This window comes from Urtica dioica, chromosome 6, assembly GCF_054948205.1.
Source record: "Urtica dioica subsp. dioica isolate 48M chromosome 6, U.dioica_male_clone48M_v1_H2, whole genome shotgun sequence".
NCBI classification, from domain to species: Eukaryota; Viridiplantae; Streptophyta; class Magnoliopsida; order Rosales; family Urticaceae; genus Urtica; species Urtica dioica.
In genome coordinates, this window is record NC_142761.1 from 42,302,240 (window position 1) to 42,590,597 (window position 288,358).

At 37.5% G+C, this 288,358-nt stretch overlaps 14 protein-coding genes, 8 long non-coding RNA genes and 2 pseudogenes across 27 annotated transcripts; 23 read left to right on the plus strand and 1 right to left on the minus strand.

Annotated features, from left to right (window-relative positions):
- Positions 1-3,261: 3,261 nt before the first annotated feature.
- Positions 3,262-88,046, plus strand: LOC149394337 (uncharacterized). The gene is made up of 3 exons (XR_016299728.1): positions 3,262-3,448; positions 85,571-85,686; positions 87,686-88,046. It is a non-coding gene; the product is annotated as an uncharacterized LOC149394337 (long non-coding RNA).
- LOC149394338 (TMV resistance protein N-like) lies at positions 7,842-17,025 on the plus strand (annotated as a pseudogene). The gene is made up of 8 exons (XR_016299744.1): positions 7,842-8,223; positions 8,545-9,051; positions 10,353-11,325; positions 11,386-11,511; positions 11,622-11,915; positions 12,551-12,731; positions 12,870-13,973; positions 16,919-17,025. The product of XR_016299744.1 is annotated as a TMV resistance protein N-like (transcript).
- Positions 31,746-34,148, plus strand: LOC149394339 (uncharacterized). The gene is made up of 6 exons (XM_089616994.1): positions 31,746-31,844; positions 32,281-32,574; positions 32,679-32,709; positions 32,946-33,039; positions 33,088-33,532; positions 33,830-34,148. The coding sequence occupies exons 1-6, from the start codon at positions 31,746-31,748 to the stop codon at positions 33,902-33,904; spliced, it is 1,038 nt and encodes a 345-aa protein (XP_089473120.1). The 3' UTR covers positions 33,905-34,148.
- LOC149394340 (uncharacterized) lies at positions 34,090-35,735 on the plus strand. Its single transcript, XM_089616995.1, has 5 exons — positions 34,090-34,113; positions 34,464-34,549; positions 34,656-34,734; positions 35,054-35,113; positions 35,556-35,735. Exons 1-5 carry the CDS (start codon positions 34,090-34,092, stop codon positions 35,733-35,735), a joined length of 429 nt encoding a protein of 142 aa, XP_089473121.1.
- On the plus strand, positions 40,431-58,069 carry LOC149394341 (uncharacterized). The gene is made up of 3 exons (XR_016299723.1): positions 40,431-40,545; positions 57,485-57,690; positions 57,860-58,069. It is a non-coding gene; the product is annotated as an uncharacterized LOC149394341 (long non-coding RNA).
- Positions 40,558-41,566, plus strand: LOC149394342 (uncharacterized). Its single transcript, XR_016299727.1, has 3 exons — positions 40,558-40,655; positions 41,140-41,303; positions 41,387-41,566. It is a non-coding gene; the product is annotated as an uncharacterized LOC149394342 (long non-coding RNA).
- On the plus strand, positions 44,828-47,814 carry LOC149394343 (uncharacterized). Its single transcript, XM_089616996.1, has 9 exons — positions 44,828-45,021; positions 45,323-45,463; positions 45,497-45,673; positions 45,912-46,010; positions 46,117-46,195; positions 46,513-46,572; positions 46,952-47,073; positions 47,376-47,447; positions 47,552-47,814. The coding sequence occupies exons 1-9, from the start codon at positions 44,828-44,830 to the stop codon at positions 47,652-47,654; spliced, it is 1,047 nt and encodes a 348-aa protein (XP_089473122.1). The 3' UTR covers positions 47,655-47,814.
- Positions 50,312-54,588, plus strand: LOC149394344 (TMV resistance protein N-like). The gene is made up of 6 exons (XM_089616998.1): positions 50,312-50,617; positions 50,894-51,398; positions 52,088-53,192; positions 53,309-53,593; positions 54,032-54,325; positions 54,556-54,588. Exons 2-6 carry the CDS (start codon positions 50,920-50,922, stop codon positions 54,586-54,588), a joined length of 2,196 nt encoding a protein of 731 aa, XP_089473124.1. The 5' UTR covers positions 50,312-50,617; positions 50,894-50,919.
- Positions 54,599-56,830, plus strand: LOC149394345 (uncharacterized). The gene is made up of 5 exons (XM_089616999.1): positions 54,599-54,669; positions 54,763-54,839; positions 54,896-54,908; positions 55,771-56,257; positions 56,409-56,830. Exons 1-4 carry the CDS (start codon positions 54,599-54,601, stop codon positions 56,246-56,248), a joined length of 639 nt encoding a protein of 212 aa, XP_089473125.1. The 3' UTR covers positions 56,249-56,257; positions 56,409-56,830.
- LOC149394346 (uncharacterized) lies at positions 63,667-68,783 on the plus strand. Its single transcript, XM_089617000.1, has 7 exons — positions 63,667-63,719; positions 66,058-66,203; positions 66,299-66,329; positions 66,975-67,131; positions 67,931-68,016; positions 68,123-68,201; positions 68,512-68,783. The coding sequence occupies exons 1-7, from the start codon at positions 63,667-63,669 to the stop codon at positions 68,593-68,595; spliced, it is 636 nt and encodes a 211-aa protein (XP_089473126.1). The 3' UTR covers positions 68,596-68,783.
- LOC149394347 (uncharacterized) lies at positions 68,973-69,659 on the plus strand. The gene is made up of 3 exons (XR_016299813.1): positions 68,973-69,052; positions 69,178-69,249; positions 69,342-69,659. It is a non-coding gene; the product is annotated as an uncharacterized LOC149394347 (long non-coding RNA).
- A 942-nt stretch (positions 88,047-88,988) lies between the features above and the next one.
- LOC149394348 (uncharacterized) lies at positions 88,989-90,083 on the minus strand. The gene is made up of 2 exons (XM_089618315.1): positions 90,064-90,083; positions 88,989-89,355 (listed from the first exon to the last, which is right to left on the minus strand). Exons 1-2 carry the CDS (start codon positions 90,081-90,083, stop codon positions 88,989-88,991), a joined length of 387 nt encoding a protein of 128 aa, XP_089474441.1.
- A 15-nt stretch (positions 90,084-90,098) lies between these two features.
- LOC149394349 (TMV resistance protein N-like) lies at positions 90,099-96,944 on the plus strand. The gene is made up of 9 exons (XM_089618316.1): positions 90,099-90,461; positions 90,783-91,289; positions 91,723-91,729; positions 92,056-92,285; positions 93,554-94,033; positions 94,329-95,433; positions 95,549-95,845; positions 96,282-96,673; positions 96,764-96,944. The coding sequence occupies exons 2-9, from the start codon at positions 90,814-90,816 to the stop codon at positions 96,942-96,944; spliced, it is 3,168 nt and encodes a 1,055-aa protein (XP_089474442.1). The 5' UTR covers positions 90,099-90,461; positions 90,783-90,813.
- An 18,343-nt stretch (positions 96,945-115,287) lies between these two features.
- On the plus strand, positions 115,288-117,225 carry LOC149394350 (uncharacterized). The gene is made up of 3 exons (XR_016299731.1): positions 115,288-115,542; positions 116,473-116,536; positions 117,175-117,225. It is a non-coding gene; the product is annotated as an uncharacterized LOC149394350 (long non-coding RNA).
- Positions 117,226-123,023: 5,798 nt separating this feature from the next.
- LOC149394351 (uncharacterized) lies at positions 123,024-124,960 on the plus strand. The gene is made up of 3 exons (XR_016299729.1): positions 123,024-123,278; positions 124,208-124,271; positions 124,910-124,960. It is a non-coding gene; the product is annotated as an uncharacterized LOC149394351 (long non-coding RNA).
- Positions 124,961-130,820: 5,860 nt separating this feature from the next.
- LOC149394352 (uncharacterized) lies at positions 130,821-132,757 on the plus strand. The gene is made up of 3 exons (XR_016299730.1): positions 130,821-131,075; positions 132,005-132,068; positions 132,707-132,757. It is a non-coding gene; the product is annotated as an uncharacterized LOC149394352 (long non-coding RNA).
- Positions 132,758-167,471: 34,714 nt separating this feature from the next.
- LOC149394353 (disease resistance protein RUN1-like) lies at positions 167,472-168,605 on the plus strand (annotated as a pseudogene).
- Positions 168,606-184,846: 16,241 nt separating this feature from the next.
- On the plus strand, positions 184,847-218,549 carry LOC149394354 (TMV resistance protein N-like). 3 transcript variants are annotated; one of them, XM_089616764.1, is made up of 8 exons: positions 184,847-185,131; positions 185,434-185,465; positions 212,102-212,591; positions 214,182-215,295; positions 215,406-215,696; positions 215,823-217,578; positions 217,733-218,404; positions 218,488-218,549. In XM_089616764.1, the coding sequence occupies exons 3-7, from the start codon at positions 212,113-212,115 to the stop codon at positions 217,753-217,755; spliced, it is 3,663 nt and encodes a 1,220-aa protein (XP_089472890.1). In that variant the 5' UTR covers positions 184,847-185,131; positions 185,434-185,465; positions 212,102-212,112; the 3' UTR covers positions 217,756-218,404; positions 218,488-218,549. The 3 variants fall into 3 exon arrangements, with proteins under 3 accessions (XP_089472890.1, XP_089472889.1, XP_089472888.1); XM_089616763.1 differs by having other exon boundaries at positions 185,451-185,465; XM_089616762.1 differs by lacking the exons at positions 212,102-212,591; positions 214,182-215,295 and adding an exon at positions 187,120-188,224 and having other exon boundaries at positions 185,434-185,957.
- A 76-nt stretch (positions 218,550-218,625) lies between these two features.
- Positions 218,626-220,701, plus strand: LOC149394355 (uncharacterized). 2 transcript variants are annotated; one of them, XR_016299726.1, is made up of 4 exons: positions 218,626-219,066; positions 219,762-219,914; positions 220,095-220,338; positions 220,409-220,701. It is a non-coding gene; the product is annotated as an uncharacterized LOC149394355 (long non-coding RNA). The 2 variants fall into 2 exon arrangements; XR_016299724.1 differs by lacking the exon at positions 218,626-219,066 and having other exon boundaries at positions 219,529-219,914.
- A 25,085-nt stretch (positions 220,702-245,786) lies between these two features.
- Positions 245,787-259,984, plus strand: LOC149394356 (uncharacterized). Its single transcript, XM_089617003.1, has 5 exons — positions 245,787-246,081; positions 246,219-246,249; positions 259,331-259,416; positions 259,521-259,599; positions 259,912-259,984. Exons 1-5 carry the CDS (start codon positions 245,787-245,789, stop codon positions 259,982-259,984), a joined length of 564 nt encoding a protein of 187 aa, XP_089473129.1.
- A 1,317-nt stretch (positions 259,985-261,301) lies between these two features.
- LOC149394357 (TMV resistance protein N-like) lies at positions 261,302-262,033 on the plus strand. Its single transcript, XM_089618317.1, has 3 exons — positions 261,302-261,503; positions 261,612-261,742; positions 261,854-262,033. The coding sequence occupies exons 1-3, from the start codon at positions 261,302-261,304 to the stop codon at positions 262,031-262,033; spliced, it is 513 nt and encodes a 170-aa protein (XP_089474443.1).
- A 5,090-nt stretch (positions 262,034-267,123) lies between these two features.
- On the plus strand, positions 267,124-267,890 carry LOC149394358 (uncharacterized). The gene is made up of 3 exons (XM_089618318.1): positions 267,124-267,330; positions 267,474-267,558; positions 267,649-267,890. Exons 1-3 carry the CDS (start codon positions 267,124-267,126, stop codon positions 267,888-267,890), a joined length of 534 nt encoding a protein of 177 aa, XP_089474444.1.
- Positions 267,891-275,128: 7,238 nt separating this feature from the next.
- LOC149394359 (TMV resistance protein N-like) lies at positions 275,129-275,894 on the plus strand. The gene is made up of 2 exons (XM_089618319.1): positions 275,129-275,145; positions 275,366-275,894. The coding sequence occupies exons 1-2, from the start codon at positions 275,129-275,131 to the stop codon at positions 275,892-275,894; spliced, it is 546 nt and encodes a 181-aa protein (XP_089474445.1).
- A 3,333-nt stretch (positions 275,895-279,227) lies between these two features.
- On the plus strand, positions 279,228-282,142 carry LOC149394360 (uncharacterized). Of its 2 annotated transcripts, none has more exons than XM_089616720.1 (7): positions 279,228-279,382; positions 279,680-280,376; positions 280,479-280,557; positions 280,848-280,907; positions 281,343-281,464; positions 281,735-281,806; positions 281,899-282,142. In XM_089616720.1, the coding sequence occupies exons 2-6, from the start codon at positions 280,280-280,282 to the stop codon at positions 281,743-281,745; spliced, it is 369 nt and encodes a 122-aa protein (XP_089472846.1). In that variant the 5' UTR covers positions 279,228-279,382; positions 279,680-280,279; the 3' UTR covers positions 281,746-281,806; positions 281,899-282,142. The 2 variants fall into 2 exon arrangements, with proteins under 2 accessions (XP_089472846.1, XP_089472847.1); XM_089616721.1 differs by having other exon boundaries at positions 279,740-280,376.
- The last annotated feature ends 6,216 nt before the right edge of the window (positions 282,143-288,358 follow it).

Here is a 288,358-nt window from a genome sequence, read left to right on the forward strand (position 1 = left end):
TTTCCATAAGATCAGTAGAGAAATAAACGAAATTAAAATAGTTGATTTTATGTATTTAACTGCATACAACATGAGTAATCTTTGAATTAAAGTAGCCGTTCATTGATCTGCTTCTCGAGCTCCTCATTTTCCAGCAAAGGACATTCCCTGATAACCTATTCATGTTCAGTGTCTCCGGACTTGAAAATCTCCAAATATAAAGATGAGTGGTGGATATGGGCAGTAGTCCTTCCTTCGGAAAACACATTATCTCTGAAGAGCCATATATTTTAAACCAAAATATTCGCAAACTTCAAAACTTCATAATAGGAATTCCAGATAAGAAAAAGAAGAATGAAATATTGAGGAATGTGTAGAGCACAAAAAATAACAAAATTCCCAATTTTTTTTTTAATAACAAGTCATGAAGTATATCAGCATTTTCTTTTTTTGTTTTGCTATGAATAGTCATCAATAAGTTCAAAAATAATAATAAAAAAGATTAATAAAGAGGAATGCCTTTGAAAGTGGAAACAGAAAGTAGCATCGAAATTTCTCTTCTTGATATTGCGTCAACGTTAAGCTTCGTTTTGCAGCCAGCAAGATAAAGTTCATAACTGGATGAGATATGAATAACATAAATATGCAGTAAGGCGAACATAGGTGGATGAGATAAAGTTCTTCTTGATATGAATAACATGGCTGGAAAAAAAGTACTTGCCTTAAGGTTATGGACACTACTAATCAAGGAATATATCGTTGGGGCATTTCTTGATCTTCTTCTTGAGCCCATCACTCTGTACCGACAACAAGGGACATCTCTTAATTTGCAAAAGTCACAAGAATCCGGTACAACATGTCGTCCGGGAAAACTCGAACCTCTTGGGAGTTTCGTCGAACAGTTGGGGTGCTTTCTCGAAGAGCTTCGAGTTGTTGTACGCAGCGAGTCTTCCGGCGGGGACGGAGGGTTTTAGGGCTCCGTCGAGGTCGTTCTCGGATCGGAGCTTGGGAGATGGCGGAGATAAGACGAGGAGGCCATTCTAGGAGCTCGCGTTCTTCAGACCCACAACCATGGATGCCTCGGAGCTCGACTCAACCCAGGCCCAGATCGCCGATCTCCACGCCGAGCTCGATGTCGAGCGCATAGCACGAAGGAAGCCTACGAAGGAGCTCAGCGGCGAGTGACGCGTGAGGAAATCGGCGTAGCGCGTGTGCGAGGGCTTGGCGCGAAATGGCGGGAATGAGGAGCGAGTTCTAGGATGAGAGGAAGATGCTGATGATGTGCGAGGTATTGAGAGAAGAGAGGATTCAAATCCAGACCGAAACTGAAAAAGTCTCTGACATTCAGGGCTTAAATGAACAAAAATAAAAACTAAAGGACAAATCGGATATGAATTATTTATCTCTCATAAACTCACTACTAAAAGTGTACAAAAACAATGAACTCAATATTTTAATCCAAAACAATAAAATGACTATTAGATCCGACTATTTCCCATCCCAATAGTCAAAAGTCGACGACCCATCAAACAAGAAAAAACAAAAAAACAAAATTGAAGAAACCGTGTGATATCAATAAAATATAAAAACGAAATTTCTCCCTCTTTTCTTGTGCATAGAAAAAAAAGAGAAATTTCATTTTGTAGACCTAAAAACTATCAAAATATCAAGACTGACAAAGCGGTCGCCGTCGTGACGATCAGGACGGAGATCGCCCCGACCCTCGAAAGAGGAGGAACAAGGGAGGCCAGGCCCCTAACGGTCGCTCCCTCCCCGGGCCGAGACCATCACATGTCGATAGCTTCCGAAAGTTCTCGGCATTTACCCCCCTGAACACTCCGCAAGAGCGGATCCTGGCTTTGCACCGCGACAAGCTAGGAAGCCCCGCTCCTCTCATGAAGGATCCCGCAAAGCGGGACCGAAGCAAGTTCTGTGAGTACCATCAAGACCATGGGCATCTGACGTCCGAATGTTACCAGCTTAAGCGTCAGATTGAGGCCCTCATTCAAGATGGGAATATCCGAAGTCGGACAAAAATACCCTTGCAAGTCCATATATGTATAAAAAGCATCGGATTTTATCGGATTTTGAACACAAATTTTGGGTTGAAGGTCATCGGAAAAATCTGATGAATCTCATCTCGGATTTCCGATGAAATCCGATGATCTCCGATGAGATTCATCGGATTTCATCGGAATCCGATGATCTCCGATGAGATTCATCGGATTTTTTCATGTTTTTTTTAGAAATTCAAACTATGAATTTTTTCCAAAAACGATGCGAAACCCTCAAAATCGAAGCTGAACATATGGGTTATTTGATGAAGAGGATTTAAAAATGAGAGAGGAATATGTGTTATTTGAATTTCAAGGGCATTTTTGTCCGAAAAGTGTCCAAAAGTCAAATTTCGGATATTATTAAATTAAGGGTTATTAAGTTATATAACCACACGGATATAGTGGATTGAGATATAACACACATTTGGTTAATTTCTTGTAAATAGCCAAGTAAACTTATTAACAAATTAATAAAAGCCTTATTTAACACAAGCAAACATATATTTTAGGTAGTTAATAGGCTGCTACGTATGCAAGTTGGCTATTTACAAATTATTTACTAAATGTTGACTAATTTACAATTCCTATAGTTTAGGTGGCTTACGTAGCCAATTTTTTGTTAAATTAATGGGTCTAATCTTGATATTTTGATAGTTTTTAGGTCTATAAAATGAAATTTGTCAAAAAAAAAAAAAGCCGATCTTGCTTTGTGCAACGGATATAAGACACCAAAAGAGAAGCTTCGAAGTTGCATTCTCAGAACTCGAAACACGCTTTGGACACGACTCGGAAAAGGTGAAGATGTGGCGGGAATCTCTAAGAACCACTGCGGATTTATCCCGATTTAATTCGGCAGACGCGAGGTAAATCGTTAGTTATCCGGATTTAACCGAATTTGATAAATGGTTTTGGTTGACGTAAACTAGTTTTCTTCTGTGATGCCCCAATGTGAACAGAGCACTAATTATTCGATTCTTTTCTTGGGCCCGCTGTGGAAAAAACTCAAAAGTCCTTAAATTCGAGACAACTACAGATGAACCCAGCCAAAACAAGACTACACAATTGAGGAAAATACCGCGTGATATGAATACATATCCCAACTTGCAAATTTAAAGAAATTTCCTCTCTTTTTTCTGTGTACATAGAAAAGTTAATATTTTATGCATTGTGGCTTCCTTTATATTCTAGGTACAGCTAAGACAAAACTAGTCACGCACAGAGTCAGTCTTATCTCCGTATTCTTTCTTCTTCTTCATTCCTTTACTATCCTCACATAAAATATCATCGGCGATTCAGAGAGCGATCGAGTTATCACAGATTCTCGGTGGGAAGCTACAAAGCTGCATTTTTAAGAACGCAAAAGGCGCTTCAGAAACGACTGAGAGTTCATCCGCCTGGGATTCAGGGGCCAGGTAAATTGTTAGTAACTAATCACTGAGAATTTGTTTTTGCTGAATTAAGTCGAAATTTTTAGACATATTTTCTGTAGAGGTGTACACGGTCCGGTCCGGTTTAAAACCGGTCAAAAGATCAAATCGAACCGGTTTAAACGGTTTAAAAAAAATTAAACCGGACCGGACCTAACCGGTTAAAACGGTCCGATCTGGTTTGGACCGGACCGTTAGACCGTTTTAAACCGGACCGTTTTATTTTAGCCTATTTTTGTTTATATTTTTCTTAAATAATAACCGATACGGTTTTCTTTTAGACCGTTTTAGACCGGACCGTCTTAGACCGAACCGTTTTAGACATATATTTTTTTTTATTAATTTATTTATTTAAATACTAACCGGTCCGGTCCGGTCAAAACTGCGGTTTAGACTTTTTAGACCGGACCGGACCGTTTAAAAGTTCAGACCGGACCGGACCGATGAAATTTTAAACTGTTTAAAACCGGATCAACGGTCTAAAAACCAACGGTTCGATTCGGTTTACAATTTTACCAGTTTTTTTTTTTTTTTTGCGCCGCTCTAGTAATCGGCGAGAGTATGAAAAATAACAAGACTAAGGGAGCAACTGCTTTTTTATTACAAGAAAGTAAAACAGTACTAAAAGTAAATTAACAAAAGTAGAGGAGCGCACCTAGTAATTTATTATTGTAGGAGTAAACTATAAAAGTTTGATAATTGATGAACCGACAGGAATCCAAAAAAATTCATATTGAAATAAAATGACGTTACAAGCAAGGGCATGCAGTGTGTAAGACACCAAAAGAGAAGCTTCGAAGTTGCATTCTCAGAACTCGAAACACGCTTCGGAAAAGAAAATACGAAGTCATATATAGTATTTAGACATCATCGTTACTTTATCATTTGTTATTTCACGAAAGATAATTTTGGACCCAATCTGTCTTTGGATCCGTCAATAGTAAAATGAAAATAAAAATAAAAATAAAAATCCTAAAACTCGACGACCCATCAAACAACCCAAAACAACGAAGTTGAAGAAACCGTGTGATATCAATTTTTTTTTTTTTTTTTGAGGAAATGTGATATCAATAATTCAAAAGCGAAATTTCTCCCTCTTATCTTGTGCATAGAAAAAAAAGAGCCAATATTGCTTTGTGCTTCCTTTATATATTAAAAAACTAGTCACATGAAAAGTCACACTTTTGTTCTTTTGATGGGAAAATAACACATTTATACCCTGTGTTTTAGTTAAATGTCGAGTTTAACCCTCAGTTTTCAAAAATGTCGAGTTCATACCCTCTGTTTAACTAAAATAACGAAATTATACCTTCTGTTTAACTAAATGACGAAATTATACCCTGAAATGAATAACAGCGTCACAAATCTCCCTTTCATTGATATTAACTCTTATATACGAAAAACCAAATCAAATCTAAATCAGTACCCTAACTTTCAAATTCTCAATTTTGAAAAAAAAATAGTCTTAAATTGAAATTAAATAATAAAACTCGTACCTCCTAAGAAATGATTTTATTCCGTGTTCGAATTGTAACTCTAAATCCTGGATTCTCTGTACGAATATGCGATTTTGATGACTATCAACTATCAATGTTTACCCATTTGCCTCTTTCTGTGTTCTTCGCGATTAAGAGACTGTTGTTTATTTTTTAGTTTTTAAATAAATTACATATATGGCGCGAATGAATAAAGATAATTGGTGTTTATATATAAATATTATAGTCAACGTCAATGAAAAGTCAATAAAAATAATCTTCGTGACACTGTTGTTTATTTCAAGGTATAATTTCGTCATTTTAGTTAAACAGAGGGTATAATTTCGTCATTTTAGTTAAACAGAGGGTATGAACTCGACATTTTTGAAAACTGAGGGTTAAACTCGACATTTCACTAAAACACAGGGTATAAATGTGTTATTTTCCCTTTTTCTTATTCTTCTACTTTCCTTTTACTATCCTCACACAAAATCTAATCTGCGCTTCAGGGAGCGATCGAGATATTGCCGATCTTGATAATCGTCTTCTCACAGATTCTCGGAGGTGTCTGGATGAGCTCAACCATATAGCACATTGCAAGAAGACCTACAAAGTGGACCCCACAAAGCTGCGTTTTCAAGACATCAAAGGCGCTTCAGATCGAGAATCTCTGGAAATCACTGCGAATTAATACGGCTGGGATTTAGGGTCGAGGTAAACTGTTTTACCTTTACATATTAATCGCTGCGAATTTGTTTTTGTTGATGCAGAAACCTGAAGTCGAAATTTTTAAAGATTTTTTCAATGCGTGTATGACAAATAACAAAACTAAGGGAGCAACTGCTTTTTATTACAAGAAAGTAAAACACTACTAAAAGTAAAGTAAAAAAAAAAAAACAAAAGTAGAGGAGCGCCTATTAATTTTTAGTCCATGCTCTCACAAAATTTTTATTCTATTTTTAATATGTTATTTGTTTTTCTTATTTCCATATCCTCATATTTTCTAATTTTATTTTATATTCTTATCACTAATACCTTATAATTAATTTCGTCTTTTAATTTATATTTTCTTTCTTCATGTTGTTCAATAAGTACATAAGAAAATTGCAAGATTCTCATGCTATAAATTTAAGTATGATTATTTCTGGAATTGATTGAAATATGAGTTTCAATCTTTATAATATTAAATTTTATATTTTTTAAAAGTTCTAAACTCATTTACCTTTTAAATATATTTCATATATAATTAAATTCACATCTTAATAAACATTTCAAAATATGTATTTTAATAATTTTAATAAATTTAATATGATTAATCATCAATTTTTTTTTTGTATATTAAAATAGCAAATGTTAATTTTTTATTTTAAGAACATCCACAATCCATCTCTATTTTTCGTCTCTATTTTACATATTTACATCAGTGAACAATATATTTTATATGCACTCCATCTCTATTTTACATATTCTTTAAAGAATATTCTAAATATATCCTCTCCCACTATATTTTTTTATAATTGAGTTTTAACCCATTATTATTTTTATAAATTGTAAATTTGACCAACACCATTAATTTTGTTCATATTAGTTCAAATACATAGATATTATTAATAATCTATCCGAAAATTAAAAAAATTCATTAATTGCACAAATATGATAATATATTAATTGAAAATAGAGTACATAAATTAAAATATTACATCTCATAATAAAAAAAAACACACCACAACATAACTAAATGCATTACATTAATAAAAATAAATAAAACACACCACAAGCTATTAATTGATTAACAAAAACATAAATATAGACTTAAGAATTTGAATATCTCTCCCACAGATGATCTATTAATGCATTACGTAGGGCAAAATGGGCATCTTTGTCTCTGATTTGGCTGTATCTACTCATAAATTGTTGAAACCGAACATCTTCATCAACCACCATTTCAACTTCTGGAGGCGGTGCAGTCTCTTCTTCGATTGGAACACTTAAATCACGCTCGTCTTCGATTATCATATTATGCAAAATGATGCAGGTTGTCATTATGTCATGCAGTATTTCTTTGCGCCAAAAACGTACCGGTCCCGCAATAATAGCAAATCGTGATTGAAGAACTCCAAATGCACGCTCAAAATCATGATACAAGACCCAAATTCTATTTCTGATCCACGCCGACGTGCTTATATTATTCAGGAACAATCACGTATTACACAAAAAATATACGAGGAACAACTACAACAATCTGGTACTTCTAATTCCACGAATGTGTTTGGGACAATATTTGATAATATTGGAGGTTCCGGAAGTGATTTTTAGAGCTATTAGACTTTCATATAAGTCTAAGTAGTTTTGTTTTATTTATTGTGTCTAAAGTCTTTATTTATGCCTTAATCTTTTTTTTTTTATGTAGTATTGTGATTTAAGTTTTTCAATTATGTAATTTTTAAATGTCTTGATGTTTTTTTAATTGTTTATGTAAAATATTGTGATTTATATTGTAGTAATTTTATTTTCATTTTTCAAATATGAGTTGTTTTTTAATTAATAATTTTTAGAATACACTAATTTACAAATAAATACATATAAGTATTAAATTGTAGTTATAAATTAAATTTTGGGCTAATAATATAATTTTTAAAAGTTTGGAGTAAATATAGAGATGAAATAGTGCATCTCCATATTTGGACACACACTATTGCATTCAGCTCCATATTTGAAGAATGGAGAAAAAATTGAAGATGCATTGTGCATGCATCTCTATCTCTATCTAGAGATACATTGTAGATGTTCTAAAGTCGTATTTTTAAATTTTATTCTTATCTCTTAATTAAAAACGATTAATAATTGTTATCGGCGTACACTTATATTTGACAATAACTACACTGACCTGCACGTGGGGCCCACCATGTGCATAGAAAAAAAAGCCAATATTGCTTTGTGCTTCATTTATATTTTAAAAAACTAGTCACATGCAAAGTCACAATCTTGTTCTTTTGTCTTCTTCTTCTTCTACTTTCCTTTTACTATCCTCACACAAAATCTAATCTGCGCTTCAGGGAGCGATCGAAATATCGCCGATCTTGACAATCGTCTTCTCACAGATTCTCGGAGGTGTCTGGATGAGCTCAACCATATAGCACATTGCAAGAAGACCTACAAAGTGGACCCCACAAACATACGGATCTGGGAAGCCACAAAGCTGCGTTTTCAAGACATCAAAGGCGCTTCAGATCGAGAATCTCTGGAAATCACTGCGAATTAATACGGCTGGGATTTAGGGTCGAGGTAAATTGTTTTACCTTTACATAATAATCGCTGCGAATTTGTTTTTGTTGATGCAGAAACCTGAAGTCGAAATTTTTAAAGATTTTTTCAATGCGTGTATGACAAATAACAAAACTAAGGGAGCAACTGCTTTTTATTACAAGAAAGCAAAACACTACTAAAAGTAAAAAAAAAAAAAAAAAAAAAAAGTAGAGGAACGCACCTATTAATTTTATTGTTATAGCAGTAAACTATAAGCTTATATGTTCACATTATAAACTAATTACCTTCCATTTAGTTTGCATAAAAAGTCACGATCTAATAAGCTTTTCGTTATATCAGTTGATATTTTTGGAGGTCGATCAACTTAATCATGGCTTCGTCGAGTACCTCTGTCAAAACATACGATGTCTTCATCAGCTTTCGAGGTACGGACACGCGCTGGGGCTTTACAAAGAGTCTTCACGAAGCTCTGTGCGAGAAAGGAATAAAGGCATTCATTGACGAGGACGATCTCGAGAAAGGAGACCAAATCTCGCCTGTGCTTCTAGAAGCGATCGAGGCATCGGCGATGTCAATAATCGTCTTCTCAGAGAAGTATGCCCAATCTCGGTGGTGTCTGGATGAGCTCAACCACATCGTCCGTTGCATGAAAGAAGATAAACAGCTTGTTTTACCGGTGTTCTACAAGGTGGAGCCCACCAATATACGCCACCAAAAGGGAAGCTTCGAGGTTGCATTTTCACAACATGAACTACGCATCGGACACGACTCGGAAAAGTTGAAGTTGTGGCGGGAATCTCTGAGAACCACTGCGGATTTATCCGGATTTAATTCGGCAGACGCGAGGTAAATTGCTCGTATTTGATATCCTTGATAAATGGTTTTAGTCTTAAGTACAGCTTTTAAATGATTTTTTCTATTATCATTGTGATTATTTAAAACACAAAATTACAAAAGTTTTATTACCCAAAAAGAAAAAAAAAACATTACTAGAGGAGGTCAAATTAGTGGTTATTTAGAGTATATTCGATCCAAATATATTGAAATGCAACACGATACTCCATTTTTTTTTATCTAAATTCTTCATTCTCTCTCTCTCTCTCTCTATATATATATATATATATTTATTATTTTTTATTTTATTTTTAGTCTTAACAACTTTCTATTCATTAATTTGAGGTCAAATTAGTGATTATTTAGAGTATATTCGATCCAAATATTTTGAAATGCAACACAATACTTCATTTTTTTTTTCTAAATTCTTCATTTCTACATATATATATATATATATATATATATATATATATATATTTTTGTTTTTTTTATTATTTTTTTATTTTATTTTTAGTTTTAACAACTTTCTATTCATTAATTATTGTTGACATATATTTAACCTTTATATTTGTATCCAAATATGATAATATATATATATATATATATATATATATATATTAATAGAAACTGAAAAATATATTAAAAAAAGGGGGGAAAAAGAAAGCTTCATCCGAAGCAAAATACAAACTAGATAGCACTTGGCCAATCGTGGGATAAGACAGAGAGGTTAAAGCTCGAAAAATCAGAATTTAGAGTAGATATCCAAAGACTACTCCCGAAAATACTGTCCCAGAGATCTTCGAGGTGGAGATATATAATATTCTATATGAATTTACAAAAATTTTGTGGTTCTCATATAAATACGAAGTCACATGTATATATATATATATATATATATATATATATATATATATATATATATATATATATTGTGTTAATTAGGCTATAATATTGAATGAAGGACGCTATTTCACTAATTCATATAGTTTTTTTTTATTTTTATTATTTCATTAATTTTACAAGATTTAGCTATTTTACAAATCCAAAAATTTTAATTGGCTATTTAGTCGCAAAACCCGGTTTTTAATGCATATTCATTTTACAACGAGTAATAGATGTCTAGTTTTTTTTTTTGGTAATTTAATATTAATAAATATCTTTAGTTACTCATAAGGGTTTTTCAATACTGACCCTAAAAGTATAAAATATTTATATAAAAAAGAAGTATAAAATAATTTAAAATACACTCATTAACTTTGTAAAAAAAAATTCGATGATATGTTTATTGACTACAGATTATTTACATTTTTCAGGTCCGAGTTCGAGTTGATAAAAGAAATTGTTGAATCTGTCATGGAAAAATTAAAAATGATACCTTCTACTTCTATTTATGATACAAATGGTCTTGTTGGAATCGATAACAATTTGCATGTTATAGAGCCATCTTTATGTGTCAACTTAACGAACAAGGACACTCGTGTCATTGGAATTTGGGGAATGGGCGGTATCGGAAAGACGACAATCGCCCGTGTCCTGTACAAGAAATTCTGTAATGGATTCTCTGGTTTCTCTTTCCTTGAAAACGTTAGAGAGGAAGTTACGAAGCACCAATCCTCGGACCTGCAAAAGTGAGTTTTCTCGGAACTGTTGAAAGAGAAGAACTTGACACACGTTACTGATCGCGAAAAGCTTAGACTCCGCCAAAGGAATACTCTTTTGGTCCTTGACGATGTCGATAACGTAAAGCAATTCGACCTCCTGGCCATAGATCGTGAATGCTTCGGTCCAGGTAGCAGAATTGTTGTGACGAGCAGAGATTCACAAGTGCTCAAGTTTATCAAAGCCGACGAAATACACAAAATTGAGGACCTGAGTTTTGGGGAGGCTCGTCGGCTCTTTCTCTCGAAAGCTTTTGGCAAAGAAAGAGATGAATCTCCGGCCAAGAGATACTTGGAGTTGGCGGAGATAATTGTCAAGAAATATGGCAAAGGCAATCCATTGGCTCTCACGGTTTTGGGTCGGCACTTGTATTCAAGGAGCATCGAAGAATGGGAAAGCGAAATGGAGTTACTTGACTCAACTCCAAACCATGAAATCCAAGACATACTGAAAGTGAGCTACGACGGACTGAGCCAGAACAACAAGGACATGTTTCTCGATATTGCCTGCTTCCTTAAAGGTAAAAATGGGAATGAGACCGAGAGAATACTCGGGTACAGATATTCCGGAGTTGTTGCGGGAATCAGTGTTCTCATTGACAAGGCTCTCATAACTGTGGGTAAATATGTTCCGGAGCTACGACGGACTGAGCCAGAACAACTCGTAAGTGTTAATGAGATAGGTCAGATCTGGATGCATGATTTGATCCAAGAAATGGGCCAAGAAATTGTTCGTGGAGAATCAAAGGATCCGGGAGAGCGCAGTAGATTGTGGTCTACATTAGATACTTGCCGTGTCTTGGAAGAGAATCGAGTAAGTCATGCTTATGAATATCAATATCCTTTAAAACTTAATTGCAGTCACACTTTATTATCATATAATAATCAATACGTGGTCATTGTTTTTGTATGAACTGTGATTAGGGGACACAAAAAATTGAAGGAATTTCCTTGGAGGGTGTGACACGATCTGACAGCCCTCTAGCCTTTAAAGAAATGCGCAATCTGTGGTTTCTCAATGTTCAAAATCTTTACTACCAAACCCATTCTTATTTAGACCCTTTAGATTTTGATTTCCTTCCCGATACACTTATATATATCCGATGGAGGGATGGCCCCTTGAAATGCTTGCCAGAGAGTTTTAATCCGAAGAATCTTCGCGAGGTGTGCATTAAAGGTCAGGGCAATTTTGACGGGGTTGGGATCCAGAAATACAAGGTATTGTTTAACACAACAGTTCATATATTCTAGCGCTCAAATTATTGCAATTTGACCCTTCAACCTTTTTTTTTCTAGCGTTCAGCTCCTTGAACTTCCATTCATATTTTCAATACAAAGGGCACATTCCGAATACATAATAAATTTGTAATCCATTTTTTAGAAAGTATCTATTTATTCAACATAAAACGCTAAATAGCTGTTAAATAATTTTTTTTGGGTATAAAATAGTTAGTTATATCACTAAAGTACGCTAGAGAAGTTTGGTATTGGTTCGAATCACAATTTTTTAAAACTTCAAGGTTTAATATCACTACCTTAAGGTACTAAGAAGTGTATTTGGTATTTTCAATCACTTATACTGCCTGACTTATCTCATAAATCACAGTTACTTTTTCATATAGGATTTTCCAAAGTTGGAAGTCTTGATTCTCAATGATTGCGAAGATCTAACGCAATTCCATGACCTCTCTCACGCCTCAAACCTCAAGCACTTGTGTCTCATTAATTGCAGCCTGAGTCAACTCCCTGACCTCTCTTGCAACTCAAATCTCAGGGAGTTGAATCTCACGGATTGCAGCAGCCTGAGTCAACTTCCTGACCTCCCTTGCAACTCAAATCTCGGGGTGTTGAAGCTCACTAGGTGCAGCAAACTGAGTCAACTCCCTAACCTCTCAGGCGCCTCAAATCTCGAGTACTTGGAACTTGATAATTGCAGCAGCCTGAGTCAACTTCCTGACCTCTCTCGCTGCTTAAAACTCAAGTACTTGTTACTCACTAATTGCAGCAGCCTGAGTCAACTACCGGATCTCCCTCGCAACTTCAATCGCATGGACTTGAATCCTAGTAATTACAGCAGAATAAGTCAACTTCCTGACCTCTCTCGCTGCTTAAAACTCGAGAACTTGTGTCTCAATAATTGCAGCAAACTGAGTCAACTCCCTGACCTCTCAGGCGCCTCAAATCTCAGGAAATTGGATCTCACTAATTGCAGCAGCTTGAGTCAACTACCGGATCTCTCTCGCAACTCAAATCTCAAAGACTTGAATCTTAGTAATTGCAGCAGACTGAGTCAACTTCCTGACCTCTCTCGCTGCTTAAAACTAGAAAACTTGTGTCTCACTAGGTGCAGCAAACTGAGTAAATTCCCTGACCTCTCAGGCGCCTCAAATCTCAGGAAATTGGATCTCACTAATTGTAGGAGCTTGAGTCAACTACCGGATCTCTCTCGCAACTCAAATCTCAAGGACTTGTATCTTAGTAATTGCAGCAGCCTGATTCAACTTCCTGACCTTTCTCGCTGCTTAAAACTCAAGTACTTGTGTCTCACTAATTGCAGCAGCCTGAGTCAACTTCCTGACCTCTCTCGCTGCTTAAAACTCAAGTACTTGTTTCTCACTAATTGCAGCAGCCTGAGTCAACTACCGGATCTCTCTCGCAACTTCAATCGCATAGACTTGAATCTTAGTAATTGCAGCAGCTTGAGTCAACTTCCTGACCTCTCTCGCTGCTTAAAACTTGAGAACTTGTGTCTCAATAATTGCAGCAAACTGAGTCAACTCCCTGACCTCTCAGGCGCCTCAAATCTCAGGAAATTGGATCTCACTAATTGCAGCAGCTTGAGTCAACTACCGGATCTCTCTCGCAACTCAAATCTCTATGTGTTGAATCTCACTAATTGCAGAAACTTGAGTCAACTCCCTGACCTCTCAGGCGCCTCAAATCTCAAGGAATTGGATCTCTCTAATTGCAGCAGCCTGAGTCAACTACCGGATCTCTCTCTCAACTCAAATCTCTATGTGTTGAATCTCACTAATTGCAGAAACCTGAGTCAACTCCCTGACCTCTCAGGCGCCTCAAATCTCAAGGAATTGGATCTCTCTAATTGCAGCAGCCTAAGTCAACTACCAGATCTCTCTCTCAACTCAAATCTCTATGTGTTGAATCTCACTAATTGCAGCAGCCTGAGTCAACTTCCTGACCTCTCTTGCTACTCAAATCTCGGGGTGTTGAATCTCAATAATTGCATAAACCTGAGTCAACTCCCTGACCTCTCAGGCGCCTCAAATCTCGAGGAATTGGATCTCACTAATTGCAGCAGCCTGAGTCAACTACCAGATCTTTCTCGCAACTCAAATCTATGGAATTTGGGTCTCATTAATTGCAGCAGCCTGAGTCAACGACTGGATCTCTCTCGCAACTCAAATTGCAGGGACATGAATCTTAGTAATTGCAGCAGCCTGAGTCAACTTCATGACCTCTCTCGCTGCTTAATACTCGAGAACTTGTGTCTCAATAATTGCAGCAAATTGAGTCAACTCCCTGACCTCTCAGGTGCCTCAAATCTCAGGAAATTGGATCTCACTAATTGCAGTAGCCTGAGTCAACTACCGGATCTCTCTCGCAACTCAAATCTCGTGGTGTTGGATCTTAGTAATTGCAACAGCCTGAGTCAACTTCCTGACCTCTCTTGCTGCTTAAAACTCGACTACTTGGGTCTCGATAATTGCAGCAAACTGAATCAACTACCGGATCTCTCTCGCAACTCAAATCTCAGGGACTTGAATCTTAATAATTGTAGCAGCCTGAGTCAACTTCCTGACCTCTCTCGCAACTCAAATCTCATGATATTGCGTCTTACTAATTGCAGCAGTCTGAGTCAGCTTCCTGACCTCCCTTGCAACTCAAATCTCGGGGTGTTGATTATCACTAATTGCAGCAACCTGAGTCAACTTCCCGACTTCTCTCACAACTAAAATCTCAAGTACTTGGATCTCACTAATTGCAGCAGCCTGAGTCAACTCTCGGATCTCTCCCCCAACTCAAATCTCGGTAAAAGTGCTGCTTTGAAACCAAAGTTAAAAAGGTATCTGTGGTTCTCTTTAAATCAATATTTTTATATTTTTTTGTTAGTAATATCTGGTCAGAATATGTTTATTTTTTTTTACTTGTACTCTCACACTAAAGTTTATAGTCAAAGTATTAAAAGTGAAAAAAGAAAATTAACAAATAAAAAAAAAAAAAAAACTGTTTCATCAGTATTCATAATTTTGGCTTTTATATATAATTAAAACTAGAAAGTTTGATACAAGTTCAACGACCAATGTCTATTCAGATTAGTGTCCACAATTCTGTTAATTATATAAATGTCCTGTCTTTCTCTTTGCTAGATCTGAAAAAATCTTAGCATATTATATAGACCACCATTTTCAATAAATTTGCCAACACTGCGAACTGCGAAGGTCTGAACGGGACAATTATTTTGATACAAATGAAGATATAGTTCTAAATACGTGGTATATATTTTTTTTATTAACGGCGGGGAAAAAATAACAATTAAAAAAAGGGACTTTTTTTATAATTTTTAAACATGCGATTATTTTCATTTTGTTATCTGGAAATAATAGTATATCTCTAATTTTGTGAACAGACATGCTTCGGTCCTTTAAGGCCTAGAGTCACTTACTATTCTAGTTTCTAATTAAACACTCATTGTCTGTGTGTCACCATCTGAAGTAACAGATTAAGCCCTTCGATGTTTACGCGATTGTTGATCCTTTGCATGGAAGCAAACTTTTGTTCCCTTGAGCTCTTGATGCTGAGGTATTTCCAGTGGAATTATTCGATACTATGGTTTCTGGAGATCGGGAATGGTATTCCAGGTAAGCTCCCTGACTGTTAATGTGGTGGTGGTGTTGTCGAGAGAAAAAGACAAGAGGGGAGAGAGTGAAAAAAAGTTTGAAAGAAGGGTGAAAAAAAAACATCAAAAAGTTTTTCTCATTTTGTTCACAAAAAATAAATACAACTTAGAAAAATTTTCTAAGTTAAAAAAAGTGAGTAAGAAACCAAACAGCTTTTTTACGTTATTTGACTTTACTGTTGGAATGAATAAAGCAGAAACAAGTAGGCCCAAAATATCTCGTTTGTTACTGTTATATGAAAAACTATGTTAATTATATCTTGATCCGAAAAGGACTAATTAAAAGTTAAATAGCTTTATTTTATTTTATGGCCGTTCTAGAAATATGACAAAAAGAAAAATTTATTTTTTTATTTTAGTTCATGTTTGCTTAACTTTAGGAATATAGCCAAACGGGATAAGAAAAAAAAAGTCCAATTTACCCTTAACTATCTTTCCTACATTTTTTTTTCTTCATAAAAACTTCAAGAAACCATATATATCTCATATGAACTTGAAATTGAGTGATTTCAAATCTTACGGATTCGTGACGCTGAGATCCATTGTGTTTGATGAAAAATCATGTTTCATGCCATAAATGTAGAAAAATCACATTATTGCCTTAGATGTAAAAAAATCACGTTATTGCCTTAGACATGGAAAAAATCGGTCAATATAAACATGATGCAACAATATCATAAACATCTCTAATGCAAAATATTGTAAAAACCATGTATTTACACAAAAAAAGACCCTTACTCATTAATAAAAATAAATAGTAAAAGTTGTATATAAAGCTAAAACAAACATTTTATAAATGCATTTAGCCAAGTTACCGGAACAAACTTGTATAGCGTTTGTTTGTTTTTTGAGAAATCGTCTAATTTGCCACCAATTTTATAACATTTTTCCACTTTTCACCAAAATGTTAATTTTTCTCAAAATGTCACCATCTATGTTTGTCCTTCACTATTAGATGTCAACATTATTGACATAGATGGTGAGATTTTGGGAAAAATTAACCTTTTCGTGGAACGTGAAAAAATGTAACAAAATTTGTGGGAAATTAGGTAATTTCTCTTGTTTTTTTTAAGTTGGTCAAATGACAGATATATATGTAATTTCGTTTTTATTTTATTTTGCTGCTGTGGATGAAAAAATAAATAAAAATGAAAAAGAAAATTAAAGAAGCGTATGGAGCTAAAAATTTAGGGTTGAACGACTCTCGTTTCGGGTTGATACAGTTTCTATTTCGATCCCTAATGACGGCGAATCGGAGGCCAAAGCTTCCGGAACTATCACAACTATCATTTCTTCTTGACAGAGTTCTTGAAGAAGCTTCAAGAGACGATGATGAGCTCCGAGCTGTTCTCCGCTGTTCTCGGAGATAGCATTGGAAAACCCGAGCTTATGAGGAAAAAAGGTAATTAATATTATTATTTGTCAAATAATTATTAGTCCAAGAATAGAAAGGCATGTAAAAACTTGTTTTTTTCATCATCAAATGCCGAGGTTTTATCCTGAATTCATTTTGAATTTCACTTTTTTTTTCCTATTCCAGTAGGGTTATTTCTGTTTGCTATTGGATTTTTATTTGTTATTTATTTTTTATTATTTTTTAAAAGAAGTGTTTTATTTATGAGAAATTGCCCAATTTGCCACCATTTTTATAATTTTTTCCCACTTTCCACCAAAAAACTAATTTTTCCCAAAATGTCACCATCTACGTTGCTTCACTATGAGATGTCAATATTGTTGACATAGATGTCAACAATGTTGACATCTCAGTGGCATTTTGGGAAAAATTAGTCTTTTGGTGGAAAGTGGGAAAAAATTATAAAATTGGTGGCAAATGGGGCAATTTCTCTTTATTTATTTATTAGGGTAATTTAGCAACGTAGTCAATTTCAAATATGGTTTTAAGGATTTAGCCAACGTTTGGTAAATTTTGCAATCTAGCCATTTACAGAAATAAACGGTTAGAAAATATCAAAAATACCCTTATGCAACACAAATCATAGAAACCAATTACTAGCCAACGTTTCAAGCAGTCAACACTTATCACGTGTAAAATAAACGAAAATTAATTGAAATTAACCCAAGAAAACAACCAACTACTAGCCAAAGTTTCAACTAGACAAAACTTATCGCGTGTAAAATAAACGAAAATTAACTTAAATTAACTGAAATAATGGATTACGCATATTTACAAATCAACTAATTAAACTATAAAAAAGAAAATAAAATATTATGGACTATTAAAAGTTGACGTGCATTCTTTTTTTTTTAAGGAAAAAAGTTGACGTGTATTAATTGCATTATTTGGACGATCAAAACGTTGGCCACATGTTGATGTTAGTCGATTTTAATAGAGGGTAATCTAGTAAATTGCTAAATGAATAATAAAGACACGTCATCATTTGTGACTAGATTTGAAACTTAGGTGAAACGTTGGCTAGATTGCAATAACAACGTTTCAAGTGGCTTAGTCCCACTAATTTTTCTATTTATTATTGAAAATTAAAAATCGAATTACAAACTAGCTAATTCTACACGCCAATCCAGAGACTTTAGGAAAACCAGAACAAGAAAGCATGAAATTGAAATAAATTACAACAGAGCTGAAGAACAATAAAGGGTTCGATTGTCTTGGGCAAATTAAGTGTTAAAATTCCTCCATCTAATCTTCACACACACACTAGTATTTTCTACATTTTCTCAATATATCATACCATATTTAGATGAATTACTTAGATGACATTGTTTTATAATTTATAAAAATTAATTTCTCTGCAGAGTCGACCCAGACACATCTGATCATTTCACCATTGATGTGCTTCTCAACTGCTTCATGGTCTTTAGTTCAGAGTGAGATAACTGATTTCATCACCTTTAATTTTCCCGTCTTGTCAAACATTAACTTTTTTTTGTTATGAAGATAAGTCCGAAAATTGGGTGATTAGAAAGAAGCATGAGAAATCCGGAGTTGGATACAAGTAGTTTAAAATATATTCTAGGGACATAAAAAAGTCGAGATTTTTATGATTTGTTGCCACCTTTATATTCTAGGGACAGCCAGGGAAAAAAACTAGCCTCACACAAAGTCACAATCTTGGTATCGGTGGATATTTTTGGAGGTTGAGTTATGGCTTCTTCGAGCAATTCTGTAAAAAAAAATACAATGTTTTCATCAGTTTTCGAGGGAAGGATACACGCAGAGGCTTTACAAGCATTCTTTACAGTGCTTTGTACGACAAAAGAATAGAGATCTTCATAGACTCGGATGATCTCGACAAAGGGGACGAAATCTCGCCTGTGCTTTTGGGAGCGATCGAGGCATCGATGATCTCGATTATCGTTTTCTCATGCTGAATCTTGGTGGACCCCACAAACATACAGCACGAACGGGGAAGCTTCGGAGATGCATTTTCACAACACGAAATACGATGCGGAAACGAGCCGGAAAAGTTGGACAAGTGGAGAAAATCTTTGACAGCCACTGCGGATTTATCCGGCTGGGATTCGACAGAGGCAAGGTAAATTGCTATAGTTTTTTTTTTTTTACCTGTACATATTTTTTTGTTAATAAATTGTTTATGCGGACATAAACCTGGAGTCAGACTTTGCAGATGATATTTTCTTTTTCATTTTAATTTGTGATTAACTACAATTTGGTTTATTTACATATACAGTTCCGAATCCAGCTTAATCAAAGATATTGTTGATTTCGTCACAAAGAAGCTAAGAGAGCGTATATCTTCTTGTGATTATACGGAAGGCCTGATTGGATTTGGAAACAATATGCAAAAGATTGAGTCAGTGTTGTTACTAATTTTAACCGAACACTAAAATACGATTCTATTCACTTTACAAAACACTCATCTTTTTATAGTAACTTTTTCCTACAACAAAGTCTAAAAACTCTATTTTTTTAACACACAAAACAATACTTAACTAACCATTTAGATTATCTTTTCCGTTATAATTTGTGATTGTGAAAACTAAAAACTAGGGATAGCCCGATTAGTAATTTTCTGGCAGAAAAATGAAAAGTGATCTACTGTACGTAATATCATCATATATACAAACAAAGCACTCGAAAAAAAAAAATACATGTAGTTCCGTCCCTGGTCACTGAGCGTGTCAAAAGTAGTTAATGTCATGATTATTGACTACAGTGGTTTATTTATATTCCTCAGCTCTGAAGCCCTATTTGTCGAAGATATCGTTAAAGATGTGACAGAGAAACTATGAGAATGTATATCTTCTAGTGATTATACGAAGGATCTAATTGGAATTGAAAAGAATACGCAGAACATTGAGTCATTGTTAGGCATCGGCTCAAAGGACACTCGTGTCATCGGAATTTGGGGAATGGGTGGCATCGGAAAGACGACACTCGCCCAAGTCTTGTTCAACAAATTCTCTTCTCAATTCTCAGGTTCTTATTTCCTTGAAAACGTCAGCGAGGAAGTGAAGAATAATCACCGACCCTCAGACTTGAAACCGAGAGCTTTTTTAGAACTATTGAAAGAGAGAGACTTGAGACTTGTTACATATTCCGAAAAAAGGAAAGACTCCGGCGCCTGAATGTCCTTTAAGTCCTTGATGACATCGATGATGTGGAGCAATTTGAACTTCTTAACATAGATTGTTCAGGGTTTGGTCCAGTAGCAGAATTGTTGTTACGAGCAGAGATTCGCAAGTACTAAGAAATATCAAAGCCGAAATACTCGAAATTAAGGAACTGAGTAACAGCAACGTTCATCAGCTCCTTTCCTTGAAAGCGTATTCCCAATAAAGAATCTCCGGCCAAGGAATATACTCTGAGTGAGTTAGTGACAACAATGGTTGAAAAATATGGCAAAGGCAATCCGTTGGCTCTCACGGTTTTGGGCCGGTACTTGTATTCAAGGGGCATCGAAGAATGGAAAAACAATATTGAAAGTGAGCTAAAAGGGACTGAGTAGAGACCACATGGGCATATTTCTCGATATCGCATGCTATTTTAAAGGTATAGATAGAAATTCTACGCAGACAATACTCGGGTATAAATATGAGAAAGTGGTTATGGGAATCAGCGTTCTCATTGGCAAGGCCCTCATAACTATAAATGAACATGGGACGATTTGGATGCATGATTTGATCCAAGAAATGATCCAAGAAATCCTCGGTCCAAACTCGAGGAGCACCCTGCCCTGCCTTCGAGCTCTTTGCCATCGTCTCCCTCGCGCTCTACTTCTCTGTTACCGTCGTATGTCAATAAAATAAAAACAAATTTTTTGGTATGAAAAAAATGAATGAAGAGAAATAGTGTTTTTTTTTTTTTGAGGTTTCATTTTCAACAAAGAACAGATGAAGAAGGAAGACACCCAAAAAAAATTGCAAACCTTCCTTTTTTAATTGATGAGTGGTTTTTATGCAAAGTGCTACAATTGATGATGTGGATAAATAAAAAATGAAGAATATTTTTATGATGTGTAAAAATTTGGCAACTTATGCATTGAAGTTGTTTTATAAAGCCTATATTTTAATTGTCGGTCACTTGGACTGCATGACTAGTCAAAGGAAATCACAATTCACTTTTCATGTAGGATTTGCAAAACTTGAAATTGTTGGATCTCTCTTCTTCAACTCCCAGGTCTCTCTTGCAACTCAAAACTCGACTACTTGAACCTCTATAGCTGCTCGAGGATCGACAAGTTTTTATTGCATGGATTTCCAAGCAACATTAAGTATGTTGACTGTCTTACACGTCTAGGTGGTGGTCTCGTCAACGTTAAGTATGGTTCGTTACACCGGTATCATCAGAACCAAGATCGAAGGTACTTACTTCTCTTTTTTTTTTAGACATGTACTTCTATTTTCTACGAAGAGCGTCTCCAATGAAGAACTTGTGCTATTTTTATACAAAAAAATGCATTGAATTCTGAAATAATATATTTTAAACAAATGTAGCATCCGCAATGTGGTGTCAAAATGTTGTTCTGAAAGTTCTAAATCATGAATTCAGTTTCAAATTTACTGAACAGAAATAACATTATGTTAAATCAAAGAAAAAGAGAGGCTGTTATTCCAAATGTGTACTTGATACGAGCCCCACTTTTAGTAAATATAACATGAGAACTAGAATGCACGATTACAACTCAAAATATATACTTTATACATTCCAGATATTACACGTAGAATAAGACAGATGAAATTCTGATTAGTTGCAAAGGCAAGATGTCGCACACAATGTGTTGACAATGTGTCCGACAACTTGCTTGAACACAGATATGGATAAATAACAAAACAGTGCAGAAAACAAAGTACACACGATATGGTTACCCAGTTCGGTGAAACACACCTACATCTGGGGGCACGCTGTCAATGGAAAGGATTTTCACTATCTTGTAGTCAATAGTACACACAAGGTTTATATCTGATTACAATCAACAAATCAATAAAACCTAGAGACTATTACTACCAGTGATCACCTAGTCAGGGACTCCCCCTGAGTTTGAGCTCCGTCTCAATTCCACTCTTCGAGCAACCTCCTGGCTCGGATGACCTTTAGTCTTCAGCAGTACGTGAACCTTCAATCACGTGAACAAAGAACCCAACTCTCACAGACACTCAATCTTTGTGGAATAGTGTTTGAGAGAATACACCACTAATAACCAAAACACACAGCCTCCCAGTCCGCCGGTCTTGCACGTCTAAGAGCTCTGAGTGTTTGATCAAAAGTGTCCAGGCTGCTAAGGGAGAGCGCATGACTTTTATAGCAGCAGTACAATCCTGGAAGATATCTCGGGTTTCCTTACCCGGCCTCAAGCGAATATCGCAAAGTAAAGACTCCATCAAAGCGAATATTGAGCAATGAAAACAGCAGCGAAGGAAATCTTGCAATGAAGACTCCAGCGAGGCAGATATCTTGCAATGAAGACAGCAGCGAGGCAATAACTCAACAATAAGACATCAGCGAGACAGTCTGTCAAAAACTGGAAACTTGCCAGAAATACTGTCTGCACACAGGAGGAAAGATGTCATACCAAAAGTAAAAACATAACAACCGACATCTTTCCACACAACTTGCGCTAAAACATAAAGCCAACAAAACAACGTATCAACAACAGATAATGTCAATTTCATTGTCTAATGATAATGATAAATTGTATTAATTGTGTCATTTGAAATTTAAATAGCAAATGACACTTTATATTGAAATAGAAAATTTCATATAGCTTGGCGGGACAGATAAGCTTGTTTCCGTGGCCTTGAGTTCGTTTCCACGTACCGCTTTTCCTATAATATTATGTGACCGCGAAGAAAGTGCTTCATAAACTTGTATCTACCTATAATATTAATTTTGAATCAGCTTTTTTTTTTTTTTTACTTCTACGAAGGGTTTGTTGTACAAGATTTGAATCAGTGAACAGAGTTTAAAAACAGAACAATTCACACTATAAATAACCAAGAATATATGAACACGTTCGATATGATTATTTGATTAGTTAAATGCCCTTATATAAAAAAGAAAAAAATAAATTAAAAAAGAAGCGAAAGCGAAAGGGTAAAAAAAATGAACAACAGATCCTCTTCTTAAAAACAATTTGACAGAATAGATAGTTTTGTAACAATTTCAATTTTAAAGTAAACGTTTGTAGAGTTTGAAAATTATAAAGGCAGTTTATTAAAGGTGTTGGAATTCATTGAAAAATTCTGTAATTATTCATCTGCTATAATTATGTTGTAATTAGGCTAGTTAACAATATATTAGTTTTTGTTCTTTAGAATTTACATTTTTTTGCTAGCACTTCCGTTAACAATTTATTATTGTTGGTATAAATGGAAAATTGCTCTAAATAGGAGTAAATCAAAGGGTTTTTACTTTGGGTAATATAGCTAAATAGCCTCCCTTATTTAGACAGATTTGGATTTGGCCAACATTCTGTTAATTTCGGGTTAATAGTCAGCCCAATTTATTTACACGTGTAAAAATACCAAAAACCCCTAACCTGTTCCCGCCCATTACATTACTGAAATAAATTCATTTAAATCAAAATATTATGTAATAACTGCAGCGGTTATTGATGAACATCATAAAGATCCGTAATTAATACCATTAATTCACACAATCTTCCCTCTCACACGCTATTTTCTCTCTCACACAAACAGAAATGTCAAACATCGCCTTCTTCTCCTTCTTCTCTTCTGCGCGCAGCCACCAGCACCAGCCCGAGCCCGAGCTTCTCTTCCTCGCGCACGCCATCCCGCTGAGACCAACGCAGCCGTCTTCTTCTCCTTCTTCTCTTCTGCGCGCGGCCACCGGCACCAACCCGAACCCGAGCTTCTCTTCCTCGCGCACGCCATCCCTCTTAGACCGAGCGCCGCCGTCTTCTTCTCCTTCTTCTCTTCTGCGCGCGGCCACCAGCACCATTCCCTTCGTCTTCCTTGCTGTCATGTAAATTATAAATTGTAAATTGATTCATTTATATGTAAATTGATGTCATGTTAAATATACTGGTTCATTTACAATCTGCAAAAGGTCTATTTTTGCTTCTACCAATCAAATTCGTGAGAAAAAAACCACGTTATTTACTGGAATCCTGTTAATAGACAGTAAATAAAAAACTTATTTACAGGTTATTTGTATTGTAAATAAGCTGACAAATCAATTAACAACAGATAACGTGAAAATTACGTGAAAATTTATTTACAGGTCATTTGTATTGTAAATAAGCTGACAAATCAATTAACAACAGCGATCCTTACCAGATTCAATGAGCGAAAATGAAGAATAATTTTTCAGAATTTAAATGCTAAATATATTGAGATACTGTGATACTGTGAATACTCTATTCTGCCACAAATAGAATAAGTCTGTAAATGCTAAATATATTGAGATAATGTGAATATTCTATTCTGCCACAAATATAGAAACCAATATTCTGAAACTTCCCGCTAAATATTACTCAAATCACGTCCAGAATTTCAGGGAGTCATTACCATTAATGCCGATATACACAGACCAAAACACACGTCCATTTTAAAAACTTTCCCATTCAGTTTATTTTAAAATTTTAAAAAAAAACTGCCTCAAATATAATGAAGCCCGATAATTAATAAGGGCAAATTAGTAAAAAAAAATGCAGTTATTATCCTGCCACGTAGGCGTATTGGCTATTTACTAATAATTAACAAAATGTTGGCTAAAACGCAATTGCCAACGTTTGTAAGGCTTATCTGGCCAATTTTTTGTTTTACTTTTTTGGACTTCTTTTCAAAAATGTCACAAATAGGACTTCGTAATTAATTTGGATTCATGTAATTACCCTTTTACCCCCGTGAATATTAAAATTTAAATAAAAATCACCAAAAAACCGGATTTCTTCATTTACCTTGCCTCCACGTCACCTTCCTCTTCATTTCTTCATTGACCGAGATAGTTTAACCAGAAGAGAGAGAGAGAGAGAGAAAGAGAGAGAGAGAGAGAGAGTGAGAGCGAGCGAAAAAAAAAACCGTCCAACTTCCTTAACCAACACTCCAAAAACCGTCTCGATTTGTTTTTCAAACTCCATAATCTCACTCATTTCGTCACTCTCGTCCATTCTTCGCCCAAGAAATGAAGAAAAAGAATAGGTCGCCGACCAAACGCCCCCCAAAAGTTCCAAAACCTAACCCTAAAAAGAGGAGTCTTCCTCAATCATCGGCCGAAATTCCACCTCCAGTGACGCATGCATCTCCGCGTCGGAGTCCGCGCGTGGATTTTGGCTCGGAGTCACCAATGCAAAACTCCCCGGCGAAGAAATGGAAGAAGGTTCTTGCGCCGTCGAAGAAGAAGAGGAAGGTGGTTCTTGAGTCGCCTTCAAATTCTGACTCCTCTGTCCCTTGTACATCCGAGAGACCTCACAAGGTGAGTTTTTTTTACTTGCAATTGGTGGTTTCAGTTTTTTGGTTGCTTAAATTTTTTATTTCGTGACAAAAATGAAAACTTTTGGGTTTGCATGTTAATTTTGTGTTGATTATGTGTGGATTTTGTGTTGATTCATGGTTTTTGCATGTTTATTGTCTGTTTCATGTAACTTTTAGTTTGACAAAAGTGTTCATTTTTTTATGTTATTGGGGATTATGTGTGTATTTTGTAAGAAAATTATATTTTTCTAGGCTTGCTCCTATTAGATGTAGGTTCTGTGAATTGTTTTGTGTCACACATTTCTGGGTATCGTGATAATTGTGTCATGAAATTTATGGATTTCCGTGACAATTGTGTCACGAAATATCTGGGTTTCGTGACACCTATGTGACGAAATTTCTGGGTATCGTGACAACTATATCACGAATTTCTGGGTATCGTGACAACTATGTCACGATACCCTGAAATTCGTGACACAATGTAGCGAAACCCATAAATTTCGGGACATAGGTGTCACGAAACCCTAAAAATTTCGTGACACAATTATCACGAAACGCAGAAGTTTCGTGACACAAGAGTCACGAAACCCAGAAATTTCGTGACACAATTGTCGGGGAAACCACAATGTTTATGTGTTTAATGTTCCAACTCATATGTGTTTAATGTTTTAACTTTTATGTGTTTAATGTTGTAATTTTTAGGGTTTCATACGAAGGATAAAAGAAGATGAAATAGACTCAGGCTACTCGTTCAACTTCCATGGGAACTTGGACGACTTCGAAAAGGAGACCGACATGACCGCAACCAAAAAGACTTATTCAAAAAGACGTGTTTTGGGAAGTTTCTAGACATGCCCTTGATAACAAAATCATCCAGAATAATAAGTCATTTGGTATTGAGATCTGGTTATAATGATGAGGCCGGTGCATCTAACGATTCTCTGGTCATGGAGATTGGTGGAAGACCCCGCGAGTTCACCAAATAGCACTTTTCCCTGATCACAGGGTTAAGATTCAGCGAAAACTACGCAGAACAACCACGGTACGCTAATGTGGTTGAGGGAGGGCTATACAATGTCACCTTCTGTAATGGTGCTCTTTGCCGGAAAAGGGCCAACATTGGTGCAGTCCTTGAGAGTAGCCAGGAATGGCCAGATGAGAGGAGGGTGAGACTACTCCTCCTCCACTTTCTGTACAATGTTCTATTGGCGGCCGAGAAGACCGTCAACCTCCCCTGCGATAGCTACATCAAGATGGTGGATGACCCGGTTGTTTTCAACAACTACCCATGGGGAGACGTCGCCTGGAACTTCTTTCTAGGTTCTATCGTGGGCTTTGTGAGCAAGGCCAAGACCATCAAGGAGGGTAAGAACCCAAAACTCCACCTGTCGGGTTTCGTGCTCCCACTCCAGATATGGAGTTACGAGTGCATCCCACGATTCGTGGAGCTGGACTTCGCCTCAATACTCGTTGCCGACGCAACGCCGCTGATGAGGCGTTGGGCTACTAAATCAGGGAAGGTCTTGGAGTCCCAACTACAAAAGAACATGCAAATTTGATTAACTTCGGACCTCTTCCAGATCGAATTCAAGCCGATCGGTGGTGAGGTAGAGTCTGCGACAACTGCGAGGACTGTTGTGAGCCCCTCTGAGAAGATGGGGAAGAAGAAAAAAGAAGACATTGTTACCACAACATCATCATCAAGTGAGCTAATGGTTTCTTAAGTAATTAGTTTCTTATAGTTTAAAGTAAATTCGTGACAGTAAAGTCACGAAATCAAGTAAATTTGAAAAATGAATATTAAAATCCGTCGTAGGGGATCAATGGTTGTTATGAATATTAAAATGATAAAATTTGAAAAATAAATGGACAGCCGTTCTACTTACCTAGAATATCAAGAAAATATGAGAAGGATAAATGGTAAGTGAGTTATACTTACCTAGAACATCTTAACGAACTAATGTGTTTTGTATCGTGAAGTGTTGTTGACATACATTCATTTGTCCCATTTCATTTCATCATCTCAAAGGGACAGAATTTAAAGTACTCTAAACATATGAACATCGGTGAATGAGGTTGAACGTCATGTCGTCCGACATGTCGTTTTCAACTCTAATTTCTCCTTAATGTTGGAATTTTTTTTATTAATAGCTTTGGTAGTCCTCCCAAAACCACTCATTTAAGAGTCTAGAAGGAAATTTATGACTACCAAACGAGATCAAATGAGCGAAATAGATCATGAGTTCGGTTAATTGGTACGCATCTCGTGACGTTCCTGTCACGAAAAATGGGGCTTTCGTGACGTTAATATCACGAAAAATGGAGATTTCGTGACGTTCCTGTCACGAAAAATGGGGATTTCGTGACGTTCCTGTCACGAACAATGGGGATTTCGTGACGTTCCTGTCACGAAAAATGGGGATTTCGTGACGTTCCTGTCACGAAACATAAGTCTTCAAGTCACGAAACGGTACGTTTTCGTGACATACCAGTCATGAAATTGTTCCCTTTGATGGAATTTAATGAGAAATCTCTTCTTCTTTTCATTAAATCCGTCGTAGGGGATCAATGGTTGTTATGAATATTAAAATGATAAAATTTGAAAAATAAATGGACAGCCATTCTACTTACCTAGAATATCAAGAAAATATGAGAAGGATAAATGGTAAGTGAGTTATACTTACCTAGAACATCTTGACGAACTAATGTGTTTTGTATCATGAAGTGTTGTTGACATACATTCATTTGTCCCATTTCATTTCATCATCTCAAAGGGACAGAATTTAAAGTACTCTAAACATATGAACATAGGTGAATGAGGTTGAACGTCATGTCGTCCGACATGTCGTTTCAACTCTAATTTCTCCTTAATGTTGGAATTTTTTTTATTAATAGCGTTGGTAGTCCTCCCAAAACCACTCATTTAAGAGTCTAGAAGGAAATTTATGACGACCAAACGAGATCAAATGAGCGAAATAGATCATGAGTTCGGTTAATTGGTACGCATCTCGTGACGTTCCTGTCACGAAAAATGGGGATTTCGTGACGTTACTGTCACGAAAAATGGGGATTTCGTGACGTTCCTGTCACGAAAAATGGAGATTTCGTGACGTTCTTGTCAAACAATGGGGATTTCGTGACGTTCCTGTCACGAAAAATGGGGATTTCGTGACGTTCTTGTCACGAAACGGTACGTTTTCGTGACATACCAGTCACGAAATTGGAAAAAAAAAAGTCCATACCCAACATTAGTACATCAAGAAAAAGTCTTAAAAACATATGAACATAGGAGGAGAATTATACAAATAGTTTTAAAACATGTGATATCGTCTAGACATTAAAACATTAAAACATTGTAAATATTGAGTACCTCATCTTGAACTACATTTTATTTTTTTCCGTCCACCCCCCTTTGGCAAGCCGGCAAATCTTTATGGTCTTCGACAATAGCTCCATTTGATTTCAAAAATTCATCCCAATTCTCGCCGAATATTTCTTGAAGAACGGAGTTAGCCATCAAAACCGGAGATTTGTAATCCTCACCTGCATGCATCTCTACATACTCGTTGTATTCAGCGTCGCTCGTGTCATGACGCTTCTTTAATTTCCTGGGAGGGCGCGGAGATGGAATCATGTAATATCTTGCGGTCGAGTTTGCACTTCCTGAAGGCATCTCCGACGTCTCATTCCCCGTCGACACCTTTTTACTCGAATCGCTTCCCTTCGTCGTTGGATCTTTAGCGTCCATTTCATCGTTAGACTCTTTCGAACAATATTATCAGTTTGATATGAGGTAAATATCAAAGGTCGGATAAATATGAGGATTCCTTACCTAACTTTTGTAGTAAGTAAATGCTAAAATAAATATTCTTACCTAACTTCCAAAGTTGGTTGTTCAGTAATTTAATTGCTATGAATGCCATTTATTGCTATTAAATATCCATATCCCAATTACCAACTCGGTCAAAACAGCGAAAGATATCATGGTTCACGAAAATGGCTCGAACTTCGTGACTTTTATCAAGAAAAATGATGATGTCGTGACTTCTCTGTCACGAAACAATTGGATGTCGTGACTTCTATGTCAAGAAAAATGATGATTTCGTGACTTCTTTGTCACGAAAAAATTTGATGTCGTGACTTCTATGTCACGAAGAATTGTTATTTCGTGACTTCTCTGTCAGTAAAACAATAGATTTCGTGACGTTTACGTCACGTAAATTGTTTAATGGGACTAAAACGTCACGAATGAGAAATATAAAAATCCATAAAAAACATAACAAACTAAATAAGAAATAAAGTAAAGTACAACTCCAAATTGGTACATCAAATAAAAAGTCTAAAAAAAGGAACAATCGAGCTCATGTTCGGGGTCGGCTATGGTGGGTCGGGATCGCGTTGCGACATGTGGCTCGATTATGTCCTACTCCACCACACCGACTGCATTTATTCCTTCTATCTTCATCCCCTTCCCATTGAGAGGGTATTCTTTTCTTTTTCGGTCTTCCGGCGGCACGAGCCGCAACATGAGGTGGATTTACTATTTTTTGCGTGACTTCCTTTGGAAAATTCCACGACTCCTCGCTGCCAATTGGATGAATTACACCTGCATAACAACTTCTCCAATATTCGGTGGTGTAGTAATTTGATATGTACTTCTCAACTGCGAAGTTTCGAAAACCGCAAGCCGCAATGCTGTGGGGACATATAAAGTTGTCAGTTTGAAAGACATGAATTGTTAGTCGACCACATGTACATGAATTTAGGCAGAGATCTATACGATGCATCATCGGTGCCAAACAATGATGATAGTGCCGCTTGTCTTGACCTCCATGCTTTTTTGTAGGACATGTCCACTCCAAAATCTTGTTGCATGTAGGACATGATGTCTTTGGGTTTGCATGGTGAACATGAGGGATCGATGTACATGTGTTTCATAGTCTCGCCTACAAATGTGGACGTAGCCTGATGATGTTCTCCTTGTCTGAATTGTGTAGCACACGTGTGCTCAGAATCATACCTGCAAGAATGTAAGAGCAATGTTAATTTCGGGTGACCACGATAATATCAATGTAGAAATAAGTAATAAGTCACCTCCTCACTTCAAAGATCTCGGATGTAGTCTTTTTTACTCCACGAACAGACCACGCGCATGAGTCATCTCGACAAACAACATGGATATACCGTTTGTTAGAAGTCTTCGTCTTGAACGTAAAATGTTTGGTGATTGCTAACATGCATAAATGTTTCTTCAGAGTTGCTTTGTTGGCATACAATCCTCCTTTGACTAGTCTCAGCGGAGAGTGAATATCTGACGCATCAAGGTCAGGATGCATATTTTGGTTATCCGTGGAAGGCGTAGCGCATTGACTCGTCCTCCTCGTTCTAGAGCAAGGCGTACTAAACCGTTTTGGAGTGCCTGAGCGCGGAGGGGTCTGCCATGGAGTTGAACCAACGCCTGAGTCCGAAACCAACGGCTCTTGCTTCAATGGCTCCATATCTACTACCAAACTAAGTTTGGATCTGTCCGGTTTCTCCTTCCGAAGATGCAAGTAACATTTCAAGCTTAGGTCGGAGTCAATACTTACTGGGGGTACCGACCCTTTTGTCTCATAAGAAACACGGAGGACTTGATTTTTAGGTGAGCGATTGAGCGTGGCATACAATAACTTCATAAACTCCTCGAACGTTGCTTTTGCCGATATTAAGATTCCCACTGCACACCCAGGGCCAGCGTCGTATCGTTCATGTTTCACCCATCTACCGCTATGCTTGACGAAGGTATGAATGTCTTTCATAACTGCAAATAGTGGAGATAAAGTCACATTAAATTATTTTCTCATAAAACTTTATTATATGCGCAGATATATAGTAAGCACTTGAATCCATATTATATAATATTGTTCATGTTTGTCATTGCAGACTTTAGTTTCATGACTAAGGTATCACGAAATAATTTAGTTTCGTGACAATATTGTCACGAAATAATTTCGTTTTGTGACTATACTGTCACGAAATATGGAGTCTGCTGAAGCTTTCGTGACTATGGGTGTCACGAAATAATTTAATTTCGTGACAATAGTGTCACGAAATAATTTCGTTTTGTGACTATATTGTCACGAAATATGGAGTCATGCTGAAGCTTTCGTACTATGGGTGTCACGAAATACTTTCGTTTTGTGACTATATTTTCACGGAATATGGAGTCATGCTGAAGCTTTCGTGACAACGTTGGTCACAAACACTGTAACGAAATGGCTATGTATGAGAGAGCTTACCGGAATAAAGAGCGAAAAGAGTGTCAATGTGGGAGCTTGCTGCGCCGGAGAGGGCAGAGAGAGACGGCGGCGAAGGTGGGTGGCCTTGGAAGACGACGGACGGCGCGAACTAAGAGAGAGATGAGGGATGACCGTCAAGTTAGAGAGAGAGGACGGACGCCGGCTGAGATCCAGACACCCGGACGACAACAATGAGACACGACGCCAATGGAGGAGATGCGACGGAGACAATGGAGGAGATGAAACAAGTGCAGTGGAGAAGATGAAGCCGATAATAAATGAAAGAAAAGAAAGAAGGAGAGATTGAGAGTAGGGTTTAGTTTTTAGGATTCTTTTAAAAAAATAAATAGAAAATAAATAAAGGTATAATGATAATTACATAAATATAAATAAATGAAGAGGTCATATTGCTGACCTTTTAAAAAAAAGGTCCAAAAAAGTCATTTGGTCATTATTTACTCATAGTTTTGGAAAACTCCAAAGCGTAAAACATTAAATAAAATCTGATCAGACGACAACTGGGTTGGGTTCCGGGTCAGAAGAGACGGACATATATATATGGGTATCACGACTGTCGTTTCGGAGAGTCCGTATCGGCCAAATCAAACGACTGTCGTTTTGGGCTGTGGGAGTGTCTGTTTCGAGCCTAACGACGGCGAAGCGGAGGCCAAAGCTTCTGGAACCACCGCGAGAGAGATCGGAGGCTTCTCAAGCTCAGAGAAGACAAGCGAAACAGGGATTTAGATCGCCGGAAAACTCAGCGTTCATTTGGTCCCTCACGCGCATTACGATATCGTCAAATCAGGCCATTTCGAGCTCATGTTCTTCAATCATCAATTGAAAAAGGGCGAGTCTTTGATATGATATGATATGATGATGATAATGTGTGTCCGTTGTTTGATATTGCAGAAATTAGGTTTACTTTCTCGGTGCCGATCAGGTAAATTCAATTTCCCCTTTTCCGATCCCATCTTTTTGTTCCTTTTACATTGGAAAGAGCCTTGAAGTTGTGTAACACTTTGATCATATACCATTACGTCTTCTAGTTTTGGAAGTTTGTGTTAACTCCAAAACTATGTCCATCCATATCAAATTATATGTACATTACTTCGTTTTACTTTCCCTCGATAATCTCAAATAAATATGGATTGGAGTAATTGCGTTTTGATTGCTCTCGGCTTAAAACCCTTCCAAGTACAATATGCAGGCTCAAGTCTCTAAAAATTCTTTCAATTGAAAAGAGCTCAAAGTTGGAACACTTCCCTGAAATTTAGGAGCCTATGGAATGTTTAGAAGCACTCTCGCTTGATGGGACTAGGATAAAAATATTACACCCATCGATCGAGAATTTGATAGGGCTTAAAAGTCTGAGTCTACAGAACTGTCAAAATCTTGAGAAACTTCTGAGCACGATCTTCAATATGCAGTCTCTCATACCAGTGAATATAAATGATTGTTCCAAACTCAAACTCCTTCCAAAACTTCCCTTCTCAATAAAGCGTCTCGATGCAAGAGGTTGTAATTTACTGGAGAGGCCTTCTAATCCATTGTTTTTGGATGAGGAAAAACTCCAAATCCATGTCGAACAACATTTACGATTTACCAAGGCATCTCATGCGAAATCTTGTAAGTCGGTGGAGAGGGCTTGGAAGCCATGGATTGCATTTGCAGAAGAGCTTTCCCTCGATCAAATCGATGTTGTAGCTGAATTTTTTAGCAGAGTTTTGGCTGGGGACGGAAAACTTGTATCATCAGAACCGAAGGTACTTCTGTTTGTTTCTAGACATGATAAATCTATTAGTTTATACAAAGAATATCCATTGCAATGTTGTTCTAGGAGTTCCAAATCACATGTTTGGTTTAAAATTTAAAACGACAAATAATTATGCTAAATCATACACAAGAGATGTTGTTCTAAATTTAGTTTAAATATTATATCTGGTTTTTTATTTGATTTTATACATAGAAAATTACACTATATTGGAGTCTGGTTTTTAACAATGTGAGCTAAAATTTATTTTTAATTCCAATAGAGTGTCTCTAACACTGATTTATCTCAGTTGCTCCAGGTTCGCCAATTTCATAGGCTTTGCTGCTTCGTGTGCCGTTTCATTCCACAGAAACTATTTCAGTGACCGGCCTAGCCTCGTGTGGGAATCGCATTTCACAACAGAACAGGGAGAGATTATCACAAAGTCACACCGAAATTTCACAAAGTGGATGAGGAACAAAGGTGGCCATGACATAGGACTGCTGTGATATTTCTGTTGCAACTCAAGTTTCGTTCCTAGTCGAATGAGTTATTGAGGCAGGTACCCGTATGCGGAAGAGTTTCAAAGAGAATGTGAAAAGATAAAACAGTGGTGAATATATATATATATATATATATATATATATATATATATATATTTGTTTCATTCTAAATTTTACTCTTGATTTAATTGGCTAAGTGAGTAATCCGTTTTCTCGGGGATTTTGCTTTGCTTTGTTTTGGGTTCTTTGTACTCTTTTCCGGCATTGCCGTGGTTCTTAATAAAGTCCCGCTGTTTCTTAAAAAAATAAATTAATTGGTTAAGTGAGGTTATGTTTGCTTTTCATATGAATTTCACGCGCACTAATTTTTTGTACATTTTTTCCAAGTATATCATATCATTTTAAGAGTGACATTAACGAGGGTTTAGAAATGTGGCACAGATCGAAGAGAGAGTACACAGAAAGGGAAAAGACTTCACCAAATCGAAAACGGGCTCTGTTCTCTCTTTCAAAGTTAGCTTTAGACAGTAATTTCTCTCACTCAACCATCTTGCCTTTTATTTATCTCTTATTATTTTGGAAATGCTTTCTAACTCTGATTTGTACTATTCTTTGGTGTGGTTGATTTTGCAGCTTCAATCCTATTGATTCGTATATATGGTTTGAACTCTACGGTGCACCATCGGATCGAGATGTTGAGCTTATCGGGAGTGTAAGTTCATCATCGAACCATGTTCATCATTGTTCTCTAGATCCAAAAAAAAGAAAGAAAGATGAAACTAATTAAATTGTTAGATTATGTTAATAGCTTCTGAAATATTTAGTAGCCTGTATCTTAGGATAGTTGTTATTTCAGAGCGTACTGTTAGGATGTTAGTAGAATGAAACATTAAATATTTCTGATGAATAAACTCAATTGCAAGTGCTTTATCCTGTGAGTTTTCTACAAGCATCACTCTATATTTAATTTTTAGATGTTTGCTGTTATTCGTTACTGAGTATGAAATCATGTTATGATGATGGATGTGCAGGTTTTCCAGTCGTGGTATGTTATGGGTCGCTTGGGTTCGTTCAACTCTTCCAATCTTCAGGTTTGGATTTTAAAGTATCTCTAGTAACACAAAACCAACTTAGTCTGTTTGGATATTCACGTAACTGTCATTAATACCCACACGGATCATCTGCATAAAATCAGGTGACGTATGAAGTTATGAACATTTTGACTAAATAAGAGTAGACTAAGTTGAAGATCAAAATTACAGACTGAAATTTCTAGACTAAGTTGTGACGTAGCCAGTAAGACACAGCAATGCCAAGTCTTTCAATTATAATAAGAAAGTTAGTCGGAATATACTTAGCATGATAAACATAACGGGAAAGTGCTGACAGCTGGCGAACGTATCGGTGTAGAAAGTTAATCAGTTTTGGCAAAAACACCTGTATAAGAGACCTGAGCATCGCCTTCATTTTTGTAATGAAAAGGTTGTTTGTGATGAAATTATGAAAAGAGGCTAATAGGCAAGTGTTCGACAGCTGGCAAACGTATCGGTGGAGTTTGATCCTTCGTACGATGAAGAGAAGGGCTCCAAAGCGATGCCCTCGTCGTTCCATGACATCGGTGATGTCGAATTTCAGGATAACAATCTTATCAACATCACTCTTTTTATATATATATCTATTTTCAGAATACGGCATGTTTGGCTTCCACTTTGATAAACCGTTTTTTTTTTATAAAATCAGAGTTGAAGAAAACTAATATATTGAGAACAACAATTGATGTTTTCTAAAAAAAAGTAAATACATACGTTGGTCTTTAGTGATGAATGTCTTTGCAGGGTTGACCTAGGTACATCTGATCATTTTGCCATTGACGTGCTTCTCAACTGCTTGACGGTCTTGAGTTCAGAGTGAGAAATTTAATATTACAACGTTACGTTCAATGTTTCCTTTTTTTATGTGTCTTATTAAACACGTATTGTTTTGTTATGGGATTGACAGGTATTTAGGAATCCAACAAGTAGTTTTTGGAGGTCGAAAGATTGGTGATTGGGAAGAAGGGATGAGAAATCCGGATTTTGGATACAAGTACTTCAAAATATGAAGCTACAATTGTTACATCTTTGTATTTACAAAACTTTCGTGTATGTGCCTAATATTTTTATATTTTGAAAGATTAGCTAACATTGTTTTGTTGGTTTCTTCTGAGCTGTCCCAATGTGAACAAGAGACCCCAAATCGAAAAAGGAGAACTAATTATTCGATTCTTTTCTTGCATGCGTTGTTGCTCCACCAATGGAAAAAAAAAAACTCAAAAAACTCATTAACTCGACGACCCACAAGACCAAGACCAGCCAAAATAAAGAGTAAACAATTGAAGAAAATAATACCGCGTGATATCTCCTCGTTTTGTGTTCTCAAAGTAATTAGTTTTTGCTTTGTGGCTTCCTTTATTCAAATGATCCCGATGTAATGAGAACCCCAATGTATGATAAATTTTATAATCTACTCATTTACAGAAACTAATATTTTGAGAACATCACTTTGATGCGCTCTAAAACGTATATGACACTAATTGTTCATTAAAATAAATGTCTTTGCAAGGTACTCAGACACATTTGATCATTTCGCCATTGACGTGTTTTTCAACTACTTGACGATTTTGAGTTAAGAGTAAGAATACTGATGTCATCACACTAAGATTTTTTTTTCTTTTCTTATCTCTCTTCTTAAACATGTATAGTTTTGTTATAGGATTGACAGGTGTATAGGAATACAACATGTAATTTTTTAGGGCTCATTAGGTAAATAGCCACCTTTACAGTTTGATATTGCTAAATAGCCAAGGTTTTGTAAATCTTAGATAAATAACCAATTTCATATATTTACAGACCTAAATCTTAGGTGAATAGCTACTTCCATTTATTACGTCACGTCATCTTTATGGCTATTTACCTAAGATTTACGAAACGTTGACTATATAACAATTTCAAACGTTTTAGTTAGCTATTTACTAATTTTTTGAATTTTTTATGGATCCATTAGGAAAATAGCTAACTTAAACATTTGACATTGCTAAATAGCAACGTTTTGTAAATCTTAGGTAAATAGCCACAAAGATAACGTGACCCTATCATAAAATTTTATGCTTTCCAGGTTTGTACCTCTTTTTATTTCTGAAATTTTATTTAAATTTTGATTATTAATTCAGCAGTTTATGTAAGGCAATTTTTTTTTAAATTTGAATTTTAAATTTTCTCTTATATTTCCAAAAATATAGCAAGCAGTTATTTTTACATTATTTCGTGGATTCCTAATAGCAGATCAATGCCCAAAATTATCGGAACAATTATTTTTCTGATTTTGTGTTATTTAAAATCATAGTTCACATTTATACATATTAACATATATTTACAAAATATTTACAGTTATTAACATATATTAACACATTTATTATACGTTTTTATTTGTATATTTGGCAGTTATTCATTTAAATTTGAATTGTGTTATGTGTTTAAATTTAGAAATTAATTATTTAGTTGATTTAATCGTGTTAAGAGTCATTATTCCAAAGAATATAGAAAATAATTATTTTCTACATAATTACATGAATTGTTGAAATCGTATTAGTGCCCAAAATATACGTAACAAGTATTTACAGTATTATGTACACCTATTTACAAGCGATTACAACTATTTACATAAATTTACAACTATTTACAGACGACGCAAAACTCTCTATAGAGACTCAATAGGCATATTCCGGGAAGACCATAACTTATCTCCGCCGTTCGCTCGATGGAGGCGTGCCTTTCCGCAATGAGCCTATGTCGGATCTCGCAGTCGTCGTCCTCTATCTCGGCCTCGTCGAATCCCACAGTCTTCATATCAATCATATGCTACGAAGAGCGCAACTGGCCTCGTCGGATCCCGCAGTCCACGCCCTCCACCTCAGCCCTTGGCCTCATCGGATCCCGCATTCCTAGGCACCATCAACAAGTGGTACAAGACTATTTTATCGCGAAAAACAGAGAAAAAAAAAAGATGATTGATTACCTGTGATTTTCGTCGTCTCTAAGATTCTAGTCGGCGGTGAGTAATCTTCGTCCTCTTGTTCTTTCTCTCTCTCATTTTTTCCCTGTAGAAGTTCGTCGTTCCTAAGATTCTTCTCGGCGGTGATAATTTTTTTTTCTCCGATTGTTTTTTTATATTATTTCTTTTCTTTGAAATCTAATGAAGTCGAATGAGGTTTAACGTGTGATAATTGATTTCGTCAGTTAATGTCCTGATTTGCGCATTCTTTACCGATTTAAATTGGTTATTTATTTTTTTAATTTAAAATGAAAGCAAAATCGGTTTTGGGCGGGAATGTTATATATGAGTATTCTTGTAAAATTACGCTTGTAAATAAAATGTAGTGGCTATTTATCTAAGATTTACGAAACGTTGTTTATTTAGCAATTTCAAACGTTTAAGTTGTTATTTTGCGAATTATTTGAATTTTTATTCCATGCTCTCACAAAATTTTCTATTTTTAATATCTTATTTGTTTTTCTTATTTGCTTCCTCATATTTTCTAATTTTATTTTATATTCTTATCACTAATACCTTATAATTAATTTCGTCTTTTAATTTATATTTTCTTTCTTCATGTTGTTCAATAAGTACATAAGAAAATTGCAAGATTCTCATGCTATAAATTAAGTATGATTATTTTTGGAATTGATTGAAATATGTGTTTCAATCTTTATAATATTAAATTTTATAGTTTTTAAAAGTTCTAAACACATTTACCTTTTAAATATATTTCATATATAATTAAATTCAAATCTTGATAAACATTTCAAAATATGTATTTTAATAAATTTAATATGATTAATCATGGATTTTTTTTATGTATATTAAAATAGTAAATGTTAGTCTTTTTTATTTTAACATGAGTCTTATTTTTAAATTTTATTCTTATCTCTTAATTAAAAACTGGTAATAATTGTTATCGGCATACACTTATATTTCACAAGAGCACTGACTTGCACGTGTGCCCACCGTGTATTAGACATCATCGTTTATCATTTTTTATATCACAGAAGATAATTTTGGGCCCAATTCAGTCTTTGGATCCGTCGATAGTCAAAAGTCGACGACCCATCAAACAACCCTAAACAACAAGATTGAAGAAACCGTGTGATATCAATAAAATATTAAAAACGAAATCTCCCCCTCTTTTCTTGTGCATAGAAAAAAGCTAATATTGCTTTGTGCTTCCTCTATATTTTAAAAAACTAGTCACACATACAAAGTCAAAATCCTGTTCTTTTTTTCTTCTTCTTTTTCTACTTTCCTTTTACTATCCTCAGTCCTCACACAAAATCTAATCTGCGCTTCAGGGAGCGATCTAGATATCGCCGATCTTGATAATCGTCTTCTCACAGATTCTCGGAGGTGTCTGGATGAGCTCAACTATATAGCACGTTGCAAGAAGACCTACAAAGTGGACCCCACAAACGTACGGAGCCATCTGGGAAGCCACAAAGCTGCGTTTTCAAGACATCAAAGGCGCTTCAGATCGAGAATCTCTGGAAATCACTGCGAATTAATACAGCTGGGATTTAGGGTCGAGGTAAATTGTTTTACCTTGACATTTTAATCGCTGCGAATTTGTTTAAGGGAGTAACTGCTTTTTATTACAAGAAAGTAAAACACTATAAAAGTTAAAAAAAAACAAAAGTAGAGGAGCGCACCTATTAATTTTATTGTTATAGCAGTAAACTATAAACTTATATGTTCACATTATAAACTAATTACCTTCTACTTACTTTGCATAAACTAACTTCACAAAAAGTCACGATCTAATAAGCTTTCCTTTACATTTCTGATAGAAAACTCTTGATATCAGTTGATATATTTGGAGGTTGATCAACTTAATCATGGCTTCTTCGAGTACCTCTGTCAAAAGATACGACGTCTTCATCAGCTTTCGAGGTACGGACACGCGCTGGGGCTTTACAAAGAGTCTTCACGAAGCTCTGTGCGAGAAAGGAATAAAGGCCTTCATTGACGAGGACGACCTCGATAAAGGAGACAAAATCTCGCCTGTGCTTTTGGAAGCGATCGAGGCATCGGCGATGTCAATAATCGTCTTCTCAGAGAACTATGCCGATTCTCGGTGGTGTCTTGAAGAGCTCAACCATATCGTCCGTTGCATGAAAGACGAAAAACAGCGATGTTTCTGGTGCAACGCAAGTGTAGTTCAAAGTAACCGGAGTTATAGAGCATCTTGACATGAAGAAGAACACCCAACTAGTAAGAAAATGTGGGGTTCTCCTGCTTTATCGCCAAGATGCAGAAGAATTTCAAAGAGAATGTCAAAAGGAGGAGATTTCCCATTTGGCCGTTGCAAAAGATATTTCCTGAACAGCAATTCTGATGCCAAGCCAGTCGAAAAATGTGGGGACCACTTGCTTTATCTCCGAGATATGGCTAATCTTGGTAAAATGCTGCTGCTTTGAAACCCAAAGTTAAAAAGGTATCTGTAGTTCTCTTTAAATCAATATTTTTTTTTAGTAATATCTGGTCAGAATATATGTTTATTGTTTTTACTTGTACCCTCAATACTGAAGAATTTAAGAGAAAGTGGTAGGACACAGGTTGACACTAAAGTTTTTAGTCAAGTATTAAAAGTGAAAAAACAAAATTAACGAATAAATAAAAAAAACTGTTTCATCAGTATTCATAATTTTGGATTTTATATATAATTAAAACTAGAAAGTTTGATACAAGTTCAACGACCAATGTTTATTTAGATTAGTGTCCACAATTTCTGTTAATTATATAAATGTCCTGTCTTTCTCTTTGCTAAACCTGAAAAAATCTTAGCATATTATATACACCGCCATTTTCAATAAATTTGCTAACACCGCGAACTGCAAAAGTCTCAACGAGACAATTATTTTGATACAAATGAAGATATAGTTCTAATTACATGGTATTTTTTTATTAACGGCGGGAAAAAAAATTAACAACTTAAAAAAAAAAGTGGATTTTTACTTAATTTTTAAACATGCGATTATTTTCATTTTGTTATCTGGAAATAATAGTATATCTCTAATTTGGTGAACAGACATGCTTCGGTCCTTTTGTTCCCTTGAGCTCTTGATGCTGAGGTATTTCCAGTGGAATTATTGGACGTTGAAATCCTTGACAAACATGTAATCCGAAGAAACTCTGCGAACTAGCCATATATGTGGTAGAAAACTTTAATGAATTTGGAACAGAAAATACAAGGTATTGTTTTTAGCCTTTTTTAGCTGAACGGATGGCCCGTGAACTTCACTTTGACTCTCAGTTTTTATTTATTTTTCGTTTAGTGTTCACCTCCTTCAATTCTCAAAAGTATCAACCAATATGTTATGGCTACCTATAAATTTCGGAAAACATGTTTTCAACCCCTTGATAAAATGGCTAGGAAAACATGGGATAAAGTCTTCCGAAGATAAGTGGCGGGATAGGATTTTGGAGATTCGAGGATATGAATGTGGTTCTTATGGCTGCTCAGACATAAATATTTCCAACTCGTATGTGATTGGGAGTGGTAACAAGGTTGGGGTTTTCACTGATTTCAAAGAACGGCTTGTTCCTAGTCTTGATCTGAATGCAGGGGAAGGCTTCAAGGGGATCGGATAAGTTCTTGATTTGGAGAATCGTGTCAGATTGCTCGGCGACTTCCTGGAAATTGTGTGTGGTTCAGTGAGGGGTTTGGTTATGGAGGCTGAGATGAAAGGGTTTCATTTGGCGCTGCTTCTTGCAAAATTTCGCAATACTAAGAGAGTTATTTCATTCTTGGCACATAATTGTATTATAATGGATATTATTGAAATTATTTTATTATAAAAATAGTTAAAATTCTGTTATAAATATAACTCATTTTATTTTAGTATTTTTTTTTGGTATTGATGAACTAATTAGTGACATCATTAATAGAGCTTAAGTTGATAAAATTTGTAATACTTTGGAACAACAATTTTTTATTAATTTTTTTTTAAATATGAATGCAAGTTAATAAAGTGGCTACCTGTGCAAAAATCGATAGCTCAAGAGGCAATGCAAAAATGTAAAAAAATCAAGGGTGAAATGAAATTATCTGACAATTTAAGCGTTATGCAAAGTGCTACAATTGATGATGTGGATAAATAAAAAGTGAAAAATATATTTATGATGTGTAAAAATTTGGCAATTGGAGTTGTTTTATAAAGCCTATATTTTAATTGTCGGTCACTTGGACTGCATGACTAGTCAAAGGAAATCACAATTCAATTTTCATGTAGGATTTGCAAAACTTGAAAGTGTTGGATCTCTCTGCTTCAACTCCCAGATCTCTCTTGCAACTCAAAACTCGACTACTTGAACCTCTATCGCTGCTCGAGGATCGACAAGTTTTTATTGCTTGGATTTCCAAGCAACGTTAAGTATGTTGACTGTCTTACACGTCTAGGTGGTGGTCTCGTCGACATAATGGCTGAATTTCAGAGCTGAGTTTTGGCATGTACTTTTATTTTCTACGAAAAGCGTCTCCAATGAAGAGCTTGTGCTATTTTTATACAAAAAAATGCATTGAATTCTGAAATAATATATTTTAAACAATTAGCATCCGCAATGTGGTGTCAAAATGTTGTTCTGAAAGTTCTAAATCATGAATTCAGTTTCAAATTTACTGAACAGAAATAACATTATGCTAAATCAAAGAAAAAGAGAGACTGTTATTCCAAATGTGTACTTGATACGAGCCCCACTTTTAGTAAAGATAACATAAGAACTAGACAATTACAACTCAAAATATATACTTTATACATTCCAGATATTATACGTAGAATAAGACAGATAATGTCAATTTCATTGTCTAATGATAAATTGTATTAATTGTGTCATTTGAAATTTAAATAGCAAATGACACTTTATATTGAAATTTAAATAGAAATTTTTATCTACCTATAATATTATGTGACCGCTTTTCCTCGCCTACATAAGAGGCTAAGAGCTACCATGTGACCGCGAAGAAAGTAGTGCTTCATAAACTTGTATCTACCTATATTTTCCTATAATACTACGACATTTGATGATGTAAAAAGATAAATCTAGATACTACTTTGTTTTGATTAGGTTCTTTCATACCAGACAAAAAATAATTAATGAATTAATTTTGAATCAGCTTTTTTACTTCTACGAATGGTTTGTTGTACAAGATCTGAATCAGTGAACAGAGTTTGAAAACAGAACAATTCACACAATAAATAACCAAGAATATATGAACACGTTCGATATGATTATTTGATTAGTTAAATGCCCTTATATAAAAAAGAAAAAAAGAAAAAATAAATTAAAAAAATAAATTCATTGGTGCTACGATCACCACTTCTGAGCAAAAGCGAAACGGTAAAAAAATGAACAATAGATCCTCTTCTTAAAAACAATTTGACAGAATAGATAATTTTGTAACAATTTCAATTTTTAAGTAAACGTTTGTAGAGTTTGAAAATTATAAAGGCAGTTTGTTAAAGGTGTTGGAATTCAGTGAAAAATTCTGTAATTATTCATCTGCTATGTTGTAATTAGGATAGTTGACAATATATTAGTTTTTGTTCTTTAGAATTTACATTTTTTTGCTAGCACTTCCGTTAACAATTTATTATTGTTGGTAAAAGTGTAAAACATTTGAAGTTCAATAAAATCTGATCAGACGACAACTGGGTTGGGTTCCGGGTCAGAAGAGACGGACATATATAATTATATGTGGGTATCACGACTGTCGTTTCGGAGAGTCCGTATCGGCCAAATCAAACGACTGTCGTTTTGGGCTGTGGGAGTGTCTGTTTCGAGTCTAACGACGGCGAAGCGGAGGCCAAAGCTTCTGGAACCACCGCGAGAGAGATCGGAGGCTTCTCAAGCTCAGAGAAGACAAGCGAAACAGGGATTTAGATCGCCGGAAAACTCAGCGTTCATTTGGTCCCTCACGCGCATTACAATATCGTCAAATCAGGCCATTTCGAGCTCATGTTCTTCAATCATCAATTGAAAAATGGCGAGTCTTTGATATGATGATGATAATGTGTGTCTGTTGTTTGATATTGCAGAAATTAGGTTTACTTTCTCGGTGCCGATCAGGTAAATTCAATTTCCCCTTTTCCGATCCCATCATTTTGTTCCTTTTACATTGGAAAGAGCCTTGAAGTTGTGTAATTTACTTATTCAGTGTGTCACCACTACCTGGAAGAGAAACACTTTGATCATATACCATTACGTCTTCTAGTTTTGGAAGTTTGTGTTAACTCCAAAACTATGTCCATCCATATCAAATTATATATACATTACTTCGTTTTACTTTCCCTCGATAATCTCAAATAAATATGGATTGGAGTAATTGCGTTTTGATTGCTCTCGGCGTAAAACCCTTCCAAGTACCATATGGAATGAAAAGAGTTCAAAGTTGGAACACTTGACTGAAATTTAGGAGCCTATGGAATGTTTAGAAGCACTCTCGCTTGATGGGACTAGGATAAAAATATTACACCCATCGATCGAGAATCTGATAGGGCTTAAAAGTCTGAGCCTACAGAGCTGTCAAAATCTTGAGAAACTTCCGAGCACGATCTTCAATATGCAGTCTCTCATACCAGTGAATATAAATTATTGTTCCAAACTCAAAATCCTTCCGAAACTTCCCTTCTCAATAAAGCGTCTCGATGCAAGAGGTTGTAATTTACTGGATAGGCCTTCTAATCCATTGTTTTTGGACGAGGAAAAACTCCAAATCCATGTCGAACAACATTTACGATTTACCAAGGCATCTCAATGCAAAATCTTGTAAGTCGGTGGAGAGAGCTTGGAAGCCATGGATTGCATTTGCAGAAGAGCTTTCCCTCGATCAAATCAATGTTGTAGCTGAATTTCTGAGCAGATTTTTGGCTGGGGACGGAATCCTTGTATCATCAGAACCCAATGTACTTCTGTTTGTTTCTAGACATGATAAATCTATTAGTTTATTATACAAAGAATATCCATTGCAATGTTGTTCTAGGAGTTCCAAATCACATGTTAGGTTTAAAATTTAAAACGACAAATAATTATGCTTAATCATACACGAGAGATGTTGTTCTAAATTTAGTTTAAATATTATATCTGGTTTTTTATTTGATTTTATACATAGAAAATTACACTATATTGGAGTCTGGTTTTTAACAATGTGAGCTAAAATTTATTTTTAATTCCAATAGAGTTTCTCTAACACTGATTTATCTCAGTTGCTCCAGGTTCGCCAATTTCATAGGCTTTGCTGCTTCGTGTGCCGTTTCATTCCACGGAAACTATTTCAGTGACCGGCCTAGCCTCGTGTGGGAATCGCGTTTCACAACAGAAGAGGCTTTTCCGAATCTGGGCGTGGAGGCTCTCCGGTTCTCCTTCTGATCTTCGTTCGAAACCTCCAGCTGGGAGTTGTGGGAAGCTCTCTTGAGGCCGTTGAAGCACCGATCACAGACGCGGAACGCTTTGCCTTTGCTCGGCGCCAGAGCAGCGTTCGCTGCTTTCTTCGTGCTGCCCGTTCGACAAAAGTCACCGAGCCCGAGCTGCCCGTTCGAGCCGCGGCCCCACGTGAAGACGCTCCCGTTGGTACGACCCGGCGGCGATCTCCTTCACGAACTCGTCTCTCAGCCTTCCCTCGACCATCGAGACCGTGGGCCAAGCTTCCCATCGCGTAGACAGTCCCACTGTTTCTTAAAAAAATAAATTAATTGGTTAAGTGAGGTTATGTTTGCTTTTCATATGAATTTCCCGCACTAACTTTTTGTACATTTTTTCCAAGTATATCATATCATTTTAAGAGTGACATTAACGAGGGATTAGAAATGTGGCACAGATCGAAGAGAGAGTACACAGAAAGGGAAAAGACTTCACCAAATCGAAAACGGGCTCTGTTCTCTCTTTCAAAGTTAGCTTTAGACAGTAATTTCTCTCACTCAACCATCTTGCCTTTTATTTATCTCTTATTATTTTGGAAATGCTTTCTAACTCTGATTTGTACTATTGTTTGGTGTGGTTGATTTTGCAGCTTCAATCCTATTGATTCGTATATATGGTTTGAACTCTACGGTGCACCGTCGGATCGAGATGTTGAGCTTATCGGGAGTGTAATTTCATCATCGAACCATGTTCATCATTGCTCTCTAGATCCCAAAAAAAAAAAAAAAGATGAAAATAAATTGTTAGATTATGTTTATAGCTTCTGAAATATTTAGTAGCCTGTATCTTAGGATAGTTGTTATTTGAGAGCATACTGTTAGGATGTTAGTGGAATGAAACATTAAATATTTCTGATGAATAAACTCAATTGCAAGTGCTTTATCCTGTGAGTTTTCTACAAGTATCACTCTATATATTTAATTTTTAGATGTTTGCCTTATTCGTTACAGAGTATGAAATCATGTTTATGACGATGGATGCGCAGGTTTTCCAATCGTGGTATGTTATGGGTCGCTTGGGTTCGTTCAACTCTTCCAATCTTCAGGTTTGGCTTTTAAAATATCTCTAGTAACACAAAACCAACTTAGTCTGTTTGGATATATCGCATAACTGTCATTAATACCCACGCGGATCATCTGCATATAAATCAGGTGACGTATGAAGTTATGTACATTTTGACTAAATAAGAGTAGACTAAGTTGAAGATCAAAATTACAGACTGAAATTTCTAGACTAAGTTGTGACGTAGCCAGTAAGAAAGTCAGTCTTTCAATTGACAACTGGCGAACGTATCGGTGTAGAAAGTTAGTCAGTTTTGGCAAAAACACCTGTATAAGAGACCTGAGCATCGCCTTCATTTTTGTAATGAAAAGGTTGTTTGTGATGAAATTATGAAAAGAGGCTAATAGGCAAGTGTTTGACAGCTGGCAAACGTATCGGTGGAGTTTGATCCTTCGTACGATGAACAAAAGGGCTCCAAAGCGATGCCCTCGTCGTTCCATGACATCGGTGATGTCGAATTTCAGGATAATTGGGGCCGAGTCTGGTACTACAATCTTATCAGCATCATCTTTTTATATATATAACTATTTTCATAATACGGCGTGTTTGGCTTCAACTTTGATAAACCGTTTTTTTATAAAATCAGAGTTGAAGAAAACTAATATTTTGAGCCTTCAAAAAAAAAAAAAACTAATATTTTGAGAACATCAATTGATTTTATAAAAATTGATGTTTCACATTTAAAAAAAAAAAAAAAAATTAATTTCACATTTTCAAAAAAAAAAATTGATGTTTTCTTAAAAAGTAAATACATACGTTGGTCTTTAGCGATGAATGTCTTTGCAGGGTTGACCTAGGTACATCTGATCATTTTGCCATTGACGTGCTTCTCAACTGCTTGACGGTCTTGAGTTCAGAGTGAGAAATTAATATCACAACATTACGTTCTATTTTTCCTTTTTTTTTCTTTTTTTTTTAATCTGTCTTATTAAACACGTATTGTTTTGTTATGGGATTGACAGGTATTTAGGAATCCAACAAGTAGTTTTTGGAGGTCGAAAGATTGGTGATTGGGAAGAAGGGATGAGAAATCCGGAGTTTGGATACAAGTACTTCAAAATATGAAGCTACAATTGTTGCATCTTTGTATTTACAAAACTTCTTTCGTGTATGTGCCTAATATTTTTATATTTTGAAAGATGAGCTATCATTTTTTTGTTAATTTCTTCTATGATGTCCCAATGTGAACAAGAGACCCAAATCGAAAAAGGAGAACTAAATATTTAATTCTTTTCTTGCACGCGTTGTTGGTCCACTAATGGAAAAAAAAAAACTCAAAAAGTTCATTAACTTGACAACCCACAGACCAAGACCAGCCAAAATAAAGAGTAAACGATTGAAGAAAATAATACCTCGTGATATCTCCTCGTTTTGTGTGTACATAAGTCATTGGTCTTGCTTTGTGGCTTCCTTTATATTATAAATAAGGAGGTAATTTACTAACCTAGCTAATTTCAAACACGATTTTAAATATGTAGTCAACGTTTGTTAAATTTTATAATTTAGCTATTTACAGAAATTAATATTTTGAGAACATCATTTTGATGCGCTCTAAAAAGTATATGACACTCATTGTTCGTTAAAATAAATGTCTTTGCAGGGTACCTAGACACATATGATTATTTCACCATTGACGTGCTTCTCAACTACTTGACTATCTAGAGTTAAGAGTGAGAATATTGATATCATCACACTAAGATTTTTTTTTCTTCTTTTCTTATCCGTCTTCTTAAACATGTATTGTTTTGTTATGGGATTGACAGGTATATAGGAATACAATACCTAATTTTTTAGGGTTCATTAGGTTAATAGCCACATTTATAGTTTGACATTACTAAATAGCCAAAATTTCGTAAATCTTAGATAAATAACTAATTTCATATATTTACAGACCTAAATCTTAGGTAAATAATCATTTTCATTTATTAGGTCACGTCATCTTTATGGCTATGTATATAAGATTTATGAAACGTTGGCTATATAACGATTTCAAACATTTTAGTTAGCTATTTACCTAATTTTTTGAATTTTTATGGGTCTTTTTAGGAAAATAGCCAACTTAAACGTTTGACATTGCTAAATAGCAACGTTTTGTAAATCTTAGGTAAATAGCCACAAATATGATTTGATCATATCATAAAATTTATGCTTTCCAGGTTTGTCCCTCCTTTTTATTTATAAAATTTTATTTAAATTTTGATTATTAATTCGGTAGTTTATGCAAGGCAATTTTTTTAAATTTGAATTTTAAATTCTCTCTTATATTTTAAAAAATATAGCAAGCAGTTATTTTTACATTATTTTGTGGATTCTTAATAGCATATCAATGCCCAAAATATACACAACAATTATTTTTATGATTTTATGTTCTTTAAAATCGTAGTTCACATTTATACGTATTAATAGATATTTACGGTTATTAACATATATTAACAGATATTAACACATTTATTATATGTTTTTATTTGAATATTTGGCAGTTATTCATTTAAATTTGAATTGTGTTATGTGTTTAGATTTAGAAAGTAATTATTTAGTTGACTTAATCGTGTTAAGAGTCATTATTCCCAAAATTATAGCAAATAATTACTTTCTACATAATTACGTGAATTGTTGAAATCATATTAATGCCCAAAATATATGCAGTAAGTGTTTATACTATTATGTACACCTATTTAAAACTGATTACAACTATTATAAATTACATAAATTTACAAATTTTTACAGACGACACAAATCTCTCTATAGAGACTCAATATGCTTATTCCGGGAAGATCGTAACTGATCTCTGTCGTTCGCTCGATGGAGGCGTGCCTCTCCTCAATGAGCCTATGTCGGGAATACTATAACCATCATCGACCTCGTCGGATCCCGCAATCCTCGCCCTCTATCTGTCCTCGTCGGATCACGCAATCCTTCGCCTCAGCCCTCGACCTCGGCCTCGTCAGATCTCGCAGTCTTCATCTCAATCATATGCCAGGAAGACCGTAACCGGCCTCGTCGGATCCCGCAATCCGCGCCCTCCACCTCAGCCCTTGGCCTCGTCGGATCCCGCATTCATGGCCGCCATCGACAAGTGGTACATGACTATTTTGTCGCGAAAAACAGAGAAAAAATCAAGATTATTGATCACTTGCGCTTTTCGTCGTCTCTAAGATTCTAGTCGGCAGTGAGTAATCTTCGTCTTCTTGTTCTTTCTCTCTTCTTTTTTTTTTTTTTTTTTGTAGAAGTTCGTCGTTCCTAAGATTCTTCTCGGCGGTGAGATTTTTTTTCTCCGATCGTCTTTTGTTTTTTATTTCTTTTCTTTGAAATCTAATGAAGTCGAATAAAATTTAACGTGTGGTAATTGGTTTGGTCAGTTAATGTCCCGATTTTCGCAATCTTTACCGATTTAAATTGGTTATTTCATATATAATTAAATTCACATCTTAATAAACATTTCAAAATATGTATTTTAATAAATTTAATATGATTAATCATGGATTTTTTTTATGTATATTAAAATAGCAAATGTTAATCTTTATTTTATTTTAACATGAGTCGTATTTTTAAATTTTATTCTCATCTCTTAATTAAAAACTGTTAATAATTGTTATCGGCGTACACTTATATTTCACAGGAACTACACTACCTGCACGTGGGGCCCACCATGTGCATAGAAAAAAAGCCAACATTGCTTTGTGCTTCCTTTATATATTAAAACCTAGTCGCATGAAAAGTCACACTTTTGTTCTTTTTTCTTATTCTTCTACTTTCCTTTTACTATCCTCACACAAAATCTAATCTGCGCTTCAGGGAGCGATCGAGATATCGCGGATCTTGATAATCGTCTTCTCACAGATTCTCGGAGGTGTCTGGATGAGCTCAACCATATAGCACGTTGCAAGAAGACCTACAAAGTGGACCCCACAAACATACGGAGCCATCTGAGAAGCCACAAAGCTGCGTTTTCAAGACATCAAAGGCGCTTCAGATCGAGAATCTCTGGCAATCACTGCGAATTAATACGGCTGGGATTTAGGGTCGAGGTAAATTGTTTTACCTGGACATATTAATCGCTGCGAATTTGTTCAAGGGAGTAACTGCTTTTTATTACAAGAAAGTAAAACACTATAAAAGTTAAAAAAAAAACAAAAGTAGAGGAGCGCACCTATTAATTTTATTGTTATAGCAGTAAACTTTAAACTTATATGTTCACATTATAAACTAATTACCTTCCATTTAGTTTGCATAACTAATTTCACAAAAAGTCACGATCTAATAAGCTTTCCTTTACATTTCTGATAGAAAACTCTTGATATCAGTTGATATTTTTGAAGGTTGATCACTTATGGCTTCTTCTTCGAGAACCTCTGTCAAAAGATACGACGTATTCATCAGCTTTCGAGGCACGGACACACGCTGGGGCTTTACCAGCATTCTTTGCCAAGCTTTGCGCGATAAAGAAATCAAGATCTTCATAGACGAGGAGGACCTCAAGAAAGGGGACGAGATCTCGCCTGTGCTTCTAGAAGCAATCAAGGCATCGGCGATCTCGATAATCGTCTTCTCAGAGAACTATGCCCAATCTCGATGGTGTCTGGATGAGCTCAACCATATCGTCCGTTGCATGAAAGAAGATAAACAGCGGGTTATACCCGTGTTCTACAAGGTGGAGCCCACAAATATACGCCACCAAAAGAGAAGCTTCGAAGATGCATTCTCGAAACACGAAGAAAAATTCGAACACGACTCGGAAAAGTTGAAGATGTGGCGGGAATCTCTAAGAACCACTGCGGATCTATCCGGATTTAATTCGGCAGACGTGAGGTAAATTGTTAGTTATCCGGATTTAACCGTATTTGATGAATGGTTTAAGAGAAACTGAAAAATATATTTTAAAAGAGAGGAAAAAGAAAGCTTCACCTCGAACGAAGCAAAATACAAACTAGATAACACTTGGCCAATCACGGGATAAGACAGATAAGACAGATAGGCTAAAAGTCGAAAAATCAGAATTTAGAGTAGATATCTAAAGACCAATACTCCTGAAAATACTGTCCTAGAGATCTTCGAGGTGGAGATATATAAAATTCTATATGAATTTACAAAAGTTTTGTGGTTTTCATAGAAATACGAAGGCATATATATATTTTGTGATAATTAGGCTATAATATTAAATGAAGGACGCTATTTGACTAATTCATATAGTTTTTTTCGTTTTTATTATTTCATTAGTTTACAAGGTTTGACTATTTTACAAATCTAAAAATTTTAATTGGCTGTTTAAGTCGCACAACTCGGTTTTTAATGCATATTCATTTTACGAGTAATAGATGTCTAGTTTCTTTTTTTCTTTTGTAATTTAATATTAATAAATATCTCTAGTTACTCGTAAGGATTTTTCATTACCGACCCTAAAAATGCATAAAATATTTATATAAAAAAGAAGTATAAAATAATTTTTAAAAAAATTTCGATGATATGTTTATTGACTACAGTTTATTTACATTTTTCAGGTCCGAGGCCGAGTTGATAAAAAAAATTGTTGAATCTGTCATGGAAGAATTAAAAATGACACCTCCTACTTCTAGTTATGATACAGATGGTCTTGTTGGAATTGATAACAATTTGCAGAAGATTGAGCCATCTTTATGTATCGACTCAACGAACAAGGACACTCGTGTCATTGGAATTTGGGGAATGGGCGGCATCGGAAAGACGACAATCGCCCGTGTCCTGTACAAGAAATTCTGTAATGGATTCTCTGGTTTCTCTTTCCTTGAAAACGTTAGAGAGGAAGTTACAAAGCACCAATCCTCGGACCTGCAAAAGAGAGTTTTCTCGGAACTGTTGAAAGAGAAGAACTTGACACACGTCACTCATCGCGAAGAGGATAGACTCCGCCAAAGGGATATTCTTTTGGTCCTTGACGATGTCGATAACGTAAAGCAATTGGACCTTCTGGCCATAGATCGTGAATGCTTCGGTCCAGGTAGCAGAATTGTTGTGACGAGCAGAGATTCACAAGTGCTCAGGGCTATCGAAGCCGACGAAATACACAAAATTGAGGACTTGGGTTTTGGGGATGCTCGTCGGCTCTTTCTCTCGAAAGCTTTTGGTAAAGGAGATGAATCTCCGCCCGAGGAATACTCAGAGTTGGCGGAGACAATTGTCAAGAAATATGGCAAAGGCAATCCGTTAGCGCTCAAGGTTTTGGGTCGGCACTTGTATTCAGGGAGTATCGAAAAATGGGAAAGCGCAATGGAGTTACTTGACTCAACTCCATACCATGAAGTCCAAGACACATTGAGAGTGAGCTACGACGGACTGAGCCAGGACAACAAAAACATGTTTCTCGATATTGCCTGCTTCCTTAAAGGCGAAGAGATGGATGAGATCAAGAGAATACTTGGGTACAGATATTCCGGAGTTGTTGCGGGAATCAGTGTTCTCGTTGACAAGGCTCTCATCACTGTGGGTGAATACTCGGGTCAGATCTGGATGCATGATTTGATCGAAGAAATGGGCCAAGAAATTGTTCGTCGAGAATCAAAGGATCCGGGAGAGCGCAGTAGATTGTGGTCTACATCAGATATATGCCGTGTCTTGGAAGACAATCGAGTAAGTCATGCTTATGAATATCAAGATCCTTTAAAACTTAATTGCAATCACACTTTATCATCATTTGTATAATAATCATAATGTGGTCATTTTTTTTTTGTATGAAATGTGATTAGGGGACACAAAAAATTGAAGGAATTTTCTTGAAGGATATGCCACAATTTGACATAAGCCCTCTAGCCTTTAAAGAAACGCGCAATCTGTGGTTTCTCAATATTGAATCGTACAAAAACAAAATTTTATTCCCTGAATATCTTGATTTCCTTCCCGATACACTGAGATATTTCGAATGGACGGGTTGCCCCTTGAAGTGCTTGCCAGAGAGTTTTAATCCGAAGAATCTTCGCGAGGTGTTCATTAAAAGTGACAAACTTGAACGGGTTTGGAGCCAGAAATACAAGGTATTGTTTTCAGGTATTTTTTAACACAACAGTTAATATATTCTAGCGTTCAAATTATTGCAATTTGACCCTTAAAAGCTTTTTTTTTTTTTTTTTTTTTTCTAGCGTTTACCTCCTTGAACTTCGATTCATATTTTCAATAAAAAGGGCACATTCCGAATACATAATAAATTTGTAATCCATTTTTTAGAAAGTATCTATTTATTCAACATAAATGCTAAATAGATGTTAAATAATTAGCTTATTTTATTTTTTGTATAAAATAGTTAGTTATATCACTAAAGTATGCTAGAGAAGTTTGGTATTGGTTCGAATCACAATTTTTTAAAACTTCAAGGTTTGATATCACTACCTTATGGTACTAAGAAGCTTATTTGGTATTTTCAATCGCTTATACTGCCTGACTTATCACATAAATCACGGTTACTTTTCATATAGGATTTGCCAAAGTTGGAAGTCTTGATTCTCCATGGTTGCTACAATCTAAGTCAACTCCAGGACCTCTCTCAGACCTCAAACCTCAAGCACTTGAATCTTGCTAATTGCCGCAGCCTGAGTCAACTATCGGATCTCTCTCGCTGCTTAAATCTCGAGGAATTGAATCTTTTTAATTGTAGCAGCCTGAGTCAACTACCGGACTTCCCTCGCAACTTTAATCCCGCGGAGTTGAATCTCACTGGTTGCAGAAAGCTGAGTCAATTATCGGATCTCTCTTGCTGCTTAAATCTCAAGGTCTTGAATCTTACTAATTGCAGCAGCCTGAGTCAACTACCGGATCTTTCTCACAACTCAAATCTCGTGGAGTTGAATCTTACTAATTGCAGTAACCTGAGTCAACAACCGGATCTCTCTCGCTGCTTAAATCTCAAGAAGTTGAATCTTACTAATTGCAGCAGCCTGAGTCAACTACCGGATCTCTCTTGCTGCTTAAATCTCGTGGAGTTGAATCTTACTAATTGCAGCAATCTGGGTCAACTACCGGATCTCTCTCGTAACTCAACTCTCATGGACTTATATCTTACTAATTGCAGCAGCCTGAGTCAACTACCGGATCTCTCTTGCTGCTTAAATCACAGGTACTTGAATCTTACTAATTGCAGCAACCTGAGTCAACTACCGGATCTCTCTCGCAACTCAACTCTTATGGACTTATATCTTACTAATTGCAGCAGCCTTAGTCAACTACCGGATCTCTCTCGCAACTCAAATCTCAAAGTCTTGAATCTTACTGATTGCAGCAGCCTGAGTCAACTACCGGATCTCTCTCGCAACTCAAATCTCATGGTCTTAAATCTTACTCAGTGCAGCAGCCTGAGTCAACTACCGGATCTCTCTCGCAACTCAAATCTCAAGGTCTTGAATCTTACTAATTGCAGCAGCTTGAGTCAACTACCGGATCTCTCTTGCTGCTTAAATCTCGTGGTCTTGAATCTTACTACTTGCAGCAGCCTGAGTCAACTACCGGATCTCTCTTGTTGCTTAAATCTCGTGGAGTTGAATCTTACTAATTGCCGCAACCTGAGGCAACTATCGGATCTCTCTTGCTGCGAGTTGAATCTTACTAATTGCAGCAGCCTGAGTCAACTACCGGATCTCTCTCGCAACTCAAATCTCAAGGTCTTGGATCTTTCTAATTGCAGCAGCCTCAGTCAACTACCGGATCTCTCTCGCTGCTTAAATCTCGTGGAGTTGAATCTTACTAATTGCAGCAACCTGAGTCAACTATCGGATCTCTCTTGCCGCGAATTGAATCTTACTAATTGCAGCAACCTGAGTCAACTACCGGATCTCTCTCGCAACTCAAATCTCGAAGTCTTGAATCTTACTGATTGCAGCAGCCTGAGTCAACTACCGGATCTCTCTCGCAACTCAAATCTCATGGTCTTAAATCTTACTCAGTGCAGCAGCCTGAGTCAACTACCGGATCTCTCTCGCAACTCAAATCTCCGGATATTGGATCTCACTAATTGCAGCTGCTTGAGTCAACTACCGGATCTCTGCTTAAATCTCGGGTACTTGGATCTTTCTAATTGCAGCAGCCTGAGTCAACTACCGGATCTCTCTCGCTGCTTAAATCTCAAGGAGTTGAATCTTACTAATTGCAGCAGCCTGAGTCAACTACCGGATCTCTCTCGCTGCTTAAATCTCAAGAAGTTGAATCTTACTAATTGCAGCAGCCTGAGTCAACTACCGGATCTCTTTCGCAACTCATATCACGAGGTCTTAAATCTTACTAATTGCAGCAGCCTGAGTCAACTACCGGATCTCTCTCGCAACTCAAATCTCAAGGTCTTGAATCTTACTAATTGCAGCAGCTTGAGTCAACTACCGGATCTCTCTTGCTGCTTAAATCTCGTGGAGTTGAATCTTACTAATTGCAGCAACCTGAGTCAACTACCGGATCTCTCTCGCAACTCAACTCTCATGGACTTATATCTTACTAATTGCAGCAGCCTGAGTCAACTACCGGATCTCTCTCACTGCTTAAATCTCGGGTACTTGGATCTTTCTAATTGCAGCAGCCTCAGTCAACTACCGGATCTCTCTCGCTGCTTAAATCTCAAGGAGTTGAATCTTACTAATTGCAGCAGCCTGAGTCAACTACCGGATCTCTCTCGCAACTCAAATCTCATGGACTTAAATCTTAGTTTATAAAAACCGAAGGTATTTACATTTCTTTTTTTTTACATGACAAATAAATTTTAGTTTTTTACAAATATTATCTCCAATTAACAAATGCTATTTTTTATAAAAAAGAAAATATACATTGACGTGTTAATTCCATTGGAAATGCTATAACAATTATCTATCTCAGTTGCGCCATGTTTGCGAACTTGACATTTGGTTTCCTGGGGACGAAATCTCGAAGTGTTTTTGATATCAAAGCGAGGGATCTTCGGTGGCCGTGAATCCAGGGTGGTATAACCCCAATTTCATAGTGTTTGCAGCGTGTGCCATTTCAATCCGCAGAAACTATGGCCCTAAGGACTGCAGCGATGTTTCTGGTGCAACGCGAGTGTAGTTCAAAGTAACCGGAGTTATAGAGCGTCTTGATATGAAGAACACCCAACTAGTAAGAAAATGTGGGGTTCTCCTGCTTTATCGCCAAGATGGAGAAGAATTTCAAAGAGGATGTCAAAAGGAGGAGATTTCCCATTTGGCCGTTGCTAAAGATATTTCCTGAACAGCAATTCATATACAACGAACATGAAGATACATTCTGATGCCAAGCCAGTCGAAAAACTTTTTTAGTAATATCTGGTCAGAATATATGTTTATTGTTTTTACTTGTACTCAATACTGAAGTATTTAAGAGAAAGTGGTAGGACACAGGTTGAAACTAAAGTTTTTAGTCAAGTATTAAAAGTGAAAAAACAAAATTAACGAATAAATAAAAAAACTGTTTCATCAGTATTCATAATTTTGGATTTTATATATAATTAAAACTAGAAAGTTTGATACAAGTTCAACGACCAATGTCTATTTAGATTAGTGTCCACAATTTCTGCTAATTATATAAATGTCCTGTCTGATCTCTTTGCTAAATCTGAAAAAATCTTAGCATATTATATACACCGCCATTTTCAATAAATTTGCTAACACTGCGAACTGCAAAGGTCTCAACGAGACAATTATTTTGATACAAATGAAGATATAGTTCAAATTACGTGGTATTTTTTTTTTATTAACGGCGGGAAAAAATAACAATTTAAAAAAAAAGTGGATTTTTACATAATTTTTAAACATGCGATTATTTTCATTTTGTTATCTGGAAATAATAGTATATCTCTAATTTTGTGAACAGACATGCTTCGGTCCTTTAAGGCTTGGAGTCACTTACTATTCTAGTCTCTAATTAAACATTCATTGTCTGTATGTCACCATCTGAAGTAACAGATTAAGCCCTTCGATGTTTACGCGATTGTTGATCCTTTGCATGGAAGCAAACTTTTGTTCCCTTGAGCTTTTGATGCTGAGGTATTTCCAGTGGAATTATTGGACGTTGAAATCCTTGACAAACATGTAATCCGAAGAAGCTCTGCGAACTAGCCATATGTGGTAGAAAACTTTAATGAATTTGGAACAGAACATACAAGGTATTATTTTTAGCCTTTTTTAGCTGAACAGATTGCTCGTGAACTTCTCTTTGACTCTCAATTTTTTATTTTTCTTTTAGTGTTCAATTCTCATAAGTATCCACCAATATGCTATGGCTACCTATAAATTTCCGAAAACATGTTGTCAACCCCTTGATAAAATGGCTAGGAAAACATGGGATAAAGTCTTCCGAAGATAAGTGGCGGGATGGGATTTTGGAGATTCGAGGATATGAATGTAATTCTCATGGCTGCTCAGACAGAAATATTTCCAACTCTTGTTATGTGATTGGGAGTGGTAACAAGGTTGGGGTTTTCACTTAATTCAAAGACCGGCTCGTTCTTAGTCTTGATCTGAATGCAGGGCAAGGCTTCAAGGTGACCGATACTATGGTTTCTGGAGATCGGCTTGTTATGTGTTGACTTTATATTATGTTAGCGCGATAAGTTCTTGATTCAGATTGCTGTCGAGTCTGTGGGAGTGAGGATGAAAAGGCTTCATTTGGCGCTCAGCGCTTCTTGCAAAATTTTACAATACGAAGAGAGTTATTGTCGAAGGAGACAATCAGGCTATCATGGATGGCTTTATGAACAACAAACCGAGTCCAGATTGGAGTAGCTTTGCTCTCCTTTTTACTTTAATTTTAAGTTTGTTAGTTGATTGTTTCGAGTCTTGTAATTTTCAAATGGACAGTGAGGAAGTCACTTTTCGTAGCTCATTCGCTTTGTAAATGGGCCGTGAAATTACGACTTTCCGATTTTGTATCCTTACCAGACAACCGGAGTTTTAATATGAGGTAGTGGGGTACTCTTTCCTCTCCGTCGCACCTATTTGGGGACGGGGAGGTTTTAATGAGGCCTTGTTTTCTTAAAAAAAAAAAAAATCGACAACCCAATATTAACATACGTTCATATTTTCAACAAAAAATTTTGCATTCTTGGTTTGAAATGATTTTATTATAAAGATAGGTAAACTTCTGTTATAAACATAATTTATTTTATTTTAGTATATTTTTTTTTTCTAATTATTAGTAACATCAATGGATCGAGTACTTATTAAATTTAGTTATTACTTCGGAACAACAATTAATTATTTTTTTTTTAAATATGAATATAAGTTAGTAAAGAGGCTATCGATACAAAAAGAATGGAAAAAAAAGAGGTCAAAGTGTAACTTTCTGACAATATCACGCGCCACCGTTGCCAAAATGCCTATCTTAAATTTCCAGACTAATTACGTAAATCACATTTTTTTTTTTCATACAAGATTTGGATGAGTACGGCGTCTGTGGGTGGCGCCGAGATATTGTCCATAAGGGTTTGGTTATTGGTTAATGCGGTGGTGTTGTCGAGAGAAAAAGACAGGAGGGGAGAGAGTGAAAAAAAAGTTTGAAAGAAGGGTGAAGAAAAAAACATCAAAAAGTTTTTCTCATTTTGTTCACAAAAAATAAATACAACCTAGAAAAATTTTCTAAGTTAAAAAAAGTGAGTAAGAAACCAAACAGCTTTTTTACGTTATTTGACTTTACTGTGGAATGAATAAAGCAGAAACAAAGGCCGAAAATATCTCGTTTGTTACTATTATATGAAAGAAACTATGTTAATTATATCTTGATCCGAAAAGGACTAATTAAAAGTTAAATAGCTTTATTTTATTTTATGGGCGTTCTAGAAATATGACAAAAAGCAAACTTTCTTTTTTGATTTTAGTTCATGTTTGCTTAACTTTAATAATATAGTCAAACGAACTGATAAGCAAAAAAAAGTCCAATTTACCCTTAACTATCTTTCCTACTTTTTTTTTCATAAAAACTTCAAAAAACCATAAATATCTCATATGAACTTGAAATCGAGTGATTCCAAATCCTACGAATTCGTGATGCCGAGATCCATTGTGTTTGATGAAAAATCATGTTTCATGCCATAAATGTAGAAAAATCACATTATTGCCTTAGATGTAAAAAAATCACGTTACTGCCTTAGACATGGAAAAAATCGGTCAATATAAACATGATGCAACAATATCATAAACATCTCTAATGCAAAATATTGTAAAAACCATGTATTTACACAAAAAAAAATAAAATAAGACCCTTACTCATAAATAAAAATAAATAGTAAAAGTTGTATAGAGCTAAAACAAACATTTTATAAATGCATTTAGCCAAGTTACTGGAACAAGCTTGTATAGCGTTTGTTTGTTTTTTGAGAAATTGTCTAATTTGCCACCAATTTTATAACATTTTTCCACTTTTCACCAAAATGTTAATTGTTCCCAAAATGCCACCATCTATGTCAATAATGTTGACATCTATGTTTGTCCTTCACTATATAGATGTCAACATTATTGATATAGATGGTGGGATTTTGGGAAAAATTAACATTTTCGTGGAAAGTGGAAAAATGTTACAAAATTTGTGGGAAATTAGGAAATTTCTCTTGTTTTTTTAAGTTGGTCAAATGACGGATATATATGTAATTTCGTTTTTTTTTATTTTGCTGATGTGGACGAAAAAATAAATAAAAATGAAAAAGGAAATTAAAGAAGCGTATGTAGCTAAAAATTTAGGGTTGAACGACTGTCGTTTCGGGTTGATACAGTTTCTATTTCGATCCCTAACGACGGCGAATCGGAGGCCAAAGCTTCCGGAACTACCACAACTATCATTTCTTCTTGATAGAGTTCTTGAAGAAGCTTCAAGAGATGATGATGAGCTCCGAGCTGTTCTCGGAGATAGCATTGGAAAACCTGAGCTTATGAGGAAAAAAGGTAATTAATATTATTATTTGTCAAATAATTATTAGTCCAAGAATAGATAAAACTTGTTTTTTTCATCATCAGATGCCGAGGTTTTATCCTGAATTCATTTTGAATTTCACTTTTTTTTTCCTATTCCAGTAGGGTTATTTCTGTTTGCTATTGGATTTTTATTTGTTATTTATTTATTTATTTTTTTAAGAAAGTAGTGTTTTATTTATTAGGGTAATTTAGCAACGTAGCCAATTTCAAATATGGTTTTAAGGATGTAGCCAACGTTTGGTAAATTTTGCAATCTAGCCATTTACAGAAATAAACGGTTAGAAAATATCAAAAATACCCTTATGCAACACAAATCATAGAAACCAACTACTAGCCAACGTTTCAAGCAGTCAACACTTATCGCATGTAAAATAAACGAAAATTAATTGAAATTAACCCATGAAAACAACCAACTACTAGGCAAAGTTTCAACTAGACAAAACTTATCACGTGTAAAATAAACGAAAATTAACTTAAATTAACTGAAATCATGGATTACGCATATTTACAAATCAACTAATTAAACTATAAAAAAGAAAATAAAATATTATGGACTATTAAAAGTTGACGTGTATTAATTGCATTATTTGGACGATCAAAACGTTGGCCACATGTTGATGTTAGTCGATTTTAATAGAGGATAATCTAGTAAATTGTTAAATGAATAATAAAGCCACGTCATCATTTGTGGCTATATTTGAAACTTACGTGAAACGTTGGCTAGATTGCAATAACAACGTTTCAAGTGGCTTAGTCCCACTAATTTTTCTATTTTTTATTAAAAATCGAATTGCAAACTAGCTAATTCTACACGCCAATCCAGAGACTTTAGGAAAACCAGAAAGCATGAAATTGAAATAAATTACAACAGAGCGGGAGAACAATAAAGGGTTCGATCGTCTTGGGCAAATTAAGTGTTAAAATTCCTCCATCTAATCTTCACACACACTAGTATTTTCTACATTTTCTCAATATATCATACCATATTTAGATGAATTACTTAGATGACATTGTTTTATTAATTTATAAAAATTAATTTCTCTGCAGAGTCGACCCAGACACATCTGATCATTTCACCATTGATGTGCTTCTCAACTGCTTCATGGTCTTTAGTTCAGAGTGAGATAACTGATTTCATCACCTTTAATTTTCCCGTCTTGTCAAACATTAACTTTTTTTTGTTATGAAGATAAGTCCGAAAATTGGGTGATTAGAAAGAAGCATGAGAAATCCGGAGTTGGATACAAGTAGTTTAAAATATATTCTAGGGACATAAAAAAGTCGAGATTTTTATGATTTGTTGCCACCTTTATATTCTAGGGACAGCCAGGGAAAAAAACTAGCCTCACACAAAGTCACAATCTTGGTATCGGTGGATATTTTTGGAGGTTGAGTTATGGCTTCTTCGAGCAATTCTGTAAAAAAAAATACAATGTTTTCATCAGTTTTCGAGGGAAGGATACACGCAGAGGCTTTACAAGCATTCTTTACAGTGCTTTGTACGACAAAAGAATAGAGATCTTCATAGACTCGGATGATCTCGACAAAGGGGACGAAATCTCGCCTGTGCTTTTGGGAGCGATCGAGGCATCGATGATCTCGATTATCGTTTTCTCATGCTGAATCTTGGTGGACCCCACAAACATACAGCACGAACGGGGAAGCTTCGGAGATGCATTTTCACAACACGAAATACGATGCGGAAACGAGCCGGAAAAGTTGGACAAGTGGAGAAAATCTTTGACAGCCACTGCGGATTTATCCGGCTGGGATTCGACAGAGGCAAGGTAAATTGCTATAGTTTTTTTTTTTTTACCTGTACATATTTTTTTGTTAATAAATTGTTTATGCGGACATAAACCTGGAGTCAGACTTTGCAGATGATATTTTCCTTTTCATTTTAATTTGTGATTAACTACAATTTGGTTTATTTACATATACAGTTCCGAATCCAGCTTAATCAAAGATATTGTTGATATCGTCACAAAGAAGCTAAGAGAGCGTATATCTTCTTGTAATTATACGGAAGGCCTGATTGGATTTGGAAACAATATGCAAAAGATTGAGTCACTGTTGTTACTAATTTTCACCGAACACTAAAATGCGATTCTATTCACTTTACAAAACACTCATCTTTTTATAGTAACTTTTTCCTACAACAAAGTCTAAAAACTCTATTTTTTTAACACACAAAACAATACTTAACTAACCATTTAGATACTCTTTTCCGTTATAATTAGTGATTGTGAAAACTAAAAACTAGAGATCTAGTTTTAATTTTTTTTACCAAAAAGATAAACACTACATATAATAAATAAATAAAATAAAATGATGGGATAGCCCGATTAGTAATTTTCTGGCAGAAAAATGACAAGTGATTTACTAGTACGTAATATCATCATATATACAAACAAAGCACTCGAAACAAAAACAAAAAAAAAAAAAAATACATACATGTAGTTCCGTCCCTGGTCACTGAGCGTGTCAAAAGTAGTTAATGTCATGATTATTGACTACAGTGGTTTATTTATATTCCTCAGCTCTGAAGCCCTATCTGTCGAAGATATCGTTAAAGATGTGATAGAGAAACTATGAGAATGTATATCTTCTAGTGATTATACAAAGGATCTAATTGGAATTGAAAAGAATACGCAGAACATTGAGTCATTGTTAGGCATCGGCTCAAAGGACACTCGTGTCATCGGAATTTGGGGAATGGGTGGCATCGGAAAGACGACACTCGCCCAAGTCTTGTTCAACAAATTCTCTTCTCTCAATTCTCAGGTTCTTATTTCCTTGAAAACGTCAGCGAGGAAGTGAAGAATAATCACAGACCCCCAGACTTGAAACCGAGAGCTTTTTTAGAGAGAGACTTGAGACGTGTTACATATTCCGAAAAGGAAAGACTCCGGCGCCTGAAATGTCCTTTAAGTCCTTGATGACATCGATGACGTGGAGCAATTTGAACTTCTTGACATAGATTGTTCAGGGTTTGGTCCAGGTAGCAGAATTGTTGTTACGAGCAGAGATTCGCAAGCACTAAGAAATATCAAAGCCGAAATACTCGAAATTAAGGAACTGAGTAACAGCGACGCTCATCAGCTCTTTTCCTTGAAAGTGTATTCCCAAAAAAGAATCTCCGGCCAAGGAATGCTCTGAGTGAGTTAGTGACAACAATGGTTGAGAAATATGGCAAAGGCAATCCGTTGGCTCTCACGGTTTTGGGCCGGTACTTGTATTCAAGGGGCATCGAAGAATGGAAAAACAATATTGAAAGTGAGCTACAAGGGACTGAGTAGAGACCTCATGGGCATATTATCAAGGAGTCCCACATCGGTTGGGTGTTACGATCTTGGGCCCTTTATAAGGTTCATGGGTTACTCCACTTATTACCAATTGGTTTTCAGATGGAACCCCATGTTACTTTAATATGGTATCAGAGCGGGCCTCCCATTCTCGGTTGTGGGCTACCTGGGGCCTACTTCACGCTGCCCGTGCCTGTGCCTGTGCCTGTGCCACAAAGTGTGCTTGAGCCCGTGCCTGTGCGCGTGAGGGGGTGTATCAAGGAGTCCCACATCGGTTGGGTGTTACGATCTTGGGCCCTTTATAAGGTTCATGGGTTACTCCACTCATTACCAATTGGTTTTGAGATGGAACCCCATGTTACTTTAATATGGTATCAGAGCGGGCCTCCCATTCTCGGTTGTGGGCTACTTGGGGCCTACTTCACGCTGCCCGTGCCTGTGCGCGTGAGGGGGTGTATCAAGGAGTCCCACATTGGTTGGGTGTTACGATCTTGGGCCCTTTATAAGGTTCATGGGTTACTCCACTTATTACCAATTGGTTTTGAGATGGAACCCCATGTTACTTTAATACATATTAATTTCTCGATATCGCCTCGGGTATAAATATGAGAAAGTGGTTATGGGAATCAGCGTTCTCATTGGCATCTCTATTGATAATCAATATAGTGATATTTTGAAACACGTATTTTGGTATCTCTTCATTCCCATACCAAAAAATGAATGAAGAGAAATAGTGTTTTTTTTTTTTGAGGTTTCATTTTCAACAAAGAACAGATGAAGAAGGAAGACACCCAAAAAAAATTGCAAACCTTCTTTTTTTAATTGATGAGTGGTTTTTATGCAAAGTGCTACAATTGATGATGTGGATGAATAAAAAATGATGAATATTTTTATTATGTGTAAAAATTTGGCAACTTATGCATTGGAGTTGTTTTATAAAGCCTATATTTTAATTGTCGTTCACTTGGACTGCATGACTAGCAAAGGAAATCACAATTCACTTTTCATGTAGGATTTGCAAAACTTGAAAGTGTTGGATCTCTCTGCTTGCAAGAGCCTCAATCAACTGCCGGATCTCTCTTGCAACTCAAAACTCGACTAGTTGAACCTCTATCGCTGCTCGAGGATTGACAAGTTTTTATTGCATGGATTTCCAATCAACATTAAACATTAAGTATGTTGACTGTCTTACACGTCTAGGTGGTGGTCTCGTCGACATAATGGCTGAATTTCAGAGCTGAGTTTTGGCATGTACTTCTATTTTCTACGAAGAGCGTCTCCAATGAAGAACTTGTGCTATTTTTATACAAAAAATGCATTGAATTCTGAAATAATATATTTTAAACAAATTTAGCATCCGCAATGTGGTGTCAAAATGTTGTTCTGAAAGTTCTAAATCATGAATTCGGTTTCAAATTTACTGAACAGAAATAACATTATGCTAAATTAAAGAAAAAGAGAGGCTGTTATTCCAAATTTGTACTTGATACGAGCCCCACTTTTAGTAAAGATAACATAAGAACTAGAATGCACGATTACAACTCAAAATATATACTTTATACATTCCAGATATTACACGTAGAATAAGACAGATAATGTCAATTTCATTGTCTAATGATAAATTGTATTAATTGTGTCATTTGAAATTTAAATAGCAAATGACACTTTATATTGAAATTTAAATAGAAATTTGTATCTGCCTATAATATTTTCCTATAATATTATGTGACCGCTTTTCCTCGCCCACATGAGAGCTACCATGTGACCGCGAAGAAAGTGCTTCATAAACTTGTATCTACCTATAAATTATTTTCCTGTTTCCGGTATACTACAACGTTTGATGATGTAAAAAGATAAATCCAACTACTACTTTGTTTTGATTAGGTTCTTTCATACCAAACAAAAAATAATTAATGACTTAATTTTGAATCAGCTTTTTTACTTCTACGAAGGGTTTGTTGTACAAGATCTGAATCAGTGAACAGAGTTTAAAAACATAACAATTCACACAATAAATAACCAAGAATATATGAACACGTTCGATATGATTATTTGACTAGTTAAATGCCCTTATATAAAAAAGAAAAAAATAAATTAAAAAAATAAAGCCATTGGTGCTACGATCACAACTTCTGAACAAAAGCGAAAGGGTAAAAAAAATGAACAACAGATCTTCTTCCCTAAAACAATTTGACAGAATAGATAATTTTGTAACAATTTCAATTTTAAAATAAACGTTTGTAGAGTTTGAAAATTATGAAGGCAGTTTGTTAAAGGTGTTGGAATCAAACGACTGTCGTTTCGGCTTGTGGGAGTGCCTGACGGCGGCGAAGCGGAGGCCAAAGCTTCTGGAACCACCGCGAGAGAGATCGGAGGCTTCTCAAGCTTAGAGAAGACAAGCGAAAGAGGTATTTCGATCATCAATCATCAATTGAAAAAGGGCGAGTCTTTGATATGATATGATATGATGATGATAATGTGTGTCTGTTGTTTGATATTGCAGAAATTAGGTTTACTTTCTCGGTGCCGATCAGGTAAATTCAATTTTCCCTTTTCCGATCCCATCATTTTGTGTAACTTACTTATTCAATGTGTCATATACCATTACGTCTTCTAGTTTTGGAAGTTTGTGTTAAACTCCAAAACTATGTCCATCCATATCAAATTATATATACATTACTTCGTTTTACTCTCTCTCGATAATCTCAAATAAATATGGATTGGAGTAATTTCGTTTTGATTGCTCTCGGCTTAAAACCCTTCCAAGTACCATATGCAAGCTCAAGTCTCTAAAAATTCTTTCAATTGAAAAGAGCTCAAAGTTGGAACACTTCCCTGAAATTTAGGAGCCTATGGAATGTTTAGAAGAACTCTCGCTTGATGGGACTAGGAAAAAAATATTACACCCATCGATCGAGAATCTGATAGGGCTTAAAAGTCTGAGCCTACAGAACTGTCAAAATCTTGAGAAACTTCCGAGCACGATCTTCAATATTCAGTCTCTCATACCAGTGAATATAAATGATTGTTCCAAACTCAAACTCCTTCCAAAACTTCCCTTCTCAATAAAGCGTCTCGATGCAAGAGGTTGTAATTTACTGGAGAGGCCTTCTAATCCATTGTTTTTGGACGAGGAAAAACTCCAAATCCATGTCAAACAACATTTACGATTTACCAAGGCATCTCAATGCAAAATCTTGTAAGTCGGTGGAGAGGGCTTGGAAGCCATGGATTGCATTTGCAGAAGAGTTTTCACTCGATCAAATCGATGTTGTAGCTATATTTCTGAGCAGAGTTTTGGCTAGGGACGGAATACTTGTATCATCAGAACCGAAGGTACTTCTGTTTGTTTCTAGACATGATAAATCTATTAGTTTATACAAAGAATATCAATTGCAATGTTGTTCTAGGAGTTCCAAATCACATGTTTGGTTTAAAATTTAAAACGACAAATAATTATGCTAAATCATACACAAGAGATGTTGTTCTAAATTTAGTTTAAATATTATATCTGGTTTTTTATTTGATTTTATACATAGAAAATTACACTATATTGGAGTCTGGTTTTTAACAATGTGAGCTAAAATTTATTTTTAATTCCAATAGAGTTTCTCTAACACTGATTTATGTCAGTTGCTCCAGGTTCGCCAATTTCATAGGCTTTGCTGCTTCGTACGCCATTTCATTCCACAGAAACTATTTCAGTGACCGGCCTAGCCTCATGTGGGAATCGCGTTTCACAACAGAACAGGGAGAGATTATCACAAAGTCACACCGAAATTTTGACACAAAGTGGATGAGGAACAAAGGGCAACTCAAGTTTCGTTCGTAGTCGAATTTGTTATTGAGGCGGGTACCCGTATGCGGAAGAATTTCAAAGAGAATGTGAAAAGATAAAACAGTGGCGAATATATATATATTTTTTTCATTCTAAATTTTACTCTTGATTTAATTGGCCAAGTGAGTAATCCGTTTTCTCGGGGATTTTGCTTTGCTTTGTTTTGGGTTCTTTGTACTCTTTTCCGGCCTTGCCGTGGTTCTTAATAACGAGGGTTTAATTGCTTTGCTTTGTTTTTCCAAGTATATCATATCATTTTTAGAGTGACATTAACGAGGGTTTTGGAATGTGGCACAGATTGAAGAGAGAGTACGGAGAAAGGGCAAAGACTTCACCAAATCGAAAACGGGCTCTGTTCTCTCTTACAAAGTTAGCTTTAGAGAGTAATTTCTCTCACTCAACCATCTTGCCTTTTATTTATCTCTTATTATTTTGGAAATGCTTTCTAACTCTGATTTGTACTATTGTTAGGTGTGGTTGATTTTGCAGCTTCAATTCTATTGATTCGTATATATGGTTTGAACTCTACGGTGCACCGTCGGATCGAGATGTTGAGCTTATCGGGAGTGTAAGTTCATCGTCGAACCATGTTCATCATTGCTCTCTAGATCCAAAAAAAAAAAAGATGAAAATAAGTTGTTAGATTATGTTTATAGCTTCTGAAATATTTAGCAGCCTGTATCTTAGGATAGTTGTTATTTCAGAGCATACTGTTAGGATGTTAGTAGAATGAAACATTAAATATTTCTGATGAATAAACTCAATTGCAAGTGCTTTATCCTGTGAGTTTTCTACAAGTATCACTCTATATTTAATTTTTAGATGTTTGCCTTATTCGTTACTGAGTATGAAATCATGTTATGACGATGGATGCGCAGGTTTTCCAGTCGTGGTATGTTATGGGTCGCTTGGGTTCGTTCAACTCTTCCAATCTTCTGGTTTGGATCTTAAAATATCTCTAGTAACACAAAACCAACTTAGTCTGTTTGGATATTCACGTAACTGTCATTAATACCCACACGGATCATCTGCATAAAATCGGGTGACGCATGAAGTTATGAACATTTTGACAAACTAAAAGAGTAGTATTCGAAATCATAGACTGAAATTTCTAGACTAAGTTGTGATGTAGCCACTAACACACAGCAATGCCAAGTCTTTCAATTATAATAAGAAAGTTAGTCAATTTTGGCAAAAACACCTGTATAAGAGACCTGAGCATCGCCTTCATTTTTGTAATGAAAAGGTTGTTTGTGATGAAATTATGAAAAGAGGCTAATAGGCAAGTGTTCGACAGCTGGCAAACGTATCGGTGGAGTTTGTTCCTTCGTACGATGAAGAGAAGGGCTCCAAAGTGATGCCCTCGTCGTTCCATGACATCGGTGATGTTGAATTTCAGGATAATTGGGGTCGAGTCTGGTACTTCAATTTTTTTTTTTATATAAAATCAGAGTTGAAGAAAACTAATATATTGAGAACATCAATTGATGTTTTCTAAAAAAGTAAATACATACGTTGGTCTTTAGTGATGAATGTCTTTGCAGGGTTGACCTAGGTACATCTGATCATTTTGCCATTGACGTGCTTCTCAACTGCTTGACGGTCTTGAGTTCAGAGTGAGAAATCAATATCACAACATTACGTTCTATTTTTCCTTCTTTTTTTTTTGTCTTATTAAACACGTATTGTTTTGTTATGGGATTGACAGGTATTTAGGAATCCAACAAGTAGTTTTTGGAGGTCGAAAGATTGGTGATTGGGAAGAAGGGATGAGAAATCCGGAGTTTGGATGCAAGTACTTCAAAATATGAAGCTACAATTGTTACATCTTTGTATTTACAAAACTTCTTTCGTGTATGTGCCTAATATTTTTATATTTTGAAAGATGAGCTATCATTGTCTTGTCAGCTTCTTCTGTGCTGTCCCAATGTGAACAAGAGACCCTAAATCGAAAAAGGAGATCTAATTATTGGATTCTGTTCTTGCATCATTGTTGGTCCACCAATGGAAAAAAAAAACTTCATTAATTCGACGACCCACAAGACCAAGACCAGCCAAAATAAAGAGTAAACAATTGAAGAAAATAATACCGCGTGATATCTCATTTCTTTTTGTGTGTACATAAAAAAATCAATAGTTTTTGCCGTGCGGCTTCTTTTATATTATAAGGAGGAAAGACCCTAAATCGAAAAAGGAGAACTAATTATTGGAGTCTTTTCTTGCATGCATTGTTGGTCCACCAATGGAAAAAAAAACTTCATTAACTCGACGACCCACAAGACTAAGACCAGCCAAAATAAAGAGTAAACAATTGAAGAAAATAATATTGCGTAGAAAATAATACCGCGTGATATCTCCTCTTTTTGTGTGGGGGGAGAAACCAGGGGATTCTCCCCCCAGCTGGCGGAGGCGGCCTCGATCCTTCACGGCATTAACCTGGCCAGGAGCATTGGAGAGACGAGACTGGAGCTTTATTCGGACTGTTTGGAGGTGGTGAAGGCAGTGGCCGAGGGGACGACCCCCATCACTGACCTCGGGACGCTTTTGCATCACATCAAAAGAGAGGTAAGCACTTTGATTGAGTTTAAAATTATGTTTATCCCTCGTCTTTGTAATATTGCGGCTCATAACTTAGCCCGCTTTGCTGTTACTCATAATGTTAACTTGAGATGGATGGGGCTTGTCCCTCCATGCTCGGAAGAGGCTATTAAGGCCGATGATAGAGCGATCCGATCCCGTGTGTCGGGTTAGGATCCTTTTTGGTTTGCTTGTCTTTCTTGTGTGCGTGGTTGTTTTGTATTCTGCATCTCTTGTAACCACGGTATTCCTCCGCCATATGTGAGGGTTTTTATGATATTTCTGTGGCACCGCCCACGTTTTCAAAAAAAAAAAAAAAAAAGCTCGACGACCCACAAGACTAAGACCAGCCAAAATAAAGAGTAAACAATTGAAGAAAATAATACTACGTAGAAAATAATACCGCTGATATCTCCTCTTTTTGTGTGTACATAAAAAGTCAATAGTTTTTGCTTTGCGGCTTCTTTTATATTATAAGTCAATAGTCAATAGCGAATTTCAAACACAATTTTAAAAATATAGTCAACGATGATGTAGTCATTGGTAAATTTTATAATGTAACCAGAAACTAATATTTGAGAACATCATTTTGATGCGCTCTAAAAAGTATATGGCACTCATTGTTCGTTAAAATAAATGTCTTTTCAGGGTACCTTGGTACATCTGATCATTTCTCCATTGACATGCTTCTCAACTACTTGACGATCTCGAGTTAAGAGTGAGAATACTGATATCGTCACACTAAGATTTTTTTTCTTTTCTTATCTGTCTTCTTAAACATGTACTGTTTTGTTATGGGATTGGCAGGTATATAGGAATACAACAAGTAATTTTTTAGGGTTCATGAGATAAATAGCCACATTTACAGTTTGACATTGCAAAATAGTCAAAGTTTCGTAAATCTTAGATAAATAACCATTTTCATATATTTACAAACCTCTAAATCTTAGGTAAATAGTGACTTTCATTTATTAAGTCACGTCATCTTTATGATTATTTACCTAGCATTTACGAAATGTTGGCTATATAGTAATTTCAAATGTTTTAGTCGACTATTTACCTAATTTTTTGAATTTTTTTATGTGTCCATTAGGAAAATAGCTAACATAAACGTTTGACATTGCTAAATAGTAACGTTTTGTAAACCTTAGGTATATAGTCACAAAGATGACGTAGTCCTATCAGAAAAATTTTTGGTTTTCAGGTTTGTCCCTCCTTTTTATTTATGAAATTTTATTTAAATTTTGATTATTAATTCGACACTTTATGTAAGCAATTTTTTTTTTAATTTGAATTTTAAATTCTCTCTTATGTTTCCAAAAATATAGCAAGCAGTTATTTTTACATTATTTCGTGGATTTCTAATAGCATATCAATGCCCAAAATATACGCAACAATTATTTTCTGATTTTGTGCTCTTAAAAATCGTAGTTCACATTTACACGTATTAGCATATATTTACAAAATATTTACAGTTATTAATAGATATTAACACATTTATTATACGTTTTTATTTGAATATTTTTGGCAGTTATTCATTTAAATTGTGTTATGTGTTTAAATTTAGAAAATACTTATTTAGTTGACTTAATTGTGTTAATAGTCGTTATTCTCGAAAATATAGAAAATAATTATTTTCTACATAATTACGTGAATTGTTGAAATCATATTAATGTACAAAATATACGTAGCAAGTATTTATACTATTATGTACACATATTTACAACTGATTACAACTATTATAATTTACATAAATTTACAACTATTTACAGACGACGCAAAACTCTCTATAGAGACTCAATAGGCCTATTTCGGGAAGACCGTAACTGATCTCCGTCGTTCGTTCGATGGAGGCGTGGCTCTCCTCATCGACCTTGTCGGATCCCACAGTCCTCGCCCTCTATCTTGACCTTGTCAGATCACGCAGTCTTCGTCTCAATCATATGCCAGGAAGACCGCAACCGGCCTCGTCGGATCCCGCAGTCCGCGCCCTCTGCCTCGTCGGATCCCGCCATCGACAAGTGGTACAAGACTATTTTGTCACGAGAAACAGAGAAAAAAAAAACAAGATTATTGATCACATGTGCTTTTCGTCGTCTCTAAGATTTTAGTCGGCAGTGAGTAATCTTCGTCTTCTTGTTATTTCTCTTTTTTCTATAGATGTTCGTCGTTCCTAAGACTCTTCTCGGCAGCGAGATTTTATTTTCTCCGATCGTCTTTTTTTTCTTTTCTTTTCTTTGAAATCAAATGATGTTGAATGAGGTTTTAACGTGTTGTAATTGATTTGGTCAGTTAATGACCGGATCCGTCAAGGGAAATGACCGGATCTAATAGTCATTTTATTGTTTTGGACCAAAATATTAAGTTCTTTGTTTTGGACACTTTTACACTACTACAAATATAGTTTTCTGATGCGCATGACTATCAGGTGCGACTAGTCGCACCTAAAAGTCGCATCTAAATGACTTTCTGGTACGACTAGTCGCATCAGATTGTCAACCAGAAGTCCAAAAAATTTCGCTAAATTTTTTTTTTCTTTTGAGTATGAGGTGCGACAAAGTCGCACCTGATTGTTAAAAAAACTTTCAGGTGCGACAAAGTCGCACCTGATTGTTAAAATTTTTTAAGCGGGCCAATTCTCCCCCTCATTTTTTCATTCAGTTTTAAAATGAGAAATAAGTTAAAAGAAAAGAAATGAAACGGGAAAGAGAAAGAGAAGAAAGAAGAGAGAAAGGGAAAGAGAGAGAGGGAGCCGAGAAGAGACGTCGCCGGGAGCTCCACCGCGCGCGCGTCCCAGCCGAGCAGAGCGCCACCGCCGCGAGCTCGCCGTGGCCGCCGTGACCCATCCTCCACCGCGCGCTTCTTGTACACCGAGGAAAAGAGACGTCGCCGGGAGTCGCGAGGACACCGGAACAAGAGCGACCACCGAGGAAGGAGTGAGTGGTTGCCGGAGAATCTAATTCCACGAAAATAAGGTGAGAATGTCTCTTTCTCGGATGAATTTTCGAGCTAGGGTTTATAGCTCATAATTTGGGGATTTTGATTCCGGGATGATTTCTAAGCAATTGATTGTGTTTAGTTGATCTTTGGACCTGATTATTGATGTTGAAGACTTGAAATTGGTGATTGGTTTCGGATTTCTTGGTTGTGGTTTGAATTTGGCCGAATTTGTGAAAAAGAAAAACTGTTTGAACTGCCTCTGTAAATCGACGTGGACAGACCGATATGATCTGAGTTCTTATTTTTGGATATTTTTCATGGATAGTAGACTGTATGAGCTTTCTAAAATGACCAAGAACGTGTAAATCCATTGAGTATTGAATGAGTTATGAATTTCCAAAGTTTGTGTTTCGCAGCAGTAAAACGGGATTTCCAGAATTGTAACAGTGAATTACGGGCTGTTTTTGAGATAGCTATTCTTGTCGTATATATGCTTGTAATATCTAGTTAGAAAGCTACATGAGTCTACTTTCATTTGCCGCTAGAATCAATCGATTTCAAGTTTTGTAGCTCGAGTTATGATGGCTTAAGCGCTAGTGGGTCAGGCTGTCGGGAATCAATCGATTTTTATTTTTCTCGCCGTGCGCTCAGCCCCTGCTCACTCTCCGCCGTGCGCTCGCCTCGTCCCGAGTCTCTGCAGGTTAGTTTGTGATATACTAATATGTTTAGGTTAGTGTTTAGTTTAAATTTGTTTTTGTTTTAATTAGTTTTGATATATTGTAATAATTGTAATAATGTAATAATGTGATTAGTTTATCAATTAGGAATTGTAATTAGTTAATTAGTTAATTGATTAGTAATTGTAATAATGTGATTAGTTTAAATTTGTTTTTGTTTTAATTAGTTTTGATATATTGTAATTTATCAATTATAAATTGTAATTAGTTAATGAAATTAAAATTAAGATTAATAATTGTAATAATGTAATAATGTGTTTACTTTAAATTTGTTTTTGTTTTAATTAGTTTTGATATATTGTAATAATTGTAATAATGTAATAATGTGATTAATTTATCAATTAGGAATTGTAATTAGTTAATTAGTTAATTGATTAGTAATTGTAATAATGTGATTAGTTTAAATTTGTTTTTGTTTTTATTAGTTTTGATATATTGTAATTTATCAATTAGAAATTGTAATTAGTTAATGAAATTAAAATTAAGATTAATAATTGTAATAATGTAATAATGTAATTAGTTACTTGATTAGTAATTGTAATAATGTGATTAGTTTAAATTTGTTTTAATTAGTTTTGATATATTGTAATTTATCAATTAGGAATTGTAATTAGTTAATGAAATTAAAATTAAGATTAATAATTGTAATAATGTAATAATGTGATTAGTTTAAATTTGTTTTTGTTTTAATTAGTTTTGATATATTGTAATTTATCAATTAGGAATTGTAATTAGTTGATGAAATTAAAATTAAGATTAATAATTGTAATAATGTGATTAGTTTAAATTTGTTTTTGTTTTAATTAGTTTTGATATATTGTAATTTATCAATTAGGAATTGTAATTAGTTAATGAAATTAAAATTAAGATTAATAATTGTAATAATTGTAATAATGTAATAATGTAATTAGTAATATATAATCAGCATATTAATTTTTTTTTAAAAGATAAAGAGCATCAGGTGCGACTAGTCGCACTTGATAGTCAAGACTTTCAGGTGCGACTAGTCGCACCTGATAATATAAGACTATCAGGTGCGACTAGAAATTAAAATTAAGATTAATAATTGTAATAATGTAATAATGTAATTAGTAATATATAATCATCATATTAATTTTTTTTTTAAAAAGATAAAGAGCATCAGGTGCGACTAGTCGCACCTGATAGTCAAGACTTTCAGGTGCGACTAGTCGCACCTGATAATATAAGACTTTCAGGTGCGACTAGTCGCACCTGATAGTCAAGAGGACTATCAGGTGCGGACTTTCGGGTGCGACTTTTGCACTTTCAGGTGCGAAAAAAGTCGCACCTGATGCTATATTTTGTACTAGTGTTAGTAGTTGCTCATGTGAGCAAGTACAATGTTGCCCTTTACTTTTATTTTTTATGTTGAAAATAACCTAAGCCAAAAACCCACTCACACAACCCATATGAGCGCACATTTACAGAAAGCCTTCAAAGCCCAAGCCAAAACCCCATGAAAACTCTTAGCTGCCGCCAGATCAGCCTTCAGATCCGTTGGCCGATCTGCATTGGCACCGAGATTCTCTACCACGACCACCAGGCCTTCCTCTTCACCCTTCGGAATCGCCAAACAAACACTAGTACAAAAAACATCATTGGGTGCGACTTTTTTCGCACCTAAAAGTCAAAAGTCGCACCCAATGAGACCTTTAGGTGCGACTTTAGGTGCGACTTTGTCGCACCCGAAAGTTCGCACCTAAAGGTGTTGGGTGCGAAAAGTCGCACCCGATGGTCCTGACTTTTAGGTGCGGTTTTCCGCACCCAAATTCGCACCCATAAGTCAGAAAAGATGTGCGAAAAAGTCAGCGGGAAGGCTATTGGGTGCGACTTTTCGCACCCAAAGGCCTACCCGCCAAACATTTGGGTGCGATTAGTCGCACCCATCGGCCTACCCGCCAAATCTTTTGGGGCGACAAGTCGCACCCAATGACTTTTTTCGCACCTAAAAGTCAAAAGTCGCACCCAATGAGACCTTTAGGTGCGACTTTGTCGCACCCGAAAGTTCGCACCTAAAGGTGTTGGGTGCGAAAAGTCGCACCCGATGGTCCTGACTTTTAGGTGCGACTTTTAGGTGCGGTTTTCCGCACCCAAATTCGCACCCATAAGTCAGAAAAGATGTGCGAAAAAGTCAGCGGGAAGGCTATTGGGTGCGACTTTTCGCACCCAAAGGCCTACCCGCCAAACATTTGGGTGCGATTAGTCGCACCCATTGGCCTACCCGCCAAATCTTTTGGGGCGACAAGTCGCACCAAATGGCTTTCCCGCGAAGCTATTGGGTGCGACTTTTCGCACCCAATAGCCTTCCCGCCACCTTTGGGTGCGACTATTCGCACCCAAAGGTCTACCCGCCAAATTTTCGGGTACGGATAGTCGCACCTGATAGTTTTTTTTTCATTTTATTAATTTATTATGCTTATAAATTCTATGATTATAATCAAATAATACTTACTAAATAGTTTATTAATTAGAAAATTCATTAATTAATATTCATAATAATAATAAAAACTAAACATTTGATGTTCGATTACAATAATTAGTATAATGTACGAAAAATAATTAAAAAAAAATGTTCATTCGTTTCCCTTTCCTTTTCCTCGGTTTGTAAACCACTCCTTCAATGATTTACTCCCTCTTCCGCCAAATCTTCCTCCGGAACTGCTGCTACCTCCTCGTGCACTGCCGCTCGTACGCTCTCGCTGGAATTCTGCTGAAGCTGGTGGCGTCGTCTGAGCATCTGCCATTGAAACTGATGGCGGCGTTGTCTGAGGCGACGGGTGCATTTGAGGCGACGGCGTCGTCTGAGGCATCCGTGGCAACATGCCGGGCGACATCTGAGGCATCTGTGGCATCGTGCCGGACGACATCTGAGGCAAGGGCGAAAACTGCTGCGTGAACGCGAACAGTTGTCGCTGCATCTCCTCCATCTGCTGTTGTTGGGCTCGCCTCATCTCATCCATAGCGAGTTGTTGTGCCGCCACCTGAGCTTGGAGCTCGCCAACCACTGGATCTAGAACGCGGCGCCGCGACGAGCTTGAGCCTGACGACGAGCTTTCATCCTGAGCTTGAGCAATAGCCCAAGATTATCTCGGGACCGCTGGACCTATTCCAACGTACCAATCTTGACGGTTCCCGAGAATTTCTAGCATCGCGTGCTCCTCTGCGTCGTCCTTCTTAAAGACTACGCCTTGCTCTTCTGCTTATCGCTGAAGATCCGCCAGTAGAGTAACTATCCGCGCCTTTACACATAAGAAAAATTATTCAAAATTAATTATTATGTAAGTAACGTAATCGTAATTATCACATATGACTTACATGTGCTCGTCTCGCCCAATCTGTCGTCCATTCACCTTTTCTATTATGGTGTTTTTGTTCCCACGTCGTTAACGCGGAGCCCAAAGTCCCATCATCCTTACTCTGCAATTGTTATGAAAATATAAGTATTGAATTTATTTCAAATTAAGTATTTCAAAATTAGAATAACTTACGTTCAAATGACGATGAGCCAAGAAAGAAAGAGATCCTTGAGTCGACATCGTCTTCTTCTTCTTCGAATTCTCCTTGTTGCGATTAGACTTTTTCTGCAAATAATTAATTTTGTCATTATTCAATCTGATAAAGATATTGTGATTTATTACAATCATACATTACGTACCTTTCAATCGTCAGTTGCGAACTCGTCTACCACCGCCTCCCAATCCTCTTCCTTATATCCCGGTGGTGTTTCCGCCTTAGCGTTTTCTTTGCTCCCACAAAACTCCAACCTGAACTTCTCTGATAGCTTGGACTTCTGGTTGTGTCGCCTGATTTTGGCATTCCGAATGATAGCCTGATCAATCGTATTCTGATAGCAATCCGCAGGCAGATCCTCGCCGGTGTCAAGATCCGTGTACACAAATCTGAACTCGGAATGAAGTGCGCTCAAAATAGCAGCCAACGTCTGGGGCGTCACTTCACTCCAATCACGAGTCGTAGGCGGGATATGTGCTTTCACCAAAGCACCAAGGCGGTTGTTAAATAGTCCAACCTTTTTATTGTCTTTCCTTATCTCTTGATAGAATGTTTGGTTTATTGGGTCCCACTTGACCACCTTCGCACCCGGTACACCCTGTGTTGCTCGCGCCGACGTCGAGCCGGTTGTTGGTCCCCTTGATTTCTTAGGACCTTGGGAATCAGGTTCATGTGGCGGACCTTGAGAATCCGGTCTCTGTGGCGAATCTCCACCAACCCGAAGCGGTCGACATCCTATAAAATGAAAAACAACATTTGTAAATTGACATCGTATAAAATAAAACAACATTTGTGAACATACATCACAAAACAAAAAGGAACAACATCATACAAAAACGTGGGTGACACCACGGATATATTTTATTATAAAACCTCACATATGGCGGAGGAAAATCGTGGTTACATAGATAGTTCTCATTCATCGTCATCACTACTTATATCAACATCAACATCAACATCAACATCAACATCTTATCCCTCAAAAACGATGCATTCCTCATGATCATCATCGTCTTCCTCACCATCGTCAACGATATTTACTAGCTCAGCATCTTCGATTTCATGTCGATGATTCAGACGATCGATGTTTGACAATTCTATTGTCAACGGAATCGAGGCTGAGGTGGTGGGGTCGACTTCAGGAACGTCCCAAATCCCTCGATGATTGCATTCCTGAACGATTTCCCAGTTACCACCTAAAACAAGATCTTTGATGTAAAAGACTTGTTTCGCCTGAATTGTGAGTATGTACGGCTCCTCTGTAAACCACTGTTTCGCGGTAAAAACACTCGTTTCTCCAGTAGTCTTATCGTTGTGAACTAGTCGCCGAGAATCGTGCTTGTCACCGTACCATATACATTTGAATAATACAACACGACAGTCGTACCTATAACTCAACACCATGACGTCTTCCATCCGACCGTAGTAAGTGAAATCATCCACATGCACACATACACCGCTATTTTGAGTGACTCGTTGATTATCGCGACGATGAGTAATGAACTTCACGCCGTTAACAAAGCAGCATGGATATTGATAAGCGACTTGAAGGGAACCGATAGAAAGCGAGTAGATCTCGTCAGACACGTCAGAGCCACTAGCTTTTATTTCAAAAATCTGGTTATTACGAAACAAAGTATTGGTTAGCACTTGTGTGTTTATAAAAAACGGGTTATTGTGTTATTACCTTGTTCGCAAACCAATCTTTGAATCCCTTTCTATGCTCCGCTTCAATATCGCGAACTCCAGATTCGTTCAGGAAATCCAAATGCTCGCTATTGCATGTTTAAAACATTGCTTAAACAAAATACAACAATGAAATAACTTAGAGAAGCAAGTGGATCGATTACTTACACCAAATACGGATCCACTTCAGGACAGTTGGTATAGATATACCACTCCGCTTTTTCTCTTTGTTCATCGTCTAATACTATCGCGTTCATCATCCCATAAGGCATACACATCTCGGATCGAAAAACGGAGAGCTCTCGCACTTGAACTTCTTCAACTACTTTTTTATCTTCAATATACCTTGCAATGAACGTTAGAGCTTCTTCTACAACATAAGCTTCTGCAATAGAGCCTTCTGGTCTAGCTCTATTTTTGACAAAATGTTTTAACGTCCCAAGGTATCTCTCAAAAGGGTACATCCACCGCATATGCACCGGGCCGCCGTGCAACGCTTCCTCTGGTAGATGCATCGCCACGTGGACCATGATCGTGAAAAAAGCAGGTGGAAATATCATCTCAAGCTTACATAAGATCTCGACGATAGACTCTTGCGCTCTTTCAAGATCTTCGGCTCTTAATGTTCTCGAACTTATCAACTTGAAAAAATTGCAAAGCTCAGTGATCGTATCATGTATTGGTTGTGGCACAAAAGGACGAATACCAACAGCCAACAATCTTTGCAAGATCACGTGGCAATCATGCGACTTCAAACCTGTGAACTTCCCATCAGTTGTCACATTTTTTTTTTTAAATTCCCAGCGAGACCATCGGGAAATTTGACAGATTTTAAGTACTCTGTAAATCGCTGTCTCTGCTCAAGGGTCAAAACGTACGACGCTCGCGGTTTGTAATACCCACCCCCATTTGGTTCCAAGTGCAAAGCGGTCTTGATGCCCAAGTCCATCAAGTCAAGCCTCGCCTTCTCGGTGTCATAGTTCTTCTTTTCCAAGCTGAGCATCGTCCCGAGAAGATTCTCACACACGTTCTTCTCTACGTGCATCACGTCCATGTTGTGTTTCAACTGCGACTCAGACCAGTACGGCAACTCGTAAAAGATGCTTTTCTTGGTCCAATTCAGTTCGCACTCAGCTCGCTATCGTTTTTTGCCTACAGCGGCAGCGTGTTTGCCAGTAGTCGTGCAAGAAACACCAGCCAACTGAGCGAGTATGTCTTGCGAAGTCAACTTCTCGGGTTTATTTCGTTTCTCGTGCTTATCTTTGTAGTGATCGTTGCTTTTCCTCAATCGGTGACGCCTTTTTAAGAACCGACGATGGTCGTAGTATACGATCCTGTTTTTGACTTTTAGGGACGACGTGTCAAAGTTGCACGTAGGGCAAGCGAGATACCCCTGGCCGCTCCATCCCGATAAATATGATCTTGCCGGAAAATCTTTTATCGTCCAAAGTAACGCGGCACGCAGCCGAAACACTTCATCTTTAACTCCATCACGAACGCGGACTCCATTCTCCCACAGTTCTTTCAGCTCTTCAACCACAGGCTGCAAAAAAATGTCCATATCTTTTCCTGGTGAATGAGGCCCCGGGATCAGAAGCGTGAGCATCAGGTACTCTTTCTTCATGCACAACCAAGGTGGCAAGTTGTACGCCGTAAATACTACAGGCCACATGCTGTATGATAGGTTCATATCCCCAAACGGGTTGAATCCATCCGCAGCTAGCCCAAGCCGCACGTTCCGAGGCTTTGCAGCAAAACTCTGGTATCTCTCGTCCAAATTCTTCCACGATGTACCATCCGCAGGATGTCGTAGAACGCCACCTTCCCTGACGCGATCTCTTTCGTGCCACTGCATATGAAGTGCCGTGTGTCGAGATGCGTACAGTCGCTTCAATCGATCTTTCAAGGGAAAATATCGTAATATCTTTTGCGGTATCTTCTTACCAGTTGGCTTCCATCTACTCTCGTTACATATCGGGCACACGTCGACGTTCGCGAAATGTTTTCGGAATAGGACACAATCATTAATGCACGCGTCGATCATCTCGTATCCCATGCCAAAACGCTTCAACTTTGCTTTTGCCTCGTAGTGCTTCTCTGGTATTCGATTACCGGTTGAATGAGACTTCCTCAAAAGCTGCAGCAGTTCTGTGAACGACTTGTTCGTCTAATGGTTTGTGACTTTAAGGTGCATCAACCCCAATGTCGGGCCATCTCACGTTGTTGCAAGGCTTGCATGGACATCGATATTCGTAATTATCGTTCGGAAATCTTCTTGCAGCGCGGATAAATTCATTAACTCCGATTTTATACTACAAGGACAACCGATTGTTCTCGGTGATCCAATCTCTACTTGGATTGGACATTGATTTCGCTAAACGAAGAAAGAGAAAATTAACAATGATTAAGAGTTATTGCTAAGGGGCGAAGAACTATAAAGATGAAATTATGAATTTTATGTTATTTGAAGTCGAATTGAAAAAATTAGGGTTTTGAGAATAATTGGTTGGAAACTCTACCGAAATTTCGGCAAAATTTCCCCTATAATTCTAACAAACCAAAAACTTGCAAACTCATTTCAAAAGCATATATAAATCATCCAAAACTATCTTCATAATCAACTAAACCCTAAATCGAACCTCCGTGGCTCGATTACAACAAAAACTTCAATAATATCAACTCATTTATCAAAAATATGTAAACTAAAACTAAATTATACAATAACTCAACTAAATTCAATTTCATGATTAACAATTAAACAAATAACTTAAATTATATTATATTAACTTAAAAAATTACTAACTAAATTAATTTCAACTACATAAAACATTTTACCAATTTTAGTAATTATATCAAATTAATTTCAATTACATGATTAACAATTTTAATAAGGGATTATATCAAATTAATTTAAATTACATTAACAATTTTACCAATTTTACTAATTATATCAAATTAATTTCAATTACATAATTAACAATTTTTATAATTATATCAAATTAATTTCAATTACATAATTAACAATTTTATCAAACTAACTACATTATTATTACATATATACATATAAAAAAACTATTTATTACCTAACTAATTAACAATTAGACTAATTATACTAATTACAATTAATCTAAATTAATTAAAAACACAATTAAAAAGGCTTCGAGAGGCTAACCTGTAGGCGGGACTTGAGCACGGTGAGGCTGCGAGAGGCACGACGGTGCTGCGACGGGGAGTTCGTGGGCGTCGCTGCCTGGGTTTCGCCAAACCAACTGAAACAAAAAGAAAAACCCCAAATCAAACATCCAAAACCCTAATTTTTCCAATTTCGGCCAAAATCAAGAAATTTCCAAATAAACGACTTCAAATTCACAAATCCAGGTAATAATCAACATCAACCGAGCTCAATCAATATCGAAAGCAAATCAATTTCACGCAATTATCAAGGAAATAAAAAAAATCCTAAATTTTCCAATCTCAAACCCTAATTTTTCAATTTTCATTTCGGGTAAGAGATTATCACCTTGTTTTCGTGAGATTGGTGTTGTCTCCGGTGCTCACTTTCTCTTTCTCTGGCGCTGATTCTCGGTCCGGCGTCCTCCGTGAGCTCGCGGTGGTCATTTTTCTTGGTCGGAGCGCGCGGCGATGGCTGGGTCTCGAAGCTTGATGGCGCGCAAGGAAATGAAGAAGCGTGATGTAGACAATGGTGGTGGTCGCTCGCCGTGGGAGCAGACAGCCGTCACGCGGTGGTGGTCGCTCGCCGCGGGAGCAGAGGCCGGGCGGAGAGCCGTCGGTGGTGGTCGGAGAGAGCGACGGTGGACTGTGGTTGTAGGAGAGAACCCGGAGAGGAGAGAGGGATTATGAGAGAGGGTCGGATTGAGAGAGACGGTTGATTATGAATGAAAATCGCATAGAAAATTTCATTTATATCCTGAACTTGAATGTAGGTGCGACTTTCTCGCACCCAAAAGTTTCATTAGGTGCGACTTTGTCGCACCCAATGACCTGTGACGGACATTTAGGTGCGACAAAGTCACACGACGTGTGTCAGTACTTTTGAGTCGCACCCACTGATATTTGAAAAGAGAGGGGGAAAATTTGGCCGCGGAAAAATTTAAGACATTTGGGTGCGACAAAGTCGCACCTAATAGTTAGGATTTATTATTAGGTGCGACTTGATCGCACCCAAAAGTCCGTCACAGGACATTGGGTGCGACTTGTCGCACCCAACGTAATAAAAAATCGCGAAAATTTTCCAGCGCTTGTTTGACTTTTGGGTCCGACTTTTCGCACCCAAAAGTCTTTTGGGTGCGACTTTTAGGTGCGAAAAGTCGCACCCAAAAGTCTACCGCACCGGAAAACTATATTTATAGTAGTGAAACTCAAAACCTTCTCTTTCGCCCCGCGTCCCTTAGGTAATTCAATTCCCTTCAATTTCGTTCGTGCATGCTATCTCTAAATCTTTTTGTTTCCTTGAAATTTCTCCTTGACCACTGTAGTTTTGGTTTTCTTGGTTTTTTCCCTATGTTATCCTCAATGGAGAATATTTTGTAGACCGATTTGAAAATTGAGGTTTTTCCAATTACGTTTTTCTTTGGGATTTTTTTTCTAGGTTTGAAGAGATTTGGGTAATTTCACTTTAATTTGAACCAATTAATGTATCGGTCATTCTTTAATGATTTTTGTGTTTGGATCGCCTTTTCAAGCTTCCCTGCTGATGGTTATTCCGAGTTTAGTGATCAGTGAATAGTTGAGGAAGGTGTGGAATTGATTTTCTGAGAAAAGGTGGTGGAAAACACTCTAATTGCATAAGTAGAAATCAATAAATTATACACAAACCTCTTGAATGGTTCTGGTAACATTCTTAGGTCCCTTTTTCTGTTTGTTTCATAGGGAGTTTCCTCTACGGGTTTCTAAGAATTAAACCTCTAAAATTGTGCAAATTATTGATATCGAGAACTTGAAAAAAACAAGGAAAGTCTTTCTTTGAATCCTTAATCATGTTGGATGATGAATTATTCGGACTTTTGCTTCTCGAGAACTAAATAATTTATAGCGTTGTTAATATGTTTCTCATTTTGGTTGAGATGATTCTTAGTACTTCGGTGCTAATAATTTTTCACTTTTGGTATCTAGGTTCGTAGGTAATTTGTTAGTCTAGAGTTTGGTGTCTTCTGATATATGCTTTGCTTTGAGGTTGTTTGTTTCAGATTTTGATCTTGTGTTGTGTTGAATAATTGTAGACATATATGTCTACAAATTTCTAATATGAATATCGAAAATTGTAGACATATGTCTATAATTATACAAATTTTACACATACATGTCTACAATGATATAAATTATAGATAATATGTCTATATATAATTATCGAAATTGTATACATATACGTCTAAAATTATAATTTTTTCAAAAATATTTTGTAACATAAAATTGTAGACATTTAAAACTATGGTCACAAGAATTTTTTCATACCATTTGTGTAGTTGTAGACTTTTATTTTCGACATTTATAATTTATGCAAATGGTAGACTTTTATGTCTACAATTCTTGTGAATGTAGCCATTTATATCTACAGTTCCTATAATTGTAAACTTGTAAGTCCACAATTATATGAACTGTGGCTACAATCACAGGAATTGTAGACATAAAAGTCTACAATTTAAAAAATTGTATACTTTTGTTTTATACATTACATAAAATCTTAGATTAAAAATGAGAGAGGAATATGTGTTATTTGAATTTCAAGGGCATTTTTGTCCGAAAAGTGTCCAAAAATCCAATTTCAGATATTATTAAACTAATGAGTCTAATCTTGATATTTTGATAGTTTTTAGGTCTATAAAATCAAATTTCTAAAAAAAAAAAGTCAATATTGCTTTGTGCAACGGATATAAGACACCAAAAGAGAAGCTTCGAAGTTGCATTCTCAGATCTCGAAACACGCTTTGGACACGACTCGGAAAAGGTGAAGATGTGGCGGGAATCTCTAAGAACCAATGCGGATTTATCCGGATTTAATTCGGCGGACGCGAGGTAAATTGTTAGTTATCCGGATTTAACCGTATTTGATAAATGGTTTTAGTTGACGTAAACTAGTTTTCTTCTGTGATGCCCCAATGTGAACAGAGCACTAATTATTCGATTCTTTTCTTGGGCCCGCTGTGGAAAAAACTCAAAAGTCCTTAAATTCGAGACAACTACAGATGAACCCAGCCAAAACAAGACTACACAATTGAGGAAAATACCGCGTGATATGAATACATATCCCAACTTGCAAATTTAAAGAAATTTCCTCTCTTTTTTCTGTGTACATAGAAAAGTTAATATTTTATGCATTGTGGCTTCCTTTATATTCTAGGTACAGCTAAGACAAAACTAGTCACGCACAGAGTCAGTCTTATCTCCGTATTCTTTCTTCTTCTTCATTCCTTTACTATCCTCACATAAAATATCATCGGCGATTCAGAGAGCGATCGAGTTATCACAGATTCTCGGTGGGAAGCTACAAAGCTGCATTTTTAAGAACGCAAAAGGCGCTTCAGAAACGACTGAGAGTTCATCCGCCTGGGATTCAGGGGCCAGGTAAATTGTTAGTAACTAATCACTGAGAATTTGTTTTTGCTGAATTAAGTCGAAATTTTTAGACATATTTTCTGTAGAGGTGTACACGGTCCGGTCCGGTTTAAAACCGGTCAAAAGATCAAATCGAACCGGTTTAAACGGTTTAAAAAAAATTAAACCGGACCGGACCTAACCGGTTAAAACGGTCCGATCTGGTTTGGACCGGACCGTTAGACCGTTTTAAACCGGACCGTTTTATTTTAGCCTATTTTTGTTTATATTTTTCTTAAATAATAACCGATACGGTTTTCTTTTAGACCGTTTTAGACCGGACCGTCTTAGACCGAACCGTTTTAGACATATATTTTTTTTTATTAATTTATTTATTTAAATACTAACCGGTCCGGTCCGGTCAAAACTGCGGTTTAGACTTTTTAGACCGGACCGGACCGTTTAAAAGTTCAGACCGGACCGGACCGATGAAATTTTAAACTGTTTAAAACCGGATCAACGGTCTAAAAACCAACGGTTCGATTCGGTTTACAATTTTACCAGTTTTTTTTTTTTTTTTGCGCCGCTCTAGTAATCGGCGAGAGTATGAAAAATAACAAGACTAAGGGAGCAACTGCTTTTTTATTACAAGAAAGTAAAACAGTACTAAAAGTAAATTAACAAAAGTAGAGGAGCGCACCTAGTAATTTATTATTGTAGGAGTAAACTATAAAAGTTTGATAATTGATGAACCGACAGGAATCCAAAAAAATTCATATTGAAATAAAATGACGTTACAAGCAAGGGCATGCAGTGTGTAAGACACCAAAAGAGAAGCTTCGAAGTTGCATTCTCAGAACTCGAAACACGCTTCGGAAAAGAAAATACGAAGTCATATATAGTATTTAGACATCATCGTTACTTTATCATTTGTTATTTCACGAAAGATAATTTTGGACCCAATCTGTCTTTGGATCCGTCAATAGTAAAATGAAAATAAAAATAAAAATAAAAATCCTAAAACTCGACGACCCATCAAACAACCCAAAACAACGAAGTTGAAGAAACCGTGTGATATCAATTTTTTTTTTTTTTTTTGAGGAAATGTGATATCAATAATTCAAAAGCGAAATTTCTCCCTCTTATCTTGTGCATAGAAAAAAAAGAGCCAATATTGCTTTGTGCTTCCTTTATATATTAAAAAACTAGTCACATGAAAAGTCACACTTTTGTTCTTTTGATGGGAAAATAACACATTTATACCCTGTGTTTTAGTTAAATGTCGAGTTTAACCCTCAGTTTTCAAAAATGTCGAGTTCATACCCTCTGTTTAACTAAAATAACGAAATTATACCTTCTGTTTAACTAAATGACGAAATTATACCCTGAAATGAATAACAGCGTCACAAATCTCCCTTTCATTGATATTAACTCTTATATACGAAAAACCAAATCAAATCTAAATCAGTACCCTAACTTTCAAATTCTCAATTTTGAAAAAAAAATAGTCTTAAATTGAAATTAAATAATAAAACTCGTACCTCCTAAGAAATGATTTTATTCCGTGTTCGAATTGTAACTCTAAATCCTGGATTCTCTGTACGAATATGCGATTTTGATGACTATCAACTATCAATGTTTACCCATTTGCCTCTTTCTGTGTTCTTCGCGATTAAGAGACTGTTGTTTATTTTTTAGTTTTTAAATAAATTACATATATGGCGCGAATGAATAAAGATAATTGGTGTTTATATATAAATATTATAGTCAACGTCAATGAAAAGTCAATAAAAATAATCTTCGTGACACTGTTGTTTATTTCAAGGTATAATTTCGTCATTTTAGTTAAACAGAGGGTATAATTTCGTCATTTTAGTTAAACAGAGGGTATGAACTCGACATTTTTGAAAACTGAGGGTTAAACTCGACATTTCACTAAAACACAGGGTATAAATGTGTTATTTTCCCTTTTTCTTATTCTTCTACTTTCCTTTTACTATCCTCACACAAAATCTAATCTGCGCTTCAGGGAGCGATCGAGATATTGCCGATCTTGATAATCGTCTTCTCACAGATTCTCGGAGGTGTCTGGATGAGCTCAACCATATAGCACATTGCAAGAAGACCTACAAAGTGGACCCCACAAAGCTGCGTTTTCAAGACATCAAAGGCGCTTCAGATCGAGAATCTCTGGAAATCACTGCGAATTAATACGGCTGGGATTTAGGGTCGAGGTAAACTGTTTTACCTTTACATATTAATCGCTGCGAATTTGTTTTTGTTGATGCAGAAACCTGAAGTCGAAATTTTTAAAGATTTTTTCAATGCGTGTATGACAAATAACAAAACTAAGGGAGCAACTGCTTTTTATTACAAGAAAGTAAAACACTACTAAAAGTAAAGTAAAAAAAAAAAAACAAAAGTAGAGGAGCGCCTATTAATTTTTAGTCCATGCTCTCACAAAATTTTTATTCTATTTTTAATATGTTATTTGTTTTTCTTATTTCCATATCCTCATATTTTCTAATTTTATTTTATATTCTTATCACTAATACCTTATAATTAATTTCGTCTTTTAATTTATATTTTCTTTCTTCATGTTGTTCAATAAGTACATAAGAAAATTGCAAGATTCTCATGCTATAAATTTAAGTATGATTATTTCTGGAATTGATTGAAATATGAGTTTCAATCTTTATAATATTAAATTTTATATTTTTTAAAAGTTCTAAACTCATTTACCTTTTAAATATATTTCATATATAATTAAATTCACATCTTAATAAACATTTCAAAATATGTATTTTAATAATTTTAATAAATTTAATATGATTAATCATCAATTTTTTTTTTGTATATTAAAATAGCAAATGTTAATTTTTTATTTTAAGAACATCCACAATCCATCTCTATTTTTCGTCTCTATTTTACATATTTACATCAGTGAACAATATATTTTATATGCACTCCATCTCTATTTTACATATTCTTTAAAGAATATTCTAAATATATCCTCTCCCACTATATTTTTTTATAATTGAGTTTTAACCCATTATTATTTTTATAAATTGTAAATTTGACCAACACCATTAATTTTGTTCATATTAGTTCAAATACATAGATATTATTAATAATCTATCCGAAAATTAAAAAAATTCATTAATTGCACAAATATGATAATATATTAATTGAAAATAGAGTACATAAATTAAAATATTACATCTCATAATAAAAAAAAACACACCACAACATAACTAAATGCATTACATTAATAAAAATAAATAAAACACACCACAAGCTATTAATTGATTAACAAAAACATAAATATAGACTTAAGAATTTGAATATCTCTCCCACAGATGATCTATTAATGCATTACGTAGGGCAAAATGGGCATCTTTGTCTCTGATTTGGCTGTATCTACTCATAAATTGTTGAAACCGAACATCTTCATCAACCACCATTTCAACTTCTGGAGGCGGTGCAGTCTCTTCTTCGATTGGAACACTTAAATCACGCTCGTCTTCGATTATCATATTATGCAAAATGATGCAGGTTGTCATTATGTCATGCAGTATTTCTTTGCGCCAAAAACGTACCGGTCCCGCAATAATAGCAAATCGTGATTGAAGAACTCCAAATGCACGCTCAAAATCATGATACAAGACCCAAATTCTATTTCTGATCCACGCCGACGTGCTTATATTATTCAGGAACAATCACGTATTACACAAAAAATATACGAGGAACAACTACAACAATCTGGTACTTCTAATTCCACGAATGTGTTTGGGACAATATTTGATAATATTGGAGGTTCCGGAAGTGATTTTTAGAGCTATTAGACTTTCATATAAGTCTAAGTAGTTTTGTTTTATTTATTGTGTCTAAAGTCTTTATTTATGCCTTAATCTTTTTTTTTTTATGTAGTATTGTGATTTAAGTTTTTCAATTATGTAATTTTTAAATGTCTTGATGTTTTTTTAATTGTTTATGTAAAATATTGTGATTTATATTGTAGTAATTTTATTTTCATTTTTCAAATATGAGTTGTTTTTTAATTAATAATTTTTAGAATACACTAATTTACAAATAAATACATATAAGTATTAAATTGTAGTTATAAATTAAATTTTGGGCTAATAATATAATTTTTAAAAGTTTGGAGTAAATATAGAGATGAAATAGTGCATCTCCATATTTGGACACACACTATTGCATTCAGCTCCATATTTGAAGAATGGAGAAAAAATTGAAGATGCATTGTGCATGCATCTCTATCTCTATCTAGAGATACATTGTAGATGTTCTAAAGTCGTATTTTTAAATTTTATTCTTATCTCTTAATTAAAAACGATTAATAATTGTTATCGGCGTACACTTATATTTGACAATAACTACACTGACCTGCACGTGGGGCCCACCATGTGCATAGAAAAAAAAGCCAATATTGCTTTGTGCTTCATTTATATTTTAAAAAACTAGTCACATGCAAAGTCACAATCTTGTTCTTTTGTCTTCTTCTTCTTCTACTTTCCTTTTACTATCCTCACACAAAATCTAATCTGCGCTTCAGGGAGCGATCGAAATATCGCCGATCTTGACAATCGTCTTCTCACAGATTCTCGGAGGTGTCTGGATGAGCTCAACCATATAGCACATTGCAAGAAGACCTACAAAGTGGACCCCACAAACATACGGATCTGGGAAGCCACAAAGCTGCGTTTTCAAGACATCAAAGGCGCTTCAGATCGAGAATCTCTGGAAATCACTGCGAATTAATACGGCTGGGATTTAGGGTCGAGGTAAATTGTTTTACCTTTACATAATAATCGCTGCGAATTTGTTTTTGTTGATGCAGAAACCTGAAGTCGAAATTTTTAAAGATTTTTTCAATGCGTGTATGACAAATAACAAAACTAAGGGAGCAACTGCTTTTTATTACAAGAAAGCAAAACACTACTAAAAGTAAAAAAAAAAAAAAAAAAAAAAAGTAGAGGAACGCACCTATTAATTTTATTGTTATAGCAGTAAACTATAAGCTTATATGTTCACATTATAAACTAATTACCTTCCATTTAGTTTGCATAAAAAGTCACGATCTAATAAGCTTTTCGTTATATCAGTTGATATTTTTGGAGGTCGATCAACTTAATCATGGCTTCGTCGAGTACCTCTGTCAAAACATACGATGTCTTCATCAGCTTTCGAGGTACGGACACGCGCTGGGGCTTTACAAAGAGTCTTCACGAAGCTCTGTGCGAGAAAGGAATAAAGGCATTCATTGACGAGGACGATCTCGAGAAAGGAGACCAAATCTCGCCTGTGCTTCTAGAAGCGATCGAGGCATCGGCGATGTCAATAATCGTCTTCTCAGAGAAGTATGCCCAATCTCGGTGGTGTCTGGATGAGCTCAACCACATCGTCCGTTGCATGAAAGAAGATAAACAGCTTGTTTTACCGGTGTTCTACAAGGTGGAGCCCACCAATATACGCCACCAAAAGGGAAGCTTCGAGGTTGCATTTTCACAACATGAACTACGCATCGGACACGACTCGGAAAAGTTGAAGTTGTGGCGGGAATCTCTGAGAACCACTGCGGATTTATCCGGATTTAATTCGGCAGACGCGAGGTAAATTGCTCGTATTTGATATCCTTGATAAATGGTTTTAGTCTTAAGTACAGCTTTTAAATGATTTTTTCTATTATCATTGTGATTATTTAAAACACAAAATTACAAAAGTTTTATTACCCAAAAAGAAAAAAAAAACATTACTAGAGGAGGTCAAATTAGTGGTTATTTAGAGTATATTCGATCCAAATATATTGAAATGCAACACGATACTCCATTTTTTTTTATCTAAATTCTTCATTCTCTCTCTCTCTCTCTCTATATATATATATATATATTTATTATTTTTTATTTTATTTTTAGTCTTAACAACTTTCTATTCATTAATTTGAGGTCAAATTAGTGATTATTTAGAGTATATTCGATCCAAATATTTTGAAATGCAACACAATACTTCATTTTTTTTTCTTGATGCCCCGATTTAATTCGGCAGACGCGAGGTAAATCGTTAGTTATCCGGATTTAACCGAATTTGATAAATGGTTTTGGTTGACGTAAACTAGTTTTCTTCTGTGATGCCCCAATGTGAACAGAGCACTAATTATTCGATTCTTTTCTTGGGCCCGCTGTGGAAAAAACTCAAAAGTCCTTAAATTCGAGACAACTACAGATGAACCCAGCCAAAACAAGACTACACAATTGAAGAAAATACCGCGTGATATGAATACATATCCCAACTTGCAAATTTAAAGAAATTTCCTCCCTTTTTTCTGTGTACATAGAAAAGTCAATATTTTTATGCTTTGTGGCTTCCTTTATATTCTAGGTACAGCTAAGACAAAAAAAACTAGTCACGCACAGAGTCACAGTCTTATCTCCGTATTCTTTCTTCTTCTTCATTCCTTTACTATCGTCACATAAAATCTCATCTGCGATTCAGAGAGCGATCGAGTTATCACAGATTCTCGGTGGGAAGCTACAGAGCTGCATTTTTAAGAACGCAAAAGGCGCTTCAGAAACGACTGAGAGTTCATCCGCCTGGGATTCAGGGGCCAGGTAAATTGTTAGTAACTAATCACTGAGAATTTGTTTTTGCTGAATTAAGTCGAAATTTTTAGACATATTTTCAACTGTAATATGTAGAGGTGTGCACGGTCCGGTCCGGTCTAAAACCGGTCAAAAGATCAAATCGAACCGGTTTAAACGGTTTAAAATAAATTAAACCGGATCGGATCGGACCAAATAAGAAAAAAAACCGGATCGGACCGAACCGGTTAAAACGGTCCGATCTAGTTTGGACCGTTTTAGACCGGACCGTTAGACCGTTTTAAACCGGATCGTTTTATTTTAGCCTATTTTTGTTTATATTTTTCTTAAATAATAACCGGTACGGTTTTCTTTTAGACCGTTTTGGATCGTTTTAGACCGGACCGTCTTAGACCGGACCGTTTTAGACATATATTTTTAATTAATTAATTTATTTAAATACTAACCGGTCCGGTCCGGTCAAAACTGCGGTTTAGACTTTTTAGACCGGACCGGACCGTTTAAAAGTTCAGACCGGACCGGACCGATGAAATTTTAAACCGTTTAAAACCGGATCAACGGTCTAAAAACCAACGGTTCGGTTCGGTTTACGATTTTACCAGTTTTTTTTTTGCGCCGCTCTAGTAATCTGTGAGAGTATGAAAAATAACAAGACTAAGGGAGCAACTGCTTTTTTATTACAAGAAAGTAAAACAGTACTAAAAGTAAATTAACAAAAGTAGAGGAGCGCACCTAGTAATTTATTATTGTAGGAGTAAACTATAAAAGTTTGATAATTGATGAACAGACTGGAATCCAAAAAAATTCATATTGAAATAAAATGACATTACAAGCAGTGTGTAAGACACCAAAAGAGATCTGGGAATCTAGATCTGGGAAGCCACAAAGCTGCGTTTTCAAGACATCAAAGGCGCTTCAGATCGAGAATCTCTGGAAATCACTGCGAATTATTACGGCTGCGATTTAGGGTCAAGGTAAATTGTTTTACCTTGACATTTTAATCGCTGCGAATTTGTTTAAGGGAGTAACTGCTTTTTATTACAAGAAAGTAAAACACTATAAAAGTTAAAAAAAAAAAAGAAAGTAGAGGAGCGCACCTATTAATTTTATTGATATAGCAGTAAACTATAAACTTATATGTTTACATTATAAACTAATTACCTTCCATTTAGTTTGCATAAACGAACTTCAGCAAAAGTCACGATCTAATAAGCTTTCATTTACATTTCTGATAGAAAACCCTTGATTTCAGTTAATATATTTGGAGGTTGATCACCTATGGCTTATTCTTCGAGTACCTCTGTCGAAAGATACGACGTATTCATCAGCTTTCGAGGCACGGACACACGCACAGGCTTTACAAGCTTTCTTTGCGATGCTTTGCGCGATAAAGGAATAAAGACCGTCATAGACGAGGAGGACCTCAAGAAAGGAGACGAGATCTCGCCTGTGCTTCTAGAAGCAATCGAGGCATCGGCGATCTCGATAATCGTCTTCTCAGAGAACTATGCCGATTCTCGGTGGTGTCTGGATGAGCTCAACCACATCGTCCGTTTCATGAAAGAAGATAAACAGCGTGTTATACCCGTGTTCTACAAGGTGGAGCCCAGGAATATACGCCACCAAAAGGGAAGCTTCGAAGTTGCGTTCTCGAAACTCGAAACACGCTTCGAAAATGAGCTGGAAAAGTTGAAGATGTGGCGGGAATCTCTGAGAACCACTGCGGATTTATCCGGATTTAATTCGGCAGACGCGAGGTAAGTTGTTAGTTATCCGGATTTAACCGTATTTGATAAATGGTTTTAGTTGACATAAACCTTAAGTCCAGCTTTTAAATGATTTATTTATTTATAGTTTGACAACTTTCTATTCATTAATAAATATCTTTAGTTACTCATAAGGGTTTTTCAATACTGACCCTAAAAGTATAAAATATTTATGTAAAAAAGAAGTATAAAATAATTTAAAGGTTTGATATAATACAGTCATTAACTTTGTAAAAAAAAAAATCGATGCTATGTTTATTGACTACAGTTTATTTACATTTTTCAGGTCCGAGTTCGAGTTGATAAAAGAAATTGTTGAATCTGTCATGGAAGAATTAAAAATGATACCTTCTACTTCTAGTTATGATACAAATGGTCTTGTTGGAATTGATAACAATTTGCATGTTATAGAGCCATCTTTATGTGTCAACTTAACGAACAAGGACACTCGTGTCATTGGAATTTGGGGAATGGGCGGCATCGGAAAGACGACAATGGCCCGTGTCTTGTTCAACAAATTCTGTAATGGATTCTCTGGTTTCTCTTTCCTTGAAAACGTTAGAGAGGAAGTTACGAAGCACCAATCCTCGGACCTGCAAAAGAGAGTTTTCTCGGAACTGTTGAAAGAGAAGAACTTGACACATGTCACTCATCGCGAAAAGGATAGACTCCGCCAAAGGAATATTCTTTTGGTCCTTGACGATGTCGATAACGTAAAGCAATTGGACCTTCTGGCCATAGATCGTGAATGCTTCGGTCCAGGTAGCAGAATTCTTGTGACGAGCAGAGATTCACAAGTGCTCAAGGTTATCAAAGCCGACGAAATACACGAAATTAAGGACCTGAGTTTTGGGGATGCTCTTCGTCTCTTTTTCTCGAAAGCTTTTCGTAAAGAAGGAGATGAATCTCCGCCCGAGGAATACTCGGAGTTGGCAGAGACAATTGTCAAGAAATATGGCAAAGGCAATCCGTTAGCGCTCACGGTTTTGGGTCGGCACTTGTATTCAAGGAGTATCGAAGAATGGGAAAGCGAAATGGAGTTACTTGACTCAATTCCAAACCATGAAGTCCAAGACATATTGAGAGTGAGCTACGACGGACTGAGTCAGAACCACAAGGACATGTTTCTCGATATTGCCTGCTTCCTTAAAGGCGAAAAGATGGATGAGATCAAGAGAATACTTGGGTACAGATATTCCGGAGTTGTTGCGGGAATCAGTGTTCTCGTTGACAAGGCTCTCATCACTGTGGATGAATATGGTTTTATAAGCATGCATGATTTGATCGAAGAAATGGGCCAAGAAATTGTTCGTCGAGAATCAAAGGATCCGGGAGAGCGCAGTAGATTGTGGTCTACATTAGATACTTGCCGTGTCTTGGAAGAGAATCGAGTAAGTCATGCTTATGAATATCAAGATCCTTTAAAACTTAATTGCAGTCACACTTTATTATCATTTGTATAATAATCATAATGTGGTCATTTTTTTTTGTATGAACTGTGATTAGGGGACACAAAAAATTGAAGGAATTTTCTTGGAGGATATGCTACAATCTGACATAAGCCCTTTAGTCTTTAAAGAAATGCGCAATCTGTGGTTTCTCTATATTGATTGGTCTTTTTGGTACAAAATAAGCAAAAATTTATTCCCTGAATATCTTGATTTCCTTCCCGATACACTGAGATATTTCCGATGGACGGGTTGCCCCTTGAAGTGCTTGCCAGAGAGTTTTAATCCGAAGAATCTTCATGAGGTGTGCATTCAAAGTGACAAACTTGAACGGGTTTGGAGCCAGAAATACAAGGTATTGTTTTCAAGTATTTTTTAGCACAACAGTTCATATATTCTAGCGTTCAAATTATTGCAATTTGACCCTTAAACTTTTTTTTTTTTTTTTTTTTCTAGCGTTCATCTCCTTGAACTTCCATTCATATTTTCAATAAAAAGGGTACATTCCGAATACATAATAAATTTGTAATCCATTTTTTAGAAAGTATCTATTTATTCAACATAAACGCTAAATAGATGTTAAATAATTAGCTTATTTTATTTTTTTGTATAAAATAGTTAGTTATATCACTAAAGTACGCTAGAGAAGTTTGGTATTGGTTCTAATCACAATTTTTTAAAACTTCAAGGTTTGATATCACTACCTTAAGGTACTAAGAAGCATATTTGGTATTTTCAATCACTTATACAGCCTGACTTATCGCATAAATCACGGTTACCTTTTCGTATAGGATTTGCCAAAGTTGGAAGTCTTGATTCTCAATGGTTGCAACAATCTAAGTCAACTCCCGGACCTCTCTCATACCTCAAACCTCAAGCACATGGATCTCAGTTATTGCAGCAACCTGAGTCAACTTCCTGACCTCTCTTGCTGCTTAAATCTCGAGGAGTTGGATCTCACTAATTGCAGCAGCCTGAGTCAACTACCGGATCTCTCTCGCAACTCAAATCTCAAGTTCTTGAATCTTACTAATTGCACTAACCTGAGTCAACTACCGGATCTCTCTCGCAACTCAAATCTTGAGAGCTTGGATCTTAGTAATTGCAGCAGCCTGAGTCAACTTCCTGACCTCTCTCGCTGCTTAAAACTCGAGTACTTGAGAAATCCGGAGTTTGGATACAAGTACTTCAAAATATGAAGCTACAATTGTTACATCTTTGTATTTACAAAACTTCTTTCGTGTATGTGCCTAATATTTTTATATTTTGAAAGAGCTATCATTGTCTTGTCAGCTTCTTCTGTGCTGTCCCAATGTGAACAAGAGACCCTAAATCGAAAAAGGAGATCTACTTATTGGATTCTTTTCTTGCGTCATTGTTGGTCCACCAATGGAAGAAAAAACTTCATTAATTCGACGACCCACAAGACCAAGACGAGCCAAAATAAAGAGTAAACAATTGAAAAAAATAATACCGCGTGATATCTTCTCATTTTGTGTGTACATAAAAAGTCATTGATCTTGCTTTGTGGCTTCCTTTATTATAAGGAGGTGATTTATAGCAAATTTCAAACACAATTTTAAATATATAGTCAACGTTTGGTAAATTTTATAATCTAATTAACCATTTACAAAAATTAATATTTTGAGAGCATTATTTTGATGCACTCTAAAAAGTATATGACGCCCATTGTTCTTCAAAATAAATGTCTTTACAGGGTACCTAAGCACATATGATCATTTCACCATTGACGTGCTTCTCAACTACTTGACGATCTTGAGTTAAGAGTGAGAATACTGATATCATCACACTAAGATTTTTTTTTTTCTTTTCTTACCTGTCTTCTTAAATATGTATTGTTTTGTTATGGGATTGGTAGGTATATAGGAATACAACAAGTAATTTTTAGGGTCCATTCGGTAAATAGCCACATTCACAGTTTGACATTGCTAAATAGCCAAGGTTTTTTAAATCTTAGATAAATAACCAATTTCATATATTTACATACCTAAATCTTAGGTAAATAATCATTTCCATTTATTAGGTCACGTCATCTTTATGACTATTTAACTAAGATTTATGAAATGTTAACTATATTTTTTTAGACGGTTATTTACCTAATTTTTTTTTATTTTTTTATGGGTCCATTAGGAAAATAGCCAATTTAAACGTTTGACATTGCTAAATAGCAACGTATTTTTAAATCTTAGGCCGATAGCCACGAAGATGACGTAGCCATATCATAAAATTTTATGTTTTCCAGGTTTGTCCCTCCTTTTTTTCTAAAATTTTATTTTAATTTTGATTATTAATTTGGTAGTTTATGTAAGGCAATTTTTTTTTAAATTTGAATTTTAAATTCTCTCTTATATTTCAAAAAATATAGCAAGCACTTATTTTTATTTTTTTTTTATCAATTATTTTTCTATATATATACGCAACAATTATTTTTCTGATTTTGTGTTTTTTAAAATCGTAGTTCACATTGATACGTATTAACAAATATTTACATATATTAACATATATCAATACATTGGATTTATTATACGTTTTTATTTGAATATTTTTGGCAGTTATTCATTGAAATTTGGATTGTGTAATGTGTTTAAATTGGTAAATTAATTATTTAGTTGTCTTAATCGTGTTAAGAGTCATTATTCCAAAAAAGTATAGCAAATAATTATTTTCTACATTTCTTGCAACTCAAATCTCAAGGGCTTAAATCTTACTAATTGCAGCAGCCTGAGTCAACTACCGGATCTCTCTCACAACTCAAATCTCTGGATATTGGATCTCACTAATTGCAGCAGCCTGAGTCAACTTCCGGACGTTTCTAGCAAAACCAGAGTTATTTACAAAACCAAAGGTATTTACATTTCTTTGTTTTTAGACATGACAAATAACTTTTAGTTTTTTACAAATATTATCTCCAATTAATGCTATTTTTTATAAAAAATATATATATATATATACATTGACGTGTTAATTCCATTGGAAATGCTATAACAATTATCTATCTCAGTTGCGCCATGTTCTCGAAGTTGACGTTTGGCTTCCTGGGGACGAAATCTCGAAGTGTTTTTGCTATCAAAGCCAGGGATCTTCGATGGCCGTGAATCCAGGGTGGTATAACCCCAATTTCATAGTGTTTGCAGCGTGTGCCATTTCAATCCGCAGAGAGGACTGCAGCGATGTTTCTGGTCAGAATATATGTTTATTGTTTTTACTTGTACTCTCAATACTGAAGAATTTAAGAGAAAGTGGTAGGACACAGGTTGAAACTCACTAGTACAATTGATAGCATCAGGTGCGACAAAAGTCGCACCTGAAAGCACAATAGTCGCATCTGAAAGTATCATCAGGTGCGACTTTAGATGCGACAAAGTCGCATCTGAAAGTCCACACCTGATGATATTAGGTGCGACTTGTCGCACCTGAAAGTCATCACTATCAGGTGCGACTAGTCGCACCAAACGTCTCACCTAAATATCCTCCAAAATAAGGTATTAAAGCGTGAATTATAGTATCAGATGCGACTAGTCGCATCTGATACTTTCGCGGGAAAAGTATCAGATGCGACAAGTCGCATCTGATAGTAATTCTCCGCGTAATATTTTGGCGGGTTACAGTATAATCAGATGCGACTAGTCGCATCTGATACCGTTGCGGGAAAAGTATCATATGCGACACGTTGCATCTGATAGTAATTCCTCGTGTAATATTTTGGCGGGTTACAGTACAATCAGATGCGACTAGTCGCATCTGATACTTTTCCCGCGAAGGTATCAGATGCGACTAGTCGCATCTGATTGTCTACAGTTTTTTTTTTAAATGCTGATTCTAATAGAATCAGCCTATTAATTATTTAAAAATTATAATTTAAAAAATTATTTAAAAATTAATTAAATAATTTTTTTGTTAAATTAAATAAATAATTAGAATAATATTAATTAGAATAATTATATAAATAATTTAATAGAAATTCTAATATTAAATTCATAAAATTTGATAATTTACGTTCAATAAATTAAAAACATTACAAACTATTCTTTTTGTTTCCCTTTTTCATTCGAAGTCTGCCAATTCTGGAATGCACGGCCTCCTCTTCCGCCAGATCTTCCTCGTGCGCCTTGGCGGCCTGGTGCGCTGCCGCTTGAACGATGTCGTTGAAATTCTACCGAACCTGGCGTCTGATCAGCATTTGGCATTGAAGCGGATGGCGGCGTCTGAACATTCGGCATTGAAGCTGATGGCGGCGTCGTCCCAGGGTGCATCATCGCGAGGGATGTCTGCATGGGAGACGGATGCTGCTGTGTGTAGGCAAAGAACTGTCGCTGAAACGCCTCCATCTGAGCTTGTTGTGCGGCCAACGCTGCTTGTAGCTCGCTAATCACTGGATCTGGAACGCGCGTCGATGAAGAACTTGAGGACGAGCTGTCGTCCTGAGCCTGAGCCAAGAGATACGAGGATCTCGGGATCGAGGGACCTATCCCGACATACCAATCTCGACGTTGCCCGAGAACAGTATCCATCGATTACTGCTCCGCCTGGTCTATGTCAAACGTTTGGCCTGACTCCGCTGCTTGTCGCTGCATATCCTCGACTTGAGTCATAATTCGCGCCTTCAAACATATGTTAAAAAAATTATTAAGATTATCAAAACTTGATTATTAAGTAATTAACACAAGTAACTTACAAATGCTTGTTGCGCCCAAGCTGTCGTCCAATTGCCTTGATCATCTTGATGTTTTTTCTCCCACGTGTTTAACGCCGAGGCTAAAGTCCCATCTTCCCTACTCTGCAGTTCTTATGAAAATATGAGTAATGTATTTATTGCAAAAAAAATATTACAAAATTAGAATAAACTTACGTTCAAATGTCGATGAGCCAAAAAAGAAATCGACCCTTGTGTGGACTTCGTTTTCTTGTTCTTTGAATTGTCTCTGTTGCGAGTAGACTTTTTCTGCACATATTAAATTGCGTTATAATTCGATTTCATAGAAGATAACATATTTTTTTTAATTATACATTACCTTCCAATCGTCAGTTGCGAACTCCTCTATCACCTTATCCCAATCGTCTTTTTGATATCCTTTTGGGATTTCTTTCTTGGCGACATTCATTTGCCCACAACATTTGCCTAAGAAAGTCGCTGATAATCTAGACTTTTGGTTGCGCCTCAGTCGCTTTGCATCGCGAATGATAATCTGGTCAATCTGATGACGATAGCAATCCGCCGGAAGCAGCTCCTCGGTCTCATCATCCTTGTACACGAAAGTGTACTCGGAATGAAGTGCGCTCAGAATATTGCACAAAAGGACGAATACCAATAGCCAACAACCTCTGCAAGATCACGTGGCAATCGTGCGACTTCAAACCTGTGAGCTTTCCATCAACAGTCACATTTTTCTTCAAATTCCCAGCGACCCCATCTGGGAATTTGACAGATTGGAGGAACTCGGTAAATCGCTGCCTCTGATCAAGGGTTAAGGTGTACGATGCTCGCGGTTTGTACCACGAATCCCCTTGTTTTTTCAAGTGGAGAGCGGTCTTGATGCCCAAGTCCATCAAATCAAACCTCGCCTTATCTGTGTCGTAGTTCTTCTTTTCTAAGCTGAGCAAGGTTCCGAGAAGATTCTCGCACACGTTCTTCTCTATGTGCATGAAGTCCATGTTATGCTTCAACTCCAAATCTGACCAGTACGGTAACTCGTAAGAGATGCTTTTCTTGGCCCAATTTAGTTCGCACTCGGTTCGCTTTCGTTTTCTGCCCACGGAGCCAGCATTTTTGCCAGTTGTCGTGCAAGACACACTAGCCAACTGAGCGAGTATGTCTTGCGGAGTCAACTTCTCGGGTTTACTACATTTCTCGTGGCGATCCTTGTAGTGATCGGTGCTTTTTCTCAATCGGTGCCGCGTACGCAAGAATCGACGATGGTCGTAGTAGACGATCTTGTTTCTGACTTTCAAAGACGGCGTGTCAAGGTTGCACGTCGGGCAAACGAGATACCCTTGGCCACTCCATCCCGATAAATAGGATCGAGCTGGAAAATTGTTAATCGTCCAGAGTAGCGCGGCACGCAATCGAAACACTTCATCGTTGGTGCCATCTCGAACACGGAATCCGGTCTCCCACAGTTCTTTCAGCTCTTCGACAATTGGCTGCAAGAACACATCCATGTCCTTTCCTGGTGAGTGAGGCCCCGGGATCAAAAGCGTCAGCATCAAATACTCTTTCTTCATGCACAACCAAGGCGGCAAGTTGTACGCAGTTAGTACCACAGGCCACATGCTGTACGATAAACTCATTTCTCCGAACGGATTGAATCCATCCGCAGCTAGTCCAAGCCGCACGTTTCGAGGCTCTACAGCAAAGCCTGGGTATCTCTCGTCCAGGTTTTTCCACGTCGTACCATCCGCAGGATGTCGTAGAACACCAACTTCCCTGACGCGATCTCTTTCGTGCCACTGCATCAGAAGCGACGTGTGTCGAGACGCGTACAACCGCTTCAATCGATCTTTCAGGGGAAAATATCGCAAAATCTTTTGCGGAATCATCTTCCCAGTTGGCTTCCATCTGCTCTCGTTGCATACTGGGCACAAGTCGACTTCCGCGAGATCTTTTCGAAATAGGACACAGTCGTTAATACACGCATCGATAATCTCGTATCCCATGCCAAAATGCTTCAGCTTCGCCTTTGCCTCGTAATGCTTCTCCGGAATTCGATTACCAGCTGGATGAGACTTCTTCAAGAGCTGCAAGAGTTCTGTGAACGACTTGTTCGTCCAATGGTTTGTGACTTTGAGGTGCATCAACGAAACCAAGAACGACAAAGAAGAAAACTCTTTGCATCCAGGGTACAATTCTGCTTCCAACTCGGCAAAGGGGTCTTCCACTCGCTCCTCTGCACGCACCTCGCTCTGGGTCGGCTCCGTAGCATCGTCGAAATCCTCGTGATCCCTGATATCCTCCACAGCACCATGCAATCCTCCTATTCCTCTCTGATCTGTTCCTCCGATGGAATCTTCTTCATGAGGAAGGACGACACGCTCGACCTCGCCGTGATGATACCATTTTGTGTAGCCTGGGGTAAACCCCTTGTTCAGCAAATGATTCCTGACAACCCCGACGTCGTGCCATCTCACGTTGTTGCATGGTTTGCAAGGACACCGATATTTGCCATTTTCGTTAGGGAATCTTCTTGCAGCGCGAATAAACTCGTTAACACCGGTTTTGTACTGCAATATCACCCGATTATTCTCCGTGATCCAATCTCTACTTGGATTGGACATTTCGCTGAATGAGAGCGAGAAATGAAAGTTTTGAAGAGTTATTGATAAAGGACGACGGAGAACAAAATGAAAGAGAGATTATGAATTGTATGTTATTTTGAAATCGGATTGAATAAGTTGGGAGTTTTTTAACTAATTGATTCGAAACTCTACCGAAATTTCGGCAGAGTTTCCCCTATTATACTGACAAACCAAAAACCTGCAAAATTATTTAAAAACATACACAAACCATCCAGAACTATCCTATAAATTAGCTCGGCCCTAAACCGAACCTCCGTGGTTCGATCACAACATTTATAAATGAAAAATCGAAATAAACAAAATATCACAAACTATCAAAACATGTCACAAACTATCAAAGCATGTCACAAAACTATTTTTCTTATTTAAATTACAATTTCATTACATGTTAAATCAACTACACAAACTTATCACAAATTAATTAACTAATTATAAACTAAGCAACATAATATTAAACTAATTACAATTTCTAGGTAATAATTTACTTACAATTAATCTAAATTATTTAAAAGCAAAAAATTTAAAAATGTCACAAACTATATATCAAAACATGTCAAAAAAACAATTAAAACTTAATTTTAACCTAATATAAACTAATCACATTATTAAACATGTGAAATTATCATATTAATACTAATTAATTTACAATCAATTTAAACTTTTAACCTAAACTAATAGAATTATTAAACTTAACCAAATTACTAAACATGTTAAATTAATTATCAAATTAATACTAATTAAGTTACACATTAAATTAAACTAATCCAATTAAAATTACTTAACACAATATACAATACTATAATTAGTAACACATAAACTAAACCAATATACAAACACACATATATATAAATACATATATTATTACACACATATACATATATTATTTAGTAATATATATACATATATATACTTAAACATGAAAAAAAAAAACACTAACCTTGCGTCGGAGATTCAGCAAGGACGGCAGAGACGGTGAGGTCCGGTGGCTGTGGCGCTGTCGGAGATGGAGCAGCGATGGCGGAGACGGTGGCGGAGCTGGCGCAGCTCCGGCTGATGAAACAGAGAAAATTAGTGAGAGAAAGAGAGACGCGCGGAGGACCAGAGACACACGGAGGACCAGGCGGGTACGGGTACGTGGCGTGGTGGTCGGCGAAGGAAGAGGCCGAGAAGAGAGGGACGGAGGAGAGCTGCGTGGACGGAGGAGAGGCTGGTCGGAGAAGGGAAGTTAGCAGAGAGGGAGAGTGAAAAAATGGTGTTTGAGCGGCTGGAGAAGAAATAATCTCGACCTGGGTTTTTAAACAAAACCCTAATAATCAGGTGCGACATTATCGTACCTGATAACTCTTCAGGTGCGACTAGTCGCACCAGATTATAATTAAAAAAAATAAAAATTTCATTCGCCATGTCAGATTAATGAAATAAAAGAGGGGGAGATGAGGCCCGCCTAAAAATTTGAAACTATCTGATGCGACATAGTCGCACCTGAAAGTTTCAACATATTTTCAGGTGCGACTAGTCGCATCGGATTGTCAAAATTAAAAGACAATTTGAGCGAATTTTCTCGGCTTCTGATTGATTATCCGATGCGACTAGTCGCATCTAAAAGTTATTTAGATGCGACTAGTCACATCTGATAGTCTTGCGCATCAGAAAATCAATTTTGTAGTAGTGACTAAAGTTTTTAGTCAAGTATTAAAAGTGAAAAAACAAAATTAACGAATAAATAAAAAAAAACTGTTTCATCAGTATTCATAATTTTGGATTTTATATATAATTAAAAGTAGAAAGTTTGATACAAGTTCAACCACCAATGTCTATTTAGATTTGTGTCCACAATTTCTGTTAATTATATAAATGTCCCGTCTTTCTCTTTGCTAAATCTGAAAAAATCTTAACATATTATATACACCGCCATTTTCAATAAATTTGCTACCACACTGCGAACTACAAAGGTCTCAACGAGACAATTATTTTTATACAAATGAAGATATAGTTCAAATTACGTGGTATTTTTTTTTATTAACGGCGGGAAAAAAATAACAATTTAAAAAAAAAGTGGATTTTTACATAATTTTTAAACATGCGATTATTTTCATTTTGTTATCTGGAAATAATAGTATATCTATAATTTTGTGAACATACATGCTTCGGTCCTTTAAGGCTGAGAGTCACTTACTATTCTAGTCTCTAATTAAACATTCATTGTCTGTATGTCACCATCTTGTTGCTGGTGAATGTTAGTGGTGGAGCCTAATCTAAGGAATTGGAAAAAGTCCCACATCGGTTAGGGATAGTAACTTTGTACAATTCCTTAGTATATATAAAGGATGCTATGTGTTGTATTCCTTGGTACCCAAAAATAGAAACACTTGTACTTGTAAATCTTTCCCAATTGGGTTTATAGTATTGCAGCGGCAACGTGGATGTAGCTTTCTCATTGGAAGTGAACCACTATAAATCTTGTGTCATTTTCTTTGCTATTTATTTTTCGTTTTCTGTTCGAAGAAGAAGGAGGTTTGACAAAGTAAGCCCAACAACGGTTTGGGCGAACTGACGAACTGAATCCAAAGACGTTTGGACGAAGTGACGAAGCCAATCCAGCTCGACTGGATGGAGTGACGAGGTCAAATACCTAACAATTGGTATCAGAGCTTCTAGGTTTGCAGTTTCTTGTTGAAACGGAGTGCGGCTTATGGAGAAGAAGCGACATAGAAAACGATGGGAGGCAAAGAAGGCACGGTGCACGGGATCGGAAAGTTCGACGGGTCGGACTATGCATTCTGGAGAATGCAGATCGAGGATTATCTGTACGGAAGAAAGCTTCGTCAACCGCTGAGCGAGAAACCAGAAAAGATGGACGAGGCAGATTGGAATCTCCTCGACAGGCAGGTTCTGGGAGTTATTCGACTGATGCTGTCGAAGAACGTAGCTCACAACGTGGTGAAGGAGAAGACCACGGCGGGAATGATGAAGGTCATGACGGACATGTACGAGAAACCCTCGGCGAACAACAAAGTGTTTCTGATGAAGAGGCTTTTTCACTTGAAGATGGATGAAGGAGCTGGGGTAGCCACTCACGTGAACGAGTTCAACACAATCGTCAACCAACTGTCATCGATTGAGATCGAGTTCGACGACGAAGTGCGAGCTCTGATCTTGCTCGCGTCCTTACCAAACAGCTGGGAACCGATGAGGGCCGCGGTCAGCAACTCGGTTGGAAGTGCGAAGTTAAAGTTCAACGACGTACGAGATCGCATCCTCGCCGAAGAGGTGCGAAGGATTGATTCTGGTGAGGCCTCAACGAGTTCGGCCTTGAATGTGGAGAACAAGGGAAGAAACCACAACCGGAATCATAACCGAGGGAAGGACAAGTCAAAGTCACGAAGTGGGCGAGGTCAGTCGAGGTCGGGGTGACCTTTTGCATGCTGGAATTGTGGCGAGTTCGGCCACATCAGGAAGTACTGCAAGAAGCCAGCCAAGGAGAAAGGCGGTGCCCACGCCGTCACTGAAGATTTAGCAGATGCGTTACTGCTAACGGTGGGCAGCTCGATTGACTCTTGGGTGCTCGACTCAGGAGCGTCCTTTCACACCACCCCTGACAGCGACATTCTGGAGAATTATGTCGCATGAAATCATGGGAAGGTCTACGTGGCTGATGGCGAGCCTCTAGACATTGTTGGTGTCGTCGACGTCAGGCTGAAGTTGGGAAACAGGCAACTCTGGAAGATCAACAAGGTCAGACACGTGCCGAAGTTGATGAAGAACCTAATCTCGATGGGTCAGCTCGACGATGAAGGTTACACCACGACGTTCGGGAATAACTCGTGGAAGGTCTCAAAGGGAGCTATGGCGGTAGCTCGCGGACAGAAGACATGCACGCTCTACATTACATCGAGCTGCAGAGACATGGTGGCCGTGGTCGACAACACCGCGCGGACCGAGCTGTGGCACCGCAGGCTCGGACACATGAGCGAGAAGGGGATGAAGATGCTGGTGAAAGACGGCATGATCCCGGAGCTGAAGACGGTGGAACATCACCAGTGCGAGAGCTGCATTCTCGGGAAGCAGAAGCGAGTTAGCTTCACGAATGCGAGCAGAGAGCTGAAGGCGGAGAAACTCGAGCTGATACATACCGATGTATGGGGACCAGCTCCAGTCCCTTCACTTGGGGGATCTCGCTACTATGTGACGTTCATAGACGATTCCACGAGGAAGGTATGGGTTTATTTCCTGAAGAATAAATCTGACGTGTTCGCTACCTTCAAAAATTGGAAGGCGATGATCGAGCTGGAGACAAGCTCGAAAGTGAAGTGCTTGAAGTCCGACAACGGAGGGGAGTACGTCGACTCCAACTTAAAATGTTATTGTGCCGAGAACGGGATCAAGACGATGAGAACGAACCCGGGGACTCCCCAACAGAACGGAGTAGCGGAGCGAATGAATCGCACGCTGAATGAACGAGCTCGGAGTATGCGGATTCACTCCGGCCTGCCCAAGACCTTTTGGGCCGATGTAATCAACACGGTAGCCTTCTTGATAAACCGAGGACCGAGCGTCCCTTTGGATTTCAGAACTCCAGAAGAGGCATGGAATGGGAAGAAGGTAAATCTTTCTTATCTGAAAGTGTTTGGTTGTTTATCATATGTTCATGTTGATGAATCTGTTCGAAGTAAGCTCGATCCGAAATCTAAAAAGTGTTAATTCATTGGTTATGGTGACACTGAGCTCGGCTATCGCTTCTGGGATGCCCACGCGAGAAAGATAGTCCGGAGCAGGAATGTTGTCTTCAACGAGCAGACGACGTACGGGGACGAGCTGAAGGGGAGTTCGACCAAGAAAGCTCCTGAGGGCGAGTAGTCAATGATCGACCTGAAAGACTTCTCGACGACCGAGCTAGAAGAGGAAGACACATCGATGACCGAGGTGAGATCAGGTCGAGCTGATGGCGGTCACGAGATCGAAGAAGACACTTCGATGACCGAGGTGAGATCAGGTCGAGCTGATGACGGTCACAAGATTGAAGAAGAAGCTGATGAGAACACCGAGCTCGAGGTGAATCAGCGGACTCCGATCACCGAGCTGCGGAGATCGTTAAGAGTCAGGAAACCGGTACACAAGTTTTCCCCGTCTCTCAACTACATCCTCATTACCGATAAAGGAGAGCCGGAGTGCTATGAAGAGGCTATGGAGGTCGACACCTCAACCAAGTGGGAGCTCGCCATGAAGGACGAGATGGATTCATTGATCACGAATCATACTTGGGAGCTGGCGAAGTTCCAGCTGGGAAGAAAGCACTACACAACAAGTGGGTGTACCGGATAAAGGAGGAGAGCAATGGAAGCCAACAGTTCAAGGCGAGGCTGGTGGTGAAAGGTTTCCAACAGAAAGAGGGAATCGATTTCACAGAAATCTTCTCTCCGGTCGTCAAGCTCGTGAAGATCAGAACCGTGCTGGGATTGGTTGCCAAAGAAAATCTGCATCTGCAACAGATGGATGTGAAGATGGCGTTTCTTCACGGAGATCTCGACGAAGAGATCTATATGAGGCAGCCCGAAGGCTTCGAGGTGAAAGGAAGAGAGGAGCTCGTGTGCAAGCTCCAAAAGAGTCTCTACGGGCTGAAGCAAGCCCCACGGCAGTGGTACAAGAAGTTTGACAACTTCATGAAGCGAGCTGAGTTCGGCATGTGTGAGGCCGACCACTGCTGCTACTTCAAGAGACTTGAAGACTCCTATGTTATTCTTCTGCTCTACATCGACGACATGCTGATCGAAGGTGCCAACCTACATGAGATCGACGAGCTGAAGAAGAGATTGTCCGAAGAGTTCGCGATGAAGGATCTAGGAGCCGCGAAGCAGATTCTCGGGATGAGGATCAAGAGGCACTAGTACAAAAAACGTCATTGGGTGCGACTTTTTTCGCACCTAAAAGTCAAAAGTCGCACCCAATGATACCTTTAGGTGCGACTTTAAGTGCGACAAAGTCGCACCCGAAAGTTCGCACCTAAAGGTGATGGGTGCGAAAAGTCGCACCCGATGGTCATGACTTTTAGGTGCGACTTTTCCGCACCCAATTCGCACCCATAAGTCAGAAAAGATGGGCGAAAAAGTCCGCGGGAAGGCTATTGGGTGCGACTTTTCGCACCCAAAGGCCTTCCCGCCAAACCTTTGGGTGCGACTAGTCACACCCATTGGCCTACCCGCCAAATGTTTGGGTGCGACTAGTCGCACCCAATGGCTTTCCCGCGAAACTATTGGGTGCGATAAGTCACACCCAATAGCCTTCCCGCCATTATGCGGTGGGGAATGTTGACCTTTGGGTGCGACTATTCGCACCCATAGGTCTACCCGCCAAATTTTCGGGTGCGGATAGTCGCACCCGATAGTTTTTTTTTAATTTTTTTTTTGGTTTATTATGCTTATAAATTCTATGATTATAATCAAATAATACTTACTAAATAGTTTATTAATTAGAAAATTCATTAATTAATATTCATAATAATAATAAAAACTAAACATTTGTTGTTCGATTACAATAATTATTATAATGTACGAAAAATAATTAAAAAAATGTTCATTCTTTTCCCTTTCCTTTTCCTCGGTTTGTAAACCACTCCTTGAATGATTTACTCCCCCTTCCGCCAAATCTTCCTCCGGAACTGCTGCTACCTCCTCGTGCACTGCCGCTCGTACGCTCTCGCTGGAATTCTGCTGAAGCTGGCAGCGTCGTCTGAGCATCTGCCATTGAAACTGATGGCGGCGTTGTCTGAGACGACGGGTCCATTTGAGGTGACGGCGTCGTCTGAGGCATCCGTGGCAACATGCCGGGCGACATCTGAGGCATCTGTGGCATCGTGCCGGACGACATCTGAGGCAAGGGCGAAAACTGCTACGTGAACGCGAACAGTTGTCGCTGCATCTCCTCCATCTGCTGTTGTTGGGCTCGCCTCATCTCATCCATAGCGAGTTGTTGTGCCGCCACCTAAGCTTGGAGCTCGCCAACCACTGGATCTGGAACGCGGCGCCGCGACGAGCCTGAGCCTGACGACAAGCTTTCGTCCTAAGCCTGAGCAATAGCCCAAGATGATCTCGGGACCGCTGGACCTATTCCAACGTACCAATCTTGACGGTTCCCGAGAATTTCAAGCATCGCGTGCTCCTCTGCGTCGTCCTGGTTAAAGACTACGCCTTGCTCTTCTGCTTGTCGCTGAAGATCCGCCAGTAGAGTAACTATCCGCGCCTTTACACATAAGAAAAATTATTAAAAATTAATTATTATATAGGTAACGTAATCGTAATTATCACATATGACTTACATGTGCTCGTCTCGCCCAATCTGTCGTCCATTCACCTTTTCTATTATGGTGTTTTTGCTCCCACATCGTTAACGCGGAGCCCAAAGTCCCATCATCCTTACTCTACAATTGTTATGAAAATATAAGTATTGAATTTATTTCAAATTAAGTATTTCAAAATTAGAATAACTTACGTTCAAATGACGATGAGCCAAGAAAGAAAGAGATCCTTGAGTCGACCTCGTCTTCTTCTTCTTCGAATTCTCCTTGTTGCGATTAGATTTTTTATGCAAATAATTAATTTTGTCATTATTCAATCTGATAAAGATATTGTGATTTATTACAATCATACATTACGTACCTTCCAATCGTCAGTTGCGAACTCGTCTACCACCGCCTCCCAATCCTCTTTCTTATATCCCGGTGGTGTTTCCGCCTTAGCGTTTTCTTTGCTCCCACAAAATTCCAACCTGAACTTCTCTGATAGCTTGGACTTTTGGTTGCGTCGCCTGATCTTGGCATTCCGAATGATAGCCTGATCAATCGTATTCTGATAGCAATCCGTAGGCAGATCCTCGCCGGTGTCAGGATCCGTGTACACAAATCTGAACTCGGAATGAAGTGTGCTCAAAATAGCAGCCAACGTCTGGGGCGTCACTTCACTCCAATCACGAGTCGTAGGCGGGATATGTGCTTTCACCAAAGCACCGAGGCGGTTGTTAAATAGTCCAACCTTTTTATTTTCTTTCCTTATCTCTTGATAGAATGTTTGGTTTATTGGGTCCCACTTGACCACCTTCGCACCCGGTACACCCTGTGTTGCTCGCGCCGACGTCGAGCCGGTTGTTGGTGCCCTTGATTTCTTAGGACCTTGGGAACCAGGTTCCTGTGGCGGACCTTGAGAATCCGGTCTCTGTGGCGAATCTCCACCAGAACCTGAAGCGGTCGACATCCTATAAAATGTAAACAACATTTGTAAATTGACATCGTATAAAATAAAACAACATTTGTGAACATACATCACAAAACAAAAGGGAACAACATCATACAAAAACGTGGGTGACACCACGGATATATTTTATTATAAAACCTCACATATGGCGGAGGAAAACCGTGGTTACATAGATAGTTCTCATTCATCGTCATCACTACCTATATCAACATCAACATCAACATCAACATCAACATCTTCTCCCTAAAAAACGATGCATTCCTCATGATCATCATTGTCTTCCTCACCATCGTCAACGATATTTACTAGCTCAACATCTTCGATTTCATGTCGATGATTCAGACGATCGATGTTTGACACTTCTATTGTCAACGGAATCGAGGCTGAGGTGGTGGGGTCGACTTCAGGAACGTCCCAAATCCCTCGATGATTGCATTCCTGAACGATTTCCCAGTTACCACCTAAAACAAGATCTTTGATGTAAAAGACTTGTTTCGCCTGAATTGCGAGTATGTACGGCTCCTCTGTAAACCACTGTTTCGCGGTAAAAACACTCGTTTCTCCAGTAGTCTTATCGTTGTGAACTAGTCGCCGAGAATCGTGCTTGTCACCGTACCATATACATTTGAATAATACAACACGACAGTCGTACCTATAATTCAGCACTATGACGTCTTCCATACGACCGTAGTAAGTGAAATCATCCACAAGCACACATACACCGCTATTTTGAGTGACTCGTTGATTATCGCGACGATGAGTAATGAACTTCACGTCGTTAACAAAGCAGCATGGATATTGATAAGCGACTTGAAGGGAACCGATAGAAAGCGAGTAGATCTCGTCAGACACGTCAGAGCCACTAGATTTCATTTCAAAAATCTGGTTATTACGAAACAAAGTATTGGTTAGCACTTGTGTGTTTATAAAAAAACGGGTTATTGTGTTATTACCTTGTTCGCAAACCAATCTTTGAATCTCTTTCTATGCTCCGCTTCAATATCGCGAACTCCAGATTCGTTCAGGAAATCCAAATGCTCGCTGTTGCATGTTTAAAACATTGCTTAAACAAAATACAACAATGAAATAACTTAGAGAAGCAAGTGGATCGATTACTTACACCAAATACGGATCCACTTCAGGACAGTTGGTATAAATGTACCACTCCGCTTTTTCTCTTTGCTCATCGTCTAATACTATCGCGTTCATCATCCCATAAGGCACAAACATCTCGGATCGAAAAACGGAGTGCTCTCGCACTTGAACTTCTTCAACTACTTTCTTATCTTCAATATACCTTGCAATGAACGTTAGAGCTTCTTCTACAACATAAGCTTCTGCAATAGAGCCTTCTGGTCTAGCTCTATTTTTAACAAAATGTTTTAACGTCCCAAGGTATCTCTCAAAAGGGTACATCCACCGCATATGCACCGGGCCGCCGTGCAACGCTTTCTCTGGTAGATGCATCGCCACATGAACCATGATCGTGAAAAAAGCAGGTGGAAATATCATCTCAAGCTTACATAAGATCTCGACGATAGACTCTTGCGCTCTTTCAAGATCTTCGGCTCTTAATGTTCTCGAACTTATCAACTTGAAAAATTTGCAAAGCTCAGTGATCGTATCATGTATTGGTTGTGGCACAAAAGGACGAATACCAACAGCCAACAATCTTTGCAAGATCATGTGGCAATCATGCGACTTCAAACCTGTGAGCTTCCCATCAGTTGTCACATTTTTTTTAAATTCCCAGCGAGACCATCGGGAAATTTGACAGATTTTAAGTACTCTGTAAATCGTTGTCTCTGCTCAAGGGTCAAAACGTACGACGCTCGCAGTTTGTAATACCCACCCCCATTTGGTTCCAAGTGCAAAGCGTTCTTGATGCCCAAGTCCATCAAGTCAAGCCTCGCCTTCTCAGTGTCATAGTTCTTCTTTTCCAAGCTGAGCATCGTCCCGAGAATATTCTCACACACGTTCTTCTCTACGTGCATCACGTCCATGTTGTGTTTCAACTGCGACTCAGACCAGTACGGCAACTCGTAAAAGATGCTTTTCTTGGTCCAATTCAGTTCGCACTCAGCTCGCTTTCGTTTTTTGCCTACAGAGGCAGCGTGTTTGCCAGTAGTCGTGTAAGAAACACCAGCCAACTGAGTGAGTATGTCTTGCGAAGCCAACTTCTCGGGTTTCGTTTCTCGTGTAGGAAAATGAGTTACGAAGACAAATTTTGACCGAAGCACATGCGAATCCATATTCAGTCCACCCAGGTTCCACGAAGATGTATCAAGGCCTTCGAGAACACTTTTGGTGGAATGGAATGAAGGGAGACGTTGCAAAATTTGTCAGTAAATGCCTTACATGTCAGAAAGTGAAGGCCGAACATCAACGACCAGCTGGAGAATTACAACCTATCGAAGTTCCTGAATGGAAGTGAGAACAAATCACAATGGATTATGTGGTTGGGTTACCGAAGACAGTTGGGGGTTATGATGCTATATGGATAGTGGTGGACCATTTGACTAAATCTGCCAGATTCATACCAATGAAAGTCACATACTCGGTGGAGAAGTTGACTGAACTATACATTAATAACGTTGTAAGACTTCATGGCGTTCATTTGTCCATCATCTTAGATCGTGACTGTCGTTTCACTTCTAACTTTTGGAGGTGTGAGCAAAAGTCAATGGGATCGCAACTGTAGTTCAGTACTGCTTTTCACCCCCAGACAGATGGCCAATCCGAAAAGACTATTTAGACCCTAGAGGATATGCTACGAGCATGTGTCATGGATTTTAGTGGGAGTTGGAATAAGAGACTACCACTTATTTAATTTTCATACAACAATAGCTACCAAGCTTTAATCGGCGTTGCCCCATATGAAGCTCTTTATGGTAGAAAGTGTCGATCTCCGATTCACTGGTTCGAATCTGGAGAAAATAGCCTCGAGAAGACAGATTTTATTCGAGACACCACTGAAGCCATCAAGAAGATACGAGATCGAATGGGAACTGCTCAAAGCCGACAGAAGAGCTACGCTGAAAAGAGAAGACGACCACTGGAATTTCAAGTAGGAGACTTCACATTCTTGAAGGTAGCACCTCTGAAGGTGGTGACGAGATTCGGCAAGAAGGGAAAATTTGAGCCCGAGGTACATTGGTCCTTTCGAGATCATAGACAGAATCAGAAAAGTAGCCTACCGTCTAGCTCTGAATCCCAAGTTAGCATCGGTGCACAATGTGTTTCATGTCTCAATGCTCAAAAAGTACATGCCCGATCCAGATCATGAGCTAATCCAAGAGCCTATCGAAGTACACGATGACTTGACTTATGAAGAAAAGGCAGTACAAATTCTTGATCGTGAAGAAAAGATCCTAAGGAACAAGGTGATTCCATTAGTCAAGGTACTTTTGCGGAATCATAAAATCGAAGAAGCCACTTGGGAACGCGAGGATGATATGAGATTGCGTTTTCCCGACCTATTCCTAGAAGTTTAGTGTTGTCAAGTAAGAATATTTCTTCCCTTATATTAATTTTCGGGACGAAAATTCTAATAAGTTGGGGAGATTGTGAAACCCCAAAATTTAGCTATGTGAAAATTTAAATTGTGTGATGGAAAATTAAAATTTTAAGTTAGTCATTATGAGAATTTCTTATAGATAAAATTTCTTTGAAATGTAATTTCTTATTAAGATGAAAGTATGTGATATAAAATTTTAATAATTACGTGTGTGTATGTATATATTATGTACATTAGATTAAGTAATAATTTTTTTCTCTAACTTTTTCTTTTATGGGTGTGTAATGTGCAACTGGACATAAAGAAGACGTATGTACTTTTATTGATTCTTAGTAATGTGTGAAATTCTTTTTAATTTATAATGTAAACTATTTTTTTTCCTTTTCTTTGTGTATTATAATTTTTTTTAATCAACCATATATGCACATGTATAATATTATATATATATATATACACATGCCCGTAGAAAGTTTTTTTTTTATTTGTGAAGTATTTTTGTATAGCTTTAATGAGTATAAAGACAAAATAATGAATTTGACAAGTATAGAATATATATATATATATATATATATATATATATATATATATGAATCACAAGTTTTGAAAAGTCAAAAGAGGATGTTATATTTTATGCAAGTTACGTAAAGAAATGGTAATGGTAATATATTATCAGAATATTCAATCACATTTTGTGTCATGAATGTTGATTTTATACGTCCTTTAGTGAGACTTTAATTGCTCTCTGATTGACAATTGTTACATTAAAATTTGTAACGTAAATTATATCAAATGAGGAGACGAGAGGTTTTATAATTCTTTTGAAGTCAGAATTTTTTTGTTCCTCTCATACATATCTCCTTTTATTCTATCTCTCCCGATCTTTCTCTCCAGCAAAGAAAAAAAAATAATAAATCAAAGCAATCACATCCTTTTTGCCCCTGAAAATCTTAATAAGCAATCCTATACAGCCTTATCAAGGTACTTTCATGCCCCTAAGATAAGCCATGTTACTGTTTTTTTTTTTATTTGTATTTATTTTCTTATGAACATCAAAGGATAGTTTTTTTTTTTCTGGCTGAGAATAATTCTTGTGTATTTGTAGAAAGCGCAATGTTTTATATAGCTATGAATATTATTTTGAGCTGAAATTTTTATACATAAATATTAAAGATGTTTACGGCATGTATTTTTAATTTCATCAATTTTGGATAAACCGTTTTTATTGTAAAAATCATTTACCATCGGTACGTAGAACTTTCTTTTTAATGATCCAAACAGCCAGTTTTGATTTTAATAAAACAGCTACAAAACGAATTTGTATTTGGGATTTTTATACCAGAATATTCAACATGTTTTTAGTATGTCTTAAAAATATTGTAATTTTTGGATAAACTATTTAATTTATAAAAATAAATTAAAATTATTGCGCGAAGTTTTATTCCTGTTTCAAACAGCGAGGTTTTATATTTTTTTAAAAATACTTGCAAATCGTATTTTGGCTGGAATTTTGTATACGAGATACCTATATATGTTGTTGTTACATAGAAAAATAAGTATGAGGTTTAAATTACCGGAAGTATTTTTGGTAGTATTTGTTTTTAACAAGTGCGCAGATCTGTCCCGTTTTCTCTAAAACCCAATTTTTAGACAATATATGTTTAAATTAGTTTTCTTCATGTTGGAGCCCGATTTTGGTCTTATCACTGAAGACTAATATGTTCAAATTTATATTTTATAGTCTCTGGAATTTTTCCAGAATTTTTCTCTGAGATTATTTTTTTTCCGGAACCCGAGGACGAAGGGTATTTTCGTCTTTTGACGTCCCTGTTCCTTCTCTGATTTTTTTTCCAGAAACTTTGTTAGTCTAGAAGTGTCTTCTGAGAACCTAATTCCTACCCGTTCGAATAGGTACCGAGCCGAATAGCTTTTCCAATCGTTCGAGAGTCTAAGAACTTTTCCCCGGCTCAATAAGGTGAGAATAATCTCACTACAATACGGATTAGCTTAAAATTAATTACGATGAGTGTGTGATCTGATTTGGTTAATATGTGTTATGTGATTGATTGTGTGATGTTTCTTCTGTGCGTGTATATGTTATTGAGTGAATTGTGATTATTATGTCATGTTTGGTTATAATGAGTTTACGTATGAGTTTAGTACAACTTTGGCATAACACGTTCTACTTATTAGCATGTTTTATTTATGTTTATGTCATATGTCATCTTTGTATGTAACACAAATAATCAAGTGATAAGATAAGTAAGAGAGTCGTACCGCCTCGAGCTACGGAGGTATTAAGAGAATTCTCTCGAGCCGACCTACGGGCTCATAAAGGGAGTTTTCTCATTTGATATGTTTATTAGATGGTGCGAACTATGGGAGGTCGCAGCCCCGTAGTTCGTTTCCAAAGTGTACACTGAAATTGGTACGACTACTCTAGGGGCACCCCGAATAAAATATGATAAGATTTATGATACGAAAGACCATGACACCGTTAGAACTAAAACACTAATTAATCGGTCATGCATTGCATTACTCATCTCTTTTTGTGAGTTATAGTTATTCTCGCTGAGCGTTAGCTCATTTTATGTGTATTCGTCCGTATTGTAGGTAAGCAACAAATGAACAAGTGAGGAGGGTGGATCAGCGGCGTTCGATGGCTAAGGGATTGGGTTGTGGTTCCGCTCACTTTTTTAAAAGACTTCCGCTACGAAATTTTCTAAACACTCGGTTTGAGATTTTTATGTCTAAGATACTTTCCAAGTTTAATTAGTTTTGCAAAACTGAAGTTGAATTTTTATGTTTTTATTTTCGTTGAATTTTCCAACCATCTACTTTAGTTTGAAATTCCGAATTAGGTATTTCTCTTATATTCATCAAATATTTTTGTAAGATTTCAAATGTTGGTTATTTTCAAGGATTGTTTATTTTAAAGTCCAAACTTTATAAATTTATGAAACGATGTTTTAAAAAAAAAAAAATTATCCATTTTTTTTCTAAGTAAGAGAATTAAGCTTAGTATGACGGTCCGAAGAGTCGGGTCGTCACAGTTGGTATCAGAGCAATGAACCTACGACCACCCTAGCTATTCGACCGCACGGCTGCATCCCCTACTCAAGTAAGTTTAATATGTTTTAGTTAGAATTTTTTTTGTTTTTTTTATTGAATTGAAATCAGTAGTCAAGTTATGGAAGAGCTAGAGATCAAGATGTTTTTTTTTTTTCTTTTCTTTTACAAGTAATGACTTGTCTTTTTTTATGGATAATTGGAGCGTGGTCCTTGACGATCAAAACTCCATTCCATTTTCCTTATTTATAAGATGTTATTACTCTCATTCCAATTGTATTTATATAGAACTTTTGTTACGAATTTTTTTCTCAATGGCTTAAAAGATGTCTTATTTCATGTTAAAATGAAATCTATGGCAAATCAATACTCATAGATAAGTGAATTTTAGTATGCAATATGTGAAGAATGTTTTTTTTTTTGTGTGTGAATGACAATACTAGTACTATGATCTTAGTTGAGTTAGTACTCCTAAAGATAGTACTAAGAGCATTATCCTAGTTTTATGCCCTTGCAACTTAACAAAACCTAGTGGTTCTAGACACCACTTTGCTCAATCGGTACAAGGCTCAAGAAACTAAGATATAGGAGTCGAGGAACAAAATACACCAATGGCAGTAAACCATTTTTTTTTCACCATCTATGTTTTTATAAAAAATAAAAAAAAATAAAAATTCTACGAGTGTCGAGTTTCACTTGATCCAAGTGAAGGAGGAACGGGCCCAATTTTATAAGGCTCGGAAAGAAGATAGGGCTCAAAACAAGGGTCCCGACACCAATAAGAAGCCAAACCAACCAAGTAACCATCACCTCAACCGCAACGATCAAGGCCTCAGGGTGCAATCCCATGGAAATGGGAATGGGAAGAAAAGGACTCATCCCGGTAATGGAGGTAATGCCAACAACAAGGTCAAGGTAGAGGGGACAAATTTTCCAGTATGCAAGAGTTGTGGAAAGATGCATCCTGGAGAATGCCGGAGAGGGACCGTGACCTGCTTCAAGTGTGGTCAGCCGGGTCACTTCCTCAAGGACTGCCCGAAGCCGAATTTTGTTCAGAGTGGACAGTACCAGCCTCAGAATCAGAACGGCCGACTCAACTACATGCCGACCGCACTAGAAGGGCCACAAATCTCTTTGGGTCGTTTGGAAGCACCTGCATCCACCCAAATTCCACCACCAGCTCAAGCTCGTATCTACGCCTACACCAACGCCGATGCCTTAGCCAGCTCTTCGAATGTAGTGGCAGGTCAGCTTCCTATAGCTCATCTTGATGCCTTAGTATTGTTTGACTCTGGTGCTACGCATTGCTTTATTTCGTTAGAACTGGCTAGGAGATTAGGCGACAGTGTAGTGAAAACTAAGAAGGTTTTCAGGACGGCATTACCGTCTGGTGATATGTTATTATCGGAATATTGTCTGAAAGAGGTATCGATAATTATAAGTGGACAAGAGCTAAAGAGTGACTTCATTGTCTTAGAAATGAAAGACTTTGATGCCATCTTGGGTATGGACTTCTTGGTGGAGAATAATGCAGTGATCGATTGTCGGCGAAAAAGAGTAACCTTCAAACCGGTGACGGGGAAGAGGTTCACCTTTGTAGTAAGACCACTCAAGAAACCAAAGATGATGGTGTCAGCATTGCAAGCTAAGAGATTGATGAGTAAAGGGTGTCATGGATACCTAGCGTCTGTGGTGGACAAGACGAAGGAGGTCGAAACAAAACCACAAGATGTGCTAGTGGTGAGGGAATATGTTGACGTTTTTCCTGAAGATCTACCTGGTTTAGCGCCCCGAACGCGAGATTTCTTTCGCAATCGAGTTGCTACCTGGAACAGGTCCAATTTCCAAAGCACCCTATCGTATGGCCCCTGCCGAGCTCAAAGAATTACAATCTCAACTTCAAGAATTGTTAGATAAGGGATTTATTCGCCCTAGTCATTCGCCTTGGAGAGCACCCGTTCTATTTGTCAAAAAGAAGGATGGGTCTTTTTGCATGTGTATTGACTACCGAGAGCTAAATAAAGTGACGGTCAAGAACAAGTATCCTCTTCCAAGGATTGATGACTTGTTTGACCAACTCAAGGGGGCGAAGGTATTCTCGAAGATAGACTTGCGATCCGGCTATCATCAATTACGGGTCAAGGATGACGATATCCCGAAGACAGCTTTTCGCACCCGCTATGGTCATTACGAATTCACTGTCATGCCTTTTGGACTCACTAACGCTCCAGCAGCATTCATGGATATGATGAATAGGATCTTTAGCGACGTCTTGGATAAGTTTGTTATCGTCTTCATCGATGACATACTGATTTACTCTAAGAGCGCCGAAGACCACGAGGGACACTTACGAGTTGCACTCCAGACGTTGAGACAACATCAACTGTATGCCAAATTCTCGAAGTGTGAATTTTGGTTGGATAAAGTGCATTTTCTCGGACACGTGGTTTCTAAAGACGGAATCTCCGTCGATCCTGCCAAGATAGAATCCGTGAATGATTGGAAGCCACCTCGAAGTGTGACAGAGATAAGGAGTTTTCTCGGTCTAGCAGGTTACTATAGAAGATTTGTGGAAGGATTTTCTACATTAGCTGCTCCACTCACCGCCCTCACAAAGAAAGATAAGAAGTATGAGTGGACCGAGAAGTGTGAACAGAGTTTTCGCGAGTTGAAGAGAAGACTCACCACCGCTCTAATCCTTATAGTCCCTGAAAGTGGAGAACCTTTGTCTATCTACAGCGATGCATCAAAGACAGGTCTCGGTGCTGTGTTAATGCAAAACGGCAAAGTCGTGGCTTATGCGTCACGACAACTCAAAAACCACGAGAGGAATTATCCTACTCATGATTTGGAGTTAGCCGCAGTGGTGTTTGCCCTCAAGATTTGGAGACACTACTTGTATGGTGTTCGGTGTGAGATATTTACCGATCATAAGAGTTTAAAGTACATTTTCACGCAGAAAGAGTTGAACATGAGACAAAGAAGGTGGCTAGAATTGGTTAAGGATTACGATTGTGGTATCCATTACCATCCCGGAAAGGTGAACGTGGTAGCTGATGCGTTAAGTAGGAAAGATGAGGCTCGACTATCGATGATGCATGCATTATCTCCTCAACTTGTTGGCGAAATCAACAACATGGAAGTTGAAATTGTCACCTGGGGATTAGCCAACATGACCTTACAATCGGATCTGTTTGAGAGAATCAAAGAAGCGCAAAGACGTGATCCGGAGATGTCAAGGGTAAAGGACAATACATTGGAAGATCAGAAGTCAAAATTTTCTATTGCGGAGAATGATGTACTCTTTTTCGATGGAAGGATCTGTGTACCCAACGAAAATGAGTTACGAAGACAAATTTTGACCGAAGCACATGCGAATCCATATTCAGTCCACCCAGGTTCCACGAAGATGTATCAAGGCCTTCGAGAACACTTTTGGTGGAATGGAATGAAGGGAGACGTTGCAAAATTTGTCAGTAAATGCCTTACATGTCAGAAAGTGAAGGCCGAACATCAACGACCAGCTGGAGAATTACAACCTATCGAAGTTCCTGAATGGAAGTGAGAACAAATCACAATGGATTATGTGGTTGGGTTACCGAAGACAGTTGGGGGTTATGATGCTATATGGATAGTGGTGGACCATTTGACTAAATCTGCGAGATTCATACCAATGAAAGTCACATACTCGGTGGAGAAGTTGACTGAACTATACATTAATAACGTTGTAAGACTTCATGGCGTTCATTTGTCCATCATCTTAGATCGTGACTGTCGTTTCACTTCTAACTTTTGGAGGTGTGAGCAAAAGTCTATGGGATCGCAACTGTAGTTCAGTACTGCTTTTCACCCCCAGACAGATGGCCAATCCGAAAAGACTATTTAGACCCTAGAGGATATGCTACGAGCATGTGTCATGGATTTTAGTGGGAGTTGGAATAAGAGACTACCACTTATTTAATTTTCATACAACAATAGCTACCAAGCTTTAATCGGCGTTGCCCCATATGAAGCTCTTTATGGTAGAAAGTGTCGATCTCCGATTCACTGGTTCGAATCTGGAGAAAATAGCCTCGAGAAGACAGATTTTATTCGAGACACCACTGAAGCCATCAAGAAGATACGAGATCGAATGGGAACTGCTCAAAGCCGACAGAAGAGCTACGCTGAAAAGAGAAGACGACCACTGGAATTTCAAGTAGGAGACTTCACATTCTTGAAGGTAGCACCTCTGAAGGTGGTGACGAGATTCGGCAAGAAGGGAAAATTTGAGCCCGAGGTACATTGGTCCTTTCGAGATCATAGACAGAATCAGAAAAGTAGCCTACCGTCTAGCTCTGAATCCCAAGTTAGCATCGGTGCACAATGTGTTTCATGTCTCAATGCTCAAAAAGTACATGCCCGATCCAGATCATGAGCTAATCCAAGAGCCTATCGAAGTACACGATGACTTGACTTATGAAGAAAAGGCAGTACAAATTCTTGATCGTGAAGAAAAGATCCTAAGGAACAAGGTGATTCCATTAGTCAAGGTACTTTTGCGGAATCATAAAATCGAAGAAGCCACTTGGGAACGCGAGGATGATATGAGATTGCGTTTTCCCGACCTATTCCTAGAAGTTTAGTGTTGTCAAGTAAGAATATTTCTTCCCTTATATTAATTTTCGGGACGAAAATTCTAATAAGTTGGGGAGATTGTGAAACCCCAAAATTTAGCTATGTGAAAATTTAAATTGTGTGATGGAAAATTAAAATTTTAAGTTAGTCATTATGAGAATTTCTTATAGATAAAATTTCTTTGAAATGTAATTTCTTATTAAGATGAAAGTATGTGATATAAAATTTTAATAATTACGTGTGTGTATGTATATATTATGTACATTAGATTAAGTAATAATTTTTTTCTCTAACTTTTTCTTTTATGGGTGTGTAATGTGCAACTGGACATAAAGAAGACGTATGTACTTTTATTGATTCTTAGTAATGTGTGAAATTCTTTTTAATTTATAATGTAAACTATTTTTTTTCCTTTTCTTTGTGTATTATAATTTTTTTTAATCAACCATATATGCACATGTATAATATTATATATATATATATACACATGCCCGTAGAAAGTTTTTTTTTTATTTGTGAAGTATTTTTGTATAGCTTTAATGAGTATAAAGACAAAATAATGAATTTGACAAGTATAGAATATATATATATATATATATATATATATATATATATATATATATATATATATATATATATATGAATCACAAGTTTTGAAAAGTCAAAAGAGGATGTTATATTTTATGCAAGTTACGTAAAGAAATGGTAATGGTAATATATTATCAGAATATTCAATCACATTTTGTGTCATGAATGTTGATTTTATACGTCCTTTAGTGAGACTTTAATTGCTCTCTGATTGACAATTGTTACATTAAAATTTGTAACGTAAATTATATCAAATGAGGAGACGAGAGGTTTTATAATTCTTTTGAAGTCAGAATTTTTTTGTTCCTCTCATACATATCTCCTTTTATTCTATCTCTCCCGATCTTTCTCTCCAGCAAAGAAAAAAAAATAATAAATCAAAGCAATCACATCCTTTTTGCCCCTGAAAATCTTAATAAGCAATCCTATACAGCCTTATCAAGGTACTTTCATGCCCCTAAGATAAGCCATGTTACTGTTTTTTTTTTATTTGTATTTATTTTCTTATGAACATCAAAGGATAGTTTTTTTTTTTCTGGCTGAGAATAATTCTTGTGTATTTGTAGAAAGCGCAATGTTTTATATAGCTATGAATATTATTTTGAGCTGAAATTTTTATACATAAATATTAAAGATGTTTACGGCATGTATTTTTAATTTCATCAATTTTGGATAAACCGTTTTTATTGTAAAAATCATTTACCATCGGTACGTAGAACTTTCTTTTTAATGATCCAAACAGCCAGTTTTGATTTTAATAAAACAGCTACAAAACGAATTTGTATTTGGGATTTTTATACCAGAATATTCAACATGTTTTTAGTATGTCTTAAAAATATTGTAATTTTTGGATAAACTATTTAATTTATAAAAATAAATTAAAATTATTGCGCGAAGTTTTATTCCTGTTTCAAACAGCGAGGTTTTATATTTTTTTAAAAATACTTGCAAATCGTATTTTGGCTGGAATTTTGTATACGAGATACCTATATATGTTGTTGTTACATAGAAAAATAAGTATGAGGTTTAAATTACCGGAAGTATTTTTGGTAGTATTTGTTTTTAACAAGTGCGCAGATCTGTCCCGTTTTCTCTAAAACCCAATTTTTAGACAATATATGTTTAAATTAGTTTTCTTCATGTTGGAGCCCGATTTTGGTCTTATCACTGAAGACTAATATGTTCAAATTTATATTTTATAGTCTCTGGAATTTTTCCAGAATTTTTCTCTGAGATTATTTTTTTTCCGGAACCCGAGGACGAAGGGTATTTTCGTCTTTTGACGTCCCTGTTCCTTCTCTGATTTTTTTTCCAGAAACTTTGTTAGTCTAGAAGTGTCTTCTGAGAACCTAATTCCTACCCGTTCGAATAGGTACCGAGCCGAATAGCTTTTCCAATCGTTCGAGAGTCTAAGAACTTTTCCCCGGCTCAATAAGGTGAGAATAATCTCACTACAATACGGATTAGCTTAAAATTAATTACGATGAGTGTGTGATCTGATTTGGTTAATATGTGTTATGTGATTGATTGTGTGATGTTTCTTCTGTGCGTGTATATGTTATTGAGTGAATTGTGATTATTATGTCATGTTTGGTTATAATGAGTTTACGTATGAGTTTAGTACAACTTTGGCATAACACGTTCTACTTATTAGCATGTTTTATTTATGTTTATGTCATATGTCATCTTTGTATGTAACACAAATAATCAAGTGATAAGATAAGTAAGAGAGTCGTACCGCCTCGAGCTACGGAGGTATTAAGAGAATTCTCTCGAGCCGACCTACGGGCTCATAAAGGGAGTTTTCTCATTTGATATGTTTATTAGATGGTGCGAACTATGGGAGGTCGCAGCCCCGTAGTTCGTTTCCAAAGTGTACACTGAAATTGGTACGACTACTCTAGGGGCACCCCGAATAAAATATGATAAGATTTATGATACGAAAGACCATGACACCGTTATAACTAAAACACTAATTAATCGGTCATGCATTGCATTACTCATCTCTTTTTGTGAGTTATAGTTATTCTCGCTGAGCGTTAGCTCATTTTATGTGTATTCGTCCGTATTGTAGGTAAGCAACAAATGAACAAGTGAGGAGGGTGGATCAGCGGCGTTCGATGGCTAAGGGATTGGGTTGTGGTTCCGCTCACTTTTTTAAAAGACTTCCGCTACGAAATTTTCTAAACACTCGGTTTGAGATTTTTATGTCTAAGATACTTTCCAAGTTTAATTAGTTTTGCAAAACTGAAGTTGAATTTTTATGTTTTTATTTTCGTTGAATTTTCCAACCATCTACTTTAGTTTGAAATTCCGAATTAGGTATTTCTCTTATATTCATCAAATATTTTTGTAAGATTTCAAATGTTGGTTATTTTCAAGGATTGTTTATTTTAAAGTCCAAACTTTATAAATTTATGAAACGATGTTTTAAAAAAAAAAAATTATCCATTTTTTTTCTAAGTAAGAGAATTAAGCTTAGTATGACGGTCCGAAGAGTCGGGTCGTCACAGTTGGTATCAGAGCAATGAACCTACGACCACCCTAGCTATTCGACCGCACGGCTGCATCCCCTACTCAAGTAAGTTTAATATGTTTTAGTTAGAATTTTTTTTGTTTTTTTTATTGAATTGAAATCAGTAGTCAAGTTATGGAAGAGCTAGAGATCAAGATGTTTTTTTTTTCTTTTCTTTTACAAGTAATGACTTGTCTTTTTTTATGGATAATTGGAGCGTGGTCCTTGACGATCAAAACTCCGTTCCATTTTCCTTATTTATAAGATGTTATTACTCTCATTCCAATTGTATTTATATAGAACTTTTGTTACGAATTTTTTTCTCAATGGCTTAAAAGATGTCTTATTTCATGTTAAAATGAAATCTATGGCAAATCAATACTCATAGATAAGTGAATTTTAGTATGCAATATGTGAAGAATGTTTTTTTTTTTTGTGTGTGAATGACAATACTAGTACTATGATCTTAGTTGAGTTAGTACTCCTAAAGATAGTACTAAGAGCATTATCCTAGTTTTATGCCCTTGCAACTTAACAAAACCTAGTGGTTCTAGACACCACTTTGCTCAATCGGTACAAGGCTCAAGAAACTAAGATATAGGAGTCGAGGAACAAAATACACCAATGGCAGTAAGCCATTTTTTTTCACCATCTATGTTTTTATAAAAAATAAAAAAAAATAAAAATTCTACGAGTGTCGAGTTTCACTTGATCCAAGTGAAGGAGGAACGGGCCCAATTTTATAAGGCTCGGAAAGAAGATAGGGCTCAAAACAAGGGTCCCGACACCAATAAGAAGCCAAACCAACCAAGTAACCATCACCTCAACCGCAACGATCAAGGCCTCAGGGTGCAATCCCATGGAAATGGGAATGGGAAGAAAAGGACTCATCCCGGTAATGGAGGTAATGCCAACAACAAGGTCAAGGTAGAGGGGACAAATTTTCCAGTATGCAAGAGTTGTGGAAAGATGCATCCTGGAGAATGCCGGAGAGGGACCGTGACCTGCTTCAAGTGTGGTCAGCCGGGTCACTTCCTCAAGGACTGCCCGAAGCCGAATTTTGTTCAGAGTGGACAGTACCAGCCTCAGAATCAGAACGGCCGACTCAACTACATGCCGACCGCACTAGAAGGGCCACAAATCTCTTTGGGTCGTTTGGAAGCACCTGCATCCACCCAAATTCCACCACCAGCTCAAGCTCGTATCTATGCCTACACCAACGCCGATGCCTTAGCCAGCTCTTCGAATGTAGTGGCAGGTCAGCTTCCTATAGCTCATCTTGATGCCTTAGTATTGTTTGACTCTGGTGCTACGCATTGCTTTATTTCGTTAGAACTGGCTAGGAGATTAGGCGACAGTGTAGTGAAAACTAAGAAGGTTTTCAGGACGGCATTACCGTCTGGTGATATGTTATTATCGGAATATTGTCTGAAAGAGGTATCGATAATTATAAGTGGACAAGAGCTAAAGAGTGACTTCATTGTCTTAGAAATGAAAGACTTTGATGCCATCTTGGGTATGGACTTCTTGGTGGAGAATAATGCAGTGATCGATTGTCGGCGAAAAAGAGTAACCTTCAAACCGGTGACGGGGAAGAGGTTCACCTTTGTAGGAAGACCACTCAAGAAACCAAAGATGATGGTGTCAGCATTGCAAGCTAAGAGATTGATGAGTAAAGGGTGTCATGGATACCTAGCGTCTGTGGTGGACAAGACGAAGGAGGTCGAAACAAAACCACAAGATGTGCTAGTGGTGAGGGAATATGTTGACGTTTTTCCTGAAGATCTACCTGGTTTAGCGCCCCGAACGCGAGATTTCTTTCGCAATCGAGTTGCTACCTGGAACAGGTCCAATTTCCAAAGCACCCTATCGTATGGCCCCTACCGAGCTCAAAGAATTACAATCTCAACTTCAAGAATTGTTAGATAAGGGATTTATTCGCCCTAGTCATTCGCCTTGGAGAGCACCCGTTCTATTTGTCAAAAAGAAGGATGGGTCTTTTTGCATGTGTATTGACTACCGAGAGCTAAATAAAGTGACGGTCAAGAACAAGTATCCTCTTCCAAGGATTGATGACTTGTTTGACCAACTCAAGGGGGCGAAGGTATTCTCGAAGATAGACTTGCGATCCGGCTATCATCAATTACGGGTCAAGGATGACGATATCCCGAAGACAGCTTTTCGCACCCGCTATGGTCATTACGAATTCACTGTCATGCCTTTTGGACTCACTAACGCTCCAGCAGCATTCATGGATATGATGAATAGGATCTTTAGCGACGTCTTGGATAAGTTTGTTATCGTCTTCATCGATGACATACTGATTTACTCTAAGAGCGCCGAAGACCACGAGGGACACTTACGAGTTGCACTCCAGACGTTGAGACAACATCAACTGTATGCCAAATTCTCGAAGTGTGAATTTTGGTTGGATAAAGTGCATTTTCTCGGACACGTGGTTTCTAAAGACGGAATCTCCGTCGATCCTGCCAAGATAGAATCCGTGAATGATTGGAAGCCACCTCGAAGTGTGACAGAGATAAGGAGTTTTCTCGGTCTAGCAGGTTACTATAGAAGATTTGTGGAAGGATTTTCTACATTAGCTGCTCCACTCACCGCCCTCACAAAGAAAGATAAGAAGTATGAGTGGACCGAGAAGTGTGAACAGAGTTTTCGCGAGTTGAAGAGAAGACTCACCACCGCTCCAATCCTTATAGTCCCTGAAAGTGGAGAACCTTTGTCTATCTACAGCGATGCATCAAAGACAGGTCTCGGTGCTGTGTTAATGCAAAACGGCAAAGTCGTGGCTTATGCGTCACGACAACTCAAAAACCACGAGAGGAATTATCCTACTCATGATTTGGAGTTAGCCGCAGTGGTGTTTGCCCTCAAGATTTGGAGACACTACTTGTATGGTGTTCGGTGTGAGATATTTACCGATCATAAGAGTTTAAAGTACATTTTCACGCAGAAAGAGTTGAACATGAGACAAAGAAGGTGGCTAGAATTGGTTAAGGATTACGATTGTGGTATCCATTACCATCCCGGAAAGGTGAACGTGGTAGCTGATGCGTTAAGTAGGAAAGATGAGGCTCGACTATCGATGATGCATGCATTATCTCCTCAACTTGTTGGCGAAATCAACAACATGGAAGTTGAAATTGTCACCTGGGGATTAGCCAACATGACCTTACAATCGGATCTGTTTGAGAGAATCAAAGAAGCGCAAAGACGTGATCCGGAGATGTCAAGGGTAAAGGACAATACATTGGAAGATCAGAAGTCAAAATTTTCTATTGCGGAGAATGATGTACTCTTTTTCGATGGAAGGATCTGTGTACCCAACGAAAATGAGTTACGAAGACAAATTTTGACCGAAGCACATGCGAATCCATATTCAGTCCACCCAGGTTCCACGAAGATGTATCAAGGCCTTCGAGAACACTTTTGGTGGAATGGAATGAAGGGAGACGTTGCAAAATTTGTCAGTAAATGCCTTACATGTCAGAAAGTGAAGGCCGAACATCAACGACCAGCTGGAGAATTACAACCTATCGAAGTTCCTGAATGGAAGTGAGAACAAATCACAATGGATTATGTGGTTGGGTTACCGAAGACAGTTGGGGGTTATGATGCTATATGGATAGTGGTGGACCATTTGACTAAATCTGCGAGATTCATACCAATGAAAGTCACATACTCGGTGGAGAAGTTGACTGAACTATACATTAATAACGTTGTAAGACTTCATGGCGTTCATTTGTCCATCATCTTAGATCGTGACTGTCGTTTCACTTCTAACTTTTGGAGGTGTGAGCAAAAGTCTATGGGATCGCAACTGTAGTTCAGTACTGCTTTTCACCCCCAGACAGATGGCCAATCCGAAAAGACTATTTAGACCCTAGAGGATATGCTACGAGCATGTGTCATGGATTTTAGTGGGAGTTGGAATAAGAGACTACCACTTATTTAATTTTCATACAACAATAGCTACCAAGCTTTAATCGGCGTTGCCCCATATGAAGCTCTTTATGGTAGAAAGTGTCGATCTCCGATTCACTGGTTCGAATCTGGAGAAAATAGCCTCGAGAAGACAGATTTTATTCGAGACACCACTGAAGCCATCAAGAAGATACGAGATCGAATGGGAACTGCTCAAAGCCGACAGAAGAGCTACGCTGAAAAGAGAAGACGACCACTGGAATTTCAAGTAGGAGACTTCACATTCTTGAAGGTAGCACCTCTGAAGGTGGTGACGAGATTCGGCAAGAAGGGAAAATTTGAGCCCGAGGTACATTGGTCCTTTCGAGATCATAGACAGAATCAGAAAAGTAGCCTACCGTCTAGCTCTGAATCCCAAGTTAGCATCGGTGCACAATGTGTTTCATGTCTCAATGCTCAAAAAGTACATGCCCGATCCAGATCATGAGCTAATCCAAGAGCCTATCGAAGTACACGATGACTTGACTTATGAAGAAAAGGCAGTACAAATTCTTGATCGTGAAGAAAAGATCCTAAGGAACAAGGTGATTCCATTAGTCAAGGTACTTTTGCGGAATCATAAAATCGAAGAAGCCACTTGGGAACGCGAGGATGATATGAGATTGCGTTTTCCCGACCTATTCCTAGAAGTTTAGTGTTGTCAAGTAAGAATATTTCTTCCCTTATATTAATTTTCGGGACGAAAATTCTAATAAGTTGGGGAGATTGTGAAACCCCAAAATTTAGCTATGTGAAAATTTAAATTGTGTGATGGAAAATTAAAATTTTAAGTTAGTCATTATGAGAATTTCTTATAGATAAAATTTCTTTGAAATGTAATTTCTTATTAAGATGAAAGTATGTGATATAAAATTTTAATAATTACGTGTGTGTATGTATATATTATGTACATTAGATTAAGTAATAATTTTTTTCTCTAACTTTTTCTTTTATGGGTGTGTAATGTGCAACTGGACATAAAGAAGACGTATGTACTTTTATTGATTCTTAGTAATGTGTGAAATTCTTTTTAATTTATAATGTAAACTATTTTTTTTCCTTTTCTTTGTGTATTATAATTTTTTTTAATCAACCATATATGCACATGTATAATATTATATATATATATATATATATATATATATATATATATATATATATATATATATATATATATATACACATGCCCGTAGAAAGTTTTTTTTTATTTGTGAAGTATTTTTGTATAGCTGTAATGAGTATAAAGACAAAATAATGAATTTGACAAGTATAGAATATATATATATATATATATATATATATATATATATATATATATATATATATATATATATATATATATATATATATATATGAATCACAAGTTTTGAAAAGTCAAAAGAGGATGTTATATTTTATGCAAGTTACGTAAAGAAATGGTAATGGTAATATATTATCAGAATATTCAATCACATTTTGTGTCATGAATGTTGATTTTATACGTCCTTTAGTGAGACTTTAATTGCTCTCTGATTGACAATTGTTACATTAAAATTTGTAACGTAAATTATATCAAATGAGGAGACGAGAGGTTTTATAATTCTTTTGAAGTCAGAATTTTTTTGTTCCTCTCATACATATCTCCTTTTATTCTATCTCTCCCGATCTTTCTCTCCAGCAAAGAAAAAAAAATAATAAATCAAAGCAATCACATCCTTTTTGCCCCTGAAAATCTTAATAAGCAATCCTATACAGCCTTATCAAGGTACTTTCATGCCCCTAAGATAAGCCATGTTACTGTTTTTTTTTTATTTGTATTTATTTTCTTATGAACATCAAAGGATAGTTTTTTTTTTTCTGGCTGAGAATAATTCTTGTGTATTTGTAGAAAGCGCAATGTTTTATATAGCTATGAATATTATTGTGAGCTGAAATTTTTATACATAAATATTAAAGATGTTTACGGCATGTATTTTTAATTTCATCAATTTTGGATAAACCGTTTTTATTGTAAAAATCATTTACCATCGGTACGTAGAACTTTCTTTTTAATGATCCAAACAGCCAGTTTTGATTTTAATAAAACAGCTACAAAACGAATTTGTATTTGGGATTTTTATACCAGAATATTCAACATGTTTTTAGTATGTCTTAAAAATATTGTAATTTTTGGATAAACTATTTAATTTATAAAAATAAATTAAAATTATTGCGCGAAGTTTTATTCCTGTTTCAAACAGCGAGGTTTTATATTTTTTTAAAAATACTTGCAAATCGTATTTTGGCTGGAATTTTGTATACGAGATACCTATATATGTTGTTGTTACATAGAAAAATAAGTATGAGGTTTAAATTACCGGAAGTATTTTTGTTAGTATTTGTTTTTAACAAGTGCGCAGATCTGTCCCGTTTTCTCTAAAACCCAATTTTTAGACAATATATGTTTAAATTAGTTTTCTTCATGTTGGAGCCCGATTTTGGTCTTATCACTGAAGACTAATATGTTCAAATTTATATTTTATAGTCTCTGGAATTTTTCCAGAATTTTTCTCTGAGATTATTTTTTTTCCGGAACCCGAGGACGAAGGGTATTTTCGTCTTTTGACGTCCCTGTTCCTTCTCTGATTTTTTTTCCAGAAACTTTGTTAGTCTAGAAGTGTCTTCTGAGAACCTAATTCCTACCCGTTCGAATAGGTACCGAGCCGAATAGCTTTTCCAATCGTTCGAGAGTCTAAGAACTTTTCCCCGGCTCAATAAGGTGAGAATAATCTCACTACAATACGGATTAGCTTAAAATTAATTACGATGAGTGTGTGATCTGATTTGGTTAATATGTGTTATGTGATTGATTGTGTGATGTTTCTTCTGTGCGTGTATATGTTATTGAGTGAATTGTGATTATTATGTCATGTTTGGTTATAATGAGTTTACGTATGAGTTTAGTACAACTTTGGCATAACACGTTCTACTTATTAGCATGTTTTATTTATGTTTATGTCATATGTCATCTTTGTATGTAACACAAATAATCAAGTGATAAGATAAGTAAGAGAGTCGTACCGCCTCGAGCTACGGAGGTATTAAGAGAATTCTCTCGAGCCGACCTACGGGCTCATAAAGGGAGTTTTCTCATTTGATATGTTTATTAGATGGTGCGAACTATGGGAGGTCGCAGGCCCGTAGTTCGTTTCCAAAGTGTACACTGAAATTGGAACGACTACTCTAGGGGCACCCCGAATAAAATATGATAAGATTTATGATACGAAAGACCATGACACCGTTATAACTAAAACACTAATTAATCGGTCATGCATTGCATTACTCATCTCTTTTTGTGAGTTATAGTTATTCTCGCTGAGCGTTAGCTCATTTTATGTGTATTCGTCCGTATTGTAGGTAAGCAACAAATGAACAAGTGAGGAGGGTGGATCAGCGGCGTTCGATGGCTAAGGGATTGGGTTGTGGTTCCGCTCACTTTTTTAAAAGACTTCCGCTACGAAATTTTCTAAACACTCGGTTTGAGATTTTTATGTCTAAGATACTTTCCAAGTTTAATTAGTTTTGCAAAACTGAAGTTGAATTTTTATGTTTTTATTTTCGTTGAATTTTCCAACCATCTACTTTAGTTTGAAATTCCGAATTAGGTATTTCTCTTATATTCATCAAATATTTTTGTAAGATTTCAAATGTTGGTTATTTTCAAGGATTGTTTATTTTAAAGTCCAAACTTTATAAATTTATGAAACGATGTTTTAAAAAAAAAAAATTTATCCATTTTTTTTCTATGTAAGAGAATTAAGCTTAGTATGACGGTCCGAAGAGTCGGGTCGTCACACCATATGCTGTATGATAGGTTCATATCCCCAAACGGGTTGAATCCATCCGCAGCTAGCCCAAGCCGCACGTTCCGAGGCTCTGCAGCAAAACCTGGGTATCTCTCGTCCAAATTCTTCCACGCTGTACCATCAGCAGGATGTCGTAGAACGCCAGCTTCTCTAACGCGATCTCTTTCGTGCCACTGCATATGAAGCGCCGTGTGTCGAGATGCGTACAGTCGCTTCAATCGATCTTTCAAGGGAAAATATCGCAATATCTTATGCGGTATCTTCTTACCAGTTGGCTTCCATCTATTATCGTTACATATCGGGCACACGTCGACGTTCGCGAGATGTTTTCGGAATAGGACACAGTCATTAATGCACGCGTCGATCATCTCGTATCCCATGCCAAAACGCTTTAGCTTTGCTTGTACCTCGTAGTGCTTCTCCGGTATTCGATTACCGGCTGGATGAGACTTCCTCAAAAGCTGCAGCAGTTCTGTGAACGACTTGTTCGTCCAATGGTTCGTGACTTTAAGGTGCATCAACTGAACCAAGAATGACAATGACGAAAACTCCTTGCATCCAGGGTACAATTCCGCTTCCAACTCAGCGAAGAAGTCTTCCACTTGCTCCTCCGCATGCACATCGCTCGGAGCCGGCTCCGTAACACCATCGAAATCCTCGTGATCTCTTATATCCTCCAGAGCAGCATGTATTCCTCCTACTCCTCTCTGGGCTATTTCTCCGATGGGGACTTCTTCAAGATGACCGACGGAACGCACGACCTCGCCATGATGATACCATTCTGTGTAGCCCGGGGTAAACCCTTTGTTTAGCAGATGATGCCTTACAACCCCAATGTCGTGCCATCTCACGTTGTTGTAAGGCTTGCATGGACATCGATATTCGTAATTATCGTTCGGAAATCTTCTTGCAGCGCAGATAAATTCATTAACTCCGATTTTATACTGCAAGGACAACCGATTGTTCTCGGTGATCCAATCTCTACTTGGATTGGACATTGATTTCGCTAAACGAAAGGGAAAAAGAACAATTATTAAGAGTTGTTGCTAAATGAAGAAGACGAATGAAGTCGATTACTTATGTTGGCGCTGATGCCGAATAGTGCGGCTTAAGAGTTATTGCTAAGGGACGAAGAACAATAAAGGTGAAATTATGAATTTTATGTTATTTGAAGTCGAATTGAAAAAATTAGGGTTTTGAGAATAATTGGTTGGAAACTCTACCGAAATTTCGTCAGAATTTCCCCTATAATTCTAACAAACCAAAAACCTGCAAACTCATTTAAAAATCATATACAAATCATCCAAAACTATCTTAATAATCAACTAAACCCTAAATCGAACCTCCGTGGCTCGATTACAACAAAAATTCAATAATATCAACTCATTTATCAAAAATATGTAAACTAAAACTAAATTATACAATAACTCAACTAAATTCAATTTCATGATTAACAATTGAACAAATAACTTAAATTATATGATATTAACTTAAAAAATTACTAACTAATTCATTTCAATTACATAAAACATTTTACAAATTTTACTAATTATATCAAATTAATTTCAATTACATGATTAACAATGTTAATAATTATATCAAATTAATTTCAATTACATTAACAATTTTACCAATTTTACTAATTATATCAAATTAATTTCAATTACATAATTAACAATTTTTATAATTCTATCAAATTAATTTCAATTACATAATTGATAATTTTATCAAACTAACTACATTATTAATACATATATACATATAAAAAACTATTTAATTACCTAACTAATTAACAATTAGACTAATTATACTAATTACAATTAATCTAAAGTAATTAAAAACACAATTAAAAGGACTGCGAGAGGCTAACCTGTAGGCAGGACTTGAGCACGGCGAAGCTGCGAGAGGCACGACGGTGCTGCGACGGGGAGTTGAAGCGCGCGGGTCTCGAGCAGCTTGGCGGGACAGCGGCCTGGAATTAAAAAAAAATAAAAGATACACACACTGAGACTTAATCACACATACACACACTGTATGAAGCGCGCGGGTCTAGACGAAGCAAATAAGAACGAAAATGTGAGACTAACCGGCTTGATTACGAGGGAGAGGCTTCGAGGGAAGCGGAGCTGCCTGAGACTGAGACTTCTTGGCTGCAGCTAGAGAGACTCACAGACATACACTCAAGTGCAGAGGCTTTGAGGGGTCGCGCGAGGAAGAGGCCGGTTCAGATCGAGTCTGGCTCGAGGGGTCTCCGGGGCTGGTCGTCGGAGGACTGGTCCGAGGCTGAGAGAGAGAGGGTAGTGGTGGCGGTCGGAGGCTGAGAGAGAGAGAGCGTAGTGGAGGCGGTCGAAGGCTGAGAGAGAGAGCGTAGTGGTGGCGGTCGGAGGCTGAGAGAGAGTGGTAGTGGTGGCGGTCGGAGTGGTGGCAGCGACGGGGGTCGGAGAAACTGCATGAGAGAAATCGGAGAGAGAGAGTAAGTTTTTTGGGTGTTTGGCTCGGATAGAATGAAAACCGAGCAGCTTCTTTATATAGACATTTGAATTTGGGTGCGACAAAGTCGCACCCAATGACATTTGTAAAAAAAAGGGGGAAGTTTGGCCGCGGAAAAATTTAGGTCATTTAGGTGCGACTTAGTCGCACCCAAAAGTATTAACACACTTTTGGGTGCGACAAGTCGCACCCAAATTCAAAAAAATTTGCGAAAATTTTCCAGCGCTTAATTGATTTTTGGGTCCGACTATTCGCACCTGAAAGTCTTTTTGGTGCGACTTTTAGGTGCGAAAAGTCGCACCCAAAAGTCATCCGCACCGGAAAACTATATTTGTAGTAGTGAGGACTAGAGAGAGCATCGAGCTCTCACAGGAGGAGTACGTGAAGAAGGTGCTCCAACGCTTCAACATGAAGGACGCGAGGTCAATCAGCTCGCCGCTGGCCAGCCACTTCAAATTGTCCAAGCAACAGTCGCCAGTGACAGAGGACGAGCTGGCGTACATGGACAAGATCCCTTATGCTTCAGCCATCGGAAGCTTGATGTACGCAATGGTGTGCACGAAGCCGGACATTGCTCGTGCAGTGAGAGTTGTGAGCAGGTTTATGAGTAACCCGGGGAGAGAGCACTGGGAGGCTGTGAAGTGGATCCTCTGATATTTGAGAGGTAGATCAACCTCGGCGCTGGTATTCAGGAAGTCCGAACTAGGACTCCAAGGTTATGTCGATGCTGACAATGGGGGCGACGTCGACAACAGAAAGAGCACGACCGGTTATGTCTACACATTCGGACGGACGACTATCAGTTGGGTGTCGAGGTTGCAGAAGATCGTTGCCTTGTCGAGCTGCGAGGCGGAGTATGTGGCCATCACCGAGGCCACGAAGGAGATGATATGGCTACAGACTTTTCTGGGCGAGCTAGGTCGAGACCATGAAGGGAGTGTGTTGTACAGTGATAGCCAGAGCGCCATTCAGTTTGCGAAGAACCCAGTGTATCATGCGAGGACTAAGCATATACAGCTGAGATACCACTTCATCAAGTCGGCTTTGGAAGATGGTATATTGGTACTTGAGAAGATCGCATGGAGTCAGAATCCCGCCGACATGTTTACGAAGTCTGTGCCGTATGACAAACTGAGGTTGTGCTCGACCTCAGTTGGACTCCTCGTCTGTTGAGTTGAGTCGCCGCTTCAAGAAGGAGACGCTGTTGGAATTGATCTAGGGTTTAAGAAAAAGATTAAAGGCTTCGCAAAGCGGCGGAATTTTAAAAAATTTCTTTACAAGTAAAAACAGTTTTTACTAACCTAGACAAAGAGCAAGTACATATAAATAAAACCAATATGAGCATAGAAGTTTACTAACCTCTTAAGACGCTTGAACGTTGAGAAGCTTTTGGAAAAGGTTGCAACGTTCGTCTCCCCTCGCAGCACGTCTCTCTTCCTTCCTCGGTAACTCGAGCAACCACGAAAGTTTCTATTACTAAATCACTCGAGAGAAAAGGAATTAGTGTGTGTGCACTTTTAAACACTACGACTTAAGAACGAGTCTTGAAGTCGCAGAGCTAAACACTAGGTCAAATGAGGACCTAGGTGCCAAAACAAAGAAATCGAAAATGACTAGAGAGAGAGAGAGGATTTTCGGCCAAAGTTCTAGAGAGAGAGTCTCTCAAATCTCTTAAACTTGGATGAATGAAAAGTGAAGAATGAGGCTCCTATTTATAGGAGAGGTCTCACCTTCAATAAGGTAGTTTCCTCTTCTATAGAATATCACATATTCATGACCCAATTTCCTCTTTTTCCTCTTGAGATACTCGGCCAACACAAGGCTTCTAGAAGCCTTGATTTGTTTCCTTTTTTGTTCCTTTCTCTAGCTTGGCCGATTCCCATGTGCATCTATATGCAAATTTGTTTCCTCTTTTTCTTTTGGCAAGTATCTTGATACATTTATGCACAAAATATTCTCTCTATCCTTGGGTATGTTGGGCGCCTATTATGCTATCTAGAAGGAGCTTCTAGAAGCTTCTTCATTTGTTCATGTCAACATGAAATAGGCCCATCAAGAAATGAAATTAATCCACAAGGCCCAATTAATCTTATTATGGCCAAGTGACATTAAGTCATCAAATGAACTTGTCAAAATTTATTGACATCCATTTCATCCTATGTCTCAAAAGACAAAAATACCCTTTTGGCAATTTTCGTTCTTGTTTTGACTTAGCTTCCAGTTTAACTATTCCTACTCGATGTGATTCGTGACAGTGACCTCATGGACCCAAATGAACAAAGCTTGAGCTAAACACTTGGACTCAAAAGTTCACAAACCTTTTCCAAGTTTAGCTTAATGCCAACTGACTCCACTAAAGAGTTGACACTGAAAATCTCTCGGTTCAAATGAATTTAATTTCTACTCAAGAATTCAACCTAATTATGATGAGCGGATCCACTGAATATTATCTATGTTTACCCTTCATGAATGTCATCAGCAAGTCGGGATTTACTAAATTACCATTTTACCGTTCTAGATGTTATTTCCTCAACTCCTTTGTCGCTTGTGAATAAGTTAGAAACAATGTATTGACGAGGAGCTAACAAGTCACATTGTTTCATCCAAAAGAGTCAGGACTCAATTTGGACACTGGCCAGTTCATTTATTCATACTCCAAGGAACAAAGCATGAGGTGACATACATTGCATTTCAACAATCTTGTACATGAATTCCATATCTATGAGAACTTCACAAAGTTACTCATGACATACTCACAACTTAGTTCTTCACCAATAGGCCCTGTTCGGAATCACATAGTGAGTCCGAACTCTGACTTTCTCAAATGAGAATACTAAGGTGTGAAATGGCATGTATCATTCCAGGATTAAGGTAAGCACGATGCAATTCATACGTAGTGACTTCAAGACATAAGAGGTTAAATGGTTTGTTCTTATCTTGTCTCTAGAAGTGCACTGGTCAATTCGATACCTTCGGAAGATACCTAGAAGAACTATAGAGTCTCCAACTCTCAATGCCTCATAACCAGACATCATAGATTCTTCTAACAATCATACTGAGGTCAATAGTCCTTTGACCCTAAGATTGCGAATATATCGTTTTAAGCAAACTACGAAGAGTTTGTTCATGCAAATCTATATTTGACTCTTCGTAAGTTGTTTGGTTTGTTTATGGACTAAAGACTAATGTTCTATCATAAAGCTTCAAACAGACACGGAAGAATGAATGAACGTTTCAACTTTTATTAATGAATAGGCAAATACAAGCAAGAGTCTTCATGAGACTTTATTACATCAAATGTATAATATAAAGATTACAACTCTTCTTGTGGGCACCATTGACAACAAACTGCCACTTGACTCAAAGAAGATGTGTGTAGTCTTTCATGCCTAATCCATCTCGATGTTGGTCGAAGACCTTGTTTGCTAGGGCCTTTGTGAATGGATCTGCTAGGTTGTCCACCGTTGAGATCTTATTCACTTCCACGTCTCCGCGCTGCACGATCTCTCGAATCAAATGGTATTTCCTCTCAATATGCTTAGAGCGCTTATGGCTTCGAGGTTCCTTTGAGTTAGCGATAGCCCCACTATTATCATAATAAAGGGTCATGGGCTCGTCGACGTTTGGAACAACTTCCAAATACTTAAGGAATTTTCTAAGCCATACAGCCTCTTTGGATGCTTCACAAGCAGCCACATATTCTGCTTCCATAGTGGAGTCAGCAATGCAAGATTGCTTAATACTCCTCCACACAACAGCTCCACCATTAAGGATGAACACAGATCCCGAAGTGGATTTCTTGGAGTCCTTATCCGCTTGAAAATCGGAATCGGTGTATCCCGTCATAGTCAGGTCAGTACCTGAGTATGTAAGCATCAAGTTCCTAGTTCTTCGAAGATACTTAAGAACATGCTTAACAACAATCCAGTGCTCGGGTCCAGGGTTGGATTGGAAACGGCTAACTACGCCAACGGCGAAACATATATCAGGTCTAGTGCAAAGCATGGCATACATGAGGCTTCCTACGGCAGAGGCGTAAGGAATTTTCCTCATGTCTTCAATCTCTTGTGCAGTCTTGGGAGACTGGTCCTTAGAGAGTGAAACTCCATGCCTAAAGGGTGTTTGGCCCTTCTTGGAGTCTTGCATCGAGAAGCGATCCATCACCTTATCAATATAAGATGCTTGAGAGAGCGACAGGGTCCGGTTTTTCCTATCTCGAAAGATTTGGATCACCAGAATGTACGCAGCTTCTCCTAGATCCTTCATATCGAATTGCTTTGCCAACCAGACCTTAACCTCAGAAAACTTACCCACGTCATTACCAATGAGTAGTATATCATCGACATATAGTACCAGAAACACAACTTTGCCTTCGTGTATTAACTTGTAAACACAAGGCTCATCTATTGACTGTTCAAAGCCGAAGCTCTTTACAGTTTCATCGAATCTAATATTCCATGACCTAGATGCTTGCTTTAGTCCATAAATGGATTTAAGCAACTCACAAACCTTGGTCTCTTGACCTTTATCCACGAAAACGTCTGGTTGAGCCATGTAAATGCGCTCGTCAAGATTGCCATTCAGAAAGGCTGTCTTGACATCCATTTGCCAGATCTCATAGTCGAGAGCTGCAGCTATGGATAGGAGTATTCAGATGGATTTAAGCATTGCGACTGGCGAGAAGGTTTCTTCATAGTCAATCCCTTCTTGTTGGGTATAACCCTTTGCCACAAGTCGTGCTTTGAACGTCTCGACGTTCCCATCAGGACCCATTTTCTTCTTGTATATCCACTTACACCCTACGGGTTTAATCCCTTCAGGAAGGTATACAAGTTTCCAGACTTTGTTGACATACATCGAGTGCATTTCAACTTTCATGGCGTCAAGCCAAAGGTTTGACTCAGAACAAGCCATCGCTTGGCTATAGGAAACAGGTGTTGTCAATGGTGCCCACAAGAAGAGTAGAAGTGTCTATTTATGTACATTTGATGTCATATAGTCTTACGAAGACTCTTGCTTGTAATTGCTTATTCATTAATAATAAAGTTGAAACGTTCATTCATTCTTTCTTTGTTTGAAGCTTTATGATAAAACCCTAGTCTTTTAGTCCGTAAACAAACTTAACAACTTACGAAGAGACAAATGTAGATTTGCATGAACAAACTCTTCGTAGTTTGCTTAAAACGATATATTCGCAATCTTAGGGTCAAAGGACTATTGACCTCAGTATGATTGTTAGAAGAATCTATGATGTCTGGTTATGAGGCATTGAGAGTTGGAGACTCTATAGTTCTTCTAGGTATCTTCCGAAGGTACTGAATTGACCAGTGCACTTCTAGAGACAATATAAGAACAAACCATTTAACCTCTTATGTCTCGAAGTCACTATGTATGAATTGCATCATGCTTACCTTAATCCTGAAATGAGACATGCCATTTCACACCTTAGTATTCTCATTTGAGAAAGTCAGAGTTCGGACTCACTATGTCATTCCGAACAGGGCCTATTGGTGAAATACTAAGTTGTGAGTATGTCATGAGTAACTTTGTGAAGTTCTCATAGATATGGAATTCATGTACAAGATTGCTGAAATGCAATGTATGTCACCTCATGCTTTGTTCCTTGGAGTGTGAATAAATGAACTGGCCAGTGTCCAAATTGAGTCCTGACTCTTTTGGATGAAACAATGTGACTTGTTAGCTCCTCGTCAATACATTGTTTCTAACTTATTCACAAGCGACAAAGGAGTTGAGGAAATAACAGCTAGAAGGGTAAAATGGTAATTTAGTAAATCCCGACTAGCTGATGACATTCATGAAGGGTAGCATAGATAATATTCAGTGGATCCGCTCATTATAATTAGGTCGAATTCTTGAGTAGAAAACAAATTCATTTGAACCGAGAGATTTTCAGTGTCAGCTCCTTAGTGGAGTCAGCTGGCATTAAGCTAAACTTGGAAAAGGTTTGTGAACTTTTGAGTCCAAGTGTTTAGCTAAAGCTTTGTTCATTTGGGTCCATGAGGTCACTGTCACAAATCATATCGATAGGAATAGTTAAACTAGAAGCTAAGCCAAACAATAACGAAAATTGTCGAAAGGGTATTTTTGTCTTTTGAGACATAAGGATGAAATGGATGTCAATAAATTTTGACAAGTTCATTTGATGACTTAATGTCACTCGGCCATAATATGATTAATTGGGCCTTGTGAATTAATTTCGTTTCATAAGAATTTTATTGAAAATTCTTAATGGGCTTTTCTCATGTTGTTATGAACAAATGAAGAAGCTTCTAGAAGCTCCTTCTAGAGACATGTTGGGCGCCCATAATACCCAAAGAAAGAGAGTTTATTTTGTGCATAAATGTATATAGATACTTGCCAAAAGAAAAAGAGGAAACAAATTTGCATAAGGATGCTTAAGAATTTCGGCCAAGTAAGAAAAAGGCAAGGCAAGGCACATAAAAGGAAACAAATCCAAGCCTTCTAGAAGGCTGCCTTGGCCGTGTGGAATAAGAGGGAAATGGGCAATATTTGCTCATGAATATGTGATATTCTATAGAAGAGGAAACTACCTTATTGAAGGTGAGACCTCTCCTATAAATAGGAGCCTCATTCCACACATTTGATTCATTCCACATAAGTTAGAGATTGAGAGACTCTCTCTCTAGACCTTGTGGCCGATTTCTCCTCTCTCTCTCTCTAGTTATTTTTGTTTTTGTTTTGGCACCTAGGTCCTCATTTGACCTAGTGGTTTTAGCTCTTCGACTTTGAGACTTGTTCTCGAGTCGTCGTGTTTAAAAGTGCCCACTCACTAATTCCTTTATTCTCGAGTGATTCATGTGATAGAAACTTTCGTGGTTGCTTGAGTTGGCGAGGAAAGAAAAGAGAGACGTGCTGCGAGGGGAGACGAATGTTGCCAACCTTCCAAAGGCTCATCAACGTTCAAGCATCAAAAGGGTTAGTAACTTTTATAGCTCATATTGGTTTTTAATTACATGTACTTGCACTTGTCTAGGTTAGTAAAAACTGTTTTTACTTGTAAAAGAAAATTTTTAAAATTCCGCCGCTTACCGAAGCGTTAATTATTTTCTCAAACCCTAGATCGATTCCAACAAATGGTATCAGAGCTATGGTCAAAGGAATGCATGTGCATGTTTTTAAATTATGAGCTTGAAAATCGTTTTCGAAAGTTTACTAATTTTGTGACAAGTTAGAATTGTAATCTTAGATTATTTTTAATTTATTGCTCTTGTCTCTAAATTAAAAACCATGTTGATTTTCTATGAGTTTGGGATGATGTTAAAACACATTAGAATCAGTTCTAAAAGTTTTTAATTTTTTATTTTGAAAAACGTGTTTTAAAGGTTTGAGAATTTTCGAGTAAATTTTGTGACTAGTTTTTTTTTCTTGCTAGTTTCGTTTATTTACTTGAATCGTTTTATGCATGTTGTTATTTCTTTTATTCTATGTTATTACCCTGCTAATAAAACACAAATAAAAGCTTTAAACAACATCTTAAAACGTTCCGTTACACTCGATTCTTTTTCGCACCTAAAAGGACGAAGCTTTAATTTATTTCTTTTTCTTCGAGCTGGAATGTAAACCCGTATTAAAAGCGGCATAACTCTCTGCTCAGAAATTGAAATTTAATGATTCTTGAATCAAATTAAAGCTCTGTCTGTCCTCTGTCCAATGCCACCGGTTTCGGCTCAAAAAGACATCGGAGCCGCCAGATATGGCGATTTTACTCCGAGGTGCGCGGCTGTCTGAAACTCCAGTTTTTTTAGAAATCCGGATTTTCAAACCCCACTACCATGAGTTATAGAACTCTAATGAGAAAATTTTCTTGAGCAAAAATGTTTTTCATATGATTATAAACATGATGTGTAAAGATTAAAAGTTTTGATTTTTGAAAGATTAATTGAAATTGAATTTTTACAAAACTAGTTTGAATTTTGAAAAACCGTTTTCACTTTCAAACTTGAAAATATTTTGTCATCCAAATCAAATAAGTTTTCAAAATGTTTTCAAAACTATATCTATATCACATATGTTCAAAATCTATATGCTCTTGAAAATTTGAGAGGGAGGTCTCCTTGTAGACAAGCCGAAAAATAAAAAGATGTGTAATCTCAAACTTTCAAGTGTTCGAGTGAGTTGAAGTTCACACTTCCCTCACGCACTTTCCCGAAATAGAAAATAGGAAAAGATCGAGTATGTCCCTTGTGCCTTTATGCACTAATACTGCTCTGAACATGTCGATCTAGGATTCTCTTCTAGTTGTCCGCTCTGTCGCTCTCTAACTAGGAAATTTGTTTCCGAACTTAAAAGAGTCGATGAACCAACTCCAAAAACTAAGTGGGAGGGTTATACTTGTTGTTTGTAACCCACGATCCCCAACACTAATGAAAAGTGCAAGTGTCGCCGGACTAAGAGTCACCCTCGTGGCCCTCTCTTAAATGAGAGTACTCAAGGGCGCTTTGCTCTGATCATTGCTCAATGAGCTACGTCCGAGAGTGAGACGATGATGACAAGGCCTCCCCTCGGCGGATTGTTTTTCAAAGTCAATCTTTTGGACTAAGTGGTTGGTTACACACTTAGACTCAATCCCTAGTAATCCTCCCTCGAGGCCCTGCGAAAGGATGTGAGTGATCAAACCAATTTACAAGGTGGCTAGTCAAAATTGATGTATTGACATCTTGGCTATGCATTAATGATGAGTCATTTACTTATGAAAGGAGACTCGTTGCGGCCTTCCCTCGAAGGAGTAAAGTGTCATTTCGTTCATAACACCTTTGGATTTTACAAAAGTCTTAATGAAACTTAAATCCTAAACCAAAGACTAATCATAAACTTGTTTCAACTGTTATAGGCAATATGTCTCTCAACCCTCTCTCTATCTTTCTTTCCTCGAACCAACTCGAAAACGAAAACTACATAGATTCGAAACGTAACCTCGACATAATACCTACCGTTAACAAGCACAAATGGGTACTCACCACCCCGTGTCCTCCTCTGACGAATGATGATTCAACTCAAGAGGACAATGACGCCTTAGCGGCCTGGCTTCGATCCGATGAGATTGTGAGGTGCTATATCTAAGCATCTATGAACAATATGCTGAACAAGAAACATCGTGACATCGAGACTGCCGCTGACATGCTCTACAATCTCCTTGAGAGTTTTGGAGGGCAAAGGCGTCAAGCAAGGCAAAAAGCAGTCCGACAGTTTATGAACTGTCATATGAAGGCTAGGACTCCTGTTAGAGACTTTATGATACTGATCATTAGTTTTCTAAATAAAATGGAAATCCTGGGATCTGAGACTGATGGGAAGAATCTCATAGATATGATCTTAGAAACTCTCCCCGCGTCTCTTGATACCTCCAAGATGAACTACTCCATAAACAAGCTAGAGTACACTGCTACCAAGCTTATGGAGGAACTTCACACTACTGTAGGTTTCACTAAGAGAAAGAGGAATCAAGGAGAGGCACATGCTACTGAGCAAAAAGCCTCCGCCTCTGGAACTGTGAAGAGACCTTACAAGGCCGATAAAACGAACTGTCCTGCCTATCTCAAAGCAAAGGAACATAGTATTGTACTAGTTACCGAAGCATGCTTAGTAGCTGATAATGTATCAACGTGGATTCTTGACTCCGCTGCTACTAACCATATTTGTTGTTCCTTGAATGGTTTCAAGAAAACCAAAAGCTTAGAAGAAGGCTAGTTCTGTTTCAAATGGGGTGATGGGAGCCTGGTGTCTGCGAAGGCTGTGGGATCCGTGACGCTGTCTTTTGAAGACCGCATTTTGAACTTGAATAATGTTTATTTTGTTCCTACCTTTGGGAAGAACTTGATATCCGTTGCTCGTCTTCTCGAGCAAGATTATTGTTTAAAGTTCATAAAGAATGGAATTCGTATTTCGTTTCCTGATAATTCTTTTGTCACTAATGCATGTATGAAGAATTCTCTTTTCTACATCTATCCCGCTCAACCTTCTCTTTTAGACACCGAAATAGATAACGATCTAATTAGGGAGCCAAAGAGGATCAAACTTTCTGAATCCTCCGATCTAACAAAATCAACATACCTCTGGCACTTAAGACTTGGTCATATCAGTCTAGATAGGATTACGAGACTTGTGAGGGATGGTCCACTCCAAGCCTCTGCAATAGGTTCACTACCTACTTGTGAATCCTGTATAGAAGGAAAAATGACTAAGCGACCTTTCTCCGATAAGGGTCGAAGAGCCACTGAATTGCTGGAACTAGTACATTCTGATGTATGTGGTCCGCTCAACCAACAGGCACGTGGAGGATACGAATACTTCGTTACCTTCACTGATGATTACTCAAGATATGGGTTTGTCTATTTGCTTAAACACAAATCCGAGACCTTTAACGTATTTAAGGTCTTTAAGGCTTTAGTGGAAAAGCAAACTGGCAAAGTGATCAAAACCCTTCGATCTGATCGAGGTGGTGAGTATATGTCTGGAGAGTTCGATGACTTTCTTAAAGAAGAAGGTATCGCTTCTCAGCTTACCGCACCTGGCACACCTCAACAAAACGGAGTGTCAGAGAGAAGAAACCGAACTCTTATGGAGATGGTTAGATCGATGATGAGTTACTCATCACTCCCGCTTTCCTTTTGGGGATATGCCCTCGAAACAGCCGCCTACATTCTGAACCAAGTTCCGTCTAAAACGGTTCCTGGTACTCCTTATGAGAGATGGACTGGCCGTAAAGTGAATCTTGGCCGCATCCGAATTTGGGGTTGCCCTGCACACGTGCTGAGGCAAAAGACTAGCAAGTTGGCTAGTAGGTCAGAATTGTGCCTGTTTGTAGGATATCCGAAGGAAACCAAAGGTTTTACTTTCTATAGTCCCGAGGACGATAAGACTTTCGTTAGTACGAATGCTCGTTTCCTCGAGGAGGACTTTATGAAAGATGCAAAACCTAGAAGCAAAATTGTGCTTAAAGAAAAGTTGGGTGAGGAAGCTTCTACCTCATCTGTAAGAACTGTTCTTACCCCAACTGAAACACAACCTAACTCATCAGAATCTCGTCAAGTTGTACTTCGACGTAGTAGGAGGGCTACTCAAAAGCCTGACAGGTACATGTCTTATGGAGACTCTCTTGTAGCCGTCTCTGACATGGATGATCCTGTTTCCTATAGCCAAGCGATGGCTTGTTCTGAATCAAACCTTTGGCTTAATGCCATGAAAGTTGAAATGCACTCGATGTATGTCAACAATGTCTGGAAACTTGTAGACCTTCCTGAAGGGATTAAACCCGTAGGGTGTAAGTGGATATACAAGAAGAAAAGGGGTCCTGATGGGAACGTCGAGACGTTCAAAGCACGACTTGTGGCAAAGGGTTATACCCAACAAGAAGGGATTGACTATGAAGAAACCTTCTCGCCAGTCGCAATGTTTAAATCCATCCGCATACTCCTATCCATAGCTGCAGCTCTCGACTATGAGATCTGGCAAATGGATGTCAAGACAGCCTTTCTGAATGGCAATCTTGACGAGCGCATTTACATGGCTCAACCAGACGGTTTCGTGGATAAAGGTCAAGAGACCAAGGTTTGTGAGTTGCTTAAATCCATTTATGGACTAAAGCAAGCATCTAGGTCATGGAATATTAGATTCGATGAAACTGTAAAGAGCTTTGGCTTTGAACAGTCAATAGATGAGCCTTGTGTTTACAAGTTAATACACGAAGGTAAAGTTGTGTTTCTGGTACTATATGTCGATGATATACTACTCATTGGTAATGACGTGGGTAAGTTATCTGAGGTTAAGGTCTGGCTAGCAAAGCAATTCGATATGAAGGATCTAGGAGAAGCCGCGTACATTCTGGGAATCCAAATCTTTCGAGATAGGAAAAACCGGACCCTGTCGCTCTCTCAAGCATCTTATATTGATAAGGTGATGGATCGCTTCTCGATGCAAGACTGCAAGAGGGGTCAAACACCCTTTAGGCATGGAGTTTCACTCTCTAAGGACCAGTCTCCCAAGACTGCACAAGAGATTGAAGACATGAGGAAGATTCCTTACGCCTCTGCCGTAGGAAGCCTCATGTATGCTATGCTTTGCACTAGACATGATATATGTTTCGCCGTTGGCGTAGTTAGTCATTTCCAATCCAACCCTGGACCCGAGCACTGGATTGCTGTTAAGCATGTTCTTAAGTATCTTCGAAGAACTAGAAACTTGATGCTTACATACTCAGGTACTGACCTGACTATGACGGGATATACCGACTCCGATTTTCAAGCGGATAAGGATTCCAGGAAATCCACTTCGGGATCTGTGTTCATCCTTAATGGTGGAACTGTTGTGTGGAGAAGTATTAAGCAATCTTGCATTGCTGACTCCACAATGGAAGCAGAATATGTGGCTGCTTGTGAAGCATCCAAAGAGGCTGTATGGCTTAGAAAGTTCCTTGAGTATTTGGAAGTTGTTCCAAATGTTGACGAGCCCATGACCCTTTATTATGATAATAGTGGGGCTGTCGCTAACTCAAAGGAACCTAGAGGCCATAAGCGCTCTAAACATATTGAGAGGAAATACCATTTGATTCGAGAGATCGTGCAGCGCGGAGACGTGGAGGTGAAGTAGATCTCTGGCAGATCCATTCACCAAGGCCCTAGCGAACATGGTCTTCGACCAACTTCGAGAGGGATTAGGCATGTAGGACTACTCACATCTTCTTTGAGTCAAGTGGGAGTTTGTTGTCAATGGTGCCCACAAGAAGAGTAGAAGTGTCTATTTATGTACATTTGATGTCATATAGTCTTACGAAGACTCTTGCTTGTAATTGCTTATTCATTAATAATAAAGTTGAAACGTTCATTCATTCTTTCTTTGTTTGAAGCTTTATGATAAAACCCTAGTCTTTTAGTCCGTAAACAAACTTAACAACTTACGAAGAGACAAATGTAGATTTGCATGAACAAACTCTTCGTAGTTTGCTTAAAACGATATATTCGCAATCTTAGGGTCAAAGGACTATTGACCTCAGTATGATTGTTAGAAGAATCTATGATGTCTGGTTATGAGGCATTGAGAGTTGGAGACTCTATAGTTCTTCTAGGTATCTTCCGAAGGTACTGAATTGACCAGTGCACTTCTAGAGACAATATAAGAACAAACCATTTAACCTCTTATGTCTCGAAGTCACTATGTATGAATTGCATCATGCTTACCTTAATCCTGAAATGAGACATGCCATTTCACACCTTAGTATTCTCATTTGAGAAAGTCAGAGTTCGGACTCACTATGTCATTCCGAACAGGGCCTATTGGTGAAATACTAAGTTGTGAGTATGTCATGAGTAACTTTGTGAAGTTCTCATAGATATGGAATTCATGTACAAGATTGCTGAAATGCAATGTATGTCACCTCATGCTTTGTTCCTTGGAGTGTGAATAAATGAACTGGCCAGTGTCCAAATTGAGTCCTGACTCTTTTGGATGAAACAATGTGACTTGTTAGCTCCTCGTCAATACATTGTTTCTAACTTATTCACAAGCGACAAAGGAGTTGAGGAAATAACAGCTAGAAGGGTAAAATGGTAATTTAGTAAATCCCGACTAGCTGATGACATTCATGAAGGGTAGCATAGATAATATTCAGTGGATCCGCTCATTATAATTAGGTCGAATTCTTGAGTAGAAAACAAATTCATTTGAACCGAGAGATTTTCAGTGTCAGCTCTTTAGTGGAGTCAGCTGGCATTAAGCTAAACTTGGAAAAGGTTTGTGAACTTTTGAGTCCAAGTGTTTAGCTAAAGCTTTGTTCATTTGGGTCCATGAGGTCACTGTCACAAATCATATCGATAGGAATAGTTAAACTAGAAGCTAAGCCAAACAATAACGAAAATTGTCGAAAGGGTATTTTTGTCTTTTGAGACATAAGGATGAAATGGATGTCAATAAATTTTGACAAGTTCATTTGATGACTTAATGTCACTCGGCCATAATATGATTAATTGGGCCTTGTGAATTAATTTCGTTTCATAAGAATTTTATTGAAAATTCTTAATGGGCTTTTCTCATGTTGTTATGAACAAATGAAGAAGCTTCTAGAAGCTCCTTCTAGAGACATGTTGGGCGCCCATAATACCCAAAGAAAGAGAGTTTATTTTGTGCATAAATGTATATAGATACTTGCCAAAAGAAAAAGAGGAAACAAATTTGCATAAGGATGCTTAAGAATTTCGGCCAAGTAAGAAAAAGGCAAGGCAAGGCACATAAAAGGAAACAAATCCAAGCCTTCTAGAAGGCTGCCTTGGCCGTGTGGAATAAGAGGGAAATGGGCAATATTTGCTCATGAATATGTGATATTCTATAGAAGAGGAAACTACCTTATTGAAGGTGAGACCTCTCCTATAAATAGGAGCCTCATTCCACACATTTGATTCATTCCACATAAGTTAGAGATTGAGAGACTCTCTCTCTAGACCTTGTGGCCGATTTCTCCTCTCTCTCTCTCTAGTTATTTTTGTTTTTGTTTTGGCACCTAGGTCCTCATTTGACCTAGTGGTTTTAGCTCTTCGACTTTGAGACTTGTTCTCGAGTCGTCGTGTTTAAAAGTGCCCACTCACTAATTCCTTTATTCTCGAGTGATTCATGTGATAGAAACTTTCGTGGTTGCTTGAGTTGGCGAGGAAAGAAAAGAGAGACGTGCTGCGAGGGGAGACGAATGTTGCCAACCTTCCAAAGGCTCATCAACGTTCAAGCATCAAAAGGGTTAGTAACTTTTATAGCTCATATTGGTTTTTAATTACATGTACTTGCACTTGTCTAGGTTAGTAAAAACTGTTTTTACTTGTAAAAGAAAATTTTTAAAATTCCGCCGCTTACCGAAGCGTTAATTATTTTCTCAAACCCTAGATCGATTCCAACAACAGGATCATCCATGTCAGAGACGGCTACAAGAGAGTCTCCATAAGACATGTACCTGTCAGGCTTTTGAGTAGCCCTCCCACTACGTCGAAGTATTACTTGACGAGATTCTGAAGAGTTAGGTTGTGTTTCAGTTGGGGTAAGAACAGTTCTTACGGATGAGGTAGAAGCTTCCTCACCCAACTTTTCTTCAAGCACAATTTTGCTTCTAGGTTTTGCATCTTTCATAAAGTCCTCCTCAAGGAAACGAGCATTCGTGCTAACGAAATTCTTATCGTCCTCGGGACTATAGAAAGTAAACCTTTGGTTTCCTTTGGATATCCCACAAACAAGCACAATTCTGACCTACTAGCCAACTTGCTAGCCTTTTGCCTTAGCACGTGTGCAGGGCAACCCCAAATTCTGATGCGGCCAAGATTCACTTTACGGCCAGTCCATCGTTCATAAGGAGTACCAGGAACCGTCTTGGACGGAACTTGGTTCAGAATATAAGCGGCTGTTTCGAGGGCATATCCCCAAAAGGAAAGAGGGAGTGATGAGTAACTCATCATTGATCTAACCATCTCCATAAGAGTTCGGTTTCTTCTCTCTGACACTCCGCTTTGTTGAGGTGTGCCAGGTGCGGTAAGCTGAGAAGCGATACCTTCTTCTTTAAGAAAGTCATCGAACTCTCCAGACATATACTCACCACCTCGATCAGATCGAAGGGTTTTGATCACTTTGCCAGTTTGCTTTTCCACTAAAGCCCTAAAGACCTTAAATACGTTAAAGGTCTCGGATTTGTGTTTGAGCAAATAGACAAACCCATATCGTGAGTAATCATCAATGAAGGTAACAAAGTATTCGTATCCTCCACGTGCCTGTTGGCTGAGCGGACCACATACATCAAAATGTATTAGTTCCAGCAACTCAGTGGCTCTTCGACCCTTATCGGAGAAAGGTCGCTTAGTCATTTTTCCTTCTATGCAGGATTCACAAGTAGGTAGTGAACCTATTGCAGAGGCTTGGAGTGGACCGTCCCTCACAAGTCTCTTAATCCTATCTAGACTGATATGACCAAGTCTTAAGTGCCATAGGTATGTTGATTTTGTTAGATCGGAGGATTCAGAAAGTTTGATCCTCTTTGGCTCCCTAATTAGATCATTATCTATTTCGGTGTCTAAAAGAGAAGGTTGAGTTGGATAGATGTAGAAAAGAGCATTCTTCATACATGCATCAGTGACAAAAGAATTATCAGGAAACGAAATACGAATTTCATTCTTGATGAACTTTAAACAATAATCTTGCTCAAGAAGACGAGCAACGGATATTAAGTTCTTTCCAAAGGTAGGAACAAAATAAACATTATTCAAGTTTAAAGTGCGGTCTTCAAAAGACAGCGTCACGGATCCCACAGCCTTCGCAGACACCAGGCTCCCATCACCCCATTTGAAACAGAACTCGCCTTCCTCTAAGCTTTTGCTTTTCCTAAAACCAGTTAAGGAGCAGCAAATATGGTTAGTAGCAGCGGAGTCAAGAATCCACGTTGATACATTATCAGCTACTAAACATGCTTCGGTAACTAGTACAATACTATGTTCCTTTGCTTTGAGATAGGCAGGATAGTTCTTTTTATCGGCATTGTAATGTCCCTTCTCAGTTCTAGAGGCGGAGGCTTTGTGCTCAGTAGCATGTGCCTCTCCTTGATTCCTCTTTCTCTTAGTGAGACCTACAGCAGTGTGAAGTTCCATCATAAGCTTGGTAACAGTGTACTCTAGCTTGTTTATGGAGTAGTTCATCTTGGAGGTATTAAGAGACGCGGGGAGAGTTTCTAAGATCATATCTATGACATTCTTCCCATCAATCTCAGATCCTAGGATTTCCATTCTATTCAGAAAACTAATGATCAGTATCATAAAGTCTCTAATAGGAGTCCTAGCCTTCATATGACAGTTCATAAATTGTCGGACTGCTTGATGCCTTGTTTGACGCCTTTGCCTTCCAACAATCTCAAGGAGATTGTAGAGCATGACGGCGGCAGTCTCGATGTCACGATGTTGCTTTTTCAGCATATTGTTCATAGATGCTAAGATATAGCACCTCACAATCTCATCGGATCGAAGCCAGGCCGCTAAGGCCTCTTGAGTTGAATCATCATTCGTCAGAGGAGGACACGGGGTGGTGAGTACCCATTTGTGCTTGTTAATGGTAGGTATTATGTCGAGGTTATGTTTCGAATCTACGTAGTTTTTGGTTTCGAGTTTGTTCGAGGAAAGGATGAACGAGAGAAGGTTGAGAGACATGTTGCCTATATAAGGTTGAAACAAGTTTATGATTAGTCTTTGGTTTAGGGTTTAAGTTTCTTTAAGACTTTATAAAATCCAAAGGTGTTATAAACCAAACGACAATTTACTCCCTCAAGAGAAGGCCGCAAAAAATCTCCATTTATAAGTAAATGACACATCATTAATGCTTAGCCAAGATGTCAATACATCTATTTTGACTAGCCACCTTTTAAATTGGTTTGATCACTCACATCCTTTCGCAGAGCCTCAAGGGAGGATTACTAGGGATTGAGCCTAAGTGTGCAACCAACCACTTAGTCCAAAAGATCAACTTTGAAAAACAATCCCCCAAGGGGAGGCCTTGTCATCATCGTCTCACTCTCGGACGTAGCTCATTGAGCAATGATCGAAGCAAGAACGCCTTGGAGTACTCCCATTTAAGAGAGGGTCGCAAAAGCGGCTCTTAGTCCCACGTTAATTGCTTCTTTCATTAGTGTTGGGGATCGTGGGTTACAAACAACAAATGTAACCCTCCCACTTAGTTTTTGGAGTTGGTTCATCGACTCTTTTAAGTTCGAAAACAGATTTCCTAGTTAGAGAGCGACAGAGTGGACAACTAGAAGAGAATCCTAGATCGACATGTTCAGAGCAGTATTAGTGCATAAAGGCACAAGGTACATACTCGATCTTTTCATATTTTCTATTTCGGGAAAGTTCGTGAGGGAAGTGTGAACTTCAACTCACTCGAACACTTGAAAGTTTGAGATTACACATCTTTTTATTTTTCGGCTTGTCCACAAGGAGACCTCCCACTCAAAATTTTCAAGAGCATATAGATTTTGAACATATGTGATATAGATGAAGTTTTGAAAACATTTTGAAAATTTATTTGATTTGGATGACAAAATATTTTCAAGTTTGAAAACGAAAACGGTTTTTCAATATTCAAACTAGTTTTGTAAAAATTCAATTTCAATTAAACTTTCAAAAATGAAAACATTTTAATCTTACAAATTATGTTTATAATCTTATGAAAAACATTTTTGCTCAAGAAATTTTTCTCATTAGAGTTCTATAACTCATGGTAGTGGGGCTGAAAATCCGGAATTCTAAAAAACTGGAGTTTCGGAACAGCCGCGCACCTCGGAGTAAAATCGCCATAACTGGCGGCTCCGATGTCCGTTTGACCTGAAACCGGTGTCATTGGACAGAGGACAGACAGAGCTTTAATTTTATTCAAGAATCATTATATTTAGATTTCTGAGCAGAGAGTAATGCCACTTTTACTGTGGGTTATACTCCAGCTCGAAGAAAAAGAAATAATTAAAGCTTGGTCCTTTTAGGTGCGAAAAAGAATCGAGTGTAACGGAACGTTTTTATGAAGTTGTTTAAAGCTTTTATTTGTGTTTTATTAGCAAGGTAATAACATGATATAAGAGAAAAAACAACAAGCATAAAACGATTCAAGTAAAAACAAGAAACTAGTAAAGCAAGAAAACTAGTCACAAAATTTTACTCGAAAAATCTCAAACTTTTAAAGCACGTTTTTCAATATAAAAAATTAAAAACTTTTAGAACTGATTCTAATGTGTTTTGAAAACATCCCAAAATCATAGAAAAACAACATGGTTTTTAATTTAAAGACATGAGCAATAAATAAAAAAAAAATCTAAGAAAACAATTCTAACTTGTCACAAAATTAGTAAACTTTCGAAAACGATTTTCAAGCTCATATTTTTAAATACATGTACATGCATATCTTTGACCATAGCTCTGATACCATTTGTTGGAATTGATTTAGGGTTTAAGAAAAAGATTAAACGCTTCGCAAAGCGGCGGAATTTTAAAAAATTTCTTTACAAGTAAAAACAGTTTTTACTAACTTAGACAAAGAGCAAGTACATATAAATAAAACCAATATGAGCATAGAAGTTTACTAACCTCTTAAGACGCTTGAACGTTGAGAAGCTTTTGGAAAAGGTTGCAACGTTCGTCTCCCCTCGCAGCACGTCTCTCTTCCTTCCTCGGTAACTCGAGCAACCACGAAAGTTTCTATCACTAAATCACTCGAGAGAAAAAGGAATTAGTGTGTGGGCACTTTTAAACACTACGAATTAAGAACGAGTCTCGAAGTCGCAGAGCTAAACACTAGGTCAAATGAGGACCTAGGTGCCAAAACAAAGAAATCGAAAATGACTAAAGAGAGAGAGGGGATTTTCGGCCAAAGTTCTAGAGAGAGAGTCTCTCAAATCTCTTAAACTTGGGTGAATGAAAAGTGAAGAATGAGGCTCCTATTTATAGGAGAGGTCTCACCTTCAATAAGGTAGTTTCCTCTTCTAAAGAATATCACATATTCATGAGCCAATTTCCTCTTTTTCCTCTTGAGATACTCGGCCAACACAAGGCTTCTAGAAGCCTTGATTTGTTTCCTTTTTTGTTCCTTTCTCTAGCTTGGCCGATTCCCATGTGCATCTATATGCAAATTTGTTTCCTCTTTTTCTTTTGGCAAGTATCTTGATACATTTATGCACAAAATATTCTCTCTATCCTTGGGTATGTTGGACGCCTATTATGCTATCTAGAAGGAGCTTCTAGAAGCTTCTTCATTTGTTCATGACAACATGAAATAGGCCCATCAAGAATTTTCAATAAAATTCTTATGAAATGAAATTAATCCACAAGGCCCAATTAATCTTATTATGGCCGAGTGACATTAAGTCATCAAATGAACTTGTCAAAATTTATTGACATCCATTTCATCCTATGTCTCAAAAGACAAAAATACCCTTTTGGCAATTTTCGTTCTTGTTTTGACTTAGCTTCCAGTTTAACTATTCCTACTCGATGTGATTCATGACAGTGACCTCATGGACCCAAATGAACAAAGCTTGAGCTAAACACTTGGACTCAAAAGTTCACAAACCTTTTCCAAGTTTAGCTTAATGCCAACTGACTCCACTAAAGTGTTGACACTGAAAATCTCTCGGTTCAAATGAATTTATTTTCTAATCAAGAATTCAACCTAATTATGATGAGCGGATCCACTGAATATTATCTATGTTTACCCTTCATGAATGTCATCAGCAAGTCGAGATTTACTAAATTACCATTTTACCCTTCTAGCTGTTATTTCCTCAACTCCTTTGTCGCTTGTGAATAAGTTAGAAACAATGTATTGACGAGGAGCTAACAAGTCACATTGTTTCATCCAAAAGAGTCAGGACTCAATTTGGACACTGGCCAGTTCATTTATTCACACTCCAAGGAACAAAGCATGAGGTGACATACATTGCATTTCAACAATCTTGTACATGAATTCCATATCTATGAGAACTTCACAAAGTTACTCATGACATACTCACAACTTAGTTCTTCACCAATAGACCCTGTTCGGAATCACATAGTGAGTCCGAACTCTGACTTTCTCAAATGAGAATACTAAGGTGTGAAATGGCATGTCTCATTTCAGGATTAAGGTAAGCACGATGCAATTCATACGTAGTGACTTCGAGACATAAGAGGTTAAATGGTTTGTTCTTATCTTGTCTCTAGAAGTGCACTGGTCAATTCGATACCTTCGGAAGATACCTAGAAGAACTATAGAGTCTCCAACTCTCAATGCTTCATAACCAGACATCATAGATTCTTCTAACAATCATACCGAGGTCAATAGTCCTTTGACCCTAAGATTGCGAATATATCGTTTTAAGCAAACTACGAAGAGTTTGTTCATGCAAATCTACATTTGACTCTTCGTAAGTTGTTTGGTTTGTTTATGGACTAAAGACTAATGTTCTATCATAAAGCTTCAAACAGACACGGAAGAATGAATGAACGTTTCAACTTTTATTAATGAATAGGCAAATACAAGCAAGAGTCTTCATGAGACTTTATTACATCAAATGTATAATATAAAGATTACAACTCTTCTTGTGGGCACCATTGAAAACAGACGCGTGATGAGATTAGTCTCCAAGTGGGAGATTGTTGGTGGTGGATGTTAGTGGTGGAGCCTAATCTAAGGAATTGGAAAAAGTCCCACATCGGTTAGGGATAGTAACTTTGTACAATTCCTTAGTAAATATAAAGGATGCTATGTGTTGTATTCCTTGGTACCCAAAAATAGAAACACTTGTACATGTGAATCTTTCCCAATTGAGTTTATAGTATTGCAGCGGCAAAGTGGATGTAGCTTTCTCATTGAAAGTGAACCACTATAAATCTTGTGTCCTTTTCTTTGCTATTTATTTTTCGTTTTCTGTTCGAAGAAGAAGAAGGTTTGACAAAGTAAGCCCAACAACGGTTTGGGCGAACTGACGAACTGAATCCAAAGACGTTTGGACGAAGTGACGAAGCCAATCCAGCTCGACTGGACGGAGTGACGAGGTCAAATACCTAACACATCTGAAGTAACAGATTAAGCCCTTCGATGTTTACGCGATTGTTGATCCTTTGCATGGAAGCAAACTTTTGTTCCCTTGAGCTCTTGATGCTGAGGTATTTCCAGTGGAATTATTGGACGTTGAAATCCTTGACAAACATGTAATCCGAAGAAGCTCAGCGAACTAGCCATATGTGGTAGAAAACTTTAATGAATTTGGAACAGAACATACAATGTATTATTTTTAGCTGAACGGATGGCCCGTGAACTTCACTTTGACTCTTAAGTTTTTTTTATTTTTCTTTTAGTGTTCAGCTCCTTCAATTCTCAAAAGTATCAACCAATATGTTATGGCTACCTATAAATTTCGGAAAACATGTTGTCAACCCCTTTGATAAAATGGCTAGGAAAACATGGGATAAAGTCATCCGAAGATAAGTGGCGGGATGGGATTTTGGAGATTCGAGGATATGAATGTGGTGTTGGGATGCCGGTCAGGCGGCGGGTCCCGTTAACGTCCAAAAACGGCGGTACAAGATGATTTCGCTTGAGGGAAGGACATGTGTATGTGGTCCTTGGTTTGAGGGAAGGATTGTTGGGATGCAAACCAAAGTCCCACATCGGAAGTGAATGCAAAGAATGCATTGAATATAAGAGACCCACCTAACTACACTAGTATGAGGCCTTTTGGGAAGGAAACCCAAAAACAAATCCGTGCGGGCTTGGGCCCAAAGCGGACAATATCATACTAAGGTGGATGGCAGCCCAACACGGTGGAGGAACTCGGCCCTAACATGTGGTTCTCATGGCTGCTCAGACAGAAATATTTCCAACTCTTGTTATGTGATTGGGAGTGGTAACAAGTTTGGGGTTTTCACTGATTTCAAAGACCGGCTCGTTCCTAGTCTTGAACTGAATGCAGGGGAAGGCTTCAAGGTGACCGATACTATGGTTTCTGGAGATCGGGAATGGTATTCCAGGTAAGCTCCCTGACTGTTGACTTTATATTATGTTAGCTTGGCGAATCGTGTCAGATTGCTTGGCGACTTCCTGGAAATTGTGTGTGGTTCAGTGAGGCGTTTGGTTAAGGAGGCTGAGATGAAAGGGCTTCATTTGGCGCTGATTCTTGCAAAATTTCACAATACTAAGAGAGTTATTGTCGAAGGAAACAATCAGACTATCATGGATGGCTTTAATTATGAACAACAAACCGAGTCCAGATTGGAGTAGCTTTGCTCTCCTTTTTACTTTAATTTTAAGTTTGTTAGTTGATTGTTTCGAGTCTTGTAATTTTCAAATGGACAGTGAGGGAGTCAATTTTCGTAGCTCATTCGCTTTGTAAATGGGCCGTGAAACTACGACTTTCCGGTTTTGTATTCTCCGTCGCACCTATTTGGGGACGGGGATGTTTTAACGAGGCCCTGTTTTCTTAAAAAAAAAATTGACAACCCAATATTAACATACATTCATATTTTCAACAATTTTTTTTGCATTCTCGGTTATTTTATAGAAGATATTATTGAAATGATTTTATTATAAAGATGGGTAAACTTCTGTTATAAACATAACTTATTTTATTTTAGTATATTTTTACTAATTATTAGTAACATCAATGGATCAAGTAATTAAATTTAGTTATTACTTCGGAACAACAATTGAATTTTTTTTTTTTAAATACGAATGTAAGTTAGTAAAGAGGCTACCGATGCAAAAATCTATAGCTCAAGAGGCTAGTACGAATGGAAAAAAAAGGGGTCAAAGTGTAACTTTCTAACAATATCACGCGCCACCGTTGCCAAAAAGCCTATCTTAAATTTCTGGACACTTACTTCCAGACTAATTACTTACGTAAATCACATTTTTTTTCATACAAGATTTGGAAATTCATACGGAACTGTTTCTTCGCCGACACCGACGACTAGTACGGCGTCTGTGGGCGGCACCGAGTTATTGTCCTCTGTGACCAAAATGTCCGAGTACGGCGTCTCATTTTGTTCACAAAAAATAAATACAACTTAGAAAAATTTTCTAAGTTAAAAAAAGTGAGTAAGAAACCAAATAGCTTTTTTACGTTATTTGACTTTACTGTTGGAATGAATAAAGCAGAAACAAATAGGCCCAAAATATCTCGTTTGTTACTGTTATATGAAAGAAACTATGTTAATTATATCTTGATCCGAAAAGGACTAATTAAAAGTTAAATAGCTTTATTTTATTAACACACTATTAGTTTGTCTTTTTTTTTTTTTTAACTTCTTTAGGTGTTAAATTCTATTAAAAGATCTACTTATTTGACAAGGACCAAAATGCTATTCCAAATAAAGACCTAAAGGACACAATCACAAAATGCCAGATTATTTGCACAAAAATTATAACATATACTAAAAAAATCCAGATCTTATTTATTTAGAAAGTTTCCTTATGTTGTTTCTAATTCTACGATATTGACATTCTGTTCGTCAAGGTTTTTTTTTTTTTTTTTTTTTCCTTTTAACCTACTATTTTTTTGGCATATTGGACTTTTTTTTTTTTTTTTTAATTTGAAAATTCATCACATAATAAACAAACATAAAACGTGCTACTAAAATACCTTGTTAATGATGTAGAAGTAATAAGTTTATTATATCTTGATCCTAAAAAGACTAGTAACAGTTAAAGCAACTTTACTTTCATAAACAACCTCTTCAAGTTAGTGATTAGGCTGTTTATATGCTACACATTATTATTAAAAAAAATGCTTCTTTGGAAAGGAAAAAAATGCTACAAAATCAATAATTAGGGACTAAAATGAAAAAAAAGGTGAGAAAATAACTGAATCTTAAAAATGTGAGATTATGTGCACCAAAAATCTATAGAATAAGAAATGGTATACTTGTCCACTTGAGATGGTCTAGTTTTTTAATTCTATCTTTGCGCTATTTTTCATTTGAAAATTGGGACCCATCTTTGTATGCCAATATTGATGAGTCTCATGCTAAATATTTAGTGTAAATATCATATCTGAATTTTTAGATTGATAGCAAAGGATAGTATATTGGAGTGTGAGTTTTAAGTGTAAGCTAAAAGCTTTTTTTTTTTTACTCCATTAGAGACGTTCTAACATTGATTTATCTCAGTTGCCCCATGTTCGCGAAGTTGACTTTCTGTTTCCTGGGGACGAAATCTCGAAGTGGTTTTGCTATCAAAGCGAGGAATCTTCAGTGACATTGAAGCTACATCCGGGGTGGTATAGCCCTGATTTCATAGGCTTTTTTTTAAGAATATATAAAGCTACAATTATTATCTACAAGTATCTAATTATTTTTATTTTGAAAGATGAACTATTATTTTTTTGTTAGTTTTCTTCTGTGATGCCCCAATGTGAACAGAGCACTAATTATTCGATTCTTTTCTTGTGCCCGCTGTAGAAAAAACTCAAAAGTCCTTAAATTAGAGACAACTACAGATGAACCCAGCCAAAACAAGACTACACAATTGAAGAAAATACCGCGTGATATGAATACATATCCCAACTTGCAAATTTAAAGAAATTCCTCTCTTTTTTCTGTGTACATAGAAAAGTCTATATTTTTATGCTTTGTGGCTTCCTTTATATTCTAGGTACAGCTAAGACAAAAAAACTAGTCACGCACAGAGTCACAGTCTTATCTCCGTATTCTTTCTTCTTCTTCATTCCTTTACTATCGTCACATAAAATCTCATCTGCGATTCAGAGAGCGATCGAGTTATCACAGATTCTCGGTGGGAAGCTACAAAGCTGCATTTTTAAGAACGCAAAAGGCGCTTCAGAAACGACTGAAAGTTCATCCGCCTGGGATTCAGGGGCCAGGTAAATTGTTAGTAACTAATCACTGAGAATTTGTTTTTGCTGAATTAAGTAGAAATTTTTAGACATATTTTCAACTGTAATCTGTGAGAGTATGAAAAATAACAAGACTAAGGGAGCAACTGCTTTTCTTTTAGTGTTCTCCTCCTTCAATTCTCAAAAGTATCAACCAATATGCTATGGTTACCTATAAATTTCGGAAAACATGTTGTCAACCCCTTGATAAAATGGCTAGGAAAACATGGGATAAAGTCTTCCGAAGATAAGTGGCGGGATGGGATTTTGGAGATTCGAGGATATGAATGTGGTTCTTATGGCTGCTCAGACAGAAATATTTCCAACTCTTGTTATGTGATCGGGAGTGGTAACAAGGTTGGGGTTTTCACTGATTTCAAAGACCGGCTCGTTCCAGGTAAGGCTTTATCTGAATGCAGGGGAAGGCTTCAAGGTGATCGATATTATGGTTTATGGAGATCGGGAATGGTAAGCTCCGTGACTATTGACTTTATATTATGTTAGCGCGATAAGTTCTTGATTTGGAGATTGTGTGTTGTTCAGTGAGGCGTTTGGTTATGGTGGCTGAGATGAAAGGGCTTCATTTGGCGTTGATTCTTGCAAAATTTCACAATACTAAGAGAGTTATTGTCGAAGGAGACAATCAGGCTATAATGGATAGCTCTATTCCAATAAAGAGTGTTACAAGCTGTGACTTTGGTTTGGAACGCGGATTTTACTAGGAAGAATGCGGTAAGTAAAAGTTGGAAAAAAAAATTATATTAATAATTAGTACAATAAACAAATCACTCACATTTTATTAAAATTATAGAAAATTTAAATAGAACAACAATGAATATATAACTGTATCAATATTAGGTATAAATGTAATTTCGGAATTATTGACTTTTGTTTGTATGAAAGATTTTTGGATAATGAGTAACCACAGTCATAAATCAACACTGAAAAACGCCAATATATATAAACTAAAACCAAAGAAAACCTTGAACCAATTTTTTCATCAATATCCAAACACACCACAAAAACGAATAAACATATTTTTACTCCATCGTTCACAAGATTAATATGGATTTACTTAATAATAATCCATATAAACATGTTATTCCTCTAATTAATAAATAAACCTTCTCTTACTCTTTAAATCAAGTAAAAAAAAAAAGAAATTTGTAACTAACTAAGCCATCTTAATCTTAACGTTTGAGATTTAGCCAACGTTTAGAAAGTTATGAAAAAATAGTTAAATGCATGAGGTGTCAGTTAGGGTAATGAGTTAAAATTCTAAAAGTGTCATTAAATCAATTTAACGGTTTTTTTCATAGATTCGTCACTTTCTCTCTCTCCTACTTTTTTTTCAAACATTTTTTTTCATCAAAACTTCAAAAATAAATATCTATCTCATATGAACTTGAAATTGAGTGATTCCAAATCCTACGGATTTGTGGCGCCGAGATCTTAAAAAATAGACCCATTGTGCTGGATGAAAATAATTTTTAATGTCATAGATGTAGAAAAATCACGTTACTGCCTTAGATATGGAAATAACTGAAAATTTTCGAAAATCATCTGGAAATAAATGGAAATTTATTGAATATTTATGGAAAAGTTATATGAAACACATGTAAACATGACGCATTAAATATGATTTTTCATCAAACACAATGGATCTATTTTTGAAGATCTCGGCGCCACGAATCCGTATGATTTGGAATCACTCAATTTCGAGTTCATATGAGATAGATATGGATTTTTGAAGTTTTTATGAAAAACAAATGTAGTAAAGAAAATAGGAGAGAGAAAATGACGAATTTATTAAGCTAAGGTCATAAAAGTAATTTTTATTAGCTATCACTTATGTCACTTAGGCTGTTTGACTATTTTTTCAAATGTTTGCAAACGTTAGCTATTTCCAAAACATGAATATTTTTGTTGGCTATTCCCTAAAAAAAATCAATATCCAAAAATATCAATAATAGTTTATATTGAACAACACAAACCGTATCCATTCCCAGAAATATCAACTACAACAAAATCGGTCTATATAAACCTGATGCAACAATATGATAGACATTTCTGATGCAAAAAAATAAAAAAAGCCATGTATTAACACAAAAAAATAAAGATAAAATAATGATCCTTACAAAGTGCTCTAGTAAAATAGTCAAATGGAAACATTGAAATTTTAATATAGCCAACGTTTCATAAATTTTAGTTTAGTAGCCATTCGCTGATGTGGAAAAATTTTAAACATGTAAAAAAATCGATGCTGTCCTTACTTAGGAAAGGACATTTTAATTTATTAGTTTTCAGAAATTAAAAGAGAGAGCGTCATAATTAAATCCCGCAATTTATGTATGTGTCCTTAATGCACACATATTAATTTCTGAAGAAAAAAAAATTAATATTGAAAAACAAACTGAGTTTGAAAAAATATTCCCGAAGAAGAAGATGAAGACGATTATGGGCCTTGTAAGACTCTTCGTCGTTCCCCTCCACGTCTGATGCCGTTTGGAGCCAAATTTATTCAAAACTTTTTTACAGCGATTATGATTATGATAAAAAAGAATTGTAGAGCTTATATCGCAGTGACTTGAATTTGAATGTATTAATACGTGTAACATGGTGTGAACGGTAGATATTGTTTCTAAATGATCACTCTTTTTTTATATCACCTCTTTTTTTTTTTTTTTTTAAATTTGAGTGATGCATTTCATTAATTTAGAGAACCAAAATCAGTTGCTATGACATGTTCGATACAAGACGGGCACTCAAAGAGCCAACAAACAACGTTGGAATAATTAAAAGATGACCTAGCCAGTGTGTGAGACGCTTCGTTTATCTTGGGGTGAAGAGACTCGAGCACCAGCTTCAGCGAGCAGCAGCCGCAGGTCTGCGATAAGCGGTTCGATGTGGAGGAAATTTCCACAACAATGCCGTGGGTCTTAGTTAAATATATTTATATATATGATAAATATATTTCGTCCACAATTCATATACTACCAACGAATACACATTCTTTTACTTGTTCGTACATCTTTTTATCTCGAACAAGACGCACAATATAATAAACAATAATACGCTATTTAGTTCAAAAGGAACTAAAAAATATATATAACAGTTCCTCTTAGAGAAAAAAAAAAACTAAAGAGACATCAAACACTTAAAATCTACTTTTTTTTTTATCCCCACCAAACTACAACATTTTGGTGTTATGTAAAGATAAATGTGTTATTTAGTTTTGTTTTGCCTCAAACCTAGCAAAACGAAAACAAAAATAATTGTTATTTTACTAAATTTGGACATGAATTAGTTCTATACTTAGAAACATGCACTTTTTTATTTTTTTATTTATTTTTTATATTTTTTTTTTATGAAGGATTTGTACTTTTTGTAAATCTATAATTGATTTTCCCGTTACTGTGTTGTCCATTGAAGATTTGAGTGGAAGTTAAATGACACGAGTTAAAAGTTGAATTGATATTCACCTATTAAGAATGAAAAAGAAAATAAATAAGTATTCATAATAGTAGACCATACCTTTCGTATATAACAACAATAATATTATTGTTTTAGCTCTCTATATCACAAAAAATAGTAAACAAGCTCTGTCTCTCTCTTTCTCAATAAGAGAAACTTGTAAAAGGCTACACCATAGAGCTTTTAATAACAAAACACTACATTATGGAAGGATGATATATATTAGACCCAAATTGCCATAAAGAAGAAGACGTTTTTAAAAGTAAATAAAAAAAACACAACTCTTCAATAACAACGAGGAATAGCCGGAGGGGTCAACGCCTCCAACTCTCCATTAACTAGGTTTTTTTTTAAATGTTACATTGATTAGTTAATTTGTAGTTTGACATATTACTTGCATCTTGAAAAGATTATGTTGGCCTGTTTGGCTGATGACGCCAGATTCAATTTGACGAGTATTTTGCACAAATTACGTTTCTAAAGAGATAAGCTTTCACTTTTATCTGCACCGAATCAATTTATAGCGATCTTCTTCGAAACACTGGCAAGACTCCGTGTCTAGAGTTTGACTCATATAAAAAGAGTATATAAAAAGAGGTATTTTACCTTTAGGAACTTTTTTACGCATTCTAAGTTTTATGGGCGTTTGTGAGTAAAAAAATTGTTCTAAGTGTGTGCGTATGATTACCTCTGTCTTGTTCGATCAATTAATTTGTGAGTGATTGCTGTTGAGTTTGTTTTCCATGATACTGTAAAGATTAGGTTTTGTTATAAACATGAATAAAAAAGTTGGTGAGTGATTCGAGTGGAATGAGAGGACTCGGATTTAGGAGTTTGAGTCAAAATTAACGGATTCGCACCATTCTCGTTGTGTTATTTACTTTCCTGCTTTTACTATTGTGCATCTAATTAGTATTATATGGTATATATATAATCCATATTATCACAGCTATCAACGATAACATCATTTGTGACATCACGAAATAATAGATACATAATATCATTCTTTTAATCATATTTAATTGTTATAATTATTATTTAATTGTTTACCCATCAAAAGTACAAATTTCTACTTAATTTTAACAGTACTCTTTTGTTCACAAACTGTTAAAATTTGACAGAAAGGGTATAGATAATACATTTACAAAGTTAAAGGACGCATTTTAAAGTTTCAAAACTTGCAAAGGCGAAGTACAATTCAAAGGGGATAAAGATTTACGTAATTTGTCCTACTCTGAGAATTTTCTATTTTACGAATCCGTAAAAAAAAAAAAAAAAAGGTTATTAAGTTATATAGGCAGTGGATTGAGATATAGCCCACATTTGGTTAATTTCTGTAAATAGCCAAGGAAACTTATTAACAGATTAATAAAAGCCTTATTTAACACAATCAAACATATATTTTAGGTAGTTAATAGGCTGACACGTATGTAAGTTGACTATCTACAAAGTATTTACCAAAGGTTGACTAATTTATAATTAATATAGTTTAGGTGGCTTAAGTAGCCAATTTTTTGAAAAAAAAAGACTCCCACATGGAAAATTCTAGTTGAGTTGAAACCGGATTAGCTGATTTGAAACTTCGATTTCTCGGGGTCTTTTCCCGGTAAAATCACGCCGGCGACGAGTGGATGAGACCACTATTTGTCTCACTCTTTCTTCAGCTCTCTCCCAATCGGACTCTGAACTACGATTTGTTGGGTACGAAGTGATTTTAGGAGGTCCGTGGCAGTATCGAGAGATCGGAGGCTTCTCAGACTCAGGGAAGGCAAAATAGAGAGGGAATTCGATCGTCTCCACAACTATCCCTCTTTGGGTTAAGTCTCTCTCTCTCTCTCTCTCTCTCTCTCGAATTCAAATTGTTTTTAGGTTCTGTGTCCAATTTAGTTGATTGGTGGTGTCGATATTGTTTTGAGGGATTCTGGATATGTAAGTCTGTTTGACCAGAGTTTATGTACATTTTGAGAACAGCATTTTGATGTTCTCTAAAAAAATATATACACACTTTGTTCTTTTAAAATAAAGGTCTTTGCAGGGTTGACCCAGGCACATCTGATCATTTCTCCATTGACGTGCTTTTGACGGTCTTAGAGTTCAGAGTGAGAGAACTTATATCATAACGTTGCGATCTATTTTTTTTTTCTTATGTCTCTTCTTAAGCACGCATTGTTTTGTTATGGGATTGGAAGGTATTAAGGAATACAGCGGGTAGTTTTTGGAGGTCGAAAGATGGATGATTGAGAAATCGGAAGTTTTGATACAATGCAAGTACTTTAAAATATAAAGCTACAACTGTTACATCCTTGTATTTACAATTCATCTTTCCTGTGTCTATTTTTTTTTTTTGAAAGATGAGAATTCATTGTTTTGTTAGTTTACATTTCTGATGTTTTGTTATTTGCTCATGTTATTTGTTAGTTTACTTTTCTGATGTTTTCCTGATTACATACAGTGGGATATCAATAAATATCCCCTCTTTTTCTTTGTACATATAAAACTCTATACTTTTATGATTTATCTCTTCCTTTATATGGGACAGCTAGAGAAAAACTAGCCTCACATAAACTCAAAATCTTGTCTTTTTTTCTCATTACTTCTGATGATCGTAGACTCGGATAACCTCGGGGAAAGGGGACGAAATCTCGCCTGTGCTTATGGGAGCGATCGAGGCATCGACGATCACGATTATCGTCTTTTCGGAGAACTATGCTGAATCTTGGTGATGTCTGGATGAGCTCAATCATATCGTCCGTTGCAAGGAAGAAAGAGGACAGCTTATTTTGCCGGTATTCTACAATGTGGACCCCACAAACATACAGAGGAAGCTATGAATATGCATTTTCACAACATGAAATACGCTTTGGAAACAAGTTTCTTCTGATGATTTTTTGCTTTTTCATTTTAATTTGTGATTAACTACAATGTGGGGTCTTTACATATACATTTCCGAACCCGACTTAATCAAAGACATTGTTGATTTCGTCACAAAGAAGCTAAGAGAGCGTATATCTTCTTGTGATTATACGAAAGGCCTGATTGGATTTAAAAAAAAAAAACAATATGCAAAAGCTTGAGTCAGCGTTGTGTATCGGCTCGACGAACGAGGACACTCGTGTTGTCGGAATTTGGGGAATGGGCAGCATTGGAAAGACCACTCTTGCCCGTGTCTTGTTCGAGAGATTGTCTTCTCAGTTCTCGGGCTCATCTTTCCTTGAAAATGTCAGCGAGATAGTGAAGAAGCACCAACCCTCGGACTTGCAAACGAGAGTTTTTTCTCAACTGTTGAATGAGAAGGATTTGGGTCATGTTACTGATTTCGATAAGCAAAGACTCAGCAGCTCGAACGTGCTTTTAGTCCTTGACAAATGTCGATCAAGTGAATCAATTGGAATATCTAGCCAAAGATCGTTCATGACTCGGTCCCGGTAGCAGAATCATTGCGACAAGCAGAGATTCGCAAGTGCTCAGGAATATCGCAGCTGACGAAATATGTGAAGTTGAGGAGCTGAGTTTCGGCGACGCTCTTCGGCTCTTTCTCTCGAAAGCTTTCCGTGAAAAAGAATCTCCAGCCGAGGGATACTCGGAGTTGGCGAAGACAGTGGTCAAGAAATATGCCAAAGGCAATCCGTTGGCTCTCACAGTTTTCGGTCGGCACTTGTGTTCAAGGAGCATTGAAGAATGGGAGAGCGAAATGGAGTTACTTAACTCAACTCCGAACCAAAAAGTCCAACACATGTTGAGAGCAAGCTACGAGGGACTAAGTCAGAACCACAGGGACATATTTCTTGATATCGCCTGCTTCTTTAACAGCGGAATCAGGAATTCTACAGAGACAATACTTGGTTACAGATATAAAGGAGTGGTTATGGGAACCAGTGTTCTCATTGATAGAGCTCTCGTGGCTAATATGACCACCAAAAGATCTGGATGCATGATTTGATCCAAGATATAGGCCAAGAAATTGTTCGTCGAGAATCAAATGATCCGGGAGAGCCCAATAGATTGTGGTCTACATCAGATATTTTCCATGTCTTGGAAGAGAATCGCTAAGTCATGCTTGTGATCACGATCCTCTAAAACTTGTTTGCAGCAACATTAAACTTTAATATCATATAATAAATTTGTGGTCATTCTAGCTTGATATATTTTCGGATTTGCCGCTCGATTAATAAAAATGTCCTGTGTTTCTCTATTAGAATATAAATAATTTTGTGCTAATATTTTTTCTTCTATGAATTGTGATCAGGGGACAAAAAAAAACTCAAGGAATTTTCTTGAAATGTATGTCATCATTTGAGATAACCATTTCATTGATAACGAGCCCTCTGGTGTTTGTATTGATTGGACTTTGTATGGAAGCGAACATTTGTTCCCTGAAGATCTTGATTTTCTTCCTGTGGAATGATTTCCACTTGCTTGTAGCTCGATGGCATCACCGTAGCGACTGAGTTTCAGACCGGAGTTCTGGCTAGAAATTTCGAACCGGTTTCGTCAGAACCATTAAAGGTACTTGCTTTGATATGTTTTTAGACATGATAAATTTCTTTGAGTGTTGAAATAAGATCATCACTAATGTTATTATATACTACGACTAACATTATTATTTTGACTTTTTCACAATATTTCCCTTTTGTGCACTGTGCATCTGTTGTAGCCGAGTGGTAAAAGTCTGATTAATTGCCAGAATATCATAAAACTAAAATCCTTCATTGCGGCACAAAAACTACATAACATTCTGAAAGTTCTATATCTTATCTTTAGAAGATGATATTGTCCAGTGGAGACAGTCTTTCTGTGTTTTATGCTATATTTCCACTTGTATTGATACAATCCGTGTCTCATGCTAAACTTCGTATAAATCTTATATTTGGTATTTTTATTTTACAATCCACAAAAGTTGTTCTTACAATTGTTTTTCTCTTGTACAACAGTTGAGAGGTGTTCCTAGAATCGGCATTTGTTCTCCAGGGAAAGAAATATCGGAGTGGTTTTGCCATCAATACTTCCTGGGAATCCGGATTTCACAGGCTTCGCAGTATGTGCTCTCATCTCATTTGACCCAAATTCTAGTAACGCACGAGGTAGCCCCGTGTGGGAATCTTTTCGGTGCAACACAAGTGTCGCTTAAAGTCGCGAGAGTGATTGACCGTTTTCGCGTCCAGAGGGACACCCAAACACAAGTCAGAAAATGTGGGGTCCGCTTGCTTTATCGCCTAGATGCCCAGAAATTTCGCAGAGAATGTCAAAAGGATGAGCTTTCCCATTTGGCCTACACCCCGGGCTGGTCAAGTGGAGAGAGTCAACAACAGAAATGAAAACGAAAGAGAGTGTGGATTTCGGAGAAAGCTGGATCGTAAAGGCAAGAGCAGGCTGAGAGGAGCTGAGGAGTTGTCAAATTGGATCCCAACTCAATGGCTGAGGTGGAATTTCATATGTCAAATCTGTGCCTTTGAATATAAGACTGAGCACTGAGTTGGGGTAATGAAGTCACCAATGTCAAATGGTGGGACTTTACATGTTGGGTTCACATAATTCATATAGTATACTACGTGTACGAAGTTACATCCTTTGACCGATTTACGTACATCATTATCCTAAACTGTTGCACCGAAATCACTTTCCAAACACAAGTCTTGCAGATCTGCCTTGGAAAGCAAGTAAACTCGAACACCAAATCAAAAACACGACACGCAAGATTTTATCCTGGTTCGGCGAATTGCCTACGTCCAGACTGGTCGGAGCTACCTTTCACTATCACCGGAAAAGATTACACACTCAAGACTCACACCCCAAACCTTCCCGGAAAATCACAAGTCGATTTTCTTTTACAAAATCACTCAAAGTGTTTCCCTTCTCTCTCTAGGATGTTCTCTCTCTTGTTTTCATTGATTTCTACCTATTACCTCATCAAGTCCTATTTATAGATCCATAGGACTCGATTTACACACATTGCTTAAGACGCAAGAAATAACTGCCTTAGACAAAAAAATAACAGAATTAAGATCCTGGACACTATTCCTGCTAGATACACTTATTACATCAGCTCGTCTAGGTACAAAGTTTACAGGTAAAAGAATTTAGATCAACTACAACATAAACAACAGGCAAAAGCAAAAGAAACAAAAGACAACTAGGTTCTGATTCACCAAATAAACAACTGAGAGAGAGAGAGAGAGAAACCATTGCAAACACTTATAAAAAATCTTATAAGTTGGTCACTGTCAAACCTAGTCAAAACCAGCAAAGATAAGAGTGCACAATGATTAAAGAAAAGGCCTTTTACACGCTGAAATAGTTTAAAAAAAAATTCTTTTCAAAATTGGTTTTAAAACTATTATGTGAGTATAATTAAATTATTTTGGTTCTGAGCAACAACAGTATAGAATTAAAGACTGTATGATACTTTTTTTTTTTCTTCTGCATATAAAATAGTCAAGAAAGTGTTTCATAAACTTGTATCTACCTATAAATTATTTTCCTGTTTCCAGTATACTACAACGTTTGATGATGTAAAAAGATAAATCCAGCTACTACTTTGTTTTGATTAGGTTCTTTCATACCAAACAAAAAATAATTAATGACTTAATTTTGAATCAGTTTTTTTACTTCTACGAAGGGTTTGTTGTACAAGATCTGAATCAGTGACAGAGTTTAAAAACAGAACAATTCACACAATAAATAACCAAGAATATATGAACACGTTCGATATGGTTATTTGACTAGTTAAATGCCCTTATATAAAAAAGAAAAAAATAAATTAAAAAAATAAAGCCATTGGTGCTACGATCACAACTTCTGAGCAAAAGCGAAATGGTAAAAAAAATGAACAACAGATCTTCTTCCCTAAATTTTTTTTACAGAATAGATAATTTTGTAACAATTTCAATTTTAAAGTAAACGTTTGTAGAGTTTGAAAATTATAAAGGCAGTTTTGTTAAAGGTGTTGGAATTCAGTGAAAAATTCTATAATTATTCATCTGCTACCGCGAGAGAGATCGGAGGCTTCTCAAGCTCAGAGAAGACAAGAGAAAGAGGGATTTCGATCGCCGGAAAGCTCAGCGTTCATTTGGTCCCTCACGCGCATTACGATATCGTCAAATCAGACAATTTCGAGTTCATGTTCTTCAATCATCAATTGAAAAAGGGCGAGTCTTTGATATGATATAATATGATGATGATAATGTGTGTCTGTTGTTTGATATTGCAGAATTTAGGTTTACTTTCTCGTTGCCGATCAGGTAAATCAATTTCCCCTTTTCCGATCCCATTTTACATTGGAAAGAGCCTTGAAGTTGTGTAACACTTTGATCATATACCATTACGTCTTCTAGTTTTGGAAGTTTGTGTTAAACTCCAAAACTATGTCCATCCATATCAAATTATATATACATTACTTCGTTTTACTTTCCCTCGATAATCTCAAATAAATATGGATTGGAGTAATTGCGTTTTGATTGCTCTCGGCTTAAAACCCTTCCAAGTACCATATGCAAGCTCAAGTCTCTAAAAATTCTTTCAATTGAAAGGAGTTCAAAGTTGGAACACTTGACTGAAATTAATTAGGAGCTTATGGAATGTTTAGAATAACTCTCGCTTGATGGGACTAGGATAAAAATATTACACCCATCGATCGAGAATCTGATAGGGCTTAAAAGGCTGAGCCTACAGAACTGTCAAAATCTTGAGAAACTTCCGAGCACGATCTTCAATATGCAGTCTCTCACACCAGTGAATATAAATGATTGTTCCAAACTCAAACTCCTTCCAAAACTTCCCTTCTCAATAAAGCGTCTCGATGCAAGAGGTTGTAATTTACTGGATAGGCCTTCTAATCCATTGTTTTTGGACGAGGAAAAACTCCAAATCCATGTCGAACAACATTTACCAAGGCATCTCAATGCAAAATCTTGTAAGTCGGTGGAGAGGGCTTGGAAGCCATGGATTGCATTTGCAGAAGAGCTTTCCCTCGATCAAATCGGTGTTTTAGCTGAATTTCTGAGCAGAGTTTTGGCTAGGGACGGAATACTTGTATCATCAGAACCGAAGTTACTTCTGTCTGTTTCTAGACATGATAAATCTATTAGTTTATTATACAAAGAATATCCATTGCAATGTTGTTCTCGGAGTTCGAAATCACATGTTCGGTTTTAAATTTAAAACGACAAATAATTATGCTTATTCATACACGAGAGATGTTGTTTTAAATTTAGTTTAAATATTATATCTGGTTTTTTATTTTATTTTATACATAGAAAGCTTCACTATATTGGAGTCTGGTTTTTAACAATGTGAGCTAAAATTTATTTTTAATTCCAATAGAGTTTCTCTAACACTGATTTATGTCAGTTGCTCCAGGTTCGCCAATTTCATAGGCTTTGCTGCTTCGTGTGCCGTTTCATTCCACAGAAACTTTCTCGTGTGGGAATCGCGTTTCACAACAGAACAAAGGTGGCCATGACATAGGACTGCTGTGATATTTCTGGTGCAACGCAAGTTTCATTCGTAGTCGAAGGAGTTATTGAGGCGGGTACCCGTATGCGGAAGAATTTCAAAGCGAATGTGAAAAGATAAAACAGTGGCGAATATATATATATTTTTTTCATTCTAAATTTTACTCTTGATTTAATTGGCTAAGTGAGTAATCCGTTTTCTCGGGGATTTTGCTTTGCTTTGTTTTGGGTTCTTTGTACTCTTTTCCGGCATTGCCGTGGTTCATAATAAAGTCCCGCTGTTTCTTAAAAAAATAAATGAATTGGTTAAGTGAGGTTATGTTTGCTTTTCATATGAATTTCATGCACTAATTTTTTGTACATTTTTTCCAAGTATATCATGTCATTTTAAGAGTGACATTAACGAGGGTTTAGAAATGCGGAGAAAGGGAAAAGACTTCACCAAATCGAAAACGGGCTCTGTTCTCTCTTTCAAAGTTAGCTTTAGAGAGTAATTTCTCTTACTCAACCATCTTGCCTTTTATTTATCTCTTATTATTTTGAATGCTTTCTAATTCTGATTTGTACTATTGTTTAGTGTGGTTGATTTTGCAGCTTCAATCCTATTGATTCGTATATATGGTTTGAACTCTACGGTGCACCGTCGGATCGAGATGTTGAGCTTATCGGGAGTGTAAGTTCATCGTCGAACCATGTTCATCATTGCTCTCTAGATCCAAAAAAAAAATGAAAATAAATTGGTAGATTATGTTTATAGCTTCTGAAATATTTAGTAGCCTGTATCTTAGGATAGTTGTTATTTCAGAGCATACTGTTAGGATGTTAGTAGAATGAAACATTAAATATTTCTGATGAATAAAGTCAATTGCAAGTGCTTTATCCTACTTTGCATCTGGTGAGCTTTCTACAAGTATCACTCTATATTTAATTTTTAGATGTTTGCCTTATTCGTTACAGAGTATGAAATCATGTTATGACGATGGATGTGCAGGTTTTCCAATCGTGGTATGTTATGGGTCGTTTGGGTTCGTTTAACTCTTCCAATCTTCAGGTTTGGATCTTAAAATATCTCTGTTATTCTTTTATGTTATTCCACTGATGTTAAGTCATGGACTGGTTCCTTAATAACAACATTCAATGACCGAAGGTATCCTCTTTGTCTACGAACAAGGAAGCTGATTTATTTCGTACCTTTCGCTCAGAATGCTTTCTAATTTTGATTTGTATTATTGTTTGGTGTGGTTGATCTTGCAGCTTCAATCCTATTGATTCGTATATATGGTTTAAACTCTACGGTGCACCATCGGATCGAGATGTTGAGCTTATCAGGAGTGTAAGTTCATCATCGAACCATGTTCATCATTGCTCTCTAGATCCAAAAAAAAAAAAAAAGATGAAAATAAATTGTTAGATTATGTTTATAGCTTCTGAAATATTTAGCAGCCTGTATCTTAGGATAGTTGTTATTTCAGAGCATACTGTTAGGATGTTAGTAGAATGAAACATTAAATATTTCTGATGAATAAACTCAATTGCAAGTGCTTTATCCTGTGAGTTTTCTACAAGTATCACTCTGTATTTAATTTTTAGATGTTTGCCGATATTCGTTACTGAGTGTGAAATCATGTTATGACGATGGATGTGCAGGTTTTCCAGTCGTGGTATGTTATGGGTCGCTTGGGTTCGTTCAACTCTTCCAATCTTCAGGTTTGGATTTTAAAATATCTCTAGTAACACAAAACCAACTTAGTCTGTTTGGATATTCACATAACTGTCATTAATACCCACACGGATCATCTGCATATAAATCAGGTGACGTATGAAGTTATGTACATTTTGACTAACTAAAAGAGTGGTATTCGAAATCATAGACTGAAATTTCTAGACTAAGTTGTGATTTAGCCACTAACACACAGCAATGCCAAGTCTTTCAATTATAATAAGAAAGTTAGTCGGAATATACTTAGCATGATAAACATAACGGGAAAGTGCTGACAGCTGGCGAACATATCGGTGTAGAAAGTTAGTCAGTTTTGGCAAAAACACCTTATATAATTGGGCAAAAACACCTTTCAAGTATATCATGTCAATTATATAAGAGACCTGAGCATCGCCTTCATTTTTGTAATGAAAAGGTTGTTTGTGATGAAAATTATGAAAAGAGGCTAATAGGCAAGTGTTGACTGCTGGTAAGCGTATCGGTGATGTTGAATTTCAGGATAATTGGGGCCGAGTCTGGTACTACAATCTTATCAACATCACTCTTTTATATATATATATATATATATATATATATATATATATATATATATATATATATATATATATATATATATATATATAACACTATTTTCATAATACGGCGTGTTTGGCTTCAACTTTGATAAACCGTTTTTTTATAAAAATTAGAGTTGAAGAAAACTAATATTTTGAGAACATCAATTGATGTTTTCTAAAAAAGTAAATACATACGTTGGTCTTTAGTGATGAATGTCTTTGCAGGGTTGACCTAGGTACATCTGATCATTTTGCCATTGACGTGCTTCTCAACTGCTTGACGGTCTTGAGTTCAGAGTGAGAAATTAATATCACAACATTACGTTCTATTTTTCCTTTTTTTTTGTCTTATTAAACACGTATTGTTTTGTTATGGGATTGACAAGTATTTAGGAATCCAACAAGTAGTTTTTGGAGGTCGAAAGATTGGTGATTGGGAAGAAGGGATGAGAAATCCGGAGTTTGGATACAAGTACTTCAAAATATGAAGCTACAATTGTTACATCTTTGTATTTACAAAACTTCTTTCGTGTATGTGCCTAATATTTTTATATTTTGAAAGATGAGCTATCATTGTCTTGTCAGCTTCTTCTGTGCTGTCCCAATGTGAACAAGAGACCCTAAATCGAAAAAGGAGATCTAATTATTGGATTCTTTTCTTGCATCATTGTTGGTCCACCAATGGAAAAAAAACTTCATTAATTCGACGACCCACGAGACCAAGACCAGCCAAAATAAAGAGTAAACAATTGAAGAAAATAATACCGCGTAGAAAATAAATACCGCGTGATATCTCCTTTCTTTTTGTGTGTATATAAAAAATCAATAGTTTTTGCTTTGCGGCTTCTTTTATATTATAAGGAGGAAAGACCCTAAATCGAAAAAGGAGAACTAATTATTGGAGTCTTTTCTTGCATGCATTGTTGGTCCACCAATGGAAAAAAAAAAAAAAAAACTTCATTAACTCGATGACCCACAAGACCAAGACCAGCCAAAATAAAGAGTAAACAATTGAAGAAAATAATATTGCGTAGAAAATAATACCGCGTGATATCTCCTCTTTTTGTGTGTACATAAAAAGTCAATAGTTTTTGCTTTGCGGCTTGTTTTATATTATAAGTCAATAGTCAATAGCGAATTTCAAACACAATTTTAAAAATATAGTCAATGACGTAGTCAATGTTTGGTAAATTTTATAATGTAACCATTTACAGAAACTAATACTTGAGAACATCATTTTGATGCGCTCTAAAAAGTATATGACACTCATTGTTCGTTAAAATAAATGTCTTTTCAGGGTACCTTGGCACATCTGATCATTTCGCCATTGACATGCTTCTCAACTACTTGACGATCTCGAGTTAAGAGTGAGAATACTGATATCGTCGCACTAAGATTTTTTTTTCTTTTCTTATCTGTCTTCTATTGTTTTGTTATGGGATTGGCAGGTATATAGGAATACAACAAGTAATTTTTTAGGGTTCATGAGATAAATAGCCACATTTACAGTTTGACATTGCTAAATAGCCAAAGTTTCGTAAATCTTAGATAAATAACCATTTTCATATATTTACAAACCTAAATCTTAGGTAAATAGTCACTTTCATTTATTAGGTCACGTCATCTTTATGATTATTTACCTAACATTTACGAAACGTTGGCTATATAGTAATTCAAATGTTTTAGTCGACTATTTACCTAATTTTTTGAATTTTTTTTGTGTCCATTAGGAAAATAGCTAACTTAAACGTTTGACATTGCTAAATAGTAACGTTTTGTAAACCTTAGGTATATAGTCACAAAGATGACGTAGTCCTATCAGAATTTTTTTTGCTTTTCAGGTTTGTCCCTCCTCTTTATTTATGAAATTTTATTTAAATTTTGATTATTAATTGGACACTTTATGTACGACAATTTTTTTAAATTTTAATTTTAAATTCTCTCTTATGTTTCCAAAAATATAGCAAGCAGTTATTTCTACATTATTTCGTGGATTTCTAATAGCATATCAATGCCCAAAATATACGCAACAATTATTTTATGATTTTGTGCTCTTAAAAATCGTAGTTCACATTTACACGTATTAGCATATATTTACAAAATATTTACAGTTATTAATAGATATTAACACATTTATCATACGTTTTTATTTGAATATTTTTGGCAGTTATTCATTTAAATTGTGTTATGTGTTTAAATTTAGAAAATACTTATTTAGTTGACTTAATTGTGTTAATAGTCGTTATTCCCGAAAATATAGAAAATAATTATTTTCTACATAATTACGTGAATTGTTGAAATCATATTAGTGTACAAAATATACGTAGCAAGTATTTATACTATTATGTACACATATTTACAACTGATTACAACTATTATAATTTACATAAATTTACAACTATTTACAGACGATGCAAAACTCTCTATAGAGACTCAATAGGCCTATTCCGGGAAGACCGTAACTGATCTCCGTTGTTCGTTCGATGGAGGCGTGCCTCTCCTCATCGACCTTGTCGGATCCCGCAGTCCTCGCCCTCTATCTTGACCTTGTCAGATCCAGCAGTCTTCGTCTCAATCATATGCCAGGAAGACCGCAACCGGCCTCGTCGGATCCCGCAGTCCGCGCCCTCTGCCTCGTCGGATCCCGCCATCGACAAGTGGTACAAGACTATTTTGTCACGCGAAACAGAAAAAAATAAAAACAAGATTATTGATCACATGTGCTTTTCGTCGTCTCTAAGATTTTAGTCAGCAGTGTGTATTCTTCGTCTTCTTGTTATTTCTCTTTTTTCTATAGAAGTTCGTCGTTCCTAAGACTCTTCTCGGCGGCGAGATTTTTTTTTCTCCGATCGTCTTTTTTTTTTTAAATTTCTTTTCATCGGATTTTTTCATGTGTTTTTTAGAAATTCAAACTATGGAATTTTTTCCAAAAACGATGCGAAACCCTCAAAATCGAAGCTGAACATATGGGTTATTTGATGAAGAGGATTTAAAAATGAGAGATGAATATGTGTTATTTGAATTTCAAGGGCATTTTTGTCCGAAAATTGTCCAAAAGTCAAATTTCAGATATTATTAAACTAATGAATCTAATCTTGATATTTTGATAGTTTTTAGGTCCATAAAATGAAATTTCTAAAAAAAAAAAAAGCCAATATTGCTTTGTGCAACGGATATTAGACACCAAAAGAGAAGCTTCGAAGTTGCATTCTCAGAACTCGAAACACGCTTTGGACACGACTCGGAAAAGGTGAAGATGTGGCGGGAATCTCTAAGAACCACTGCGGATTTATCCGGATTTAATTCGGCAGACGCGAGGTAAATTGTTAGTTATCCGGATTTAACCGTATTTGATAAATGGTTTTAGTTGACGTAAACTAGTTTTCTTCTGTGATGCCCCAATGTGAACAGAGCACTAATTATTCGATTCTTTTCTTGGGCCCGCTGTGGAAAAACCTCAAAAGTCCTTAAATTCGAGACAACTACAGATGAACCCAGCCAAAACAAGACTACACAATTGAAGAAAATACCGCGTGATATGAATACATATCCCAACTTGCAAATTTAAAGAAATTTCCTCTCTTTTTTCTGTGTACATAGAAAAGTCAATATTTTTATGCTTTGTGGCTTCCTTTATATATTAGAACTTAGTTTTGGTCATGTCAATTTACAGTTTTAGTTTAGTGGGTTTTATGTCGTATCTTGGTTGTATGTCGTTTGAATGCTTTCATTTACTCAGCTATATAAGCCTTGTTATCCTGTACTTTTCAAGTAAGTCAAATAAAACAATTTTGGGTCTATGATTCATTCAAGAACAGAGTCCGAATTTCCAATTTGATTTCATCTTCTCAAATCCTAGAAATGCAATATGGTATCAGAGCGAATCTTCTGCGCTCTCTGAGTTTTTTTTTTCCGGTTTTCGATTTCATCTCCTTCTCGTTTTCAAGTTTCTCTCTCGTTGCTACGATACCGGAATCTGAAGCTTCATCGAACAGAGACGAGTCACCCGGTTCAGAGCGATTTTTAGCAAGGTTTCTGAGATTAGGTCATCGATTCGCCCCCAAATCCGAGATTTGTTTCGTTTTCATCGTCTCTTCAATGACGATTGAAGAAACCACGACAGGATCGGCGACGCCTATCCTCAATCCAATTCTGGGTTTGTATTTCTCTCGTTTCTCGATTGCAATTTCTGATTCCTTTCCCGTGCGTCCATGGCGGAATTCGGAGATTCAACGACGGAGAGTTCTTTATTTCGATCTGATGAAGATTCTAGACGACGTGCCTTTCTCTCGATCTAGTGAAAGAACGAGACATCGTCCATTCTTGAAGTTCAGACGGATCCTCACTATCTCGGAGACAGTTCAGTCTCTCAGTCGCAATCAAGACGACGACGCTGCGACAAGTGTTAGTCGATCAAGATCCTTTTCCGGCGAGTCCCGTCGTGCCATGGCTGTCAAGTTCTTTTTCCGGCGATTCCAGCCGTGTCAAACCTTCGAGATCATTCTCTAGCGAGTCCCGCCATGTCAAGGCATTCAAGATTCAACTCCAGCGAGTCCCTGCCATGTCAAAGCCCTCTAGATTCATTCGTCTACCTCGCCTGCAGAGTCGCATCGATTCGTCACTGAAAATGGATCACTGCTGCGATGGTAAAGAGAGTGCGAGAATTCGCAGCGTTCATGGCAGTGATCGTCTCTTCAAAAGGGCAGTTCGTGGAGTTGTACTACAGTTGCTCTCAGTTTTCCAGGATGATTGTCTGTTTTTCTCATGTTCAAGAAGAGTGACAACTCAATCGGAGTGGAGGTTCTTGGCTATTTCGGTTCAGACCCTTCATCAGCATTTGGACTTCTTCACCAAGTTGTTATCTTCTACGGAGTCATAGTTGAGTTCTTGAAAATCCATGATTTTCAAGGCTGCGCGGGAATTCAAGGCTGTTCAGAAGTTGTGTCTTCTCCGATGTTTCATGTTTTTCAGTCCAAGATGAACTTTCATCCCAAGTTCATCTTGAGGGGGTGTATTAGAACTTAGTTTTGGTCATGTCAATTTACAGTTTTAGTTTAGTGGGTTTTATATCGTATCTTGGTTGTATGTCGTTTGAATGCTTTCATTTACTCAGCTATATAATCCTTGTTATCCTGTACTTTTCAAGTAAGTCAAATAAAACAATTTTGGGTCTCTGATTCATTCAAGAACAGAGTCCGAATTCCCAATTTGATTTCATCTTCTCAAATCCTAGAAATGCAATATTATATTCTAGGTACAGCTAAGACAAAAAAAAACTAGTCACGCACAGAGTCACAGTCTTATCTCCGTATTCTTTCTTCTTCTTCATTCCTTTACTATCCTCACATAAAATCTCATCTGCGATTCAGAGAGCGATCGAGTTATCACAGATTCTCGGTGGGAAGCTACAAAGCTGCATTTTTAAGAACGCAAAAGGCGCTTCAGAAACGACTGAGAGTTCATCCGCCTGGGATTCATGGGCCAGGTAAATTGTTAGTAACTAATCACTGAGAATTTGTTTTTGCTAAATTAAGTCGAAATTTTTAGACATATTTTCAACTGTAATCTGTAGAGGTGTGCACAGTCCGGTCCAGTCTAAAAACAGTCAAAAGATCAAACCGAACCGGTTTAAATGGTTTAAAAAAAATAAACCGGACCGGAACAAATAAGAAAAAAACCGGACCGGACCGAACCGGTTAAAACGGTCCGGTCCGATTTAAACTGTTTTAGACCGTTTAGACCTTTTTAAACAGGACCGTTTTTGACCGTTAGACCGTTTTAAACCGGACCGTTTTATTTTAGCCTATTTTTGTTTATATTTTTCTTAAATAATAACCGGTACGATTTTCTTTTAGACCGTTTTGAACCATTTTAGACCGGACCGTCTTAGACCGGACCGTTTTAGACATATATTTTTTTTATTAATTTATTTATTTAAATACTAACCGGTCCGGTCCGGTCTAAACTGCGGTTTAGACTTTTTAGACCAGACCGGACCGTTTAAAAGTTCAGACCGGACCGGACCGATGAAATTTTAAACCGTTTAAAACCGGATCAACGGTCTAAACACTAACAGTTCGGTTCGGTTCGGTTTACGATTTTACCGATTTTTTTGCGTCGGTCCCAAGAAGATCGTTGATAGCTTCGATACTCATATCGACCGGTTTCCCACGGACTGTCACAACATCAGCTTGGGAGTCCGGCAAGTTTGCGTAGAATTCGTACACGAAGTTGACGTTCGAATCGAACTCGGGTACAGCACAATACCTCCCCCAATCATGACCAACTATGCTGTTGCGGATTTGCTTTCCTATATCCGACGTATTGCTTACATTGAATCCTCTCTCATGGATAATGTTACGCGGCAATATTTTGTCGTAGCGTTCCTCCGCGACCTTGCTAGTAAAGATACTCGAGTTGTATTCCTCTTCGGGAGACTGTTGACGAGGTCGCTTGCTTTTTACTTTACTCTGACCTCTGGAAGAGCTCGGAGCCTTGGAGGCCGTGTTTTTAGTTCGAGACATTTTCAAGCTCCTACAAAACATAATCATAAACAATTCTACAATTAACATATAACAAATTATATATCAATTCCAAGAATATACATTTAAACATGACAAATTAAAACAATTCCAACAATCACAAATAATTCATAAACAATTCGACCAATCGCAAATTCATGAACAATTCGATCAATCACAAATTCATAAACAATTCAATCTCAACATTAATATACATAACCATTTTAACCACTAACCTATGTAACAATATGTCAAACACAATCCGGACATTTCAATTTAACTCAAATTCTCATTCAAATTCACTCATTCAAATTCCACTAACCTAAATTCACTCATTCAAATTCCACTAACCTAAACCCTAATTTCTTGTTCTAAAAAGAGAAAATCAAACAAAACCCTAAATTTGTGAATTCAAAAAATCAAACTATATGCAATTCGGGTAAACAACAAGAAATCCATATCAACAACACGAAATTAAATCAATGTATTCCTTAAAAAACTTTTAAAATCATACCTTACAATGAGGCGGCAAGAGAGAGAGAGAGAGAGAGGCGCGAGAGGAAGCACGGCGAGGACTCGGCGAGAGAAAAGTGACGGCGAGGACAAGGCGAGAGAGAGATGGCGGCGAGGACAAGGCGACGGCGAGATTTTGGGGCGGCGAGGACGTGGCGAGGGATTTTGAAAGAAAAAAACTGGAGAGATGCGGCCGAAAATGGTTGTCTCGTGTGTGTGTATTGGAAAAAAGGAGAAAAAAAAACTGAAAACGACATTTTATAGTGAAAACCTAAAAACCCTCGCCGCGGCGAAAATATGTCTTCGCCGCGGCGAAGTGTTCCTACAACGGATATTATAACCGTTGTAGGAAAGTCTCGCCGCGGCGAGGATCCTCACTCGCCGCGGCGAGACAGTTTCTAAAAAAACTGCTTGGCCACGGTATCTACCTCGCCGCGGCAAAGGATATTTCTAGCCGCGGCGAAATTATGTCGCCGCGGCGAGAAATATTTATCGCCGCGGCGAATAGATTCTACAACGCTTTTAACAAGCGTTGTAGAAAGTTTCGCCGCGGCGATGTTGAAATTGTGCCGCGGCGAGGCCCATCCTTCTACAACGCTTTTACCATGCGTTGTAGAAAGTTCTCGCCGAGGCATAAATCACGTGGTGCCGCGGCGAGGATTCTACAACGGATAGTGTAAACGTTGTGGAAAATCTAAAATTTATGTACTTCTACAACGCTTAACAAAAGCGTTGTAGAATAACTAAGTTTCTACAACGCTTAGCTTTAAGCGTTGTAGAAACACCGAGATTCTACAACGCTTAGCCATAAGCGTTGTAGAAACACTATGTTTCTACAACGCTTATGTGAAGCGTTGTAGAATCCCTAGTTTCTACAACGCTTATGTTAAGCGTTGTAGAAAGTGGGTTGTATAATCCAACATTTGTAGTAGTGCTAAGGGGGCAACTGCTTTTTTATTACAAGAAAGTAAAACAGTACTAAAAGTAAATTAACAAAAGTAGAGGAGCGCACCTAGTAATTTATTATTGTAGGAGTAAACTATAAAAGTTTGATGATTCATGAACAGACTGGGATCCAAACAAATTCATATTGAAATAAAATGACAGTACAAGCAAGGGCATCGAGTGTGTAAGACACCAAAAGAGAAGCTTCGAAGTTGCATTCTCTAAAACTCGACGACCCATCAAACAAGCCAAAACAACAAAGTTGAAGAAACCGTGTGATATCAATAATTCAAAAGCGAAATTTCTCCCTCTTTTCTTTTCTTGTGCATAGAAAAAAAAAGAGCTAATATTGCTTTGTGCTTCCTTTATATATTAAAAAACTAGTCACATGCAAAGTCACACTTTTGTTCTTTTTTTCTTATTCTTCTACTTTCCTTTTACTATCCTCACACAAAATCTAATCTGCGCTTCAGGGAGCGATCGAGATATCGCGGATCTTGATAATCGTCTTCTCACAGATTCTCGGAGGTGTCTGGATGAGCTCAACCATATAGCACATTGCAAGAAGACCTACAAAGTGGACCCCACAAACATACGGAACCATCTGGGAAGCCACAAAGCTGCGTTTTCAAGACATCAAAGGCGCTTCAGATCGAGAATCTCTGGAAATCACTGCGAATTAATACGGCTGGGATTTAGGGTCGAGGTAAATTGTTTTACCTTGACATTTTAATCGCTGCGAATTTGTTTTTGTTGAGGCAGAAACCTGAAGTCGAAATTTTTAAAGATTTTTTCAATGCGTGTATGACAAATAACAAAACTAAGGGAGCAACTGCTTTTTATTACAAGAAAGTAAAACACTACTAAAAGTAAAAAAAAAAAAAACAAAAACAAAAACAAAAGTAGAGGAGCGCCTATTAATTTTTATTCCATGCTCTCACAAAATTTTTATTCTATTTTTAATATGTTATTTGTTTTTCTTATTTGCATCCTCATATTTTCTAATTTTATTTTATATTCTTATCACTAATACCTTATAATTAATTTCGTCTTTTAATTTATATTTTCTTTCTTCATGTTGTTCAATAAGTACATAAGAAAATTGCAAGATTCTCATGCTATAAATTTAAGTATGATTATTTCTGGAATTGATTGAAATATGAGTTTCAATCTTTACAATATTAAATTTTATATTTTTTAAAATTTCTAAACTCATTTACCTTTTAAATATATTTCATATATAATTAAATTCACATCTTAATAAACAATTCAAAATATGTATTTTAATAAATTTAATATGATTAATCATGGATTTTTTTATGTATATTAAAATAGCAAATGTTAATAATTGTTATCGGCATACACTTATATTTCACCTACACTGACTTGCACGTGGGGCCCACCATGTGCATAGAAAAAAAAGCCAATATTGCTTTGTGCTTCCTTTATATTTTAAAAAGAGCAATGCTATTCATCACGATGCACGATGTTGAACGATCCACTCACAACGCGACACGTGGATGTTCAGTGCCACGTGTCGCGTTGTGAGTGAATCGTTCAATATCGTGCATCGTGATGAAAAGCATTTCCGTTTTAAAAAACTAGTCACATGCAAAGTCACAATCTTGTTGTTTTGTCTTCTTCTTCTTCTTCTACTTTCCTTTTACTATCCTCGCACAAAATCTAATCTGCGCTTCAGGGAGCGATCGAGATATCGCGGATCTTGATAATCGTCTTCTCACAGATTCTCGGAGGTGTCTGGATGAGCTCAACCATATAGCACATTGCAAGAAGACCTACAAAGTGGACCCCACAAAGCTGCGTTTTCAAGACATCAAAGGCGCTTCAGATCGAGAATCTCTGGAAATCACTGCGAATTAATACGGCTGGGATTTAGGGTCGAGGTAAATTGTTTTACCTTGACATTTTAATCGCTGCGAATTTGTTTTTGTTGATGCAGAAACCTGAAGTCGAAATCTTTAAAGTAGAGGAGCAACTGCTTTTTATTACAAGAAAGTAAAACACTACTAAAAGTAAAAAAAAAATAACAAAAGTAGAGGAACGCACCTATTAATTTTATTGTTATAGCAGTAAACTTTAAACTTATATGTTCACATTATAAACTAATTACCTTCTACTTACTTTGCATAAACTAACTTCACAAAATGTCACGTATCTAATAAGCTTTCCTTTACATTTCTGATAGAAAACTCTTGATATCAGTTGATATATTTGGAGGTTGATGAACTTAATCATGGCTTCTTCGAGTACCTCTGTCAAAAGATACGACGTCTTCATCAGCTTTCGAGGTACGGACACACGCTGGGGCTTTACCAACACTCTTCACAAAGCCTTAGGCGATAAAGGAATAAAAGCGTTCATAGACGAGGATGACCTCAAGAAAGGAGACGAGATCTCGCCCGTGCTTCTAGAAGCAATCAAGGCATCGGCGATCTCGATAATCGTCTTCTCAGAGAACTATGCCCAATCTCGGTGGTGTCTGGATGAGCTCAACCACATCGTCCGTTGCATGAAAGAAGATAAACAGCTTGTTTTACCGGTGTTCTACAAGGTGGAGCCCACCAATATACGGCACCAAAAGAGAAGCTTCGAAGTTGCATTCTCAGAACTCGAAACACGCTTCGGACACGACTCGGAAAAGTTGAAGATGTGGCGGGAATCTCTGAGAACCACTGCGGATCTATCCGGATTTAATTCGGCAGACGCGAGGTAAATTGTTAGTTATTGTTGTACCTTGGCGTATTTGATAAATGGTTTTAGTTGACATAAACCTTAAGTCCAGCTTTTAAATGATTTTTTTCTATTATCATTGTGATTATTAAAACACAAAATTACAAAAGTTTGACTATTTTACGAATCTAAAAATTTTAATTGGCTATTTAGTCGCAAAACCCGGTTTTTAATGCATATTCATTTTACGAGTAATAGATGTCTAGTTTTTTTTTTTTTTTGTAATTTAATATTAATAAATATCTTTAGTTACTCATAAGGGTTTTTCAATACTGACCCAAAAAGTATAAAATATTTATATAAAAAAGAAGTATAAAATAATTTAAAGGTTTGATATAATCAAGGAAAAAAATGCCGTTTTCGTTGCCATTTCGAGCATCCTGATTTACGGAAAATCGGCAAGCCGATGGAAAACCGAACGGAAAAACTGTGGAAAAGGGCATTCGATTTTTCGTTTTCAAATGCCGTTTTCCATGGAAAACCGACAAGCCGATGGAAAGCCGAACGGAAAAAATGTGGCAAAATATATTCAAAATATATACATGTTATCATACATATATTTTTCAATTTTGAAACATATATAAAGAAAATACATTATGTATATAATTTTTTTCAATAGAAATTGTGTATATATATATAAAAAAAATATTTTATAAATTTGTGCTATTAATGTATAATATTTTATAAATTTGTATGTAATGTTTTATATATAATATTTTGTATGTAATATTTTCAAATAAAATAGAATCTTCACAAAATATTTCACAAAATATTTGAAGACTAAAATATATAATAATATTTTGTATGTAATACTTGATACATTGTATATAATATTTTTTATAATTTGTTTCTAAAAAAAAAACGACAGCAAAAAAAACGACAGTGAAAACGACAAACGACGAAAATCGACGAAAAACGACAAAAAATGAAAAACGATGAAAATCGGCGAAAATCGGCGAAAAACGACGACGAAACGACATATTCAGCTTTCGACGGCCGTTGACTCGCCGGAAACGAATTTCCCGACGAAAATCGTGGAAATTCTCCGGCATTTGATTCCTTGGATATAATACACTCATTAACTTTGTAAAAAAAAATTCGATGCTATGTTTATTGACTAAAGTTTATTTACATTTTTCAGGTCCGAGTCCGAGCTGATAAAAGAAATTGTTGAATTTGTCATGGAAGAATTAAAAATGATACCTTCTACTTCTAGTTATGATACAAATGGTCTTGTTGGAATTGATAACAATTTGCAGAAGATTGAGCCATCTTTATGTATCGACTCGACGAACAAGGACACTCGTGTCATTGGAATTTGGGGAATGGGCGGCATCGGAAAGACGACAATCGCCCGTATCTTGTACGACAAATTCTACAATCGATTCACCGGTTTCTATTTCCTTGAAAACGCCAAAGAGGAAGTTACGAAGCACCAATCCTTGGACCTGCAAAAGAGAGTTTTCTCGAAACTGTTGAAAGAGAAGAACTTGACACATGTCACTCGTCGCGAAAAGGATAGACTCCGCCAAAGGAATACTCTTTTGGTCCTTGACGATGTCGATAACGTAAAGCAATTCGACCTCCTGGCCATAGATCGTGAATGCTTCGGTCCAGGTAGCAGAATTCTTGTGACGAGCAGAGATTCACAAGTGCTCAGGGTTATCAAAGCCGACGAAATACACAAAATTAAGGACCTGAGTTTTGGGGATGCTCTTCGGCTCTTTCTCTCGAAAGCTTTTCGTAAAGAAGGAGATGAATCTTTGGCCGAGGGATACTCGGAGTTGGCAAAGACAATTGTCGAGAAGTACGCCAAAGGCAATCCATTGGCTCTCACGGTTTTGGGTCGGCACTTGTATTCAAGGAGCATCGAAGAATGGGAAAGCGAAATGGAGTTACTTGACTCAACTCCAAACCATGAAGTCCAAGACATACTGAGAGTGAGCTACGACGGACTGAGCCAGAACAACAAGGACATGTTCCTCGATATTGCCTGCTTCCTTAAAGGCGAAAAGATAGATGAGATCAAGAGAATACTCGGGTACAGATATTCCGGAGTTGTTGCGGGAATCAGTGTTCTCATTGACAAGGCTCTCATCACTGTGGGTACATATGGTTTTATAGGGATGCATGATTTGATCCAAGAAACGGGCCAAGAAATTGTTTGTCGAGAATCAAAGGATCCGGGAGAGCGGAGTAGATTGTGGTCTACATCAGATATTTGCCATGTCTTGGAAGAGAATCGAGTAAGTCATGCTTATGAATATCAAGATCCTTTAAAACTTAATTGCAATCACAGTTTATTATCATAATGTGGTCATTTTTTTTGTATGAACTGTGATTAGGAGACACAAAAAATTGAAGGAATTTTCTTGAAGGATATGCCACAATCTGACATAAGCCCTCTAGTCTTTAAAGAAATGCGCAATCTGTGGTTTCTCAATATTGATTGGCATTCGTACAATGGCAAAATTTTATTCCCCGAATATCTTGATTTCCTTCCCGCTACACTGAGATATATCCGATGGACGGGTTGCCCCTTGAAATGCTTTCCAGAGAGTTTTAATCCGAAGAATCTTCGTGAGGTGTGCATTGAAAGTGACAAACTTGATCGGGTTTGGAGCCAGAAATACAAGGTATTGTTTTCCGGTATTTTTTAGCACAACAGTTCATATATTCTAGCGTTCAAATTATTGAAATTTGACCATTAAACCTTTTTTTTCCCTAGCATTCACCTCCTTGAACTTCCATTCATATTTTCAATAAAAAGGGCACATTCCGAATACATAATAAATTTGTAATCCATTTTTTAGAAAGTATCTATTTATTCAACATAAACGCTAAATAGATGTTAAATAATTAACTTATTTTATTTTTTTTGTATAAAATAGTTAGTTATATCACTAAAGTACGCTAGAGAAGTTTGGTATTGGTTCGAATCGCAATTTTTTAAAACTTCAAGGTTTGATATCACTACCTTAAGGTACTAAGAAGCGTATTTGGTATTTTCAATCACTTATATTGCCTGACTTATCACATTAAATCACGGTTACTTTTTCATATAGGATTTGCCAAAGTTGGAAGTCTTGATTCTCAATGGTTGCAACAATCTAAGTCAACTCCACGACCTCTCTCAGACCTCAAACCTCAAGCACTTGAATCTTGCTAATTGCACCAAACTGAGTCAACTCTCGGATCTCTCTTGCAACTCAAAGCTCGTGCGCTTGGTTCTTAGTGGTTGCAGTAGCCTGAGTCAACTTCCAGATCTCTCTTGCAACTCAAAGCTCGTGCGCTTGGTTCTTAGTGGTTGCAGTAGCCTGAGTCAACTTCCAGATCTCTCTTGCAACTCAAATCTTGAGGAGTTAGATCTTACTAATTGCAGCAGCCTGAGTCAACTTCCTGACCTCTCTAACTGCTTAAATCTCTATTACTTGGATCTCACTGAATGTAGCAACCTGAGTCAACTTTCGGATCTCTCTTGCTGCGTAAATCTCGCGAAGTTGAATATTAATAATTGCAGCAGCTTGAGTCAACTTCCTGACCTCTCTAACTGCGTAAATCTCGTGGAGTTGAATCTTAGTAATTGTAGTAGTCTGAGTCAACTTCCGGATCTCTCTTGCTGCTTAAATCTCGTGGAATTGAATCTTAGTAATTGCAGCAGCCTGAGTCAACTTCCTGACATCTCTCGCTGCTTAAAACTCGAGTACTTGGATCTTACTGATTGCAGCAGCCTGAGTCAACTTCCGGATCTCTCTCGTTGCTTAAATCTTGTGGGGTTGTATCTTATTAATTGCAGCAACCTGAGTCAACTTCCAGATCTCTCTCACTGCTTAAATCTCGAGCACATGGATCTCACTGATTGCAGCAACCTGAGTCAACTACCAGATCTCTCTCGCTACGTAAATATCATGGAGTTGAATCTTATTAATTGCACCAGCCTGAGTCAACTTCTGGATCTCTCTTGCTGCTTAAATCTCGTGGAATTGAATCTTAGTAATTGCAGCAGCTTGAGTCAACTTCCTGACCTCTCTAACTGCGTAAATCTCGTGGAGTTGAATCTTAGTAATTGCAGCAGCCTGAGTCAACTTCCGGATCTCTCTTGCTGCTTAAATCTCGTGGAATTGAATCTTAGTAATTGCAGCAGCTTGAGTCAACTTCCTGACCTCTCTAACTGCGTAAATCTCGTGGAGTTGAATCTTAGTAATTACAGCAGTCTGAGTCAACTTCCTGACATCTTTCACTGCTTAACACTCGAGTACTTGGATCTTACTGATTGCAGCAGCCTGAGTCAACTTCCGGATCTCTCTTGCTGCTTAAATCTCGTGGAATTGAATCTTAGTAATTGCAGCAGCTTGAGTCAATTTCCTGACCTCTCTAACTGCATAAATCTCGTGGTGTTGGATCTTAGTAATTGCAGCAGCCTGAGTCAACTTCCTGACCTCTCTCGCTGCTTAAAACTCGCTTACTTGCATCTTACTGATTGCAGCAGCCTGAGTCAACTTCCTGACCTTTCTAAGTGCTTAAATCTCTATTACTTGAATCTCACTGAATGCAGAAACCTGAGTCAACTACCGGATCTCTCTCGTAACTCAAATCTCAAGTACTTGAGACTTACTAATTGCAACAAACTGAGTCAACTCCTTGACCTCTCAGGCGCCTCAATCTCTGGGAATCGGATCTCACTAATTGCAGCAACTCAAATCTCAAGTACTTGAAACTTACTAATTGCAGCAGCCTGAGTCAACTATCGGATCTCTCTCGCAACTCAAATCTCGGTAAAAGTGCTGCTGCTTTGAAACCCAAAGTTAAAAAGGCATCTGTAGTTCTCTTTAAATCAATATTTTTTTTTGTTAGTAATATCTGGTCATAATATATGTTTATTTTTTTTACTTGTACTCTTATACTGAAGAATTTAAGAAAAGGTGGTAGGACACAGGTTGAAACTAAAGTTTATAGTCAAGAATTAAAAGTGAAAAAAGAAAATTAACGAATAAATAAAAAAACTGTTTCATTAGTATTCATAATTTTGGCTTTTATATATAATTAAAACTAGAAAGTTTGATACAAGTTCAACGAACAATGTCTATTCAGATTAGTGTCCACAATTTCTGTTAATTATATAAATGTCTTGTCTTTCTCTTTGCTAGATCTGAAAAAATCTTAGCATATTATATAGACCGCCATTTTCAATAAATTTGCTAACACTGCGAACTGCGAAGGTCTCAACGAGACAATTATTTTGATACAAATGAAGATATAGTTCTAATTACGTGGTATATTTTTTTTATTAACGGCGGGAAAAAAATAACAATTTAAAAAGAAAGTGGATTTTTACATAATTTTTAAACATGCGATTATTTTCATTTTGTTATCTGGAAATAATAGTATATCTCTAATTTTGTGAACAGACATGCTTCGGTCCTTTTGTTCCCTTGAGCTCTTGATGCTGAGGTATTTCCAGTGGAATTATTGGACGTTGAAATCCTTGACAAACATGTAATCCGAAGAAACTCTGCGAACTAGCCATATATGTGGTAGAAAACTTTAATGAATTTGGAACAGAAAATACAAGGTATCATTTTTAGCCTTTTTAAGCTGAATGGATGGCCCGTGAACTTCACTTTGACTCTCAATTTTTTTATTTTTCTTTTAGTGTTCACCTCCTTCAATTCTCAAAAGTATCAACCAATATGTTATGGCTACCTATAAATTTCGGAAAACATGTTGTCAACCCCTTTGATAAAATGGCTAGGAAAACATGGTGAAATTCTGATTAGTTGCAAAGGCAAGATGTCGCACACAATGTGTTGACAATGTGTCCGACAACTTGCTTGAACACAGATATGGATAAACAACAAAAAGTGCAGTAAACAAAGTACACAGGATATGGTTACCCAGTTCGGTGAAACACACCTACATCTGGGGGCACGCTGCCAGTGGAAAGGATTTTCACTATCTTGTAGTCAATAGTACACACAAGGTTATATCTGATTACAATCAACAAATCAATAAAACCTAGAGACTATTACTACCAGTGATCACCTAGACAGGGACTCCCCCTGAATTTGAGCTCCGTCTCAATTCCACCCTTCGAGCAACCTCCTGGCTCGGATGACCTTCAGTCTTCAGTAGTACGTGAACCTTCAATCACGAAAAGCACAAGAACCCAAATCTCACATACACTCAATCTGTAGAATAGTGTTTGAGAGAATACACCACTTAAAACCAAAACACACAGCCTCCCAGTCCGCCGATCTTGCACGTCTAAGAGCTCTGAGTGTTTGATCAAAAGTGTCAAGGCTGCTAAGGGAGAGCACACGGCTTTTATAGCAGCTGGACAATCCTGGAAGATATCTCGGGTTTCCTTACCCGGCCTCATGCGAATATCTCAAAGTAAAGACTCCATCAAAGTGAATATTCGTGCAATGAAGATAGCAGCGGAGGATATCTTGCAATGAAGGCTCCAGCGAGGCAGATATCTTGTAATGAAGACAGCAGCGAGGCAATAACTCAGCAATAAGTCACCAGCGAAGCAATCTGTCGAAACTGGAAACTTGCCTGAAATACTGTCTGCACACACGAGGAAAGATGTCAATCCAGAAGATGAAACATAACACCCGACATCTTTCCATACCACTTGCACTAAAAAATAAAGCCAACAAAACAACGTAACAACAATCTCCCCCTTTGGCTATTTTTTAGGCAAGCACTTCCAGGACCAGTTCTCATACAAGCGTCAAAACCAGAAAGAGAGTCAAAATAAATGACCTCATGACGCCTCTCCTCCTGATTGCCTCAAAAAGATACCAAAGGCAAGGATCGACCAACACAGAGGGAGGAACAAAAGCCTGAAAAAAAAGGAATGAGAACTAGGAAAACAGCATATCATTCAGCAGAAAAAGTACGATGGAGCTGTCTTACAAACCATCCAAGAACAAACCACATCAGTCTGAAGCACAAAAGAGAACAAAAAAATGTCTAGAAACGAGAAAAATACAGACCAGGAAAGAATCAACCAACAGTATCCTGATCATTCTCAGAGACATACACATCATCTTCAGAATCAGAGTCTTCAGTGGCTTCAGAGATATGAGACCCAGCGGCAGGATCTGGTTGAGACGAGGTGGCAGAGCTCGGGGCAATAAGATCTTTGAGAAGAGCTTCACACATGACTTTCCTGGATGAGAGAGTCTCGATGGTCTTTTTCAGAATCTCAACCTCTTCAAGGAGTTCCTTCACCACTTTTCTCTGAACACCTTCAGTCATGGAACTCAAGTGAAGATTGCTCGCAGGTGCGTCAGATGTCTCGCCAGAAGGTCTGACAAGATCCTGAACATGTTTCCCTTCAAATAATTTGGGACTGAAGGAAAGGGCACCAGGACGCTTACCCACCACATCAGAGCTCCTCAAGATGTTCTTGTTTTGATCAAGCAGAATCCCAGTGATAAGAGAGGGAAAGCCGATGGGAAGCTTTACTGCAAAAGACTTGGCATGTTTTGCCAAATGATCAAAAACAAAATCACCAAAGTCGAAAGAGGAGCGAGTACCTATCTGAAAGATGAGCCGAGCGAGATCTGCAGTGATGCTGGACCCATGAGAGGAGGGAGCCCAGTTGGCGATGCCAATGCGATACAAGACAGAGTACTTGACGGTGAGCTCGGCAGAGGGCAAAGTTCCCTTGGAGGGCCAGACCTTGGTCTCATTACCAGTAATTTCTTGCACGATGATGTCTAGAGAGGGAACACGATCAGCAGTGATGATCTTCCCACGGCCCAAAAACTTGTTGATCACATCAGGAGAGATCTCAAAACAGTGACCTCTGACAAAGACCTTCCTGAACTCTGGGTCTTCTGGAGAATCAAAGGAAGAGGAGAGGTTAACAATGAACTCTTTAACCAGCGCCGGATAGAACACTCCAATGCCAGTGACAGTCCTCAGCATCTCGGCGTCGTGAAGAAGCTCCATAATGGCATTAATTTTCAGCGCCTCAGTGGACAGTTCCTTTTCAGGAAAAATGGCACGATGATAGACATATCTCCACTTGAGAACACCGTCTTCTTTGTGGAAGGAGACATTATCCATGGGAGCAGCAGGAATATTCTTCGGCAGCTTTTGCCCTCCTACAGACCTTTTGTTTCCCAAACCGAGAGGGATAACAGAGTCTTCTTCTTCAATCACCTGGTCCTCAACAACTGGGGACAAGGGAGTCTGAGCCGGCTTCTTCATACGTTTCTTGATCATGCCCATCTTTTCCCTTTTCTTTTTCTGAGCCGGGATGGGGACAACTGGAGAGCTTTCTTCTAAAGACTTCATCTTCTTCCTCTTTTCAGACAGAAGAGTAGCCAAGCACACATCATCATCTCTCTGAGTCTTCTTCTTCAGAGAAGCGAGGATGTCCTCTGCAACCTCTTGAACCTGATCACCCTTCCTCTTTTGCCCTAGGGAAGATGTGGGCACATCTTTCGTGACATCTTTGTTCAAGCCCATCATGCCACCAATGACATCCTCAGGTGTAGGCTCATGATCATCAGGGCGCGAAATCTTATTTCTAGAACTAACATCAGGGACATTAGGAGCTTTGGGGTTACCTCGAACAATCTTATGGGGGCTCTCGATAGGAGACTCTCCAGACCTAACTTCTCCTTCGCGATCAGCATTGTCTTGTCCCTTTTCCGAGGAGGAACTGCTGGAGCTTGCTTCTCCTGTGATGTCGGCGATGGAAAGAGCAGCTTTCTTCAGAATAGCGCTTCTGGCGGCAGAGAGAGATGGGTTCTTAGGAGGGACCGTCAACCCAGAGTTCGCACCTCCGGCCTGACCATCGGCGCGTATGCTGGGTTTCAGACCTCGAACCCGGACACCATGCATGTTACTCTCAGCCCCAGGTTTCTTTGAGGCGACATGTTTCTTCTTCATCGTGGCTTTCTCAGAAGGAGTGGTAGTACTGATTCCACTTCTTGTCCCAACCATTTTGAATAAAAATTTAGGGAAACTGCCACAAGGGTAACTGTCAAAATGGGTAAGAAAGCAAATTCGGGAAACAAATCTTAAGAGCACTGAAGAAGAATAGGAAATTTCGAAATTCAAACAGGAAATAACTTCCCCTTCTTTCTCGGAAGAGTAACCGTCTGCATGAGTGAGAACATGGCAAGAAAAACGACGTCGCAACTTCAAGTGGGCCTTGAACGTTCCTAGGCCCTGAGAGACAACACTTGGCAATATAGCCCGGCAAATCAGTCGAATGGGCCAACCAGAAACATGGGCCCATGAGAAAAATAACACACTAGTAACACGAACAAGAGTCAGCGAAGGATTAGCGCAAAAGTTAAGACCAAAAAATCATTCGATAAACAATAATTGCTATTGATCAATAACACATAACCCAAGAGAAGATCTGAGATTTTCAAACCGGTTAGCATCCAAAGCCTTGGTGAAAATGTCTGCAAGCTGTTTCTCAGTGTGAATGTATTCGAGTTTGATCTTCTTTTCTTCCACAAGATCTCGAATAAAATGATGTCTGATCTCAATATGCTTGGTCTTACTGTGTTGAACAGGATTCTTTGAGATGTTGATGGCGCTAATGTTGTCGCAGAATAATGTCATGACATCTTGTCCAACATCATACTCAGCGAGCATCTGCTTCATCCAGAGAAGCTGAGTGCAACTACTCCCAGCAGCGATGTATTCAGCCTCAGCTGTGGACAAGGAAACACAGTTTTGCTTCTTGCTGAACCAAGAGATGAGATTGTTTCCAAGGTAGAAACATCCACCAGAAGTACTCTTTCTATCAACCGTGCTACCTGCCCAGTCAGCATCACAGTATCCCACAAGCGTAGAGGAAGTATCATAGGTATATAGTAAACCGAAATCAGCAGTACCTGAGATGTACCTTATGATTCGCTTAGCTTGAGCCAGATGGCTAGCTTTGGGATTGGCTTGATAGCGCGCACAAACACCTACTGAGTAGGCTATGTCTGGTCGGCTGGCAGTGAGATAAAGAAGACTGCCAATGATGCTCCTGTAGAGACTTTGATCAACAGATTCTCCATGCTCATCCTTAGTGAGTTTGATGTGAGTAGCGGCCGGGATCCGCTTGTGAGAGGATTTCTCCAGGCCAAACTTTTTCACCAAGTTTTTGGCATACTTACTTTGGGAAAGGAAGATACCATCATTCATTTGTTTGATCTGAAAGCCCAGAAAGTAGGTTAATTCGCCGACCATACTCATCTCAAATTCTGACTGCATTTGTCGAACAAAAAGATCCACCATCTTGCTTGACATTCCTCCAAAGACGATGTCGTCAACATAAATCTGAGCTATCATGAGATTGCCATTCTCCTTTTTCACGAACAAAGTCTTGTCAACGCCACCTCGAGTATACCCATTCTGCACAAGAAATTGGGTCAGTCTTTCATACCAAGCACGAGGGGCCTGCTTAAGGCCGTAGAGAGCTTTTCTGAGTTTGTAGACATGTTGTGGAGAGCTGGGATCTGTAAACCCTTTTGGTTGAGCTACATAAACTTCCTCATTCAGGTACCCATTGAGGAAAGCACTCTTAACGTCCATCTGATAGAGCTTGAATTGCAGGTGACACGAGATGCCAAGCAAAAGTCTGATAGCTTCTAGTCTCGCAACAGGGGCAAAGGTTTCATCAAAATCAACGCCTTCCACCTGTGAATAGCCCTGCGCCACAAGTCTAGCTTTGTTCCGAGTTATATTACCATGTTCATCAGATTTATTCTTAAAAATCCATTTAGTCCCAATGACATTTACATTGTTAGGCTTGGGGACCAGCTCCCAGACTTGGTTTCTTTCAAACTGAACCAGTTCTTCTTGCATAGCATTAACCCAGTATTCATCATCAATAGCCTCGTTAACATTTTTTGGTTCAATCTTAGAGACGAAGCAGAGATTATCAATCATTTCCCGGTAGTTAACAGGAGGTTTTGGACGAGTCTTTATTCCTTCACTGATTTCGCCAATCACCTCATGAGCAGGATGATTTTTCTGAATTCTTCGAGAGGGGATTCTCTGTTCAGTCTCAGGAGGGGAGCCTTCATCTGGAACAATGTCGCTAACTTTGTCATCAGCATCAGTCCTGACATTTGGATTTCCAGTGGAGATGTCGTCCAAAGGGTTATCAGCATCTGTCCTGATATCTGGGTTACTGGGAAAAACTTCATCCTCATCATTAGGACTGTTAGTAGCATCATGATCATCATCATTTATCACCACATTTATTGATTCCATTATAGTCTTAGTGCGTTTGTTAAAAACACGGTATGCACGACTATTTCTAGAGTATCCAAGGAATATACCTTCATCACTTTTCGGGTCAAATTTACGCCGTGGATCCCTGTCAGCAAGAATATAACACACCGAACCAAAAACATGGAAGTATTTCACATTTGGCTTTCTCCCCCTCCATATTTCATAATGAGTGCTGGAAGTACCTGGACGAATAGTAACTCTATTGTGAATATGGCAGGCAGTATTTAGAGCTTCAGCCCAGAAATGTGGTGGAATATTCTTGGCCAACATCATTACTCTAGCCATCTCCTGAAGGGTTCGATTTTTCCTTTCAACAATTCCATTTTGTTGAGGTGTGATAGGAGCTGAGAACTCATGTGCTATCCCTTCTTCAGTACAAAACTTAGCAAAGCTTATGTTCTCAAATTCCCTCCCATGATCACTCCGAATTCTGATGACTTTGCCTATGCTCTCTCATTTTTCTCTCTGAACCTTCTTACAAAGAGCTTCAAAAACAGCAAAAGTGTCAGATTTTTCACGAATAAAATCAACCCAAGTGTACCTGGAGTAGTCATCCACACAGACGAACACATATCTCTTCCCTCCAAGGCTCTCGACCTGCATCGGTCCCATCAGGTCCATGTGGAGAAGTTCCAGAACCCGAGATGTGGTAAGATGTTGCACCATCTTGTTGGACTTCTTGACCTGTTTCCCAATCTGGCACTCACCACAAATTTTACCTTCGACAATCTTCAGGTTTGGGACACCGATGATAGCATTCTCAGAGACAATTTTCTGCATACTTCTGAGATTTAGATGACCAAGCTTTTGATGCCACAGCTTGGTTTCATCAGCTTTGGTCAAGAGACACTTGCTGGTTGGTGCGGGGTTCCACATATAGCAGTTGTCACGAGATCTGTTTCCTCGCATAAGTTCATCCTGATCTTCATTAATCACCACACACTTATCACGAGTAAAGTTGACATGCAAATTCAGATCACAAAGTTGACTAATACTAATGAGATTAGCAGTGAGTCCTTCTACCAACAAAGCCTCAGTCAAACAAGACATACCAGGATAGTTTAATTGACCTTTACCCACAATTTTGGCTTTGACTCCATCTCCAAAGGTAACATGGCAGTTGGAGTAAGGTTTTACGTTGGTCAGAAAGGTGTGATCCCCAGTCATGTGACGAGAACAGCCACTGTCGAAGTACCAGTCATTCCCGGTGGAAGCACTCAGAGAGGTGTAGGCAATATTGGCACGATAAGAGGTATTCTTCACTCTCCATTCCATCCGAGTAGCAGGTTGTTGATGAGAAGAGACATTTCTGTGGATGGACCTGTGTTGACGGACATTTCTCCCATACAAACGATAGCAGAAAGGACGGATATGTCCCTTTCTTCCACAATAATGGCATACCCAGCGAGGTCTGTTGACAGGAGACCTGTTTGGTCCAGATTGATGATATCGAGAAATGTCATGAAAATTGTTGTTACCAGATGGTTGAGGCAAGTTTCGTGACATCTGGCTAGTCTGCTTTTGAGGAACGAACGTAGTCTGGGATGATGAAGCTCCATGGGTATATCCAAGTCCCTTCATGTTCTTCGCGGGTTTGCCGATGGTGAGGATTTTGTCAAGACTGTCAGTCCCAGAATTCAGCATTCTAACAGTTTTAGTCATGTGCTCGAGTTCGCCATTCAGACGACTGACTTCCTTCTTTAGATCCACAATAGTCTCCAGAAGTCTTGCTTTATCTTCAGTCAGGGTAAGGATGAGAGCACCCTGTTTATCTAGAATCTGAGATTCCTCAACCCATTTGGTATGAAGGGTATTGTAGGCTTCATTCATAGCATCGTCAGATAGTTCATCATCAAGAACATATTTCTGAGAGCATTCACCAAATTCATTAGTAGACTCATGAGTATGAACAGAAGCAGTAAAGGCTACAAAATTACTTATCTGATCTGAGTCGCTCTCTTCATCTTCTTCATCCGAAAGAGTAGCGTTGTATCCCTTTTTCTGTTTCTTGAGGAAGTTGGGACACTCCTTCTGAATATGTCCAAATCCTTCACACTCGTGGCACTGAACGCCTTTGCCTTTCCCAGATCGTTCACCACTTTTACTATTCCTGTGAGGATAAGTATTTTTCTGGAAACGTTGTTGGAAGTTGTCCTTGACATCTTGTGAGACATTTTTCCCATTCATCTGATTGAGTCTTTTCATGACCCTGCCATAGTTTTTTGCAAGCATAGCAATAGTATCATCAATATCATTGTCAGAGTCTGAATATACCTGATCCCTTGGTTCATGAACAGAACTTTTGAGGGCCATCCCTCTTTGTTTCTTTTCCACCTTAGGAAGAGAGAGTTCAAATGTCATGAGAGATCCCATTAGTTCGTCGAATTTCAACGTCTTTAGGTCATGAACTTCCTCAATGGCCGTGATTTTCATCTTGAATCTGGAGCTCAAAGCTCTCAGGGTTTTTCGAACAAGATCTTCATCTGTCATGGGTTTTCCGAGAGAATATGATTCATTGGCGAGATCACGAATGCGAACGTTGAACTCAGCGACAGTTTCGTCCTCGAGCATCGTGAGAGCTTCAAAATTGGTTGTGAGGTACTGAAGTTTTTGTTCCCGGACCTTTGTAGTTCCCTCATAGGCAACGGCGAGAATTTCCCAGGCCTCTTTGGCATTAGTGCAAGTATTTATCAACCTGAAAACATCTTTATCAACACCATTAAATATAGCATTGAGAGCACGGGAGTTACCAAGGGCCGCCTCATCCTCAGTGGGGGTCCAGTCTTTTTCCGGCTTGGTTCCAGTACGGGCTCCTTTGTCATCAGTAGTCACAGGAGCTTCCCACCCATGTATCACAGCTTTCCATGTTCGACTATCCAGGGACCTCAAGAAGGCGGTCATGCGTGCCTTCCAATATCCATAGTTGGTTCCGTCGAGTACTGGAGGGCGATTGACAGAGCCTCCTTCTCGGGAACTATCCATAATAGGCAATCAGAAAGAAAATACAGGAAACCACCTAAGAGATCAAGGTGCCTGCTCTGATACCAATTGAAATTCTGATTAGTTGCAAAGGCAAGATGTCGCACACAATGTGTTGACAATGTGTCCGACAACTTGCTTGAACACAGATATGGATAAACAACAAAAAGTGCAGTAAACAAAGTACACAGGATATGGTTACCCAGTTCGGTGAAACACACCTACATCTGGGGGCACGCTGCCAGTGGAAAGGATTTTCACTATCTTGTAGTCAATAGTACACATAAGGTTATATCTGATTACAATCAACAAATCAATAAAACCTAGAGACTATTACTACCAGTGATCACCTAGACAGGGACTCCCCCTGAATTTGAGCTCCGTCTCAATTCCACCCTTCGAGCAACCTCCTGGCTCGGATGACCTTCAGTCTTCAGTAGTACGTGAACCTTCAATCACGAAAAGCACAAGAACCCAAATCTCACATACACTCAATCTGTAGAATAGTGTTTGAGAGAATACACCACTTAAAACCAAAACACACAGCCTCCCAGTCCGCCGATCTTGCACGTCTAAGAGCTCTGAGTGTTTGATCAAAAGTGTCAAGGCTGCTAAGGGAGAGCACACGGCTTTTATAGCAGCTGGACAATCCTGGAAGATATCTCGGGTTTCCTTACCCGGCCTCATGCGAATATCTCAAAGTAAAGACTCCATCAAAGTGAATATTCGTGCAATGAAGATAGCAGCGGAGGATATCTTGCAATGAAGGCTCCAGCGAGGCAGATATCTTGTAATGAAGACAGCAGCGAGGCAATAACTCAGCAATAAGTCACCAGCGAAGCAATCTGTCGAAACTGGAAACTTGCCTGAAATACTGTCTGCACACACGAGGAAAGATGTCAATCCAGAAGATGAAACATAACACCCGACATCTTTCCATACCACTTGCACTAAAAAATAAAGCCAACAAAACAACGTAACAACACATGGTATAAAGTCATCCGAAGATAAGTGGCGGGATGGGATTTTGGAGATTCGAGGATATAATTGTGGTTCTTATGGCTGCTCAGACAGAAATATTTCCAACTCTTGCTATGTGATTGGGAGTGGTAACAAGGTTGGGGTTTTCACTGATTTCAAAGACCGCCTTGTTCCTAGTCTTGATCTGAATGCAGTGGAAGGCTTCAAGGTGACCGATACTATGGTTTCTGGAGATCGGGAATGATAACTTCTTGATTTGGAGAATCGTGTCAGATTGCTCGGCGACTTCCTAGAAATTGTGTGTGGTTCAGTGAAGCGTTTGGTTATGGAGGCTGAGATGAAAGGGCTTTCATTTGGCGCTGCTTTATGCAAAATTTCACAATACTAAGAGAGTTATTGTCGAAGGAGACAATCAGGCTTTCATGGATAGCTTTATGAACGACAAACCGAGTCCAGATTGGAGTAGCTTTGCTCTTCTTTTTACTTTAATTTTAAGTTTGTTAGTTGATTGTTTTGAGTCTTGTAAGTTTCAAATGGACAGTGAGGAAGTCACTTTTCGTAGCTCATTCGCTTTGTAAATGGGCCGTGAAATTACGACTTTCCGGTTTTGTATCCTTACCAGACAACCGGAGTTTTAATATGAGGTAGTGGGGTACTCTTTCCTCTTCGTCGCACCTATTTGGGGGCGGGGAGGTTTTAACGAGGCCCTGTTTTCTTAAAAAAAAAAAAATCGACAACCCAATATTAACATACGTTCATATTTTCAACAAAAAATTTTGCATTCTTGGATTGAAATGATTTTATTATAAAGATAGGTAAACTTCTGTTATAAACATAACTTATTTTATTTTAGTATATTTTTTTTTTCTAATTATTAGTAACATCAATGGATCGAGTACTCATTAAATTTAGTTATTACTTCGGAACAACAATTAATTAATTTTTTTTTTAAATGAATATAAGTTAGTAAAGAGGCTACCGATACAAAAATAATGGAAAAAAATAGGTCAAAGTGTAACTTTCTGACAATATCACGCGCCACCTTTGCCAAAATGCCTATCTTAAATTTCCGGACACTTATACTTCCAGACTAATTACGTAAATCACATTTTTTTTCATACAAGATTTGGATATTCATACGGAACCGTTTCTTCGCCGACACCGACGATGAGTACGGTGTCTGTGGGCGGCGCCGAGATATTGTCCGGAAACTTGTAGCGGTGAGAGTGGTGGCCATAAGGTTTGGGTATTGGTTAATGCGGTGGTGTTGTCGAGAGAAAAAGACAGGAGGGGAGAGAGTGAAAAAAAAGTTTGAAAGAAGGGTGAAAAAAAATAACATCAAAAAGTTTTTCTCATTTTGTTCACAAAAAATAAATACAACTTAGAAAAATTTTCCAAGTTAAAAAAAGTGAGTAAGAAACCAAACAGCTTTTTTACGTTATTTGACTTTACTGTTGGAATGAATAAAGCAGAAACAAATAAGCCCAAAATATCTCGTTTGTTACTGTTATATGAAAGAAACTATGTTAATTATATCTTATCCGAAAAGGATTAATTAAAAGTTAAATAGCTTTATTTTATTAACACACCATTAATTTGTCATTTTTTTAAAGTTGTTTAGGTGCTAAATTATATTAAAAATCTACTTATTTGACAAGGACCAAAATGCTATTCCAAAGAATAAAGACCTAAAGGACACAATCACAAAATGTCAGATTATTTGCATAAAAATTAGAGATTTGTTAATAACTAGCACATAATTAGAGGGGATATTAAAATAGTAGCCAATGTTAGTTTATTTAGCTAAATAGCCAATATTACACAAAGTACCAAAAATACCATTTTCTCAACCCAAACCCTAACCAGCCTCTAATCCTCGGTATCAGCCTCCTCAGATCACAGCAGCGGACGGAGGCGGAGGCGGCGGAGGAGGAGGAAAACGACCAGAGCCGCTACCGGAGGCCTCGCCGTGCCTCTCTCGGAGAACGGCGGCGATCTTGGCGCGAGCCTCGGAGATCGCGTCCCTCCTCTCCCGGAGCCCCTCCAGCGGGAAGTTCCACCAGTCGAGAACCTCGTCGTCGTCGCCGCCGTCGGAGTCGTCGTCGCCGCCGTTCAGAGTCAGATCTCCGAGGTCCCTCTGGAGGGCTCTCTGGCTGAGTTCGGCGACTCTCCCTCAACGCCGCCGCCGCAGCCCCGCTCGTCGAGGCCCAATTCATGTCTGATGTGATGAAGCCTCTTCTAATAGAGCAGCTGATGGACCAAGAAGTCGTTAATCTCTCTGGAGGAGAGCTGCAAAGAGTTGCCCTTTGTCTCCGTCTTGGAAAGGTAACTCTTTTTTTATTCCGTTGCTTGGCTCGAGCCATTTGTGAATCATTCCTTTCTTTTGAATATCTTTAATGAAATATCCTATTTATGTTGATCATGATACTCAAACGTCAGGGTCTGATAGTTTTTCCTCGTAAAAACTGTACTCGAGCACAAAACAGAATATGGATTTGAAACACCTACAGAAAGAAATCATGATACACAGACTTAAGAAGGATTATTTCAGGGTTTTTTTTTTTCCTTTTATAAATCTAGTTGATTCAAGTTTTAGTAATGGAACGGTTGATTTGGTTTGTGCAGCCTGCTGATATATACCTGATTGACGAGCCGAGCGCTTATCTTGACTCGGAACAACGTATCGTGGCTTCAAAGGTCATCAAGAGATTCATCCTCCACGCCAAGAAAACGGCTTTCGTGGTTGAGCTAGCCTTACAACTGTTATATTTACCATAGAAACGAGTGATTTATTCAATGGTTAATATGATTTACTGTCGGATTTACTATCTTCGATTGTTCATGGAAATAATTAGTAAATCGTATTTAGTGTTAGATTAACTAGTCCTCATATTTGATATTTTTTCCTGTTAGATTAACTAGAAAATGTTATGGTTAATCGTATTTACTATTGTTCTTGTTACGGTAAATAATATTTACTGTTGTTCTTGTTACGATAAATAAGATTTACTATTGTTCTTTTTACGATAAATAAGATTTACTATTCTATTTACCATAGAAACGAATGATTTACTCAATGGTTAATATGATTTACTGTCGGATTTTTAGTTCTCGATTGTTCACGGAAATAATTAGTAAATCGTATTTACTGTTAGATTAACTAGTCATATTTACCATAGAAACGAATGATTTACTCAATGGTTAATATGATTTACTGTCGGATTGTTAGTCCTCGATTGTTCACGGAAATAATTAGTAAATCGTATTTACTGTTAGATTAACTAGTCCTTATCTCTGATAATTTTCCTATTAGATTAACTACAAAATGTTGCGGTAAATAAAATTTACTTTTATTCTTGTTACGGTAAATAAGATTTACTGTTGTTCTTATTACGATAAATAAAATTTATTTGTTTTCTTGTTACGGTAAATAAGATTTACTATTGTTCTTGTTACGGTAAATAAGATTTACTATTATTCTTGTTACGACAAATAAGATTTAATGTAGTTTTTTATATTGTTAATTAGATTTACTAATTTTTTTGTTATGGATGATATTATTTACTATGCTAGTTAATAATATTAACCTAAGGGTATAATTGGAATATTGGAATGTTGTCATGATAAATTGGCTATTTTCCTAAATATGTTAATAGTTTGGCTATAATTTTAAAATAGGGGTGTCATTTTGGCTACTTCTTTATCTAGAAAGTTTCCTTATGTTGTTTCTAATTCTACGATATTGACATTCTGTTCGTCAAGGGTTTTTTTTTTCCTTTTAACCTACTAATTTTTTTGTCATATTGTACTTTTGAATTTATTTATTTATTTTAATTAGAAAATTCAACACATAATAAACAAACATAAAACGTGCTACAACTTAAAAATACCTTGTTAACTAAGTTTATTATATCTTGATCCTAAAAAGACTAGTAACAGTTAAAGCAACTTTACTTTCATAAACAACCTCTTCAAGTTAGTGATTAGGCTGTTTATATGCTACATATTATTATTAAAAAAAATATGCTTCTTTGAAAAGGACAAAAATGCTACAAAATCAATAATTAGGGACTAAAATGAAAAAAGGTGAGAAAATAACATAATCTTAAAAATGTGAGATTATTTGCGCCAAAAATCTATAGAATAAGAAATGGTATACTTGTCCACTTGAGATGGTCTAGTTTTTAAATTCTATCTTCGTGCTATTTTTCATTTGAAAATTGGGACCCATCTTTGTATGCCAATATTGATGAGTCTCATGCTAAATTTAGTGTAAATATTATATCTGAATTTTTAGATTGATAGCAAAGGATGGTATATTGGAGTGTGGATTTTAAGTGTAAGCTAAAAGCTTTTTTTTTTTTTTTTTACTCCATTAGAGACGTTCTAACATTGATTTATCCCAGTTGCCCCATGTTCGCGAAGTTGGCTTTCTGTTTCCTGGGGACGAAATCTCGAAGTGGTTTTGCTATCAATGCGAGGAATCTTCAGTGACATTGAAGCTACATCCGGGGTGGTATAGCCCTGATTTCATAGGCTTTTTTTAAGAATATATAAAGCTACAATTATTATCTACAAGTATCTAATTATTTTTATTTTGAAAGATGAGCTATTATTTTTTGAAAAATTAGACGAACTAGCCATGTCCAAACGATTAGATTGCAAAATAGTCAACATTTGAGAAACTTTTGCAGAATAGCCAATATGGGTGAGCTGGCAAATCAGACGTGTTTTATCTACCTAAACTGCCCTTATTTTTTTTGAACGTTGGTTTTATATAAACTGAAAGAATCAAAATGAAAAAGTCAACCAATGATCCACTTTTAATGCTTGTTTAACAGAATTTCCACGTTTAATCATAGAAAATATAAACGTTCAATACAGATTTTAGTGAATCAAATTATTAATGAGATTGGAAAGTTACGTTATATTCAAATTTCAAAAACAATTCAGCGCTTAACCACACACAATTTATTTTCTTCTTTGATTTCCAGATAATACAGGTTCTTATCTGAAGAGTCTTATTCATCAATAAACACCTTCAAATCTGACCTCGATTTTCATTTGTTCCACCGAAAAAACCAACCCTAAGAAATGTCGATAGAAAATTTGTCTGTTTCAACAATTACGAATGAAGAACTGTCCCTTACAAGATCTTTGAGTGACGACTTTTCACTCATTGAATCAGGTATTGAACGATTTATAGGTTTTTGTTATTTGTTTTTATGTTTGATATTTGTACAGGAATTAAAGATCTTGTTTTCAATCATGTTAATTTCGGTTATTTCTTGTTAATTGTTGTTGACGATCTGGTATTGGTCCTTTGTATTTAATCTGTTTGTATCAGTAAATCGCAGACAATAATTTTTTTTGCCTATTTAATTTGATTGCAACGTAAATTAGATGTTAAATTAGAGCTTTGATTGAAGATTTTTCACTCATTGATTCATGTATGGAACGATTTCAATCCTGTTAATTTCTGTTAATATCTGTTAATTGTTGTTACTTTCTGTTAATATCTGTTAATATCTGTTAATTTCTGTTAATATCTGTTAACATATATTAACAGAATGAAACATTGATTATCATACAAAAACAAATCCTCGGTAAAATCGCCGGTCTCGCTTCAAATTTTTTTGTTTGACTTTGTTTTTGTATTTTTTCTCGTGCGATGTAGGTTTGGTTGCGTGTTTGAAAGATAAGCATTTATCACGGTGGATTTGAAGATATGCATTTATCACGGTGGATCTGTTTTAGTTGGCAATTATTCACGCGATTCCAATTTCATTTCTTTCTTTTTTGGACGCGGGAATCTTCCAAATATTTTGATTTGATATTATTTAAATGAAGGATAATTTTGTATTTTTTTTACTGTTAATGTGGTATATTGGCTACATATTAAAAATAAACCAAAAGTTGACCATTTTGACAATTACAACGTTTGACTTTGCTATTTTGCTCGGGCTCCCTTATTTTTTTTTGTTAGTTTTCTTCTGTGATGCCCCAATGTGAACAGAGCTCAAGCTGGCTTCTCGGATGGTACGCACACGGAAGGAACGCATTTTGCCAATCCACGGGGCGCACGGTACTTCCGTGTACCGTCTGACTCGGAACACGGAAGAAAGACTTCCGACAGGTGGCGGAATATGGCAGGGGCACACGGAAATGAGTCAGGCTATTTAATACCGTTGTTCAATAATTGTGCTGCTTGTGCATACCGTGATGTCAAAGTTGTTCATTTTTAATATTAAATTTACCATTAAATTTAATTTTTTATTTTTTTTAATTCTTTATTGGAAGTTAATGGAAATATGGATTTCCATTAAGAAATTTCATTTCCAATAAACAATGTAAGGTATATAAATGGCTAATGGAAATACTATTTCCAATAAGAAATGGAAGGTGACTTATTGGAAATGAAATTTCCATTTCCTTCCAATAGCCAGGTTGACCTTGCCTTCACAGAGCACTAATTATTCGATTCTTTTCCTGTGCGCGCTGTGGAAAAAATCAAGTCCTTAAATTCGAGACAACTACAGATGAACCCAGCCAAAACAAGACTACACAATTGAAGAAAATACCGCGTGATATGAATACATATCACAACTTGCAAATTTAAAGAAATTTCCTCTCTTTTTTCTGTGTACATAGACAAGTCAATATTTTTATGCTTTGTGGCTTCGTAAAGCTAAGACACAAAAACTAGCCACGCACAGAGTCACATTCTTATCTCCGTATTCTTTCTTCTTCTTCATTCCTTTACTATCCTCACATAAAATCTCATCTGCGATTCAGGGAGCGATCGAGTTATCACAGATTCTCGGTGGGAAGCTACAAAGCTGCATTTTTAAGAACGCAAAAGGCGCTTTAGAAACGACTGAGAGCTCATCAGCCTGGGATTCAGGGGCCAGGTAAATTGTTAGTAACTAATCACTGAGAATTTGTTTTTGCTGAATTAAGTCGAAATTTTTAGACATATTTTCAACTGTAATCTGTGAGAGTATGAAAAATAACAAGACTAAGGGAGCAACTGCTTTTTTATTACAATAAAGTAAAACAGTACTAAAAGTAAATTAACAAAAGTAGAGAAGCGCACCTAGTAATTTATTATTGTAGGAGTAAACTATAAAAGTTTGATGATTCATGAACAGACTGGAATCCAAAAAAATTCATATTGAAATAAAATTACATTACAAGCAAGGGCGTCCAGTGTGTTGTTCCCCTGGCGAGGAATTCTGATGTAGCAGCGGAAATAAGGAATATCAGTCGAATTAAATAAATCACGTTACCGGGATGGTCGAACTCGATCGTTGATTCGAACACGAATATCCATTTCATTAAAAAGAAAACTGTCCCCTTACAAAATCATGCAACCCTTTATAAATAGGGTTAAAAAACGGAAAATGAAGCTTAAACGATAAAGGCAACAAATGCGAAGTACATAACTAAAAACGGAAACATAATAATAAAAATAAAGAGCATAATAATAAAAAATAAAGGCTAGATATCATGTATTTAATTGTTGGGATTTTTGTGATTTTCTTCCATTCCATTTCGGTATCATGGATAATTCGGCATCATTCTCTCGGCGTTGAGAAAATTTGTCCTCGAATTTATTTGGGGCGTGTGGGCATTAGTAATGTCAGGTGGCACCTAGGGTTGATCTTTTCCATCGTAAACTTTTTTGTAAACTTGTTGTGAGCTCTTTCAGGAGGTTGCTTTGATAGCATATTGGGAAGCTCATCAGGGACCAAAGAAAAATTTATGTTGGGTTATTTAACCTCTTCCTTGAATCGAGTCATGAGAATAATTTTTGGTAAAGGTTTGCTCGGCCCGGTCGGTGCTCTCGTTCTGGTAGTCTTGATGGGGACCCAATAAATATTGACCTTTTTCGTTGAGGCCAAAAACGACGTTTGAACCACGAAAGACATACTAGTCTCATCTGTAATTTTGTCCTCGTCATGTTCGGCCTCGTCGTACAAGGATTCATCGTACACGGCCCCTCCGATTTCCACCTCATCGTCGTAGGTTGCCTCGCCATATTCCGTCTCGTCATACACGGTCTTTCTGTGCTCCGCCTCATTGTAAACGGAGTCACCGTACATGGAATCTCCGTATTCCGTCTCATCGTAAACGAAGTCGTCGTACATGGGTTCATCGTAGATAGTCTCAGCATACTCCACCTCCTCGGCCACAAAATCATTGTATATGGGCTCGTCGTTCTTCGGCTTATCGCAAGCGGCATTCTCGTCCTCCGACTCCTCGAATAAGAACCAATTGTGACTCAGAGGGCCAATATCACGTTTTCTCAAACGCTTGGTGTGCGATGAGATTTTCTGCGTTGTTTGGTCCTTGTGGGGCGGTGTTGGTGTTGTCCGGTGCATAATGGGCACGTTGTTAGGGTTGTGGCGTGTGTTGTGGGCGTTGATGCATTTCGTCGAACAACTGGCTTGCGTAAAGGTGAAAAACTGGATTTGGATGAATTTGAGGCTCTCTTCACCCAATTTTTGTAGTGTCTCCCACCTTTTCTCTAAGAATATCGTTCCTCCCTCTTCAACCAATCATCGATCATGGTGGAGAGTAGGACCAACTTCTCCATGGTCGCATCCAGATCTTCTGCATTTTTCTGGGAAATTTACTCGTTTCTTGGAAAGCTAAGAAACAGTCCACCGTGTCCAGGTCGTCCGCGGAATCAGAGTATCGAGCACTTGGCTTAGCGACGTCGGAGATTCTGTGGCTTCAGCAACTTCTTCGTGATTTGTCTGCTGTACTCTTCTGCGATAATCAAGCAGCAGTACAAATTGCATCGAATCCGTCCTTTCACGAGCGGACTAAACATATTTCAATTGTCACTTCGTGCGTGAGCATTTCAAGTCTGGTGCAATCAGTTAGTAAAAATCACCAGTTGGCTGATCTCTTCACTAAGCCTTTAGCTTCTCCACAGTTGTCTTCGCTTCTTTCCAAGATGGCGTTCAAAGACATCTATTCTCCATCTTGAGGGGGAGTAATACGACACTGATTCTTTCCCTGTCGTTTTATTCCTTTATGTCTTCGCTTAGTCAGCTGCTGAGTCAGCTTTTATTCTTTCTCTTTTCCTTGTTTTCTTAGGCTCCGTTTGGAACCCGGAAAATAAGAGATAAAGTGAAACTAATAGAGAAAATGAAAATGTAAGAGAAAATAATAGAAAATGTCAAAATTTTAATTGTGTTTGAAAATCATAGAAAATATGAGAGAAAATTGACGGGAAAGTAACGATGAGACTAGGGACGGAGCTAACTCTAGCCCCCTCCCCCTCAAATTTTTTTTTATTTACATTTTTTGTCCATTTTTAAAATTTTTTACATTTTTTACCCTAAAATATTTACACTTTTGATCTTTTTTTTTAAAAAAATTCATTTTTTTCATGAATTTTTTTTAATTATAGCCCCTCTAAATTTTTTTATTTACATTTTTTGCCCATTTTTAAAAAGTTTTACATTTTTACCCTAAAAAATTTACATTTTTGACTCATTTTTTTAAAAAAAAAAAATTCATTTTTACCATGATTTTTTTAAATTAGCCCCCCTAAATTTTTTTATTTATATTTTTTGCCCATTTTTAAAAAGTTTTACATTTTTACTCTAAAAAATTTACACTTTTGACCCATTTTTTTAAAAAATTTTCAGTTTTACCATGATTTTTTTAATTAGCCCCCTTAAATTTTTTTATTTACATTTTTTGCCCATTTTTAAAAAGTTTAACATTTTTACCCTAGACAAATGTGATCCTCTCATAGACAAATGTGGAGAGATTCTCATTTTCCATTTGATTTTCGAAGGAAAATGAAATCCTCATTTTAGTTATACACTTTTCCTCGCATTTTCCATCATATTTTTTTCTACCATATTTTCCTCAATCCAAACAACCTAAGTAAAATATGAGGGATTTCCATTTTCCTTTCCCTCCTATTTTCCGGGTTCCAAACGGGGCCTTATAGATTAGTTAGTTCTGATAATCAGTGTTAAATACGTTTGTATCTTTTCAATTCTTTCAATACAATTCTTTCATTCTCTCGATTTAAGAATCTTCTCTCTTTGTTTCTCGAAAGTAATAAAGAACCTTATTTCGCCTATTGATTCGCGCACGAATGCTAGACTCCGGGCATCAAACTCAACGCTCACTCACGAGGTCGGATTTGGGGGAAACTCGCAAGTCTCAATTTTCATTTCATTCAAAAAAACTGTTCTCTTACAAAATCATGCAACCCTTTATAAATAAGGTTCAAAAACGGAAAATGAAGCTTAAACGATAAAGGCAACAATTGCCACAAATTCTGTAAGTACATAACTAAAAACGAAAACATAATAATAAAAATAAAGAGCATAATAATAAAAAAAAAATAAAGGCTAGAGATCATGTATTTAATTGTTGGGATTTTTGTGATTTTCTTCCATTTCGGTATCATGGATAATTCGGCATCAAATTCTCTCGAACCTTGTGCTTGAATACAAATTAGAGCTAATATATATATATATATATATATATATATATATATATATGTATTATTTATGGTTTATTATACACAAATTAACTATTTTAACGTACAGTTTTATGTTGGTTTTTTTTTTTACGTAGTATTTTATATATTTTTTTAAAAATAAAATCCAACATCCAGGTAATCCAAATCATATTTACAGTTCTTTTGTTGTATATAATCTTAAAAGGTTTAAGTAAAACATAATCACACCTGACCATGATAATCCAAAATTATTTACTTTTATTTTGTGTTTCAATGGTAAATATTTACCGTACTGTGTTTGGTCTTACCTTCCATATACTTTGAATAAACTAACCTCAAACAGAGTCACTATCCAAGCTTTCCTCATTTCAGATAAGACCCTTTGATATTTTTGGAGGTTGATCACTTATGGCTTCTTCTCCGAGTACCTCTGTCGAAAGATACGACGTATTCATCAGCTTTCGAGGCACGGACACACGATGGGGCTTTACCAGCATTCTTTGCCAAGCTTTGCGCGATAAAGAAATCAAGACCTTCATAGACGAGGATGACCTCAAGAAAGGAGGCGAGATCTCGCCTGTGCTTCTAGAAGCAATCAAGGCATCGGCGATCTCGATAATTGTCTTCTCAAAGAACTATGCCCAATCTGGGTGGTGTCTGGATGAGCTCAATCACATCGTCCGTTGCATGAAAGAAGATAAACAGCGTGTTATACCCGTGTTCTACAAGGTGGAGCCCAGGAATATACGCCACCAAAAGAGAAGCTTCGAAGTTGCATTCTCAGAACTCGAAACACGCTTTGGACACGACTCGGAAAAGGTGAAGATGTGGCGGGAATCTCTAAGAACCACTGCGGATTTATCCGGATTTAATTCGGCAGACGCGAGGTAAATTGTTAGTTATCCGGATTTAACCGTATTTGATAAATGGTTTTAGCTGACATAAACCTTAAGTCCCGCTTTTAAATGATTTTATTTAATAGTTTTAACAACTTTCTATTCATTAATTATTGTTCATATATATATTTAACCTTTATATTTGTATCCGAATATGATAATATATATATATATATATATATATATATATATATATTTAACCGAAACTGAAAAATATATTAAAAAAGAGGGGGAAAAGAAAGCTGGCAAAGCAAAATACAAACTAGATAGCTAGCACTTGGTCAATCGCGGGATAGTATAGAGAGGTTAAAACTCGAAAAATCAGAATTTAGAGTAGATATCCATAGACCAATACTCCTGAAAATACTATCCCAGAGATCTTCGAGGTGGAGATATGTAATATTCTATATGAATTTACAAAAAATTTGTGGTTCTCATATAAATACGAAGTCATATATATATTTTGTGATAATTAGGCTATAATACTAAATGAAGGACGCTATTTGACTAATTCATACAGTTTTTTCATTTATATTATTTCATTAATTTTATAAAGTTTGACTATTTTACAAATTAAAAAAAAATTAATTGGCTATTTAGTCTCAAAACCCGGTTTTTAATGCATATTCATTTTACAACGAGTAATAGATGTCTAGGTTTTTTTTTTAAATTTAATATTAATAAATATCTTTAATTAGTTAATCATAAGGGTTTTTCAATACTGACCCTATAAGTATATAATATTTATATAAAAAAAATAAGTATAAAATAAGAGATTTGCAAGTAACTAGACCACTTTAAACGTGCGATTTTGGATCTAGCCTATGTTTGACAATTTTTAGGAATATAACCAAATGGCTTATGTGGCAATAATTAAGGTCTGATTTGCCCTTATTTATTAACAAATTCGTCACTTTCTCTCTCCTATTTTTTTTCAAATAATTTTTTTACATCAAAACTTCAAAAATTCGTATCTTTCTCATACGAACTCGAAATTGAGTGATGTCAGATCCTACAAATTCGTGGCGTCGAGATCTTCAAAAATAGACCCATTGTGTTTGATGAAAAATTATGTTTAATGCATCATAGTTACGTTTCCATTTTTTTTATAATTTCAAAAATTTCCAGTTATTTCCATATTTAATGTAGTAACGTGATTTTTCTACATCTATAATATTAAACATGATTTTTCATCAAACACAATGGATCTATTTTTGAAGATCTCGGCGTCACGAATCCGTAGGATTTGGAATCACTTAATTTCAAGTTCATATGAGATAAATATGGTTTTTTGAAGTTTTTATGTAAAAAAAATGTAGGAAAAAAGTAAGAGAGAGAAAGTGACGAATTTCTTAATAAATAAGGGTAAATCAGACTTTAATTATCGCCACATAAGTCTGTTGGCTATTTCCCTAAAAGTTGTGAAACATAGGCTAAAAACAAATTTCATAGTTTCATTTTGGTTATTTCGCTACACTGCCCATAAAATAATTTAAAGGTATGATGTAATACACTCATTAACTTTGTAAAAAAAAAATTCGATGATATGATTATTGACTACAGTTTATTTACATTTTTCAGGTCCGAGTCCGAGTTGATAAAAAAAATTGTTGAATCTGTCATGGAAGAATTAAAAATGATACCTTCTACTTCTAGTTATGATACAAATGGTCTTGTTGGAATTGATAACAATTTGCATGTTATAGAGCCATCTTTATGTGTCAACTTAACGAACAAGGACACTCGCGTCATTGGAATTTGGGGAATGGGCGGCATCGGAAAGACAACAATCGCCCGTGTCTTGTTCAACAAATTCTACAATCGATTCTCCGGTTTCTATTTCCTTGAAAACGTCAGAGAGGAAGTTACGAAGCACCAATCCTCGGACCAGCAAAAGAGAGTTTTCTCGGAACTGTTGAAAGAGAAGGACTTGACACACGTCACTCCTCGCGAAAAGGAAAGACTCCGCCAAAGGAATATTCTTTTGGTCCTTGACGATGTCGATAACGTAAAGCAATTGGACCTTCTGGCCATAGATCGTGAATGCTTCGGTCCAGGTAGTAGAATTGTTGTGACGAGCAGAGATTCACAAGTGCTCAGGGCTACCAAAGCCGATGAAATACATGAAATTAAGGACTTGAGTTTTGGGGAGGCTAGTCGGCTCTTTCTCTCGAAAGCTTTTGGTAAAGAAAGAGATGAATCTCCGGCCAAGAGATACTTGGAGTTGTCGGAGAAAATTGTCAAGAAATATGGCAAAGGCAATCCGTTGGCTCTCACGGTTTTGGGTCGGCACTTGTGTTCAAGGAGCATCGAAGAATGGGAAAGCGAAATAGAGTTACTTGACTCAACTCCAAACCATGAAGTCCAAGACATACTGAAAGTGAGCTACGACGGACTGAGCCAGAACAACAAGGACATGTTTCTCGATATTGCCTGCTTCCTTAAAGGCAAAGACAAGAATGAGACCGAGAGAATACTCGGGTACAGATATTCCGGAGTTGTTGCGGGAATCAGTGTTCTCATTAACAAGGCTCTCATAACTACGGGAATCAATGCGAGGGATCAGATCTGGATGCATGATTTGATCCAAGAAATGGGCCAAGAAATTGTTCGTCGAGAATCAAAGGATCCGGGAGAGCGCAGTAGATTGTGGTCTACATCAGATATTTGCCATGTACTCTTGGAAGAGAATCGAGTAAGTCATGCTTATGAATATCAAGATCCTTTAAAACTTAATTGCGATCACACTTTATTATCATATAATAATCAATACGTGGTCATTGTTTTTGTATGAACTGTGATTAGGGGACACAAAAAATTGAAGGAATTTTCTTGGATGTTAAGCCACGACCTGACATAAGCCCTCTAGCCTTTAAAGAAATGCGCAATCTGTGGTTTCTCAATATTCAATGGCGTTGGTACCTATCCTTTTATTTATACCCTTTAGATTTTGATTTCCTTCCCGATACACTGATATATTTCCGATGGAAGGATGGCCTCTTGAAATGCTTGCCAGAGAGTTTTAATCCGAAGAATCTTCGCGAGGTGTGCATTGAAAGTGACAAACTTGAACGGCTTTGGAGCAAAAAATATAAGGTATTGTTTTCAGGTATTTTTTAACACAACAGTTCATATATTCTAGCGTTCAAATTATTGCAATTTGACCCTTAAACCTTATATTGCCTGACTTATCACATAAATCACGGTTACTTTTTCATATAGGGTTTGCCAAAGTTGGAAGTCTTGATTCTCAAAGGTTGCAACAATCTAAGTCAACTCCAAGACCTCTCTCACACCTCAAACCTCAAGCACTTGAATCTTGCTGATTGCACTAAACTGAGTCAACTACCGGATCTCTCTCGCTGCTTAAATCTCGAGGACTTAAATCTTTCTTATTGTAGAAGTCTGAGTCAACTACCGGATCTCTCTCGCAACTCAAATCTCAAGGACTTGAATCTTACTAATTGCAGCAGCCTGAGTCAACTTCCTGACCTCTCTCACTGCTTAAATCTCGTGTACTTGAATCTCACTGGTTGCAGCAACATAAGTCAACTTCCGGATCTCTCTCGCAACTCAAATCTCGAGGAGTTGAATCTTACTGATTGCAGCAACCTGAGTCAACTACCGGATCTCTCTCGCTGCTTAAATCTTCGGTACTTGGGTCTCACTAATTGCAGCAGCCTGAGTCAACTTACGGACCTCTCAGGCGCCTCAAATCTCTGGAAATTGGATCTTACTAATTGCAGCAACCTGAGTCAACTATCGGATCTCTCTCGCAACTCAAATATCAAGGAGTTATATCTTATTAATTGCAGCAGCCTGAGTCAACTACCGGATCTCTCTCGCAACTCAAATCTCAAGGAGTTAAATCTTACAAATTGCAGCAGCCTGAGTCAACTACCGGATCTCTCTCGCAACTCAAATCTCTGGAAATTGGATCTCATTAATTGCAGCAGCCTGAGTCAACTACCGGATCTCTCTCGCAACTCAAATCTCAAGTTCTTGGATCTCACTGATTGCAGCAACCTGAGTCAACTACCGGATCTCTCTCGCTGCTTAAATCTCGAGGAGTTGAATCTTAGTGATTGCCATCTCCTGAGTTACCTACCGGAACTCTCTCGCAACTCAAATCTCTGTAAATTGGATCTCACTAATTGCAGCAGCCTGAGTCAACTACCGGATCTCTCCCGCTGCTTAAATCTTGAGGAGTTGAATCTTACTAATTGCAGCAGCCTGAGTCATCTACAAGATCTCTCTCGCAACTCAAATCTTTGGAAATTGGATCTCACTAATTGGAGCAGCCTGAATCAACTACCGGATCTCTCTGGCAACACAAATCTCAAGGAGTTAAATCTTACTAATTGCAGCAGCCTGAGTCAACTACCGGATCTCTCTGGCAACTCAAATCTCAAGGACTTAAATCTTACTAATTGCAGCAGCCTGAGTCAACTACCGGATCTCTCTCGCAACTCAAATCTCTGGAAATTGGGTCTCACTAATTGCAGCAGACTGAGTCAACTACCGGATCTCTCTAGCAACTCAAATCTCAAGTTCTTGAATCTTACTAATTGCACCAACCTGAGTCAACTACCGGATCTCTCTCGCAACTCAAATCTCAGTAACTTAAATCTTACTAATTGCAGCAGCCTGAGTCAACTACCGGATCTCTCTCGCTGCTTAAATCTCATGTACTTGAATCTCACTGATTGCAGCAACCTGAGTCAACTACCGGATCTCTCTCGCAACTCAATTCTCTGGATATTGGATCTCACTAATTGCAGCAGCCTGAGTAAACTACCAGATCTCTCTCGCAACTCAAAACTCATGGACTTAAATCTTACTAATTGCAGCAGCCTGAGTCTACTACCGGATTTCTCTCGCAACTCAAGTCTCATTTTTTTGAATCTTGCTAATTGCATCAACCTGAGTCAACTTCCGGACGTTTCTTGCAAAACCAGAGTTATTTACAAAACCAAAGGTATTTACATTTCTTTGTTTTTAGACATGACAAATAACTTTTAGTTTTTTACAAATATAATCTCCAATTAACAACTAATGCTATTTTTTTTTTAAAAAAATATACATTGACGTGTTAACTCCATTGGAAATGCTATAACAATTATCTATCTCAGTTGCACCCTGTTCGCGAAGTTGAGATTTGGCTTCCTGGGGACGAAATCTCGAAGTGTTTTTGCTATCAAAGCGAGGGATCTTCGATGGCCGTGAATCCAGGGTGGTATTACCCCGATTTCAGTGTTTGCAGCGTGTGCCATTTTAATCCGCAGAAACTATGGCCCTGAGGACCGCCTCGACGCCGCCTCCCCCGTCCCCATCCTCCGCGGCGTCCGGCCCCTCCCCGGCCGCCACCCCTGCCTGGGCTCCCCCGAGGACATCGTCGCCACCCATGCCCTCGCCTTCCTCGACCCCGACAAGACCACAGACAAGAAGAAGAAGAATAAGAAGACTGAGATCACCACGACAGAGAAGAGCACATTGACCAAGAAGCCCCTGGCTCGGATCAAGTCTCTGAACACTCGGTCCGCCGCCGCCCCGGGTCCCCCACCAGCTGCTACTCCCTGCCCACCTCTTTCGAGAAGTTTGCCAACAAAGTCCAGTCTTCTCATTCTCAGAGGAAACCGACAAAGTCCAGTCCAGTCCAGGGAAAGAAGGCGGCTTCTATGCGCTGCAGCCTGGTTCAAGGCTTCGACTTTGGGGCCAAGGCGTTGTGCAAGAGCTGGGAAGGCACTATGGAGCTCAGGCCCAGAAGCACCACTCCTTCCAATCCCCCCCGCGTTTCCGTTTCCGTTTCCGTGAGTAGTTCCTCCCCTTCTTCTCTTATTGGAATTGAACTTGTACAATGAATAAACTCGGAATCTGTAATTAGCAGACTCCGAGGAGGAGTACGTCGAGTGACAAGTTTGTGGGCAAGGAAGACAACAGCAAAGTGCAGGTTTGGATGAATCCAAGGTTCGCTCCTCCACACCGACACCGACTCCGACGCCGATAGTAACAAAGAGGGCAAAACAAGCGCGACAAGGCAAGGCCGTCCTTTGGGAACAAGTCGTCCTCGTCAGCATCAGGAGACCCCACAGCCAACCTTGTGAGAGTGGCCATTAACAGCAGACGGCTGAGCGAGACTAGTGTTTCCTGGGCTGCCCTCCCGTCCTCACTCGCAACGCAAGGTTTGTCTTGACATGAAGAAGAACACCCAACTAGTAAGAAAATGTGGGGTTCTCCTGCTTTATCGCCAAGATGCTGAAGAATTTCAAAGTGAATGTCAAAAGGAGGAGATTTCCCATTTGGCCGTTGCTAAAGATATTTCCTGAACAGCAATTCATATACAACGAACATGAAGATACATTCTGGTGCCAAGCCAGTCGAAAAATGTAGGGACCACTTGCTTTATTTCCGAGATATGGCTAATCTTGGTAAAAGTGCTGCTGCTTTGAAACCCAAAGTTAAAAAGGTATCTGTAGTTCTCTTTAAATCAATTATTTTTTTAGTAATATCTGGTCAGAATATATGTTTATTGTTTTTACTTGTACTCCCAATACTGAAGAATTTAAGAGAAAGTGGTAGAACACAGGTTGAAACTAAAGTTTTTAGTCGAGTATTAAAAGTGAAAAAATAAAATTAACGAATAAATAAAAAAAACTGTTTCATCAGTATTCATAATTTTGGATTTTATATATAATTAAAACTAGAAAGTCTGATACAAGTTCAACGACCAATGTTTATTTAGATTAGTGTCCACAATTTCTGTAAATTATATAAATGTCCTGTCTTTCTCTTGCTAAACCTGAAAAAATCTTGGCATATTATATACGCCGCCATTTTCTCAACGAGACAATTATTTTTATACAAATGAAGATATAGTTCAAATTACGTGGTATTTTTTTTTATTAACGGCGGGAAAAAAATAACAATTAAAAAAAAAAGTGGATATTTACATAATTTTTAAACATGCGATTATTTTCATTTTGTTATCTGGAAATAATAGTATATCTCTAATTTTGTGAACAGACATGCTTCGGTCCTTTAAGGCTTAGAGTCACTTACTATTCTAGTCTCTAATTAAACATTAATTGTCTGTATGTCACCATCTGAAGTAACAATTTAGCCCTTCGATGTTTACACAATTGTTGATCCTTTGCATGGAAGCAAACTTTTGTTCCCTTGAGCACTTGATGCTGAGGTATTTCCAGTGGAATTATTGGACGTTGAAATCCTTGACAAAGATGTAATCCGAAGAAGCTCTGCTAACTAGCCATATGTGGTAGAAAACTTTAATGAATTTGGAACAGCACATACAAGGTATTATTTTTAGCCTTTTTTAGCTGAACGGATTGCCCATGAACTTCACTTTGATTCTCAGTTTTTTTATTTTTCTTTTAGTGCTCAGCTCCTTCAATTCTCAAAAGTTTCAACCAATATGTTATGGCTACCTATAAATTTCCGAAAACATGTTGTCAACCCCTTTGATAAAATGGCTAGGAAAACATGGGATAAAGTCATCCGAAGATAAGTGGCGGGATGGGATTTTGGAGATTCGAGGACATGAATGTGGTTCTTATGGCTGCTCAGACAGAAATATTTCCAACTCTTGTTATGCGATTGGGAGTGGTAACAAGGTTGGGGTTTTCACTGATTTCAAAGACCGTCTCGTTCCTAGTCTTTATCTGAATGCAGGGCAAGGCTTCAAGGTGACCGATATTATGGTTTCTGGAGATCGGGAATGGTAAGCTACGTGACTGTTGACTTTATATTATGTTAGCGCGATAAGTTCTTGATTTGGAGAATCGTGTCAGATTGCTCGGCGACTTCCTAGAAATTGTATGTGGTTCAGTGAGGCGTTTGGTTATGGAGGCTGAGATGAAAGGGCTTTCATTTGGCGTTGCTTTATGCAAAATTTCACAATACTAAGAGAGTTATTGTCGAAGGAGACAATCAGGCTTTCATGGATAGCTTTATGAACGACAAACCGAGTCCAGATTGGAGTAGCTTTGCTCTCCTTTTTACTTTAATTTTAAGTTTGTTAGTTGATTGTTTTGAGTCTTGTAAGTTTCAAATGGACAGTGAGGAAGTCAATTTTCGTAGCTCATTCGCTTTGTAAATGGGCCGTGAAATTACGACTTTCAGGTTTTGTATTCTTACTCGACAACCGGAGTTTTAATACGAGGTAGTGCGGTACTCTTTCCTCTCCGTTGCACCTATTTGGGGATGGGGATGTTTTAACGAGGCCCTGTTTTCTTAAAAAAAAAAAAAAAAAAAAAAATCGACAACCCAATATTAACCTACGTTCATATTTTCAACAAAAAAATTTGCATTCTTGGTTATTTTATAGAAGATATTATTGAAATGATTTTATTATAAAGATAGGTAAACTTCTGTTATAAACATAACTTATATTATTTTAGTATATTTTTACTAATTATTAGTAACATCAGTGGATCGAGTACTCATTAAATTTAGTTATTACTTCGGAACAACAATTAAATTATTTTTTTTAAATATGAATGTAAGTTAGTAAAGAGGCTACCGATACAAAAATCTATATCTCAAGAGCAGCACCGGCCTAATACATATTGAGGCCTTAGGCGAGAACACAAAATTAGGCCTTCTTAAAAAAGAGTATCAAAGAAACGATGATACATTTAAAAATAATTATAATCTTCAGCTATAATTATTATTTTATGTTCTCACGGCTCATAAAGGAAGAAAAACACAAATAAAAAGATATAATTTAACTAACCACAGCCCTCTAAGAAAAAAAAAACCCAAAAAATTAGACTTTTAAGAAAATAAAATATAAAACCTGATTTTTCTTTTGTTTCCCTAAATTTGTGGAAAAATCACAGCTCTCTTTCTTTTCCAAGCTTTTGGAAAATTTCAATTCCCTACCTTTGTTTTTTTCTTCGGCGGCACACACAAGCAAGGTTACCCAAAAAAAAAAAAATGTGAACTTTGAGATATGCTATTTTTTGACATTTCACTTCAAAATTGGATTTGTATTTCTTGTAAACAAAGGTCCATTATTATTTATTAGTAGTATAAGTGATAGTCATCGTACACACTACTACGGCTAGTTGAAAGTCAAATATTGGACCATCACAAGTTTTTTTTTTTAAGAAGCCTTCAAAAGATTATGACATATGCTATGGCCGATAGTCTTTTAATGTTTTAAAATTGGGCCTTTATTTCAGCCAAAAATAAATGGGGCCTTAGGCATTGGCCTAAGTTGCCTAAGGCATGGGCCGGGCCTGCTCAAGAGGCTAGTACGAATGGGAAAAAAAAGGGGTCAAAGTGTAACTTTCTAACAATATCACACGCCACCGTTGCCAAAAAGCCTATCTTAAATTTCTGGACACATACTTCCAGCCTAATTACGTAAATCACAATTTTTTTCATACAAGATTTGGAAATTCATACGGAACCGTTTCTTTGCCGACACCGACGACGAGTACGGCGTCTGTGGTGCCTATGGTGGTGAGAGTGGTGGCCATAAGGGTTTGGGTATTGGTTAATGTGGTGGTGTTGTCGAGAGAAAAAGACAGGGGGGAGAGAGTGAAAAAAAGTTTAAAAGAAGGGTGAAAAAAAACATCAAAAAGTTTTTCTCATTTTGTTCACAAAAAATATAAACAACTTAGAAAAATTTTCTAAGTTAAAAAAAGTGAGTAAGAAACCAAACAGCTTTTTACGTTATTTGACTTTACTGTTGGAATGAATAAGGGAAATTGCCTCATCTACTACCATATCACTAACTTTTTCCAATTTCCCACTAAAGTCATAATTTGGCCACAAATGCCACTAACTCAAATGTACAATTACTTTTTTACCCTCCCCTTAAATTTTTCTTACAACCCACACCAACTCTCCCTCATATCCCATCTCACTCCTCATTTTCGTTCATTCCCGCTCATATCTCTCCCTCGTTTTCTCCTCAAAATTCTCTATATCCTCAAACGGTCACTCTTCTCTTCCTAAAACCGTCCACTTCTCCTCATTTCCCGTCTAACCATCGTCATCCCCACTTCTCCTCTGTCGCGTTCTCTCTTCCTCTTTCTCATCCTCGCGCTCTCTCTCATTCTCGCGTTCTCCCTCTGTCGCGATCTCCCTCTCTCACCCAACCCCCAAATCCTAACCCTAAACCGTCCCGGAAATGGACGACGATAACGACTTTCAATCACCCAAACAACCCGGGAAAAAACAAAATGAAGTTGTTAGACAGAGTCCCCAGACAAAGACGAAGGCGCCGGAGGAGTCGCCGTCTTCACCCAAACCGTCCCGGAAAAGAAAAACAACAACTTCACCCAAATCGGTGAAGAGTTCGGCGAAGAAGCCTCGGCGTGGGAAGGGGAAGCCCATGCATGTCACGTCTGACGCCGAGGAAGAAGAGCAACCCCCCAAGTCCGCCAATATTCAGGTTAGTTTGGGGGTTTTCGGTTGATTTGTTGTTGATTGATGGGACCTTGATTGATTTGGGGATAGACTTGATTTAATTTCGGTTTAGTTTTGGTTAACTAGTTTTGGGTTATCTCGGTTTGCATTGGGCTATCTCGGTTTTGTTATGGTTTGATTGAATATTGTTGTTGAACTAATTGTTGACATTGATGTCAACTGTTGATGTCAATTGTTGACATTTATACGTTAACAAATGGTATGAATATAGATGTCAACAATTGCCATCAACAGTTGACATCAATGTCAACAAATGGATGTTTGTTGACTTTGATGTCAACAGTTGATGGCAATTGTTGATATCTATATGTCAACAACTGGTATCAATTGTTGACGTATAGATGTCAGCAATTGTCATCAATAGTTGACATCAATGTCAACAAACATCCAATTGTTGACATCTACCATCTTAGTGTTTGAAGGTTGTGTTTTGATTTTCTCATTCTTTTTTGTAATGGTTTTCAGGGATGGGAGAGGTTTGTCCCCGAAGGGGAAATAGAGGACCATAATTTCAGTTTTTATGGTTCACTAGATAAATTTGAAGAAGCCGCTGACATGACAGCGGAGGAGACGGCTTTTTTTCAAGAGTCTTGCTTCGGCTAGTTTCTGAAGCTTCCAAAGATCAACAGGTCGTCCAAGATAATCAACCACTTGTTGATGAAGGTCGTCAGTATGAAGGGCACGCGAGTGAGGACGCGCTCTTCATTGAGCTCGGGGGTGAACCTCGGGCTTTTACCATCCACCATTTCGCGGAGATCACCGGTCTTCGTATAGTCGACAACTACGAAGCTGTCAACTATACCGAAGTTGTTGAAGACGGATTGTTCACGAGCGTCTTCAACAACGGGACATACAAGACTCGTGGCGTCCTAACCTCGCAGCTCAAAGAGAGCAAGGGTTGGCAAAATCTGACAAAGCGGGTGAAGCTCTTGCTTCTCCATTTTCTCATCAACGTTCTTCTCGCTGCCGCACCGCATACCAACATCCCAGACTGGGCGTACGTGAGGTTGGTAGAAGACCTAGACCAATTTAACTCCCATTCGTGGGGTAACGTGGTCTGGAAGTTCTTCTTGGAATGTGCCAGGAAGTACATAAAGAACGTCTCCTTGAAGTCAGCCTCTGAGGGAAAGATCAACTTCCCTTCATTTATGTATCCATTATAGATATGGGCGTTTGAAACAATGTCAGTGTTCACGTCTCTCTCGTATTGCGAGAAAGTTTCAGAGACGGCATCTCCACTGATGCGTCGGTGGAAATCGGTGACACATGTTGTTGACAACAAATTCCAACACATCGATTTCCAATCCGAGGATTTGGAATTCAAACCCCTAGGCGATGAGGAGTACATCGTGAGGAAGAACAATTTCTCATCTTTTTTTAATCAATTTCATCATATTTGTCAACTATACATGTCAACAATTGACATCTATTGTTGACATTGATTGTAGACACAGATGTAAACAGTAGACATCTATTGTTGACTTCTGATGTCAACAATAGACGTCAACAGTTGACATCTGTGTCTGCTATCAATGTCAACAATAGACGTCTATTGTTGACATCTGAAGTCAACAATAGACGTCAATTGTTGACATCAGATGTCAACAATAGATGTCAATAATAGACATCTATTGTTGACATTTAACATCGTTTGTTTCCATTATTCGTAACAATTTTTGACATTTTGTTACAGGCACGGGTTGAGTCATGTGGACAAACATCCCATCCGTCGATAACAGTTCATTTAGGACCGAGGCAAGATTCTGAGGTATGTCAATTGAACACTGGCTCGGTTGTTATCTATAGCACTATTTGTTGATTTCCTTCAAGTATGAATAACATTTCTAACATCTTTTTAACACAGGCTCGATTGAGGAAGACACAGTCAACCACATGAAGGGTGAATTGAGCTTATTCCGGATAGAGATGAGACAAAGTTTTCATGAATTCACCAAGAGTGTGAAGGATCAATTGTTGGAGCTGTCCAACAAGAATTCTAAAGATAATCAACCAGAGGACAACGACGAGGAAGAAGACCAAGAAGAAGAAGAAGAAGAAGAAGAAGAAGAAGAAGAAAAAGAAGGAGAAAAATAAGAAGAAGAAGAAGAAGAAAATGAAAAAGAAGATGGAGAAGAAGAAGAAAAAGAAGAAGGAAAAGAAGAAGAAGAAAAAGAAAACGAGAAAGAAAAAGAAATAGATGGTACGTAAATTATGTCAATAAATGCAATTATTTACGAGAATGAAATGTAAAACTTGTTGACATCTAAAGCCAACAATTGACACGAATTGTTGACATTGATGTCAACTGTTGACTATAATTGTTGACATTGTTGTTAACTGATATTCCTATTTCTTGTTAATTCAGGACCGATCGAGATCGAAGACAGTCAGTTAGATTCATCCCAAAATATAACTGAATCACAAGCCAGATCGCACCTTCTACGACTGGATTACTAGCAGTTTGAGAGAGAGATGTACAACGACAGCCAACTGATTTATATTGGCTCAGTTCCTGAGGGCAAAACCTTGGGGGATATGGATGAGGAGATCAACGCTGCAACAGACAAGGATAGTCGGGAATCATGGGAGATCGTTCCGATAAACATAGACGATTCACCGAGAAGACCTGTACGAATCACGAGATCTCCGGAGAAATACACTCCGACTCATATCCCAAGGCCGTACTGTTGGAATCGATCTAGGGCTTAAGAAAATAATTAACGCTTCGGTGAGCGGCGGAATTTTAAAAATTTTATTTTCAAGTAAAAACAGTTTTTTACTAACCTAGACAAAGAGCAAGTACATGTAATTAATAACTATTATGAGTATAGAAGTTTACTAACCTTTCTTGAAGCTTGAACTTTGAGAAGCTTTTGGAAAGTTTGCAACGCTCGTCTCCCCTCGCAGCACGTCTCTCTTTCTTTCCTCGGCACCTCGAGCAACCACGAAAGTTTCTAACACTAAATCACTCGAAATAATGGAATTAGTGAATGGACACTTTTAAACACTACGACTTAAGAACGAGTCTTGAAGTCGCAGAGCTAAACACTAGGTCAAATGAAGACCTAGGTGCCAAAACAAAAAATTGAAAATAAACTAGAGAGAGAGGAAGGGGCGGCCAAAGTTCTAGAGAGAGAGTCTCTCAAATCTCTTAAACATGGATGATTGAAATGTGTGGAATGAGGCTCCTATTTATAGGAGAGGCTTTACCTTCAATAAGGTAGTTTCCTCTTCTATAGAATATCACATATTCATGAGCCAATTTCCCTTTTCCTTCATAGAGGTGCACGTCCAAGACAAAACAAGTAAGTCCTTGGATTTGTTTCCTCTTTTGTTTGCTTCTCTCTTGACCATATTTGGGCGCCCACCATGTTTCCTCTTAGGGGAAATTTGTTTCCTCTTTTTCTTTTGGCAAGTATCATGATACATTTATGCACAAAATATTCTCTCTTCCTATGGGTATTATGGGCGCCTATCACCTTCTAGAAGGGGCTTCTAGAAGCTTTTCCATTTTGTTCATGACAACATGAAAAAAGCCCATTAAGAATTTTCAATAAAATTCTTATGAAATGAAATTAATCCACAAGGCCCAATTAATCTTATTATGGCTGAGTGTTACTTGTCATCAAATGACCTTGTCAAAAAATTTATTGACATTCATTTCATCCTTTGTCTCAAAAGACAAAAATACCCTTTTGATTATTTTCGTTTTTTGTTTTGACTTAGCTTCCAGCTTAACTATTCCTAATCGATGTGATTCGTGACAGTGACCTCATGGACCCAAATGAACAAAGCTTGAGCTACATACTTGGACTTAAAAGTTCACAAACCTTTTCCAAGTTTAGCTTAATGCCAACTGACTCCACTAAAGAGTTGACACTGAAAATCTCTCGGTTCAAATGAATTTATTTTCTACTCAAGAATTCAACCTAATTATGATGAGCGGATCCACTGAATATTATCTATGTTTACCCTTCATGAATGTCATCAGCTAGTCGGGATTTACTAAATTACCATTTTACCCTTCTAGCTGTTATTTCCTCAACTCCTTTGTCGCTTGTGAATAAGTTAGAAACAATGTATTGACGAGGAGCTAACAAGTCACGTTGTTTCATCCAAAAGAGTCAGGACTCAATTTGGACACTGGCCAGTTCATTTATTCACACTCCAAGGAACAAAGCATGAGGTGACATACATTGCATTTCAGCAATCTTGTACATGAATTCCATATCTATGAGAACTTCACAAAGTTACTCATGGCATTCTCACAACTTAGTACTTCACCAATAGGCCTTGTTCGAAATCACATAGTGAGTCCGAACTCTGACTTTCTCAAATGAGAATACGTAAGCTGTGAAATGGCGTGTCTCATTTCAGGATTAAGGTAAGCATGATGTAATTCATACATAGTGACTTCGAGACATAAGAGGTTAAATGGTTTGTTCTTATCTTGTCTCTAGAAGTGCACTGGTCAATTCAGTACCTTCGGAAGATACCTAGAAGAACTATAGAGTCCCCAACTCTCAATGCCTCATAACCAGACATCATAGATTCTTCTAACAATCGTACTGAGGTCAATAGTCCTTTGACCCTAAGATTGCAAATATATCGTTTTAAGCAAACTACGAAGAGTTTGTTCATGCAAATCTACATTTGTCTCTTCGTAAGTTGTTAAGTTTGTTTATGGACTAAAATACTAAGGTTTTATCATAAAGCTTCAAACAAAGAAAGAATGAATGAACGTTTCAACTTTATTATTAAATGAATAGGCAATTACAAGCAAGAGTCTTCATGAGACTTTATTACATCAAATGTACAAAATAAAGACTACAACTCTTCTTGTGGGCACCATTGACAACACGTACTTGAAGTTCACAAAAAACATCGATCGCCCGATGAAGAACCCTCTCACTGCTCAGTTCGATTCAACGTCTCTTGTGGACGTACTCGTAATGGAGACTTGACTTAAGATCGGCTTGAGGAAGAAGAAGGATGATGAAGGCTTATGGTATGTGAAAAAGGAAGATCATTTACCATGGAGATGGGATTTCACAGAGGTAGAAGTTAGGTCAAAGACTTTCTTTTACACCCTTTGGACCGAAGAAGAATGGTTGTGCGATCAGGTATGACTACTACTATCTACTTACTTTTCATGTAATAAGATTGATGTCTGTTGACAATAGATGTCAACAGTTGACAGCTATTGTTGACCTATGAAAAAAACTAGCTCTCGGTTTTGCTGCATAGATGTCAACAATTGACATCAATGTCAACAATAGACGTCAATTGTTGACATCTAGATGTCAACAGTTGACATCGATGTCAACAATTGACATCAACAGTTGACATCTAGATGTCAACAATTGACATCTATTGCTAACATTGATGTCAACTGTTGACATCTAGATGTCAACAATAGACGTCAAATGTTGACATCTAGATGTCAACAATAGATGTATATTGTGATTTCTATTGCTGTATTTTTTTTTTACAATTGATCTTATATTATATTAATATCCCTAACCTTTTCATTGTTTTTGGAGCATGTAGATGTTGTGTCGTACTACCTGAGGAAGAAGAGAATGACATGTCAGTTGAAAGAATCGTTCACAATAATGAACAGTTTCTTTCATAGCTACTGCATCCAAGGGTACGAAGCATGGCTGAACTGTGAAGATAAAGATAGGTTTGATTGGAGAAACCAGTCCCGAATCCATGACTACATTACAGCCACCAACAAGTCCTTGAACCATTCTTCTCCCTGGGTGGGCGTCGGGGTAGTTTACCTTCCCGTATTCTTCACAGATAGGTCACATTGGCCTCTTCTAGCCGTGACGATTCGGGAACGTTCTATCATATGATCTACGACTCGTTGTCCGGGAACAAGCATCACCGAAAAATGGTAACGGCCCACGTACAAAAAATTGCTGAATTTCTCCCGTTAGTTCTTTGTTCTGTTGGTGCGTTTGATGGGCTGGGGATTGAAGACACAAGTTCGTCGAAGTTCAAAGTCGGAACTTACACGAACATGCCTCAACAGCATAATGGGTACGTCTTGCTATTATAGAATAATATCATATTATTGAACATTCAAGATGTCTAATTTCAAATTTTTAAAAACAGTGGCGATTGTGGAATGTTTGTTATAAAGGCCAGTGGAGTTTTTGACTCACGGGTATAATCTATCGGAAATCCGACAAGACGACATGGCCATGTATCGACAAAAGATCACAATTGATCTATATAGACACGGGGCGGTTAAAATAGCAACAAAAGTGGGTTCAGACTTTGAAATGGATGATGATTAGGAAACTTTTTATTTTGGTTGGTTAAATTATGACATTCTCTTGATTTAAGTACTAGTTTGTTCATATAATAAAGTAAGCAATCTTTTGTAGTTCATGTACTAGATTATGTACTCTTATGTCAAACATCTGTTGTCAATGACTAGTTTGTTCATATATAAAACATAGTGTAAATAGACATATTAAGAAGTTTCAGGCATTCAAGTCATATAAAAATCCATACATAAACATTTCGAAGTTTAGACCAATGATGTGGGGAATTCATCGTCAGAGTCATTTCTTGTTAATTCTCATCCTCCTATAGTAGATGAGTTCATCTCTCTGGATTTTCAGCATAAACAGTCGTGTCCCCTTGGGCACGACTTCCATAAAATCTCCTTTTTTCTTCAACTGAGTCTCCCAGTCGTCTCCGATGATTTCTTTCATAACACTTTCGAGACACATGATCGGACCCGATTCAGTCTCACTACAAAAAATATCCAAGTACCATATGTACTCAGCCTGGCTCATTTGAAACTCCGTGAGTTGTGCATCACCGAGTTCCGATCCGCTTGCCTTATTAACATCAATTGACTACAATTTTAGTAATTGTCTACAATTATAGGTATGAATGTCTACAATCATTAAAAATAATAACAAAAAATCAGTTTTGCTTGGCATCGAAATGTACCTCATTTTTAGAACATTTTCTCTTTCGGGGCTCGAAGTCGTCATAGCTTGTCACCGGAGATTCAATGGAGTGTTTTTCTGACATTTCTGCATATTTTTGACAATATTAGAGTCAACAACGTTCATTAGTTGTTGACATCAGATGTCAACAGTTGACGTCCATTGTTGACATCTAATGTCAACAACTGATGATTACATCTAAACTCTACAGAGTTCATCAGTTGTTGACATTAGATGTCAACAATTGACGTCCATTATTGACATCTAATGTCAACAACTGATGAACTCTGTAGAGTTTAGACGTCAATTTCTCTCATCAGTTGTTGACGTCCATTGTTGACATCTAATGTCAACAACTGATGAACTCTGTAGAGTTTAGAAGTCAATTTCTCTCATCAGTTGTTGACATTAGATGTCAACAGTTGACGTCCATTGTTGACATCTAATGTCAACAACTGATGAACTGTGAAGATTCTTAACATACCCAAACAATATCCTAAAATTTTAGCCACAAAATTTAGGGAAAAAGCAAAACGAACCTTGTGGGCGACTTGGTCTTGGATTAAATCTGGAGTTTTGAGTTTGGCGTTTGGATCTCGTGGGCGTTTGGGTCTCGTGGGCGTTTGGGTCCTCGGATTTTAGAGAGCTGGTGCGAGAAAGAGAGCTGGTCCTCGGGCTCCTGGGTTTCTAGAAAATGACAAAAAAGCAAACTTTCTTTTTTTTTATTTTAGTTCATGTTTGCTTAACTTTAGGAATATAGCCAAACAGACTGATAAGCGAAAAAAAAAATCCAATTTGTCCTTATCTATTAACAAATTCGTCACTTTCTCTTTCATACTTTTTTTTTTCTTCATAAAAACTTCAAAAAACCATATATATCTCATATGAACTTGAAATTGAGTGATTCCAAATCTTACGGATTCGTGACGCCGAGATCTTCAAAAATAGATCTATTGTGTTTGATGAAAAATCATGTTTCATGTCATAAATGTAGAAAAATCACATTATTTCTTCAGACGTAGAAAAATCACGTTACTGCATTAGACATGGAAAAAATCGATCAATATAAACATGATGCAACAATATCATAAACATCTCTAATGCAAAATATTGTAAAAACTATGTATTTACAAAAAAAAAAAAATAAGACCCTTACTCATAAATAAAAATAAATAGTAAAAGTTGTATAGAGCTAAAACAAACATTTTATAAATGCATTCAGCCAAGTTACTGGAACAAGCTTGTATAGCGTTTGTTTGTTTTTTTAAGTGGGTTAAATGACGGATATATATGTAATTTCGTATTTTTTTTTTTTTGCTGATGTGGACGAAAAAATAAATAAAAATGAAAAAGAAAATTAAAGAAGCGTATGGAGCTAAAAAAAATAAACTTTTAGCGGCGAGAATTTTGGCTGAACGACTGTCGTTTCGGGTTGATACAGTTTCTATTTCGATCCCTAACGACGGCGAATCGGAGGCCAAAGCTTCCGGAACTACCACAACTATCATTTCTTCTTGATTGAGTTCTTGAAGAAGCTTCAAGAGATGATGATGAGCTCCGAGCTGTTCTCGGAGATAGCATTGGAAAACCCGAGCTTATGAGGAAAAAAGGTAATTAATATTATTATTTGTCAAATAATTATTAGTCCAAGAATAGAAAGGCATGTAAAACTTGTTTTTTTCATCATCAAATGCCGAAGTTTTATCCTGAATTCATTTTGAATTTCACTCTTTTTTTTTTCCTATTCAAGTAGGGTTATTTCTGTTTGCTATTGGATTTTTATTTGTTATGTTTTTTTTGGAAAAGAAAGTAGTGTTTTATTTATTTATTATTGAAAATTAAAAATCGAATTACAAACTGTAGCTAAAGAGCAATAAAGGGTTCGATCATCTTGGGCAAAGTGTTAAAATTCCTCCATCTAATCTTCACACACACTAGTATTTTCTACATTTTCTCAATATATCATACCATATTTAGATGAATTACTTAGATGACATTGTTTTATAATTTATAAAAATTAATTTCTCTGCGGAGTCGACCCAGGCACATCTGATCATTTCGCCATTGATGTGCTTCTCAACTGCTTCATGGTCTTTAGTTCAGAGTGAGATAACTGATACCATCACCTTTTATTTTCCTGTCTTGTTAAACATTAATTTTTTTGTTATGAAGATAAGTCCGAAAATTGGGTGATTAGGAAGAAGGATGAGAAATCCGGAGTTGGATACAAGTAGTTTAAAATATATTCTAGGGACATAAAAAAGTCAAGATTTTTATGATTTGTTGCCACCTTTATATGATACGGACATAAAATATATAAGGGGACGAAATCTCGCCTGTGCTTTTGGGAGCGATCAAGGCATTGATGATCTCGATTATCGTCTTCTCAGAGAACTATGCAGAATCTCAGTGGTGTCTGAATGAGCTCAACCATATCGTGCGTTGCAAGGAAGAGAGAGGACAGCTTGTTTTTCCGGTGTTCTACAATGTGGACCCCACAAACATACGGCACGAACGGTGAAGCTTCGGAGATGCATTTTCTCAACACGAAATACGATTCGGAAACGAGCCGGAAAAGTTGGACAAGCGGAGAAAATCTTTGACAACAACCACTGCGAATTTATCCGGCTGGGATTCGGCAGAGGCAAGGTAAATTGCTATAGTTTTTTTTTTTTACCTGTACATATTTTTTTGTTAATAAATTGTTTATGCGGACATAAACCTGGAGTCGGACTTTTCAGATGATATTTTCCTTTTCATTTTAATTTGTGATTAACTACAATTTGGTTTATTTACATATGCAGTTCCGAATCCAGCTTAATCAAAGATATTGTTGATATCGTCACAAAGAAGCTAAGAGAGCGTATATCTTCTTGTGATTATATTCATACGGAAGGCCTGATTGGATTTGGAAACAATATGCAAAAGATTGAGTCAGTGTTGTTACTAATTTTAACCGAACACTAAAATACGATTCTATTCACTTAACAAAACACTCATCTTTTCATAGTAACTTTTTCCTACAACAAAGTCTAAAAACTCTATTTTTTTAACACACAAAACAATACTTAACTAACCATTTAGATTATCTTTTCCGTTATAATTTGTGATTGTGAAAACTAAAAACTAGGGATCTAGTTTAATTTTTTTTACCAAAAAGATAAACACTACATATAATAAATAAATAAAATAAAATGATGGGATAGCCCGATTAGTAATTTTCTGGCAGAAAAATGAAAAGTGATCTACTGTACGTAATATCATCATATATACAAACAAAGCACTCGAAACAAAAACAAAAACAAATAAATACATGTAGTTCCGTCCCTGGTCACTGAGCGTGTCAAAAGTAGTTAATGTCATGATTATTGACTACAGTGGTTTATTTATATTCCTCAGCTCTGAAGCCCTATTTGTCGAAGATATCGTTAAAGATGTGATAGAGAAACTATGAGAATGTATATCTTCTAGTGTGATTATACAAAGGATCTAACTGGAATTGAAAACAATACGCAGAACATTGAGTCATTGTTAGGCATCGGCTCAAAGGACACTCGTGTCATCGGAATTTGGGGAATGGGTGGCATCGGAAAGACGACACTCGCCCAAGTCTTGTTCAACAAATTCTCTTCTCAATTCTCAGGTTCTTATTTCCTCGAAAACGTCAGCGAGGAAGTGAAGAATAATCACCGACCCTCAGAATTGAAACCGAGAGTTTTTTTAGAACTATTGAGACGTGTTACATATTCCGAAAAGGAAAGACTCCGGCGCCTGAATGTCCTTTAAGTCCTTGATGACATCGATGACGTGGAGCAATTTGAACTTCTTGGCATAGATTGTTCAGGGTTTGGTCCAGGTAGCAGAATTGTTGTTACGAGCAGAGATTCGCAAGCACTAAGAAATATCAAAGCCGAAATACTCGAAATTAAGGAACTGAGTAACAGCGACGCTCATCAGCTCTTTTCCTTGAAAGCGTATTCCCAATAAAGAATCTCCGGCCAAGGAATACTCTGAGTGAGTTAGTGACAACAATGGTTGAAAAATATGGCAAAGGCAATCCGTTGGCTCTCACAGTTTTGGGCCGGTACTTGTATTCAAGGGGCATTGAAGAATGGTGTTGTTACGTTGTTTTGTTGACTTTATTTTTTAGTGCAAGTTGTGTGGAAAGATGTCGGTCGTTTTGTTTTCACTTCTGGTGTGACATCTTTCCTCCTGTGTGCAGACTCTTTTTCTGGCAAGTTTCCAGTTTTGACAGATTGCTTCGCTGGTGACTTTTTGCTGAGTTATTGCATCCATGCTGTCTTCATTACGAGATATTTGCCTCGTTGGTGCCTTCATTGCAAGATATCTCTCGTTGCTGTCTTCATTGCACGATATTCGTCTTGATGGAGTCTTTACTTTGTAATATTTGCTTGAGGCCGGGTAAGGAAACCCGAGATAACTTCCAGGATTGTAAAGTTGCTATAAAAGCCATGCGCTCCCCCTTAGCAGCCTTGACACTTTTGATCAAACACTCAGAGCTCTCAGACGTGCAAGACTGGCAGACTGGGAGGCTGTGTGTTTTGATTATAAGTGGTGTATTCTCTCAAACACTATTCCACAAAGATTGAGTGTATGTGAGAGTTGGGTTTTGTGTTCACGTGATTGAAGGTTCACGTACTGCTGAAGACTAAAGGTCATCCGAGCCAGGAGGTTGCTCGAATGGTGGAATTGAGACGGAGCTCAAATTCAGGGGGAGTCCCTGACTAGGTGATCACTGGTGGTAATAGTCTCTAGGTTTTATTGATTTGTTGATTGTAATTAGATATAAACCTTGTGTGTACTATTGACTACAAGATAGTGAAAAACCTTTCCACTGGCAGCGTGCCCCCAGATGTAGGTGTGTTTCACCGAACTGGGTAACCATATAGTGTGTACTTTGTTTACTGCACTGTTTTGTTGTTTATCCATATCTGTGTTCAAGCAAGTTGTCGGACACATTGTCAACACATTGTGTGCGACATCTTGACTTTGCGCTAATCAGAATTTCATTTGGTATCTGAGCAGGCACCTTGATTTTTTTTGGTGGTTTCCTGGTTTTTTTTTTTTTTTTTTTTTTTTTTTTTTTTTTTTTTTTTTTTCTGATTGCCTATTATGGATAGTTCCCGAGAGGGAGGTTCTGTCAATCTCCCTCCAGTACTCGACGGAACCAACTATGGTTATTGGAAGGCACGCATGACCGCTTTCTTGAACTCCCTTGATAGCCGAACATGGAAAGCTGTGATACACGGGTGGGAAGCTCCTATGACGACTAATGACAAAAGAGCCCGTACTGGAACAAAACCCGAAAAGGATTGGACCCCCACTGAAGATGAGGCGGCCCTTGGTAACTCTCGTGCTCTTAATGCTATATTTAACGGAGTCGATAAAGATGTTTTCAGGTTGATAAATACATGCACTACTGCCAAAGAGGCCTGGGAAATCCTCGCTGTTGCCTATGAGGGAACTACAAAGGTCCGTGAGCAGAAGCTTCAATATCTCACAACCAATTTTGAAGCCCTCACGATGCTCGAGGATTAATCAGTTGCTGAGTTCAACGTTCGCATTCGTGATCTTGCCAATGAATCATATTCTCTCGGGAAACCAATGACAGATGAAGATCTTGTTCGAAAAACCCTAAGAGCCTTGAGCTCTAGGTTCAAAATGAAAATCACGGTCATTGAGGAAGTTCATGACCTAAAGACGTTGATGTTCGACGAGCTCATGGGATCCCTCATGACTTTTGAGCTCTCCCTTCCTAAGGTGGAAAAGAAACATAGAGGGATGGCCCTCAAAAGCTCAATTCATGAACAAAGGGAACAGGTATACTCAGACTCTGACAATGATATTGACGATACTATAGCTATACTTGCAGAAAACTATGGCAAGGTCATGAAAAGACTCAACCAGATGAATGGGAAAAATGTCTCGCAAGATGTCAAGGACAATTTCCAACAACGATTCCAGAAGAATGCTAATCCTCACAGGAATAGTAAAAGTGGTGAACGATCTGGCAAAGGCAAATGCATTCAGTGCCACGAATGTGAAGGTTTTGGACATATTCAAAAGGAGTGTCCCAACTTCCTCAAGAGGGATACAACGCTACTCTTTCGGATGAAGAAGATGAAGATAGCGACTCAGATCAGATAAGTAACTTTGTAGCCTTTACTGCCTCTGTCCATACTCATGAGTCTACTAATGAATTTGGTGAATGCTCTTAGAAATATGTTCTAGATGAAGAACTATCCGACGATGCTATGAATGAAGCATACAATACCCTGCACACCAAATGGGTTGAGGAATCCCAGATTCTCGACAAACAGAGTGCTCTTATTCTTACTCTGACAGAAGATAAGGCAAGACTCCTAGAAACGATTGTGGATCTAAAGAAGGAAGTCAGTCGGCTGAATGGGGAACTTGATCAAATGACGAAATCTGTCAGAATGCTGAACTCTGGGACTGACAGCCTTGACAAAATCCTCACCATTGGCAAACCCGCTAAGAAGATGAAGGGGCTTGGATACACCCATGGAGCTTCATCATCCCAGACTACGTTCATTCCCCAAAAGCAGACTAGCCAGATGTCGCGAAACATGCCTCAACCATCTGGTAATGACAAATCTCATGATCTTCCCCGGCATCATCCCTCTGGACCAACCAAGTCTCTAGTCAACAGACCTCGTTGGGCATGCCATTATTGTGGAAGAAATGGACATATTCGACCTTTTTGCTATCGGTTATACGGGAGAAACGTTCGTCAGCAAAAGTCCATTCACAGGAATGTCCTACCTCGTCAACAACCTTCTACTCGGCTGGAATGGAGAGTAAAAAATACGAACTATCATGCCAATATTGCCTACACATCTCTGAGTGCATCCACCGGAAGTGACTGGTATTTCGATAGTGGCTGCTCCCGTCATATGACAGGTGATCACACCTTCCTGACCAACGTGAAACCTTACTCCAACTGCCATGTTACTTTTGGAGATGGAGTAAAAGCCAAAATTATGGGTAAAGGTCAGTTAAACTATCCTGGTATGTCTTGCTTGACTGAGGCGTTGTTGGTAGAAGGACTTACTGCTAATCTCATCAGTATTAGTCAGCTTTGTGATCTTAACTTACATGTCAATTTTACTCGTGATAAGTGTGTGGTGATCAATGAGGAACAGGATGAACTTATGCGAGGAACCAGATCACGTGACAACTGCTACATGTGGTCACCCGTACCAAACAACAGTTGCCTCTTGACCAAGGTTGACGAAACCAAGCTTTGGCATCAAAAGCTTGGTCACCTTAATCTCAGAAGCATGCAGAAAATTGTTTATGAGAAAGCCATCATCGGTGTCCCAAATCTAAAGATTGTTGAAGGAAAAATCTGTGGTGAATGCCAGATTGGGAAACAGGTCAAGAATTCTCACAAGATGGTGCAACATCTTACCACATCCCGTGTTCTGGAGCTTCTTCACATGGATTTGATGGGACCAATGCAGGTCGAAAGTCTCGGATGGAAGAGATACGTGTTCGTGTGTGTGGATGACTACTCCAGGTATACTTGGGTTGAATTTATTCGTGAGAAATCTGACACTTTTGCAGTTTTTGAAGCTCTCTGTAAGAAGGTTCAGAGAGAAAAAGGAGAGAGCATCGGCAAAGTGATCAGGATCCGGAGTGATCATGAGAGGGAATTTGAGAACATGAGATTTGCTAAGTTCTGTACTGAAGAAGGGATAGCCCATGAATTCTCTGCTCCTATTACACCACAACAAAATGGAATTGTTGAAAGGAAAAATCGAACCCTCCAAGAGATGGCTAGAGTTATGATGTTGGCTAAAAACATTCCACCACATTTCTGGGCAGAAGCTCTCAATACTGCTTGCCATATTCACAATCGAGTTACTATTCGTCCAGGTACTTCGATCACTCATTATGAAATATGGAGGGGGAGAAAGCCTAATGTGAAGTACTTTCATGTCTTTGGTTCGGTTTGTTATATACTTGCTGACAGAAATCCTCGACGAAAATTTGACCCTAAAAGTGATGAAGGTATATTTCTTGGATATTCTAGAAATAGTCGTGCCTATCGTGTTTTTAACAAACGCACTAAGACTATGATGGAGTCCATAAATGTGGTGGTTAACGATGATCATGATGTTACTAACATTACTAATGATGAGGATGAAGTTTTTCCTAGTAACACAGATGTCAGGACAGATGCTGAAAACTCTTTGGACGACATCTCTTCTGGAAACCCAAATGTCAGGACTGATTCTGATGACAAAGTAAGCGACATTGTTCCAGATGAAGGATCTCCTCCTGAGACTGAACAAAGAATTCCTTCCAGAAGAATTCAGAAAAATCATCCTGCTCATGAGGTGATTGGCGAAATCAGTGAAGGAATAAAGACTCGTCCAAAACCTCCTGTTAACTATCGGGAGATGATTGGTAATCTCTGCTTTGTCTCTAAGATTGAACCTAAGAATATTAATGAGGCAATTGATGATGAATACTGGGTTAATGCTATGCAAGAGGAACTTGTTCAGTTTGAAAGAAATGAAGTCTGGGAGTTAGTTCCTAAACCTGATAATGTGAATGTCATTGGAACTAAGTGGATTTTTAAGAATAAATCTGATGAACATGGTAATATAACTCGGAACAAAGCTAGGCTTGTGGCGCAGGGCTATACACAGGTGGAAGGCGTAGACTTTGATGAAACCTTTGCCCCTGTTGCGAGACTTGAAGCAATCAGACTCCTGCTTGGCATCTCTTGTCACCTGCACTTCAAGCTTTACCAAATGGATGTTAAGAGTGCTTTCCTCAATGGGTACCTGAATGAGGAAGTCTATGTAGCACAACCAAAAGGGTTTACAGATCCCAGCTCTCCACAACATGTCTACAGACTCAGAAAAGCTCTCTACGGCCTTAAGCAGGCTCCTCGTGCATGGTATGCGAGACTGACTCAGTTCCTTGTGCAGAATGGTTACACCCGAGGTGGAGTTGACAAGACTTTGTTCGTGAAAAATGAGAATGGAAATCTTATGATTGCTCAGATATATGTTGACGATATCGTTTTTGGAGGAATGTCAACCAAGATGACGGACCTTTTTGTTCGACAAATGCAATCAGAGTTTGAAATGAGTATGGTCGGTGAGCTAAACTACTTTCCTGGGCTTCCAGATCAAGCAAATGGAAGATGGCATCTTTATCTCCCAAAGTAAGTATGCCAAAAACCTGGTTAAGAAGTTTGGCTTGGAAAATTCTTCTCACAAACGGACCCCTGCCGCTACTCACATCAAACTCTCTAAGGATGAGCATGGAGAATCCGTTGATCAAAGCCTCTACAGGAGTATTATTGGCAGTCTTCTTTACCTCACTGCCAGCCGACCAGACATAGCCTACTCTATTGGTGTGTGTGCGCGATATCAAGCCAATCCCAAAGCTAGTCATCTGGCTCAAGCCAAGCGAATCATAAGGTACATCTCAGGAACAACCAATTTTGGCCTCTTATATACTTATGATACTTCCTCTACGCTTGTGGGATACTGTGATGCTGACTGGGCAGGTAGCACGGTCGATAGAAAAAGTACCTCTGGTGGATGTTTCTACCTTGGAAACAATCTCATCTCCTGGTTCAGCAAGAAGCAGAACTGTGTTTCCTTGTCCACAGCTGAAGCTGAATACATCGCCGCTGGGAGTAGCTGCACTCAGCTTCTCTGGATGAAGCAGATGCTAACTGAATATAATGTTGGACAAGATGTCATGACATTGTTCTGCGACAACATTAGCGCCATCAACATCTCAAAGAATCCTGTTCAACACAGTAAGACCAAGCATATAGAGATCAGACATCATTTCATTCGAGATCTTGTAGAAGAAAAGAAGATCAAACTCGAATACATTCACACCGAGAAACAGCTTGCAGATATTTTCACCAAGGCTTTGGATGCTAACCGGTTTGAAAATCTCAGATCCTCTCTTGGTTTATGCGTTATTGATCAATAGCAATTACTGTTTATTGGAGGGATTTTTGGTCTTATCTTCTGTGATAATCCTTCGCTGATTCTTGTTCGCGTGTTTGTTATGAATTTCATTTCATGGGCCCATTTATCTGGTTGGCCCATTCGACTGTTTTTCCTGGCTAAAGTGCCAATTGTTGTTTCTCTGGGCCTAAGATCGATCAAGGCCCACTTTATGTCACGACGTCGTATTTCTCCGTGCCTTGCTCTCATTCATGCAGACGGTTCCATTCTCGAGAAAGAAATGGAAGTTACTTCTTGTTCGAATTTTGAAATTTCATGTTTTTCGCTGATCTTGAGCTTTGTTTCCCATATTTGCTCGTTTACCCTTCTCGACGGTTACCTGTGTGGCAGTTTCCTTAGAATTCTTTTTAAAATGGTTGGCACCAGAAGCGGGATCAGCACCACCACTCCCTAAGAGAAAGTGAAAGCCACAATGAAGAAGAAAAATGTCGCGACAAGGAAACCTGGTGCTGAAAGCAACATGCATGGTGTTAGGGTTCGGGGACTGCGTCCCAGTGAACGCGCCGATGGTCAGGCCGGAGGTGCAATCGCTGGGTCATCAGTTCCCCCTGAGAATCCATCCCTCTCCGCCGTCAGAAGTGCCATGCTCAAGAAAGCCGCTCTCTCGATCACCGACATCACAGGAGATGTAAGCTCCAGCAGTTCGTCTGAGGAAGCAAGAAAAGAAGATGATGCTCCAGAAGGAGAAACCCTCACCGGTGGATCTCCCATCGAAAGCCCTCACAAGATTGTTCAAGGTAATCTCTTTGTCGCCCCTATTGATAATTCTAGGGATAGGGATTAGCTACCCCATGCTCAAGAGCCTACTCCTGTGGATGCCATTGGAGGCATGTTGGGCTTGAGTAAAGAAGTCACGAAAGGTGTGCCAACATCTTCTCTGGGGCAAGAAAGAACGACTAATCAAGTCCAGGATGTTGAAAAGGATATTCTTGCCTCTCTGAAAGAGAAAGTTCAGAAAGATGACGACGTGTGCCTCGCCACTCTTCTGTCGGAGAAGAGAAAGAAGAAAAGAAAGCTGATGGAAGAAAGTGATGCTCCCACTCCCATCCTTGCTAAGAAGAAGATGAAGAAACCGGTGAAGATGGGTTTGAACAAGAAGAAGATGGAGGGAAAATCTGTTGAGAAGCCAATTCCAGATGTTCTGAAGGATATAGAGGAGGAAGAAGAAGATACCCGTCCTGAGTTCGTGTCCCACATCTCCAGGAAATCTGTTGGAGGCCAAAAGCTTCCCAAGGATGTTCCCGCCGCTCCTCTGGATAATGTCTCCTTCCATGAGGAAGATCGTGTCAGAAAATGGAGGTATGTCTATCACAGAGCTATTTTTCCAGAAAAAGAGCTGTCTAAGGAGGCCCTGAAGATTGAGGTGATCATGGAACTTTTGTCCGATGCTCAACTCGGCAAAACTGTCTCTGGGATCGGGTCTTACTATCCTAAACTGGTGAAAGAGTGCTTAGTGAACCTGTCCTCTGAAGTTGATCAGCCTCATCACCCTAAGTTTGGGAAAGTCTTCGTGCGTGGCCACTGCTTTGATGTCTCCTCCACTGCTATCAACGCGTTTCTGGGAAGAGGAAAAATTGTCACTGCCGATCGACTTCCCTCCTTGGATGTGATTGCCAAAGAGATCACTAACGATGAGAAGAAGACCTGGCCTTCTAAGGGTTCTCTGCCTTCCTCAGACCTCTCGGCAAAATACTCGGTTCTCTACAGAATTGGTATTGTAAATTGGGCCCCTTCCTCTCACGGTTCCAGCATCAAGTCAGACCTGGCATGCCTCATTTACCAGATTGGTACTCGGGCGTCTTTCGACTTTGGGGAGTTTGTGTTCAACCATCTGGCCAAGCATGCTAAGTCCTATGCCGTGAAGCTTCCTATTGGCTTCCCCTATCTCTTGTCAGGTATGCTGGTGGCTCAGAAGAGAGATCTGCTCAGGGCTGATGACATTGCAGGTAAACCTCCCAGTGAACTCTCTTTCAGTCCTAAGTTATTTGAAGGGAAACATGCCAGAGATCTTGTCATGCCTTCTGTCGTAACTTCTGTCTCCCTTGGTCGTACCATCAACGTTGCTCCTCTATCGGAAAATGCCAAGAGCGATATTCTCAAAGGCCTGTTGGAAGAAGTTGCTGCTCTTAAGGAAATCATTGACCTCTCTACTCGAAGGAAGACTACTTGTGAGCGACTCATCTCTGTCATGACTCCCTCCTCTACCACTGATGGTGCATCTACTTCTCGGCCTGGTCCTTCTCATTGTCCTGATGATGAAGACACAGAGGGTGATGTCAGTAGCGATTCACAAGGTCATGCCAACGATGTTTCTAATCCCTCCAGTTGATGTTTATTTGTTCTGGTCTGTAACATCTAACTTCCTCTCAGACATCTTTCTGTTGGTTTTTCTTCGCTACTGTTGCTTGTGTGTTCTCTCTGGATGGTTTGTAAGACAACTTTCTCGTACTTTTTCTGACGAATGATATGTTGTTTTTCTAGTTCTCATTCCTTTACAGGCTATTGTTCCTCCCTCTGTGTTGTTCGATCCTTGCCTTTGGTATTATTTTGAGGCAATCAGGGGGAGATGCGTCATGAGGTCATTTATTTTGACTCTCTTCTCTGGGTCATGACGCTTGTATGAGAACTGGTCCTGGAAGTGCTTGCCTAAAAAAAAGCCAAATGGGGAGATTGTTGTTACGTTGTTTTGTTGGCTTTATTTTTTAGTGCAAGTTGTGTGGAAAGATGTCGGTCGTTTTGTTTTCACTTCTGGTGTGACATCTTTCCTCATGTGTGCAGACTCTTTTTCTAGCAAGTTTCCAGTTTTGACAGATTGCTTCGCTGGTGACTTTTTGCTGAGTTATTGCCTCGCTGCTGTCTTCATTACGAGATATTTGCCTCGCTGGTGCCTTCATTGCAAGATATCTCTCGTTGCTGTCTTCATTGCACGATATTCGCCTTGATGGAGTCTTTACTTTGTAATATTTGCTTGAGGCCGGGTAAGGAAACCCGAGATAACTTTCAGGATTGTAAAGCTGCTATAAAAGCCATGCGTTCCCCCTTAGCAGTCTTGACACTTTTGATCAAACACTCAGAGCGCTTAGACGTGCAAGACCGGCGGACTGGGAGGCTGTGTGTTTTGATTATAAGTGGTGTATTCTCTCAAACACTATTCCACAAAGATTGAGTGTATGTGAGAGTTGGGTTTTGTGTTCACGTGATTGAAGGTTCACGTACTGCTGAAGACTAAAGGTCATCCGAGCCAGGAGGTTGCTCGAAGGGTGGAATTGAGACGGAGCTCAAATTCAGGGGGAGTCCCTGACTAGGTGATCACTGGTGGTAATAGTCTCTAGGTTTTATTGATTTGTTGATTGTAATCAGATATAAACCTTGTGTGTACTATTGACTACAAGATAGTGAAAAACCTTTCCACTGGCAGCGTGCCCCCAGATGTAGGTGTGTTTCACCGAACTACGTAACCATATCGTGTGTACTTTGTTTACTGCACTGTTTTGTTGTTTATCCATATCTGTGTTCAAGCAAGTTGTCGGACACATTGTCAACACATTGTGTGCGACATCTTGACTTTGCGCTAATCAGAATTTCAAATGGAAAAAACAATATTGAAAGTGAGCTACAAGGGACTGAGTAGAGATAGAGATAGAAATTCTACGCAGACAATACTCGGGTATAAATATGAGAAAGTGGTTATGGGAATCAGCGTTCTCATTGGCAAGGCCCTCATAACTATAAATGAACATGGGACGATTTGGATGCATGATTTGATCCAAGAAATGGGCAAAGAAATTGTTTGTCGAGAATCAGTTGAGCTCTTCGCCATCGTTTCCCTCGCACTCTGCTTCTCTGTTACCGTCGTATCAATAAAATAAAAATAAAAACAGATTTTTTTGTATAAAAAAATGAATGAAGAGAAATAATGTCTTTTTTTATTTTTTTATTTTGGGGTTTCATTTTCAACAAAGAACATATGAAGAAGGAAGACACAAAAAAAAATTGCAAACCTTCTTTTTTTAATTGATGAGTGGTTTTTATGCAAAGTGCTACAATTGATGATGTGGATAGATAAAAAATGAAGAATATTTTTATGATGTGTAAAAATTTGGCAACTTATGCATTGGAGTTGTTTTATAAAGCCTAAATTTTAATTGTCCTTCACTTGGACTGCAAAACTTGAAAGTGTTGGATCTCTCTGCTTGCAAGAGCCTCAATCAACTGCCGGATCTCTCTGCTTCAACTCCCAGATCTCTCTTGCAACTCAAAACTCGACTACTTGAACCTCTATCGCAGCTCGAGGATCGACAAGTTTTTATTGCTTGGATTTCCAAGCAACATTAAGTATGTTGACTGTCTTACACACGTTGGCATAATGGCTGAATTTCAGAGCTGAGTTTTGGCTGGGTATCATCAGAACCAAGATCGAAGGTACTTACTTCTCTTTTTTTTTTTAGACATGTACTTCTATTTTCTATGAAGAGCGTCTCCAATGAAGAACTTGTGCTATTTTTATATAAAAAATGCATTGAATTTTGAAATAATATATTTTAAACAATTAGCATCCGCATTGTGGTGTCAAAATGTTGTTCTGAAAGTTCTAAATCATGAATTAAGTTTCAAATTTACTGAACAGAAATAACATTATGCTAAATCAAAGAAAAAGCGAGGCTGTTATTCCAAATGTGTACTTGATACGAGCCCCACTTTTAGTAAAGATAACATAAGAACTAGAATGCACGATTACAACTCAAAATATATACTTTATACATTCCAGATATTATACGTAGAATAAGATAGATAATGTCAATTTCATTGTCTAATGATAAATTGTATTAATTGTCATTTGAAATTTAAATAGCAAATGACGCTTTATATTGAAATTTAAATAGAAATTTGTATCTACCTATAATATTTTCCTATAGTATTATGTGACCGATTTTCCTCGCCCACATAAGAGCTACCATGTGACTGCAAAGAAAGTGCTTCATAAACTTGTATGTATCTATAAATTATTTTCCTGTTTCCAGTATACTACAACGTTTGATGATGTAAAAAGATAAATCCAGCTACTACTTTGTTTTGACTAGGTTCTTTCATACCAAACAAAAAATAATTAATGACTTAATTTTGAATCAGCTTTTTTACTTCTACGAAGGGTTTGTTGTACAAGATCTGAATCAGTGAACAGAGTTTAAAAACAGAACAATTCACACAATAAATAGCCAAGAATATATGAATACGTTCGATATGATTATTTGACTAGTTAAATGCCCTTATATAAAAAAGAAAAAAATAAATTAAAAAAATAAAGCCATTGGTGCTACGATCACAACTTCTGAGCAAAAGCGAAAGGGTAAAAAAAATGAACAACAGATCTTCTTCCCTAAAACAATTTGACAGAATAGATAATTTTGTAACAATTTCAATTTTAAAATAAACGTTTGTAGAGTTTGAAAATTATGAAGGCAGTTTGTTAAAGGTGTTGGAATTCAGTGAAAAATTCTGTAATTATTCATCTGCTATATTTATGTCGTAATTAGGCTAGTTAACAATATATTAGTTTTTGTTCTTTAGAATTTACATTTTTTTTTTTTGCTTGCAATTCCGTTAACAATTTATTATTGTGGGTAAAACATTTGAAGTTCAATAAAATCTGATCAGTCGACAACTGGGTTGGGTTCCGGGTCAGAAGAGACGGACATATATATATGGGTATCACGACTGTCGTTTCGGAGAGTCCGTATCGGCCAAATCAAACGACTGTCGTTTCGGAGAGCCCGTATCGGCCAAATCAAACGACTGTTGTTTCGGAGAGTCCGTATCGGCCAAATCAAACGACTGTCGTTTCGGAGAGTCCGTATCGGCCAAATCAAACGACTGTCGTTTCGGCCTCTGGGAGCGTCTGTTTCGAGCCTAACGACGGCGAAGCGGAGGCCAAAGCTTCTGGAACCACCGCGAGAGAGATCGGAGGCTTCTCAAGCTCAGAGAAGACAAGCGAAAGAGGTATTTCGGCGCATTACGATATCGTCAAATCAGGCCATTTCGAGCTCATGTTCTTCAATCATCAATTGAAAAAGGGCGAGTCTTTGATATGATATGATATGATGACGATAATGTGTGTCTGTTGTTTGATATTGCAGAAATTAGGTTTACTTTCTCGGTTCCGATCAGGTAAATTCAATTTCCCCTTTTCCAATCCCATCTTTTTGTTCCTTTTACATTGGAAAGAGCCTTGAAGTTGTGTAACACTTTGATCATATACCATTACGTCTTCTAGTTTTGGAAGTTTGTGTTAACTCCAAAACTATGCCATCCATATCAAATTATATATACATTGCTTCGTTTTACTTTCCCTCGATAATCTCAAATAAATATGGGTTGGAGTAATTGCGTTGTGATTGCTCTCGGCTTAAAACCCTTCCAAGTACCATATGCAGGCTCAAGTCTCTAAAAATTCTTTCAATTGAAAAGAGTTCAAAGTTGGAACACTTGACTGAAATTTAGGAGCCTATGGAATGTTTAGAAGAACTCTCGCTTGATGGGACTAGGATAAAAATATTACACCCATCGATCGAGAATCTGATAGGGCTTAAAAGTCCGAGCCTACAGAACTGTCAAAATCTTGAGAAACTTCTGAGCACGATCTTCAATATGCAGTCTCTCATACCAGTGAATATAAATGATTGTTCCAAACTCAAACTCCTTCCAAAACTTCCCTTCTCAATAAAGCGTCTCGATGCAAGAGGTTGTAATTTACTGGATAGGCCTTCTAATCCATTGTTTTTGGATGAGGAAAAACTCCAAATCCATGTCGAACAACATTTACCAAGGCATCTCAATGCAAAATCTTGTAAGTCGGTGGAGAGGGCTTGGAAGGAGTTTCCCTCGATCAAATCGATGTTGTAGCTGAATTTCTGAGCAGAGTTTTGGCTGGGGACAGAATACTTGTATCATCAGAACCGAAGGTACTTCTGTTTGTTTCTAGACATGATAAATCTATTAGTTTATACAAAGAATATCCATTGCAATGTTGTTCTAGGAGTTCGAAATCACATGTTCGGTTTTAAATTTAAAACGACAAATAATTATGCTTAATCATACACGAGAGATGTTGTTCTAAATTTAGTTTAGATATTATATCTGGTTTTTGATTTGATTTTATACATAGAAAATTACACTATATTGGAGTTTGGTTTTTAACAATGTGAGCTAAAATTTATTTTTAATTCCAATAGAGTTTCTCTAACACTGATTTATCTCAGTTGCTCCAGGTTCGCCAATTTCATAGGCTTTGCTGCTTCGTGTGCTGTTTCATTCCACAGAAACTATTTCAATGACCGGCCTAGCCTCGTGTGGGAATCGCGTTTCACAACAGAACAGGGAGAGATTATCACAAAGTCACACCGGAATTTTGACACAAAGTGGATGAGGAACAAAGGTGGCCATGACATAGGACTGCTGTGATATTTCTGGTGCAACTCAAGTTTCGTTCGTAGTCGAAGGAGTTATTGAGGCGGGTACCCGTATGCGGAAGAATTTCAAAGAGAATGTGAAAAGATAAAACAGTGGCGAATATATATATTTTTTTCATTCTAAATTTTACTCTTGATTTAATTGGCCAAGTGAGTAATCCGTTTTCTCGGGGATTTTGCTTTGCTTTGTTTTGGGTTCTTTGTACTCTTTTCCGGCCTTGCCGTGGTTCTTAATAAAGTCCCGCTGTTTCTTAAAAAAATAAATTAAATTGGTTAAGTGAGGTTATGTTTGCTTTTCATATGAATTTCACGCACTAATTTTTTGTACATTTTTTTCCAAGTATATCATATCATTTTAAGAGTGACATTAACGAGTGTTACGGCCCGGGATCTCGATCTCGTGACGGGAGGACCCGTGATGAAGGTAATTACGAAAATTAGTGTTTGTCTCTCTGCTAAACGTAATCTCTCCTCACGTGAGAGAGATTAGATTATTTGGCTGAAAGATAATTTTATTAATGAAAAAGACCTATTTATATGTAGGTCAACTTACAACCGGGCTTTTCTTAACGAGGCCTAAACAAAATAAAAAGACATAATAAACAATCCATAATAAAAGATTAAGGCCTTAACTTAAATACTTAAACAGTAGCTTAAATAATAAAAACGAAATTAATTAACCTCGGCCCAATTAGGCCTTCGGATCACGCGGCCCACCGATCGCTGCACCGTTACGACTCAGTCGATGGTATTGTTTTCCATCGAATGAGTCTGTAACATTACTCCCTCCCTCCAAATCGAGGTTGTCCTCAAGCTCGAAATCTGGATAAGCTTCAGTGAACGTGTCAAACTCTTCCCAGGTGGCATTATCACGGTCGTCGTTGCTCCATTGGACCAGCACCTGTCGCCTTCCCTTGAACAACCGAGCGCGGAGGACCGAGTGTGGTGGACTGGGCAGCGTACGTCCGTCAAGGATTAAAGGCAGCTCTGTTGTTGAAGATGGTAGCTCGCCGCGATGTGGTTTCAGCAATGAGACATGGAACACGTCGTGGATGCGCGATCCCTCTGGAAGTTGTAGACGGTAGGCTACCGGTCCGATGCGGCCAAGGACACGAAAAGGCCCGTAAAAACGTGGTGACAGCTTGTGAAGCGCAAATTTTGACACCGACAATTGGCGATAGGGCTGAAGCTTCATCCACACATAGTCACCCACCGCGAATTCGACGAGGCGATGTTTGCCATCGTATGTTGTCTTCATACGGTGTTGTGCTTGTGCCAAGCGATCGCGTGCTTCGCGGAGTAGTACAGTACGGTCTTCGAGAGCGCGATCGACAGCTTCCACTCGCACGGTTCCCGCCGTATAATCAAGTAGCCGCGGAGGGTCACGACCATAGACCAACTGGAACGGAGTGGCCTTTAGAGCAGTGTGGTAAGAGGTATTGTAGCAGTACTCCACCCATGGTAGCCACTGTAGCCATTTTCTGGGTTTATCCCCTGTCAAACATCGTAGATACATTTCAAGAGTACGATTTACCACTTCCGTTTGCCCGTCAGACTGCGGGTGATAGGCCGTTGTGAAGGCTAAGGACGTCCCGGAGAGACGAAGAAGCTCACGCCAAAACTTACTCCGAAAGACTGGATCCCGGTCTGTGACAATGGATATCGGAAGTCCATGTAGGCGAAACACCTCGCGGAAGAATGTGTCGGCTACCGAAGTTGCTGTGTACGGATGGGCCATCGATAGGAAGTGTGCATACTTCGAGAAACGATCCACGACGACTAAGATGACCGTTTTTCCTCCTGACTTTGGAAGGGCTTCCACGAAGTCCATGGAGATGTCAGCCCAGATGGCCGTCGGAATAGGAAGCGGTTGTAGGAGCCCTGCCGGCTGAAGAGTTTCCCACTTGTATTTTTGGCAGATTTGACACTGCGCAACATACTCTTGGACAGACCGCTTCCAACCCTTCCAATAAAAATCACGACGTATGCGTTCCATAGTCTTTTGGACTCCTTCATGCGATGAATTGTGAAAGTATGCGACTATCCTCGCCACTAAAGGTGAGGTGGCTGTTAGATATGCCCGTTCCTTGAACAAAATAAGGCCATCTCGAACAACCCACGCGATCCCCTCTTCCCCGCGAATTACGCAGTCTCGCAAGGTGCGTAGTGACTCATCGGTTTCGATCTCTTTGCGGAGCTCATCGAAAACGCTAATTCTGGTAGTGGATATGGCGAAGAGCGCTGCTCCCGCTGACTCCGAGTCATCCTCACCGCGCCGTGACAAGGCGTCTGCCGCACAGTTTAAGGCACCCTGTCGATATTCAACCGAGAAGTCAAAACCCATCAACTTGCTTACCCAGTGTTGTTGTGGCGAGGTCGTTAGACGCTGTTCGAGGAGAAACTTGAGGCTGAAATGATCTGTTTTGATCGAGAATTGATGCCCCCATAGGTACGGTCGCCAGTGTGTCACGGCCTTTGCCAGCCCTATGAGCTCTCGCTCGTAGGCAGCAAGCTTATGGTGTCGCTCGGCGAGTTTTCGGCTGAAGAAAGCAATTGGGTGCCCTTTTTGCTGCAACACTACGCCGATCCCGCTTCCCGATGCATCGCACTCGACAACGAAGTCCTCCGAAAAATCTGGTAAGGCGAGTACGGGGGACTCGGAGAGAGCCTTTTTTAGAGCGAGGAAAGCCGCATTTGCTGCCTCATCCCAATGGAACCCGTTCCGGCGAAGAAGTCGAGTTAAGGGCGTTGAGATGATGCCATAATTCTTGATGAACTTTCGGTAATACCCAGATAATCCCAGGAAACCACGGACAGCCCGAGTTGTACGTGGTATCGGCCAGTCCACGATCGCCGTGATTTTACTTGGATCAACGGCGACTCCCGTGCGTTGGATGACGTGACCCAGGTATGCCACTTCTTGAAGGCCAAAGGAGCACTTAGCACGCTTGAGGTAAAGTCTGTTTGCTCGCAGAAGAAGCAGGACTGCTCGGACGTGTTGGAGGTGGTCCTCCATGGTACGACTGTATATCAGAATATCATCGAAAAAGACCAAAACAAAACGCCGTAAGTGCTCGCGGAATACCTCGTTCATCAAACTTTGAAAGGTCGAAGGAGCATTCGACAATCCAAATGGCATGACGAGGAATTCGTAGTGACCATGGTGGGTACGAAAGGCTGTCTTCTCGACGTCGTGGGGATTCATGCGTACTTGATGATAGCCCGATGTCAAGTCGAGCTTCGTAAATAACGTAGCTCCATGCAGTTCGTCGAGCAACTCGTCTACTACGGGGATTGGGAACTTGTCCTTCACCGTTTTCACATTCAACTCTCGATAATCGACGCAAAACCGCCAAGAGTTGTCTGCCTTTTTCACCAACAAGACAGGCGATGAGAATGGTGAATGACTCTCGCGGATGATCCCCGTGCGTAACATCTCAGCGCATTGTCGCTCGATCTCGTCTTTTTGCATGTGGGGGTAACGATAAGGCCGTACTGCCACCGGATCGGTCCCCGATAGCAGCCGAATTTGGTGATCACAAGCGCGGGGAGGAGGAAGGCATGTCGGTGTAGCAAAGATATCCTCGAACTCCTCGAGAAGCAATCCCAAATCTGTACGCTCGTCGGACAAATGGAAAAGCTGTTTGTTCTTCGGCCGTCGATCAGGCACCTCGCCGTGTAATGTGATTGTTTCACCATTCAGCGTGAATTCCATCTCGCGAGCTACGAAATCCCAAACTATCCGACCGAGGCGGTTCAACCAGCGAATGCCGAGGACGATGTCGAAGCCGTCTAATGGGATCGCGAAGAGATCAGCAGAAAACTCGTACCCCTGGACGTATAAGGAAATGTCCCTGCAAATTCCGCTGCTGTCCAATCGACCTCCGTCGGGGAGAGCCAGGCATATGCCCGGCCGATGTTCCACGGTTAAGCCGAGCTCTTTGGCGGCGCTGTTTTTTATGAAGTTGTGGGTGCTCTCAGAGCGGGTCCCATCTTGGTTCCAACACTCGGAGTGGTGGCCCATGGAGTGGTGGCCCACGGAGTGGTGGCTTGGACCCAAAGGGGGTGCCAACCGTGACCAACGTGGCCGTGACCAACATGGCCGTGACCAACGAGGACGTTGGTTCTTCAAGCGTGGGGTATTGTTACGATCCTAGTTGACTCTCGCATTGTTAAGTATGAGATTGACATGTGAGAGTCCCACATTGCTAAAGTATGGGCTTGGCATGTGATGGAAATTTTCTCAACTAGAGAAATCTCACACGACGCAAGCGAACGTGTCGTCAAGTAATAGAGTGCAAAAGCACGGATATCGATCCCACAAGGACTCTAGACTATTTTCGAAGCGAACTCACTAGCTTTCTTTCGAGTTATGGAAAATGAAAAATGGGGGTTTTTTGATTGTTTTGTGAACAAGATGAAATGTAAATAAAAGTGAAAGCACTATTTAAACACAAGTTAAAAGGAAGGGGTACGATTTTGTTATTTCATCGAGTCGGTCGGTCAAGATACGATTCTAAGCTCGGGTTTAGAGTGTTAAAACTTAGTCTCAATCCCTCCTATAACATTCACTAATCTCTCTCGAGTCTTTAGGAATCTAGCTATGTGTCGAACTTACACCTCTCGGTTTGGGTTCTATTAAAGCACAAAACCGCATTTAGCCCGGGATTTCAAACAACTACATCTACCCTCTAGTCTTTCTATAGCTCTAGGAAGGTTAATGGTGGGACGGGTAGAGCTCACTCGTTTATTACCTCTCGGTGTCTAAAATCGTCTAAGATTCACTAACTAGGTAGCTACTCTAATTAGCGCTAACACACGCCCCATACCCATAGAATTCCACTCTCAACCCAACCATGAAGCACCAATCTAATCCAAATGTTTGACCAACCAACTCAACTACTCAACTACATCGCACCCCAAATCTACTTAGCTACTCATGATTAAGAATAAACAAAGTAAAATCCAAATAAGTAAAAGAAGCAAAACAATAAAGAAACAAGACATTGAATGCTAATCTCAACAACCAAATAAATATATCATAAAACTCAAGCACTACTTCAATATTCCACTTAGATAAAACAATAAACTTATCACAATGCTCAAATGACAAAGGTAATCAACAAAACCCAAATAGAATACTTGAAAGCTTAAAATATGTTCAACAAGCAAAAAGTGGAGTAAATAAGTAAAAAACAATAAATAAAAGAGATAGAGTTTAGAGTGAACAAATGGAGGTGATGAGGATGATGGAGGTTGTCACTTCTCCCTCTTCTTCTTCACTCCCAAGCTCAAGAGCAAAATGGGTGTCAAACCCTAGCTTTCTCTCTCTCACTTTCTCTCTCTAAAGTTTCAAAAACCAAAACAAAAGTGTTCTCTTCTAAAGCTTCCTCCTTTCCCACTTGAACAAGTGTATATGAGGGTTCAAGAGATGTTTTCGGAGCAAATAAGGACCCTTGGATGAGATCCAAGGGCCAAAAATGAGCTAAAAGACGAGCTCCAAAAAGTGCTGAAAAGGCAACTGGCGCGGTGCGCCACATAACGGCGCGGTGCGCCACTCGTGAATTTTCTGAAGGCGCGGTGCGCCACATAACGGCGCGGCGCGCCACCCGAGAATTTATGAAGGCGCGCCGCGCCTCTCTTGCGCGTTGCCCGCTCGAGCTCTCGGTGTAAATTTTGGCACCAGGGCGCGGCGCGCCATGTTTTAGGCGCGGCGCGCCTCTCGAGAAACGTTGACTCCATTGACCGTCGTTGACCGTCGTTGACTTTTGTTGACTTTACTTCAAATGACCATAACTTGCTCGATTTAGCTCCGATTCAGCCCGTTTTCGCACCACAACCTTCTCATACTCTCTCAAACCTGAAAATGCAATTAAAAGTACAAAATAATATCAAAAACATTAAGAACAAGCTTCGATTCTTATCTAAGAGTCATAGATAAGTGTGAATGAATCTCACTTATCAAACTCCCAAACTTAAACCGTTGCTTGTCCTCAAGCAACACAAAAGACTAGACAATAAAATAAACACACCAAAGAAGTTACACTAAAAACGAATGGTGATCACAAAGTTTAGCAAGAATGTCAAGTGTTAGTTACATGCCTCAACCTACAAAAATTTCCGAATCCAAGTCAATCATCATATGAAACCAAAAAAATAATTAGATTGACTAAATGGCCTTTTGCAACACATTCCCGATCAAAATCCCCCGTGTTTGAAATATGTCCTGAAAGAGAGAGAGGTCAACTCAATATGTTCGTTCACGTCTTCTAATGTCAAATGCTCAAATAATAATGAGATGAATGTGAATCGAACACCATAATGCTTTTCGCCGCTCAATCTCCACTAATGCAAGACACTTACCGAGGAAATCAATAGGGCTTTGTCGGCTTGTAATGTTAGGCTAGGGTCAACGGTAGGATATGGTCAAAATGTGGCTAAAACGTCAACTTAGCGACTCAATCTCACCAAACTCACCGACTTTCACATGATATTACTCACTCCCCCATTCCCACGTTCATGGTATAACATTTCACCTTTCGCGAACGTTTTCTTTCCTAAGCCTTTACTTCCCAATGTTTTCCCCCAAACTTTGACTATGCAACGTCTAGTCTCTAAAACTAATGTCACAGAACACCACGCCAAAAACTAATACAATTAAATAATAAAACGCAGAAATTAAACACTATTTTTTTGTAGTTTTTTTTTCTTTTTCTCTTTTTTTTTATTTTTTTTTTATTTTTTTTTATTTTCTTTTTCTTTCTCTTTCTAATACAAAACAATAAACATAAAAACGAACAATCACCGGCGTGGTGTCTAATGAACTATAAAACACATAGAGACTAGTCGAAGAACATGTCACAAAAATCGAAAGAATTCACTCAAGAGTCGCTAAGTTAACGGGGTTCTTTGTGGGATTTGAACAAATATGGGCTTGGCTTTTTCTGACTAAGTAACGAGAAAGGATTAATCGTTCGGCTTTTTCTGAAAGGGTGCTCAAGGAAGTATTACGGGTTGGCTTTTTGGCTCTGATCGGTCCAAATGAAGGCCTATGTCATTTTTCCTAGGTTCGTGTCATGTCATTTCGCCTCGATGAGGGCTAGAGCGGTTCTTAGTGTTCGTGAGCTAAAAGACATTTAAAGATGTGATCGAACCTCTAAGGACTACTCAAACCCCGGGACGACGTGTGTGCATAAGTGGGAAAAATCAACCAAAATTGTGTTACTCAAACCACTAGTCAATCACAATGAAGCACACAAAATTTTAAAATTGACTCAAACTCGGATTTCTTCGAAAATACATGGTATCCTTGGCAAGTAACGAGAGAAAACACTTTAATACTATCACTTATAAGCAATCACCAAACAAAATTAAGAAAATAAAAATTAAATAAAGACAACCTAATCTAACAGAAATCCCCCACAAAGTAGTTCACCCCCCCAAACTCAATCTCTACATTGTCCTCAATGTAGATCCATAAAAAGACGGGAGATAGAGAACTTACCTTGCGGGGGTGGTAGAACTCCCCTACTCGTCGCCTCCGCGCTCGGGCGGCGGCGAATCTTCTTCCACGCGCTCTTTCTTCATCCATACCTCTTTGAACGGTTTTGGCCAATGTCCTCGCCGTGGCTTGAAAGGAGACTTCGGCTTTGCATCTTTGATCACCTTTTTTGTTGATTCTTCTTTAGGAGCCCGTGGCGGAGGTGTGGGTGGTGGAGTGGCGACTTCGTATGTCTCGAGGACGTAGACATCTTCTTTTTCCTTCTTGCGCTTTCGGGTTTTACAGATCCCGAACGTCTCCTCCTCGTTCTTCATGCGCATCATCAGCTCACCTCTTTGCACGTCTATGCGAACACCGCAAGTGGCTAAGAAAGCCCTTCCAAAGAGAATGGGGATATCGCGATCCTCGTCCATGTCGATGACGTAGAAATCGGCCGGAAAAGTGAATTTTCCGACTTTTACGAGGAGGTCTTCCACGAAGCCGCGCGGGTGCCTTACGGTCCGATCTGCCAGTTGGAGAGTGGTGCGCGTGGGCTTTAGTTCACCCACCCCGAGTTTGTTGAAGACGGCCGACGGCATGAGGTTGATGCCCGAACCTAGATCGCACAAGGCGTTCTCGATAAAGACGTCTCCAATATTGCACGGCAATGTGAACTTGCCCGGGTCTTCTAACTTTGGCGGGAGCTCTTGTTTTAGAAGTGCGCTACACTCGGTGGAAAGCGCCACCGTGAGCCGTTGCGGGAACGGGAGTGGCGTCTCATAGATGCGGACCGACGAGTGCGGCTTAGGGGCTTTGGTGACCGGGGCAGCCTCTTCTTCTTCTTTCTTCTGGCTCTCGGTGGCTGCAACGTGTTGATGAGAAATGGCATTGCAGTGCTCCCTTGGATTCACTTCGGAGGTGCTTGGAAGGGACCCTTGCGGTCTCTCGCTCATGGCTTTAGCGAAGTGACCCATTTGAACTTCAAGAGTTCTTATTTGGGCCGAGTTGCTTTTGAGGGCCGCTTCTTGGCGTTCGAGTGCGGCCGTGGTGTTCGTCATGAACTTGGTGTTTTCAATTGCCATTTGGGCAATTAATTCTTCAAGATTCGGTCTCTTGTCTTGAGGAGGAGGATTATTCCGATATTGAGAGCTCCCATGGTGTTGTTGATGCGGTGGGTGTTGATGTTGTTGATGATGTGGTGGAAGGTATGGTTGTTGGTGTTGAGGTGGAGCCGGTTGCATTGCCACTTGGTCTTGAGGATTTCTCCACGAGAAGTTCGGATGATTGTTCCTAGCTCCCGTGTAATAATTCCCCGAGTTTTGGTAAGTGGGACGATTGTTGTGGTTTCCCACAAACCTAGACTCCTCTATCTCGCCACATTCGTCCGTCGGGTGAGGACCCGCACACAAACCATACTTGTGGTGAGACACCTCCACCGCCTTCGCCGCTTCTTTTCCGTGGACGGTCTTCGCGAGTTTGGCTACCTCAATTGTCAACGATTTGAGGAGCTCCATCTCCGGAGTTATCGGATCTCTCGCGGTAATTCTCCTCTCGACCGGGCATTGATCGTTCACTTGGGCCATCTTCTCGAGTAGTGCAAATGCGTCGGTGGTGGTGTTGTCGAGAAGTGAGCCTCCCGATGCGGTGTTGACTCGGTCTTGAGTCGAGCCCGTAAGCCCGCTATAGAAGATTTGTAGTTGCACCCACTCCGCTATACCGTGGCCCGGACACTTCCGAATCATGTCCTTGAAGCGGGCCCATGCCTCGTAGAGAGACTCTCCGTCAAATTGGCCGAAGTTGTGGATCTCATTCCTCCTCCGGGTCATCTTCTCGAAAGTGAAGAATCGCGAGATGAACTTCAAGCATAAGTCATCCCATGTGGTGATCGAACCCGGAGCGAGCGAAGACAACCACCCTTGTGCGCGGTCGCGGATTGAGAACGGGAAGAGTCGTAGACACACGGCCTCCTTGGATAAGTGAGGGAGATTGAACGTGTTGCAAATCCGCAAGAAGTTGTTGACGTGGTCTTGCGGATCTTCGGAGGGGGAACCGGCAAATTGATTGTTTTGCACCATGTGGATGATCGAGGTTTTGATCTCGAAGTTTGGGTTCCCTTCCATCTCCGGAATTCGTATTGCCGATTGGTGCTCGTCGAAAGTAGGTTGACCATAGTCGAGTATGGTCCTTCGTTCTTCTCCATGTTCCGCGTTCCGACGACCACGTGGTTGTGCTTCATTGCCTCCTTCCATGGCGGCTCGCCTTGCCTCCGCTCGGTTCCGTCGGCAAGTCCGTTCGATCTCGTGATTGATAGGAATGAGCGGAGGGTTACGTCGTCGCATGCACCTTTAAAACATAAGAGGCACACAATAAGCACAATAATAGCAAGCAAACTCAAAAATTAAACTAGATAATTCAATCGAAAATAGAACCGTAGTCCCCGGCAACGGCGCCAAAAACTTGATGGAAATTTTCTCAACTAGAGAAATCTCACACGACGCAAGCGAACGTGTCGTCAAGTAATAGAGTGCAAAAGCACGGATATCGATCCCACAAGGACTCTAGACTATTTTCGAAGCGAACTCACTAGCTTTCTTTCGAGTTATGGAAAATGAAAAATGGGGGTTTTTTGATTGTTTTGTGAACAAGATGAAATGTAAATAAAAGTGAAAGCACTATTTAAACACAAGTTAAAAGGAAGGGGTACGATTTTGTTATTTCATCGAGTCGGTCGGTCAAGATACGATTCTAAGCTCGGGTTTAGAGTGTTAAAACTTAGTCTCAATCCCTCCTATAACATTCACTAATCTCTCTCGAGTCTTTAGGAATCTAGCTATGTGTCGAACTTACACCTCTCGGTTTGGGTTCTATTAAAGCACAAAACCGCATTTAGCCCGGGATTTCAAACAACTACATCTACCCTCTAGTCTTTCTATAGCTCTAGGAAGGTTAATGGTGGGACGGGTAGAGCTCACTCGTTTATTACCTCTCGGTGTCTAAAATCGTCTAAGATTCACTAACTAGGTAGCTACTCTAATTAGCGCTAACACACGCCCCATACCCATAGAATTCCACTCTCAACCCAACCATGAAGCACCAATCTAATCCAAATGTTTGACCAACCAACTCAACTACTCAACTACATCGCACCCCAAATCTACTTAGCTACTCATGATTAAGAATAAACAAAGTAAAATCCAAATAAGTAAAAGAAGCAAAACAATAAAGAAACAAGACATTGAATGCTAATCTCAACAACCAAATAAATATATCATAAAACTCAAGCACTACTTCAATATTCCACTTAGATAAAACAATAAACTTATCACAATGCTCAAATGACAAAGGTAATCAACAAAACCCAAATAGAATACTTGAAAGCTTAAAATATGTTCAACAAGCAAAAAGTGGAGTAAATAAGTAAAAAACAATAAATAAAAGAGATAGAGTTTAGAGTGAACAAATGGAGGTGATGAGGATGATGGAGGTTGTCACTTCTCCCTCTTCTTCTTCACTCCCAAGCTCAAGAGCAAAATGGGTGTCAAACCCTAGCTTTCTCTCTCTCACTTTCTCTCTCTAAAGTTTCAAAAACCAAAACAAAAGTGTTCTCTTCTAAAGCTTCCTCCTTTCCCACTTGAACAAGTGTATATGAGGGTTCAAGAGATGTTTTCGGAGCAAATAAGGACCCTTGGATGAGATCCAAGGGCCAAAAATGAGCTAAAAGACGAGCTCCAAAAAGTGCTGAAAAGGCAACTGGCGCGGTGCGCCACATAACGGCGCGGTGCGCCACTCGTGAATTTTCTGAAGGCGCGGTGCGCCACATAACGGCGCGGCGCGCCACCCGAGAATTTATGAAGGCGCGCCGCGCCTCTCTTGCGCGTTGCCCGCTCGAGCTCTCGGTGTAAATTTTGGCACCAGGGCGCGGCGCGCCATGTTTTAGGCGCGGCGCGCCTCTCGAGAAACGGTGACTCCATTGACCGTCGTTGACCGTCGTTGACTTTTGTTGACTTTACTTCAAATGACCATAATTTGCTCGATTTAGCTCCGATTCAGCCCGTTTTCGCACCACAACCTTCTCATACTCTCTCAAACCTGAAAATGCAATTAAAAGTACAAAATAATATCAAAAACATTAAGAACAAGCTTCGATTCTTATCTAAGAGTCATAGATAAGTGTGAATGAATCTCACTTATCAGCATGTGAGTTTATAACCTCTTGGGCACCCTATCCCTAATAGCTAGCTTTTGGGGATGAGTTCTACCCAAAGGGTTGTATCAACGAGGGTTTAGAAATGTGGCACAGATCGAAGAGAGAGTACGGAGAAAGGGAAAAGACTTCACCAAATCGAAAACGGGCTCTGTTCTCTCTTTCAAAGTTAGCTTTAGAGAGTAATTTCTCTCACTCAACCATCTTGCCTTTTATTTATCTCTTATTATTTTGAATGCTTTCTAATTCTGATTTGTACTATTGTTTGGTGTGGTTGATTTTGCAGCTTCAATCCTATTGATTCGTATATATGGTTTGAACTCTACGGTGCGCTGTCGGATCGAGATGTTGAGCCTATCGGGAGTGTAAGTTCATCGTCGAACCATGTTCATCATTGCTCTCTAGATCCAAAAAAAAATAAATAAATAAATAAATTGTTAGATTATGTTTATAGCTTCTGAAATATTTAGTAGCCTGTATCTTAGGATAGTTGTTATTTCAGAGCATACTGTTAGGATGTTAGTAGAATGAAACATTAAATATTTCTGATGAATAAACTCAATTGCAAGTGCTTTATCCTGTGAGTTTTCTACAAGTATCACTCTATATTTATTTTTTTGATGTTTGCCTTATTCGTTACAGAGTATGAAATCATGTTTATGACGATGGATGTGCAGGTTTTCCAATCGTGGTATGTTATGGGTCGCTTGGGTTCGTTCTACTCTTCCAATCTTCAGGTTTGGATCTTAAAATATCTCTAGTAACACAAAACCAACTTAGCCTGTTTGGATATTCACGTAACTGTCATTAATACCCACACGGATCATCTGCATAAAATCGGGTGACGCATGAAGTTATGAACATTTTGACAAACTAAAAGAGTGGTATTCAAAATTATGAAAAGAGGCTAATAGGCAAGTGTTTGACAGCTGGCAAACGTATCGGTGGAGTTTGATCCTTCGTACGATGAAGAGAAGGGCTCCAAAGCGATGCCCTCGTCGTTCCATGACATCGGTGATGTTGAATTTCAGGATAATTGGGGCCGAGTCTGGTACTACAATCTTATCAACATCACTCTTTTTATATATATAACTATTTTCAGAATAAGGCGTGTTTGGCTTCAACTTTGATAAACCGTTTTTTTATTTATAAAATCAGAGTTGAAGAAAACTAATATATTGAGAACATCAATGGATGTTTTCTAAAAAAAGTAAATACATTGGTCTTTAGTGATGAATGTCTTTGCAGGGTTGACCTAGGTACATCTGATCATTTTTCCATTGACGTGCTTCTCAACTGCTTGACGGTCTTGAGTTCAGAGTGAGAAATTTAATATTACAACGTTACGTTCAATTTTTCCTTTTTTTTGTGTCTTATTAAACACGTATTGTTTTGTTATGGGATTGACAGGTATTTAGGAATCCAACAAGTAGTTTTTGGAGGTCGAAAGATTGGTGATTGGGAAGAAGGGATGAGAAATCCGGAGTTTGGATACAAGTACTTCAAAATATGAAGCTACGATTGTTACATCTTTGTATTTACAAAACTTCGACTTTCGTGTATGTGCCTAATATTTTTATATTTTGAAAGATGAGCTATCATTGTTATGTTAATTTCTTCTGTGATGTCCCAATGTGAACAAGAGACCCAAATCGAAAAATGAGAACTCATGCGTTGTTGCTCCACCAATGAAAAAAATGAAAGAAAAAAAAAAAGTTCATTAACTCGACGACCCACAAGACCAAGACCAGCCAAAATAAAGAGTAAACAATTGAAAAAAATAATACCGCGTGATATCTTCTCGTTTTGTGTGTACATAAAAAGTCATTGGTCTTGCTTTGTGTGGCTTCCTTTATATTATAAGGAGGTGATTTATAGCAAATTTCAAACACAATTTTAAATATGTAGTCAACGTTAGTGAATTTTATAAAAATTAATATTTTGAGAACATTATTTTGATGCACTCTAAAAAGTATATGACACTCATTGTTCGTCAAAATAAATGTCTAAGAAGGAGATGAATCTCCGGACGAGGGATACTCGGAGTTGGCAAAGAAAATTGTCGAGATGTATGCCAAAGGAAATCCATTGGCTCTCACGGTTTTGGGTCGGCACTTGTGTTCAAGGAGCATCGAAGAATGGGAAAGCGAAATAGAGTTACTTGACTCAACTCCAAACCATGAAGTCCAAGACATATTGAAAGTGAGCTACGACGGACTGAGCCAGAACAACAAGGACATGTTTCTCGATATTGCCTGCTTCCTTAAAGGTAAATATAGGAATGAGACCCAGAAAATACTCGGGTACAGATATAAAGGAGTACTTGTGGGAATCAAAGTTCTAATTGAAAGGGCTCTCGTAAGTGTTAATGAGATAGGTCAGATCTGGATGCATGATTTGATCCAAGAAATGGGCCAAGAAATTGTTCGCCGAGAATCAAAGGATCCGGGAGAGTGCAGTAGATTGTGGTCTGCATTAGATACTTGCCGTGTCTTGGAAGAGAATCGAGTAAGTCATGCTTATGAATATCAAGATCCTTTAAAACTTAATTGCAGTCACACTTTATTATCATATAATAATCATAATGTGGTCATTTTTTTTTGTATGAACTATGATTAGGGGACACCAAAAATTGAAGGAATTTTCTTGAAGGCTATGCCACAATCTGACATAAGCCCTCTAGTCTTTAAAGAAATGCGCAATATGTGGTTTCTCTATATTGATTGGTCTTCGTACAACGGCAAAATTTTATTCCTTGAATATCTTGATTTCCTTCCCGCTACACTAAGATATTTCTGATGGACGGGTTGCCCCTTGAAGTGCTTGCCAGAGAGTTTTAATCCGAAGAATCTTCGCGAGGTGTGCATTGAAAGTGACAAACTTGAACGGGTTTGGAGCCAGAAATATAAGGTATTGTTTTCAGGTATTTTTTAACACAACAGTTCATATATTCTAGCGTTCAAATTATTGCAATTTGACCCTTAAACCTTTTTTTTTTCTAGAGTTCACCTCCTTGAACTTCCATTCATATTTTCAATAAAAAGGGCACATTCCGAATACATAATAAATTTATAATCCATTTCTTCGCCGACGCCGACGCCGAGATATTGTACGCCGTCGCGTTCGGAAACTTGTAGCGGTGAGAGTGGTGGCGATAAGGGTTCGGGTATTGGTTAATGTGGTGGTGTTGTCGAGAGAAAAAGACATCAAAAAGTTTTTCTCATTTTGTTCACAAAAAATAAATACAACTTAGAAAAATTTTCTAAGTTAAAAAAAGTGAGTAAGAAACCAAACAGCTTTCTTACGTTATTTGACTTTACTGTTGGAATGAATAAAGCAGAAACAAATAGGCCCAAAATATCTCGTTTGTTACTGTTATATGAAAGAAACTATGTTAATTATATCTTGATCCGAAAAGGTCTAATTAAAAGTTAAATAGCTTTATTTTATGGGCGTTATAGAAATATGACAAAAAGAAAACTTTCTTTTTTTATTTTAGTTCATGTTTGTTTAACTTTAAGAATATAGCCAAACGGACTGATAAGCAAAAAAAAAAAAAAAATCCAATTCACCCTTAACTATCTTTCCTACTTATTTTTTTCTTCATAAAAACTTCAAAAAACCATATATATCTCATATGAACTTGAAATTGAGTGATTCCAAATCCTACGGATTCGTGACGCCGAGATCCATTGCGTATGATGAAAAATCATGTTTCATGCCATAAATGTAGAAAAATCACATTATTGCCTTAGATGTAAAACAAATCACGTTACTGCCTTAGACATGGAAAAAATCGGTCAATATAAACATGATGCAACAATATCATAAACATCTCTAATGCAAAATATTGTAAAAACCATTTATTTACACAAAAAAAAATAAGACCCTTACTCATAAATAAAAATAAATAGTAAGAGTTGTATAGAGCTAAAACAAACATTTTATAAATGCATTTAGCCAAGTTACTGGAACAAACTTGTATAGCGTTTGTTTGTTTTTTGAGAATTTGTCTAATTTGTCATCAATTTTATAACATTTTTTCACTTTCACCAAAATGTTAATTTTTCCCAAAATGTCACCATCTATGTCAATAATGTTGACATCTATGTTTGTCCTTCACTATTAGATGTCAACATTGTTGACATAGATGTCAACATTATTGACATAGATGGTGGGATTTTGGGAAAAATTAACATTTTCGTGGAAAGTGGAAAAATGTTACAAAATTTGTGGGAAATTAGGTAATTTCTCTTGTTTTTTTTAAGTTGGTCAAATGACTGATATATATGTAATTTCGTCTTTTTTTATTTTGCTGATGTGGACGAAAAAAATAAATAAAAATGAAAAAGAAAATTAAAGAAGCGTATGCAGCTAAAAAAACAAACTTTTAGCGGCGAGAATTTGGCTGAACGACTGTCGTTTCGGGTTGATACAGTTTCTATTTCGATCCCTAACGACGGTGAATCGGAGGCCAAAGCTTCCAGAACTACCACAACTATCATTTCTTCTTGATAGAGTTCTTGAAGAAGCTTCAAGAGATGATGATGAGCTCCGAGCTGTTCTCGGAGATAGCATTGGAAAACCCGAGCTTATGAGGAAAAAAGGTAATTAATATTATTATTTGTCAAATAATTATTAGTCCAAGAATAGAAAGGCATGTAAAACTTGTTTTTTTCATCATCAAATGCCGAGGTTTTATCCTGAATTCATTTTGAATTTCACTTTTTTTTCCTATTCCAGTAGGGTTATTTCTGTGAGAAATTGCCTAATTTACCACCAATTTCATAACATTTTCCCGCTTTCCACCAAAAGACTAATTTTTCCCAAAATGCCACCTCTATGTCAACAATGTTGACATATATGTCATCAATGTTGACATCTAATAGTGAAGAGCAAATAGATGTCAACATTGTTGACATAGATGGTGGCATTTTGGGAAAAATTAGCATTTTGGTGGAAAGTGGGAAAAAATTATAAAATTGGTGGCAAATTCTCTTACATTTTTTTTTTAAAGAAAGTAGTGTTTTATTTATTTATTAGGGTAATTTAGCAACGTAGCCAATTTCAAATATGGTTTTAAGGATGTAGCCAACGTTTGGTAAATTTTGCAATCTAGCCATTTACAGAAATAAACGGTTAGAAAATATCAAAAATACCCTTATGTAACACAAATCATAGAAACCAACTACTAGCCAACGTTTCAAGCAGTCAACACTTATCGCGTGTAAAATAAACCAAAATTAATTGAAATTAACCCAAGAAAACAACCAACTACTAGCCAAAGTTTCAGCTAGACAAAACTTATCGTGTGTAAAATAAACGAAAATTAACTTAAATTAACTGAAATCATGGATTACGCATATTTACAAATCAACTAATTAAACTATAAAAAAAAATATTATGGACTATTAAAAGTTGACGTGCATTCTTTTTTTCAAAGGAAAAAAGTTTACGTGTATTAATTGCATTATTTGGACGATCAAAACGTTGGCCACATGTTGATGTTAGTCGATTTTAATAGAGGATAATCTAGTAAATTGCTAAATGAATAATAAAGCCACGTCATCATTTGTGGTTAGATTTGAAAAATAGGTGAAACGTTGGTTAGATTGCAATAACAACGTTTCAAGTGGCTTAGTCCCACTAATTTTTCTATTTATTATTGAAAATTAAAAATCGAATTACAAACTAGCTAATTCTACACGCCAATCCAGAGACTTTAGGAAAACCAGAACCAGAAAGCATGAAATTGAAATAAATTACAACAGAGCTGAAGAACAATAAAGGGTTCGATCGTCTTGGGCAAATTAAGTGTTAAAATTCCTCCATCTAATCTTCACACACACTAGTATTTTCTACATTTTCTCAATATATCATACCATATTTAGATGAATTACTTAGATGACATTGTTTTATAATTTATAAAAATTAATTTCTCTGCAGAGAGTCGACCCAGGCACATCTGATCATTTCGCCATTGATGTGCTTCTCAACTGCTTCATGGTCTTTAGTTCAGAGTGAGATAACTGATATCATCACCTTTTATTTTCCTGTCTTGTTAAACATTAATTTTTTTGTTATGAAGATAAGTCCGAAAATTGGGTGATTAGGAAGGATGAGAAATCCGGAGTTGGATACAAGTAGTTTAAAATATATTCTAGCACATAAAAAAAATCAAGATTTTTATGATTTGTTGCCACCTTTATATTCTAGGGACAGCCAGGGAAAAAAAACTAGCCTCACACAAAGTCACAATCTTGGTATCGGTGGATATTTTTGGAGATTGAGTTATGGCTACTTCGAGCAATTCTGTAAAAAAAAAATACAATGTTTTCATCAGTTTTCGAGGGAATGATACACGCAGAGGCTTTACAAGCATTCTTTACAGTGCTTTGTACGACAAAAGAATAGAGATCTTCATAGACTCGGATGATCTCGACAAAGGGGACAAAATCTCGCATGTGCTTTTGGGAGCGATCGAGGCATCGATGATCTCGATTATCGTCTTCTCATGCTGAATCTTGGTGGACCCCACAAACATACGGCACGAACGGGGAAGCTTCGGAGATGCATTTTCACAACACGAAATACGATGCGGAAACGAGCCGGAAAAGTTGGACAAGTGGAGAAAATCTTTGACAGCCACTGCGGATTTATCCGGCTGGGATTCGGCAGAGGCAAGGTAAATTGCTATAGTTTTTTTTTTTACCTGTACATATTTTTTTGTTAATAAATTGTTTATGCGGACATAAACCTGGAGTCAGACTTTTCAGATGATATTTTCCTTTTCATTTTAATTTGTGATTAACTACAATTTGGTTTATTTACATATACAGTTCCGAATCCAGCTTAATCAAAGATATTGTTGATATCGTCACAAAGAAGCTAAGAGAGCGTATATCTTCTTGTGATTATACGGAAGGCCTGATTGGATTTGGAAACAATATGCAAAAGATTGAGTCAGTGTTGTTACTAATTTTAACCGAACACTAAAATACGATTCTATTCACCTTACAAAACACTCATCTTTTTATAGTAACTTTTTCCTACAACAAAGTCTAAAAACTCTATTTTTTTTAACACACAAAACAATACTTAACTAACCATTTAGATTATCTTTTCCGTTATAATTTGTGATTGTGAAAAGTGAAAACTGAAAACTAGGGATCTAGTTTTAATTTTTTTACCAAAAAGATAAACACTACATATAATAAATAAATAAAATAAAATGATGGGATAGCCCGATTAGTAATTTTCTGGCAGAAAAATGAAAAGTGATCTACTGTACGTAATATCATCATATATACAAACAAAGCACTCGAAACAAAAACAAAAAAAAATAAATACATGTAGGTCCGTCCCTGGTCACTGAGCGTGTCAAAATAAATACGATTCAATTTTGCCGCCCAGTAATATCTGTTGATGGTACTTTCTTGAAAGGCAAATCTTATGGTACATTACTTTTGGCCACTGCTCTAGATGGTGATAATCATTTGTTTCCATTAGCCTTTAGTATTGTGGATTCTGAGAATGACAAATCTTGGTCTTGGTTTATGAATCATCTTCGAATTGTTTATGGTGTTCGAAAAGACTTGGTATTCGTTTCGGATAGGCACAAGTCAATTTACAAGGCAGTTGGCAATGTATTCCCGGAGGCGAAATTTGCTATATGCATGCAACATCTTTGGTGTAATGTGAAGGCAAAATTTGGTAAAACATACATTCAGCCACTTTTCTATAGATGTGCTAAAGCCTATTCTGTAAGAGAGTTTGAATATTGGCTTAATATACTCTCCAACAACAAAGTAAAAATCAAAAAGTATCTTCTCAAAGCCGATCCAGAGCTGTAGGCTAGGAGCAAGTTTCCGGGGAAGAGGTTCGATGTTATGACCACAAACATCTCTGAGTGTTTGAATGCTGTTTTGCGAGAAGCAAGAGGCTGGCCGGTTGCATGTCTTGTTTTGAGTTATAGAAGTCTAATTCAAAATTGGATCCACAAGAAGAGGGAGCTAATTCCAAAGATGCAATCAGGACTAACAGGAACTGGGTTCAAGATACTTTTTGATTCGCAGGAGGCTGCTCGATCTATGAATGTGAGTTACATACTTTTCCAGTTTCTGTTAATTGTATTATTATTTACAACCTATTAACAGCATATTCTTATTTACAAGCTATTAACACACTAACAGTTTTAAATCTACAATCGTTGACAATATTTATTTACACGCAACTGCAGGTTAATGCCATTAACGACAACGAATTTGAAGTTGTTGATGGGGCAATTCGTCGAGTTGTTGATGTTTCTCTTAGAACTTGCACATGTTGTTATTGGCAGCTTGAAGACTTTCCTTGTTCTCATGCTTGTGCGGCTTTATATAGGAAAAATTTACGTCCTATTGATTTTGTGCCAGCATATTATAGTCAAGAATACTTCGCTGCCACGTATGAGAAAGATGTTTTCCCTATTTCTCATGAAGGCGATTGGGAGCTGCCTATTGACGCTCAAGTTATTAAGCCTCCCATTCATAAACGTCAAGCTGGGCGACCAAAAGAGAAGAGGTATCGGTCGAAGCATGAAAAATTCCACCCGTACAATCAAAGATGTGGCAAATGTGGCCAGAATGGTCATAACAAAAGGGGCTGCCTAAGATAGTTGGTTAATGAGATGTCTTTAATAAAGTCTATTTTTCGTTGTTGATGTTTGTGTTGTTTACAAGTTTCGAGATTTTGAATAATTTTATGTTTATTTATTGAACATTTGATGTTTTATGCATATTGTTAATCTTAAGAACATGAGAATTATTTTCTATTCATGTAACAAAGCCACACACGCACATGTATGTTTTGAATTCGTTGTTATGACATTATTCATTAAATACCTTATTTCTGTACTTCTTTTAATCAAATAGACTTAACTTTAAGTTGTAAATTTATGGTAAATAAGAAGTACATTAATAGAACTTCACACGATATACTACTGTAAATAGCTTGTAAATAAGATTCCAATTAACATATTGAAAGGCTAAAATATGGCCGCATAGTAGCCAATACTCAAAATATTCCAATCTAATTTGTAAAAGAGGTTCTATCAACGACCTTAACACCCAAAATTAGCGTCATGTGCTAATTAACATTCATGCAGTAGCCAAAAGTGACATAGTTGCTATGTTTATAAAAAAAACTTAGGTGCAATTCGACTAGAGTTTAGTAAATAACAGATCTCAAATTCCAATATCAAAAGATGGTTGGCTGCTTTCTTCATCTGCCATGTTAGCCGTGTCCTGGCCATCTGGTTCTTTGTTAGGACCTCCTTCTTCAGTCCTCTTAGACCTAGATTCGGTGACGTATGGCGAGGTAGTGAACACTGATTTCCTACATGCACTACAAGAAATACCACATTTAGCGACGAAACTATTAGCGACGACTTAATCGTCGCTAATCACCCTTTTAGCGACGATTTTATCGTCGCTAATTTTTTGGTGCGAAAAATGTTAAAGTTTGGCGGCAAAGATAATTAGCGACGAATTTATCGTCGCTAATTCTTTTTTGTCGTCGCTAAGTTCCCGGGAAAATAATTAGCGACGATAATATCGTCGCTACATGTTTTTTTATCGTCGCTATACAATTAGCGACGATAATATCGTCGCTAAATGTTTTTGAATTTTGACGAATTTTAAAGAGGGAAAAATCCCTCACATTAAATTACAACGAAATGATTTAGCGACGAATTTTAATCATTTAGCGACGATTTAATCGTTGCTAAATGTTTTTGAATTTTGACGAATTTTAAAGAGGGAAAAATCCCTCACATTTAATTACAACGAAATGATTTAGCGACGAATATTAATCATTTAGCGACGAGTTAATCGTCGCTAAATGTCTTTAAATACCAGATCGCGAATCAGTTTCCCCATTTCGTTTTTCCTTGACCTAAATCGAGTTTTCTCTTAGTTTCGCCTCTCCCGCCGTTCGTCCGCCGTGCGCCCTCCTCCGCCGTGTGCCGCCGACGCCGTCGACGCCGAAGTCACCCTCTCCGGTATGTCTCTCTCTCTCCTCAGTTCTCTCTCTCCTCGGTTCTCTCTCTCTCCTCACAGCTCTCTCCTTACCTCTCTCTCTCCGATTGCAGCTCCTTCGCCGCGCTCCGCCACTACTCCGCCGCTCCGCCGCCGACGCCGTAGCCGCTTCCCCGCCGACGCCGTCCTTGGCCGCTTCCCCTTCTCTCTGGCCGCGCGCTCTCCCTCTGACCGTGGATCGGTAAGTTTTTTTTTTAAAACTTTATATATATATATATATATATATATTAGTTAGTTATAGAATTAATATAGTAGTTATATATATTAGTTATTTATATATATAACTTTAGTTATATATTAGTTATAAATTTATTTTGATTAGTTATATTTACATAATTTATATTTTTAGAATTATATATTTGTTATAAATTTTATAAATTATAAATGAAGTAATTAGTTATAAATGAATTATATATTTGTTATAAATTTTATAAATATTGAAATTAGTTTTATAAATATTTGTTAATTTTTGGGGATTTTTGATTTCTTAAGGCTTGTTTGTGATCATGAGACGTTTATGAGAGTGTTTAATGGTTGGGTGATGATTGTAGGGCATGTTTTAATTTTTGTTGAATTTTTTTTGACGAATTTTGGTTTGGAATTGTGTTGGACGTGTGAATTTTGAGGTTTTGTTTGGAATGCTATTTAAAATTCTGTTGATTATGAGGCTGTGATGATTGTTGTGAATTTCGAATTATTGAGACTTGTTTGTTGTCTTGGCCGAGTGCTCGTTTTTGCCATGTGTTATCTTGGCCGAGGATTTGAGTTAGCCGTGTTGTTATTTTTGGCCGAGGACTTGTCTTGACCGATTGCGTTTTGTGATTCTGAGCCTCGGGTTATTTATTTTGGTGATTTTGATGAGGATTCGCTTGTTTGTGATTTTGATGAGATTGATGAAATGTGATTATTCTGTTTCGCGTTCGATTTTTGAAGTTGTGATTGGATTAGGAATTAATTTGAAAATGGATTTGACAGTTGAGTTTTGAAATCAATGAATAATGATTTGAGATTGATTTTTTTTTTGTTCGGGCTCGGCTTTTTCCTAGTTAATCTTGAAGTTGAAATTTAAATTTTATGACGAGTTAGAAAATTTTAATGACAAGTCTAGAAATTTTTATGACAAGTCTAAGGATTTTGTGACAAGTTATAGTTTGATTCGTGTTTGGTTGTGTGACTTGTCTTGACAAGGATTTTGTGCCGTACCATGCAGAGTTTCAGCGCCAGCAGAAGAGCGTTTCACGTCGAGGCGGGGGAAAACGAGTGGCGGGACGACGAAGCAAAGGTCGCGACTAGTGTTTTATTACATATTTTGTATATAGTAGATTTTTATTTGCATATTTGTCGATAATCGAAATCGTAACCGTATTTTATATATAAGTTCATTTCGATAATATAATTTGATTTTTATTTGATTTTTAATGTTAGAATTTCATAAACGAAAAACAAAATAAAAAATAAATAATTAACGACGATAAAAATTAATAATTTTAAAAATCGAAAAAAAAAGTTTGTAATTAGCGACGACAAAGTCGTCGCTAATTATTAAAAAATTAACGTATTAGCGACGACTTAATCGTCGCTAATTCGCGCGCGAAATTCACCCGCGGGAATTAGCGATGATTAAGTCGTCACTAAAGAATTAAAAAAAAAATCTCGTTTAAACATTTAGGGACGACAAAATCGTCGCTAATATCGTCGGTAAATGTTTAGCGACGATAAATTCGTCGCTAAATATATTTAGGCACGGACATTTAGCGACGATAAAAATCGTCGCTAAAATCGTCGCTAAAGAGATTTAGCGACGATTATGGGGTTATTAGCGACGAAAAAAATCGTCGGTAATGGTGAGATTTGTTGTAGTGATGTGCGCTTTGGACGTTGTGTGACAGGCTGTGGATTTGACAACGTCCTTCCTATCTTTTTTTGCTTTCCATCATCGGTGACCTTGTTAACTACCTGTTAATTTACAAATAATCACAATATGATAAATTAACAACTATTAATATCCCAATTTTTAACATTTTGTTAGAACATGAAAATATTACCTGCGGGTTGTGTACGTCAACATTTTGGGTTTGGATATTTTCGGTCACTATTGGAGGTGGCTGATTTGTGGTTGGCATTGTTCGCTTTGGAATTGGTTGGCCATTCTTTCTCAAGCGCTTGTAAACTTGCTTGTTTAGGACTTCTTGCTGGGCCACACTCTCTTGAACAACCTGTGGATGGTGTTCAAATTCGTACTTGTTAGGAATGCTATTCAACACATCATTTACGGTAAAAACCCAATCATCTTGTAGCTTCTGCAAATCATCCTGTTAGAAGTCATTGTTAGTCTTAATCTAATTGCAACATATTACAAAGTTATATTTATTTGCCGTACCGGACTATAACGTGCTACCTTTTCCATTCCAAGTAGTGGTGAAATATCCTACCATAAAAAATTAGTAAACAACCTGTTAGTAAATTATAGGACATTTTTGTAAGTTCAATTAAATTAATTTTGTACCATAGACATAGTATCAGGAATTGTTGGCTCCACTTTTGAAGCTCTTTTTCGTAGCATCTGTAAATAAGATGTAAATAAGTATACCATTAACAAATTATTATGGCAAAAATAATTGTAGATACTATGTAAATAACATGCACGCTAACAAATGGTTTATGTCAATAATATGCTCAGCGTAATACCATGTTCGTTAGTGTCACTTGAGTTGGCTTTGGTTTTGCTACATTCCTAACTTCTGGTACCTGTAAATTGATAAATACATATGATATTATACTATATGTTAACCAATGTAAATAGTATAGTGTACCTCTTTTGTTGTTGGGATTTTCACAGGTGTGGTCACCTTGGGTTGATTGGTAGGTGGTGTATCCTGTTAGACATAATGGTAGAGACGGTTAAACACATATTTCAGTGTTATGTTGTTACTTATTTACACGCAATGGCTATACCGTACCTGAACATTAATTGGAGTTTGATTTGGAATTTCAGTTGTCTTAGTATGCTTTGTTCCACTTGAGACCTGTAATATAATTGTTATTTTTTTGTTAATTGGAAAAATAAATCAAAATTACTACCTGTTCTTGTCTGGGTTGTTGTGGTGTTGTTTCATTGTAATCTTTCCGGATGTACACTTGAAATACATCCAATAAGGCGTCGTACTTTTCATGCGCCTCTTCGACACGTTTCTTCAGTATTTCTATTGTTTGGAGAGCGTATTCCAACTTCATATGAACATCATCTGAGGAGTTGATTGTTGTATCACTTTCCAAACCCTTAGAACTACTAGCCACTCCTTTTCCTTTTTCAACAGATTTTGGGGCAGGCTCGGGACTAACAGCGTCTACTCGTTCTATGTACCCAGCTGCTTGTTCTTCTTCAGTAGCATCTACTGGATTAATGCACAGCTACAACAAAGACAACAATTATTTACAAGAAACTATTAACATATTCATAGAAGAACTTAGAGATTAGTAATATGATTTCAAATACCGATTCATTGTCGAAGATATATTGTTGAAGTTCGTCGTACTCTGGGCTGTAATTGAAATTCCACTTGAGGAGGCGAGGTATGGACATTTCTTTTGTACGAGTTGCATATCCTTGGGCTTCAAACTCTAGAATGACCTCATATGCCCAAGCAATTAACGGATGTAGGAAGCCTTCTATATTGAATCTTGTTTTCTCAGCAGCATAGTTTTTGGATTTCTTTAGGGAATGGCATAGAGCGTTGAAGCTAACCGTGCCCCACGGATAACTTTTGAATAATTCCGTGTCAATGGCCATTTTTAAGTGGTCATCGGGAATTTTAGCCTGCCGTTCCCTAGGCAGAATCATTGTCTCTAGAATGGCCAGGTTAATAAGTGCCACTCGTTCTTCGTCCGTACCTCCAAATTTGCCACTGAGAATTCCAAGTAAGAATTGTGCACGCTGTGTTCCTGTCACCTTGAAGTACTCATCCTTCAAAGGATTATTGGAGCGTAGCTTGTCGTGTATACGTGGCACGCGTTCGCAATTCAGCCCTGTAAATAACATTCCTTAAACTGTAAATAACTCGGCAATTTACAAATAATTTTTTATATTCTCAGCAAGTACGTAAGTTTGACATTTACCTGATATTAACTCAAAGTCATAGATATTGAAAACCAATATGTTTCCACATACATTGAAATGTAGTTCATCAACATTCCCGGACTCTACTTGACTGAGCACGAGTAAATGAGCCAGTTTTTTGGGATATACATGGCTTTTAAGGTGTTGAAGATGAGCAAATGGCCCACGACTGAACAACTCCTGTTGATATTCTGTTTCTAGGAGTGGCATGAGGGTTTCAATGATGTTAAAAGATGAATGAACAATGATTCGTTGTTTTAAATCCCAGTTCTTCCTTTCTACTATCATGTCCCCAATCTGCACACAAATAGAATAATCAAACTATCAAAATATTTAAACCTGATCTCATTTCATATATTAGAGATTAACATTATTTACACAACGCTGTTATTTACAACCTTATTTACATCCCCATCTTTAACAATTTTTTACACTAATTTATAGTATATATCTGCTATACATAATTTATTTACATATTAATAGATCATTATATGTATTTCGAACAACCACAAATTAGTAACCATTTACATTCAGCCCAATATCATTTCGCTTTATTTTTCAAATTATAATCAAGCGGTCAGTACTCTAAATACATTTATTATGATTATAAACATATGTTTTGAATTATTTAAGTTTATTAACATTATCGACAATGAAAATAAAAGCTCGGCCAAAAAAACTTACCCTTGTTGCATTTGTTTTTCCCCGACTTGATTTATTCCCCTTTTCTTGGCTCTCTTCAAGTTGTTTTTTTTTCTTTGAGGGGGATTTCTTCGCCATTGTTCTATATCACAGCGATTTTGTGTGTAACCAAAGAAAAAAGGGAAAACACAATTATCAGTCTTAGCGATTTTGAAAACTCAGTCGATTTCATATACATGCAAAGCCACTTATAAAAAAAAGATCGAAACAAATCGTATTTTCATTTATTTACTAACCTCTGTTCGTTCTTCTTCGTCATCGCTGTTTTCCTCCTCTGGTTTCGATTTCGATCTTGTAAATAAGTGTGTTGACTCTTATTTTCCGGTTCAAATTCGTGCGGTTTCTTCGTCGCGATATTTTGGGGCTTTTTTTTCTTTTTGAAAAAATATTTTGAGCAGTTGCGTGTGGAAATATTGACGCATCTGTTTCTCTTAAATGCTCCTCGATTTTCGCATGCATTAATATATCCGAATATTAGAGCTGATTTTGATTAATGACCCGGATATTTGTGGGCGGGAAAATGTGAGGGTATAATCGGCCAATATTAGTTGTAAATAAATTCTCCTGGCTATTTACCACATATTTATAGAACGTTGGCTAAAAATAAATTGCCCATTTTCGTGAGGCTGTTTGGCTTAATTACCCTTATATTTATACGGAAGGCCTGATTGGATTTGGAAACAATATGCAAAAGATTGAGTCAGTGTTGTTACTAATTTTAACCGAACACTAAAATACGATTCTATTCACTTTACAAAACACTGATCTTTTTATAGTAACTTTTTCCTACTACAAAGTCTAAAAACTCTATTTTTTTAACACACAAAACAATACTTAACTAACCATTTAGATTATCTTTTCCGTTATAATTTGTGATTTTGAAAACTAAAAACTAGGGATCTAGTTTTAATTTTTTTGCCAAAAAGATAAACACTACATATAATAAATAAATAAAATAAAATGATGGGATAGCCCGATTAGTAATTTTCTGGCAGAAAAATGAAAAGTGATCTACTGTACGTAATATCATCATATATACAAACAAAGCACACGAAACAAAAACAAAAAAAATAAATACATGTAGTTCCGTCCCTGGTCACTGAGCGTGTCAAAAGTAGTTAATGTCATGATTATTGACTACAGTGGTTTATTTATATTCCTCAGCTCTGAAGCCCTATTTGTCGAAGATATCGTTAAAGATGTGATAGAGAAACTATGAGAATGTATATCTTCTAGTGATTATACAAAGGATCTAATTGGAATTGAAAAGAATACGCAGAACATTGAGTCATTGTTAGGCATCGGCTCAAAGGACACTCGTGTCATCGGAATTTGGGGAATGGGTGGCATCGGAAAGACGACACTCGCCCAAGTCTTGTTCAACAAATTCTCTTCTCAATTCTCAGGTTCTTATTTCCTTGAAAACGTCAGCGAGGAAGTGAAGAATAATCACCGGTCCTCAGACTTGAAACCGAGAGTTTTTTTAGAACTATTGAAAGAGAGAGACTTGAGACGTGTTACATATTCCGAAAAGGAAAGACTCCGGCGCCTGAATGTCCTTTTAGTCCTTGATGACATCGATGACGTGGAGCAATTTGAACTTCTTGACATAGATTGTTCAGGGTTTGGTCCAGGTAGCAGAATTGTTGTTACGAGCAGAGATTCGCAAGCACTAAGAAATATCAAAGCCGAAATACTCGAAATTAAGGAACTGAGTAACAGCGACGCTCATCAGCTCTTTTCCTTGAAAGCGTATTCCCAATAAAGAATCTCCGGCCAAGGAATGTTCTGAGTGAGTTACTGACAACAATGGTTGAAAAATATGGCTAAGGCAATCCGTTGGCCCTCACGGTTTTGGGCCGGTACTTGTATTCAAGGGGCATCGAAGAATGGAAAAACAATATTGAAAGTGAGCTACAAGGGACTGAGTAGAGACCACATGGGCATATTTCTCGATATCGCGTGCTATTTTAAAGGTAGAGATAGAAATTCTACGTGGGTATAAATATGAGAAAGTGGTTACGGGAATCAGCGTTCTCATTGGCAAGGCCCTCATAACTGTAAATGACCATGGGAAGATTTGGATGCATGATTTGATCCAAGAAATGGGCAAAGAAATTGTTCGTCGAGAATCAGTTGATCAAACTAAGGCCCTCATAACGAAAATCGAAATTGGAGCACCCTGCCCTGCCTTCGAGCTCTTCGCCATCGTCTCCCTCGCGCTCTACTTCTCTGTTACCGTCATATGTCAATAAAATAAAAACAACAATTTTTTGGTATGAAAAAAAATGAATAAAGAGAAATAGTGTTTTTTTTTTTTTTTTTTAGGTTTCATTTTCAACAAAGGACAGATGAAGAAGGAAGACACCCAAAAAAAATTGCAAACCTTCTTTTTTTAATTGATGAGTGGTTTTTATGCAAAGTGCTACAATTGATAATGTGGATGAATAAAAAATGAAGAATATTTTTATGATGCGTAAAAATTTGGCAACTTATGCATTGGAGTTGTTTTATAAAGCCTATATTTTAATTGTTGGTCACTTGGACTGCATGACTAGTCAAAGGAAATCACAATTCACTTTTCATGTAGGATTTGCAAAACTTGAAAGTGTTGGATCTCTCTGCTTCAACTCCCAAATCTCTCTTGCAACTCAAAACTCGACTACTTGAACCTCTATTGCTGCTCGAGGATCGACGAGTTTTTATTGCTTGGATTTCCAAGCAACATTAAGTATGTTGACTGTCTTACACGTCTAGGTGGTGGTCTCGTCGACATAATGGCTGAATTTCAGAGCTGAGTTTTGGCATGTACTTCTATTTTCTACGAAGAGCGTCTCCAATGAAGAACTTGTGCTATTTTTATACAAAAAATGCATTGAATTCTGAAATAATATATTTTAAACAAATTTAGCATCCGCAATGTGGTGTCAAAATGTTGTTCTGAAAGTTCTAAATCATGAATTCAGTTTCAAAATTTACTGAACAGAAATAACATTATGCTAAATTAAAGAAAAAGAGAGGCTGTTATTCCAAATGTGTATTTGATACGAGCCCCACTTTTAGTAAAGATAACATAAGAACTAGAATGCACAATTACAACTCAAAATATATAATTTATACATTCCAGATATTATACGTAGAATAAGACAGATAATGTCAATTTCATTGTCTAATGATAAATTGTATTAATTGTGTCATTTGAAATTTAAATAGCAAATGATACTTTATATTGAAATTTAAATTGAAATTTGTATCTGCCTATAATATTTTCCTATAATATTATATTATGTAACCGCTTTTCCTCGCCCACATAAGAACTACCTTGTGACCGCGAAGAAAGTGCTTCATAAACTTGTATCTACCTATAAATTATTTTCTTGTTTCCAGTATACTACAACATTTGATGATGTAAAAAGATAAATCCAGCTACTACTTTGTTTTGATTAGGTTCTTTCATACCAAACAAAAAATAATTAATGACTTCATTTTGAATCAGCTTTTTTACTTCTACGAATGGTTTGTTGTACAAGATCTGAATTAGTGAACAGAGTTTAAAAACAGAACAATTCACACAATAAATAACCAAGAATATATGAACACGTTCGATATGATTATTTGACTAGTTAAATGCCCTTATATAAAAAAGAAAAAAATAAATTAAAAAAATAAAGCCATTGGTGCTACGATCACAACTTCTGAGCAAAAGTGAAAGGGTAAAAAGAATGAACAACAGATCTTCTTCCCTAAACCAATTTGACAGAATAGATAATTTTGTAACAATTTCAATTTTAAAATAAACGTTTGTAGAGTTTGAAAATTATGAAGGCAGTTTGTTAAAGGTGTTGGAATTCAGTGAAAAATTCTGTAATTATTCATCTGCTATATTTATGTCGTAATTAGGCTAGTTAACAATATATTAGTTTTTGTCCTTTAGAATTTACATTTTTTTTTTGCTAGCAATTCCGTTAACAATTTATTATTGTTGGTAAAACATTTGAAGTTCAATAAAATCTGATCAGTCGACAACTGGGTTGGGCTCCGGGTCAGAAGAGACTGTCGTTTCGGAGAGTCCGTATCGGCCAAATCAAACGACTGTCGTTTCGGCCTCTGGGAGCGTCTGTTTCGAACCTAACCACCGCGAGAGAGATCGGAGGCTTCTCGAGCTCAGAGAAGACAAGCGAAAGAGGGATTTAGATCGCCGGAAAACTCAGCGTTCATTTGGTCCCTCACGCACATTACGATATCGTCAAATCAGGCAATTTCGAGTTCATGTTCTTCAATCATCAATTTAAAAGGGCGAGTCTTTGATATGATATGATATGATGATGATAATGTGTGTCCGTTGTTTGATATTGCAGAAATTAGGTTTACTTTCTCGGTGCCGATCAGGTAAATTCAATTTCCCCTTTTCCGATCCCATCTTTTTGTTCCTTTTACATTGGAAAGAGCGTTGAAGTTGTGTAACTTACTTATTCAGTGTGTCACCATTACCTGGAAGAGTAACACTTTGATCATATACCATTACGTCTTCTAGTTTTGGAAGTTTGTGTTAAACTCCAAAACTATGTCCATCCATATCAAATTATATATACATTACTTCGTTTTACTCTCTCTCGATAATCTCAAATAAATATGGATTGGAATAATTGCGTTTTGATTGCTCTCGGCTTAAAACCCTTCCAAGTACAATATGCAAGCTCAAGTCTCTAAAAATTCTTTCAATTGAAAAGAGCTCAAAGTTGGAACACTTCCCTGAAATTTAGGAGCCTATGGAATGTTTAGAAGAACTCTCGCTTGATGGGACTAGGAAAAAAATATTACACCCATCGATCGAGAATCTGATAGGGCTTAAAAGTCTGAGCCTACAGAACTGTCAAAATCTTGAGAAACTTCCGAGCACGATCTTCAATATTCAGTCTCTCATACCAGTGAATATAAATGATTGTTCCAAACTCAAACTCCTTCCAAAACTTCCCTTCTCAATAAAGCGTCTCGATGCAAGAGGTTGTAATTTACTGGAGAGGCCTTCTAATCCATTGTTTTTGGACGAGGAAAAACTCCAAATCCATGTCAAACAACATTTACGATTTACCAAGGCATCTCAATGCAAAATCTTGTAAGTCGGTGGAGAGGGCTTGGAAGCCATGGATTGCATTTGCAGAAGAGTTTTCACTCGATCAAATCGATGTTGTAGCTGAATTTCTGAGCAGAGTTTTGGCTAGGGACGGAATACTTGTATCATCAGAACCGAAGGTACTTCTGTTTGTTTCTAGACATGATAAATCTATTAGTTTATACAAAGAATATCAATTGCAATGTTGTTCTAGGAGTTCCAAATCACATGTTTGGTTTAAAATTTAAAACGACAAATAATTATGCTAAATCATACACAAGAGATGTTGTTCTAAATTTAGTTTAAATATTATATCTGGTTTTTTATTTGATTTTATACATAGAAAATTACACTATATTGGAGTCTGGTTTTTAACAATGTGAGCTAAAATTTATTTTTAATTCCAATAGAGTTTCTCTAACACTGATTTATGTCAGTTGCTCCAGGTTCGCCAATTTCATAGGCTTTGCTGCTTCGTACGCCATTTCATTCCACAGAAACTATTTCAGTGACCGGCCTAGCCTCATGTGGGAATCGCGTTTCACAACAGAACAGGGAGAGATTATCACAAAGTCACACCGAAATTTTGACACAAAGTGGATGAGGAACAAAGGTGGCCATGACATAGATAGGACTGCTGTGATATTTCTGGTGCAACTCAAGTTTCGTTCGTAGTCGAAGGAGTTATTGAGGCGGGTACCCGTATGCGGAAGAATTTCAAAGAGAATGTGAAAAGATAAAACAGTGGCGAATATATATATATATTTTTTTCATTCTAAATTTTACTCTTGATTTAATTGGCCAAGTGAGTAATCCGTTTTCTCGGGGATTTTGCTTTGCTTTGTTTTGGGTTCTTTGTACTCTTTTCCGGCCTTGCCGTGGTTCTTAATAAAGTCCCGCTGTTTCTTAAAAAAATAAATGAATTGGTTAAGTGAGGTTATGTTTGCTTTTCATATGAATTTCACGCACTAATTTTTTGTACATTTTTTCCAAGTATATCATATCATTTTAAGAGTGACATTAACAAGGGTTTAGAAATGTGGCACAGATTGAAGAGAGAGTACAGAGAAAGGGAAAAAACTTCACCAAATCGAAAACGGGCTCTGTTCTCTCTTTCAAAGTTAGCTTTAGAGAGTTATTTCTCTCACTCAACCATCTTGCCTTTTATTTCTCTTATTATTTTGAATGCTTTCTAATTCTGATTTGTACTATTGTTTGGTGTGGTTGATTTTGCAGCTTCAATCCTATTGATTCGTATATATGGTTTGAACTCTACGGTGCACCGTCGGATCGAGATGTTGAGCTTATCGGGAGTGTAAGTTCATCGTCGAACCATGTTCATCATTGCTCTCTAGATCCAAAAAAAAAAAAAGATGAAAATAAGTTGTTAGATTTTAGCAGCCTGTATCTTAGGATAGTTGTTATTTCAGAGAATACTGTTAGGATGTTAGTAGAATGAAACATTAAATATTTCTGATGTATAAACTCCATTGCAAGTGCTTTATCCTGTGAGTTTTCTACAAGCATCACTCTATATTTAATTTTTAGATGTTTGCTGTTATTCGTTACTGAGTATGAAATCATGTTATGACGATGGATGTGCAGGTTTTCCAGTCGTGGTATGTTCTGGGTCGCTTGGGTTCGTTTAACTCTTCCAATCTTCAGGTTTGGATCTTAAAATATCTCTAGCAACACAAAACCAACTTAGCCTGTTTGGATATTCACGTAACTGTCATTAATACCCACACGGATCATCTGCATATAAATCAGGTGACGTATGAAGTTATGTACATTTTGACTAACTAAAAGAGTGGTATTCAAAATCATAGACTGAAATTTCTAGACTAAGTTGTAATGTAGCCAATAACACACAGCAATGCCAAGTCTTTCAACTATAATAAGAAAGTTAGTCGGAATATACTTAGCATGATAAACATAACGGGAAAGTGTTGACAGCTGGCGAACGTATCGATGTAGAAAGTTAGTCAGTTTTGGCAAAAACACCTGTATAAGAGACCTGAGCATCGCCTTCATTTTTGTAATGAAAAGGCTGTTTGTGACGAAATTATGAAAAGAGGCTAATAGGCAAGTGTTTGACAGCTGGCAAACGTATCGGTGGAGTTTGATCCTTCGTACGATGAAGAGAAGGGCTCCAAAACGATGCCCTCGTCGTTCCATGACATCAGTGATGTCGAATTTCAGGATAATTGGGGCCGAGTCTGGTACTACAATCTTATCAACATCATCTTTTTATATATATAACTATTTTCATAATACGGAGTGTTTGGCTTCAACTTTGATAAACCGTTTTTTTATAAAATCAGAGTTGAAGAAAACTAATATTTTGAGAACATCAATTGATTTTATAAAAATTGATGTTTCACATTTAAAAAAAAAAAAAAAAATTAATTTCACATTTTCAAAAAAAAAAATTGATGTTTTCTAAAAAAGTAAATACATACGTTGGTCTTTAGTGATGAATGTCTTTGCAGGGTTGACCTAGGTACATCTGATCATTTTGCCATTGACGTGCTTCTCAACTGCTTGACGGTCTTGAGTTCAGAGTGAGAAATTAATATCACAACATTACGTTCTATTTTTCCTTTTTTTTTTTTGGTCTTATTAAACACGTATTGTTTTGTTATGGGATTGACAGGTATTTAGGAATCCAACAAGTAGTTTTTGGAGGTCGAAAGATTGGTGATTGGGAGGAAGGGATGAGAAATCCGGAGTTTGGATACAAGTACTTCAAAATATGAAGCTACAATTGTTACATCTTTGTATCTACAAAACTTCTTTCGTGTATGTGCCTAATATTTTTATATTTTGAAAGATGAGCTAGCATTGTCTTGTCAGCTTCTTCTGTGCTGTCCCAATGTGAACAAGAGACCCTAAATCGAAAAAGGAGATCTAATTATTGGATTCTTTTCTTGCATCATTGTTGGTCCACCAATGGAAAAATAAACTTCATTAATTCGACGACCCACAAGACCAAGACCAGCCAAAATAAAGAGTAAACAATTGAATAAAATAATACCGCGTAGAAAATAAATACCGCGTGATATCTCCTTTCTTTTTGTGTGTACACAAAAAAAATCAATAGTTTTTGCTTTGCGGCTTCTTTTATGTTATTAGGAGGAAAGACCCTAAATCGAAAAAGGAGAACTAATTATTGGAGTCTTTTCTTGCATGCATTGTTGGTCCACCAATGGAAAAAAAAAAATTCATTAACTCGACGACCCACAAGACCAAGACCAGCCAAAATAAAGAGTAAACAATTGAAGAAAATAATACCGCGTAGAAAATAATACCGCGTGATATCTCCTCTTTTTGTGTGTACATAAAAAGTCAATAGTTTTTGCTTTGCGGCTTCTTTTATATTATAAGTCAATAGTCAATAGCGAATTTCAAACACAATTTTAAAAACATAGTCAATGATGTAGTTTGGTAAATCTTATAATAAACTAATATTTGAGAACATCATTTTGATGCGCTCTAAAAAGTATATGACACTCATTGTTCGTTAAAATAAATGTCTTTTCAGGGCTTGGCACATCTGATCATTTCGCCATTAACATGTTTCTCAACTACTTGACGATCTCGAGTTAAGAGTGAGAATACTAATATCATCACATAAGATTTTTTTTTCTTTTCTTATCTTTCTTCTTAAACATGTATTGTTTTGTTATGGGATTGGCAGGTATATAGGAATACAAGTAATTTTTTAGAGTTCATGAGATAAATAGCCACATTTACAGTTTGACATTGCTAAATAGCCAAAGTTTCGTAAATCTTAGATAAATAACCATTTTCATATATTTACAGACCTAAATCTTAGATAAATAGTCACTTTCATTTATTAGATCACGTCATTTTTATGAATATTTCGTGGATTTCTAATAGCATATCAATGCCCAAAATATACGCAACAATTATTTTCTGATTTTGTGTTCTTTAAAATCGTAGTTCACATTTACATGTATTAGCATATATTTACAACATATTTACAGTTATTAACAGATATTAACACATTTATTATACATTTTTATTTGAATATTTTGGCAGTTATTCATTTAAATTGTGTTATGTGTTTAAATTTAGAAAATAATTATTTAGTTGACTTAATTGTGTTAATAGTCATTATTCCCGAAAATATAGCAAATAATTATTTTCTACATAATTACGTGAATTGTTGAAATCATATTAGTGTCCAAAATATACGTAGCAAGTATTTATACTATTATGTACACCTATTTACACCTGTTTACAACTATTATAATTTACATAAATTTACAACTATATACAAACGACGCAAAACTCCCTATACAGACTCAATAGGCCTATTCCGGGAAGACCGTAACTGATCTCCGTTGTTCGCTCTATGGAGGCGTGCCTATCCTCATCGGCCTTGTCGGATCCCGCAGTCCTCGCCCTCTATCTTGACCTTGTCAAGAAGACCGCAACCGGCCTCGTCAGATCCCGCAATCCGCGCCCTCCACCTCAGCCCTTGGCCTCGTCGAATCTCGCCATCGACAAGTGGTACAAGACTATTTTGTCGCGAAAAACAGAGAAAAAAACAAGATTATTGATCACATGTGCTTTTCGTCGTCTCTAAGATTCTAGTCGGCGCTGAGTAATCTTCAGCTTCTTGTTCTTTCTCTTTTTTCTATAGAAGTTCGTCGTTCCTAAGACTCTTCTCGGCGGCGAGATTTTTTTTTCTCCGGTCGTCTTTTTTTTATTTCTTTTCTTTGAAATCTAATGAAGTCGAATGAGGTTTTAACGTGTTGTAATTGATTTGGTAAGTTAATGTCCTGATTTGCGCATCTTTACCGATTTAAATTGGTTACTATTTTTTTTAATTTAAAATGAAAACAAAATCGGTTTTGGGCGAGAATGTTATATATGAGTATTCTTGAAAAATTACGCTTGTAAATAAAATTTAGTGGCTATTTACCTAAGATTTACGAATTGTTGGCTATCTAGCAATTTCAAACGTTTAAATTGGCTATTTGCTAACTATTTGATTTTTTATTCCATGCCCTCACAAAATTTTTATTCTATTTTTAATATCTTATTTGTTTTTCTTATTTGCTTCCTCATGTTTTCTATATTCTTGTCACTAATACCTTATAATTAATTTCATATTTTAATTTATATTTTCTTTCTTCATGTTGTTCAATAAGTACATAAGAAATTGCAAGATTCTCATGCTATAAATTTAAGTATGATTATTTTTGGAATTGATTGAAATATGAGACGCAATCTTTATAATATTAAATTTTATATTTTTTAAAAGTTCTAAACTCATTTACCTTTTAAATATATTTCATATAAATTTAATAAAATTCAAATCTTAATAAACATTTCAAAATTTGTATTTTACTAAATTTAATATGATTAATCATAGATTTTTTTATGCATATTAAAATAGAAAATATTAATCTTTTTTATTTTAACATGAGTCGTATTTTAAAATTTTATTCTTATCTCTTAATTAAAAACTGTTAATAATTGTTATTGGCATACACTTATATTTCACAAGAACACTAACTTGCACGTGGGGCCCACCGTGTATTAGACATCATCGTTTATCATTTTTTATTTCACAAAAGATAATTTTGGACCAAATTCAATCTCTGGATCCGTCAAAGGGAAATGGCCGGATCTAATAGTCATTTTCTTGTTTTGGACCAAAATATTGAGTTGTTTGTTTTGGACACTTTTAGTAGTTGCTCATGTGAGCAAGTACAATGTTGTCCTTTACTTTTTATTTTTTATGTTGAAAATAACCCAAGCCAAAAACCCACTCACACAAGCCATATACCAGCGCACATTTACAGAAAGCCTTCAAAGCCCAACCCAAAACCCCCTGATAACCCTTAGCTGCCGCCAGATCAGCCTTCAGATCCACCGACCGATCTGCATCGGCACCGAGATTCTCTGCCACGACCACCAGGCCTTCCTCTTCACCCTTCGGAATCGCCAAGAAAACTCAAAACCTTCTCTCTCGCCCCGCGTCCCTCAGGTAATTCAATTCCCTTCAATTTCGTTCGTGCTATCTCTAAATCTTTTTGTTTCCTTAAAATTTCTCTGCGACCACTGTAGTTTTGGTTTTCTTGGTTTTTTCCCCCTGTGATCCTCAATGGAGAATATTTTGTTGACTGATTTGAAAATTGAGGTTTTCCAATTACGTTATCACCTTTTCTTTGGGATTTTTTTTTCTAGGTTTGAAGAGATTTGGGTAATTTCAATCATTCTTTGATGATTTTTGTGTTTGGATCACCTTTTCAAGCTTCTCTGCTGAGGGTTATTCCGAGTTTAGTGATCAGTGAACAGTTGAGGAAGGTGTGGAATTGATTTTCTGAGAAAAAGTGGTGGAAAACACTCTAATTACATAAGTAGAAATCACTAAATTATACACAAACCTCTTGAATGGTTCCGGTAACATTCTTAGGTCCATTTTTCTGTTTGTTTCATAGGGAGTTGCATCTACGGATTTCTAAGAATTAAACCTCTAAATATATTGTGCAAAATATTGATATCGAGAACTTGAAAAAAACAAGAAAAGTCTGTCTTTGACTCATTAATCATGTTGGATGATGAATTATTCGGACTTTTGCTTCTCGAGAACTAAATAATCTATTGCGTTGTTAATATGTTTCTCATTTTGGTTGAGATGATTCTTAGTACTTCGGTGCTAATAATTTTTCACTTTTGGTATCTAGGTTCGTAGGTAATTTGTTAGTCTAGAGTTTGGTGCCTTCCGATATATGCTTTGCTTTGAGGTTTTTTTTTTTTTTTTTGTCTGTTTCAGATTTTGATCTTGTGTTGTGTTGAATAATTGTAGACATGTAAGTCTACAAATTTCTAATATGAATATCGAAAATTGTAGACATATGTCTATAATAATTATAGAAATTGTACACATACATGTCTACAATGATAGAAATTATAGATAACATGTCTATAATTATCGAATTTGTAGACATATACGTCTAAAATTATAATTTTTTCAAAAATATTTTGTAACATAAAATTGTAGACATTTAAAACTATAGTGACAAGAATTTTTTCATACCATTTGTGTAGTTGTAGACTTCTATTTTCGACATATATAATTTCTGCAATTGTAGACTTTTATGTCTACAATTCTTGTGAATGTAGCCATTTATATCTACAGTTCATATAATTGTAAACTTGTAAGTCCACACTTATATGAACTGTGTCTACAATAACAGGAATTGTAGACATAAAAGTCTACAATTTCAAAAATTGTATATATTTGTTTTATACATTACATAAAATCTTAGATTAATTTTGGTGATATGAGGACTATTTGTGTAGAGTTTCATGTTTTTTTTTCTTGACATATGCAGGGATAATTTGTGAGATTTTGCGCCGAAGACGAGATAGTGGACCTATGTCATTGTCTTGGTTTCGAGTTTCGAGCTTCGAATGTATGCTCTTATAACTTGTATTGGGCCTAACAAGTTGTTGTAAACTCGATCACGTTTCTAAATAATTTCTAAATAAGTGGATTTACACTCACTTACAGACACAATTTCAAATTAATACTTTTTCTTTTGTTACTTTTCACACTAATTATTGTCCTTATAAGTTCATGTCAGTGTTAAATATTCTTTGTTTTGTTGTGTCGCCACCAAAATTTTCTTTTGCGAGTAAATAAAATAGTGTTATTGTATCGGATAATATATATTGAATAATTTGAAGTAGTTGGACTTCATAAAAATACAAATCTTTTGACTGTTAATCGGATCAAGTAAGACAACAATAAAATAAAAAAATTATATTAAGAAAAAGAAACAAGCCCTCTAAAATAGTTACCCTCTAAGATAATAAATGTAAATGTTTATGTCTACAAGTTAAATAATTAAAGACATGTTATCTATAATTTCTATAATTGTAGACATGTATGTCTACAATTTGTATAATTATATACATATGTCTACAATTATCGATATTTATATTAGAAATTTGTAGACATATATGTCTACAATTATCGAAATTGTAGATATACATATCTACAATTATCGAAATTGTAGATAGAAAAGAGTAGCAAGAGCATGATAGTGAGCTATATGCAGGCTTGCCATGCGGGTTAGCCTAAAAATCCAAATTCAGTAACAGAGACAATCATAGTCACATGTACCTAAACTTTTCCATAAGATCAGTAGAGAAATAAACGAAATTAAAATAGTTGGTTTTATGTATTTAACTGCATACAACATGAGTAATCTTCGACTTAAAGTAGCCGTTCACTGATCTGCTTCTTGAGCTCATCATTTTCCAGCAAATGACATTCCCTGATAGCCCATTCATGTTCAGTGTCTCCAGACTTGAAAATCTCCAAATATAAAGATGAGTGATGGATGTGGGCAGTAGTCCTTCCTCCGGAAAATACCTTATCTCTGAAAAGCCATATATTTTAAACCAGAATATTTGCAAACTTTAGAACTTCATGATAGGATTTCCAGATCAGAAAAAGAAGAATGAAATATTGAGGAATGTGTAGAGCACAACAAATAACGAAATTCCCAATTTTTTTTTAATAACAAGTCATGAAGTATATCAGCACTTTATTTTTTGGTTTTGCTATGAATAGTCATCAATATAGTTCAAAAATAATAAAAAAAAAAGACGAATAAAGAGGAATGCCTTTGAAAGTGGAAACGGAAAGTAGCATCAAAATTTCTCTTCTTGATATCGCGTCGTTAAGCTTCGTTTTGCAGCCAGCAAGATAAAGTTCATAGTTGGATGAGATATGAATAACATAAATACGCAGTAAGGCTAACATAGCTGGATGAGATAAAGTTCTTCTTGATATGAATAATATAGGTGGAAAAAAAGTACTTGCCTTAAGGTTATGGACACTACTAATCAAGGAATATATCGTTGGGGCATTCTTTGATCTTCTTCTTGAGCCTATCACTCTGTTCCAGCAACAAGGGACATCTCTTAATTTGCAAAAGTCACCAGAATCCGGTACAACATGTCGTCCGAGAAAACTTGAACCTCTTGAGAGTCGAACAGTTGGGGTGCTTTCTCGAAGAGCTTCGAGTTGTTACACGCAGCGAGTCTTCCGGCGGGGACGGAGG

Coding starts and splice junctions, on each gene's coding strand:
- LOC149394360 (XM_089616720.1), top strand. CDS start 280,280: ATGTGGCACAGATTGAAGAGAGAGTACAGAGAAAGGGAAAAAACTTCA. Junction 280,558..280,847: donor ATGTTGAGCTTATCGGGAGT/GTAAGTTCATCG, acceptor ATGGATGTGCAG/GTTTTCCAGTCGTGGTATGT. Junction 280,908..281,342: donor TTAACTCTTCCAATCTTCAG/GTTTGGATCTTA, acceptor AGTGTTTGACAG/CTGGCAAACGTATCGGTGGA.
- LOC149394343 (XM_089616996.1), top strand. CDS start 44,828: ATGTCGAACAACATTTACGATTTACCAAGGCATCTCAATGCAAAATCT. Junction 45,464..45,496: donor CTGGGCGTGGAGGCTCTCCG/GTTCTCCTTCTG, acceptor CGAAACCTCCAG/CTGGGAGTTGTGGGAAGCTC. Junction 45,674..45,911: donor CCCCACGTGAAGACGCTCCC/GTTGGTACGACC, acceptor ACGAGGGATTAG/AAATGTGGCACAGATCGAAG.
- LOC149394356 (XM_089617003.1), top strand. CDS start 245,787: ATGGGTATCACGACTGTCGTTTCGGAGAGTCCGTATCGGCCAAATCAA. Junction 246,082..246,218: donor AGAGAAGACAAGCGAAAGAG/GTATTTCGGCGC, acceptor TTGATATTGCAG/AAATTAGGTTTACTTTCTCG. Junction 246,250..259,330: donor ACTTTCTCGGTTCCGATCAG/GTAAATTCAATT, acceptor AATGTGGCACAG/ATCGAAGAGAGAGTACGGAG.
- LOC149394346 (XM_089617000.1), top strand. CDS start 63,667: ATGGTTGAGAAATATGGCAAAGGCAATCCGTTGGCTCTCACGGTTTTG. Junction 63,720..66,057: donor GCTCTCACGGTTTTGGGCCG/GTACTTGTATTC, acceptor AAAATTATGAAG/GCAGTTTGTTAAAGGTGTTG. Junction 67,132..67,930: donor TTGTATCATCAGAACCGAAG/GTACTTCTGTTT, acceptor AATGTGGCACAG/ATTGAAGAGAGAGTACGGAG.
- LOC149394340 (XM_089616995.1), top strand. CDS start 34,090: ATGCGGAAGAGTTTCAAAGAGAAT. Junction 34,114..34,463: donor GGAAGAGTTTCAAAGAGAAT/GTGAAAAGATAA, acceptor AATGTGGCACAG/ATCGAAGAGAGAGTACACAG. Junction 34,735..35,053: donor ATGTTGAGCTTATCGGGAGT/GTAAGTTCATCA, acceptor ATGGATGTGCAG/GTTTTCCAGTCGTGGTATGT.
- LOC149394344 (XM_089616998.1), top strand. CDS start 50,920: ATGGCTTCTTCTTCGAGAACCTCTGTCAAAAGATACGACGTATTCATC. Junction 53,193..53,308: donor GTGTCTTGGAAGACAATCGA/GTAAGTCATGCT, acceptor AAATGTGATTAG/GGGACACAAAAAATTGAAGG. Junction 54,326..54,555: donor CTTGCTGCTTAAATCTCAAG/GTCTTGAATCTT, acceptor TACTAATTGCAG/CAATCTGGGTCAACTACCGG.
- LOC149394339 (XM_089616994.1), top strand. CDS start 31,746: ATGGCTATGTATGAGAGAGCTTACCGGAATAAAGAGCGAAAAGAGTGT. Junction 33,040..33,087: donor TTGGAACACTTCCCTGAAAT/TTAGGAGCCTAT, acceptor TGATGGGACTAG/GATAAAAATATTACACCCAT. Junction 33,533..33,829: donor TTGTATCATCAGAACCGAAG/GTACTTCTGTTT, acceptor GATTTATCTCAG/TTGCTCCAGGTTCGCCAATT.
- LOC149394345 (XM_089616999.1), top strand. CDS start 54,599: ATGGACTTATATCTTACTAATTGCAGCAGCCTGAGTCAACTACCGGAT. Junction 54,670..54,762: donor TCTTGCTGCTTAAATCACAG/GTACTTGAATCT, acceptor TACTAATTGCAG/CAGCCTTAGTCAACTACCGG.
- LOC149394358 (XM_089618318.1), top strand. CDS start 267,124: ATGACCACAAACATCTCTGAGTGTTTGAATGCTGTTTTGCGAGAAGCA. Junction 267,331..267,473: donor AGGCTGCTCGATCTATGAAT/GTGAGTTACATA, acceptor ACGCAACTGCAG/GTTAATGCCATTAACGACAA. Junction 267,559..267,648: donor TTCTCTTAGAACTTGCACAT/GTTGTTATTGGC, acceptor ATTTTGTGCCAG/CATATTATAGTCAAGAATAC.
- LOC149394357 (XM_089618317.1), top strand. CDS start 261,302: ATGTATGCCAAAGGAAATCCATTGGCTCTCACGGTTTTGGGTCGGCAC. Junction 261,504..261,611: donor TATTGCCTGCTTCCTTAAAG/GTAAATATAGGA, acceptor TTAATGAGATAG/GTCAGATCTGGATGCATGAT. Junction 261,743..261,853: donor GTGTCTTGGAAGAGAATCGA/GTAAGTCATGCT, acceptor AACTATGATTAG/GGGACACCAAAAATTGAAGG.
- LOC149394354 (XM_089616762.1), top strand. CDS start 185,470: ATGAACTTAATCATGGCTTCTTCGAGTACCTCTGTCAAAAGATACGAC. Junction 185,958..187,119: donor TTTAATTCGGCAGACGCGAG/GTAAATTGTTAG, acceptor TACATTTTTCAG/GTCCGAGTCCGAGCTGATAA. Junction 217,579..217,732: donor AGTTATTTACAAAACCAAAG/GTATTTACATTT, acceptor TATCTATCTCAG/TTGCACCCTGTTCGCGAAGT.
- LOC149394348 (XM_089618315.1), bottom strand. CDS start 90,083: ATGGTGGGCCCCACGTGCAG. Junction 89,356..90,063: donor ATGGTGGGCCCCACGTGCAG/GTCAGTGTAGTT, acceptor GAATAATATAAG/CACGTCGGCGTGGATCAGAA.
- LOC149394349 (XM_089618316.1), top strand. CDS start 90,814: ATGGCTTCGTCGAGTACCTCTGTCAAAACATACGATGTCTTCATCAGC. Junction 92,286..93,553: donor GCCTGGGATTCAGGGGCCAG/GTAAATTGTTAG, acceptor AGGTTGATCACC/TATGGCTTATTCTTCGAGTA. Junction 94,034..94,328: donor TTTAATTCGGCAGACGCGAG/GTAAGTTGTTAG, acceptor TACATTTTTCAG/GTCCGAGTTCGAGTTGATAA.